This window comes from Colossoma macropomum, unplaced genomic scaffold, assembly GCF_904425465.1.
Source record: "Colossoma macropomum unplaced genomic scaffold, Colossoma_macropomum, whole genome shotgun sequence".
Taxonomy (NCBI): domain Eukaryota; kingdom Metazoa; phylum Chordata; class Actinopteri; order Characiformes; family Serrasalmidae; genus Colossoma; species Colossoma macropomum.
In genome coordinates this window covers 22,944,652-23,175,048 of record NW_023494809.1, presented here as the reverse complement: position 1 = coordinate 23,175,048, position 230,397 = coordinate 22,944,652, and the positions used below count along the sequence as shown (strand labels likewise).

The 230,397-nt window shown below is 39.1% G+C and overlaps 2 protein-coding genes across 5 annotated transcripts; one reads left to right on the top strand and one right to left on the bottom strand.

Annotated features, from left to right (window-relative positions):
* Positions 1-729: 729 nt before the first annotated feature.
* On the bottom strand, positions 730-183,617 carry LOC118799218 (trichohyalin-like). Of its 4 annotated transcripts, none has more exons than XM_036558957.1 (28): positions 183,068-183,617; positions 181,848-181,997; positions 179,100-179,195; positions 171,608-171,681; positions 162,755-162,890; positions 160,846-160,986; positions 160,493-160,567; positions 137,078-137,224; positions 132,893-133,096; positions 100,395-100,544; positions 97,667-97,846; positions 90,265-90,348; positions 88,973-89,140; positions 87,561-87,644; positions 87,023-87,190; positions 84,287-84,508; positions 80,398-80,628; positions 79,545-79,775; positions 78,044-78,166; positions 74,409-74,634; positions 62,887-63,016; positions 56,630-56,762; positions 48,245-48,415; positions 26,920-27,069; positions 21,314-21,423; positions 16,234-16,308; positions 3,817-3,910; positions 730-1,583 (listed from the first exon to the last, which is right to left on the bottom strand). In XM_036558957.1, exons 1-28 carry the CDS (start codon positions 183,221-183,223, stop codon positions 1,509-1,511), a joined length of 3,984 nt encoding a protein of 1,327 aa, XP_036414850.1. In that variant the 5' UTR covers positions 183,224-183,617; the 3' UTR covers positions 730-1,508. The 4 variants fall into 4 exon arrangements, with proteins under 4 accessions (XP_036414850.1, XP_036414851.1, XP_036414852.1 ...); XM_036558958.1 differs by having other exon boundaries at positions 183,179-183,617; XM_036558959.1 differs by lacking the exon at positions 132,893-133,096.
* A 142-nt stretch (positions 183,618-183,759) lies between these two features.
* Positions 183,760-194,490, top strand: pex2 (peroxisomal biogenesis factor 2). The gene is made up of 2 exons (XM_036558763.1): positions 183,760-184,185; positions 191,307-194,490. The coding sequence occupies exons 1-2, from the start codon at positions 184,029-184,031 to the stop codon at positions 192,245-192,247; spliced, it is 1,098 nt and encodes a 365-aa protein (XP_036414656.1). The 5' UTR covers positions 183,760-184,028; the 3' UTR covers positions 192,248-194,490.
* The last annotated feature ends 35,907 nt before the right edge of the window (positions 194,491-230,397 follow it).

The following is a 230,397-nucleotide window of genomic DNA, read 5'->3' as shown; positions in this document are numbered from 1 at the left end:
GATTTCCTTTTCTCAGTAGGGGCTTCTTGACAGCTACATATCCTTTCAGACTCACAGCATTGGGTTGTAATCTCACAGTGGAAGGATGGACAGAAACACCTCTGGATTCTTTCAGATCTGAAGGAAGACTGGAGCTTGATTTTCTTGATTTCCTCTCTCTCAAGATGAAAGATTTAAGTACTGTTTATCTGATGGTGATCGTTCTGGTGGTCGATCAGGTCTTGTACGGTTGTTACGCTGCGTTTACATTGCAGGGAAGCAAAAGGCTTATGTCACCAACTGTTAGCCACTTTGTGGGCGTCCCTAAACATAGGAGCAAGTTTAGGTGTCCAAGCAGAGTTCTAGGCTACCTCTGTAAACTCTAATATTAAAAAAAAAAAAAATTAAGCTAATGTAAAACTCCCATTATCTGTCTTCCACTTGACTGGCTGCTCCCTGATGAAAAAAGAAAAAAAAAAAAAACTTCTCATCTGCATAAAGTTAAGAAAATCTCAACCTTTTATAACTTTTTATTGTTCTCTCCATGCGGCCTCTCAATTTTGCACAGTACTGTACATTCTACAATACTGCAATATAGTTTCCAAACATGACCAGTTATACGATAAAAAACTTGTAGTATACAAGCTGAATATATTTACGTACTCCAACTAGGGCTGCACAATATCGAAAGTATTAGTATTGCGATCATATCGATATGACTGGCATAAAACTGCATTGGTGAATCAATGATGTGATATGGTATCTATCATTTATTCTCCCCTCTATGGCCCATATACAGAAACTACACTGTACAAACAGCCTGATCTGAAGTACTTGTTTTTATGATATCACAAAAAACAACACATATACAATATATTCTCCTATTCAGTCTCCTGCAGTTTAGCCCTGCCCAGTCACACTGCAGCCATAAGGAGTGGAACTGTGACTGATTAAGATGCTGAAAGAGCACAGTAAAAAACAATGTGATTGATCTTAGGGCTCATTTGCAACTCCACATTGATGCCCATGGGATGGGATGTGTAACAAGACATGTGTAATGTGAAGTGTGATGGTCAGGTGTCATGTAGTACATCAGTATGGAATAAGTGATCGCATGTTTATAAAGCATACTTCCAGAATTTCCCCATTTTGGATTTAAAGATGCTGATTGTCTGAAACGAGCATATTAGAAAGGCCAATATCATGATAATGATTAAAAAAGAATATATTGTGATCTACCTCCAACTAAAACATAAGTATTTAAAACAGTTGCATGTAAAATTTAGGCACCCCTGGTCAAATGACATGTTTTGTTGATTTTCTACGTGAAAATAAGTTAATACATCCCTTATAGAGAGCACACTTCTGTACTTTAATTTTAATGCAAAATTACTGCTTAGTTGCTAAATTTAACATATTGGGAAAAACAAAATTATATATCAAGTTGCGACTCTACATGATAAACCAGATGTCATCTGTTTCCATCACCACCTCCACCTTCCCAACACACACATCTTCTTTTGGTATTCTCACTCCTCAACCTCCACATGACCTCGCAGCTGATTAACAAGTGCTTGCTGATTAGCAGAGTGACTGTGGATGGCCTGAGAGACAGTTAGAGAGAGAGAGAGGGAGGGAGAGGGGAGAGAGCGAGAGAGAGAGAGAGTTAAAGTTCATTAACTCTCAGTGCATAAACATTGATGAAGTGCAATGCAAGGCCCATGAATCCTTACAGCCAATCAGTGCAGTAGATGAGCAGTCATGGTGGCTTGAAAGATGGCCTTATAGAGGCGAGGACACGCTCTTTAACATTAACACACATAACAGACCTGTCTGCACCTTACAGCACTGGAGAGCATAACCGCATCTTTCATCTGTAAAAGAAGTAGCGTCTGTAGATTCTGCACTCAAGTTCTGTGCTCACTCTGTGTTAACCTTTTTATTATCACTTGATTTAGAACTCATATGGTTCATACACTGACAGAGCACTATGTGGCAACATTTTACATCAATCATAGAAACCCTAATATTCATTACTTCTTTGAAATAGAAACGTTTGATGTGTAAACACTGTTAAAGTTTCAAAATGTACTGATATGGATATGGAAACAAAGCTGCAAAAACAGCCCATTTTAAACCAATTGTATTTGTGATGTCACAAAAACCTTTATCCTCCCAGCTTGGGGGTGTCATGTGATGGGAAAAACCTAGTGGGTGAACCACAAGTGAATAAGGGAGAAAGCTGGGTAAACATCATGCTGATGTTTGCTGGATTATCTCAAAAACTACACTTATGCCTAATCCTATTTTACCCCTTGCCCCTACCACTGAGCCCTTAGCCCTCCGTTTTGCGCGTTCACGCCTATGGGTAGGATGTCCCGATTTTGTTGAGATAGAGGCGTAGGGGAAGTGTTAGGGCTACATGGCCCTCCAAACGGAGGTTTTTCAGAGGCACACTTCAAATAGTGTTATGGGAAAAAAAAGAAAAAACTGGCAAGATGGCTGCACAAGTGACCAAAGAAACCCACATATGTAAGAATTTTCTGTTAAAAAATTCGATAACCATTGTATTATCTTAGTTTAATGCTGTTTCAATATATTTTGGTCCTTTTCTTCATAAAAAGCATGAAAAAAATCACTATTAGTACGCTGATGTCCTAGTATCTACCGAGCTACATTTCCCACTCCACCTTAAATGGTGCAGCAGTTACGTTCTGGGACCTAAGGCATCAAAACTGCTGCACCATTTAGGTGGAACGTGAAAATTCGAACAAAAAGCTGGTGAATATCTGACTTCAGCTTCATATCACTGAAGAATTAGGGGTGGGTGATAATGAATAATTGCCACATATGATGCCCTAAATGTAACTAAAGCCCAGCAGTGAGGTTGCTGAATTTTACCCTCCTCTGTTATCACTGCAGACTGGCAGGGTTTCCTACAGAGCACCACTAGTAGCCTGTTAATGAAGTAATGTTCTTTTCTTTTATTTGAGGGTCCCAATTCAGCGGGGGAGAGTTCAACCACAAGGTGACGCTTGAAAATAAGGGGTAGGGGTAAAAATAAGAAATGGGATTGGGACTTAATCTGTCCTAATTTATATCAACCTATTCAGCCTACAGCAGTTTAGCCCCACCCATTCACACTGAAGTTATACAGTGTTTCAGCCTGGACTGCTTTTTGAATAAGGCACAATACAGGACAGCCAATCAGGGAAGAGCTCATTTATATACTGTATATAAATCTATATAAAAGTATATAAAGGCACAGTAACAAAAACAGCCTGTTTAATTCTAAGGGATGAAAAGATTCTGCCATGTAGATTAAATAAATGAATGAAGGAATAAATATATATATTAGTGGAAAAACAACTAAACATTTCTTAGGAACATTTACACATAACATTATATTTACAATGGTCTCCGAAATCTGAGACAATCCTGCGCTATATATTGTTTTGTTAAATATCACTGCAATATTGACCTGCAGATTACTGATATCACAGAAAGCTGTGTGCTGTCTGGACCACATCACAGTTTCAGATCAGTGTTTCAGTGGGCGTCTTGAATAATCAACATATTCATGTAATCTAATACATGGAAATTACTTAGGTCAAAATAATGCAGGCTAATCTTTATCCATGTCACGTTATGCTAGGCGTATTGCAATTTAATTGCAATACTAGTATACCGTCTATAACATGCATCCACAGAGGGAACATGTGAACTGACAATTAGACCACATACAAACCAAGCCAAGTTCATTTCCCCTATATGCATCATTAAGCAGAATGAATGCAGTACTAGACGTGATCTCGTTTGACCGATTCATTGCTTTACCTTCAATTGCTGGATCTCTCGCTCTCTCTCCTCCACCTGGACGCTCAACCTCCTTAGCTCCTCCTCTGATGAATCTCTGCACTGCTGCAGATGCCTGTTCCCACACACACACACACACACACCACACACACACACACACACACACACACAGATTGCTTCACTGAATTGCAGAATCCTAACAAAGTCATTTAAAGGGCAAGACACTTTATGACAGCTGACAAGAGGCCATAGAATGACCACTGCTTCTGAAGCCTAGCAAACATCATGTTTTATTGAATGTAATATACAGATTTTCTGTGTAAAACGTGTCATTCTGGTTCAGGACGCCACAGCACTTAACCCAGACAAATCACCAAACATGGTTTAAATGGGTTTAACAACCAAACCGTGAACTGCAGAAGCTGGCCAAGAGCTTTACGTCCTAAACTATTCTCAATTACATTTCGCTGCTGTCATAACAAAACCTTGTATCTCCAAAATGGAGGAGAAGGAAAAGGAGAAGGAAAAAACCTACTTTACTTTTAATGTAAGTCAATGGAACCAGACATTTTTCCAAGTAATTTTGTGCCATTTCTTTTGGTCCATTCATCATGAAATTTACACACAATGTAAAGGTCAACAGGCATTTTCGGATTATGTCAAAAACTGAAAAACGACAAAAATTGAGATATGAGATTTTGTTCTGACAGGAGCAATTTACAGACCTGAATAGCAACAAGTTAAACGACTGAACATTAAGCAGTAAGCATTAAGTAGCGATTAAGCACACTGCAACCTCACACACTCATACAAACTATTTTCAGAAATCTAGCAACAAGATAAAATGTTTTAATGCAGAACAAACTCTGTGTAACTACCTTGGAGCTTACCGTCAAGCATCAATGGTAGATTTGGTAGATAGTAAACGACAGATTTTTTTTTTTTTTTTGGGAAAAGAGTACATTTTGGCCTTCTGGCACGACAGTTAGTTCCTCTTCTTCAAGATTTCTGAAGCAGTGGAAAACAATCTTTCTCTGTCCACACTTGTGCAAGGTGCAGAGAAGTAGGTTCAAACAACTTTGGCAAGAGTAGGAAAGCCCTTGCTGACTGGTGCTCACAATCAGCCAAATTAAAGGAATATCAACCAATCACTGATTATCTATTTAGGCCAAAAATCGATCAACTGATCTTTCCATTCCTGGCCCAAAACAGGAATTAAATGTGCCTAATATTACACCAGTTTGTCATGCATGGTAGACAATATGCACTCTTCCGTAAATCAGTTCAATTGACATATCCAAGCCAAAGCCATACAATGCCAGAAGTCTAAGAAAGCATAACTGGCTTCATTCGCTCTGGGTGGGTAGAACAATCCTCACTCGCCCCCAGCACTCAACACAATGCTAACCAACATGGTTCTCTGTTAGCCGACATAACAGAATTGGCAGTTAGTGTTCTCCTCCAAGCATGATGATACGTCAAAAAGAAGCACCCTCCCAGTTTGGTAGCATTGTGTGATGAGGTAGATCTAGCAAGCAACTAGGAACTGGCCAAGGCTAAATTGCGGAAAAAACTGGGGGGAGAAAACAATAATAATAATAACATAAAATGTTAATAGCTGGGCTATTTTACTGTAGCTAACTAGACGACAACTTAGAATTTACCATCATGCTAATCTTAACCTGATTACAGCTCAAAAAAAAAAAAAACTTAATCTGTCCTAAAAATGTGACTTTTTAAACACACACACACACACACACACACACACACACACACACACACACACACACAATTATCTAAGCCGCTTATCCTTCTGGGTCCTGGGGGTGTGCCGGAGCCTATCCCAGCACTCATTGAGCTGAAGGCAGGAAACACCCTTTACAGGTCACCAGTCCATCAGACAGACATATACAATCACACATACATTTCACACCTAGGGGCAATTTAGCATGTCCAATTGGCCTGACTGCATGTCTTTGGACTGTGGGAGGAAACCCACACAGACACAGGGAGAACATGCAAACTCCACACAGAAAGGACCCCAGTCACCCAGCTGGGGAATTGAACCCAGGCCCTTCCTGCTGTGAGGTGACAGCGCTGTGACTTTTCATACGCATATAAAATGAATATTTGAAATTCTATATGTACATATTGAGCAGTAATTTTGCATTAGTTTGAACGGAATTTTTGCCAAAAGTAAGGATAAGCCAATCAAGTCCTAAATGTTGTTATGGAGAGAATAGCCCTCAATGTTACTTCAACCTATTGTATCAAGACTGCAACCTATATGCACTCTACTTTTGTTATTTACATTACAAACTGATATCTTGACATCTCCATAGGCTGTATCTATGCCTTTTCAGCAAATTAATGACCTTCAGTTGATTTATGACATACAGCCGTCTTTCACACACACTAGCATTCAGTGAGCGTAAGGCTTTGTTCCAGTTGTTTTGGCTGATGATCTGAAGTGACAGCCTCATGTTTGTTGGAGTCGTTAATGGAAGGCGATTCCTCTCCGCAGTCGGCCCGATTCCACCGCCCCCCAATCCCGTCTCCCATCAACAAGTCTGCCTGGAAGCCCCCAACTGCCACACTCAATAAAACATCAATAGCAGGAAGCGTATTGCGTGACAGCCCGGTCGGAGGCTTCAGATGGAGCGTGGTGTGACAGGCTCCGAGGACCCGCGCGTTCATAGCGCTGCAGAGAGCCCGGGACCCCGCAGACTGACACCGGCACTTTGATCATAAGGCGAGATGTGCGGGATGCGGCGCAGCTGTGCAACGAGATGCCACTGCTGTGTGTTTGAGAAGTACAGATACACTAGAAATACTTTTGCTAACTTTGTGCTCTACACAAGAATCAAACATACTCAGTATTGTTCCAGGTTTCAATGGACATCATATTGTCTGTATCTCTGTATTATTATAACTTGATTTTCATAAATCAATATAGTCTTAAAAGCTAATGTGGCTGTCATAGTCCTGAATGAACACTCTTAAAAATAAAAGTGCTGAAAATGTTCTTTGGAGTGATGCCATAGAACAGGGGTCGGCAACACGCGGCTCTTTTACTGTCCTGTTGTGGCTCTGTGGCAAAATTAGACTTTTAGGTAAAAATAAAATAATCCTCCTTTGCAGTAAAATAAAGCTCTGCTGATCGTTCAACACAGTTTTAACAATAAATATTAGTAAATGCTGTAGTTAATGTAGCCTATATCTGCTAATTCACCCTTTAACGCTGAAGTTTGGCACACAAACTGCTGGTCACGACAGCAATGCAGACATTGCCGAGCTAGTAGCTAACAAAAAGTCAAAGAGAAAGATTTAAGATGAACATCAATAATTTAGAGACGAATGGACTTGGATTTACATTTATAAGCAGGTTTCCTGCTATGTTTAATCTGCATCGACAAACTGTCAAACACTGAAGTCAGTTTTTTGTTCAAATTTTCTGGTTCCACCTTAAACGTTGCCTAAGGTGCCAGAATGTAACTGCGGCAACATTTAAACTGAAACGGGAAAATCCAAACAAAAAACTGACTTCATCTTCGCGACTTCCAACAAGAAGCTGGTGAATGAGGAGTGCATTTCAGCTTCTCAAAAAGTTGAACGTTGAGAGATGTTTTACAAGAAACTTTTCTTTTTCCTGCTAGAGATGCGAGAAAAGCGGCTCTAGCTTAATTAAAGATTAAAGCAGAGCAAAGTAAGTCTGCATTTTCGTTTATCTTTACATTTTCATATACTAGTACATTAGCACATACTGAGGCATATTTACAGTTGTTAAAATGGACATAAAACCTTTTTGAAGTTTGATGAACCTCCACATACACGCTTTAAAAACGTGCCACAGGTATAATGCCATAGAAGAACCACTATAAGTTCCCTAAAGAACCTTTCAGTGGATGGTCACCATTCAATGGATGGACTATTTTCTTAATGAAATTTCTAAGTGTGAAGAACCTTTTTATAAAGCCACATAATGGAAAAAAATACAGGATTCTGAGGCAAAGGACCTTAACATTAAGTAAAAGCTCTTTAAAGGTTCTTCACAAATCTGTTTTTCAAACGCTGTTCTTTGAAAGTGGTTCTTCTACGGAATTGCTCAAAGAACCTTTGGTGGCAGCTTTTTTGTTTTAATAGTCTAATGTAATTATTTTTTCTACACTCTTAAAAAAAGGCACCGCAGTGGGTTCTTTGAGTGATAGAGGAACCACTTTTGGTTCCCAAAAAAACACGCTTAAAGAAGAGATATGAAAGTGTGAAGAACCATTTAAAGGTTTAAAAGACCTTCACATAATGCAAAGATTCTATATCACCTTCACATTATGCGGAGGTTCTTAAAAAAACCACAAAAATAGTTCTGCAGAGAACCATCTACTGAAACGTTCTTTCAGGAATCAAAAGAGGTTTTACTATAACAACACACAAAGAACCCTTACTGGCACCTTTATTTTTAAGAGTGTAAAACCATCCATACAAATCAAAAACCAGTAGATCCTACATGATGCTTTGATGCACAAGGCGTGGAAGGGCTGTTGCCAAGAGACGCCACTGCCTTCACATGACGCCACCAGTATCCCACCTCCAATACACATTTACCACAGCGAGGTGGGCTACTAATCTCCATGAGTGGCGAGACTGAGATGAGCGCAGGCATGCTGAGAGAGGAAGGTGACCTAGTTTGTAGGCGGTGGTATTAACGTCGCAGCATTTTAGCAAAGAGCAAGAACAAAGTGGCACTTTTAATAAATAAGTAGGCCACTCAGGGCCGTGTCAGCACTCTGGTGTTTGCATTCGAAGGCTCACATTTGCACCCTGAATCTTTCACTCTACATCAGTGGTCACCGACCCTACTTCTAAATATCTTCTATTCTTGGAAATTAGCTCTGGCCCTTATCCACCACGCCCGATCCAACAAATGACTGTCTTCAGAGGACCTTGAGGAGTTGGATCACGTGTTAAATTTTGTTTAGAGGTGAAACCAGCAGAAAGATACATGTCGAGGAAGAGAGCTGGTGACCACTTCTGTATCTCCTATTAAGGAGTGATGGCTTAGAGGAACCACCATTAGTTTTCTGGAGAACCTTTCAGTAGGTGGCTCTTTGAAAAAATACAGCAGTGTTTTTCATCCTAAACCTTATCCATCACATCTGTAGCATATGGTTGATTATCAGTGCTTTTCCTTGTAATTAGTGAAAGACAAAAACAGAAAAACAGTTATAACAGTAGTTCTTTTCAAAAATTAATTTGAAAAATGCTTTAATAAGACGGGGTGTGTGGAGTCAGTACAGCTTAGAAAATATCATTTCAATGGATTATGGTACAGTTATGTTCCCTGACTAAAGGTACTGATATGTACCCTTGAGGGAACCACCCCAGTGACAAGAGGGGTACTGCCCCAGTGACAGTTTAGTTCCTTTATTTCTGAGAGTGTAGATGCCAACAGTCTCTGAAATCTCTTCAGTGAATTCATCCCTAAAATGCCCTAAAATCCCTCTCAAACTGTATCCAGGATTTCATTCATATTTTGCAGACTTGTCGATGTGGTGTAGAGCACAGTATGGCTTACTGTGAACTACAGAAAGGAAAAACTACCCATGTAGCTGAACACTGACTCATTTTTGAACGCACCATGCAGACTCTATGAGCACTACAGATCACATTCACAATTTCAATTCACAATTTTAGAAATATCAGTTTCATCTTGAATTTTTGAACTGGAGACACATGCTTAAAAATAAAAACAACAGATATCGTTAATATAATCTAGCTTCCATGTGCCAGCGTGACTTGCATACAGGGAGTTGGATTCTGCAGGGGAAGCAGATTTTGACAGTGGAATGTCTAAAACAGCTGCCCGAAGGTGTTCAGCTACATGATGAAGTGTTATTTGTCATTTTTAAAGTTCACAGTTAGTTGTACTAACCTCTAAACCACATCAACAGGCCTGTGTGGCCTTAATCGAGACCTGGCTGTGGGCTGAGAGAAGTTTTGCAGATGTATTTATGGAAAAGATTTGGATGACGATTGACTTTTGATGTTTGTTAGCGATGTTAGTTTTGTAGCTAATCTTAAGAAGCAAAATTTGGACACCATACATGTCTTGGCTGATCGACTATGTGTGGGGTAAGGGGAAATTTATGTACATTTTATTTTTGCCAAAACCATTCAGATAAAGAACCAGTTGTACCAAGGTTCTTAAGGGAACCAATGGTCATTCTTCTAGTTCAGGGGTCAGCAACCCAAATGTTAAGAAGAGTCATTTTGTTCTTTCAACAAAAATCCACCCATCTTGGGAGCCACAACATTGTATTTTTCATTTTACCATCTTGGCTGTAAATATGTCTCAGTATGTGATGTGTACTTGTGTACTTGCATAGGCTAACAGCATATAAACGAAAACGCAGACTTACTTTGCTCTGCTTTAAGCTTTAGCTCAGCTATAGCCACTTTTCTCACATCTCCGGCAGGAAACGTTTCCACAAAAGTGAAATAATTTCTTGTAAATTGTTTCTCCACGTTCAACTTTTTATGAGGCTGAAGTCAGCTTCTCATTCGCCAGATTCTTGTTTGTATTTTCCGGTTCTACCTTAAACGGTACCTGAGGTGTCAGAATGTAACTGCTGCATCATTTAAGATGGGACGGGAAAGTTTGAACAAGAAGCTGGCGAACGAAAAGCTGACCTTAACTTTGGGACTTTTCAGTGTTTGACAGTTTCTCGTTGTAGATTAAACGACCATTAGACCATTTATTGTTAAAACTGTGTTAGAACATTCAGCAGAAAAAGAGCCACGTGTTGCCGAACCCTGTTCTATGGCATCGGTCCAAGGAGCATTTTCGGCACCTTGATTTCTAAAATTGTAGATAATTGTCTTACAGGCCTTTCTTTTATCTTTAACAGGGCAAAAAGACCACTGTCCAGCTTACACAACTGAAACTTCAAGCCACCAGACACACTGACCCCAACCATTTAAAGCAAAACATCGCTGTTACAACTAACCAGATGAACACCAATCTGTGGTAAAGAAAAATGGCCCTACAAAGACACCCACGACAAAAATATTCTCTGACCTTCCAGGATAACTAATAGCTCTTAGACCGAATAGTCTTGGGTAGCTGTTGACTGCGGACATTAGGGGATTCCACCCAGAAACCAGAAACGCCTAAATTACTTTGAGTGCTACATCTGCCTGTACACAGTGTTCGAGACCCATCTGCTAGCAATTAATGGCATTTGATGATGAAGGCAGACAAAAAAAGTGCATCAAACACATCAGAGAGAAGATTGTCATTACTGCAGGCCAGAGTGCGTACTCCCTGAACCCTTTGAACTTCAATACGTACATTGTCTACCATGACAACACACAAACTGCCATTTCTTCCAATGCTCTTAATGGAAAACAAGAGCTATTCATTTCCTTACAAACACATCCATTAGGGATGAGAGGGGTGGTTCGGCAGGCTGTGTGTTGGTGTGGTGCTTTTGAAAGCTGCAGGAAGGAGCGCAGAGCCGCACCGATTGACAGGCCGCGCGCACGCACGCTCTACCTCCTGTCTCTTGGGTATAATTATCTTTTGGTGCTCTGCCAGAGATAGTTCTCCTTGTTGGAGTCGAGGAGAAAAGTGGACAAGTTCTTGTCTCAAATCAGCTCCAGATAAAGTGATTATGTTCTACATTGCGCCGCGTTGGGATTTTTTCATCATGCAAAGTAACAGGGTTGACACTGCGATAGAGAGAGGCGAGGAAGGGCTGATAAAACAACACAGAAGCTGTCTCAGAGAGTTTAACAGTGTGAGAGTGAGAGAGATACACAATACAGGTGACCATTCTACAAGTTTTCAGACATCTTATAATAACTTGACCCCTCTCAGTCACAGTATTGTTAAATATTTTACACATTAGCCACTAGAGCACTAGACAATAGGCCAGTGCAATAGGCTGATGTGATTGGACACAGGTCACTGACAAGTCACTCGATGATGACCCTTCAAAGGTGATAACTGTGTTGAGAAAGTAAAACTGATAGAGAACTAGAGAGGGCTAATTTAATTTTCTAATTAAACATTATATATTTAAAACAGTGGATTATGACAGGCCATTAATGAGCCGTGTCGTCCAAATGAGCCAAACGAAACATGAACATGATGAAATAAACATTAGCTGATCAAGGTCCAGTTAGACCAAATTACTTGCTTAAGACACATTAAAACTATTTTGATTAACTGTTTTATTTTCAGCATACTTTTATAATCTAATGAGCATTTTAAGACTGTATGGTTCATGACTATTGTCTTAAAAAATAAATAAATGAATTAATAAATAAAGAAACTGAAAATCTTTTTCGGAGAAAAAGTCTTCAAACACCTTTAAAATATCATAAAAAATATTTGATGCTTAACATTTCCACTGTTAAACACACATTGGCATTGAACTTGACATGAAAAAACAGCGTTCTCTGTTCATTCATTTCTAAACACTCTTTTCATCAATGTTTCCTTTTTTAAAAAAAAAGCCATGCTGATGCGTAACTACTCAGACCAAACATAACAAATAAAAATGAAAATGTGTGAAAGCGTGAAACATGACAACATGTATTTTCTTTCTGACCTGATATCTATCCTCTGTTCCTTTGGCTAAGTTGTTTACGTAATGGCATTGGACTGGATAAACTAACACAGGACTGCTACAGAAGCCGTGTTGGGTTACGTTCATGCATATTTTACGTTAATCGCTTTGTTGGAGAATTTTTTCATGCACTCGGTTCGGTTTAAATATGTAGAACAATGAACGTGGCTTTGGAACTCACTCAATCCCGCAGCTTTAGGTCTGTGCAGTTTTTCAACAAGGGGGATCTAAGAGCATGCAAGTCATCTTTGTGCGCATCATTTAAAGAGAAGAAACAGTCATGAACCCACACCAGCAGGAGCGGACGAAAGCAAGGGTTATCAGCAACACATTTGAGCTCAATATCATATTACTTCATATGTGGTTTTCATTAAGAATATCCACTAAATCAGTCAATCAGTCAAAGAATACAAGCTAAACATTTCACAGAAAGTTTTCAACAAGAAAATATTGTTTTTTGATGTCTGTTGGTGTCTGAAACTACATGGCTTTAAACAAGAACTCAGCATGGTGACAAACTAAAGACAACAGAACAAAAAGTCCAAAACAGAGCAAAGACAACAGAACAAAAACAAAAAGTGTGAGTTAAATGTCATTGTGTTTCAAAGGAATATCCATTCGCTTTATGATCTCTGTACAAAAACAACCAGCCAGGATCAAGATCAGTTATGGGAACAGTGTAGTTAAACACAGTAATTTCTGTAGAAGAACCAATTCCAAGCCAATCATCCAGAAAATTCAGCTCTACTGCAGGACAGTATTAAGTTAGGTCACAGTGACAAAGTATACGTCAATGCACAAGGACCATCCATTATTTCGAAAACAGCAGAGAGAGCTGGTAGATGTTGCTCTCACATTTTGCATTGCAGATAAGGACAGATCAAAAGCTAATAATGGTTCCATTTCAGGAACCAAACCCCTTCCAGCTGTCTGGGTGTGGGCAGTAAATGCTAACAGATCATGGTGGATTGGCTAACCACGCTTGCTTATGCCAATATGGGTCTGCAAGAATCACTGTCACTCCATTTTGCTTTAGAAGTTCAACAGTGACAATAATGTGCCTCATAAGAAGCAGATGGACGTTGTTAAAAAATAGAGGAAATGCAGAACGCAGTATAAAGAAATCAATACAAACCCTGATAAGCTACCAAACAGACAGGAGCAAACGTGTGTTGCTAGCTACGTGGCAGTTGCAGTGCTAGCACTGCACCAGCACACACTTAATGAATATGCACCAAAATGAGCCACTGTCACTGAATATGGCATTTTGCCGTTACTGGAGGCAGTTCAGAAAGATCTACACTTGCTTTCTTTGAAGTTACGACTCCAAAAGTTCATTGGATGGCTCTTATTTTTGTACCTGCACATAAAGTGCAATCTTTCATAGAACTGTGCATCCAAGCTAATTTAGAAACCTTTATTTGTGGTTCTGGAATTTTAGATTAAAAAAGAATGTAAAATGTTTTTTAGGCTGCTTTCACATTTAGTGTGTTTGCAAAGTTTGGGTTTTTGTGACACTCGTAACATTTCAGTTCATGTATTGACATTTCAATAAGAGTAATCATGGCACCTCACTTCATCTCTACTTCATGATTGATTGGTTTAATTATGCTTCAGTTTGAATTCAGCCAAAGAGGTCGCTGATGTCTGGCTCATCCAATCAAAAGTACAAAAGTCCCTGTGACAAAATCAAATGCTTCACTGGTGCTTGTCTACTGTTATTAGCAGCAGCTGTGCTGCAAGAACAATACAAGTATCTGTCAAGACTTAAATGTTAAGCTGGCTTTGAACAGCGAAAGTTTCATGCAACAAGCTACATGCTATGGGTTGCCTGCAACTTGACAGTTACATGAAGTAATTTAAAAACAAAAAGCTGCATGCAAACTAATTACTCCACTAGTTGGCGAAGTTAGCAGCTCATATTTTTGAGGGACCACATTATTCTCGCCATAAGGCTGTATTTGCAGCATTTCTATCATCTTTGTATATGTTTTAGCTGTCATTGCTGTTTATTTCTTTAGTTATCTAAGATTTTGTAATATATATTTGAGCTTTTTATCTGTTGTGTGTATGTTAAGCCTTTGAAAATTAATACTTAAGTAGCAGTTATAGTTGTATCCTACTTGATGCCTTGCTCATCCTGTCCTAGAAGCACAACAAGGTAATCAAAGAAAGTTTAACTCAGTGTCCCCTCTGTAATAATTCTAATCCTTTGGATTTCAAATGAATTAACTGTCCATCCTGTGCAGTCTAACGCTGTTGCTTCATCTGTCTTGATCGGTTGCCCACGCTCATCAGCCTTCTGGACCAGTCTGACCACTGTGGAACCTCCTGCTGTACAACGCTGTGTAAACCTGGCTCAGCAAACTGACGAAAGCCAGTTGGAGGCCTCCTTTTCATGCACCCAGTAAACTTCCTGTTTGATTTTCTTGTCCATTGATCCAGTGAAATCGATTGTTTGAAAGTATGTCTGTTGACATGATCATGTGATCTGTTAGCGGCATTTTGATCAGTTGTTTTATAAAGCAAAAAAGTGATTCTTACAACTGTTTCACAAAGAGACACTTCCAACTGTTGTGCCTGAGTTTCAAATGAGTTGCAGGGAATATTTATATTTAGGTTTTACGCAAATAAAGTTTCACAGTGCAACGCCACTCTTAAACGGGATGATTATGCAGACAGTAAAGCACTGAGAAAAGCACACTGTGGTGTTGAATTCTCTCGTTTGGTGCGGATCATCATAAAAATGAGCTCCCAACAGCTGTGAACTGAGCCACAGATGTCTGGAAGTGGACCGTGGCCTGTAACTTCTACTGGAAGCTTTGGTGTGAAGCCAAATATGGGAGTGTTCACACCAGTTGAAATGAACAGAACTAAAGAAAAAGTTTGATTAGTTCATACATAGTAGGTGTGAAAGCACCTGTTTACAACAAACTGACAAATTCCTAGCACACTTCTGTAGGGCCTTCAGTTTAGTCTGCGTGAGGGCAGGCAGTTCCATAGTGTTATATATTATGAAACTTGTGGACGACATGATAGGGAAGCCTGTTTTTATTTTCAGCACAAATATGAGACAAATATAGATCTGCACAACACACATCTGATGTGACAAATGCTGTGTCACCGTGGATTCAATGCCAGATCCGGGAATTCCACGGAAAACTAGAGCTTTATTTGCGCTAACTCCACGCTGAACTCCACAGAGAAGGAGCAGCCTCTCTCTCCCTCTCTCTCATTCCCTCGCTCCTCACTCTTATAATGGGCATTCTGCATCTCTCCATTTCCCAGCCAACAGCTCAGATCACAGGAGGGCCTTCCATTCATTTGGAGCCCTGCGAGAAGAGCTGTGAGTGCTGGGAGCCTGACCGCTAAGCGCTAAGTGCTAACACAGGCCCCGCGTAAAGCTTTGTGTCAAATTCCTTGACCAACTAAATGAGGAGCGCAGAACAGCGGTATCGCTCCAAGATACGGCTAACAAACCACTCGCCTTTTCAGAGCTTTTGATTCCTTCTGAAAGCGGGAGACAATCCGGCGCTAAATTGACAAGGGGATGCGGAGACCGGAGAGAGGCGTGTGAACAGCCTGCTGTACACGCCATTAGCCCGCAGAGAGAAAGCCAGTAAGCTGTGCTGAAATCTTTACTCGCGGCTGTGCGGCTTGATTAGCAGGATGCTTTAAACCGAATGAAGGAACACAATGTAGTTGAGCTGCGGTGGAGCTCCAGACAGACGGTGATGAAGCATGGGAGATGAGAAGGGCCAAAGTTGTAAAGAGGATGTAAAAGCAGGAGACAGGTGATTAAACCTACTCTTTCTCTCTGCTGATGGCCGCCAAAAGCCAGTTCTGTTCTTTGATTCGTCTGGCCAGACTTTCACTAGCAGTCCTGAAAAAAAGAAAAGACATGGATGAATTAATCTGAGAGGACAACCATGCAGTCAAACTCTATATAATATGCTTAAAGTACAAGCAACTACTGTGGACTACTGTGATTTAAAGAGGGGAATAAAAGACACACAGATTCTAATAAAAAGAGCAGACATGAACTCTTAGATGTAGCATTTATCACTGGTGCTAACCAAATAATTTCATTGTAATTCTCAGTCATAGTTTACTGAAACAAGCAGAGAAATTCTGCAGAAAGTGAGGATTCAAAACATTCAATCAATATATAGATGAGCAGATGTTTTACTTATTTGAAATTTGAGATGTTGCTTCCATATCCAGTCTCATTTTGTAGAAATAAAAAAAAGATTCTTGTCATGTTTTGTCATTTCTTGACATTGAAACATGGAAAAAAGTCAGAAGTGCAGACTTTAAAATTTCCATACAGAAAACTGAAAACTGAATGTAAATATGAATGTAACTAAGACATTATCTATAAAACTGCATATTTACATTTAAATAGAACAGTAAAACAACAGTAATAGTGGTCACATTTTCATCTTCTTCTAAAGGAAAGAAAGAAAGAAAGGAAAATACCAAAAGAGTGAAAGAAAGAATTAAAGAAAAAAGATGGAGGAAAGAAAGAAAGAAACATAAAAGGAAAATAGCAAAAGAGTGTAAGAAAGAATGGAAGAAAAAAAGTTGGTGGGAAAGAAAGAAAGAAAGAAAGAAAGAAAGAAAGAAAGAAAGAAAGAAAGTAAAATACCGAAAGAGTGAAAGAAAGAAAGAAAAAAAAAGACGGAGGGAAGGAAGAATGAAAGAAAGAAAAAAGAAAGAAAGAAAAAGAAAGAAAAAGGGAAGGGAAGGGAAGGACGGAAGGGTGGAAAGGACAGACAGAAAGAAGGATGGACAGAAGGCTGAAAAAAGAAAGAAAGAAAGAAAGAATGATTAAACAAATGAATAAGAAGGAAAGAAAGGCCATAAAGTGGGAGTGAGGTGACTCAGCTGGACTGCAGGCCGCTGTGCTCTCTGAGGAAACAGTAAAAAGGCTTTTGGAGCTGAACTGACTAAACGTTGGTGCTGCAGGTCGGACTGCTGACGTGTCGGAGTGGCCGCAGTGAGGTGTGGGGAGATCTGAGATCAGAGCAACAGGCGTAAACTCTGACGGTGCTGAAACACGAGCAGAGGGCTCTGTGTTTAAATCAGACACAGGTGGAGAAATACGCTCCCTGTGCGACAGCCTGGCTCCTCCTCGCTGTGGTGTCAGAAAGGGGCTCAGAGGGTCTCCCTGAGAGTCTCACCTTGCTTGTGTTCATTTGATTTCAATCAGAATTCCCTGAAGAGACACAGCTCACGTAAGGACACATATAGCACTTAAGGAGTGGAGTCTGACTGATAGGAAAATGTTGTGACCATTACTGATTTTAAGGAATTAAAACTTCTGATACCTGATAATAATGACTGCTATACTACAGGTGCAAAATTCCTCAACAAACTTTTATAGAAAGTTTGTTCCTCTTTGCTGCTGTAACAGCCTCTACTCTTGTAGGACAGTTTCACACTAGATGTTGGAACATTGCTGTGAGGATCTGATTGCATTCAGTCACAAGAGCATTAGTGAGGTCAGGTACTGATGTTGTATGATTAATTCTGGAACTGACTGCAAAGGTGTTGGATGGAGCTCCATTAATTCCAGAGAACACAGTTCCACTGCTGCACAGCCCAAAGTTGGGGGGCTTTATACCCCTCTAACCAATGCTTGGCACTGGGCATGGGGATCTCACGTCCTCACATTCATTCGTTCTTTTCACAAAGGCTTTTATCTTTATCCTAGAGCCCATGTGTCAAACACAAGGCCACACTATTCGCCCCGCAAAATGATTTTAATTTTCTATTAATATTAGCCCATTTCGCCATGAGCTGCACTACAGTTCCCAGCATGCAGTGCAATGTAATGTGTGCTCCCATCCCCTCCCCAACAATGATCTCTGGGACAGCACCACAAAAAAGGATGCCAGGTGTCTAGATCAAGTGAATGGGCAGTTTTAAAACACCTAGTGTACATCAGGGACATTTAAAGAGGTTTAACAGTGATCTGCGGCTAATGTAGTCAACTGTTTTATATAAAACAATTTGTTTTTATTTAAAGTTATTTTTGAATTGTTCAAGTATTTAACGCCTGTTTTTGGCTGCTGTAGTTTTGCCATATTTTAAATAAACAATGGCCAGTTGGGGTCATGGCAAAATATTAAGTAAAAATAAAATAAAAACACAGCTGGCCAACAGATTTGTTGAGATTTCTGAATATGGCCCTTTACATGCTTGAGTTTGACACCCCTGTTCTAAACATTTTACATATTTTTACATGTTTGTTATGCTTTTGTTACATTGTTTTTACAATTATGTTGTGTTATATTGTTTTTACAGTTATGTTGTTTTATGTTTTACGTTCATCGGTTTAGCCTGAATTGCTATAACAAAAGGGAGCAACTGCAAAAGCATGAAACTATTAAAGGGCCCATATCATTAAAATAATAATTTTCTTAATTTGTGAGATGTATGTACATAAACCCTGTTACAGTCCATATAACTACGCTGCAAAAACAGCCCATTTGCAAATTTGTTATTTTTGTCACAAAAGAACAATTTTTTTCATTTAGATACATCCAACTATTTGCCCCACTGATTCACAAGTTAAAAGGACTGTTTTAACCTGGACCACTTTCTGAATGAGGCACAGTACAGGGCAGACAATCAGAACAGAGAACATCTACATACATCTGTCTTAAAGGCACAGTAACATAAACTGCTTTTTTAATTCTATGATTGTGCAAATGAATTCTAACCATTTTTGATATGTACAACCACTCAAACATCATAAGTGGATGATAAGTGTCCTCGGTGAAAGAAATAAAACACTAGACAAATGTAGGATACTTCCTCACAAAAATACGTGATACCCCTCACTTTAGAGTGGTACGTTGGTTACAGCCTGAGACAAGCCACTCATAAATACCCACGTTCTATTGACGGCATTTTTAACACCACTATTAAGTCCATGTAAAGTGATTTTATGGGCCAGATGACATAAGATGCCTTCTCAGATAATACTCAATGAACATTATGTAGAGCAGAGGAGGTGTTTTTCATTCAAGACTGGGTCTGTATCATTAGACTCTGAACAACTTGGCGCAAATAAGGCCCGATAAGTGCACGTAAATGTTGTTCAGGTCGGACCGGACTCCCAGGGACAATAATCGGAGGCGATAAAGCATTACTAAAGAGCATGTAACAACAGTGATCAGAGACTCAATGGCTTTCATTAGAACTGATTGTGTCATGATTGGGCTTAAATTGCAAATCAAACGCTGCAGCTGTAATCAGGCCGAGAGAGAAACGGAAAGCAAAGCAAATATGCAGCTCTGTGTGAGAGGACGAGAAGACTTTAAGAAGGAAAAGGAGGGGGAAAAAAAAGACAAGCCTCTAAAGATAGCCTGGCCTTTTATGCAGCAGGGCGCAGTGAGAGATTCATGGTGGCTTGGATTTGTTCTTCTGACATTTCTTAATTAACCAATATTAATGTAATCTTTTATTATTCGACCAAACTGGAAGATGTGGGTGGCCTTGATCATTTATGGAGTTGGGTTGCAAATCGTTGGCCAACGTGCCTTCGTTAAGTATTACCTCAGAGCTCACCATAAAAAATGAAGAAAAAAGATCTTTCTGCTTTCGGAAAACAGATGAAATACGGGCTGTATTCATGAAAGCTATTTGCTGTGGGGTCTTGATGATGTGCATGGTGAGCAGAAGTGTTTAATATTGATGGTAATAATAACCAGGAGGAAAAAGAGAGTGAGAGAGAGAGAGAGAGAGAGAGAGAGAGAGAGATGCCTATAGTAGCCTACAAATTCTCCGTGTGTGATGAGAAGTCTGAGGGGAGGACCACAGTTAGTTGGCGCCCCATTAAGTCTGTGCACTTTATTGTCAAACACACTGCGTGTTTGTGTGATGTAAGCTTTGGGGGGTTGTCAGTATCTTCAGCTGAACTTTTCAATGATTTCAACACAATCTTACTACTCCTATTAACAACATTACTATCTGATAATGAAGTCCCACACAGGGACAGGAAGCGAAAGCTTATGCAGATTCTTATGCAGTTTCTACAAGGGAAGCCAAAAGACAGTTTTGTGTCAAGCAGAACAAGAAACCTAGTAATAAATGACTCCCAATCAAAAAGAAAACTCAGTTACAGTTGTTCTTAGTACAGAACAGGGATCTGTGAATTAGTATTTCTAGATATGTTTTTCTACATTTTCAAGACAAAAATGTTCCGACTTTGCAGGAAAACCAGAGAAAAGCACAGGAGTAACCTACAGAACCAACAAAAAGCTCCTGACTTTATGAATTGCCATTTTACAAAAGCTATGTTTAATGTATTTTTTAACTGAAAGGGCAGAACTATCTCTTTTTGGTTACTGAGGTTAAGGTTTGGTTTGGAGTCGAGCTTAGAAAGGTACTATGACATACAGACACTTACATCTGTATGTATATTATACTATATCACTGCTGTCGGAACAAAACCTTGCATCTCCAAAATGATAACTTTACAGGAGAAGCAAAAAACATACTGTACTTTTAATGTAAGTCAATGGAACCTGACTTTCTTGCAAGTCATTTTGGGCAAATGAAATTCTTTGGGCATCATGAAATTCTGTAAATGGCAACTGGTCACTGAAAAAAAATGAAAAACAACAAAAATGCAAGGTTTTGTTCGGACAGCAGCAATATACTATATCATATTATTACACATTATATGTATGTATGTGTGCGTCAGAATTTCATGATGAACAGACCAAAAGATTACATAATATATATAATATATATGTATAATATATATATTATATACATATATATAAAATACACTAATATTATAATAACATTAACAGAACAAGTACAGATGACATACACATACATATATATGTAAAAAAACAGGTGGGTGTACATACTTGTGCTGTTTGATCCAGTGGCTGATGACGGTCACAAGCTGCATTCTCTCCTGCTGGAGGTGTGTCTTATCAGTGAGGGCTTCCTCTAGGGTCACACTCAACTGCTGCAGCTGTGTGTGAAAGCAAGAAATCAAAACCAGACATGAGAACGAACACACACACACACACACACACACACACACACATTCATGTAAAGCTGTAGGGGTTTATCATTGAAAATAAAGTAAATATATATTACATGTATAAAATAACTTTACAGGAGAAGAAAAAAACAAACCGTCTTAACGTTCAATGTAAGAAGTTATTCTGGAGGATTTCTATTGGTTCATTTGTCATGAATTTTTCACACAATGTAAAGGGCAGCTGGTGTTCTTAAATTATGAAAAAAATGAAAAACGACGACAATAAAAAGATATCCTGTGAGCGAGTCTACTGCATGCCCCCAGACACTGCAAGAATTTATCATCAGCAGACCTGATTTAACATGTTGGATAACTACAGATAATATTGAGCTGCCTCAAGCACAGCTTTGGAAATAGTTAAATGAGCACACTGACACTGACTGATTGAAATCACTGCTTATTGTATTAATGATTTTTCTATTTATTATAATGTTCGTGTTTTTTTCTAAGCTGATAAATGCTTACTGACCAGATAAATAAATCTTTAATTAAAAAACTTTCTCATGTACCTACAACTTTTGCACAGTTCAGTATGCAGTCTTGGTTGCACATATGCAGTGTTGACTTTTGGGCACCTGCCAAAAGTCAACATAATGTCAACTTCCTTATTTTCCTGTCATTTGGTACCCACAAAAACAGAAAACCAAAACATGCGAGCATATCTGCACACACACAGACACACACACACACACCCGCCCTCACTCCACCACTAATAACAGCCACCTCAGCCAGGACTGCAGTCTCGTCTTTCTCTCCCCCTGCTCTCCCTCACATAATCAGGCTTTCCTTCTACATGCTATTAATTGATTCAATATGCTGCGAGGAATGCCTGCAGCTTTCCCATGTCTTACATTTAGAAGTTTATTATGCTAACCATATACTCTTGTGGGGGTGTACTTCTAATCAGGTGAATTCAATTAGAGCATTCTTGATCCTTTTTTCCCTTGTTTTTCTGGATCCGAGAACACAACACGTCTCAGGGAGAGCGTACACACTAATGTCAGTCTGAAACTCTCTCTCACTCGCACTCACTCACTCTCTCTCACACCATGAACAAAAACATGTATGTATTTGCGTTTTTGGCCAAAACAGCTCCAAGTTGAGGACTGGATCGAATCAAACGGAGGGAGACCCCACCTAAAACAAAAGCAGACCGGCCAGCCAGGCTAATGTGTAACAAATGCGTGTGTGCTGGCTCCAGCTCCGTGGCTAGTGTTTATTAGCGGCCGAGCAGCCGAAATAAATACAGGCATAAAAGCAACATGAGCGCTGGATTTAGCATGCAGAGCGGGTGACGGATGAATGCAAACACCTCAGCAAGGGGGTAAATGGTTATGGCTCTGAGGGAAAGGGGGACAGAGAGGGAAAGAGAGAGCGAGAGACAGAGAAAAGAGCAAGGGAATAAAAATACACAGACATATTGCCAGTTTATTAGGTACTATCATTGGCCACTCTGTAGGTTTATAATTACTGACTGTCCATCTGTTACTGCGCAGTTCAACTGCATTCCCTCTACCCTGTCCATGAGTAGAAGGTGACCAGGACAGAACTACCACTGACCAGATATTATTCAACTGGTAGACTACTCCCAGCACTGCAATGATACCAACACGGGGCCATCATGTTAGTGTGTGTGACACTGACCTATCAGGTTTTTTAGCACTCCTACCTCGAACATCAGGCATAACAGAGGAAAACCATGACTATCAAAGCTAGGTCTTCAGTTTGGGGCATAAAACTCTGTCAACACATGAGAAAAAAAGTCCACATCTATGATAATGCTAATTCCATAGCATCATCCCTTTATGGGGTTTTACAAGCATGTTATTGCTAAGCTAATGTTGGTCCTTTTCAGAAACCCGGTTAGACTACGGCTTATACTTGCAGTCAGTGACTTGTGTAGGACTTCCAGAAGGCCCAGAGTAATGTGGGTGTGTCCCAACCATTGGATATTAAAAGTTAGTTCCACTGTCATCTGACCTATATATCTACCACAGAAAAAAAAGATCCTGACTATTTTATGTCGAGCATTTCAAATTTTAACCTTTTTTAACCCCCAATGCTTAATAATGAAAATGAATATAACTCCAATACTTGTAGAGTTTAAATACAAGTATGATGACACTATTACAATAAAATGAACTAAAAATTACAGACATGTATTTTTTAGTTCCCAGAAATCATTAGGCCTAGAAGGCCCTGAGGGTTCCCCACTGAGGCCACTGACAGTTCAACACTACAGCTCATCTTCTTCCACGAACATTTTATGTTAATTATCCTCTAGCCCATCTTCAGTGGTCAGTTTCAGCAACAGCACCACTATTAGATGAATATTTTTGGTAGGTGAACTATTTTCACTTCAGCAGTGACACTACATGGCTTCTGTGCCTGATACACTCTTAGTAGCACCACACACAGTACCACGCTGCCATGCCACTGCAATATAGGAGTAATTACTGCGCTGAGAACGGTCCACTACCCAAATAATATAAGGTCAGCAATGGTCCTACGGTGATCTGCTTCTATTGAAGGAGCATGATAAACTGTGCAACAACAGATGAGGTACAGTCAATAATCGTAAACCTACTATACAGCAAAAAAGGGTGTAGGTACAAGGTTGGCATAGCTAAAAAACAGGTAACCCAGTGTAGATTTGTATGTATATACATAGAGAAAGAGAGATAAGTTGTAAGAGAGAGAGAGAGACAGAAAGCATGAGCAGTGATATCAAGATGTGTAAGGCATTAGAGCGCTGGGCAGACTCTGAGGGAGGGAGACCTCTGACATAGAGGGCAGCCAATGTGGCATTCATTAAACAGCCCGGAAAATAGACTGATTAAAATCCAGTGCATGGAGAGGTAGAGGAAAAAGAGTGATGGAAAGAGAGAGGGAGCGAGAGCAAGAGAAAGCGAAAAAGAGCGTCAGCGACAGTCCTCAGTTTGCGAGCTGGCTTCACTGCGGACCATCTGCTCTGCATATTAGCCCTGCTGTGTGCCGAGGTGATTCATTACTCCAATAGGCCATCCTAATATTTCTCCAGCAGCCGCCAGAACAAAGGCCCAGCCCTCTACGGCTTGACTCACAGGCACTGAACACTCTGTCTAGACACCACTTGTCAGAATTACCCTGTTCCAACACTAAGAGAGAGAGAGAGAGAGAGACTTCAGATGATGGCTCAATTCCACTGCCAATTCGTTCCTTTCCCTAGCACTTTTTTTTTTCCTTCTTCTTCCCCGCCGTCATAATGCGGTCGTTCTTGAGCTCCGTGTCCAATGTTTTCACATGATCTTCAGTCTAACGGCCACAGGCTGTCGGAACATTCTGGCCCTTTCACAAATGAAGCTAATGGGGATGGCTCTATGCATGGCTGCACTGGGGGATGGTAGACTATCGCTAGAGCACTTGCAGGAGGGAAAGAGAGAGAAAGAAAGAGAGAGAGAGAGAGATGCAGGCTCTGGCTGATCAAAATGGAGATTGAGTAATTTCAGCTATCAGCGTGTGCATACAGCACACTCAGTTATCTCCTCTCCTGAAGACACATCTGCTCTGTCTCCACAGAAACCAGCTCCTGCTCTGACAGTACACATACTGCACACACATGACAGGCTGATCTACCAGTTGAACCCTCAACGTGCGCCGCAACCTGTTTGTTAACTTTTGTCCATCTTGGTCTGAACACGTTTGAATGAAATAAAAACCATTTGAACCATTCAACTACATTACGCTCATTAAACGACATTATCCTGCTAGAGCCAAAAAAGTTTCTCCCTTGTTTGATCAGCCCTTAGATGTTCAGTCGTTTTATGAAGAGACATGTGACAAGAAATAGGTGTAGGCTTTAATGTTCAGTAATTAATTAAATGCGTGAAACGTTACATTCCCTTTGGTCCATATGTTCTCTGATCTAACCAGGGGGGATAGATATAAGATAATCCACTTGCACAAGGAAGACAATTAAACCAGAAAAAAACAAGAAAAAAAACCCCAGAATTATATATATATATATATATATATATATATATATATATATAAATTAAAAGCTACAGAGAAAATGTGACTCCTAACAACCATGGAAGGCCTGGTAGACCACCAGTACTGTCATCATTAGATAAAGCTGTATTTGTATGTAGATCGAAGCTGTATTTATCTTTGAGATCAAGCTGCTTCAGATCTGAAAAAATCCACAGGTGTTTCTGTCCATCTTCCACTGTGAGAAGACAGCTCAATGCTTTAAAAGGATGTACAGCTGTCTAAAAGCCGTTACTAAGAAAATGAAATACACAAATAAGACAAAGAAGCCGCTGGTGTTCTCAGAACAATGGACTGACCACCCCAGAGCCCAGACCTCAACATCAATGGACGTGTTTGGGACTACTTAAGATTGTGAAAACAGACAATGCAACCAACTTCTACGACTGAACTTCGCAGGTGTAGAAAAACATCTCTGCGTATTTCTTTGAAAAACTGAAAGCAAGTCTCCTCAAAAGAATGGAAGCTATAATAAATGCAGAGTGTGGATAGCATCATTCAAATCTTTTTACTTTTTCTTTTACCTTTTTGTGCCAGTTTAGGTGCTTTGTACAAAACACAAGCCTAAACATGTAGTTCATGGGCCATGTACATGGAATAACGTAATATTAGCTTTTTTCTAGCTTGTATTTGAAGGAGTGTCATGTAAAACGGTGGATGGATGGTGTTATCCCAAGTGTAGCTCATTACATATTCCACTCAATTTACGTTTGGGCAGCTTGAGGTGGTCAGCTTTGCATTGATTTCCTGCCAACTTTTAAAACCAGGCTTAAATTTGCATCAGAGTCTTTAAAGGTATGATGTTGAGAGACTTCCTTTAACAACAGCAGCTGACATGGTGGTTAGACGAAGGCATGAGCCTTAAAGGTGTGCTGAAAAATTTCATCTCTCAAGATCACATGTATGTGAGAAAGTGCAGAACAAAACATGCAGTGACGTAGCAGCACTATGTGTGCAGTCCATGTTATTGTTTCAAATTCTCCAGAGTAGAATCAAACCCATGCACAGGTCATGAGGTCAGGGCAGCTTAAAATTTTAAGACAATGTACTGAACTAATTTTTTGAGTAAACTCACTTTAGGTCACTGGAGTTCACCTCTGAACTCAAAATAAGTTTTTGTGCAGTAAATTGCCTTAAAATTCAGTTGACTTTTCTTTGAACGCATTCTGAAAGAAATTAATTTACATTGCTATCTCTTTGCCGCTGAACTTTCATTTTCTGTGTTGCTTCAAGTTTGTTGCCTTTATTTAAACCATGTGCTTCACAGGTGCATAGTTAGTAGGTGGGGCTATGCACAGTTTGCATGATGTAGTCTGCAGTTTTAGAAAACTGACTGTTAATTTCAGGCACACTTTTACATCTGGACCAGAGTCCGTTGGTTACCTAAGATCATACCTCTCGAACACTGTGCTCATATTTCTCCTGCAGGATGGCATGCTCCCTCTTCAACAGGACATGATGCTCCTCTAGGCTCTCCTGGCACTCTCTCTGGCCTTGCTGGGGCTGTTGGCTCTGCTCCAAAATCCTCTCCTCATAGCTCTTCACCTACAATAGAAGGAGAGGGACACCATGACACTGTTATGCAGCCCTGAAGGCTTGTTAGCACTGTTCGCGTTATGGTATCTTCACTTGTTGGAAGAAACAAGTATAATATAATAGGTATCTCTGAGCAAAGTAGCTAAGCAAAGGCCATGCAAAAAACCTGTTTTGTCACAGCAGAACCCGCTCAGAATTTGACTGTGCCAGGCAGTTTCACTCAGATTAGCAGAGGAAAAGTAAACTAAACTGGAAAAATTAGCATTTTTTACTTTGCCACTCTACTACAAACACTAACAATGGGACCTGCTGTTTGTCTTTACGCAGTGTGTGTGTCTCAGGTGTAACACAACAGCCACGGAACCAGGCCGCCTCTCAGAACTGTTAAGGACCTTCCTTTCTTCTAAGTAAGGCATTAATTCAGCATTAATTATAGAACACGTCAAACTGCATTTCAGTCAGCGCTCCCCTGGACTCTCTGGGGCGTTCTTAATGACAGTAATTACCAGTCATAAAAAGACTCATCTAAAATTAACATTTCTCCTTGGCCTTGATAGGGAAAATGTAAATAGGGGAGAAGTACAGATGTTATGATTAGGCCCAAATTGCACATCATTCCTTTGTTTCCATGTATGTCAGGCAGAACAATGGGAGCTTGACAAAAGCACCGCGGGCCTAATTTCTCCAAGCAGTGGCACACGGGCCTCTTCAGGAGGCGGGAGACTGCTTAACATTTAGATTGTTTCTCTTAATGGGGGGTGGAGTAACTTAGGTGTGTGTGTATGTGTGTGGTTGTGTGTCAGTGTGGGGACTGATATTAAGGTCAACAAAGTGGTTTCAGGCTGGCACCAAGCTGACTGAAGAGTCTAAAAAACAAAACGCAAATAAAAAGCTTAATAATCTGCTCCTGAATAAGAATAGTACCAGGTCACACTCTAAATAATAAGGAACTCTATTGCACTATGTGTACAGCTATTGAGGCTTGCATGCCAAAGCAATTTCTGAGAAGGTCCAATCCATTATTTTAACAGCTCAGTTCCAAAAGATGATAGAGAAAAGTGGTAAATTTGTGTAGTAAAAACAAACCAAATGCAAACATGCTAGTTCAGAGAGGCCACTAAGCAACTGAACTAAAGCTACCTGTGCATTCTGAGACTTGCAACAGTGAGGAACCTGTAGGGACTTCTAGGCCTTTAAAAGGCCTGATGATTTAATACTTTTAGTTCATTTTTATTTAATACAATCATCATGGATATTGTATTTGCAAGCATTGTAGTAATACTCATGATACACTGTTAATTCTAGTTTGGAAGGGTTAAAATCTTGAAATTCACACAGGTAAATTGTCCAAACTTTTTGGATGGTATCTAAGTGGATAGGCCTGGTTAGGCCAATTTGAGCTGGACAGAAGGCCAGAATAGCCACCAACATAATCAGGAACTGACAGTGGAATCCGTTTCACATTGTAACTCAAAAATCACATTTTGAGTTACTGTGTGAAAAAACATAACTCTGGAAGCGTCAAATGTCTGTGAACACTGTTAGAAACACCAAAGCGGAGCTAGCAGAAATTAGCATCATCATAGAACTGGTATTTATTTATGTATTTTAAAATTATTTTTACTGCGATTTCGGCCCAAAATGCTTAGCTCTAGTAGCCACAGTTCGTGAAGTAATGTTACCACAGCATGTCTGTACCGTTTAGGACTGATTTAAATCTGATGAAATCTCTGTATAAAAGTGCAAAAATGAACCATGCCTGTGGGCTATATCTATGCTGCTGTGTACCATATCTAACCTAAAACTGACAGAAGCATTACTCCTCTAACAAGTCCTTTTAAACATCTTCTGTACTTAAATGTTTGTCATATAACTTGGGCCATTGCTTAGTGATTTGGGCCAGATAGAATACAGGTAAGTTCTCTGTTTAGTGCCTCCATACTTAAAAGTACAAAAACTCCTTTTTCATAGTGTATGATGTAACACTTACCAACATTCACAACAATCAGATATAACCTGGGGTTAACGCTACAGTTGATTATCTAGTAGGAAAACATTACCACTCTCAAAGCGGCTGTAAACTCCATTTCGTTAATCTGTTTATGGTTTTAGCTCTAGGCTCCTGCGTGAATGTACTACTGACTGCCCATTAAAGAACAACACTGGTCATTTCAATTGTGAGATTTTTGCTCTTCTAGGTTGGATTTGAGTTGGGTGGGACTATGTTTGAAGATGCTGAAGTCAAGTGACCCCCCCATACAAGTCAGAATTAGGGCAGAATTATCATCAGTGGTTCCTTTCTAAAGCCACACCCACACAAACCAAAGTCTTTAGTAGTACCTGAGCAACTACCAGTGAGTGAGCTAACATTTTAAAAACACCTCTTAACTGTAAAAGGACTGTAACACTTGGGTTTAATAAAAAATGTACGAATTAAGCTCTTTCTACATAATTTTTTGGCTAGTCTATCTGACTGATTCTCAGTTTGCTTGAATGATCTGTCACCTATCGCAGCCATCTAGCCACACTATTATACTTAAGCAAATGCTAATGCTGTTTGGGTGATTTGCAAAATTCCTACCTGCGTTCGTCAAGAACACTTACTACAACTATAACTGCAGTCATCCTGGGTTGATCATAATTTTGTGTCAGTGTGGGGACTGATATTAAGGTCAACAAAGTGGTTTCAGGCTGGCACCAAGCTGAATGAAGAGTCTAAAAAACAAAACACAAATAAAAAGCTTAATAATCTGCTCCTGAATAAGAATAGTACCAGGTCACACTCTAAATAATAAGGAACTCTATTGCACTATGTGTACAGCTATTGAGGCTTGCATGCCAAATCAATTTCTGAGAAGGTCCAATCCATTATTTTAACAGCTCAGTTCCAAAAGATGATAGAGAAAAGTGGTAAATCTGTGTAGTAAAAACAAACCAAATGCAAACATGCTAGTTCAGAGAGGCTGCTAAGCAACTGAACTAAAGCTACCTGTGCATTCTGAGAGTTGTGACAGTGAGGAACCTGCAGGGACTTCTAGGCCTTTAAAAGGCCTGATGATTTGCAAAATTCCTACCTGCATTCGTCAAGAACACTTACTACAACTATAACTGCAGTCATCCTGGGTTGATCATAATTTTATCTTCGTAATTCAACATCTCCAAATTCTGCCAGAAAATAAAAGCTCAGAACACACGAAAAAAAGATTATTTTATTTATGTTGACATGGTTATGCCATTGTCAATCACTGTGCTGTCAAAAAAACCCACACAGCCCTGATCTGGTGCAAAAAAAGTTCTGAAATGCTGTTTAGAAAGTGTTTTTGTTAATATAGTTCAACACAATTGAGCTGACAGTTCCTTTTTCTGTAGAGTTACTCATTCTTCATTTAGATAGCACTTTTCATTGTAGTTACAAATCTCAAAATGCTCTTCACTGGAAGACAAATAAAAAAAACAGACATTACAGTTCATATGAAAAAAAAACTGTGTCAGCATATTTACAGTACAATCACAAATCACAGATTAAAAAGAAAACACGATTCAATAAACCAGGATTATGCCAGCCTGAACAAACGTGAACCTAACATGACTCAGACTGTACTGAAATCACAGAGGTACTCTGGTAATTACCGCACCTGTCCATGTAAAACTAATCCTGAATGAAGAGTACTACAAAGACATAATGACTCAGAGCCTGCTACTCTGGCTGGTATGCATGTCCCTCCCTGTAAAATAATATTTGCCGTTTCGTTAAGTGGGTTTTGTATGGGGGCTGTGTGCGTTATTAATGATGTGCATCCCCTTCTCTCTCTTTCTCTGGTCTTTCCCCCATACAGAGATACTTAATAAAGGAAAGGTTAGTAATCCAGCCTGACTGCTCACGTCCTGCCTGCGTCCCGCATCACACACTCACCGGCTCCACTGCCTGACAGCTTATTCTGCCACCTCAAGCTGCTGCAACAAAATGCCCCCCACCACAGCCCTCCAAATCCATTTCTGGTTAATAAACAAGGCAATAACTGGATTTCTGTGTGCAACACTATAGACAAAGAGAGAGAACCCACCAAAACAGTGAGAGATTAAAGACAGGCAATTATGAGGAAGAGATGTGTCAAGAAACACACACATACACACGGTTTGCTCCGATGTTTCAATTATTAGCACATGCAGAGTGTATTGCGAAGTGCTTTAGGGAAGCCTGTCCTCTGTGTGTCAGAAACACAGGGGGAGGAGGCTGAGCCGTTTTCTTTATACACGCCGTTTATTACAGCTTGGGCGCAATTCATGCGACCCACACACTTTCACTATGTTCCCATGACCCCCTGCTGAGATCTAGAAAATGACACATGCTTCTGTGGTCATATTCTAATGAGATCTCCTCTCATTTTCTTCCACTCACAGTAATCAATCGATCTGTACATCACTGTGTTTCTTCTGTCTGTAGTCACTGTATACAGAGTCTCAAAGACAAAATCAGTGACACGTATCCACATATCGTCGCTGTCGCCTCCATTTTTGTCTTATTTTTAACAGAATTTGAAAGCGCCAGTGGCCCTTCACATTGTGTTAAAATTCCATGATAAATGGGCCAATATAAACGGTCCAAACTTACTTTGAAATATAATTTGTTCCATTAGCTTCCATTCAAAGTTATGAAGGTTTTTTTTTGTCCTTTTCCTGAAAACTTACCATTGTGGACAAGGTTTTGTTCTGACAGTGACGATATGCATCACTGCAGATTACACTTACACACACACACACACAGGTCTCTCTATACTTGTTAGGACTTCCACAGACTTCTATACTGTAGCTGTAGCCAAGTAATACTAAACCTACACCAAAAACTTAATTCTAACTTTAACCTCAGTAACCAAAAGATTTGTGGAGAATCTGTGCAAAATGAAAATAAAAACAGAATGCGAGGATGTCCAAATCACCTCCCAAACTCATTGTGAACACAGTTTTTTTTGACTTAGTGAGTGCAAGTAATTGCTTTTACACAGCTTTCCAAAATTTTGATAAAATTCAACCAGGTTAGGTATGATACATACGATGCTTACTATGTAAAAGACAGATTTCTGTGGCATCAACTGCTGCATGAGACTGCCACATTAATTTCTACCCACCTGCTGGTCTCCACAGGTTTCCCATTGTGTTTTTAATATTCTGCATGGTGTATCAGAATCACAAGACGCTGCAGTATAATGGCAATACTAGCACTGTCTTCATATTGCACAGTCCTGGCACATGAAGACTTGAACTTGCAGAGCTTGGAGAGATGGGCTCAGTAAAGGAAGGTGAGGTGGAGAGATGTCATTCCGTTAGCATGCGTCTTAACGTTAGCGTGGCCTATAAAAAAATCACTCATCGGGAGGTTTATGGCTGCCCCACAAAGCAGACGGCTCTCGAAGACGACACACTCCAACATGGCCTCCGCTAAGAATGGTGGTGGCAGTAGCTCTGAGCTGAGCGCTGCTGAAAGGCTTTGAAAAGTTAAGCACCTCTTTCTCTTTACTCTTAGCCTGCTCACTTTAATACAGACACCATCAGTGCCTATCAGTGACTTTCTCTGTGCTAAAGCTCCTGGTGGGAATCGGGTACACAATGCAGTGCCAGCTGTCTTGTAATCTGGAAACCCCCCACCCCCCAATGCCAACAGGCAACACAAACACACACAGACACATACACACACAATATATCCACCCTTCCCAATGCGATTTGTGTCTATTCCCTCAAATCAGATTACAATAAGGGCTGATGCAAATGGTAGTGGGATATATCGCAGACAACCATGAAAATGCTGAAATAAAGCATGCCTCTTGTACGACGTGTCAAATTTCAGTACCCAGTGATCAAGGATTAGCCAGCAGGGATGGCAGAGTTAGGGGAAAAGAATAGGAGCTACCACAAGTGAGGTGCTGGCTGCTGCAGTTTTATAATCTGAGTACAGCAGACAAGCAGAGACACAAGGGAGACCAGAGACAGAAGATGGGTATGAGGAAGAGCTGGATAATGTACTTTTCAAGAGCCCATATCATGGAAAAACAACTTTAAAAGAACCTGATGTGGTATGTAAACATTCTTAAAATTTCCAAATGTGTCACTAACTCCAGTCCAACACATACGTGGAAAAAGGCTGTTTTGAATTCAGTGCTTTTGTGATGTCGTGAAAAATTAGCCATTTACATATATCCACCTATTCAGCCTTTGCAGTGCAGCTCCTAATAACGTTGAAGTTATAAGGAGTGTAGTCTCAGCCTCAGATGCTCCGCCCACAGATAAACAGAGCATCTGACATCAATTACACATTAAGATGGTCACAATTAGTACAAACTCAGTTCCAAAAAAGTTGGAACAGTAGGTAAAATGAAAATAAAAACAGAAAGAAGTGATTTATAAATCTACTTCTTCCTGTTTTTGAACTAAAACAGTACAAAGACAAAATATTTTTTTTATCAACTTCATTGTTTTTTGCAAATAACTTCTTATTCTGAAATGATGCCTGCAACACATTCCAAAAAAGATGGGACAGAGGAAATTTAAGAGTAGAAACACTCAAGTGTTCATAAAACATCTTAAAAAAGTGATGGAATTATGCTTAAGTTTAAAAGGAGCATCCAAGACCAAGTCTTTTATAAGTAAGGATGGGTCGAGCTCGCCACTTTGCCAAAAATGCATCAGCAAAAATTCAAACAGGTTAAAATTAATGTTCCTCAGCCAGGGATTGAAAGGATTCCAGGTTTTTCACTCTCCACAGGGCATAACAACATCAAATAATTCAAAGACTCAGGAGAAATCTCTGTGTGTTAATGAAAAGGCCAAAAACCACAAGTGAACGCCGATGAACTTCGACTGCATTAAAAACTAGGATGTTTCTGCACATCTGTGAAAGCACCATTAATTGTGAACACATTTTGGAGCAACATCTGCTGCCTTTTAGACGTCATCGTTTTCAGGGACACCTACGCTTATTTTAACATGACAACACCAAGCCGTTATCTATATGTGCTACAACAGCATGGTTGCATAATCAGAGAGTTCTAGCAGTGGGCTGGCCCTCCTGCAGTCCAAACCTGTCTTACACTAAACCTTGTTGCATTATTAAGCTCAAAATATTACAACAAAGGCCCTGTATGGCTGTCCAGCGGAAGACTTGTATAGCAGAAGAAAGGTTCTGCTTTCAGAATTGGTGTCTTCAGTCCCCAAACGAATATTAAGTACTGTTGACAGGAAAGGTGATGTAACAAAGTGGTAAACATGCTACCATCCCAACTTTTTTGGAACTTACAAAAAACAATAAAGTTCATAAGGTAAAACATCAAATATTGTTTGGTGCTTGTTTGTTGTGAATAACATTCTTAATTTAATACAGGCCAAACAGAACTTACTAATCACTACTTTCTGTTTTTATTAGCATTTCACACACTGTCCCAACTTTGGAAAAGGGGTTGTTTTTTGTCAGTTCCATTCTGATTGGCCTTCCGCATGTTCCGTGTTTCCAAACAAACTTTGCAAGTAGCTGCCTTTCGGAGTAAGATATAGTCGCTGGATTGGAAAACGTTTGTGAAGTTCTCTGTACTGCATCTTTAAACTCCAAGATGGCACCGCGGAAGGCGACACTGGTTGGGAGCTACATTAATATGCTTGTCTGATACTGTGCACTGTGAGCTCCTGTAACTAAAATCAAATTCCATGTATGTGTAAGCATAACAATAAAGCTTGATTCTGATTTAACTATTCTTTAAAGCATTTAGCAGCTTTTACGTGAGACATCCTCTCATGTTTGTCAACATTTTGATGTGTTTCCTGCAGGTTTATTTTTCTCGTAGCTCTTCCAACACGTCACACTACAAAAGCAGTCTGTGGTTGGTTATTTTGCATGTCAGTCAAAAGGCCCTTTCCTGTCAAAGTAGGTGGTTCTTGGCCTTGTTAATGATCAAAACACACCAGACTCTCTGATGACAGACAGAAGTCTGGCCTGTGAGACACAGCCTGAAATGATGTACAATATAGAGCCAATCAGAACAGAGCTCATTTACATTTGTTTTAACAGTAACAAAAGCAGCCTGTCTAATTCTAATGGATAAAGAGAGGTTAGAACATGGTCATGTAAAAATGAATTATAACTTTTTTTGTTCATAAACCCACACAAAAGTATCAGTGAAACACAGAGGGAAAAAAAACAAAAACATTTAGGATATGGGTTATTTAACTGTTATTGCAAACACTGATATTGCAAAGCTCTGCAACATACAAATAAGCCCTTTAATAAACCATTATACTATTTGTGCGCTGTGAGTAGCCACGTCAGATGTTCCACAGTGTTTCTGCGTAAGGAATTCAGATGAACCAACAAGTGTAAATAATTTTGGTGAAATTACTATGGACCAATCTTTAATCTAGTTGTTTATTTATATACTGCAAAGCACATCGCAATTGCAATATGCAGCAATATAATCACAAAGCGGTGTTTTGTCCACATTGTGCAGCCCTACAGTTAAACAAGAGTGTGAGTTGAACTGCGGGGGGTCAAAACAAAAGAAAACGACAGAATGGCAATGAATGACAATAAGTCTAAAGACATGTCTAAATGGAAACTATTACTGATCTATTGGTTGGTTTTGAAGAAGCTAACAAAAGTAAATACAAACACTTTTTCTGAGGGTTCACATACAGGGGCATTTTCTAATCACTTAAAACAAGACAATATAAGACCGTCTAGGTCAAATGTAAATGCATACATCATCCGCCAAGCACTTTTAGCTATTGTAATTACAGAAATGCAAACAGATATTGCTGAGTATGGCATTTAATGTTCATATTTTTTGTTAATTAAAATGCCTGGGGGATGATAAATACAAATGCATTTATCTCTGAAAGGCTCTGACAGGTAGAAAGAGATGGAACCATGGCCCATCCCAATGTGTATGTGTATATGTCTCATCATAACAGTGGCATGGTTACATATTAAACTGCTGTCTACCGGTGCACACGTGAATCCTTATTAATAATACTAATGGAATCTTTAATTGCACCGGTAGCAACAACAATTTTCCAAGCAGCCAAAATGAGGCTTCTAATGCCTTAATAACGGCACTCCTCTGATGAAAGATGGCTCGTGTGGAGACAGAGAACGAGGGATGCCTTGGAACCGTGCTGGGGGAAAGTAATTAAGTGGCCCCTACACAAAGTCCAGCTTGCCCTTCATAACAGGCCGCTGCAGAGTGCTCTCCATGGCAGAGGCAATCAGTCCAGCGTGCAGGCCGCCCTACCTCTTTGATATGTGTGGCCTTTTTCAATCAGACGAGATGAGTGTTTTCAATCAGGGGAGCGCGGTAAACAGACTATAGTAAAAGCTGATTTGTGATTGCTGAAGGATGCATAGAGCACATATCATGCTCCATCCTGAGCCCCATCCTGTCTTGCTTACAATAGGGTTGTACAATTGCATGCAGGCGCATATCGCAGAAAGACTTTTTCATAGCAATAGAAAGTTACTATGACCTCGAAATCTGGAGAGAACTTGGCTTGGTGGGTGGGAGCACAGACTTACTGGGGTGGGAACAAACCAATCTAATGCCCCGTGAAGGAAGGGGGGGTTAAAGTAGGGGCTTGTTAGTAATGCCTACCTAATAACAAGCCTGTCGTTAGTGCTATGGATGTAAGCTAGCATGGCTAGAATGTGCCCATATAAGACCCCAAAAAGGCATGTTAATCTCACACAAAAAACAATACACAATAAAAATAAACAAAATAATAAAACAGTACATTTTGCCGTTTGTCACTGAGATTAGTCCACATGTCACATGGCTGCCTGCATCACTGAATTGAATGGGCCTGTAGTGCTGCTGAGTGTCACAAAGATTTAGTTAGGCCAGTGGCAGATGACGTTTAACCAGGTTACCATGGTAACAACACCCCAGTGATGGTATAAACTCTTTTACCGGCAGTTAAAAAATACATTTATTATTGACTTTATTCATGCAAACCATAGCAAGACAGCAGTATTCCCAAACATAAACATAACTAAACTATTAAACACTGTGTGATATCATGTTGATGAGATTGCCCTAGAAATGCAGCTGCGCTAGTTAAACTCACTCAGTGCTGCAGGCTGATAGCATGCCTGTGAAAACTGCCTTTATTAAGTCAGACTAAAAAATTACTTTGGTCTTGGAAAAAAGACGTGTGTAAAAACATGTCTCAGCTCTCGTTTATCAGGCGAAGCAGGTCATTTCCTACAACCTCAGACCAAATGGCTTCAGAGAAAATGGCAAAAGGCTAACGTATGTGGCTACAAACTCTCAGATGGTAAGGTTTGTGTGACATTCACAACTGCATTCTTTCTTACTAGATTAATTACAGTTTTGTGGCCACACTAAAGATGACATTGTCAAAGATGACAATCACTTTTACTGAACTACACTTTATTATATTCTTTTTTTTTAACAATGATTAACACTCAACTCACAAGGCATCACTGTGTTTTTTCCATCAATGCTGGGACGGTGAAGGCTAGCATATGGTTTCTCCAAGTAAAGTCAAGCCAAGCAACACATTTTTTCAATCTGCAGCTAATGCAACATCACTGGACAGCTGAATGTGCTTGTAATGAAACGCTAACTGCCAATTCTGTAACTTTAGCCAACAGACTCTGGAACAGACTCCTATTCTACAGAACATATACGTTAATGAACTGGTCACTGAAGAGCAGATTCAACAAAAACACTGTAAAAGCTCATGTGAATATAAATTCCTCAAACAGGATTTTACTTACAGTACAATATGAATACAAGCATCACTTAAAATCAGGCCTTTTCATTTACTGAGGAATCCTTCTTTTGGGACAGCCCTACTAAAAGCACACCCTGGCACAGATTGAATTGGCATAGACTGATTTCTATATGCAAGTTTAATAGTGGTGCAGGATCCTGAGGCTCAGAATATTAGTGAATAAGCTGAAGAATATTCTATTGAGGACCTGATCCTTAGAGAACCAGGATAGTAAAAGGATGAAAATGCTATGTTCACTTTCTTGAGACATGACCTTCGTGTTCAGACAAAGTGCTGCAGACTTTTAAATGAAGTGAGACTGAATGACAGTGAGTGTGTGGAGGTCAAGGGTGAAGAGGAAGAGGCTGAGGTGGAGAGAAAAAGTGTCCAGTCTTACTGAACCTCCATCATAAGAATGACCAGCTCCCTCAGCTCAGCCTTTTGGCTCCCCTCAACACCCTCATACAAGGCCTGGGCAATGAAACAACATCAATGATCACTGAAATCTAACATTTTTCATTACTGCAACACTGCAGTACTGTTACTCAATCTGGTAACAGCAGTAAAAGCTTGAACTCTGAGCAGTTGCTTCTGCATATCAGTGGGGGTGATATGCACCTTTTACATGCTGGATAAGGGAAAAAAGTTTTGCCATTCACTCATAACAGCATAAACCAGTTAGAAAAGTTAGGCAGATTTCTGTTTTCATTGCTGACATAGAAAATAAAGGCAGTGAGTCTAAGAAAGGTGCCTCAGAAATTTAGAACTGGAGCGGCGAGGCTAACATTGCTAACAAACACTAGAACTCAATAGTCACCCAAATAGTCCATATACATTCTGCAAACAACTTTCATCCTGGTCAAACTGCTTCCAGGTTTTCATTAAGGTCATGCAGACCTGTCAAAGCAGTTTATGAGACAGTGTCACTTCCTGTGAACTCTAAAACTGAACAAAATTGTGGACTGTCAGTTTAAACAACGAGTTCTCTGTATTCACAAACTAAATCAGGTGTAGACAGCTAATCTAGATCAGTGTTTGTGACAATAACCATCATAAATAACAGCTTTGGTGAAGTCTAAACTACATCACCAAGTGTGTGAGACCTTAATGAAAACCTGGATGTGGTTGGAGCAGATTCAGATACGTTTTAGGGACGTATTTTTACAGAAATGATGACTGGGTGACTACTGAGTTCAAGTGTTATTTAGCAATGGTAGCCTTGCAGCTCTAGTTCTAAAATAAAGAAGCAGAACTTACAGCAAAATTGTCTTGGGGTAAGTGGAAAACTGGGCAAGTTTGATTTTTCACCAAACCATTGCTATAAAGTGGAATTTCACAGTTTTTTTTCTGCACAAGGTATTGGGGTGTAAGTGATTCAGATGAGAAACCAATATTGAAACCAGATACCTTTACAGCGATGATAAGAACCAGGGGTCAGGATAAAGCACATTTTATTTGCTTTCCAAAATGACCAGTGAACTTACACATATCCGGACGTCTTCTCTCAAAACTATCACAAAACAATATCTCAGGTATTCACAACCATTTAATTTAATACTGTTTTGTGAGCTTTTAGAGGCATTGAACACTCCAAATGTCTGGTTTCTATCAGCACCATGGTGAACAACTGGGACTCAGTAAGCTTCTCTAGAACACAGCATTTCACACATCAAACCATTCTGAATGACTTTATACACATTTTACTATTGAACTGCTGAAAAATCAGCGGAACTGCCCTTTAAAATTGAACATTAGTATAATCATTATTGATATTGAATCATATGGAAAAATGATCATGATGCATCACACTTTTAAGCAACTTGATCTATAAACTGCTATTATAGCACAAAACTGTCAAAACATTTCACTGACAACAACAATAATACACTTTTGCTAGATTCTGATTCTTATATACACTTATCTGAAAAAATGGACAAGGTAAATGGGGAGAAATGAGGTCATGAGACAATAACGACTTGATATATGAATTTAAGGGTTACCCAAAATTTGTTATATTTCAAGTTTATACTGGAATATAGGATGTCAATGAGGGGAAAGAGAGCATTTAACATATTACATTAAACCCTGGGAAACAACTGCACTGTCTGGCAAGTACTGTGTAACCGCGATAGGAAGAAAAGCACTACACAAGGTAGTAATAAAAGAAATCTCACTGACATCTGAATCCAATCACAGCAGTTACTCATTTCTGTGTTGTCATGTTGAAATACAGTCAAGGGAGCCAGAATGGCTGTAGCAGACACTGTCTGACTTATAAGGCATTTTTGAAGAGGAAGGTCATCCTGCAAGGAGTCTAGTCTAGCCACTGTGAGATGATTGTTCAAACCTGATGATTCAAAATCATCCCAATTAGGCTGATGCCACGAGAGGAAACACGTCTCCACTCGGTGGTCATCAGAAAATGATTAGCAATCATAGCGAACAGGGCAAAACCAGGTTTGTACGGAGTGATTATTGTAGAAGCACAGCTCTCTGTGGGCGCTTGGCTGTGGTGTTAAAGTTACAGTTCGTCACAAAAACCCAATTTGCACAATGTTCCCTTCATCTTAAATGTAGCTGATAAGCCATGATTACCATATTTAGTATTTGCAGCTTTGCTTCTTCAGTTAAGAATAGGAGCTATGAGGCTAACAGCCAACAAGCACAGGAAGATTAGAGCTTACTAATTAGCACTGTGTGACTGCATGCCTACGGCCACGTACATACAGATATTTTTAAAAATGTGTTTTTTTTCTGTGTTTTAAATAAAAACTTTGTCCACACCAACAGCAGTTTCAAAAATCTGTCCATCCACAGGAGAGCGCAAAAAAACAACTTGAAAAAGAACACGAGTATTCCAGCCCAACAGAGAACAAAAGAAGAACATGTGTGCTGAGCGAAATACAGAGCACGAAGCTGAAGCACAGATTCTCTAGTAAGGTGAAGGTGGTGTACAATAAAAGACAGGATGCACTGACATACAGGCCACCGGACCTCCATAATCCAATATCTCAGACAAATTCAAATTCCGATATCTGCCAGAAAATAAAAGTTAAAAAAGTGAAAGAAGCCTACTGCTGTTTACGTTGTCACGGCTTTGCCACTGTCTCTGAAATGTCCACACAGTCCAGATCAGGCAGAGAGGCTTTTCTAGTTTTTTAGGCCATCTGAATTATTTTATCTGACTTTACTTAACAATCATCAGGTCATATATGTTTAGATACAATGAGGTATTTCTAATATGTTAGTATACAGTCTAAAATTCACTTTTCCGTGACCAAAAAACACTGTTGTGTAGATAGGAGGCCTAAAAAGACTGTGAAGGAGCCTAAATCATCAGACATTTGCCTCAAACTGCATCAAGTTGTAATTTCTAATAGACTTGTTTATGTTGTTTCTGACACTGTGATCTACTGTTATCTATAAAAAAGAACTAAGATATGTTATATAGCTAAAAACAGCAGCAGCTATCCTGAAGTCTGAGCTTTGTCTGTACTTTTGTCCTTTTTTTTTAGATAACAGTATGTCATAGGCTGCGTTTTCATGCAAAGATTTTTGCCAAACTGAGTGAATACGTTCCGATTATATATTGACTGAGATGTTTATATGTTCACTCAACTCAACAATCTGATTTCCATTTACATGCACACAAGTAATCAGATCCAAAATTCCGCGCATGCAGAGAGCATCACTTAGTGTAGACGTTACCATGACAACGAGCATCACGTGAGTCCAGTCAGCGTAGAGACGAATTTTCAGCTGGTGTGCTTGTGTTTTTAATTGCCTTAAAATGACGGCAAACTCAGGAAAACGTACTACGCTTCAAGAAGGCTGAGAGGAAGACGTCGTGTTCTGAGACTCTTAAGCTGGACGTCCGTCCCACCGCCGTCTTTTAAAGCTCAAAGCATGAACTTCGTCTCCTCTGCAGACCAGTTTCTGCTCCCGCCATGTTGAACGGTATAAACTTTCCGATTGGGAATGTAATCAGATACAGGCATTTACATGGCTATTATTCTTCTATTTAACAGATTTACAGGATTACCCACCTCGTTCAATCGAATAGAAATTGTATTCTGAATGGCCTCAATCGGACTAGTCTTTTCTGACTGAGGTGTTTACATGGACGTATTCTATTCCAATTGAGCTATTAGTCAGATTATTAGCGGACTATAAAGCTGCGTGTAAACGTGGCTATACAGTTTCAGAAACCACATAGGCAAGTCTATTAGAGATTACTTGATGTGGTTTGGTATAAGTGTGTGATGATTTAGGCAAGCATTTTTACACAGTGCTTACTAGCATTCATAAGCTTCCATCACTTTAGCTTCACAGAAGCAAACTTTGTCCACCAATAGTAGTGACTGACTACAAAAGGGGTAAGAAAAATTGTTACTTTTTTCCTGTCACTTTAAGGTGGGCCACTTTCAGCTGAGACATGAGTCTCCTCCGGCCTCTGCCTTAGACTTCTGTACCTCTCCTGCAGCTCACCCTCAAGTGTGTACAACACGCTCTCCACACATACACAATCTCAGAAGCCTTTTCCCCTCAGCTTCTCCTGTCTGGCCATCTCATTCAGAGCCCTGGAGGGGGGATAATGAGCTCCGTGTGTGCGTGTGTGGGAGTGCATGTGCGTGTGGCGGGACTGCTCAGTGTAGTAAGAACAGCAGGGGGCCACTGTAGGACAAAACAAGGCAAAGATGAGAGAGCTGGGGCCTATTTCATCCTGCTTTAAAGCAGGTACACACAAAGCAATCTCATATGCAACTGCGCCTCTTTTTCGGACGCTATATTCAACAGAGCAAGCCACGAAAGCCAAAGTTCACCTTCTAAACAGGCAACAACGCTACTCTTATCCCAAAAAGGATACTGCTATTGATTTGATGTCTGCAGTAACACTTTGAAATAATTAACTGAATCATGCCGTACCAACTGAATATTAATGTGCACAATAACAAGGACAGCGTGTTTGAGTTTTAACAGTGCATGAAACTTTTACTAAACCTATTATACGAGTGCTATGTGTGCAGCATGAATAAGCAACTAAATATTTCGAAAAAGCACGGCTGCTTGTTTATGAATTTGCATTTGTTCCATAATTTATCAATTTCAAGGCCGCAAAGTTCTTCCTGTCAAAATGAACTCTGCTTTTTGTTATTTGTTTTGGTAAAGATCACTGAGCTCACTCTGCGAAGGAAAATGCATTTATTTCTTTTCAGGCACACCTGCTTTAAAGTGCCCATAAGACAGAAAACTGAATTTTCCTCACACTTTTAAAAGGCACGGAAGTCTGAACAGGCCATGAGCTGTTGCTATAATTTTCTGGATTGTTATCTTGAGATAGATTAATTATCTTGTGATCTCAAGATAACAACCTTTGTTATCTCAAGATAAGTAACTCGTTAATTCAAGATAACAATTTTATTATCTCAAGATAACAAGATAACTAACTTGTTATCTCAAAATAGCATTCCAGAAAATTATAACTACCTCATGGCCTCTCTGGACTTCCATAGAAAGGAGTTTGCTGTAACATGTAAACTTTCAAAACTTACCCGGTTCACATTTTCCTCATATGAAAATTAAGCCTGTTTTGAATTCCCTGTTTTTTTGTGATGTCACAAAAACCAACAGAATCACACACATCTGGCTATTCAGCCTGTGGCAGTTTAGCACCACACATTCAAATTGAAGTGACAGGGAGTGCTTCCACCTGGGCTGTTTTCTGAATGAGACACAATACAGGGCAGCCAATCAGAACAGAGCTCTACACATACTGTTTTGAATGCATAGTAACAAAACAGCCTGTTTATTTCTAAATTATAGAGAGACTGAAAATGGTCTTAAAAATCCATTCTGAATTTTCAGTACATAAACAGGAATGTGGGAAATTTCAGAATTGTAACTACTAAAAACAATAAAAATAAGACAGTAATTTGAACTTTTTAATAATTTGAGTACCCTTCTGTGCTTGTTTTAGAGTGGAGTTATTTTTAATTCATATTTTTTCAAAACTTGCAGCAGTCGTGCACCTTTTAAACTCTGTATTGTCATTACAGTCAGCTGAATCGCTTTCCTCGATAACAACTGGCTGCTTTGAGGGTGTCGTTAATATACATGCAGGTTGAGGTTTAAAGAGGGACACTGTATGCAGAGTTAGAGGCCAATTCTGAACCTTAAAGTAGCCTAATACCTTTTTTAAACCTTAAAAAGAACCATCCAACACAATAATTAATGTTTCAATAACCGTTGTATCTCCCAGTCAGTGCGCCTTCCAGTGTAAAATCTCACCATGACTGTGTGCATGACATCATCCATTACCGTGCCACATATCAACAATCTGACGGGTCGCTGCTCAGCTCATTTGTCTAAAGTTGCATAAAGAATGAGAGAGCAGAGAAGCTCGGTTGATGTGTCAGTTATACGTATATATTGTTGCCTCACCTCATTTTAGCTCAGTATGACACATTCTGTCTGATGTAAACTGTGAAAAAACTTCAAATGGGGAAAAAAGGCAAATCATTTTTCATGACGTCATCATATATGTCACATATCTTCTGCTTAACATTTCAGCACGCTAAACTTAAAACACCTTTCCATGTCCCTGTACATAAGCATCATAAGTGGATCTAGATAGACAAATAGAAAAACATGTCGAAGGATATCAACCTTTCAGACAAAGCAGACAAAGAAACACCGTCTCGAACCACTGCCGATTACTGTACAAGTTAAAGCATCCTAATAATTAAAATATCCCTCCCACAATTACTGAGAAATGGCTTTCATTTTGATTCTGCCACACAAAAGACAGGCTGCCAAATGTCTATCCAGCAGAGGTAATTCTAAAATAATTTAGCCACACTCAAAATCCACTTATAAGATATATCAAGTAATGGCTTTGACCTGAGCAGATGAGGCCATTTCAAAGCCAATTTCCTTTGGATTCATCAAGCTTGACCATTTCTGCAGCCATAATAATCCATCGGCAGGTCAGCACCATCTTCACAGGCTGAAGTAGAGAGAGAAGAGCTAATGTCCCATATAAAAACAGACCGCTAAGAACAAAGAGTGCCGCCATTACTTTAGCAGCCACTCTCTGGGTCCCACACTCACTGTTATTCAAAACAATAAGGCAGTAAGACGTTCATCCATCTACACACCGGGCTGCACAATATATTGTCCGTGTATCAAAAATGCTAAAATTGGCCTGATATTGAATAAAACTGCAATATAAAACTAAACCTCTAACCACCCCCACATTTTATTTATATGCTGTGAGCATACTGACTGTATTAACCTTGTTGTACATGATAGGGCTGCACAATACTGTGGTTATTTCATATACAAATATGACTTAGATAATGTAGATTTGAATATTACAAACTAACAAAGACCTTAAAATGTATTTTAGGATGTTTTATTCAATATTTTGGGATCAACAATAAGTTATTAAATGATAAATCATATACTTTGAATTTTGTCAAATGTTCTGCCTTTCATCACCACCTATGAAAACAAGGCATTTGGATATGAATTTTGAATTATTATTAACCTCATTCTTTATTCAGTCATTTCAGGATCCTCTATCACTTTGTTCATATTTCTGGATGCAGCTAAAACCACAAATAAACTCATTAGCAGTGAAAAAGAAAAAGCCAAATTCAGAAACCAATTACGGAGCCCAATGGTTTCACTCCTAGGAGAAACCAATAACAGTTCCAGATGACTTTCTGTGGGTGTTTTGTTAAATTAAGGCATTTCTGCGATTCAATAAATGCAAATGATGTTGGTCAAAACAGCTACTGTGCTTTTAAGATTGATGTAAATTGATGTAAATAACATCTGTTCTGATTGGCTGCCCCGTAATGTGTCTTGTTCAGAGAGCGGTCCAGGCTCCTTATAGCTTCAGCATGAAAGGGTGGGGCTAAACTGCTGTAGGAGTATGTATGCCAACGCACCGATTTTAATGACAGCACCAAAACAATGAACTTAAAATGGGCTGTTTTTTCCAGCTTGGTGTCCATATATAGACTGTATGAGTGAACAGTGTGTTTTTAACTTTAACAATGTTTACATACCACATTAAGCTCTTTCATCTAAAAAAAAAAAGTGAGGAAGATTCAGTTTTCCATGATATGGGCCCTTTAATTTATGCTACGTCATGCACCTTAGCATTCAGCTGTGGTACTACGGTAGACAGTATTACTCACCTAGGATTTCAGTGAGCTTACTTGCTTCTGTCTGGCCATGCTGAAAAACAGTCTCGTCAATACAACATAAACATGTTCTGTGCCGTCCAGTAACAGGCAAAGTCCATTATTAAAACTGGCACTGGCCACGAATCATGAAACCGTAATGCTGATCGGCAAAAAGCAAACAAACGAGCGCTCATCGCGGGCCGTGTGCCTGCTCTCAGCAGCATGTGTAATCATTCTGTTTCTCATCTGCTGGAGGAGAGCGGCCCGGCCCAGCATTTAGCAGAAGCCTGGAGTTTTGATTTGAGCGGCCCTCATGCAGCGCGCTGGGGGAGTCCGAGGGATCTCCCCACGCTTCTGCTCCAGCACACATAAACAAACAAACCTCAAATCCTCCACAGCCAGGCAAGCACACAGCCATCCTCACACATGCGCTGCAGAGTATGGACTGAATAAGCGATGAAGGCAAGGCCCTTTATTCTTTTTTGATTGGCTTGACCTCTGGTGACCTGAGTGGACCTCTGTGGGGGATTTGAGCTGTGGGACAACTCTAGCAGTGTTTTCTATGAATTTTTTGGATGGATGAAGACAAACAGGCTGTCAAAGTTTGACAGAGGCTTATGTGTCACTTGGCTTGTGTACAATTAACAATTATTTCTGTAATTGATTCATTAATCAACTGTTATACAGGTAAAGAGACACTGGTTTAAAGGAAAACCTTCCAATGATGCATCTTGATGCTGGGTGGAAGTTTTGAAAAATTACAGCTTTGGGGAGGATTTCTGGGGGCAGGCTGATTTAAAAAGGTTTTTATTTACCTCAGCTGGTGAACGCAGACAGTACTGCTAACAGTACTGCCAGGAAGCCAGACATCCTGCAGCTGTGTAACTGCAGTAACTGTCTTCAAATCATCATTACAATGGAGAGAATGGATACCACAAACAGACATGACTTGTCAGATGAAGAGGACAACAAGCTAAAAGCTACAGTTAGCAAGGTTGCCAGGCTATTTGGATACCTTGCCTAGCCAGTTTGGCCCCTTTTCTCTGGCTGAAAGGGTGAAAGACTTGTCTCCGGTGTCCTTTCTGTTCTGAATGATGGTAGAATTGCTAGTTTCTTCACAATTATGTTCAAAGACCGAAGTAAGAGTTACACTAATGCTATTTATTAGCCTACAGATCAGAGGATAGCAGTCAAGATTGCTTGACATCACAGGGATTCCCAATGGATGTGTAATGTATATGAGTAGCGCATGCTCGGTAGTGTAGAGGCGATGATAAATGAAAACATGAAAATGATATAAAATTGTGAATCCTGTCAAACTGAAGAGGCTGAAATTAATGTGCGCTACAACTGCGCAACACTACAGGTAACACAAACTCTAGTTCTAGGCTGGAATGGGCCCCTTTTTATTAACTTACAGAACAGCTGTCTGCTGTTTCCTCTCACTTTGCCCCATGACAGCCCCACTATCATTCAAAGCTCTGTCTGTGCGACAGTTTCTTCTTTAAAGGTGCAGCGAAACAGCCATATCGCCCCCTACACTTCCTGTAGTGCACTGCAATCTCTCAGGAAATGTAAACAAATAAATTACTTCTTACTCTAATTTTTCACAACAAGCCAAGACATGTTTAGTGCCTAAAGTGTGCTTCTAAATTTTGCACTGGAGCTATGAGGCTAATGTACAGTTGTATGCTGTAAGTTTGGGCACCCTTGTCAAGTTACATGTTTTGTTGATTTTCTAAGTAAAACTACGTTAACATATCCTCTACAGAGAACACACGTCTGCACACTTTAATGCACAACTACTGTTTATTTGTAGAACTTAGCCCACTGGAAACAAAAAACTAAATGTTATGCACATTTTATATTTAATGTTTTATTTTTTTCTAATATATTAAACTCAGCAAATAGATACACTAACATTTCCAGAACAATGTCACGCTGAAGTTCTCTGTTTAGTATAAGCTTACTTTCACTTGGAAAATCAACAAAACATGTAATTTGACCAGGGGTGTTAACACTTTTCCATACAACTGTGCCTAACAAGTAATGGTTGCTTGAATACTTTTGGATAAGGGCAAAATTATGTAAACTTTGCACTATTCCAAAAGGATGGATAGCTGAATAAAAAGCTGAGGCTTTAAGGGACTTTTTTTTCCATAATTTACACTGACAGTTACTATCTACTAACCACACTCTAATATCATGGCACTTACCAGTGCATCACTTGCATATTGTGTTGTGATTCTCAGGCTGTCCATCTCCGTACCCATGTCGGCCATGTGGAGCTTCAGTTTGCTTAACCGATGCTGCTGTTCTTCATAGCGGCTGTGTTCCTGCTCCAGCTCCTCTCTCAGCTTACACACCAAGGCCTCCTGCTGCCTCATCTGAAGATACATGGACACACAAACATGAGAGTGAGACCGCAGGAGGTCAGCACAGCAAGAAGCAACAAATAAAGGTCTTTCATATCCACACAGCTCTCTTTAGGGGCATCACAGCTCAACATAAGACCCCCACAAAAAAAAGAGCTGCATGTATGTGATGTATTTTGTGGCATCTAGAAGGATATGATGCTGAAGGGCAACCGACATCACCCTTGAAACAAAGCTGAGCCACAAAGGCCCAACAGATTTCATCAATTGGGTCACATCTGTGCAACGGGAACACTTTAATTTTGTATCTTTTTTCTTCAAATGATGGAAAGTGCACTGTGTACCAAGAGCTAACATTCATAGACATAAAAGCCCACCTCAGAACCGCCACAGGAATAGTGCAAAAACTTTAAAAGTCATGTAGTACTAGTTTCCAAATGTAGAACAAATAAATGCAAAAGTAAGGCTGTTAGGTCATTTTAGCTACTGATTCATCTGAGCAGGAAAAAATGGTTTGCTTTGGATTGTTAGCAAATGAGCTTCTTTTTTTGCTCCTCCTACCCTCTTTCAAGAGAAAGCAGACCTTAACAGGCAGGTGCAAAAAAAGGGACGGATATAAAAGGTTTGTAACTGCTTTTGTAACCTGTAACTCTCTGTGAGAGCTAATAATCTGTTAATCAACATATTCTTTTATTATTTTAAGGTTTGCATGTTATTCAAAGTCAACCTGAAATCAAAATGGCCACGGTCACATTAATCACAATCCCATTGTGTCCGTAATCCTTGATTTCTGCCCGCCTCTAAACACTGTCTGACGTTTGGTTGCGTCACTATGTTCCAGCATCACCCCATCAGCCTGACCAATCATCAGCAAGAACACCCTTCGGTTGCACAAACAGGTATGAGAGCAGACAACCTCACTGACAGCAGACAACCTTATTTCAGTTTGTTTACGCTGAAAATCTGAGTTAATGTTAACAGGAGTGAGGTAGTTCAGATATCTGGCAGGATTTGTGCTGTTTTCTAAAGTTTTCTGTCGCCCTGCGAGGCTCAGATGCTGTGAGGCTGAGAGGCAGGTCAGCTGAGGATGGAGCAACACACACAGACAAACACACAGTCCATCTCTTGGTCAAACGTTAGGTGAATACACTCCTACACTGATTTATTTTGCCTGATTTCTTTTTTCATTGTCTTTTTTTTATTGTGTTCGCTGTGAAATGGTAAGAAAAGTGAGAGCAATGCGAATGCTAAGCAGAACTTCCCTTAAAAAGTCAAAAACAAAACAAAAAACACATTAAAATCAAGCTTTTAATTAATGAATCATCTTCAAAAAACTACAGAACTCGGATAAAAAAACTGTAGTTTAACAAAATCTGTTTTTTTTTCCTTTAACTTTTCTGCAAAACAGACATTCTGCTGACCATCAGTCTGACTCTCCCCTTTTCATGATCCAGTCAAACCCTGAAGAATAAACCCTGATATAACACAGAAGCTGGTGTTTACACTCAGTTTAGTAATGTTAGCTTCTATGGTTAGCTTCTCCTCCCCTCAGGCAGAAGTTCCTGTTACTGTGGCCAAACCAACAGAAAGCCTTAAGAAAGGTTCACTTTAATTAAAGTTCATTTATAGAACTCCAGGGTTAACAGGATCTGTATGGCTTGAATATGATTGTGTTTTAATCATAATAAAATATCTTCTCTTTTACTTACTAATACAAATGTGGTATTAATTTAAAAAAACAGAATCATCACCAGCACAAATTAGAAACAATTGATCAAAAATTTCACCTGGGGTGTGCAGTATGGCAAAAATATCATATTACGATACTTTTTCATGGTAAATACGTATCACAATATTTTGACACAGACACAATGCAAGTCCTGATGTCTTTGTCTCTTGCCATTATAACTCTAACCATAATAATTTTCCATTTGAAATTCCATATACAGTACTGCACTAAACACAATTAAACAGGACTAATAATGCTCTATTTTTAATGAAGTATGCAGCATTTTTTTAAATAATGACGATATCTACAATCTGCTCAGGAAAGCATTTTGTGTCTCATGATTAAAAAAATGTATCACAATAATGATAACATATCATGTTGCCCACCTCTAACTACTTCATATTGCCCACCTCTAGCGACTTCTTAAGGTTTAGCAATGCTTGCAGAATTTGAGGTAATTTGTATCATTTCTAGTGATTACTGCTTTCTTTATTCCAAGCCCAGATCTAAAGCTTGCACTTAAAAAAACAGATTATATTTACAGGTTACATATCATAAATTTCAACAAAGGTGACACTAAACCATGTTAATGGCACACTACAACTGCTAGCCAAGTGGTAAAGACAGTGTAAGAGCGAGCGAGCAAGCGAGCGAGCAGCTAAGTGTCCTCCCCAGCAGCCAGAATAGGGCCTGTGGTGCTAATGAAAGCAATTAGATAAAGCAGTAGTAGGGGGAGAGGTAGTGTAATATTAACACCTAATAAAAGAGTGATATAAAATTTTATTACAGTGAAGTCAAGCTAAATTAAAACATCAGTCCCAAGGGTGAAGGGAGGGGGGGCGGACGACACCTCCCCTCGTTCGGGGAGATTTGTGAAATTAATATAAATGAAGATGGAAAGACACAGAAAGGGAAGGAAAAAAAATGTGTAAAAAGCTAGAACGTGGGAGAACACAATGTAAGCACTGCTCCTCACTGCTCGAGATTACGAACTAACCTCCAAAGCACATTCCACCGCTGCTCATTTTTTAAGTCTTTTTTTGTCTGAAAACTCATTTCCTATGGTGAGAGAAATGCAATCGCTGAGCCAGGCAGACAAGTATTACCTTTAATATAAGTGGCTAATTAAAAGAACTCGGAGAGAAAGGAGAGAAATGTTCCCCATTCACTTTGCTATTTGCTGATTATTAAAGAGCACACATGGTTACAGCACATTAAAAACATGTGGCGACGCGACACCGTGTTGCAGTTAAGCATGCTGTAAAACCACAGGCCTTTTAATGATCTCCTCAACTATAATGCTACCATATGCAAAAATAATGCAAATGAGATGACCTGAGGTAAAAATTCTGTATATTGGATTAAAATGGGTATGCATTGTGATAAAAGAGAAGCTAGGCACCTCACAGGCTTTAATTTATCTATACATCCTTCCCCCACAAACACAATCTTTCGTAACTACTGTTGCGAGCACTGTAGTGGTATGTACATGTAGGTATATGCTGTGTGTCCACCTCTGAGGAAAATTCCAAAAACTTGGGACAATAGGTAAAATGCAAAAAAAAACAAACAAAAAAAAACCAGAAAGCAGTGATTTGTAAACTGGCTTTTACAGATATTCAATTAAAACCAGTACCAAGAAGAGATATTTAATATTTGACCTTATGAACTTTACTGATTTGTGTAAAAAAAAAAAAAAAGCTTTCATATTTGATGCTGGTAATACATTCCAAAAAAAGTTGGGACAGGGGCAATGTAAGGCTAGGAAATTTGAAGAAGGATCATGTGATCAAACGATGGTTTTTCACACAGGGGAACAGGTAACAGGTGATGCTATCATTACAGAAAATAAAAGGAGCATTAACAAAAGGCTCAGTCACCATTTTGTGAAAAACTGTATGAGCGAATATCCCAGCAGTTTAAGATCAACTTTCTCAATGCAAGCTTGCAAGGAATTAAGGGATTTTACCATCTATAGTCTGTAACATTAAAAATAATGTTATAAAATGTTATAAAATAACCACACCCCCTATTTTCAGCTAACTCCATCCCTGGCTCATCTCTGGTTAATGCTCAAAAATGGGTGGGGCTGCTGGGAGGGGCACTGCGGTGCGAGGGAAACCGAGTTTGACTGGGCGGCTGTGCTTTTAGAGCTAACGTTAGCTGCCAGAAGATGTGGAGAGTGACAGAATCGAACAGCACTTTTGCACATGAGAGGTTTTACAAGGTTGACGATTTTTCTCCACTACCATCCCCATCTTCAACGAGGGAAGGTGTTTCTGATAAGGCAGTGTGTCTTGAGCCTTAACAGTATGATCCACTGACTCAAGCTGCTGCAGAGTTAACGTAGTGCCAGAAAATGATTAACAGCGAGCGGCAGAGGGATCAGAATGGTAGAACGTTCCCTAAAACTGCGACAGCTAGCTTCTAAATATCTGTTCAGCAGGTCCATGTTCGATAAAACAAAGAAAAAAGCTCAAGAAAGGCTGTACGGATGACAGTTATTAACAATGGCCATGTAACGTTAACCTTTCCTGAACCTTATCGCTTTCCGTAGGTCCAGTGGTGCTGCAGTTGATTTCTGTTCAGTGAGTGCGGCGCCCGAGAGTTTGATTTGTGAAGGGAAGAATCGGATGCAATACTGGCAGAATCCTCATTTAATTGGTCCTTCAGGTTACATAAACACACACTGAACATTATCAATAAATGTGGCAATCATAACATCTTCATTACAAACCCATCTTAGATTATTTAGCTCAGCGCTAGTGTGGTTATCTCCTTGCTCTGGGCTCCTATGCTTTCATATTTCCGAGTAGGACGTCATCAGGGGGCGGTAACGTTGGTTGACTTATTTGCATACTGTGATGTGTCATAGTATTTTGGTATGAAGACACGCCACCCGTGCCTATAGCAAAGCTGATTCAGATGGACGCTGCAGAGGTGGAACTGACCACGATAAAAATGATATTTTTACAGTTTGGAAAGATGTGTTCACATTTTAAGCAAGGTGGTATATTTTATCACCACAGAGCAGTGCATTTCAGCTGTTGATGAAAAAAAGGTCTTAGGGTGTAGTTACTCTTTAAAAGATTCAGAGATTCCAGAGAAATCTCTCTGTGCGTAAAGGACAAGGCAGAAAACCAATGCATGCCTGTACTTCTGTAATTGAATACAACCACATGGACTCCTGCTTTGTTAGAATGAAAACCTGCACCCAAACTGGCACTTTGTGGATAAGATTGGACACCCCTGATGTAAGACCATAAGTCCAGCTCCCAATGCTCTAACCAACTGTCTAAATACTTATGATATCAGCAACACTGTACCGTACTGCATATTCATGGTTTGTCCTGTGTTTCCTGTGTATATGTGTGTAATGACTTTGAGTGAATGGTTGATAATGGCCTTGTCAGTGGTCACTGAGCTGGATTACAGTGGTTTTATGATGCCCCTGAGCCACTCTGTAACTGTGGACTGAATGACACAGCTCAGTCCAGCAGCATTCCAGCTAGTAACAGGCTAATAATGTATACATTTTGCCCATAGGCCAGTCCTTCTCCCATTCCAGACCGCACGCCCGCAGTGCGTTTCCAAAGGATTTTCCAAACGCTGCCATTCTGGTGAGTGGGACCAATCAGGGTAAATGAAGATCAATAATGAGCCAATGGGCACGGTTTATTTGGCAGATGAGGTGGATCATTAAAAACACAGCATGCTAATTTGACGGCTGATGCTCTGTGTGGAGTAATGATGCTATCACAGAGACAGTGCGAGAGCGAGCGCATGCAAGAGCGAGAAGATGAGTTCACACATTCTGCTCCCACGTTCTTTCATATGGCTGAGAAAGAAGGACAAAGGAAGAAATATCAGTGAATATTCTGCACTAATCACTTAATGTACATCTGATTTAGTCATTGTGTGTAATGAGGCAGTGCTGACGAACAATACAATCAAACATACATCACAGCTAATGTTGATAATTCTATATAAAATTAAACATAATGAGCCACTCTTCACTATCACATAATATGAGATATAGTGTGCTGTGCAAAAGTCAGAGACCACCCTTCATTTATGTAAGTACATGAAGTGATATTTGTAAGGAAGTTAGGTCATTAGAAAGTCAAAGGAAAAGAAGTGAAAAACCAGGAGTCCCAAAACAGGAGTTCAAGTTTAAAGAATTAAAATTTTAAGACATAGAGAAAAAGGGACTAAGAGCTGTGCAAGATCTGGTAGACCACCAAAACTGTCACCAACAGATAAACATTGCTTTAAGGTCTCATTTTTGATGAAAAACAGAAAATCAAGCTCAATTTGCTTCAGATCTGAAAAAATCCACAGGTGTTTCTGTCCATCTTTCCACTGTGAGACAATCCTGGCTGGAAGGATGTGCAGCTGTCAAGAAGTCATTAGTGAGAAAATGATACAAACAAAAAAAAGAAGAAAATTTGCAAATTAAAAAAACTACTGGTGTTCTCAAAAATGGACTGACCACCCCTGAGTCCAGACCTCAGCATCATTGAATGTGTCCTGGATTACATGAAAAGCAAAAAATGCAACCAACTTCTAAGACTGAACTTTGGAAGTGTGGAAAAATACCCTGCAAATTCCTCTGAACACTTGAAGTCTCCTGAAAAGAATGGAAGCTCTAAAAACCGGTGATGAAAGAAGGGTGGACACACTACATACTGAAAAAAGATGATACAGATGTTTAGGCTTCGTTATAATTTTCTGTGAAATATTTTTCTGCTTTTTTCCTGACACTGAAAAATGAATAACTTGGATATAATGACCATTCTGACTGGACATCAAATAAATGAAGGGTGGTCTCTGACTTTTACTTTGACTTTTTAGTACTGTATAAAGGACTAAAGGAATGACCAAAGAGGCTAAACAGAAACACACAGTGATGCTTAGTGCTACACCTGCCAAACGCTCTTTACAGTGTGCTCAAGGTCTTCCTGTGGATGTGTGTGTGTGTGTTTGCCTTCATAGGGCTGTAGAGCAGCAGAGCGAGAGAGAGAGAGAGAGAGAGAAAGCTCCATGGAGTCCAAGCCTGTATTGATCCTGTAGAGGATCAGTATCCTTTCCCCACTGTGGCCACTGAATAGGACGAAAGTTCAATACTAAAAAATCGGCTGCTCATCCAGATCTCACAAAAGCAATTTGTAATATGGATTTATCCTCGCTGCCTACAAAGCCCGTTGCTGTTTTTACTATTTAAAAGCTTTGATCGGCTAGCCGGAGACGCTCCATCTTTTTTAAGGCCTCGATAGAGCGATTCATTTGCAATGTAGGTGGCAATTTTGCCTAAAATAAGCACAGCTATGGATAGTGTTTGGAATAAATGAGGAGCAAATGGATGGAATACGTTTGAATGAGCCATTTACTGTAGTCAAGTCCAGTGCTGCGCTGTGGTGAAATACTGAAGTGGCCCATCCAGCAAAGGTTTGACAATGCTTTTGCTTTTGATTTTGTACGAGTGAACCATGTGAAGTCTGGCTGGATGGAAAGCAGAGTTTCTTTCAGGTAGGCGAAGAAAGGCAATGCAGTAAATATATAACAATGTGCTTTATCCGAACTAGAATAAGCGGCAGTGTGAGGTGAAGGTGTGAGGGAGTTGATTAGCCCGTTCTCTCTCTCGTGCTCTCTTTTCCGAGGTGACGGGGGGTTGAGGTTGATCAGAGCGCTGGGTGGTCGATATGACATCGGCTCGGCCTGCCGTAATTAGCCGGCGTTGGCGAGGTCCATCACAGAGCAAACGGCACATGAAAATGATCCCAATCTCTCCCATCAGTCGCGCTTAAGCTCCCCCCAGCTTTACCTCTCAGAGGCATACGGCATATTTAACCACCTTACAGAGCAAAGAGAGGGAGAGAAAGACAAGTCTGAATTATTCAAGTTCCTAACCCATGGAAAAAAAAGAGAGAGTAGGAGAGAGAGAGAAAAAAGGAGAAGAAGTTGAGAGGAATTTAAATGATTTCAAAGGAACTTGCAGAGACCCGGATTAATTAAGTCTCAAGGCTTTGTGAAGGCCCTACCTGACAACACTTATCCAATCTGATTCCCACATGTAAGACATTATGAAATATTACAAGTTGGAATTAGGACTCCAAAGTACCTTTCCACAGTTAGTCCTCCCATATTAGAACAAGATAATCCCCGCGCTGCCACATGACGTTCTCCGCTAATCAGACGCCTGGAACATTCCAAATCCGCCACTGCGCTTTACTCTGCGTAGATGATGGCTGCCGACAGCAGCTTGAGGTACATGCATAAATAAACAAACACGGCTGTGGTCACGGGCCCACGCTGCGTGTGTGTGTACGCGTGCCTGTTCCGCGAATGTTGGGCCTCGGACACCGCTGACCTTTACAGTTGTGAGTGAAAAGCGTGAGGACGGACCCTCCTGGCCTTTATGGGTGTTCAGAGTGTGACGCGCAGTGTGAGAGGCCAGAGGGCTGTACGAGTGTGAGCGCTTGTGTTGTGTTGGTTACCTGCTCTCTGGCTTCGTCTCTTTCAGCCACGGCCTCACAGCTGCGTCTCTGCTGCTCCGCTGTGTCTTCTAGAGCTTTCTGTAGAGATTTCTGAGAAACGCTGGCCTCCATTTGAAGCTTCTGTAGAAGATCTCTGTAAATACACACAGATTTCAAAGAAAGAGTGACGCGTGTACAGTGGTAACTCCATTCACCCACATTGTAAGTGTATACTCATTCATCATATTCTGTCCTATTTAGGGCTTCAACTAATAATGATTTCTATAATCAGTAAACGTCTAATATCTCTGATACATACTCACCAAGCACTTTATTAAGAACACCTCCTTGTATCTACACTCTGTCCATTTTATCAGCTCCACTTACCATATCGTTTTGTAGTTCTACAATTACAGACTGTGGTCCATCTGTTTCTCTGCATACTTCGTTAGTCCCCTTTTAACCTTCAATGGTCAGGACCCCCACAGGACCACCACAGAGCAGGTGTTATCTGGGTGGTGGGTCATTCTCAGCACTGCAGTGACACTGATGTGGTGGTGGTGGGGTGTTAGTGTGTTGTGCTGGTCTGAGTGGATCAGACACAGCAGTGCTGCTGGAGTTTTCAAACACCTCAGTGTCACTGCTGGACTGAGAACACTAAGAACACACCACCACTACGTCAGTGTCGAATGCAGGGAAATGATCCAAGTAACCCAAGTAACATCTGCTCTGTGGTGGTCCTGACCATTGAAGAACAGGGTGAAAGAGGTCCAACAAAAGATGCAGAGAAACAGATGGACTACAGTCTGTAATTGTAGAACTACAAAGAGCTCCTATATAATGAGTGGAGCTGATAAAATGGGCAGAGTGTTGATACAAGGAGAAGTACTTTATAACGTGCTCTGTGAGTGTATATGGCTGCAATGAGTATTAAATAAATCTAATAATTAGCCATATCCAGCATTTTCTGTCTGAACCTGATTTGCCACAAGTCATCACGCTTTAATTCCGAACTCGACCCAAGTCCAATAAAACTTGACCCAGCCTAAATCATACAACAAAACCCGAATACAACAAAATTCTGTTCAAAACTGACCTGAACCAACCCATCATAACCCAAAGTATCCTGGCAGTTTTATTTGATAGCACTGGTTACCACATAGCGACAATGATAGCTATCATTACATCACATATAAATTAAATAATAAAAATAATGATAAAATAAAACAATTAGCTCTGCTGGTTTGAGCCGACTACAAAAGCAAGGCAGTTGGAACGAAACCTGGGATCTGAATTCACCAAGTCTGCTGAAACCGACGTAGCAGAGTTTAGCGTGGTAGAAAGCAGCTTAAAACCCTTCATCATATAGAACCAAAAAATGGTCACTCCTGACCAAAGAAGTTGTTTTTATTTTTGAAGATGATGATTATCAATACGCTGTTTCCACTGCTCTCCTGCAGATCACTGACACATCTAACAGCATCAGTGACCTCTTCAGGGTTACAAGATTGAGCAGGATGCTACTTGCTATTGAAGTATTAAAGTTTTTCAATGCTCTTTTTTCATTTTTCTAGCTTGTGAGTTTTATTAAATAAATACATCGAAAAAGCTAAATAAACAAATATAATTTATACAACACAAAAAAGCAAATTAATATCAATATAAGGTAAATTAAGCACAACAGTATCTGTAATAATAATAAGTCAGTCATTAAAATGACACCTTGAGCTTTTCTTATTCTTACAGAATATTAATGTCTGCAATAATATTCAATATAATAATTGACCCTATAAAATAATCATCCCTTCTGTTCAGCTGTCTGTGCCACCATCATTGCTCAAGGTTCCAACAAGTGATTTCTTCTTTTGTAGTGCAACGAAAAACACAGAAGCCAAATCGCCTCCTCAATACTTTCTGTAGTGAACTGCAGTCTCTTGAAATGACAGCATGCATCATACAAACATATAGAGCTCTAGATGGTGCCTTTTTAAGTAAACCTTGCCTCAACAACAAAAATCCACGTTAACATAATCCACGGTCGACTTTGTCAACTTCTTATCGCAGCCCTGGTTCTGCTCAAAGGAAAGCAGCCCTACAGCTGGTTTAGTATACACAACAATGAGTGACTCACACTGAAAATGGATCATGGAAGCACTTTTCTCAGAACACTCTTGGCTTTTATGTCAGTCATTGCAGTTCTGATCAATCAAAAATTACATCCAGTGCAGTAGCTGATTGTTAAACCCAATAATTCACATTCATCGTGAAATTCAAGTGAAAAATCCTGCAGCAGGCCCAATCACTGGTATTCACACGGCATTGCTGCACTTGGACTGTAACTCAAGCATACTAAATCAAGCGTAATGACCCTCTATACACCAGCCCGTCAGGAAACGAGCCCTAATCCGAAACCAGAATGAACGAGACTGGTGCGACTTCCTCTCAGGACTGAAGCCCGGCTTCGTTTCCCCTCTTTTTCCAAAAGAGGCTGTTGGTTTAGGGGACGTATTTTTATTATTTTTTTTATATCAGAGGTCATTGAAGTCTCCAGGCGCGGGAGACAATGGGCCCTGCAGCAGCAGGAAGCCCCATTCCCAGGCCTGGAAGTACGGCAGTAAAGAGGCAATCGATGAAGTGTCTATTTCTGCTCCGCCACAATGGGAACCGGCTGCCGTGGCGAAAGGATCAATACGACAAATTATTACAATTTCCACAACCTCCACTGGACATTCCGTGGGGTGCAAACACGCGCGCCTCCGCCTCTCGCTTGCATTAGTGCAGTCAAATGGAGCGAGGGGTGGGGTGGGGGAAGAGGAAAAAAGAGAGTTAAATACACACGTCACAAATGCCTATTCAGACATAATCAGTCAGCTTATATGATGGGGCTCGAAAGGTTGTGGCCATGTGAATGATGGCATATGAATAATTGCAGCCCATGGTGGATGAGGAGCAGAAATGGCTCTAATAGAGGGTTTGGGCGCCAAGGCTGGTCTGCACACGTAAAAGGCATGGAGGGGAGGGTTGATAATGTCAACTCATATGCAGAGACGTTTGCAGCTAGTATCACGATATACAGGGTGATTCAAAAAGATTCATCCGATTCCAAAATGATTTATTTCACTTGTAAATCATTACAGAACAATGCAGTAAACTGTAAATGGTTTAAGTGAGCATAAAGTTTATTATGTAATTTTACAAGTGCTCAGTATGAACCTCCTCCAGCTGTACGGACAACATCAACACCACAGTCAAATTCATCCCATACTCGATTGAGCATGTCGGGTGTCACTGTACTCACAGATCTTTCAATGCGATTTTGGAGATCATCCAATGTTGTGGAACCAATGACGAACGCTCTGAGCTGTTGGAGCTTCACTGCTGACGAAAATCACGTTGCACAGTTATGACTGATTCACTCTTATTGCAGTGGAGAATGCAGAACTCTTTCTGCTCAGGGGTCTCATCTCCTCGCAGACTGAAGGGAGCCATCTTCCACTGACAGTCAGAAACTCTACGACCCCCTCTTTCAATTGGTATGTGATTGGTTCCTAGGCACCTCATGGTTGTAAAAATATGGCGCTTTGAAATCGGATGAATCTTTTTGAATCACCCAGTATTTGAAGACATTTTGATCATGCACAATATGTATCACAACACATTTTTGGAGGTTTGCAAACAAGTTGTAATGAAAAACAAGAAGAAAAATCAAGTGATTTGTAAAAAAAAACTAATAAAATAAAATGACATCCAATCATCTATTTGTTATGTGCAAAAGTCACTGACCATCCTTCATTTATTTACTTTTCTGCCAAAAAGTCAAAACGGCCACTATATACAAGTTAATGTTTCAGCGTCAGGAAAAAAAAAACCTGTCAGAACAAAACCTCTCAGTTTTTAATTTTTGACACAATTTAAACACAGTTGCTCTTTACATTGTGTGTAAATGTTATAATAAGTAGACCAAAATAAATGGTCCAAGATTACTGATTACATTCACTTATAGTATGTTATAGTATAAAGTATGTGTTTTCTTTCTACTGTAAAGTTTTTTGGACATTTAAGTTTTGCTCCAAAAGAAATAAATAACTCAATGGCTGTTTTGACAGAAAATAAAATGAATGAAGGTTGATTTCTGACTTCTGTACCGCACTGTAACTGGTCTACATTTTTTTTGTATGATGCGTGCTGCAGTTCAGTGCTCTAGAAGTACTGGTGATACCCACAAAAGTGCTCTGTGATTTAATTTATGATGATAACGATAATGCATCATCATATTGCCCACCCCTACCGTATGCATAGGCCAGCGAGTCTGGTTTGAATTTAAGTGCAGACTTTTGTTAATGCTAACAGATTGAACTACATAAGACTGCCTTCACAACCTGCACCATGCCAAAAAAGCAGGGCCTTGTAATTGCAGTGTGGGGGAAATGGAAAGGCAGTTTGCATGAGATGACAGAGAAGGAGGGAGAGAAAGAGGGGGGTGCAGGGGGTTCCCAGACACAGCTGAAAGACATTTTGCATCATGCTTAGCCTAATAATCGACATTTGTGCGCTGGGGGAAGAACGTGGGATCCGGGCGAGCCACCTGTGGGTGTGCATGTTAACAACTTCCAAAAAAAGAAAGGAAAAAAAATGCAATGAAATCCCAAATAAGACTGATTAAGTCAGCCGGCAAGCAAAGATCAAACTAAATACTCCAAAGGGCAAAACACTAGTTATATGAGCGCATGCTGGTTTGGAACTGACGCACACTGTACACAGATTACACACAGATGCTGTTTAAACACGCTGCCTCGGCGTACACAAGGCAACCAACGGCGAGGCATGAGCCGCACTTCTCCTGCCAGACTACAGCGAGCGTGATAGGAGCAGACTGAGGGAGAGAGAGCAAAGGGAGCTTACTGTAACTGAGGAGTTGATCCTCTATAGTTAAGCATTGTTGAGACTCTGACAAAGGCTGGTGCATTAAGGGTGTGTGGAGGAGAGAGAGAGTGTGTAAGGGTAATGTGTTAGTACAGTTAGGGTTTAGAACCAGACTCTGTAGAACAAGACATAGCAAGATACAGAAGTATAGTATGTGCTGCACTTCAGTACATCAGGTGAGACACTGTCTCTTACCAGTCAGATGGTAGTATGTTACTGTATCTTACTGTACCTGCATGCGCTGGTGGGGAAGGGTGTTAGTGTGCCTTGTAGTCGCACCACTGACCACCAACTCACCCAGAGTTTGTGGTCAATGGTGTGACTAATGTTCTGTAGCTGTTTGGGTTGGTGGTAAACTGTTACTGTATCTTACTGTAACTGAGTAAGTTGGTGATCAATGGTGTGACTATAACTTTCTGTAGCTGTGTGGGTTTGCGGTAAACTGTGTTACTGTATCTTACTGTAGGTGACTAAGTTGGTGGTCAGTGGTGTGACTAACTCTCTGGAGCTGGGTGAATTAGTGGTAAACTCTGTTACTGTATCTTACTGTAGCTGAGCGAGTTGGTGGTCAATGGTGTGACTGCAACTTTCGGTAGCTGTGTGGGTTGGTGGTAAACTGTTTTTCTGTGTCTAAGTGCGGCTGGGTGAGTAGATGATAAATGATTTTATTGTATGTTTCTGTAGCTGGGTGAGTTGGTGGTCAACGGTGTAACTATCTTATTGTGTTTGGGAGAGTTAGTGGTCAATGGTTTAACTGCATCTTACGGTAGCTTGCTGAGTTGGTGTTCAATGGTGTAACTGTATCTTACTGCAGCGTTCTGAGTTGGTGGTCAATTATGTTAATAAAACTACAAATATGTGCGTCGGGATGCATCAGTCTGAAGGCGGTCATTCAACTGCATATATTTAGAAACATTAGAATCAATTATGACTGCTTAAAATAATATTCAAAAGAATTATCTCCATTCTATGTTATAAAGCATTGTTTGTATACTACCACATAATTTAACAGCCACATCTGTGTATTGAGTGATTTTTTATAAGAATAACTGCATTAAAATATTCTAATTTAATTGAATAATGGCTTATCTTACTGTAGTCACATGGACTGATATAATAAGTCCCTCTCTGTGTACTGGTAGTAAACTGTAACTTATATGTAACAGTGCATTATGCCAGTACATAGCGATACTTTATCTTATGTAGATGGGTTTGTGGTCAGCGGTGTTACTTTATCTTACAGTGGTCCTGTGGACCGTATTTTTCAGTCTCTGTATGTATCAGTAGCAAATGGTGTACTTGTAACATATATGTAATGAAGTAATATGTTGACATATGGTGTTAGCGGATCTTACTGTAGCTGGGTGAGCTGATAACTGCTCTGTTTCTGTCTCTGCTCCAGACTCTCACTCAGCTGCTTTTCTGTGGTCCTCAGACTGGATGATAACAACACTGCCCTCTCCTCCTGTCCTGCTACAGAATCAGCTAGGCGAAAGAGAGAGAAAGAAAGGGAGGTGAAAGAGCAAGGAGGGGGAGAGAGAAAGGGAGGGGGAGATGAGGAATCAGAGAGGGAGGAGAGATAGAAACAGAGCGAGACAGAGAGAGGAAGAGACTTTATTTAAAGCATAATCATTGAAACCTAAAAAAAAAAAAAGAAATATGTAGTTTTCATAGAGATACATATACATAGACTTATTTTGAATATGAACAAATAATATACATATAATTGTTTATATAATTTACTCTTCAACTATATATAAAGAGTTTAGATACAACAAGTTTTGGAAAAAATAACAGCTTACATCTAATGCAAAATCTTTTTTTTTTTCTTTAATAAAGCTGATATTAAGCATAATACAGCATTTATATTATCTGTATGTGTAAAGTCCATTACCAACAAAGCATTTCACAAAAAACGACATTCTTCAAAGTGGCCTATAATGTGTTTTGGAACTAAACCCTTCAAATACATATAATACGTTCATTTTAATCTATAAATAAATAAGCTCCTACACATATCCTAATCAATTATTTGGGTTTTTGGCTTCTGCTTTAAAATCACAACTGTGACAACGGTGACAGATACATAGTTATGCCACATTGAAAATAAGCTATTTTTCTTGCACAACACCGCTGTTTTGCAATGAAAAATACATTTCACCATCATATTTGTCCATGCTAATGCTCATGCTCATGGAGGACAAATCTTTGTGTTTACAGGAAAGTAAGGAATAATTCCAGTCTCCAACAATAGATGGCACTCTTTACTTTGAGCCCAAACACAAACACTGAAGAACACAGCCAGGCTTTTTCTTTCTTTGGTAAATCTAATATGAAAACAACCTTGTTCTGGTCTTACTACAGTTAATGTATTGAGTGTGCATGCAAAATGCCAACTGCTTATAGCCACCATGTTGAGCTGGCACTGCGTCTTTAGTCTAAGGTGAGGAACAACCCGTCAAATAGATGAGAAAGTACCAAACCTCAGAGAGAATACTGCCATTGAATGCACAGATGAGTGTTATTTTAGTGCACTTAGCCCCTTTAGTTTGAGCATTGCCAAAAGTAATGAATATATAGAGCAAGAAAGCTTGCAGGGGTTCAGTTGGCCTGGCCTGTTTAAATGATGTGTGATATGTGTGTGGTGGGAGGGAGGCTCGAAGGGGGGCTAAAAAGCGAATGCTAAAATCCACGGCCAAACATGATTAATTTATGGTGTTGCAGGGCCCAAACTGTTTAAATTGGAGCCGCAGGAAATTGAAGAGCCAACTGAAATCGCTAAATATTTAACAATGTACAAACACAAAGGCCGAATACAGCCCACCTCAGCTAGATTACAGAACCTCAAGGTAAAATATTTTATAAATCTAAATAATCAATAGGGGAAGGTAGTGAGGAAAGTGCTTAGAAATTCAGGTTTGGACAAAAATAAGCAAATAAATAAATATATATGTATGAAAAAAGCCAAAATAAATAAATAAAAATAAAGAGAACTGAGGCACTAATTCAATATTGCCCCGTTAACATTGCCCATCCTAGGAGAGAGTGGTGGAGAGCAATTAATTGTTGATAGGGCCTGTGCTGCTGCTCCACGAACACAGCACACGCAGGTAGAGGTTAGAGTGCTGGAAGTAATAGAATAATGTCTTTTCGCTGCAGTCTGAGCTTGAAATCTAAAAGCCAGGGGCTTCCACAGCGAGGGGAGGGTGGAGGGAGCATGTTTAATTCTGACAGGCTTTAGTGGAGAATAAAGCCAGCGTATGAGTATGTATGCTGCAGTCCATTCCCATGTTTTAATACTCAACATCTGTGGGCTTTTCGGGACGGATGGGTTGTTCTATAGGAAGCGGCGCCTATAGGTGTCATCAGCGGGCCTTCCAAACTGTCCTGGGGGTGGGTGAGGGGGTTTAAAATTCAAGCACGCCATACGTCCGGACCTATGCAAGCAAATGGGGCTTAAAAATTGCATCAAATAAAGTTTACCTTTGCCTTGGGTTCGAGCTTGAGTTGATTCTAAGCCAGAGGCACTCACAGCTGCTGCCTTATTTACAATCCCTTTGGCAGACTTACAACTGCCCCGGGCTATAACACAGTGTACCTAATGTTCAAACTGGCAGGTAATCTTATGTCAAACATACGCCTTTGATATAAAGTGATCAATAGATTCTTGTAAAGAAGTAATTTCTCTGATGTTTCAACCCAAGACTTTCTTTTATTACGATACATATATAATTCATATTTTTTGTTCATCGTAGAGGCTCTTCTCCCAAAAAAAGAGAGAAAAAAGGAAAAAAAAGAGGGCCATTGTAGGATAGAGAGCAATAAAGAGAGCACAGAAATTGTGTGTTTAGATGTTTCCGGAGTACAACAATTTTTCGATCAATACTCCATGTAACACAATTATCTGCAGTAATCTAGTTGTATTGGAAAAGAGTTTGCTCCGGCCCACTCCCCGGGTTTCAGGCCTGAGAAAGCTCACTGATAATTCCATCATCTTTAAAATGTATACCTCTCAGTGAAAGGGATAGAATATCACTACTCATGCACAAACGGTATCATTTGGGAGCAAAAAAAAAAAAAAAGAATGAAAATTTATGGCCTACCGTAATAGTCAGCATCATTATGACGAGAAGCCATTTCTTAATCAGGAAAATGGTACCTATTTTTAAAATTAGACAAAAGGCACAGACCCCCTCCCTCCCACCTCCCTTTTCAACTTTCAGGCTTTGAGGATTCAAGAAAAAAAAAAATCCTGCCTCTCAGTGTCCACAGTGCACGGACTGGGCTCCGAAGCATACCTCACACTCTCTGCTTGCAGCAGTTAGCTTTAGCCTTCATCGCTCACTCGGTGCAAAGCTACAATTTTTCACCTTTTCCCCGTATTAGCAGAATTTGCATTTAAACGTTTTTACTGTAGGAAGGATGCGGCTAAGGATTCTTCAATTAGAAAGAGATGTATCATTTCCAGAAGGCTCTCGCCATGGCAACCCCCGCACCGCTGATGCGCACAACAGCCTCGTAAATCATGTCACTGCCAGCCAATCAGCGGCCGGCTTTTCTGCAGGGATAGGCACGGGCTACTGCATTAAGTTATATTCCAGCACATAATGCATTATTCCTCGTCTTATTCTAGCAGAGAGCTGGGCTTAATGGTACAAAATAAACACCTCCAGGAGCTCCAGCGGAGGCCGCTGAGGCCAAACTACATATGTAGACTATCAATGAGGAGCGAGGGGAAAAAAAGAAAAACGACGGGTCAGAAATACTGTAAATCATATCATTAGAGTTTAATGCAAGAAAAACTAGATGTATTTGCAAAGAAAAACTTCACAAAAAATCACTTAAAAAAACAAGAATAACAAGGTGAGTTCTATTTATAAAACCATCTGCAGAACCTAACAGGAATGTCCTTCAAAGATTAGCTGTAGAACAATAGTGTCGTGGAAGGGGAAGTGTGTAAAGGGGGCAACACAAAGCATGGCGAGGGGCTCCATTCGCTTAAGCACTCCATTCATCCATGCCAAGGGCTCGTGGCATTCTTCTAGAGCGGCTGAAGGGCAAGCCAGTCTCTTAACCCCCCATTGTTGAAGTCTGTGAGGGTTCCTTGACAGTCCGCTCTCGTTTTTTAGTTTGATTCAGTCCGGCTGCCTTCATATGGTTCAATCACCCACTTGAACCCTTATGGTTCCTGGCACATCTTCCCTTTTTCTCCCTCGGATTTTCCCCTCGTTTCAGAGGAGGGGAAAAGGATTTTTCAAATGCAATCCATCACTTATGGCTGGTCAACACCAATTCCAATCAAACCACACCAATATCTTTACATTTTACATTTTAAATGCCCCCGGAAATCAATATGCTGCACGCTGTCGAGCAGCCTTTAAAGTTCCGGGCGGAGGCGAAAAGGAGGGGAGGGGGATCTGTGGGAATCTCATCAACTGAAACTGTTGCCTTGACACCCAGGAATGAAGACGCGGGCGAGCAGATAAAACAGCAGACTGATGTTGGGCACGGGTGAGATGGCGCCGTCCTTAGCAACCTGAGGAGGCCCACACTGACGTGGACCCGGGCAAAAGCTAAAAGACATAAAAATCTATTATGGCTGCAAGGATTAGCAGACACAGTTGACGCTGATTATGGAAAGAAATATTCTGTATTACTTCTAGTGTTCATCTGATGCACGTGGTCATTTCGACAAACTGTGTTACAATACAGCAAGTGTAGGAGACGATATGACTTCTATAGTTTTGCTGCAACATAAACAAAAGAAATCACTTGCACAAATGGAACTTTGATGGCGGCACTATGATGGGGCAAAGCGAGAGGAAACAGCAGACGATGCAATTATGGGATTAGTTGCCGAAACTAATAGAATTATTATAGAAATAATTATTAGTTAACTAGTGATGCATTGATCCAATGTTTTGGAGAAGTACTGGCACCAATACTAACCTTACCAAACTGATCAGATGCTGACTGGACATGACCAATCCACATTCAGAACTGTTTCTTTGTCACAGTCACCCGAGTAGATTACTTTGCCATACATTTTTCTCATTTATTTCTTATATATTTATTTCCTCAGTTCCTTTTCCTTATACATATATATAAAAGAAGCAATGTTAGTTACAGTCTCATGGTACCTTGCACACAGAAGAACAATCCTAAGCAATTCTACAAAGTGAGGTATATAGATATCAAACTGAAGAAACAAAAAGTAGCACTGATATCTGATCAGTATTTGGCATTGGGCAAAATACAGAGAGTTCAGGAATCAGAATCAGTGTCATAACCCTAAGTTATAATGGCCATTTTGAAAAATCACAGCCATGCCAGCTGAAGCAAGCGCCGGACTGTGATAGCAAACAGCAAAAGGCATAATGGTTCGATTAGTAGTTCACAGATTAATCGATTATAGAAATAATACTTACTAACAATAGTTAGTAACTAGCAATTTTGAAAAATTACAGCAATGGTGTGAGCTGAAGCAAGAATTGGGGTGCTTATCAAATGACAGAAAGCATAATAGTTTGATTAGACAGTTAATCTGCTAGTAGCTGATAAATTCATTTTAGAAAAAAACGTTAACCCTAAAACTGAGTGGTAATTTTGATGGTGTGAGCTGAAGGAAGTGTCAAGGCGTTTAGCAAACAGTAGAAGGTATAATGGTTCGATTAGTTGATTACTCAAATAATGGTCAAAAGATGAATCAATTATACAAATAATCTCTAGTTGGACCCCTAAAACCTAACAATTTTTTTTTAAATCTTGTCGATGGTGTGTTTAGCAAACTGAAGAATGCATAATAGTTTGATTATTCTCTATAATAATCTTTAGTTGCAGCCCTAAGACAGAGTAATTTAGAAAAAATCTCACAGATGGTGTGAGCTGGACCTAGCATTACGGTGTTTAGCAAACCATAAAAGACAAAATGGTCTGATGTGCTGATTAACCGGATAACAGATTAATGGATCATTTGAATATCGGTTAGTTGCAGCCCTGAAACATAATGATAATTTTGAAAAATCTTGCCAGTGACATGAGCTGAAGAAAGCATTGGGGGTGTTTAGTAAACTGCTTAAGGCATAACGGTTTGATTAATTGATTAAAAGAATAATAGCTCATCAATTAATCGATTTTAGGAATATTCGCTATCTGCACAACTAAAACTGAGCTTAAATTCTGAAAAATCTTACTGACGGCATGAACTGAAGCAAGCATTATGGTGTTTAGTAAACTGCGTAAGGTATAATGGTTCGATTAGTTGATTAAAAGAATAATAGTTGATTCATCGTTTTAAGAAATAACTGCTGGTTACAGCCTGAAAAACTGAGCTGTAATTTTGAAAAAATCTCAGCAACAGAGTTGATTAATAGCATATAAGTTGATAGACTAACTGATTCTAGAAGTAATCCTTAGTGGCTGCTCTAAAACGTAACAACTGTGAAAATTTTCAGCAACGGTGTGAGCTGAAGCAAGCGTGGAGGTGTTTAGCAGGGCCGGAAGCTGGAGGGTAATGAGGAGGTGAGGGTGCCAGGTGAGGCTGAGAAGCTGCCAGACAGCCGAGCCCCGCATGCTTCAGAATCAGATCATAACCAGCACGCTGCGGACAAAGGGGGGATAGATAACTCCTGATAATTAAAGCGCTCAGGCTGGAGGGCCGTTTGCCGGGGAGGTGGGGAGTGTGTGTGTATGTGTCGGAGGGTGATCTCTCCCTGTCGCCACTAAGGATGCCCACGTTAATTCTTAATGAGACATTCCAGGGTGCGTAACAACACGGCCTGCGCCAAACAACAAAGGCCTCCTAGACTGCAAATGAGGAGTTCTCCACAGACAGCCCAGCCAGCCAGTGCCGCACCGCATCATTACCCCTCACACACACACATACACACACACAGCGCCATCACACAGCCATCATTAAGGTGGGATGCAGTTCCTGTACGTGTGTATTGAACATGTACAGCCAAGTGGGGGCATGTCAGCTTTGGCTAAGCCAGACACACTCAAACAACAGCTCTGATACAGGCCAGAAACACAGCAGCAGGGCAAAGCATGGAGCAGAGGGGGAAAAAAAAAAAGATGCACATCCTAAAACTGACATGTGCTTAAATAACCAGCTCTGTCAGTGCAACCATGTAAAACACAGAAACTTCCTCACCAAAGCCTAAAGCCTACCAATATATGAATTAGGAAGTTCCACTCAGTTCTTTCTACAATGCTCTCTGTCTCCTCAATCATGCAATAGCTGTTGATTATAAAGGATGCATCTGTAGACCTCACAGAGAGCAGTGGCAACAGCATAAGGATGCAGCTGGGTCATTCTCCAGTTGGAGTGGGGATTCAGGTGGATACATCTTTAAAAAATCCATTTCGTTCATCCCAAAACTAAATAATCTTAATATGTCCATTAACATCTCCTGTTATCATATATGCAACAAGGAGAGCTTATTTCCAAACATATGTTACAGTCACTGGTGTTATATGAATGTGGTGTAACACCAGTGACTGTGACTCCAGTGACATTCTGGTTAAAACTGAGGATTTTGTAAATCGGGTACTCATTGGCGTCAGGAGACGCAACTGTGCAACTGTTTAAAATCATTAATAAAAATGATATTTGGCATTATTTTGACATAATTTTAATTACCCAGCCATTAAAGCACATAACAGTGACACACAGAAGTTGTGTGCTGCCTGATAAACAAAATTATCAATAAATTAATGAAATATAGTGAGTGTGACTCGCCTTCTCATGCCTTGAGATGCTTCCTCTCTGATGAGCCTTGATCCAAAGAAGCAGTTTAATAGAGCTGAAAATACTGTGTTAAAATGTGATAAGAGTCCTGATAACACCAGTGACCAAAATCTCTGAGACAAATGAATTTTTTAAATAAAATATATATTTTTAAATGTAGTACAACATTAATGAAATAAAAAGTAAATATGAATCTGTTTTATACAAATTCCTAAATTAAACCTCTTTAAAATATTGTCTTATAATAAAAATGGTTTCGCTAATGTTGAAAATTGGTTTTGTGATGGGCTGTTTTACAGATGCAGAGCGACTATGAAATTTAATCTTAGGTCAACTGTGTAAATGTACATACCGACTTTTGGAGCTGTGCCTTATATTTTAAGCATCTTTTTAAGCCCTGCAATCTTTGTGACATGGTTTCCCCTACAAATGGAAAATGATCCAGCGATGTAGGGTGTTCACCTCTCAGTAAAGCTCAACAGTGTTCTATAGTTCAGGCCTTAAACTGCAATCTTACAAGTTAGAGATGGCACAATATCACTGTTCTTTTGCAGTACTCATACTTAAGTCTTGAGTATCAGCCGATGACTATCTGATATTTTTCAAATTTGAAACAAACTAAGCTATAAAATGAAATATTTTATACAATAACTATATATTTATGTATTATGCTCAGACTGCTCAAAATCTATCACACCCTTACTGTTATAAGCTCATCAATGATGTTATAACATGACTTACATTACTTTGTATTTTGCAGCGCTACAAGCAATTCAACAGTCCTAAAAAAGATGTTTTTTCAAAGGTTCAAATGGTTCTTTATAGAGCACTCAAAGAACCCATGCTTAAAAGGTTCTTTGCATTTTGAAATGGTTCTTTGCACTGACGGAGAATGTATGTGGTTCTACATATCACCGAAAAGGGTTCTTCTATTGTTAAAAACTTAACAATAGCAGAGCCCTTTTTGGTGCTATATAGAACCCTTTTCAAAAACGTTCTATATAGAATCATATACAACACATTCCATCAATCTAAAGAACCATTTCATGAGACAAAAAACCCTTTAAGCATGTAAATGGTTCTTTGAGTGTTCATAATCTATATAGAAGCAATGTTTTTACTAAAGAAGCCTTGAAGAGTGTATGCTATTTCATGCTGGATTCATAACCAAATCAGATCAGATTCACTTGATTTTCTCCTTAGATCCAGCATTTTCTACTGATACTGTACCAGTATCGGATCAGTGCCATCTCTATTACAGATACATCACTCTACAAGGAGGAGTTGTTAAGCAAAGCAGGGCTGGGGCATTAAACCCTCATAGTATGGCATGCTACACAGATAATATCCATAGGATGTACAGCAGGGTCCAAAAGTCTATTATCACATTGAAAATCTAAGACCTTTTCCATGTAAACCTGGAAATAGACAACAAAAAAATTCAGAATTTTGAAAAAACTAAAGAATAAAAGATACCACCTGGAAAATGAAGAAGAAATGTTGTGCTGCTCTATTTCTATTTCCACAGTCAAATTTAAGTAAATTTGTGATATTGGTCATGTTTATACCTTTGTACAAAAACTTCCGATTTTTTTTTAATTGTTTTCTCCCTTCGATTGAAGCTTGAATTCAGACAGCTCTCAAGTGGATTTGATCTACTGATCATAGGCTTTTGCACAAACGTGTGGAGTTCATGCTAGCTCGAGTGCACACTGTCATTAAAGCAGAGTGGAAAACAGTAAGAAATTCTGAAATTCATGTAAATATTTCAAAAATTCCACTTTTCACTCAAATTATTAAGCTGATAATATAATTTGTAATGAAAAAAGAATATGCGATAAGAACAGAATGCAAAATAGCAGTATTTTCATCAGACTTTCTCTTTTGGATTTTACTGTATGTCTTTACATTTAATAAATGATACATGACTGTAGGGGTGGCAAAAATATATCACAATACTTAAAGATATATCCATGATTCAAGATATACATAAAGATACTTAGTTTTTCAGTGATTTGATAAGATTGTACAGACCAAAAAAAAAACACCAGCCCAATTTAAAAAATACTATCAAAAACGATTAATACAATTATTTTTATTCAACATTCCACACACTGTGCTGCACTACCGTCAGTGAGTCAGCTGGTATCTGTGTGTGTGTTTATGTGTTTTGCATGTGGTGAGCTGTGGCCGGCAGCTCTCTTGTGGCTTGACTTCACACCAGGAGGCCGTCGCAGCAGACGCAACCGTGTTACTTTATTAGCAGGCTGCTAATGAGGCATGGCTATCAGCCACATAAAGAGCCTGGGGTAGTGATCACAGAGCCCAGTGTCTTAACGCCAGGATAACTCACTCACTCACACACTCATACACTTACAATCCGGCAGAAACAGGCAGCAAACACAAACGCGCACTCACACACATATACACACACACACACACACACACTCCCTCTCTCTCATAAAACCGCAGGACTAGGCTTTTCAAATGGTAAATATATTCTAGATTTAAAGTAATACTGCAGTGTCTTTCAGCCTAATTTCTATCTGCTGTACCTGTACTATATGATTACCATGAACCAAAACCCTGTACTTGGGAAGAGATCAGGAAATGCATCAAATCAAAAGAAAGTTACAATAGAAGCCAAAGGGAGGAGCAGAAATCCCACTGACTCAAAACATACTTACAGTACAAGTCAATGAGAAGGTGTTTCAGTACATGCCCACTGGCTTCTATTACGTGTATGATACAATTACAGTGTTTTATTATAAGCGTGTTAGTAAAAAAACAGAAAACCTATTGAATCCAGACACGTTTACAACAAAAGCCACTGGGCAGTTGCTGAAGCATATTCCCATTGACTTCTACTGTGAGAATGTTTTGAGGCAATGAGTTCTCTGTTGATTTCTAAAGACAGAGAAATGTGTCAGATTATTATCCATAGCACTCGACCATTTGCTCAAGATTTCTGCAGATACTTCTGAGAAGGTTAGATATAAAAGAATCATCTTACATACAGAAGGGGAAAGTCACAGGACCAAGAGTGAAAACAGACGTTTCCAAAACTGGAGATGATGGATGATTTCCAAGACTGAAGAAACTGATTAACAGATACAGAAAAAAATGGGACTCCTAACAACCGTACAAGATCTGGTAGACCACCAAACCTGTCACTGTCAGATGAACAGTGCTTTCATCTTTGAAAAAGAAGAGGAAATAAAGCTCCACTCTTGCTTCAGATCTTAAAAAAACACAGGCATTTCTGTCCATTTTTTACTGTGAGAAGATGAGTCTGAAAGGATGTGTAGCTGCTACTGAGAAAAGGAAACAGACAAAGGAGCTTGTTCTCAGAACAATGGACTGACCACAGAGCCCAGACCTCACTGAATGACTGAACTTTGAAAGTATGGAAAAATATCATCAGAATTCCTTGAGAAACTGAAAGCAGGTCTCCCAAAAAAGAACAGCAGATGTAAAAACTGAAGGGTGGACACACTAAATTTGGACATATCTGATATTACATTTGGTTGATGAGGTTTCTGTGTACTTTTCTGTTAAATATATGTTTCCTGCCTTTTTTCTGACACTGAAAAATGAATAACAAAACTGTCTGTTTTGGCTGAAAGTTGAACAAATAAAAGGAAGGTCTCTAATGTTGTGTATATTGATAGAGTGCAGCTACACATGCATTGCATTAAACAAGGGAACATGCATAACAATGGACGTATCAAAGTATTACACACTTTTTATAATTGTGCTGAGTGGGAGAATGGAGGTCTAGTCAACTAAATTAGCAAATTTTGCTACATAAGCACAAATATGTAACAGACCCAACCGTCTTCAACACAACAGCTTCTGTGGAGAGCTGTGAGTGCAAAGCATTATAAACATTTTTTGTGTGGCGCTTCTAATGTCAGTCCTCCTACTGTAGAGCTAATGGGTACATATCATCCCCAGTCCTACACAAACACATGTAAAAGCTCTATTTAAGGTCCTGATGAGCATTTAGAGGATAGAAACTATCCAGAAACCATCATGGAATGAACATCTGGAATACAGCCATCTGCTTGACATTGCCTTTCAAAATAGGCCACTGATGAGCACTGAAACAGTGGGCAATCTCACCTGTATCTGGATAGAGTGCAAAAAGCTGCTGAAGCTGTTGGTCCAGTAGTCTGAGCTGGTTTCTCACGGCCTGGTTTTCCTCCTCACTTTGCTTCTTCTCTTCCAGCATCTTCTGCACCTCCTCACGGACCTCCTGCACCTCTTCACTTCTGCTGTGGAGAGTCAGCAGCGTGTGCTGCAACTCGGCCTTCACTTGTACCACCTCCTCCTCTCTCTGCTGCAGGGCCTGCAGTGCAAAGGGACAGGAGTAGAATGACCATCCTGAAATGATCTTCATGCAGATTTAGGCCTACAGTCTTAAAAAAGATTATTCTTCAAGGGTTCTTTAGTAAAAATTGGTCTTGTATAGAACCATGAACACTCAAAGAACCTTTGCATGATTAAAAGGTTCTTTGCATGATTAAAGCGTTCTTCAGATTGATGGAAAATGTGCATAAATGTGCTGTTGATGGTTCTATATAGCATCCAAAAGGGTTCTTCTATTGTTACAAGCTTGACACTGTAACAAAAGACGAATCCTTTTGGGTACTACATAGAACCATTTTCAAAAAGGTTCTATACAGAACCATCTACAGCACATTCTCCATCAGGTTGAAGAACCCTTTTATGATGCAAAAAGCCCTTTAATCATGTAAGTGAGGATGGTAAAGAAGTAAAAAAAAATGATGTGCAAGTATAAATATAATATACATAAATTTACAAAGAAAATGCAAATGTTGGTTGTATGTACAGTGAGAGCAGCATACTGTAAAATGGTAAGTACTGTCTGTGCAAATATCAATAGTGCAATCACATGTAATTACAAAGACCATCCTTCATTAATTCAGTCAAAACAGCAGTCAAGTGTAAGGTTATTTTTCTGTAGCTATGCCTGAAGAGATTGCATATAAGATAATCCAACTGCGTAAGATTGGGAAGCTGAAGTTTAAAAATGTGCGGAAAATTAAGTAACAAAAATTATTAAAAGATAAAGTGAAGATGACTGAATAACTGAAAGTGTTGAGGATTACTTGAATCATGAGCAGAAAATGTAACCAACTTCTAAGACTGAACTCTGAAGCTGTAGAAAAACATTCCTGCAGATTTCTTCAAAAAGTCTCCTTAGAACAGAAGCTGTAATAAAGGTAAAGAATGGACACACTAAACACTGAAAAATTTGATGAGTTTTTCTGTGTAAATTTCTGTTAAATATGTTTTCTGTTATTTTGCTAAAGCTGAAAAATGAATAACTTGTACTTAATAGCCATTTTATACTGGAAGTTCAATCAGTGAAGGGTGGTCTCTGACTTTTCCACAGCACTTAGTAGTTAGATTCGGAATGAATTCCGTTCCATATTAAAGGTTAGGAGTCTGCATTTCTGACCTTTTTTCATTTGTTTTGTTGTCAAATGTAAAGAAACCTGCATACAACAATAACCTTAAAATGCAATTATATAAGTAAATAAGTTTGTAGTTGTGCAATTAATTACGCTCACATTCAGTTTACAAAAAATGACAAAAACAAGACTGAACACACAACAATAACTTCAGTGAACTCGTCATAATTAAACTTTTCTTCTTCTACTTACAAACACAAATGTGATATTTATTGAGTGACAAAGTTTAGAACATACACGTTGACATAATTTCTCATTGAATTTTGCTTCTAGTTAATTCAACAATATGTAAAAAAGAGCTGCTTTGACGTTTTTGAGGTTATAGGGAACCTAGCGTGGTTGAGTGCACTTGTATTCTGCGATTTTGGTAGCTAGAAGCTCAGTCTTTATAACTTTGTCCTTCATGCTGCAGTGAGTGGTTATAGTGTTTACAACTAGTGCCATGCAGTGAGAACCATAAGTGCTGCTACAGTGTTTGGAAATGGCATACTAAATAGGCCCTACAGTCTGTGCCCACCACTATCAATCTGGAATTTGCATTTGTGTCCATTATTATTTAATTACCCTAATTACACTCATGTATGTAACCATCCGGCCCGTTACAGAACGTGTCTATGCGTAAACCTGAACGCACTTAGCATGTATTATGCATGTTAATTTAAGCGTCTTAATGCGGCCCCATTATTCAAAACGCTGAGCGCGTGCCAACGGCCACTGATGCGACCTGACAACAAAAAACATGCCACTGGGGGCATGTTCTCATGCTGGAACACATGTCTGGCGCTCGTGGCTAGGCTGCGGTGAATGAGAGGCTATTATTTCATGTCAGGTGCCCATGAATGGCTGGCGCTCTCACTTGGCACGGCTCCACATCTCCATTCTGTGTCAGTCTGCCAATCATCTGCTTCACTCATTTGAATATTTAGTGTCCTTTCATGCTTTAATTGGAGTCAATTGCATTGACTTGGCACGTTTTTTTTTTGCTGGAAATTAATCCCGGCCCTAATTTGTTTCTGTCAGGAAATCAAAGCCTGAGTGAATAATGGCAAATGTTATCATGGATCCTGCCGTCTTCAAATGTTCTGTCGATATATTTAACTAAAGCCTTTAATTATTTGTGCAGTGCTGTAGGTGAACATAAGTAAGGAAAGAACCATGGATTTAAATAGTGGTCATAAGTGCTAGCTAACAGTGCTAACATAATCTAAACACTTGAGTGGAGAGCTCTTTGAGTGTTTAATATGAAGTGTGATCAGGGATGGAGCAATACAGGGTGAGGAATTAAGGCGAGGTATCGAAATTAAATACTTTTTATGGTATTAGCCGAATTACTTCAATACTACTGAGCAGATGTGTGCCAGTGTTCAGTAATTCAGTGTTCTGCGATATTAAATATGCGCTGTAAAGTTATCATGAACCCTTTACAATATCATCACTGAAAGTTAGTTAAAAATTTGTAGTTTCACCAGAGGTAAAGCTGACACACAGAGTAAAGCTGCTTTGTGACAACGGCTGTGGTAAAAAGTGCTACACAAATGAAATGTGATTTGACTTGACTATGAGAACCTGTGGGTCAATAGGTATGCTTGTTCCAAAATCCTGACTGGTGACTGGCTGTCTAAACTGCATTCTGCATGCATGTTAGTGATACCAGCACTAAATGATTAGTCTGTAATCAGCTTTGTCCAGTAAATATTCACCTTCTGCAAATCACAATCATTTCTGCTTTAAGCCACACCCACTTTTGTGCTTCTAAAAGAAAATATTCAAAAAAGTATCACACTAAATACTCCATTACCCGTTCCAGGTGCCAGTGCTGGAAAACTGAAAACTCTATTTGGTTGTTCGTTGTTCTACACATGTACTTTTGATTCTTTACATGAAATATCAAATATTAATGTTAAATAATGACAAGCTAACAAATGCATTTTTTTTATTTTCCTGATTAATTGATTAATCAAAATCATAAATAATAATGGGCTGATTCATCAAGAAAGGAAATAATTTGTTGCAGTCCTATTTCTTTTACACAAGGTTGCGCAGTTCCAACATGTCAGCATTGTCTACTGACAGCACACTAAAGATATCCCCTTAAAATACTTGAATATTTGGTCACATGATTTAAAAACAGCTAGCAGCCATTCTGCATTGTTTTATTTCTTTACTCAAGAAGTACAAGATTTACAAGGTCATCTGCTACTGAGGAATGCAGCGAAAGGCAAAAGACCAAAAGCTAAAGGCAAAAGGCCAAAGAAGTACCTTCTGGCAGAGATCGAGCTGCTTCTGTAGGGCTTCATATGCCTCATTGGAACAACTGTGGTCACCCTGGTAAGATGTGAAGTCCGTCTGCAGCTGGAGACATTTCCCCTCATAACCACATATCTGTAACAGTAATACATGATGAAAATATTTATACATACATATATATATATATATATAAATGTTAAAATGATAAAAAATACATATATCTGTTAATATGTTGAAAGTGGACCACTGTATACAGTTAATGATTGACTTCACAAGCACAAACTCTGGGTAACACTTTATTTGAAGGCAATATAGGAATTTTATAACGCATGCATAAGCGTTGAATAAAACATTAATAAAGCAATGCTTCAATATTTTTAAATAGCTTATGCCAGTATTTGCCAGATGTCTTTAGATTTATGGTTTTATAAAATTAATGACTGTGTTGATATGAGGGGCTTAAACTAAAAGGATGGACATTTATTCTTTTTATGACATTGTTATAAAGCGTCATTCACAAGTAATGGAACTTGTGAAGTTCCGAAAGTAGAAGTACCCTTGGTAAAAAAACAGTACTTAAAAAAATATTTCTACTTGAGCACAAAATTATAAAATGGCTTGTTTCTAATGTACTTAATTATCAAAAGTAAAAGTACTTTGAGTTACTACAGACATTATTATACTACATATATTGTTAAGTTATTTTGATATGCAAGTTCTGTTAAGGAAACCTGTACAAACAACATCTAGCTGTAAAAGTATAAATTAGCAAACTCTGCAAGTGAAACAAAGATGAAAACAGGCCCTACAGTGCAAAGGCAAAGAAAAGCAGGCACAAATCTGTGGGCTGAGACTCACTCAGGCTTTGAGTCACTGAGATACTTATCCCTCAACAGCAGCGAGAGAATCAAACTCATTACAGAATGTAATAAAGAATAAAATACTGTCATTCTTCAAATCGGTAACTCTTTTATAACACACAAATAAAATTTTATTTGATTAAAATTACATTCCGCCGGTCTGACCTTGTAGGCAGCAGTTAAGTTCATACAAATTAAATTTCTCTGTAATAAAAAATGATTAATTTGTTGCCAGACATGGTAAATATCTTCAAAAAGATGCAAAACAAAAGTGACACTGGTGGTGCTTCATTTATTTCTTTTTTTTCTCCTTTTTTTTGAACCTCTGCCTTGTGCAGAATTACACTGGCTAACTGATATTAATGAATCTTGATACAGACACAAAATTGCATAGCCATCATATGGTGTGAGTAATGCTTGAGGATATTTTCGGGTATGTCCTGAATAGCCTAGGCTGAAGATTTGAAATATTGACAGGAATACCAAATTAATCAAAAAAAGACATTTATGAAAAATTCCTCACTGTTTAAAATCTGTCCCAAAAGGACAGCAAGAAAAGCAGAGCAGTGATCAGGGCAATAACTGAGGACTTGTATTACACAGTGAAAGGCACTGAGCTCAAGGGAATACTTTCAGGTGTTGGAAAAACTGGCCTGCTTTTGCTGACTGTCCACTTCCACTCTTAATCTCTGCATCTCCTCTTCGCACCAGAGGCTTCTCTCTTCTCGAGTCCTCAGGCTGTCCAGGGCGGCCTGAAGCTCCTCCATTAGCTGCTCCACTGCCTCTTCCCAGTGCTCCATTTGGCTGGCTTTCTTCTTGTAGCGACACTCCAGACTGGACATTTCATTTCTCAAACTGCTAACCTCTGCTTGGGCCTCCTCAGCCTGAGTCATGGACGCAAGAACATACTATTGTTGGAACAATAAGAACCTTATAAGACAATAAGAACCTTATAGAAGCAGGAAAGACAAACTTGAATATATGCTAATTCTTCCCAAATTTCTATATAATTCAATCGTTGAGATGTAGACAAAGTCACTCAAAGTGTTTTGAAGTAGGGGTCTGTCCACAACGCAAATATAGCCATTTCATTTACTATTAAAAACCACTAGTGAAGCTACACATGAATTTATATGTCATGCTGTTGATAAAATAGTGGTACATCAGAAAAAATACAATTTTGGGTACTAGTTTGCCTTACAACACCCTGCATGTACCATTCTGCCATTAATGGATTTTCAAAAAAATCATTTTAGGTCAAAAGCTTTTCTCAAAACTACTGAAAAAAAAATGTCTCAGACATCAGGCAACATATTTAAAACCATTTCAAGTAGATGTTTCTGTGAGATTGTTTTTAGAATGGAGCATTTTAGATTAAACCACTCTGAATGTCTTTGTTTACATCTTAATTTAATCAAGCAGAAATATGTAGCATCGAGAATGGTGATAATATAGTACATGAACACCAATCCACAATAAATCTATTACCGATATAAAAACACCTACCTGCTTCTTAGAAAGCTGTGCATCTTCCTCCATTCTCTGGCTCTGGGCCTGCAGCTGCTGAACTTTCTCCATGGCTGCCATGTATTTCTGTTTGAAGATGTCGGCTGTGGACTGGTGGCTCTGGGCAGACGTCCTGCTCTCTCTCAGCTCTTCCTGAACCTCCTCCAGCTGCTGCTTCACGAGGCTCATCTGACCATCATGCTCCTTCAACAGTTCCTCATATTCTGTTATCTAAACAAACCAGTACGCATAAAAATGGTCCAAAATGACTTAGAATGAAATTCTGCTGCAAAATTATGAACAATTTTCCTTAACTTTACCATAGAAAGGCCAAAATTATTATTTTTAAGTGTTTTGGGAATAGAAGAAGTCATTTCTGAACCATGTATCTTAAGGTTTTGTCATTGCTTTGCAAATACAAGGCATTCTGGATAGTAATGTTATGTGGTAATTCTTGATGTTGTAAAGTAAGGAAGCCCAGTTTGGACATTTCTTGCTCTCGCTTTCAATTCAGTTCAATGTGTGCTTTTTGGCTGATCATCTACATCAGTGGTCAACAACCCTGGTCTTGGAGGTCTACCTTCCTGCAGAGTGTGGATCCAACTAGTCTGAAAAATCTGCTTCGGCTAAATGACCGGCTGGATCAGATGCATTAGTGTTAGCTAAGGGAGCCAGAACGTTAGATGCAAGTCAGTGCTAAACTCTAAAGGAAAGTAAACGTCTAAGTGGATGGTTGGCTGCCTCTCACCTACAGCGTAATTTATGTTTTATGATTTAAATTTCTTTCTTTTCTACAGCTTTCTACAAATTACTTCAAACTGTGGAGTGGTAGAGCACTAACATCACACTATATAATCATTTTGTATATGTATCTGCAACAAAATTGGTTTATATTTAAAGGGGTATTTTGGCCTAAAACAAGGGCTGAATATGATATTTATCATGTTATAGTGACAAGCAATCCTGGCTTCTAGCCTAGTTACCGATCTTCAGGCTAACAAATACATCCAAGGCAGCATTAGCATAACTCTTACCTCAGTTGACGATCAAGACAGTAAACAGTGATTATAGCTTTAACACAAAATGAATGCCAGAGACAAGTCTTCACCCTTTCAGCCAGAGAAAAAGAGCCAAACTAATGGAAAGTATCTAGTTGTCAGGTAGCTACCCTGCCAACTTTAGCCTTTAGCTTGTTGTCTTCCTCCTCTGTCATTTGTGTCATTTGAGTAATCCATTCTCTCCACTGCAATGATGATTTGAAGACTGCAGTTATATCACTGCAATAAGCAACAATAAAAAAAGCAGCCCGACCCCAAACATTCACCCAAAAGGAGCTGTAGTTTTTCAAAAATATGATCAGAAGGGGGTTTACTAGTCTTTCTCACTCAAAAGACTACTGCACTACTGCGGCAGGAGGACAGTAGACATGTTTACAACAGATGTAGCAATGGTTAAATTCTTCATTTTGGCTGGAGTGCCCCTTTAATGAAAACATTCGTTCCAAATTTTCGAGCTGTGAGAGTTTTTGACATGTACCATGTCGAGTTCCTCGTCTGAAATTAATGTCAAAAAGCCAGAGTACACAAATGAACGCAATTAAAGCATATTTGAGTCAAACACAATCATCGTGATCAAACATTCAACAATCTTATTTTGCTTCTAATTTCATTTCGACAATTTTACATTCCAGCCAGCTTCAGTGAAAGCCCTGTTTTCATGACCTCACGAGCTGATGCCATTATAGCATTATCAGTGAAATGTTTTCATGGCTTTAAAGAGGTTTTTTTCTTTCCTTCCCTTTGATAAATGACTTAGAAAGTGTGTAATGACTTTGATATGCTCCTCTTGTGACTGTAATAAAGAACCTGTGATTAAAATGGCATTTTCCATTGGCTTATTAACAAGAGGGCCAACTGGCTGACCTTGGGGCTGCTATGTCAAATTTGCTGGCCTTTTTTATCTTTGTGCTGTTTGTGCCCATCACATGGTGCTGCTTTGCGCGGCATAATGAGGGTTTCTCTGCATGCCAACGTCCCACCCTGAGCAGCAGTGATCTGCAGACAGGAAGAGCTGCCATCTCTGAAAACAAATTAAGCATTTCTCCTTCGCCAGCATCATCTATTAAAGCCAAAGAGTTTCCCCAAACTGCCCTAAATACAGCTTCAAGGTTGTGTCCTGAACAAACAGCAGCACCCTTGTTCCCAAAACAAAGTAGGTTAAAAGCGTCCAGCTGCATGCAGCCTGTGCAAAACTATTAAGCATGAAGTTAAAGCCAACCTGAAAAGTGTCAGAAAGTCGCCCAGCAGTCCAAACACCTGCACAATGCCAACAGCTGAGCAGTGAGAGGAAATACATTATTTTAACAAAGCTCAACAAACTGATTTCTAAATGAACTCTTACTTACTTGTTCATTATTTAAGGGGAATTCCACAGATTTTTCAAAATTCTTGCATAATTCCCTTGATGCAAAGTCATTCAGAGTGGCTTTACATAAAGTGGCTAATTGCAGAGAAAGTTACAGACTCAGATTTCCTTACAGTGGTGGTGATAGGAACCAGGGGTCACCATGTCTACAACACAAATATAGTCATTTTATTTACTATCTGAAACCACCAGTGAAAGTACATGTGCCTTCTGAGCTTAATATGTTGATAACAATGATAAAATTGGGGAAAATCTTAAAACTAGGTTTTCTTTGGGGACTATTTTGTCTCACAACACCCTGCACGAATAAATTAAAATAGATGGATTAACTACACGTTTTAGTATATAATACCGCAGAATTTTTTTAAAAACTGGAGGAGTTTCCCTTTAACACTTAGAAAAAGTTTGTTGCTGCCATATACTATTCATAAGCAATTATATAATTACATATGTAATTAGGTAACACTTTATCAGAAAGCTACCAACAGAAGGACTTACACATGCATAAGCACTGAATAATGTTTTAAAGCAACATTTAAGTATTTATGAACAGCTTAAGTAAATTGAACATAAATACAGTTAATTACATAAATAACTATCTGAACGCTGTCTACATAGGGACTACATGAGACACACATAAGCGCTGAATAACATCGTCGCTGTCGCTGTCCAAAGAAAAAACAAGCCTCAATTTTTTCTAATTTTTACTTTTCTACATCATTTAAACATGGCAGCTGTTCTTTACACTGTGTGAAAATTTCATGATGAATGGACCAAACTAAAGGCTCCAGAACTGCTCCAAAGTAAAATCTCTCTACACTAACTTACCTTGAAAGTAATAAAAGTTTTACCCTCTCCTAAACAGCTACTATTTTGAAGATACTTGTTTTTCTTTGGACAGCGATGATATTTAAACACAATACTTAATAAAAACGTAATTAATGGTAAGGGTAGAATTAAGACTTAGTTAATTTATTTTTCATTTATCAGTTCTTCAAACTGGCTAGTTTGAGGGGATCAAAATCTTTCAATGAACTAATGATGACATGTAGTTCTTAACTAGGCCTCTGTCTAAGTTGCATCACCTGGGAATGATGCTTCATAACATAGAACAAACCCGTCACTTTAGTTTAAGGCACCTTATGTCATTTTCTTCTTAAAAATCATATCATGAGAATACTGACATAAGCTATGCATAAATAGTCAGGTATGCTGATGCATATGTAATGAAGTGCCTATGTATGTCACTTTCAAGTACTTGTGCAATTAATTACATTTACAGTCAAAATTAGATCCAATTAAAATCAAAACTTTCTCCATCTGTTTCAATGAGCTACAAGTGAGAATGATCTATTATTAAATGACACCATTCTGTTGTTATTGCTGTTGATAACTGAGGTTTCTAAGGTTATCAGTGTTGCAACATATTCATGTTGAATGTTTATGGTAAATCAAAGGAGCATACCTTCTCTTGGCTTAGCTGCAGTGCATGCCGGGACTGGTCGAGGTTGTCTCTGAGCTCGAGAAGAATGAGGCTGTGCTGAGCGCTCTGCTCCTGGACCTGCTGGAGCTGCTTCTGAAGCAGCAGGTTCCTGTGGCTCCAGCGTTCTGTATCAGCAGCATGACCCTGCCGAGAAGTGGTCAGTTCTCCCTCTGTCCGCTCCCTCCGCTCAGTCTGATGCTTCAGCTAGAAGATGGAAATGAAGCTTATTATGGATCTGGTGCTACTTTTCGGGTAGTTAGACATTACAATGTAGATACACTGTAACAGATCAGTGTCTGGTGGACTTTGTAGTGAGGATTTGGGAAATATTAGAAAGAGCTTAGGTTTGTGTATGTATGGATAAATGCATATTCAGCTAGACACACTACACTTCAAAAGCTCGGAATCACTGTTTTCAACAATATACAGTACAATACTGGGGCAGATAAATGTATAAAGTGTATGTAACATCATGTTAGTACTGTGCAACTTCACCGTTTCAAATCATTAACCCCTTAACTTATCCCGACCCATCACGGTTCCAGCACGTCTATAACAGCTCAAAAGCCAACGTGAATTGGAAATCATAAAGCATTTTCCTTTCAGAGTCTAGACCAGTGCCAGCACAACATACGCCAGAAATCACTGGGCTTCATTCACCAATATCTAGTTATAGATACTTAACCAATAAGTTTTTTTCTTAAATGTGTTCTTGAGAAAGTTCCTCAGAAAAAGTCAACGTCAGATTTATGATGTGTTCTTACCACAGAATTGTTCTCAACTTCGTGCTCTTGAGTGTGTGCAGATTCTGTTTTTCACTAAGAACAAATCCCAAATAAGAAAACACTGGTGAACGCCAGAATCTTTATGAAAACCACGTAATTGGGTTTTAAGAAGAAATTTCTCTTTAAGAACGACTGGTGAACGAGGCCCTTTCTTTTAAAGCAGATTCACACACTCTCACCAACATTCAGTATCGACAGAAGATTAAGAGAAAAGATGAATTTTGAATTTAAAGAGCTGTAATTGATTCTAAAATGGCAAAGAAATGTATATAATACTGAGAATGAAGTTTAAGTAGAATTGATATCCAGAGTAACTTGCATTTCAAAAAGGCTGATCAAATCTTTATCAGACTTTGTTTTGAAAATACCACATGCAGTATTTTTTTAATATCTATGCAATAAAGGTATACATGTTTATAACATGTAAGTCAAGGTGCATCTACAAAATAAGGTATTGTACAGGTACCTCCTTCATTCATCAAGGTTCAAATAAATGTACCATCAATGGTCCAACAATGGTCCAATTATGTACCTTAAATCATTTTTCCCAGGTGAAAGGTATGTATTTGTACATTTTCATCAGCTAACGTTTTGAAACAGAACAATGAAATAAAATGTCTGGAGACAAGACGGGGTGTGTGGAGTCAATACAACTTAGTACAGAACTGTAATGGATTATGGTACAATTATGTTCCCTAACTAAAGGTACTGAAGACTTACCCTCGAGGGTACCAGTTACAGGAGGACCGCCCCAGTGATAGTACAGTACCTTTTTTCTGAGAGTGTATGTTCTGCTTTAAATACTGCAGTTAATCCACTGTCTTTCATAAAACCCAGTTAAACTAGTCAAAAACAGATGCAGACAAACTAATCCATGAGGTGGAGAAAAATGAGCTGAATCACCCTTCCTCAATTTTTGGAGGACACTGCGGGCCTGCTGGAAGTTTCAGTTACTGTCATGTTTTTAACTGGCTGTGAGCTTCTGATACTGCTTTTAAATGTGTTACGCTCATGTGAAATATAGAGTTATTTCCCTCAAGCTGATATATTTAAAGTTTATGATTTGTAGTCCATGTTTTGTCTTGATGAGCAAACTGGATTTTCCAGTGTAGACATCCTGACGTGTCTGAGCTCTGATTTTGAAATCTTTATATGCAGCAGCATTCAACTTCCTTGCTACACTGCAAAAAACTGTATCTTGTCAAGTGAAATTATCTTAATTCTAGTTGAAATATCTAAAATGTATTATTTTGAGATTCTTGTGCACTAGAATTTTTTTCCCTGTTTTAAGTAATTTTATTAAGTTAAATAATCTCACTGTACTGGCAGATAATTTTGCTTATAACAGGTAAAAATAAGGAAATAAGCTAAATAATCTTAAAATAAATAACAATCTCAACAGGAGAAACATTGGATTTATCGACTAGATTTAGATTTAGAGAAGATAATTTTACTTGAAAAGACACTAATTTTTGCAGTGTAATCAGTTTTTGTGACATAATTACCTCAAAAAAATTGTCTAAATTGTCTAAAAAACAACGAAGCTGCAGTAAAGTTTGTGGTATAATCACAATAGTAAACTTGAGGTTGTGCTATACCATCAGATACTGACACTGATGCGCTGATCTACGATGATACTTATGACCACAGCACACCAGCGTCATTATCTTGCGTCTTATTGTGTAATTTATTATTTGAATCATTTAACAACACTGAAAACAGGTGATTCCAAAGTTTTGAAGAGTAATGTAAATCACAAACTCACAAAATGCTTGATAACTATTTGATGAGGAAAAAAAGCACAAAACTAAACTACAGTGCTTCAGTCTGCCAGGGCTGGAGTTGAACACCTCTGGGCTGGTCTATAGTTGAGGTGCAGTTGACTTTAGATAACGTGTCTGGTGTGTGTGTTTGTCAGACAGGTGCTGTCAACCTGTTGCTGGGTGAGCTGCAGTTGACTCTGTAGCTGCTGCCTGTCCCGCTCTTTCAGGTCCAGTTGGGCGTCTCCTTGGCGACACGTCTCGCTCAGCTCCTGTAACTGCTCCTGCTGCCTCCTTACCCTCTCATTAAGCCTGCTGACCTCAGCCTCCTGCAGCACCAGCTACACACGCACACAGTGCCGCAATACACCAAAGTTCAACATCATCTGTATTCATAGCCTGGCTAAATATTGAAAATTATTCTGCTGCTTCCAAACACACACTCATGCATTTTTCATGAGTCGGTAAACAGATGGGTGGCAATGGCTGCAGGAGGGTCAGGGAGGACACCTACCTCCTTCTCTAAACACCCCCTTAGACCCACTCAGCACCTCATATGAACACCTAAAAGCAGTCCTAACAGTCTAGATGTACACACTCACCTACACACTGAACAGCAACACAGTCTGAAAAATTCTGCAACTCCACTTTTGGTCACGCTACACCTACTCATATATTAGCCTAATTAAGCATCGTTCTCTCTCCTCTCACCTCCTTCTGTGCTCCCTGAAGCTTCTCCTCAGAGACTCTGAGCTCCGTTTTCAGCTGGAGAATCACCTGATCCTGGCCAGCCACCTGGATATCACCAAAAGCTAATATCAAAACATCACATCCACATCCTACACTGCAGTAGTTTTTAAACTGAAGGTGTGAAAAGGGCTCTTTTTTGGTCCTTTACATTTGATGGCTTAAAATTTTTGCATAATTCAATTGTTCAGATATAAAGTCATTCAGAGTGGTTTGATATGAAACATAAGCATTTTAGAGAAAATGGTGATAGGAACCAGGGGTCATGATGTCTACAATACAAATATAGCCATTTTATTTATTATACAGTAGTGAATCTACATGCTCTTCTGAGTTTATATATATATTTCGTTGATCATGGTAAAGTAGCAGTAAACCTGAAAAATTATTTTTTTGTGGTACTAATTTTTCCTTATGCCCTGTATGTAGCTCCCCACCATGAATAGTTTTTAAAAATCCATTTTAGGCCAAACTTTCAAAACTCTCATAATACACTTCAGACTCTCATCATTTACAATAAAGTGTTTTACATCAAACTACTCTGAATGGCTTTAAAGAACCAATTTGTCCACAAAAGTCCACTTTTTTTTTTTGAAAAACTATTATTTTCAGTAAAACAACTAATTTCTGGACAGCTAAAATAAAAATGACCTTGCTTTATCCCTTTGGTCGTTTAGTGCTTTGACATTTTTATTTTGGCTGTCCAGAAATGAGTTTTACTGAATATAAAATATTTTTTCAAAATGAAAAATAAAGACTTCTTTGAAATAAATGACATAGTAGTCCATATTAATATCAATAAAACATGTATACTTTGATTTAAGCATTCATTAACATGTTATAAAGTGTTTATGTAAGATGTTATGAATGTGTTATGTAGACACTCAAAAAATCTTTCTAAAGCTTAAAGAACATCCGCATGATGTATTTATTTGGTTCTATACAAATTAAAGGAAGTTTGCTAGAACCATCCAGGAATCTGTATAGGATCTTAACATTATCACATCTCAATTACAAAAATGAAACAGTCCATTGAAAGGTTCTGTAGCAGAATCAAAAGTGCTTCTTCTATAGCACCATTCCAAGGAACCCTTCTGGCACCTTTGTTTTTAAGAGTAAAAGGCAGCAAATAATATTATCACGTGCTAATTTTTGCTGTGTATACCAGTTATCCATCATTACATCATATATTATGACACCTGTGCCAACTGACAATTATAGGTAACATGACATTATATTGCTGGGCATAATCTGTCATATCAACTCATGACTGCATACGACATCTGCCATGCCATGTTTATGGCATAGTTATGTCACTGTTATGTAGCTGGGTTAAAGTAAAGCGCTACTCAATACTTCAGCAAATGAGAGTGCACCTCTTGTTGGTTGGTTCTGTGTTTTTCAGTGATTACAGCGAGCTCCAGCTCCACTTTCCTCTTCTCACTGCTCTGCCTGTGGAGCTCCTGAGAGTGCTCCTTCAACTGGACTACCAGCTCTGCATTCTCCTCCTGCAGCTTCTCCAGCTCCTTCTGCTTCTGGAGACACTACACACACCCACACACACTTTAGAACTCATGGCTGATTATACACTACTGTTCAAAGGTTTAGAGACACTTGCCAAATTTTTGTCATTTAATTCCATCATAACCGATACATTATTCTAAACTAGACACCAAAAGATGTTTTATTCAATGTTTCAAGCTTTGTGGAAACAACAAGAAGTTATATAAGAACACATATTTTACAGAAAATTACTCAGAAGCCTCAACAACTAAATATATTTTTTTCAGTGTGTTCACATTTTGCATTTATTACAGCTTCCATTCTTTTCAGGAGTCTTGCTTTTAGTTTTTTTTAAAGAAATCTGCAAGGATGTTTTTCCACACCTCCAAAGTTCAGTCTTAGAAGCTGGTTGCATTTCCTGCTTCTCATGATCCAAGTAATCCAAAGTAATACATTCAATGATGCTGTCTGGACTCTGGGTTGGTCAGGCCATTGTTCAGTTCTGTTTCCTTTTCCTTCCTATTTCCTTTTTTTATACAGCTTTTTGACAACTACACATCCTTTCAGACTCATAGCGTTGAGTTGTCTTCTCACAGTTAATCTGATGAGGACAGTTTTGGTGGTCTACCAAGTCTTGCATGGTTGTTAGGAGTCCCTTTTTCTCCATAGCTTCTGATTATTTTCTGAAGCTCCTGTTTGTTTCACTTATTTGCCTTTAACTTTTCCCTTCCTTTGACAACTGAATTATCTTATATTCAATATCAAGAGAAATATCTCCTGAAAAACTAGTAACTTGTACTTTTAGACAGTTTTGACTGAGAATTAAATAAATGAGGGGTGAACTTTTGCACCGTATCTGCAACAAACTGATTTCATACTACTGAAAACAGTGATTCCAAACTTTTGACATGCAGTGTAAAGAAACAGCAGTGCAATGAGCTGAGGATGACCACAACATGTTTTAAGAGAGTGGGAGATCATGACAAATGTCCATGCAGATAATACCCTGCCTAATAAATGCCATCAATAAAAGAAAAAGAACAAGCTGACTAGCTCATGTTTCTAGCACATCGCTGTCTTTAAGAGAGAGAGCTCAGGGTAATATTTTAGACAGATTTTATTCAGGCATGTATGAATGCACAGACAACATCACTGCAGCACTTGCCTCTTCTTTACAGTCAGCGAGCTGTTTTTTGGCCTCCTGTAATTGCTTCTGGGCCACAGACAGCTTGTTTTCTCTCTTGTGTATCTGTAAACAACAAAAACCCAAGGACAAGAGCCACGTTTATTATTTCATGGAACCAGTCAATCCATACAACATAACATTCTTTAAAATGAATATTACTTTTGAAATTTCTGCTTCTTGTATAATTCCCGTTTTTACAAATTATACAATTCATGATAATTTAATGAGCACAATAAATGCAATTATAGCCGCGCCGGCTGGTGTCCTTGAGAGGCAACAGTGCGGCGTAGGAGGCTGCCTAGGTTATGTATTGTTACTGAAGGGATCTGCTATTGTTTGAGTTTCTCGCTCGCAGCCGCATACCATAATCAGCCTCTTTATATGCTGGGAGTTCATCTCTTCTCTCGGTAACATCTTCAATCTCAGGCTTTGCCAAATCGAGTCGGTTTCTTTAAATGAGATATTAGTTTCAAGCGGCACGCGGAGGGAATGAAGCGTTTCCGTGGATTTCGCCCCGGTTTCCGACCATGACAGCTAAAAATCGTCTAAACACAGAAAAATGTGTCCCCTCCCGTTCGCCATATAGGGCGTCTTATGGAAAGTGAAAGGTCATTTGTAACTGTCCGCAGGATTGATGGAGTTAAGATAGCTCTTTGCCCTTCACCCTGCACTCATGAAGAACAGTCTCAAATGACGGAGCATGGGGCAACTTCACGCTGGACCATTCCTCTCCCCCCCCACCCTGTGCCTGAAAGGAGGGGGTGGCCGGTTGGCCAGCCCAGGGGCCACACGAAAGCACATCCAGATTTAATTACCTCGCTTTCTCCTTCATTAAAGGCTAACCTGTCATCCAATAGCCCACCGTGCGCCGAGCGTCTGCAGTTTGCACTGATTCCTGCGTTGCGGCCACCCATTCAAAGCTATATTCGGAGAACGATTGCTTTTGTGGCCAATGCAAACACGGTCAGGATCAATCGGAACCGGGCTTAAATGTTTTTGTATTGGCCATCTGTCTGGAGCTGATGCCTTCAACGCTGAACCTAAGCAGCAGAGGCATGCGCTTCTGCAGGCAAGGGCAAATGCTACCATTCGGAGTGGATTAGCCATTGCGCATTATATATACGCTAGACCTCATTTCTTAGCCCCAAAGAGTCGGAATCCGCTTAAAATGGCAGGCAAGAATCTTTAAGTAGCCCTACATGACTTATAAATAAATAAATGTCTCCGTTTAATCAGAAATAACTTTAAGGTAACCTAAAAAAACTAGCATTCCAGAGGGCAATGTGTGCGTGTGTGGGCCGACGCTGTGTGTGGCGAATGGCGCATGTCCGTGAATCCAGCATGAGTCTTAAAAAAAGAGTGGGGGGGAAGGAAAACAACAGTTAAAATATTTCAGAGTGCATCAAAAAAGGCTCTTGAGAGAAGTGTATCATATCAGTAGTGCATAATTCCATTGTGTTTGTACATTTCGTGCATGCATAATATATTACGTTCCACACCTTCCTGAGTGTATTTAACAGGTTCATTGTAGCATAATCTCGCAAACCTGACATCTGATGCGCGCCACTGCACTGAGATTGACGTTAACCGTGTCTGAAAACAGGAGGGTTTTAAATAAATAAATAAATGAATGGACCAAAAAAAAAAAGAGCGAGGTGTGAGCGCGTGTGAACTGAAAGAGGGCCGGTGTAGCCTCCTCATGAAACATTAAAAGGAAAGCAGCTTTTATTACTCATTAGATATGCGAGCGTGGCGGCAGAGGAGCTACGCCGTTTGTGTTAGGCTGTTATTATACACCTCATTTCCATTGTACCTTTGTGATCACTCGCGCTCAAATTAAATGTCAACCCAGAGGAGATCATTTAGAAGCGGAGACAAATAACACCAGTTCCATGATCTGCTCGTTTCAGAGAGGGGGGAACTGAGGAGTGGCAGGAGTTCTTCATTAACCCTTTAAAAGCGGCTACTTCTGCCTGTTACTCAACTCTTCTATTTTAAAGGGCCCATTTCATGGAAAAGCAAATTTCCTTCATTGCTTTGCAGAGGTAGTACGTAAAAAAGCACTGTTCAGGTTTTAGAGCATACCATTCATTACGAAGTCCATACAGCCCAAATATGAAAAGTGTGCAGGAAAAACAGCTAGAAAAACACAAAAACCAACTCAATCACATATATCCATCTATTCAGTCTACAGCAGTTTAGCCCCGCCCATTCATATGGAAGTCATAAGGAGTGTTTCAGCTCTGAGTACTTTTGAAATACAGGGCAGCCAACCAGATTATTTTATATCAGTCTTAAAGGAACAGTAACAAAAACAGCCTGTTTAATTCTAAGGGATGAAAAGAGGTTGGAAATGGTCAAAAAATGAAAAATCTAAAACAAAATTATGAGCATTTTTAATATATAAAAGCACGTAAATGTTATAAGTGGACCTGAAGGAATAAAAATACAAGAAAAATTGGGCCTTTAAAGTCAACATGTATCAGATATGCATTTTCCTTCTGTACTGTGACAAATGCTGTATCAGCGAGTGTCTCTAAACTAGCTGAGCCTTTCCTCTTGATGTTAGGTGGTCGTTTTGGGATAGGAAGGTGACAGTGATAGTATTTGTTCATATTAGTTTTCCCCACCTGCTGATGTGTAGTGGCGTACTCAAAAATCAGAAGGTGTGAATAGCATCTTTAATTTGTGTACATGCACATTCAGAAACTATTACAGTCAATCCTACAATAAAGGCATCAAGAAATCTATTTTATTAAAGCAATAAGCCACTGCAGGCTGGTGTTCCAGTGAGTTTACCTTGGTTAAGAGCTGTTGTTAACTGGGATGTGAAAAAGAGTAAAATCACTGTAACGCACAGCCTCGAGCAGCTTAATGCTTTTACAAAAGGCAACAAAATATATGAAATACACTTTTCATGACACACAATATGCATAATGACAATTAAAAAGTTGGAACAGAGAAAAGAAACAGTAGTGCTTAATGTCAATTAAAAAATAGTAGTGGCAATAAAAACTGTGAATGCAATGATTTAGTTCAACATTTCACACCCTACACTAAATCCAGTTAAACAGAACTAACCAAAAACAGAGAGTTGTTCCACACAGAACACAGAGTTCTTTACTTACTGATAATATCCATGATATGCTCAGAAAAGCTTACTGTAACATAATTTATCACAGTAACAATGAATATTGTCATATTGTTCACTCCTACACTCTTAAAAAGATGGTTCTTCAAGGGTTCTTTTGTAAAGACAATGGTTTTATATAGAACCATGAGCACTCAAAGAAACACTTCCATGCCTAAATGGTTTTTTGCATAGTGAAATGGTTTTTCAGGTTGATGGAGAATATGTTGTACATGGTTTTATATAAAAACCTTCTTGAAAATGGTTCTATACAGCACCAAAAAGAGTTCTGCTACTGTTATTATGTCAATCTTGGAGCAACAGAAGACCCCTTTTTTGTGCTATATAGAACCATACACATTCTCCATCAATCTGATGAGACATTTCACTATGCACAGAAGCCATGAAGCATGCATGGCTTGAGTGTTCCTGGTTCTATACAGAACCACTGTCCTTACTAAAGAACACTTGAAGAACCATCCTTCTTTAAGCGCATAGTATAAAGTGCTTTTTGACAGCTCTGAATGTGAACAGATTTTAGAACCAGAACCAGGGGTGGGTGATATGATAATATTTTATCATCATCATAAATTACATCACAGTACACTTTTCTGAGTACATCATGGATATTAGCAGTATTTAAAGAACGCTGAACAACTGCATGCTTCATTACAAAGAGAACATAGTGAGTGTTTTAACTGGATTTAGTGCAGAATTTGTGAAATGTTGAGTGAAAATTATTGTATGGATTTCTTTGTGTTTTTTTTGTGGCACTGCTGGTGCATTCTGTCTATTCCACCTTATTAAACCTCAGAAAAAGGAAATATTAAGGTAAGTATCATGAAATATTGTACTATTTAATAAGTAGTGATCCATTTTACTATGCTTAATGCGGCCCAACTAATCTAGAGTCAGATCTTACCAAGTTAAAGTGAATAAGGACAAAGTCTCTGAATGCATCACTAACGGGACGCGAGGTAACACAGGGTTAAAGTAGGAGGAAACTAAGAATCACGTTATGCGGCGCTGGTCAGGCTGCTGTTGTGCGGTCCGACTGACGCTGCAAAGCATTCACCCCTGATATAAAGGTCAATGATATCTGGAATTGCATTACTGTGCTTTAGTGCAGATGCATTAGGAGTATAATAGAAGTAATGCGAAATAGGTCTATAAACTGCACTCTTCATAAGTTGCGCGCCTGCCATTTTCTTCTCTGACAGACTCCAGACTTTGTTGATTATTTACCTAAGGAATAAGGAATGAACGTCACATAAGGAATGAATGTCAAGAGCAGCATAGACACATCTCAACCACCCACCAACTGGGTCCATCACTCCTAACTTTTAGACAGGAACTCATGGGGTAAAAAAAAAAAGAGAGAAAAAGAATGAAAAAAGCAAAAGAGTCACATTACGGACAGAAAGCCACTCAAATCAAGGAGGAGGTATTTTTAAATCAATCACTTGCGTATCCGTCTCCCCTCCCCTCTCCTCCGTGTGTTCCCCCACTTCAAATGCTGACAGAGAGAGAATCCCAACTGACGTGCAGTCGCTCCATAAAGAGAACAGAGAGAAAAAGAAGGGGAATAAGTGTGATATGAAACCAACCAACAAACAAATCGAGCGACTGTCAAACACATTGAATATTTATGGCTAGAAAAAAAGTGCTCTTTTATCAAGACCTCATGGTGAGATATCAGGTGCGGCGACATTTAGACTGCGGAGGATCTTCACTGAGGGAGAGGCTAAAATGGATCTGTCGAGAAGTGCAAAGTCATTCTGCAAAGTCATTCTGCAAAAACACCCTCTACGCCCCATCGCTGAGTTACTCTGGCCAGTGGGGGCTTCTGGGTAGTGCAAAAAACTGAATCTATCATGGCTCCTGCTGAGGACAGTGTTGAGAGGTTTTGACAAAATCATATCACATCACAATATTTTCCAAACACATCACAGTTACAGATCATATTTCAGTTAGCTTTAAAGTGGGAATCAACCCATTTTTCAAAATTAATGCAGCATTAAATAATTAACAAAGTCATTCAGGCGGGTTCGATGTGAAATGCTTTGTTCTACAGAAACAGAGTTTAAACTGTTCAAAGCGGTTGTGATAGGAACCAGATGTCTGAGGAGTGTAATACCTCTAAAGGCACAGACTCATAGACAGTTATCATATCAAATGGTTATGAATATGCTGTCTGATTCCTGAGACATTGTTTTATGATCATTTTGAAATAAAGTTTCAAAACATTTTTAAAACATGGTGGAGAGGTAGATGCAGTTACAACTATTTTACCATCATCAACAATCAGACATGCAGTCTTATGCAAAAAACTTTAACATTCCCACTCAAATTACATTTTGTTGAATTTCTTTGTGTTACCTTCTGATGACCCTTCCATGTAGATGATGTTTGTCCAACAACACTGCACAGTGGACCAGTGCATTACTATTTCCGTGTCAGCCAAACCTTCCGGTCATTGGCAGTGATGTAGGGGTTTTGCTTTGCATGCCTGGTCGTCTAAGAGCACTACATTCAGAGATTTTTCTTGGCATTCCAGATCTTGTACTGACTGCAACAGTTCTCTTTTTCCTAATGACATTTCAGATAGTGAAACAAACTATCTATCGAGTACAAACACGAAGTGTTTAGATCTTTTATAAACTTGCTTTGTAAGAGACAATTATCATAAGTTTCAGATTCTTAGTCAGTCGCTTAAAATAGTCGATAGCTGTTGAGTTTAAGCACAACACCCTAAGAGGTTTGAAGGATCACATAAATTACTATGCTCTGAATCTGTCTACACATGACTTGTACTAAGGCCCAATGAGTCAAATAAAGTCTGAGAGCCTTACAAAAAAATTAGTGGATCAACTTTGTATGTACTTGAAATTAAGTGATTCCAAACTTTTTAACTGTAGTGCATCAAAATCATTAATTGTAAAAACCGTTATTGCTGTATGACACCGATATCAGAGTATGCGACATATAAACCCAGCACAAGCTAAGACTTTCTTTTAGCACTGATTTCAGAAGAACAAATTACTTTTATTTCTTTTTCCTCTCCTCTAATAGACGTAGGGTCATAAAAACAAAACACCAGCTTTAGACCAAAATGCCCTTCTTATTAATGCAGTATTCAATTAAACAAGTTTAATGCAGCAATATTCGATCAAACTAGTTACAGTGCAAAAAAGCAACAACATGTTATACTAAATTCTTGCATGGACAGGTTAATCCTTTCACCTTAAAAAAAAACCTTCTTTTTGTCTGGAAATGAAAACTGGAGCTTTGGTCCAGCGCTGCTGAAGCAATAAATATCTGAGCGCTTGCTAAACACCAGAGAAGGGGGGAGTTATTTCAAAGCAAAGTGTTAAAGCTATTTGTTCAGCTGCACTAACGCAGGGACTTCTCTGGAACAAAAGCTATTATTGTTCATGCACCCCCCCCTCGAATACTTTTCTTTTTTCCCCCCTTAACAGGAAATGGACAGTGGCAAAGTTACAGTAGTTCAACATATGAGATCAGAGAGAAGGTTTTTGCTGCAAAGCAGAAGCAGATGTGGAGCAGTAACAGGACCCTGTACAAAAATTAATGGCTGTGTTGTTTGCTTGGCAGATTTGAAGATAAGCGTTAGGGGGATTAATTGAGAGAGTACTTATGCTCGGTTTATACACGTTTATACATTGAATATAGGTTGTTTTGTAAGGGTTAAGGGGCTAAAGAGATGGTTATTTGCATGGCGGCAGAATTAAGTGCGTATCGGCAAACGTCTGCGAGAAAATTAGGTTAACCCATCTTAAGCTTCACACTTGGAAGTGCACCCCCCCATCTGAAATTCATTTCAAGTAAAAATAAGAGGACAGCTTTGCTCTGCAGAGAAAACACTTAAAATACCTTCTCCTTTGCCAGTTTGGGTTTGACAGAGCCGCGGCTGTTTTCTTTCTACACAGAGTTAGTCCTCTGTGATTACGAACCTATACTGTAACGCTCTCGTCTCAGGGAATGCCAACACAAATACGTGCTGTCTCTGAATGGTGATATTTAGATAAGACACTGTGAAATTAGTGTAATAGACTCCACATTCCTCTAAACAACACGTCCTGGGAATTCGCCATCACAGGGGAGGAGAAAAGTTCAGAAACGCGCACGCACTTTTCTTTTTCCTTCCCTCGCAAAAAAAAAAATAATAATAAAGGCGGAAAAGAAAAGAGGGAGGCAGGAACAAAAAAAAAGGCACTCTGCTCCCTTTACCTTATTGCCAGCTGCTCTCCTGGTGTCTTTAAGAGTTGCGCTTGCCCTACTTAAAGCCTCCTGCTGCTTGAGAATTTGATCTCGCAGCTGTTGAGATTGTTCCGTCTTTTCCTGTAATTTGGACTTGAGCAGGCCGACTTCTAAACCCAGGCTATTAACTTTCTCCTTGCTGGTCTGCAACTGAGAAAGAGGAGAAGAACATGAAGAAGTAGTGATGAAGAGAAGCTAAACGCCCTTTAAATCAACATGACAATCCTTTTAAGTTACCTGAAACATTCACACTTTGTTTTAAGAATAAAAAGAACCCTGGGTTTAAGAGTTGCTAATAAAAGAGGGGATAAAAGAACTATTAGAGTCAGTCTTCTATAACAGACACATGGTGCTAGGCAAAAGTCAGAGACCACCCTTTATTTATTCAGCTTCTCATCAAAACAGACATACTGTAAGTACATTTCATTTGTTCATGTTATGTTTGAGAAGATTAGACGTAAGATAATCCACCTGTAAGTAAAAAAAGCAATAAAACATGAACAGTTCAAAAAATATGTATTAAAAGAAGATAGAGAGAAAACGAGACTCCTAATAACTGTGCAAAACCTGATAGACCACCACAACTATACAGTACTTAAAGCTTTCATCTTTGAGAGATCAGGCTTTGGAATCCAGCTTTGCTAATCAAATAAAGTAGCTGCTGGCGGTCTCAGAACAATGGATTGACAACCCCCAACATCACTGAATGTGTTTGGGATTCTCGGACTGTAAGAAGCAGAAAATATAACCAACTTCTAGGACTGAACTTTGGACGTGTGCAAAAATATCCCTGCAGATTTCTTTAAAAAAAACTGAAAGTAAGTCTCTGAAGACTCTGGTAACCTAAAGCTGTGTTTTCTTTCTAATTACATTAATCTTGTTCTTGCAGGCAAACAGTAAACATGTACTACGTATACTCTTCAAATAATGTTCCAGTGACCAATAAATGACCGATATATTTCACTAATCTTCTCTGCTCTCAAAGTAAACTGGGCGCTCCTAATCTTGGGTAATGTTTCCGTAAGCATTCCCCTGACCAACCACAGGGCTCATGTCTCTTGCCCCGCCCACACATCAGTTTCAGAGTTAGAGAAACTTTGTTAGCTAAAGCTAACCCAGCATAAGCTAGCAAGTTAGACCACTGTAGCTGTCTGTCGCCTGTTCATTCGTTTGTCCACGTACGACCACGGTTTGTTTGTCTGTTCTTTCATTTCATTCACACACTGCTTCGTCTGTCCATTTGTTTGTTCATCTGTCCATCTGTCTGCATGTCTCATCTGTTCCTTTGCACACTGCTTCAACGGTCCATTTGTTCATTCGTCCATCCATCTGCACATCTGTTTGTCAGTGACTTTTTCCTCCAGTTACCGTCACATAAAAGCTGGACAATGATTTCATGTATGAGTGGCAGAGTGGGCTAGGAGTGTTGGACAGAGAGCTATCAATCAAGCTGCTCATAGGCCACACCTACACTGTTTTCAGAGAGGTCTGATCAGCGGTTTCTAACCTGTGGTTTATCATATTTGTATCTTATATTTATCTATTATTCAAGCTGCATGTTTTATGTAACACTCACGTTTAGTATCATATAAACATTTTTAATATTTTACTCCCAGTGGAAGCTGTAATAAAGGCAAAGCATGGACACATTGAAAAAGTGGATGTCATATTTAGTTGTTGAGGCTTCTGTGGAATTTTCTGTTGAACATGTTTTCTGCTACTGTGAAATAAATAATTTGTACTTAATGGCAGTTTTGACTGGAAATTAAGTAAATGAATGGTGGTCTCTGACTTTTGCACAATAGTGTGGACATACACAAAAGTCTCTATGCAGATTTCTCTCCAGCCCTGCATGCAAAATCCTCCACTCTGCCAGAAAAACGGCCTTGAATACATAGATTTCTGCTCGAGCAGCATCTCTGTATCAATAAACAGCATGTCCGCAGAGCCTGTGTAAATAAAGATGCACCTGTACGGCATGTGGTTTTACATGAGGACCGTGCTGCGAGAATAACAGAATTCAATACGAGGGGACAATACCGCAGTAACACGCGTATCGATCTATTCACAGTTCATTGCGGATTACTCAGTGCTGTTCCGCTATTCATCTATTCCAACAGATATCAATTATTAAAACACAATACTATTCAAACCTGATCTACTGATCGTGGTTGCTTTTCAATCTTGCATTAGCGAGGCAATTAAAGCAAAGAGCTGACCGCAATCTTAGGGCATTCTGAGGGGAAAAAAAGCCTATTCAGAATGTACCAAGGCACTAAGAAACAGAGCTTTAAAGGTTATCCTATGATACACAATCAGCAGCAGTTAGAATCAAGTGACTTTGTTTTGTCAAGGACAAAGTGTTTGGCCACTCTAAATGAGCGAGCCCTCATCATCATCCCAGAGAAAAAAAAAAGTGCTTAAAGGAAGAACCCAAACCCAATTATATTCATCATTAGTATGCTTCCTTAATGTTCTCATTTATTATTCAATGGGAGCCATAAAAAGTTAAATTCACTATTTCACATCTTGCTGCTAAATGATATTCAAATGAAGCAAAAGTCCTTCATTTGCTCTGCACAAAGCCAATCCTCGGCGGATCTGAGCGTGGCCGCACTCCATTATTGAATATCGGCCGCGATAAACAGGAAGATTAAAACGAGCGGTATTCCCAGGTCCGCTATGGGGGGTTCTGTACCTGGTTTTGGAGGCTCTGAAGGGTGTGGCCGTGCTCTTTAACCGGCTGCTGCTCTTTCCCAGCCAGGGTCCTCCTCACGCAATTCTGAGTGGCCTGTAGAGAGGTTGTGTCCAGCTGCAACTGCCGCATCCTCTCCTCTCGCTCCCGCAGCTGGACACACAGCACAGCAATCAGGGTTAACAAGGGGAGGAAACAGGGGATGGACGACATACAGTTGTATGCAAAAGTTTGAGCAATCCAAAAAATGAAATATGCCATTTTTCTGCAAACCTCTGTGCACAAGTTCTATTTATTTGCTGAGTTTAACATTGAAACACCAAAACATGTACCATTACTTTTGAACAGGCCACATTTTATGCTTTATTTTTTCCCAATGTGTTAAGTTCAGTAAATAAACAGCATTTGTGTATTAAAAAGTGCAGAAGTGTGTTCTCTGTAGAGGACAGGTTGATTCAATTTTCCTTAGAACACCAACAAAACAATCGTATGATATCATTTAATCTTCTTGGATGAAAAACACTTCCAGGGGAAAATTCAGGGGATAAAGTTGTGTAATTTAGATTTTCAGTGAACTGTTCCTTTAAGGAAGAGACTTTGTCTAAGATTTTGTCTTTTTGTTAGAAAACTGCAAAAATTCCAACAGAGCACAACTGGACTTGTTTAACTGTATATAACTGTATATAATCCTGTACTGTACTGTATGTAAAATATTTGTTCATTGATAAAATAAGACACTTACACAGCTTTTACTAAAATGATCTAATTAAACTATTGTTGCATTGCGTCTGTTTCAAATGATCAAATATCAGAGGAATGAAATATCATGGTATATTGTGTATTGTGAAAATGTATAAAGGCTATACTGTATTGTGTTTAATTTTAAAGGCTAAATAGTAAGTATTTCTCTTTTTGCTATTCAACATTTAACCATATTCATCATCATCACTGTTTACAGATATTTATGTAGTGCCTTTCCCAGGCCTAACGTTGCTTCACGAGAAATAATCATTGATTTTTACATTACAGTTTCTTTAACTAACATCACTCTGCATTAGCCAACATTAACAAGCCATAAACTTGAGTATTAATAAACCACATACAATGTTAAGTGTTAAGAACTGGGATGCTAATTAGGGGTTTTGGATTAAGGTTAAGCAGTAACACTTTCTTTTACAGCCCCCTAAGTTCTAGGTATTAACCAAGTGTGGGGTACACACTCAAAAGTACTAGGTAGTTATTTTGAGTAACACATTTCAAGACAGTCTAACTATATTAGACAAAACGGCCAACAGGTTCTAGATATTAACTTTGGACGTGTGTGATACAGTCTTGAAAGTAAAATGTAACCAGAGAGTCTAGAAAAATTACAGTGGAATGTGTAACACATTGTAAATATTAAGCAGATAAAGGATAGTAAACTATGTCATGAATAAATTATTATTTGTAATATTAAAAAGGTGGTAAACCTACATTTCACTGTACTGTCATGTTTAACCCTGAGAACCCGAAGTCCGCAATTTGCAACCGTTTGCAAAACGGTAGGTAACTTCTAGCCTTCATAACTTCAGAATGGTTTAAGCTACAGACATGATACACATATCAGACCATTCAGCAGACCCGGCCCAAACTAGCTAGCACAACTAGCTAGTCATTGAGCATGAGCGAGTAATTCAGCTTGGAAAATCACCCCAAATCCTGATGTTATTGCTCTGTTTTTTGGCCCTTATATTCCAACAAAGGGCTAAAACAGTGACATGATTCACACATCAGATCACTCATCAGCACATCCTGCCATCACTAGCCAGAGTGAAGTTAGCACAAACACTTTAATATATAAGAAACTCACATAGTACTTTACATAGTGAAAGCGACTTTGAATCTGGGCCGTAAAAGAAAGGAATGACTATCACTATGGTTTTACTGGGTCCTTACCACATACTTAGATTTTCACAATTTACTTTCCTGCCTAAACACCTGTCATTACAGTGAAATTTGCGTATGCTGGTAGTTACCACCTCATTAGCGTGGCAGGTGTAGGATTCTGGAAAAATTAAGCAGAATCTAACAGGCATTTAGCTCCAAGTTAAAGATAAGGTGAGCATCTACAAAGACCCTACAGTGGATCATTAAAATAAGTGTTATCTTTATGCTTCGATTAATCAGGAAAAGAAAAGGTGTGGCCAATTATTACAATTATTACTCCTTCTACACAATGTCCTTTCAAACATAAAACACCTAGCCCACCTTCTAAATCATACCTTAGGATGCCTCCTACACTGCCCTCAAAAACACTATTTCACTCAGTTTGAATGATGCAGAAACAACAAAGGAGCCACGCATGAACAAATCTCGAACAAACAGGGCAGTCCGAGTACTATTATGGAGGCAGTTTGATTGTACAAGAACTTTGCACTGCTGCACTGTTAGAAATAAAGATTCTGTTCAGGTACATTTTTTTGTTCATCAAAGTACAAACAATGTAAATGTGCCCTCAAAGGTACAACAGTGGCTTTAAGATCCAACTGTACACCTTAAATAATTTTTCCAGGTGAAAAGTACAGATTTGTATCTTTTCATAACCCAATGTTTTAAAACTGAACAATCAAATAAAAAGCCTGGAGACGAGATGGGGTGTGTGGAGTCAGTACAACTTAGAAAATATAATTTTAAAGGATTATGGTTCAGTTATGTTCCCTGACTAAAGGTACTGAGATGTACCCTTGAGGGAACCACCCCAGTGACAAGAGGGGCACTGCCCCAGTGACAGTTTAGCACCTTGATTTCTGAGAATGTATTCGTGTGACCTCTCCTCTAATGATTAAGTAGAGATAAATTAGTGTGGTCAGTAACATCAAACCTGATATTACTGAACATACTGAAGCAGCCTGGTCATCAGCCACGTCAGACAGGAAGGGCCATAAAACAAGTTTATCACTTCACAACAGCAATAACCATACACATGATGTCAGCGTTTTCAAAAACATCCACCTGAAAACACAGAAAACTGTTTTTAAAATCTCCATGCTGGAGCGAGTTTTCCAAAGCTCAGTTTCCAGTGATCTAAAATATCACTCATGCGGGCGGGAGGCCAAAAACGCAGAGAATAAAAGTACACATTCAAAAAATATCACTAGTTCCCATTTTCATATCTGAGCAGTGGACGAGTAGGTCTGTGTGCATTAGCACACTAGCAACAGTTTAGCCATGCAGTAGAGCTGGGCAATATGCCAGTGCCGTTATCGTGATAGATTACATCACAAAGCGCTTTTCTGAGCATATTGTGGATATTGTCTGTACTTACACTTTCCAACTGCCCTTTCACTGCCCATGATAGTGTACAATGTTAGATAAGGGAACCAATGCAAAGCACTACCCAACAAACGTACATAGATATCACGAAAAAAAAACCTGAACAAGTAGGGATGCATCAAAAATTCAGCCGCCAAAAAGGGAAAAATGGCTGAAAATTTTGAATGGAAAAAAAGCAAGTAAGAAGTGTCAAATCTGAGGGTTTACTAATAATTTTATGTCAATGAAAATGGGAACTAGTGATATATAAAATATTAATAAGTATATAATAAATAAGTCTAGTCAAATTATAAAACCAATAAAAGCACAAGGCAGCTCTCCAACATGATTAAACGCTAGCTGGTGAGAGCAAAAAAAAGATCTTCCGCAGAGATCTAAACAGCAGAAGTGTTAAAAAGCCATCCAGTGTTAATTCCTGTTAATGTTCCTTAGAATCAAATAAGATAACTACGACATGAACCTAACAAAAACAGCCCATCTGCATTTTCACAAGAAAATCAGTTATCACTCACAACTTCACGTAAAGAAGAAACAGTCAAACTTTCTGAGGTGCAAAGTCTGAGTGAGATTAAGAAAAGCTACCGTCAGTTTATAAGACACATCAGGAAGCAGAGCTGCTCTGTATGGGGAGAGCTTGTTGACAAATAGCACGCTAGTAAATTCCACATCACTGTCAGGTCTGCAGCCCTCGCCGAAGAAACGTGAAGAAACAGCAGAACCTCTTTCAAAAGCTAGCAGGTAAACTGGGAATTCTTGAGGGGGGGATGAGCAGAGTGAAGAGTTTATGGAGGGGAAAAAAATTCAGCTTTCAAACACCCCCCTAACTCCAAAAGCTGCTTCTTCTGATAGCTAAAGCACCAAAACATTTCTGACAACAATGGCTGATTTTGAACACCTGGCTCTTTTAAGTTGCGGAGCGCGGGCTGGCGCTGACTTAAGAGTCTGCTCCAATGACAACTGCATCTGTACCGAAGGAGAGATTAAAGTGTTCCAGCACATTCTGTCCATTAAAGCAATACTTATGGGAATGTGTTTAAAAAAAAAAAAGAAAAAGAAAAAGTCTATTACTAAAACATGGTGCAGGATTTGTCTTTGCAACACAAGCCGGCTTTAAAACGTGCACTGTCAGACGGAATGCAGCCATCATTCAGTCAAGACCAAGAGAGAGGGCAAAATGTCTGCTGTTTCATCAAAACCAAGAGGAGCAATTGGACGTGATGGCCATCAAAGACGAGTGGGCCCACCAAACACCCTTTAGTGAGAGAAGGGGGGGTTAAAAATCAAACGGAATACACACTAACCAGTACAGGATGTCCTCTGCTCAAACACACTGAGCGTTTGGACAAATCTCAGATTTCATCATAAAGAGAACAATAAGCTTGTGTTGCGAGCTGTGACTTATTGCGGCAGACAGTTTTAAAGTAAGCACTCTCGCCCAAGAGAGAGAGAGCGACTGTGGTGGAGAGAGCAGGGCCTGAACGGTTCGAGCCCCAAGAGGACACCCACCCAGCAGACAGAGCGGTGACGCAGCGGCTACACAGAAAGTGTGAGTGAGCCAGATACTTTAATGTCTCTGAACACACACACACACACACACACACACGCACACACACACACGCACAATAGTTCTAGTCAGAGCAGATGGCAGAGGCTATGAAGGTTCACTGCAACTTCAGGAATAGAGGAGAGAGGGAGAGATAAAGAGAGAGAGAGAGAGAGAGAGAGAAAGAGAGAGAGGTGCAGACAGAGATGGATGAGAGAAAGAGGAAGAGAAAGAAACAGAACAGATAGAAAAATACAGAAAGAGAAAAAAGATACGGAGAGAGGAATAAAAAGAGTAAAGGGGAGAAAAAAGAGAGAGAGAGAGAGAGAGAGAGAGAGAGGGAGGAGAGGGGGAGCATGAAGGAGAAACAATGACAGAGGACGTGAAAGAGACAAACAAAAAAAGAGAGATGGGGTAAAGTGATAGACCAAAAAAGAGACAGAGAGAAAGGGAGTAAGAGAGAATGAAATACAGAAAGACAGGGAGAGGGAGAGGGAGAGAGAGAGAGAGAGAGAGAGAGAGAGAGAGAGAGAAAGACAGAGAGAGAGAGAGAGAGAGAGAGAGAGAGAGAGAGAGAGAGAGAGAGAGAGAGAGAAAGAGAGAGAGAGAGAGAGCAGGCAGAAAACAAGGGAGAGCAAGAGGGAGAGAAATAGACAGAAGAGAAAAGAAAGAAATCAGAAAACGAAAAGGGAAAATAGACAGAGAGAGAGGGAGCAACAGAGAGCGAAAGACAAAAAAAACAGACAGAGAAAGAGAGAGGGTGAAAGAGAAACAGATGAGGAGAGGGAGAGGGCGAGAGAGAAAGAAAGGGGGACAGAGGACGAAAGAGAGAAAGACAGAGAGAAAAAAGAGGCAAAGAACGAGAGCAGGAGAAAGTAAAAGAGAGAAGAGAGAAGAGTAAAAAGACAGAGAGAAGAAGGAAAAGACGAAAGAGACAGAAAGTGGGTGAAAGAGACAGAGAGTGAGAGAATGAGAAGAGAGAGATTGAAAGCATGATAGAGAAAGAGAGAAGAGAGTGAGAGTTAGAGAGAAAAACACCAACACTGCAATACAGAACTAAACTGGCCAGTGCACTACAAAAGCAGAGACACTGCCTTTACACTCAGACATTTCACACACACACACACACACACACACACACACACACACACACACTGAACTCCTGAACTCTCTGGTTCACCCTGTCCGCCCCATCATCTGTCTGCCTCTGATTCTGCCTCCTAATTTAATACGAGCCAATTAGAGCTGCTCTAAGAGCTTCAAACAGTCTTTCCTCTGCTCTCCACTCCAAACCTCAGACTGTGTTTCACATCCAGGCCTTAAAAACACACACATACAGCCTGTTTCAGCAGCGCCAGCATTAGCTCCTGAACACCACACTCCTCTGCCAGAGGAGCCCTCTCCAGCTCCTTTAGCACCTCCAGCAGTCCAGTACAATTCAGTGAGGCTCATTTTCATAACTTAACAAGTAGTCTAAATGTCTGCAGCGCGTAACCATTTTAAAGTGGAACAGAAAAAGTTGTTACATCTGCAGTGCCTGTGTTTCAACTGAGATTAAAGGGGAATTCCTCTAGGATTTCAAACTTTCTGCCTGAACCAACTCAAAAGATTTCTTTACAGTAGTGGTGATGGAAATAAATACAGCCATTTTATTTACTATGCAAAACACCAAGACAACAGGTGCACAGATAGTTAAATACAGAACATGTGCATGAACTGTAACTGTAGGTCAGAAGGCAGAGGAAGAATTTAAAGTGCAAACTATAGTTAAGCAATAAATATGTAATCTTTGAGCAATTTACAGCCCAGTTGTTTATAGAGTGTATTTAATTTGTAGTATACACTATGCTGAGGTAAGGTGATACAATGTCACCCTAGGCCTACAATCAATTAGAAGAATATGGCTAAACATGATATTTGTCCAGTGTGCCTTATCCTGAGGTCAGGTATCAGAATTGGTATTAGCAGAGAAAAAGATAGATCAGTGCATCCCTATTACATACACTATATGGCCAAAAGTAGGCCTCCTAATTACTGACTTCAGGTGTTTTACCCTCACTCATTGCTAACAGGTGTATACAATCAAGCAAATAGCCACGTAACCTCCATAGAATGGGTTGCACTGGTGAGCTTGGTGACTTTAAAAGTGGCCCTCTCATTGGATGCCGCCTTTGCTAGTCAGTTCATGAAATTTCTGCCCTGCTAGATCTGCCATGGTCAACTGCAAGTGCTATCGTTGTAAAAAAGAAGTGTCTATGAGCAACAACATCTCAGCTACGAAGCAGCAGACCACACAAACTGTCAGAGCCGGGCCACCAAGTGCCGAGCTGCATAAAAATCAGCTGTTGCATCACTCACTAAAGAGTTCCAAACTGCCTCTGGAAGCAACATCAGCACAAGAATTGTGCATCACGAGCTTCATGAAATGGGTTACCATGACCGAGCAGCTGCACACAAGCCTAAGATCACCATACACAATGCCAGGCATTGGCTGGAGAGGTGTAAAGCCCAGCACCACTGGACTCTGCATCAGTGGAAACGTGTTCTCTGGAATGAAGAATGTGGAGTGTGGCAGATTCTCTCCACAGACACACTTTAAAATCTTGAGGAAAGCCTTTCCAGAAGAGAGGAGGCTGATACAGTCACAAAGCCGGGCCAACTCCATATTAACGCCCATGACTTTGGAATAAGATGTCCAACCAGCTCATATAGCTGTGATGGTCAGGTGTTCATATAGTGTATCTAAATAAATGTGATAACAACCTTGAGAAATCATGTTACTAACAGAGTAGACTAAAAAGCAGAAACAGACAATTTTGCCTTGCCATAAAAGGGGCAAACGACTGAAACAGGGCAAAAAAACATGTTTGGAACATCCCTACTGAAAATACAACACGAACAGAAAGCATCACTCAGAATACAGTTTTTTTCTCCATAAGTAAGCTATATAAATTCCGAAAGCTCTCAAAAACTGTGAGCGCTCTCAGCTGAAACTCTTTGTACCGCAAGAAATGTGTAATTTCACACCTTTAAAAATCTGTTACATCATTAGGAAGGAAGTGATAATACCATTCAGGATCCCACTTCTATTTGAGGCACAACTGCTGGGGCTCTAATCTTAAAAGCGATAAATCAGATGAGGGAAAACTCCACGTTATAATTTGTTGAGGTCTCAATCGACCCTGCTGAAAAGAAAGACCTCAAAATAGAATATCAAGATTGCTACGTTTGAAACGGGGACTTAATCCCAAATATTATATTAGGTGGCTTCGGCTGGAGAAAGAATCTACGAAGGACATAATAGACTAATTATTTTGCCAATCAAAGTCTCCCTGGGGGTTTTTGCCTGGGCTGTGTGCCCCACTTGGTCCTGGATTGAGTCCCCTGCCTGGGAAAGAGAGGAAAAGAGAGCAAGAGAGGAGGACAGCGAGGGAGCTAGATGCATAAATCCACAACCGAGCAAAGCTCTCGCTTCATTCAAGTCTTCAATGCCAGGGAATTGGACAATGTGCAGGTAAGACCAGCCTTTAAAGTGGCCGGCGGAAGCCAGAGACGTCTGCATGTAATAAATTAAACAGATTTATCAAGGACATTCCTATAAGTACGAGGTAGTTTAAAGTGAGGAGAATTAGGGGGGCGATTTTGAATTCCAATAAAAGAGAGATTAAAGAGAGGGAAAAAACTTAGAAGGGACTTCCGAATAACCTTTAGAGAACATCCAGACCAGTGGCTTTTCATCCAAAGTTCAAAGACGCATTATTGCCACTTAGAATCGTTCACCTAGTCAAGTACATACACACATGGAGGATGCAATCTCTAAAGGGAAAGGCAGTTCAGTTTTGATAAAGATGGTCACTAATAACATGTCCAGCCTGAGGCCAGACAGTGCTTCAGCCTTCAAAATAATTAAGCCATTTAAACGTTTTCCATTCTCCTACTTCACGCGGTCACTGTGCTGGATATAAGACAGCAGTGCAGCAATAATGGCCGGTACAAAGTGTAAAAATAACGCAGCTGACCAGAGGATATCGTCAAGGACAAAACTTTCATTTCACATTTGCACTCAGAGGTAGTGCTGGGCAATATTAGCTTACGCAAGTGTATCGATACTGATGTTACACAACAATACTGAATTCATATTTAGCAATTTTGATAAATAACAAGCATTAAATATCCATAATAACATTCTATTCTATGAAATCACAGTGTACCGATTACCCAGCACGTTGGTTTTTGTTTTTTAAATTCTACTTTGTACGCTTCACAATTAGCAGTGTAACAACACACATTTTCACACACATGATTGTCACTATTTTATGTGTTAACAGGGATACACAGTGTCATTGATTTGAAGCACTGTTGTTCTAAAACATCCAAAACTATTTTACTGCTGATGTCACCCCCTTGTGGAGAACGTTCGGCCTGCTAAACGTGAGTGAGTTTGTAACAGATCAGTCCTATGAGGTGCTTCACATCTAAAAATGTCTTAATTTCTACAAAACTCTAATTATACACTACACCTGAGGTCCTCTAACACACTTTCATTTAATATCTGTTCTGAGATTTTGCAGCCACCTGATAGGTGTGACATTAGGTGGCCAGTCACATGAACAAAATTCAGGACAGGTGTGATCTAGGGCCTGGCCGTAACAGGAAATGAGACTGGGTTCTCTCTTCAGACCTGCTGCTACCTGCTCCCCACACCAAACACTGAACACTATTCACAGTAAATCAGCTTAGGTTTATTTATATTTTCTAAAAAATCTCAGTGTAAAAAATCTCAAGATAGTAACTGCTTTCAGGAAATGTAGCTTTGAAGATGGACAAATCAGAAGTTTTTAACAAAGCTTCCAATGGAAACTGGATTCAAGGTGTGAATGTGAAGACCTCTGTACTACACAAATAAGGCGCAGAAAAATCCAAATTTCAGTTTGAAACAAAAGATTGCAAAGTAGCACGTCCCTGTGCAAAATTGGGATTGTGATAAAACAGTGTGACTGAGTCATCAACAACAAAATGGCATGTTTTTCATGTGTTTTTCAAACAACAGGAGACCCTCAGAAGAAACCGAGTAGTAGCATATCGTAACACAGTTTTGTTCTGTACTTTGCTTTTCCTTTTCCATACTTTATTTTACTGTTTTGAAAACATTACAGCCTTTTTTTAACAGCTCAGTAGTTTAAAATGCACTGTAAGTTTTCTTTTCTGCACATCTTGTTTTGTATTTGGGCCATTTTTCAGCACTATGTATACTTGAAGAAGAATTCCACTGATTTTCCAAAATTTCTAAATTAGTCACTGAGATGTAAACAAAGTCCTTCAGAGTGGTTTGATGTAAAATGCCGCATTCTAGAGAAACGTATTGACTTGAATTTATTAAAACTGATGGTGATAAGCAGTCGCAATGTCTAGAGCGCAAGGTCTCTAGGCTTTTCATTTACTATCCAACATGAATCCACATGTGTCATCTGAGTTTTTATATGTAATGTTAATGATGGTAAAATAAATAAATAAATAAAAGTTTTCTTTGGGGAACATTTTGCCTAACACACCTGCATGTACTTTTCCGCTATAGATGAATTTTAAAACTTACATTTTAGGCCAACATCTTGTCTCAAAACACAGCGCATAATTCACAATGCATCAGGCAGCATTTCATATAACTTCCTATGAGGAAGACGTTTTAGAAGCTTTATACTCTTTATACTCTGGTTCCCATCAACATCACTGTGAACAATTGTGACTTGGTAAGACTTCCTAGAGCACTGTATTTTACAAACAACCCTGAATGAATTGTTTACATGTTACCCATTTAATTATGCAAAAAGTTCAGAAAATCAGTGGCATTCCCCCTGAAGTTTCCTCTGGTGTGAGCTGAAGAACGGACAACAGAACAGTCAATTCAAAATGAGACATTCTTTTAGCATCGAACACCTGTACGAAGAGACATATGGGTAATTACAAACTTTAATGCAAACTTAAATATCACTTGATACCTTGACATATTTAGAAATCACTGTGATGTTTATCCATATCACCCAGCACTACTTGGAGAGTAGACCATGCTGGCTGCGAGTCCAGCGGCCGCTGACAAAGACAGAGCCTCCGCGGGAGGATTTTTCTAGAAAGTTTCATTGTAGTGAGTGGAGTGTATTTATTACATGTTTGTGTCAAGGATGAGTAATCAGTCTCCCACTGATACGCCGTTCCAGGCGGCCGATGTGTACGTTGAGAGTGCGTGATTTGTCATGCTTTCTAAAGTGAACTCCGCCGCTGCGCTATGATTTATTGTGAGTGATGGAGAGAGAGGCAGATATGAGGGAGAAGAAAACAGCGATGGAAATTGCTCCATTGAAAACCTGCATCTGGCTTTTTTGTGCCTGTATACGTGTTGTTGTGTGTTCTCGGATGGAGGAAGAGGCCCGTTGTGGCTCGGATCCGACGCATTCCACGTCTGTGTCGTCAATAGACAGGACTCAATCCCCCGGCCAAAGCAACGATCACACTGAGTTTGATGATCCATTAGCTTCCCGTGTGGATGAGGATAAAAGGGGGATTATTTAGGCCATGGCGAGCCTATAAATGACAAACTTAATGCTTTTTCCCGGAAGCCACAGCCAATGGCGTTAGGATGGGAGGGAAAAAGCTTTTTAGCTTTCAGCAGCACAAACGCAAGGTATCACTTGAATATATAACACAATCTGAGCTGACACTGGAACCGCAGCCTTGCGTATTAGGCCCTATTTCTAGGTTTCCTGAACCAGGCCTAGCCCGGACATACACAAGCTCAATCAATTTCTATCTGATTGCTGCTCTCACCGCAACACGGTCCCCCCTTTTCCCCCCACTCTGTTTTTAGCAGCGGTGCACAATACAAGGCTTGTGAAAGTACAGTTAGCCAAATGTCCCCAGGACAATAATACATACAGCTCAATACCGCATGCTAATAACCTAAATGAGCATGTTGCTGTGTATTCTCCGCTGAGCCACAATGAAAAATTGTCCTTAAGCTAAAGAACAATGCAAACACATTAAGCATGTTTAGGCATGCTGAGGTTCTGCTTATGGCAGCCATGAATAAAGGAATATGCCTTTAAAGTGACATGTTTACTTGAACAGCTACATTATGGGTAACAATGTCTGCATACAAGTAAACTATCAAAACGAAGAAGCCCAGATTGGTCAAACATCAAATTTACACAACTGTCCTCTTATCTCAAATGTTTGGAACAGCCAAGACATGTTTGCTATTTGTCTCTTTAATTTTGCAATAGACCTACAAAGCAAATGTAGCTCAGAAGTAATCAAGCATTATGCAAACTGAATTCCTAAATCATCACACACCTGGCTCCAACTGGGCACTAAATTTGAGGCAACTGTGTGATAATTCAGGAATGAAGCTTGAACAATGCTAACTTGTTTCCATTGCTTCCATTACCAAAACTGCCATTAAAAACAAGTTATTCATTTCTCAATAGATATTTCTGAGGAGATTAGACATGACTTAATCCACTTGCATTAGGACAGGGAAACTCAAAGGAAAATAAGTGGGGAAGCAGTTTCCAAAACTCAAGTATAAATTATTACAGTATAAAATATCATTACAAGACAGAGAAAATGGGACTCCTAACATCCACCTGATGGACCACCAAAACTGTCCCCATCAGATAAACAATGCTTAAAGCTTTTCATCTTTGACAGAGAGGAGAAAATCATAATTTATATATATATATATATATATATATATATATATATATATATATATATATATATAGTTGCTGTCCCATTATTTGATAAAGAGACCAATAAAAATGCACCAAAATTGCTTAGAAGAAAATCTATTTCCATTGACTTGCATTAAAAGTAAAGAACGTTGGTAACACTTTACTGTAGGGTGCTGTTCATAAGGCCACGACACCTACATAAGCTTTTCATGACAGCTGACATAATCCTATATAAATGTTTATAAATGTTTATTCCAACAAGCGTCATTCGCTATAAAGGTTACATTTGCCAATTTTGACCTAAGTTAGCTAAAGTAGCCTTTATGACAGATGAGGCCTACTAGAATATGCATTTATAAACACTTATGTAGGGTTATGTCAGTTGTCATGAAAAGCTTACGTAGGTGTCATATAGCCTTATGAACAGCACCCTACAGTAAAGTGTAAAGAATGTTTTTGCCCTCTCCTGTAAAGTTACTATTTTGGAGATACATGATTTTCTGTGAACAGCAATGATATATACATGGATATTTTATTGATATGCTGTCTAGTTCTTGAGGATTCTGTGTAATTTTCTGTTCAATATTTGTTTTCTGCTCTTCTTCCTGATGCTGAAAAGTGAGCAACTTGCACTAAATGGCTGCTTAGTACAAAAAAAATAAATAAATAAAAAAATGAAAGGGTGGTCTCTTACTTTTGCACAGTACTCTACATTAGCCTTGTAGCGCCAGTGCAAAGTTAAAGAAGTTTTGAAGACCAAATGTGGCTGCCTGATGATCAGCTATGTTTGGGGTAAGAAATTCAGGAAATTGCATTCTCGGCTGAATCATCACTTTAAATATAAAGAGACAATTAAAAACCAAAACCGCACATCACATTTTTTCCTGCGTTTTATTGGTAAAAGGACAACGGAAATTAACAATGCAATGGAACTAGAGAAAAGATGATGATTTGGTGATAGGCTTGGCGGAGTCACAGTTTTCCAAAAAATCCTCCTACCTTCAAAATACATCATCAGAAGAGAGTTTTCTGCTCTTCCAAACAGAAAACGTCACTCTAGAGACAACAGTGGCACCACTGTAAGAGGCAAGTAGGCATATTTACAACAGACTGTTGTAAGTGATGGTTACATCTTTCATTCTGGTCAGAATGTCCCTTTAAGACACACACACAGTCTGACTCTTGCGCAACACAGTACTGTATTGTGAGGGCTACACAGACTTGGACACGTCCACTGGCACAGCCTGTACTGCAATGAAGACGTGCACAAATAAAGAGCTCTTTATGTCAGACGAAGAAATTCCTAAGAAACAGGATAACGCATTCTCACACAGACAGACATGTACATAAACACACACACACACACACACACACACACTTGGTGATCCAGCAGCAGCAGGTGACATTCTCAACAGGTACCGGAGTGCAAACACGACCATATGGCTCCTCCATGTCGCTCATTACCCGAGCATGACTGGGAGGAATTATCACCAGCCTGAGACTTCATCAAACACGCTAAACTGGTGCCAAAAGCCTGACATCAGATAATGAAGACACAGCTAAAATGGGATGCCGCCACAGACAATTAATAAAGTAATTAGGCTAATGACTTCTTTACTCAAGTCCTTTTTCTTTTGGCTGCAGATATGAATTAATTAACGCGGGTAATTAAATTATGCAGGTTGTAATTCCCAGCTGCTCCGGTGCTCTTCCCGCCCCCTCCCTGCTCGGGGCTAATCAGTGCGACTGGCAGGTGGGGGGGGGAGCTCTGAAGCTTTCTTCACTGCAACTCTGGCAAGCTACCAAAAAAAAAAAAACACACTGATATACAGCAGGGGTGTACATCTCCAACTTTTTTGTAATGATTTGATTAAATTACAATTCATTAAGAAATTATTTATTGAAATAAAACTTATTATTACTTAAATTATTTATAAGAATAGTTAAAAATACACTGCATACACAAAATGTGGCTGAAGGAACTCCCTACACAACAGTAGAACGTGCATACTAATACCTAGAATTACTGATTACAAATGATGATGATTTGAAAATCAATTTAGTTAAATCCCCATCTTTGGTACATTTTTTGGGATGGATTTAGCCAGGATTTGGAATCAGACAATATTTGGAACTAACATGCAAACGGCCACCAGCCCATTAATTTTTTATTTTGCTCCAATTTATTGATTTTTTTTTACCATGTACAAAATACATCTCAAGTAAGAAAACTAAATAGCTAACAAGCTAACTTCTTATTTAATTTCCATTTTATGAATCAAACAGAAATATGGACATTTTAATACTGTACGTGCACATCCAAGCATGTGTTGGGCCTTTCTACCAACCTATGTGTTCCATATCAGTGTGCAATGTACAGGCAATATGCATTCTGGTCAATTTTGATATTCAAGTACCAATAAGAGTTAACGAAAGAACATTAGGTTCTACTCACTGCAGGAAAGAAAGAAAAAAAAGACTGAAATCAATGCAGGGCTGTACGACTTATTTTTTAGGTGACTGCACTGATGTTAGGAGGATAAAAAATCAGTAGCAGAGAAAATTAGCAGCAATCAGAGAAATACACAAACATTTTATTACAAAAAAATAGTCAAGACAAACTAGTAGGCTTCTGTGTGGGTAAGAGTGGCTGCCTCTTCAGATGAGCTAGTGAGCTAACACTGTAGCTAACCTGTACCACACTGGAAGCAGATAAGGACTCATCGTCATCTACAGGAAGTCTTTTTTTCTTGGAAGATGTGCTAACAAGTTAGGTTGTAAGAGAAGTATCTTTTCATTGTTACTGGACTTGGCTAACATTAGCTAAAATACTTAGCGTAGTTGGTGAAAAAGTCAAGCCAGAGTCGGCCACATCTCTTGCATTCTCAGTCGCATCTTTAAAAGTGCGTCCTTCGCAACGCACTTATGTAACGAAACATAACAACTGCCCAAACAGTTATTGCAACGTTATTGACTTTGTCGAAGAAAATGTTAATAAAAATCTGCCAAATAAAGTGTCCATCAGCTAATTTGGCTGTAAAAAAAATTGTAACTGGAATCAGCCATTAAAATTCATTCTACCCAACATGCACAGTGTGTGTGTTCTCTTTGGAGAAAGAAATCCTGCAAAGCTTACAGACAGTCAGTCTCTCAGATGAAGACTGGATGCACTTCAGTGGGCTTGGAGTTCCACCTGCACTTAAGCAAATACAGCTGATTGAGCAGATTAAATATATCCTAAAGCCCAGTCATATTGCTGAGTGCTGCACACATGCACACACAGTATCAGTCAGCCCGTTATCATGGACTAACTCCACTCTCATCCCGGGCCTGTAATAAGTAAGCCTGACACTGGCATGAATCATTATGTAGAACAAGAGGCAGTGATCAAAGGCCCTGCTTCTGGGAGGAGATGCATTTGCTCTCTCTTAGACAAAGCGAAGGACGGCTCTTCCTTCGTCTGTCCGCCACACGCCGCTACTTTAAAGCGGCCCAGCTTTCCTTCCACCGTTTTCATCTTCCGCTGCTTCTCCTGCACTCGGTCTGCTCTCCTCACTGTGGCAGTACTCAGCTCTTTCCTGCAGCTGCAGACTTAATGGCAGCGCCTGAGAGGCGATCTGAATATAACACAGTTGTGCTCAGACACCTACATGCAGCATTTCAGCTGAAACACACACGACTCATACTGAGCTTGCATACCTGGGTACACATTTCCAAGAGTGTGTACTGTTTTATGTGAACTATATGATACATATTCATACTTATACATTAAGTTGATATTTAATATCAGTATGGGAAAGGAAAAAGTGTTACTGTGTAATCTCTACTCGTTACATTAACATGTACGGTACTGTAAAACATTCAGGAGACTTGCTTTCAGTTTTTCAAAGAAATCTGCAGGGATATTTTTCCCCACCTCCAAAGTTCAGTCTTAGAAGTTGGTTGCATTTTCTGCTTCTCACAATCCAAGTAATCCCAAACACATTCAATGATGTTGAGGTCTGGACTCTGGGGTGGTCAGTCCATTGTTCTGAGAACAGCAGCAGCTTATTTGCTTGATTTGCAGTTTTTTTGTTTTTTTTTTGTCTGTTGCCTCGTTTTACTCAGTATCAGTTTCTCATTATTTAATTTCTAGTCAAAACAGCTATTAAGTACAATTTATTAAGATATCCATGTTTTCCATGAAGTGATTAGACATAAGATAAGATAATCCACTTAGATAAACAGATAAAAGAGAATGTCAAAGGAAAATAAGTGAAATAAACAACAGTTTCCAAAACTGGACTTAATAACAGTTAAAAAAATATATATTAAAATATATACAGAAAATGGGAACTATGCAAGCGCTGGTAGACCACCAAAACTGTCACCATCAGATAAACAGCGCTTAAAGTTTTCATTTTTGAGAGAGAGAGAAAATCAAGCTGCTTCAGACCTGAAAAAAAAAAAACCTACAGGAGTTTTCCCATCCTTCCACTGTAAGAAGACAATTTAGCGCTATGAGTCTGAAAGGATGTGTAGCTGTTAAGAAGCTGTTACTGAGCAAAGGCAATAGTTAAAAAGAAAGAAAGAAAAATAACTTGCAAATCAAACAAATAAGCTGCTGTTGTTCTCAGAACAATTGACTGACCAGCCCAGAGTCCAGACTTCAACATCACTGAATGTGTTTGGGATTACTTGGATTGTGAGAAGCAGAAAGCAGAGCTTTGGAAGTGTGGAAAAATATCTGTCCCTGCAGATTTCTCTACAAAACTTAAAGCAAGTGTCCTGAAAGGAACAGAAGCTGAATATTAAATACTGAAAACAATTATATCAGATTCAGTTGTTGAGGCATCTGTATAACTTTCTGTAAAATATTTGTTTCCTGAAAAATAAATAATGGTTGTTTTGACTGAAAAATAAATGAAGGGTGGTCTCTGACTTTTGCAAAGTATTGTTTTACATTAACATGTATAAATGATCATTTTGGAAATATGAGGGTTTCTTACATTAGCAGTGCAGGACAATACAGTTCATGATCAATATGCAATATATAATTTCTGTCATTATGCCAAATATACCAATTATATATTATATAATTCTATATTATATATTATATATATTATCACTTGTAACTTAAAGTTATCATTTCTGATTCTCAATATTCTCTTGAAATCAACAATATACTGTACCTGAAATCCTATATAAATGCTTTACACATGTATGTTGATCTTAAGTAATACAACGCAAACACTTTCTGCAACTGGAGAGAAAAGGGTGGGGAGAAAAAGAAAAGGAAAATAAGACCTCCTGAAGCTTTTGGAGCAGAAAAAAAGCAAAGGTGGGAAGGCCTGGGAGCACATTAGACATGCGCGGTGTCGTGATCTGAACGACATCTGCTATTTATTTATCCAGGAAGGGCAGAGTCAGTATCATATACAATGTTCCCAGACACATGAATGGTGATGCATGAAATTTAGGGGCCGAGGATTCTCCAGATTCTCCTTCCTGCTGGTTCCCCTTGAGAGCGAAGCCACATCTGGACTTCAGCAGCCTCACTGAGCGGCAGCTTCCAAGATTCGAACATATAGAAAGCAGAGCCGACTGTTACCTGGCTGTTAAAGTGATAGCCTGGCGAAAAATCAAATTTACAGTTTTCCCCCTTTTACCCTGAATGCAGTCGATCAGTCAAGACATATTTGGTGTCTGAAGTTTGCTTCTTTAGTTTTGCACTGGAATTAAGAAGCTAATGTAGCTAAAAATTAATGGACGCTTATAGTCAACAACCGCCATTGTGCAAACTGCATGGCTAAATCATCATAGACCTTAAACATCTGCCTGGTTTCTGACACTGTGTGACATACCGTTATCTATACAATGGACAACAGTACAACAACATAGCGGAAAACAGTAACAGTAGCCACTTTAAAGATGGAATTTGACCATTTGTCCATTTTTAAAATACCCCAACCATTTTTTTGCACAGAGGTGCACAAAGGGTAACAGAGCAGTCCAGGTCAAAAACGAAACATTAAACGAGCGCAGAATGCATTGAGAGAGTGATCAGCTCCGTCTTGAGGAGAATTTAAAGTGACAGTGGTGTTATAGCTAAGGCAGAGTTTCAGGCACTGGCTAAGGGTAAAGGAGAGGAGAACCGGACACAAAAGCACTTTCAAGGCGCCCCCTCCCTCTCAGCCCTGTCCCAGCATGCACTGCGGGCTCGGCGGGGGTCTGAGTGGGGGGAACGGTTGGGCCAAATTTGGTGAAAATGAGAGAGATGAATGGAGCGGGGTGGAGGGGGATGAGGAGGGGGGCAGTCTCTTGGCAGTGATGCAGATAGTAAATCAAGGCTAAAAAGAACCTGTATTTTTCATCAGTTTACCAGATGGAGACTGGCCTCATCTTTCATCTGATCGCACGAGAAGAGGAGCGTTGAGGGAGTCTGTTTTTTTAAAGCCATCAAACCGTTAAATCTGTTGAGGGAGCTAGAAAGCTTCAACATGTATGTATATGTTTGTCACTTAGAAGGTCATCAACAATGTCCACCTGTATAATACAGTTAATAATCAACATACTATGTATGTTGATTATTAACTGTATCCTATAATATGTAAGAATTTATATCCAACAATGTAAAGTATATATTATATCTATTCTACAATGCAGCACTTACATATCAACATGTATATTACTGTGCAAAAGTCAGAGACCATCCTTTGTTTATTTAACTTCAGTAAAGCAGCAAACGTATAACAGAAAATTACACAGACGCCACAACAACTAAACATAACATCAAATTTATCAGTATTTACTGTGTCCATCTTTTGCCGTTATTATAGCTTCCATTCTTTCCACATCTCTTTCATTTTTCCACACCTTCAAAGTTCAGTCTTAAAAATTGGTTGCATTTTCTGTTTCTCACAATCCAAGTAATTCCAAACACACTCAATGATGTTAAGGTCTGGACAGGTCTGGAGTGGTCAGTCCATTGTTCTGAGAACACCAGAAGCTTTATTGTTTGATTTGTAATTTTTCTTTTTTGTATGTTTTTGTATGTGGTCTACTAGATCTTACACAGTTGTCATGCGTCCCATATTCTCTATATCATTTATTGAGAACATGAACTCTAGTTTTGATCATTTTCCTTTTCTTTTCTTATACAAGTAGATTATATTATATCTAACATATATCTTTTAGGCTTTTATGTTCATCACTTCACAGGCTGACCAAGCAGGCTAATCAAAAAAGCCTTCTTATTTATTACTGACAAAAACTCCACATTTGAATCACCCTTTGAAAAATGGCAGCTGTGCTTTACATTGCCTGAGCATTTGATGATGAATGGAACAAACTGCCCAATCTTAGTTTTACAAACCTACATTAACGTTCAGGTCGTCATGGAATTTTCCTTCTGCTGCAAAGATTTGGAAATACAAGCTTTTCTTTCAACAGCATTATAGCATATAATTAACATGCAATCATGTCTGTACTTCAAATATGACAAGCGCAGGTAATTAAATTGGTCTTTTTTTTCCCCCCAAAGTTGTTCGTAGTATAAACCTTCGGTGACACTTTATTTTGAGTGGTCCTTTTTAAAGGAAACCCTTAATGGACTCTCAGTAACATGTCAAAAACATATGAGGGTTAGGATTAGATTTTGGGTTGACCTTATGGTTTGGGTTAGGATTAGGGCCAGGGTTAGGGTTGGGTTGAGGTTAAGCTTAAGTTTAGGATTAGGGCCAGCGTTAGGGTTAGGTTTTGGGTAAGGTTATATCAACAGTACATCTCCAATATATTTACTTTAGTGTATTCAGATGCTTCACTGCTGATACCTCACTGATATGTTGTTGATGTGTTACTGATAATCTGTTAAGAGTTTATTAATCATCTACAGAGGACCACTCCAAATAAAGTGCTACCAAACTTTCATATGTCCATGGCAACCCAGCCCTCTTTGTAGCAGTTTTATGAATTTGATCAATATGCCAAGTGTACTACTTTTGGAAAAGTAGTTTAGATACCAGCGGCTACATTTAATGTTTACGAACGATTTATGGATATGTTTTAACAATTTATAATGATCATCTACAGGCAAAAAAACAAATCCTACACAACGCTTCTTTAATGTCTTACAGATGAGTAAGAAACAAGGAACGGCATCCCTCACAAACAGGCGAGTTAAATAAATATGGAACAGTTCAAGCCAAAAAGATTTCAGATGAATCCCTGACACAATGCATGTAATATTAATGCTGTTTTTTTTCTCCTCCCCCCTACACTCCCAGCACTCCCCCCACAAGCCACACTCCCTTTCCTTCCCTTCCCTCTCTCTCTCTCTCTCTCACCTAAAATGTTGTTAATCAAGGTTCCGTTTCAAATGACAAAATGTGCGGAGTGGGGGGAGTAAGTTGCTGTGATATGGTAATTCGCTGTAGATATATCATTTTCAGAATAAAACGCTGAAGCCTATGATTAACTGGGGGCTCGCCGTAGATGGCACGCTGATTAATTTTACCCTCTTCAGCCAATGCCAAGGTGTTCACTCTTCCCACCCGTTTTTTTTAGCCAAGAGTGAAAATTAAATCAGTTCCTCTTTTTAATTTCTGAATAACCTTGCGCCATTTTTTCCCCTCCCTTGTCACGTCACGCTCCAGAGGAGGCAAACGGAGCTCTTAAGCTTCAATAGATTCCTGAGAGTTTCTACAACACTCTGAAAGCGTCGAAACTGAAAAAAATACATCTTTGTAGCCTGTGGTGGTTTGTAAACTCGTTTTCTTTTTGAGACGATTCAGATGGTAAACTGTGAGCTCGGAGCTCATTCAAAAGAGCGGAGGGAAGAATCGCTCTATTGTTTAAACATTTCTCAACGTTTGCCTTTTCCGCCTGTTTATTCCTGAGCCATGCAATCTTGACAGACACATAATCCTCCTAAACAAAGAATCAAAGGGAGTTTTCCAGTGTCTGCAACCCGCGCATTGTAATGATCAACAGCGAGGTAATTGGACGCTTTCGATTTGATATCTCCCATATCTCCCAGGTATACCTTTGTCAATAAACCTGCCAGTTACACCACAGCCGTGCTGAAACAAATCAAACAGACTGCCAACATTAAACAGCGCTGCTCGACTTTGCTCCAAACGCTGCATTTGTTTGCTGCCCTATCAACGGCACTGCATTATTTCACTGGGTATAAATGCATGTAGGCAGAACTGTTATAGTGCTACAGCTACTCCATCATGTCTGAGAGACAGAGAGAGAGTGAGAGTTAGAGAAGGAGAGAGAGAGAGAGACATAAAGAGAGAAGTCGAGATGAATAATCTAAACATAATATATAACACCAAATAACCGTGTAAATAACTTATACTCTATTGTTCTGAATCAATGTCTATTGTGATTACGTTGGCAATAATGTAACTTATAACATTCACACCAGTAAAGCTTAACTCAACTGAGAAAGAGAGATGAGAGAGAGAGAGAGAGACAGCAGTAGATAGAAAAAAAGAGAGAAAGACAGAGTTGATAATAAATAACTAAAATCAAAATCAAAATCAAAATAATAATCTAAAATAAAATCTTAATGAATAATATTAAATACGCTTGTGAATAATTCTATTGTTCTGCACGAGAGAAAATGAGAGAGAGACTTGGATTAAAAAAGGCAGAAGGAGAAGGAGGGAAAGAAATTTTACATAACATTTTATTGTTGTTTCTCCATTTCTATGGCTTCTTTGATGTATTGATGTTTATCGGCAATGATGTTACATCTAACATTCACGGCAATAAAACACTACTGAGGTTAACAGAGAGAGAGAGAGGGAGAGGAGGAGAGAGAGAGAGAGAGAGAGAGAGAGAGAGAGAGAGAGAGAGAGAGAGAGAGAGAGAGAGAGAGATGGTACGATACTGCTTTTTCTTCTTTTCTGATACCAATATCGGTATTAAGTCCTTAAGTATTGACCGATACTGATCTAACAGATTTTGTTTAAAGGGCCTATAACATGTAAAACTTCATTTTTCTCCCCTTTAAAAAACAGTTTTTGTTTAAAGCTTTAAATCATACAATTCACTAATCAAGCCGCACAGTGCGTATAAGGAAACAAACAGCCTGTTTTGAACTTTTTTATGATGTCATGGAAACCAACACATTTACAAATATCCACCATTTCAAGTTCAAGTTTCTTTCTAAGGGGTGTTTCAGCCTGCTTTTTAAATGAGGCTCAGTACAAGACAGCCCATCAGAACAGAGCTCATTTACATGTATATATGGAAATGTGTACAACTGTACATATCATAGCTTTTATTTCATAACTTATATTACTGTATCAAAACTGTATATTGGAATGGTGCAACACTGGTGTATACTAATGTGTATATTGTGTAATGTGTATATAGACAGAGAAGTTTTTCAGTTTTTGACATAGTTTGAAAATGCCTTTTGTCCTTTATATTGTGTGTAAATTTCATGATGAATGGACCAAAAGAAACAGCCCAACTTTACTTGGAAAAAAGTGTAGTTCCACTGACTTACGTTATGTGTGTGTGTATATATATATATATATATATATATATATATATATATATATATATATATATATATATACACATACACACATACATACATTATGCAGTTAAAATTTTTTAAAATGAGCTATTTTTAATTAAGCACTTTAAATCAGTATGTTAAAGCAGGCCATTAAGCTCAAACTACTCACTCCAGTACCCCACAGGATAAGCTACACAGCTAACATCACATCACACACTGTGAGTGAGCGCGGTTTCAGGACAGATTTGTTACAGGATTCAATCAAATTCACTCTTTTTTTCTGTCCTATATTCAAAGCATTTTCTGCTGGTGTCAGCAATGATACCTGGTATCAGATCAGAGCCATAGCAATCTAATAATAATCAGCAATATTAAATAATCTTGTAAGTAACTTATTAATAACTTTGGCAATAATGTCACTTAACATCCACACTGCTAAACTGAAATGAATGAAAGAGTGAGAGAAAGAAAAGAAGAGAAAATACCCTGGACTCGTCCACACTTCACTCTCACTCATTCTACATATTCAGAAGACACAAAAAAATGGTCTCAGAGTAAACAGCCCCCCAGCCCCCCACCCCCGTCATTCTGATTTCTGATTTATCTCCTACGCCTGACAAAGAATTGTGTTCCCTGGTGACATTGCATATAACCCTTACGTGCACTCTAATCAGCAAACGCGCAACCACGGCTTGCCAAAATTGGATTTTTGAGCGCTGCTCACATTTAGAAAAATAACAGCAATAATAAGGAATGTGAAATAATAAGGAAAACACAATAAGCAAAACGTAGATCATTAAGGTGGCATTTGTTTGCATGCGGGGAATAATCAACATCTGAGCTTAATGACATTAGGGAGACATGAAAATCACAGAATGATCAAATTAGCGGCTGTGGTTAATGAAAAACGGGCAGGGGACTACAAGCCCCTCCACTGCCTGGTGAGCTCTAGGGTCCCACACACATGCACACACATACCCCCCCCCACAACCACCAGCACACCAAACAGCAAGTCAAGAGGACAATAAGGGTGTGCAAATTACACATCCTCATGCAAAAACCTTGATCGCCCTTATTGATGGACAATGCCGTAAAGCCCCTCGTCCTGTTTATAGACGTTTAATTGAAGACAGCATAAAACGATAAACTAAGAAACATGCATGGTTGACTCCGCCGATTCAGGCCATAAATCATACTGATGTTCAGACAAGTCGGCCAGACACAAATTCTGATGATAGATGACCCATTTAACTTTGATTTTTGAAAGCAATGAGCTCGCCGGCAATACCTCACGCTGACTAATACCGCGGACGGTCGCGCAAGAAAAGCAGTGAGAAATCCTTTTCTCCTCGCTGCTGAACGCTTAAAATAATCTCGCAAATGACCATTATTAAAAGCGGGCTGGGGAGATGGAGGGGAGAGCGGATTTGCATTAGCAGCTCTGTAATGTGTGCATGATTTGTGATGTACAGCAGTCATCAACAAACTAATTCATCAGCCCCCTGTACGTCTAATGATACACACACACTACACGCACCACTATAAATATTAGCCTAGGAAGACAGACAGGGCGAGAGAGAGATAAATCAGAGCAGAGAGAGAGAGACAAGCAAATGAAAAACTGTGCTGATCTCGGGGCTTTCTGAAACTGGGACCTGACTAATGCTGAAACAATTATTAGACACTTTTGCAATCTTTTCAAATTGACCTAGACTGAGTTAATGACATACCCTGAAGAGGGCAGCAGTTTACTTTATAGTGTTGTACCTCTGTGAACAGACAGCGAAAGAAAAAGGACGATTATGGCTGAGGGCATTTTCTTAAAATTAAGTATTCACATACAACACATTGCGGCTTTCGAAAGAAAATTTCGTAACTGCAAAATGGTAACTTCACAGGAGAAGGAAAAACATTCTTGCAATGGAAGGTAATAGAAGCCATTGTGGACCACTTCTATTAGTCTGTTCATCATGAAATTTTAACACGATGCAAAGTGTAACTGGACTCGGAAACTGGATACAGAAACTATGTAAAACTGACAAGTGGAGATACAAGGTTTTTTGCCTAACAGTGACGATATACAAATCTAACTTAGTTTTACACAAAATCACAAGGTTATCTTCAGCCAGCGGAAAAGAAAACATGCTGCTGTGGAATTTGAAGCAGCAGAACGTTCTGACAAACCAAACTACTTCCTAAGGACACACACTTCGCACTGTGAGTGGTCTGTCAGAATGAGCTAACGTTACTCTTACAAGCATCAGTAAAGCTCATCATGACACATGATGTTAGCCAGTGCAATATTCTCAGCCAGATCAGTTTCTGTTCATTGGAAGTATTTAGCAGCTACTTCAACAAACTACTGAACATTTGGCCGCTTGTCCTGTCACAGCGTTACATACATCAGCAAGCTAACTATGTATGACTAATAAACATAGTTTTCACATTTAAAAATGGTATCAGCTCATCCTGGAAACTCGTTCACACAGAGCTCATCCAGTGAAGTAGCATGTTAAAATGTTGGAGCCCGAAGAGCTACTACATCAATCTATATCATTTATTTTTAGTTATTGCTTATTACTTATTGAAGCTCAAAATTATACACAGGCCAAACTTTTTTCCCATGTTAGTAATTTAGCTCTTGGTGAGGACTACCTCAGTTTGTCAGAACATTAGCAAACATGTTACAGCTCTTCACATTTACAGGCCATAATAAAGCTGATTAATCTATTATTAGTCACTGAATTCACAAGAATAATCAAATATCAAAATATTTGTTATTTTGCAGCCCTAGACTTCCCCTGATATGTCAGCTGGCTGACATCAAGAGCCCGTAGTATTACTGATATCAGCGAACATGCCAACAGAGCACTAAAATTTAGCAGCTTTTCTTGCAACAGGACATTGAAAGCTCATTTCTTTTATCACAATACAGGCTAAAGTGGATGTACTCTGAATGTAAAACTATTATGGTCATAAAAATACATAAAATGCATCAAGATTCAGCCTTTAGCATGGAGATAACATAACACAAAAAACTTTGAGCAAAATAAGAAAAACAGGAGCTAATTAACAAACTGCTGAAAATTGAGGAAGCTCCGCCCTCATGCTACAATACTTATGTTACTTAAGCCTGTTTTTTGAGCAGGCAATCTGTTTATTTGCATTTCTGTGTTTTGGAAATTTGACAAACTCAATTTAGAATTGTTCAAAAATTCTCAATTTTCCACTTACCACAGATGTAGTCACTCAGCTAAGACGTTTGGTGTCCAAATTTTTCATGGTTAGTTTTATGCTACAGCTACGATGTTTACTTTGCTAACAAACACTAGATGTCAACAGTCACTCAAATTATTTCTGTAAATTCTCTCAGCTCACTCGCACACATCCAGGTCTTCATTCAGGTCAACTTATATGCATCTCATCAAACCCACGAAGACTTGTTGATGTGGACTATTTCATTTTTGACCAAACGAAATAATACTGCCCGATATTACTGGTTTATCAGCATTTTTAGCTCCTTAAAATCATCATCAATATCAGGTCCTACACTAAAAACACAGTGAACAACTTAAAAACTTGAGTGGACATTCTTAGGACTAACGAGAAAGCCTCAAGAAGAGCTTTTTTTGCAATTAGAGATATTAGAGGGTCCTAGTTAGCCTGAAAGTCATTACTTTTTCATGTCTCCTTTTCTGTCCTTTAAATGAGCAAGTGCCCTGTGTTCATTGGAGGTGGTGAATTATTCATTCTGGACATGCAAAAGCAGTTAGGGGGAAAACAGAGGAAACTGACAGTGTGCCAGTGTGCATGCGGGGAAAACTCCAGCTGGTGGCTCTCTTCGCCTGTCTGTGCAGCCGTGTGTGTATGTGTGTGTGGTGACTGGGGGATTCACAGCTTAAGCATTCTAATGCAAGGCCAGAGGAAAGAGAGAGAGGGAGAGAGAGAGAGAGGTTGCACTCCCCAGGGGACCTGTTTAGCCACACGGTAATGCCAGACTTTCAGTCTTGTTAGTAAGCAGTCTGTCTGGATATGAGGAGAGGTGGTGGGGTGACACACTGGACGTTAAATTGGATTCATTAGCAAAGGCCACCATTTGCTGGAGGATGAAGAGACCCTATACCCCACCATCGACACCTCCACCTCTCTCTAACACCTCCGTTTTCCTTTTCTTCCATCGTATTTGCGCTTGCAAATCCATTCATTTGAGTTGAACACACACAAGCTAATTCGGCTCTTGTTGACCGGTGATCAAGGAACTGTAGCTCTGCTTAAGGGTCAGCCATGCGCCCGGCGTTTAACGGTCTCCCACCTTTCCTGCTCTCCTTGTCGAGAGACCTAGCCAAAGAGCGTCTTAGAGGAGGATGGGGGGGTGGAGAAAGAGAGGAATAAAAGAGAAAGAAAGAGAAACACTGGCCTCAGACTTTTCCTCGTTCTAGCAGATGGGCATCGATGAGGAGAGAGAGAGAGAGAGGGACAGAGAGAGAGAGAGAGAGAGAGGAACAGAGAGAGAGAGAGAGAGAGAGAGAGAGAGAGAGAGAGAGAGAGAGAGAGAGAGATATGCTTGCTCTCCTGGTCAAGAGACCTAGGAAAAGCGAGTGTTAGAGGAGGATGGACAACAAAAAGAGAGACAAATATGAAAAGGAGGAGAGAAAAGAGTGAGAGAGCGGGAGAAGAAAGAGAAGTATAAAAGAGAAGAAAGGAAAGAGAGAAATAAAAAGAAAAAAGAAATAGTGAAACCAAATCCAGTATTTCTGTAGTGTACTGTTAATATTCAGAAGACATGCAAACAGTCAAAAAGCATTTCAGATTTAGACTTTAGAACTGCAGGTTGTCTGTTTGGAGGCTATTAATGTGCAATTCAATGAAGTATCACACTCTAATGTCATTGCCATCTAGTGCAAAACAGTTTAAGATCACATTAACCTACAAAAATCCCAGCACATGACAGGAGGGGTGTAAAAATGCATCAGAGGGTGACGTTTCAACTGCATTGGTTTTGCAATGCTTGAATCGATTATCAATTACAATAAGTTTAGTACAGTATCTACTCTATTTTTCTGAGGCTATTTTAGCATAAAAAGAAGGTTTTTATGTATACACATACATATACAGCCAAAACTAGCTATTACTAGTTATTACTAATAATTGGTGTCTACAGAGAATGTATGAAGTGTTTTTTTTGTTTTTTTTGTAGATAAATTGACAGTTGTTCAACTTCAAAATCACGAAGCATTGCACAGGCTAAAGTAGTGCTTTGAGTTGCTCCATAGGTGACAATGAAAAGAAGTGTGTTTAAGAGAGTCTGAAAAAGCATCATCCTAACACCTCTAAGGCATTTTCTATTGGGCAGTGGTTTACAGGGAAAAAAGGTGGGTAAAGCATAAGCTTCAATGGACTACCAATCACATAACTGCAGTGCGATGGACGGCTACATACATAAACCAATATCTCTTCATCCCATTACTTAATGTTAGCTACACTGCAGGTTGGTACTGAATATGCTACTTCTGTAAAACAAAAGGCTGAAATGTTTAAAAGATAATAAATCATCATGTCTTTTTGTAAAAGTTCTACTATGAAATAGCCACAGATGGACACCAAAAATTGCTTTTTTGCTTTACCATTGGTGGTGGTGGTGGTGGTAGGGAGGAGAGGTCATCTGTCTGAGTAAATGTATTCATAAGTACTTCTAATGTACTTAAAGATATGTAAACCGCATTTATGTGTATTTACCCTCTGCTACACTCCTGGGTACAATGAATAATACGAACCCAGAACTAGTACGCAGGGATCTCTGGAGGGTGTGTGGTCGTCATGATTTCTCACACAATGCTAGTGTTAACAGAAAAGACAAACAACTGCTGCAACATTGGAGGAGATTCAAGCTGTCTTCAATTTCGCTCAGTATTTTGTTTTATGTGTAGAGTCATAAGCAGTGATTACAGGTAGCTATAGTGGTTTTTTGTGGAAATGGTGGTTGTTTGACCAATAAACAGTCTGCAGTATTTTTGGCTCCACTCATATGTCACAGTTCAGTATGAGAGGTAACCAAACTCAGCAGGGTACAGTTTACTTAGCAATGGTAATGAAGTCAAAAGGCATTACTCAATTTTTTTTTAATTTCTTTTTGATTGATTGATTAAAATAAAAATTGCTGGTCAGAACCAAAATTCAAGATACACCTGGCTGAAAAACCACAACCAAAAATCCAAAAGATTTTATTTTTTTTTAATTTGATGGTGTTTTATGCTTATATGGCAATAAAGAAAATATCCTTTTATTACTGATAAAATATAAAAAAATACAAACAGAAATACATAAAATATGATTAGTTTACTCAGTATGTGCCTCTACGACAGAGAACGGCTTGTCATTTGAGGCAATGAATTCCACTAATTTATTTGTACTTTGCACTTTGGATCTGTTTGTGATTTTTTGTCATTTCAAAAAACCCTGGCTATACATGGCATTAGCATGTTAGCAGGGACTTTCTGCTTCCGATGTTTAGCTGTATTCTGCGCACTGAGCAGAGTTTCTTGTTTTCAAGTGGTGTCAAACCTGTAGTAAAGTTCTTGAGTATCGTACTTCCTCTTCATACACTACATTAGCAGAAATTATAAATAGCTTGTCTAATGTCCCTCATAGAAACTGTGAAATAGCTAACTGCAGTTGTCTTTCCTCCCTAACTGTTGATCTGCTGCCCAAACTGTTTGAACACACCTGCACTGACCAGCGCACGAGAGCGAAGTAAACAAAGTGTTTCAAATTAGTGTTCTTCATTTTCATTACCATTCAAATAATTTGGTGTCAGATTTTGACTGTCTATTTAATCTTTTTATTGTTTTTGGCCAAAACCGTAAGTGCCATTTTTGACCATTTTCAGCTGAAATGTTTCAGTAACCAAAATTTTAGTGCATCCACAATTTTTATTTGTTGGCTAATATCATGCTGAGTGATGTAGGAAAAGAGACAGCACAGCGAACTACGCTCTTTTGGACTCCTGGTTATGGATGGCTGTGGCATCACCAGGGATTAAACTCTGATCTCCCAACAATAAGGTAATCTTAAACAGTTGCGCCACTCAGAAATGACAAAATGTGCGATCACAGATTTGTAACAATATCGTGCTGTAACACACTGCCCAGAGTAAAAACGCCTACAGTGTCCAGATTGAGGAAGATTGTGAGAGAGGAGGAGACAGCAGTGTGGGGAGGAGCTGAAACTCCCTCCAGAGTGATTTAAGTCTGCAGAGCCACGCTCCATACCTGCCTTGGCTCAGCCTGCTGCTGCTGCCCCGGCTCGCGCTCGGCTCCAGCCAGCCGGAAGGAAGGAAAGAGCAGTGATATTTGGATGGATGAGTCCAGCGGCAGGAAGAGAAAAGCACCAAACAGCGAGCTAAAGCGTTCCCCTGTCTTCACATGCTTGATTTCCCCCCTTAATTAGAGTCATTCATCAGCGTGTGTGAGAGATGAGGCGGCGCGCCGGCCTCTGCCACACCACACCTTGCCACCTGTCAAAATTACAGCTTTCAGTTCATGCGCCATCCCTCAAATAGTTATTTTTTACAAGCCTGGCTGAGTCTCACAATTCACTATTTACTATGGTCCTGCCCCTGCTGCCATGCAACCACCAGACAGGCACACATACAAACACATGGAGGCTGACACGCACACACGCACACTAAAGCTGGGGGCAGTCGTAATGTCAGTGTCAGACAGTGCTAATGGTCATTAAGCCGCAGATCAATTCCAATTAAAGGCCATTAGCAGTGTTATTATAGAGATGATCATTGTTTTCATAATTCAGCCAAACAACCCGCTGCTTGTCCTTGGCCTCGGTGAAGGAAAAAGAGAGCAAAGCTTTAAAGCTTTACACACTGACATGAAATACATTTACTGGAACTGAGTGAGCTGACTTGTGTATCCAGCATAGATTCTAAGACCAGATAACGTCTTAACGATGTGTGACCCTTAGGTCCTCCATGGTGTTTATGCCTTCTATAGCACTTCTTACATTCTGTTCAGTTGTTTCTCACCCATCACTCAATGAAGCAGAGAAATACTGTCCAAAGTACTGACTCTAACTTTAAACCCAACACCACATTTGCATTTCTAAGTACTTCATTATGAGCTGAATGTAATGAAAAGTTATTGTTGTTCATACAGTTGTGTTTTATGCAAAAAAATCTTTAATTTTTGCAATTATCTTCTCTGACATAGAAATAAACAGAAAAATGGCAAATTCATCATGTAACCAACAACATGATTAAGTATAAATAACAACAGCAGCTGCATAATCACCCCAAAACAAAAGTATAAACAAATATCAGAACAACATCAACAGGACTGAGAAGGAGAATGACAAGAAAATATGTTTTAAAGGAGAACTATGTTTTTTCTTCTGAAAAATGTCTACATCATGAAAATGTAAACAAAGTCATTCAACAAGGCTTAATGTGACAGTAGAGAAACTTAACGACTCAAATTTATAACTGTGAACCTACTGTAAGACAATGAGTGAGTTTACAGGCACTTAATTAACCAATAACTGCAGAAAATCTGATTTTGTCAGTAATCTGATCAACGCATTTACATGCTCTTGAGTAATCAGACAACGGGGAAAACTCCGGGTTTACGTGAGTCAGGCAGTAATCGGATTTCTGCTTTGCAAACAGCCAATAAACCCACACATCTTTACCTGAAAATATAAACATACATCATCTAGAAGATGAAGAATATTAAACTCCTTCATTTCGGCAAGTATGTATTTGGTTTAGCATTGCTCCAAAAGTGTTTTGGTGCATCTCGTGACAACACGACTTGCTTATTTCCGGTACTGCGGTCTGTTTTCGCACATGCACAGACTCAGAAATCCAAAAGAAATCAGAGTAAGAGTTTACATACAGTGAGAAATCTGATTACTGAGCTAAAATCCAGCTCTCATTATCGGATTTCTAGATCTAAGAAATCAGAGTATGCTGTTTAATGACCATTTGAATAATCAGATAACTGCAGAAATCTGATTATGATCGAATTACTGAGTGCATGTAAACGTACTCAAGGTCTGAGCACCAGGCAGTGTATTCCTACCCATTTCTTGTAATAACTTCTTGTGATGTAGCTTTTAAAAGCATTAAACACTTCTGGTTCCTATCACCATCAACAATTCGGACTCTGTACATTTTCTCTACAATGGCGCATTTCACATTAAACCACTCTGAACGACTTACATCTTAGCCATTTAATTACACAGTAAATTTGAAAAATTGATGGAATTCCTTTTTAAGGTTTGTGCATGCACTACGCAACCTGTGCCATCGTCAAAAGCTCAAACTGGGACAACGCTGTGCGGCAAAACAGTTTTCCTTCATAAGCACGTCTTGAATTAAGTGTGGCCTTACCTCGGGGCTGGCTGCTTTGGCCTTTTCTTCTCTTCTTTTCACCTGCTCGCGTTTCAAGCAGAGCTGTTTGTGGCTCTGAAGGAGGCGCTCTTGCTGGTGGCTGAAATTCCATTGAAGGCCCTCAGAAGGATCCTGCAGAACGGCCCGGTCCGCTTCACAAGGCCCGCTATTGTCCGGCCCGCAAAGCTTCTGTTCGCGGGGGTCCTTCACAGAAAGAGGAAGTAGGACTGAGTTAACCTTTCAGTCCCTCTATCTAGCCAAAAGCATTGTCTCATCCTTCCACTGCCTGGGCTGGTATTTAACCTACGGAGCAGCACCTCAATGCCTACAGGTTTCAAAAGAGAGGTGACCGTGGGCAAAAACGAGACAGCTTTGCCTTACAATGCTTCAGCGTGTCGCTTTAGGCTGGGGCTTTATGGCATTTTGGTGGTGTGACAGGGCATTCATGTTTAGGCCAATCCAATATACTTCAGAAATGAGCTTATTTATCGAAATAAACAGACTGCTCGCTCAGAAACGGGTCACTTCTGTGTAAGAAGAAAGATCACAAGTAATCTACGATTAGCTAATCTAGGTCACACCTCCAAGGCTCTCTCAGTGTCCACTATCTGATTAACTAGCTTTTGATCTTTTTCAAACTGTCCGGTGCCACGAGAAAGCGACAGTTGCCTTCAATAAGCATTTCTAACATGCCTAAGGTAAGTTATACACTTCAGCGAGTATTCTTGGAATTCAGCTAGCTTCCCTGGCATTGCGTCGAAGAATTTCACCAGCCGGTTTGTGCGTTCAGCACCGGACTCCACTTTAAAAAGCTTCTGTTGAGTAAGAATAATGACGTCTGTGTCAGCCGAGCGCAGCCGGCCATCTTAAGTGCGAGTCACCACCTTATTGATCACGACGGCCAACTCTTTCTCACTCTCAACTTCATCATAGCACCTCACATATTACTCAGCTCCTTATCTTCCACCTTGGACACGCACACTGTAGCCAGAGAGCAAATCCAGCAGTTAATGTACACAATAGACTGTTGGGGGGGAGAGCTCAGTATCAGTCATAATTATAGGTGGATATTAATAACACTGCAAATATTAATCTTAGAAGTAAACATTAAGCGGCTTAAAAGAAAATTGCGAATAAATCAGATTATCCTATAGGAAAATCCCTGCGAAGGATCCGAGATGTAATAAGTAACGCAGCCATCTTTTTTCATATAGTGCTGCCATAGGTAGAAAGTACCAGGCAATTCATAAAGCCGCACCGGCACATACATATTTCACCTTCAATTTTATTTTTTCATAACTCTCCCAGCCACAAAGGAGATTCAATTAGGTTTTCTGATTGGGGCGCTGGCATTCTGTCGGGTCATTCAAAGGTTAAAGAATTCAGTGCTACAAACACGATTATGCTACTGTAGCATTTGATCAGACCCTCTGTTTATCATGCAAGCCTGACCCCCATGTTGAGGTCTCAAAATAATGCCACTCGGAGAGATTCCCCGCAGGTAATTGCCAGGGCATTTTTACATCCTCGATTGCATGGCTACCACCATTTCGCATTTAAACACTCTCAGAAGAAGCGGAATGCAGGAGCGCGGCGGGAGCAACATTACCGCTACTCAATGATGCCGAAAGCCGAGTGCACATTAAATCATTTTTATATAGTGAAGGAACAAGCAACATAATGTCATTTCCTTCCCCTCTTTCTACTATGCTCCCTGAAAGAGTGAGTGAGTGAGAGAGAGAGAGAAATAGAGAGGCAGAGAGAAAAATGAAGATAGAAATAATCAGATACTTAATTTAATATGTCTGAGTTCAGGGTCCATCTGCTCCCACTCCTTATACAAGTGACTTCATACATTATGCTGTAAAGTCAAGTATTCCTGAGCTTGGGTAACCACTGGACATGCACATAACATAAAAACATGATGGGAAGCAGGTCAACTTCTACACTGCCGTACAGCATCACTAGACTTTACATTCTGCAGAATACACACAACAGACTACACTGTTTTAACATTACAGTTTTTTTATGTTTCCTTCCTTAAAAATAGCTTGAATAGAAGTTTATATAAAAGTTTATATATCTGCCTGGTTTAAAATAAGTTGAAATTTAGAGAGGGAAGTTTTGTAAACTTTGTTATTAAGCAGATTACAAGTCCATATAACATCAGTTTTGGAAAACTGGAAAAAATAGTAACTTTAAAGGAGAAGGAAAAAACCTACTTTATTTTTAATGTAAGTCAACAGAACCAGACTTTTTTCCAAGTAATTTTGGGCCATTTCTTTTGGTCCATTCATCATGAAATTTACACACAGTGTAAAGAGCAACAGGCATTTTCAAATCATGCCAAAAACCGAAAAACGACAAAACTGGAGATACAAGGTTTTGTTTTGACAGCAGCGATATACCATGTCAACAAACGTGCAAAAACAAAAGTGCGCTGTAGCTGGGCTTCTGCCTGCACTACGACAAACTAGGAAAATGCATTAATGGCTTAAAAAATGATGCAGTAAATTTATGTATGTCAATGTTTCCACCTTTGAACAAATCTATGTGATAGTCTGCTTTGACTATTTGACTACTCAAATTTCTAACTTAACTCACAAGATATGAACTACTTACCTGAAAAAAATCCTGTTACCTTTCATTGTATGTGTTGGGTTTTTTGGTTTTTATTTGTTTGTTGTGTTTATTCTAATGAGACAGAGTTTTATTGGAAAAAACACACTCACTGCTGAAATAAATAGTTTTAAACAATGTGCTTAGGTGCCTAAAAACACAGCTGTGTGAAAAGGTTTGAGCTCCCTGGTATGCTTTGCTGATTTTTTAAAAATGAAAATAAGTGCATAGATTTCACAGAGAACTCTTCAGCAGACACCTTAATGCACAATTACTGTTTATTTGCTGAATTTAACATTTTAGAAAAATACAGAAGTTGTTGTACATTTTATATTTTATTTTTTTCCAATATGTTACACTCAGCAAATTGAGCACTAAAAGTGCAGTAATATTTGCTGAAAACGGCATGTTTAAATGTGTTCTCTGTAGAAGACTGTTATTTTCTTAAAACATATAATTTAATGCATAATCAAGGGTGTTGAAATTTTTTAAAATAACTACACAGACACCCACACGCACACGCACACGCACACACATACACACACACACACATATACACGTACATGCTCTGGCAGATGGCCAGGATTGCAGGATTGCAGGATTGGTAGGCAGATTGACAGGAGAGAGGATCTAAGCTGTCTTCTCCATCCAGAGTGAGCAGCAGGGCTATCTTGGATTCCTGGCCACAGATGACTGTGGCATCATCCGGATGTGACTTTGGGTCCTGATGAGAAGACTCTCTTAGCTGGTTGCACCACTCGGGAGCCTTTTTTGTTAGTCTTTCCTATTTTTCTATTTCTATTTTTCCTTTTTTGCTATGCTAATGTACCTCCATAAGCAATCCAGCTACCTGTCTCCTTCTCTGTCTAATCACTGCTGGTCCCAAATGCTAGTCTGTGCTGTGTATGTCACATACACCCACACACAGAGCGACACACACTAGCATTCCAACAACAGGGGACAGGTGAGCGTGTGAATAATGCATGAAGAGTTTTATATTGGGAGTGACGCTTGTCAATCACGTCTGCCTAAATCAAGACAGCACAGATCATTTCCATTTCAACTATCGGATATTCAGTTTGGAGGCACAGCTCCGGTACTCGTTCAACCACCGCATCTCGCAATCGGACAGGAGGGATATCCCTAGCCGTGCTTTAATTAACGCCGGGAAAGTCTTGGACTCGTCCGCACCCTGATAATTCAAAGCGGTGCATTCAATATCTCTATTTACATGCCAGGATCTGAGCTGAGCAAACAAGCTCATTTAAAAGTTCATATGCTAATGTATGACATTTAAAGCAAACTTTACACGAGAAAAGGACATACAACAAAAGGCTTTGATTCTTTTTCTGCTTTGTGAACTTGTCGAGCTTCCATATTCATGACCTTAAAACTGTGGCACCTTTGCGAAAGGCTTCTCGATATACACTTTCCTTTTTTTTTTCCATCTTTTTTCCCCCTTCTGCCTAAAACGATTTGACCAAAATCCATACAAACAAAAAGATGTTTATGTATGGAGTCTGGTGTGCAGGTGTGTGTGGGTGTATGTGTAGGTGTGTTGATTACCTGGCTCGTGGAGTGCGTGCTGGAGTTCCTGGCCTTGCCCTGATGAAGCTGTGGATGTTCTACCCGAGAGGTCAGTTTGGACACCTCCAGCTCGTTCTGTCTCTGAGAGTTCAGGACTCTACCCACAATCCCCTCATGCTTCTGCAACTGCGCACACACACACACACCACACACAATGTTAAATATGCTACCATTCAAAAGTTCAGAATCACTTGCCGTATTAATAACTTTTGTTATTTTACACATAGCACTGTGCAAAAGTCAAAGACCACCCTTTATTTATATATTTTCAGTCAAAATGGCCATTAAGTTCAGGTTATTCCCTTTTTTCAATGATACAGGTTGTTGGGACTTTACACATCTAAAAAATGTTAATGTTGTATTATGATTAATATCTACTCCCCGACTAAACATTACAGAGAAACAAAAACACTGGGCCTTGCTCACCAATGATTCTAACACAGTTTTCACGAAGATTCTGACATTCACCAGTGTTTTCTTGTTTGGGATTTGTTCTTAGGTAAGAACAGAATCTACACAAACTCAAGAGTAAAAAGGTGAGAACAATTCTGCGGTTTAAGAACACGTCATGAACCTGACGTATACCTTTTCTTGGGACCTTCCTCAAGAACACATTTAAGAAAAAACTTAGGAAGATATTGGAGAATGAGGCCCAATGTCTTTTAAATGTTACAATAAAAAGAATTCTGCTTAATATGATCAGGGCTACAAGTTACAAGGTAATGACAAAGTACCAACAGAAAGACAAGGTTAAAAAAAAAGTGTGATTTTGATTTTGCCTTCACTTTAAATGATAAATAAAAACTGTAATGATCTGACCATGCTGCCTGAGATTCGATCACACTTGTGGATATTAATTTAATCAAAACTGCAGTCCCAACGTTACAGTCTAATCACACATTTTAGAATCATTTGTGACTTTTGCTTCTAGACACATCGAAATATTTTTGATTTGAACAGCTTTCTCCTCATTACTTGAAAACTGTGAAGTTGCACATATATATATATGCATATAATGTAATGTAATTTTATATTAATTCTAAACACACTTTAACAGCAGAATATCTCTGTGAAGACCTGCATGTAAACAGTAGCTCACAAATCCTAAAACTACTGTCACAACTTACCCCTAACTGAGATTGACCATAACCTAATCGTAAACCTAGCCACCCTCAATACCACCTCATTAATTTCTTCCACTTAATATACACAGCCATTCAAAAGTTTGGAATCCATTGTTATATTAAAAATGTGTGATATTTTCTATACAGCAACAACTTGAAATGTAGATTTAAATCTTATAAACAAGACACCAAAAGGTATTATAAGTTTTATTCAATATTTCAGATTTAAAGTTATTATATACTGTAAATCATAAGTAATTATCCATTTACAATATTTCTTGTCAACTCCATGCTCAGTGCTATACAGTTTTCCCAGTCATTTTAGAATCATCTCCAGCTCTGTTCGCCAAGTCTACAACTTCCTATTAATTATTTTAATAACAAATCTGTTTGATCTGAGACGTAACTTCTTGCCATCATAGATGCTGTTCCATTGGCTAAAATGGCCGTGTTGTTAAAGATGTAAAAGTGTAAAATTTTAAAAACTCTCTCTTTTTTCAAAGCAATACCCGGCTGGTTTATGGTACAGAAGCATGCTTGTTAATTGTAAATACAATGTATTTACAATGTGTGTTTCTATAATTCTGGCCATAAATCCTTAAGACTTCCTGGCCTGGTGGCCTGAGTGGCCAGTGCAAATTTTAATATCAGTCCACCCCTGGCTCCAGAGCATGGGTGTCCAGTCTTATCTTCAAAGGGCTGTTGTGGCTGCAGCACACCTGATTCCACTTGTTTAATCAGTTGGTCTCAATCTACAAACAACTGACGATGTGAGCTCCTGCTGTTTTGGAATGGAAACATGCAGCAACGCTGACCCTTTGCAGATAAGATCGGACACCGCTGCTCCAGAGAGTCAGTGTTTTGGCACTTCACTTCCAGGTTGGGGTCATCAGCAAATAAAGCCCTCCTATAAAAACATGTACATGTCATTGCGTTACACTAAGCTGTATCAGTTGTGTCTGTTTTCATACTTTAGTGAGAAAGTTGCTGTTTTCCTGACGGAGGGTCTGGAACCGCTCCTGCTGTGTCTTCGACTTATCTTTGCTCTTCTGAAGCTGCGAGGTTCGACACAAAAGATAACCACCAATTGGACCTCACTTAAGCAACCTTGATGATCGATTGGCCAAGCAGTGGACGAACAGGAGGCCCTATCTGCAGCGTGGTGTTCAAACTGCTCATTCATTAAAAGATGCTCTTCCTTATTGATTTTGGCTTAAGTAATGAGAAAGCTTATCCAAAAATCTTTAGCATTTGGGCTCAAGTTAAGGAAATCAATGCCACCGTTTCCCATTCGAACAGCATATGCGAATTTTATGTACAAAAGACAAGATGAATCCAGAATCTGATAAATCAATAGGCTTTGTCAATACAATATAAAAGTGGCAAATGACATTTTTAGCCAATTAAAGTCAGCTGTAAACAGCTGAAGGCCAATAAGTTCAACATGTCTATAATCAGTGGTGTACAACTCATTTAAGATGAACCTGCCGCCATGACTCGACTCTAACCAGCTGGAGGAGTCCATTATCTAGAGAAAATATTTTCACTGCCAGACAGAAAACAGATTCACCAATTTAGCCTCTATGCTATTGTAAAGCCATTGTTTAGTGCAGTGGTGTCAACCAGCTTTCATAACATTTTCGTAAGTATAATCCAAACTAAAACAACGTGTTGGACGATTTTCACTTCTGGAGCCTTTCATTCGAGTCAAAACTTTTTAAAACAAGTCAGATGTTGAAGGTGAACTTGGACACAGAGCTTCATTCTATTCATTCCAGCATTAGTGTTAAAGAGAGCATGGTTAAAGCAGGGAGGTCAAGAGGAATAAGGAAGACTCGCACGACCTCGGCAAGAAGAGCTGAGAATTAAACTCCAGTCACCTTTTCAGAATGTTTCTTCTTCAGAGAGCTCTCCTAAAGTTCACTCAGTGAACCTGAGCTAATCTCTAGTGCTGAGTAATGGAGAGTCCTAAGCAGCAAAAGTCAGCAGACTGCACTAATACTCTCAGAACTCAAAGTCAAAAATATCAAATCTTTTGCAAGGATAATACTGCTAGTGTTTTTTCAGTAACACATGAACAATGAACTGTGTCAGCATCTGCTGTAAACAATCGAAACTGCTGTATTTGTTAAATTAACAATTAAGCACACGTTTTCAAAATAGCCCTTCTCACAAACTGCCTGGAATTCATGAATATTGCAGGAAGAAAAAACTTTTTGTACATCTACATCTGTATAAAAACCTAGTAAAAGCAAGTTTGAGATGAAAGTAAGCAGTAAAAGAAAAGAAGGAAAATGCAGAGTGAGTGAGCGAGAAAGGGAGAGAGAGAGAGAGAGAGAGAGAGAGAGAGAGAGAGAAACAAATAGCAAGCAAGGACAACTTTACCAAACTCTGTCCTTAAGAAGTTACAATCACATGCAGAAGCAAACACCTCAGTTCAAATGACGTTTTGTTGTTTTTTTTTTAAGTGAAAATAAGTTTATCGTCTACAGGGAACCAACTTTAATATTGCATTTTCTGCTAAGTTTAGTGGAAAAAATGAAGAAAATATAAAATGTGCTGTAACATGTGCACAGGCCACATTATAGTTTTTTCCTCAATGTGTTAAATTCAACAAATAAACAGTAATTGTGCATTAAAATGTGCAGAAGTGTTGGTCTGTTGAGTATGGTTTAACTTAGTTTCACTTATAATCTGATTTATATATACATGAGTACTGTGCAAAAGGCACCAAAGCAAACAGATATCTGGGCAGTGTTTTGCCAGAAAAACTCTACAATATATAACACAATATAAACATAAATACAATAAAAGGTAATAATTTCTAATTTTGAAAAAGTAGCTGATTTCCTGTGAGGTAGTTTGAAGAACTGCTTCTAGATTTCACTTCATCACCCCCAGTGAGCACATGGATTTATTAAATCCCATCAGCTGCACATTTGATTTAACTGAATGAAGATTAGCCAAACCGGGTATTGGACAACTATAGATAACTCTGGGCTGCCACGAGGAGAGGTTTGGAAATGGTCAAGCAAATAAACTGACAATCATACAATGACTACTCATTGTATTCAGATTTTTTGTATTTAATTTTACTTTTTGTTGGTCATATAAACACTCATTGCCTTATAAAGTGTCTATTTTTCTCCAAAATGTCTAAAGCTTTTTTTTTAAACTCTACATACTTACATACTTACACGTTTTACATATGCTGCTCTGACTACATTACAATACTACCTACATTTGCATTCTCTCCACCCACTCTGTATATATGTATATTATATTTATATTTGCAACATCCATATTTTTACCACTCTACCGTCTTTATTTGTACATAGTGTAACTGTCAGTTGTCAGTTACTTTCTTGCACTTCATATGTAAATAACACTGTTTTTGCACTTCTGATTAGATGCTAACTGCATTTCACTGGCTCTGCACCTGTACTCTGCACAATGACAAAGTTGAATCTAATCTAATCCATTGTAATTATTAACATTAACTCTATAACTACCATCACACCTACTGAATATGTTCATTTACACACAGTTACTGCACTTCAGCATCACTGAACTCTGTACGGTGATGTCAATAAAGCTGTACTGATTTACACTCTGAAAGTGTGAGAGATACAGAAGAGAAAGAGAAAGAGAGAGAGAGAAAATCCATATATCTGATCCATACAGTGGCTGGAGTCAGGGACAAACCTGCACTCTTCTAACTGTATTCTTCAAAATCTTGAGATGTTTTACTGTATTTGTTGGCTTGTATTTATTCTAGTGATGCATAGTGTTCAATAGTTTTAATCAATGTTGTTGCCTGATCTTTTGCACAGTATTGTTTAGGTCCTAAATGTTTGTTCTTATTTCAGTGATGCTTTGTCAGTACTGTATCTACATATGGTCATTCTAATAAAGCTAAAAGAGACATATGTGTATTTACATGTGCGCAGGAGAGAGAGAGAGAGAGAGAGAGAGAGGACAGCATTGTGGCTGGAAGTGGGCAGAAATGACATGGTTCTAGATGCTGAGGCTGCCTGCTGGGGATTCCTCCTGCAGTGGCACCGTGGCAAAGGTGAGCTACTACACTCAGTTGCAGACAACATTTCCCAGGGGTCATTTCCCTGCTCATTAATATTCATTTCAACCTGATTTCCAGTACATCCGCGACACGCTGAGTCTTTGATGTGCCATATCATGTGCCTTAACGCCACATTCTCTGCGCACGCGTATGCAAAAGAGCCGCTCTCACACATCTTCAAAAGCGATGCACGAGCTACAGATTCTTACAAGAGCCCTGTTTGTCTGAGCTCATCTTCACTGCACGCCCCAGACCGCCACACCGGTCCAATTTACAGGCGCAGTTTAATCACACGTAAGAAATAACCGGCTCCTCTGTTGGCCAACCATGACATTTCAATTGTGCAGCCAATAAAAGTATTACATGAAGAGAGCTGGGGATGATGTACTAGCTGGAAAAACCTGGAGATCCAGGTTACCATGGTGAGCTACCTTTTCAATGCATACAAGGTCAAGAGTAAGTGACCTGGTGATGAAGAAAGGTCTTTTCACATAATAATATGGACTCCAGCACCGGGATGTGTTGTGTTTTTTTTTACTGCAAAGCTGAGAGAAGTGTATTCGCTTACATTTTACACATTCCCTTTTCATACAGTGTTACCTTGTGCATGTGTGTGAGAGTTTTACACACTCGATCCTGGTCAAAAAGCAGTGAAGTGATGTGCACTTCTGGCTTTGTAATATACTTTATTAAAAAGGTATCATTTTAAAATAATTAGAAAAATTGTTAATATCAATTGTGCATCAGATATCTGACTTTTAATTAAGGTTTTTTTCCCCCCTCAAGAGTGTATTTCATTTTCAAGACAAAAAATCTTCTATGACTCGGAGATTTGGAGGTACTTATAAAACACCGTGGATGAAGCTGCAGTAACACATGCAACCTGTCACGTGTAAGCAAGTGAATGTTATGACAGCAGGTTTAAAAAAATGTATGTGCAGAATATAGTTTATGAAAGTATTCAACAGACTGGGCTGTTTCCGCTCGCTAACTATGGTACATATGACAAAGTGAGAGGAAATGAACTGGAAATGGTAAAGCTGAACAAAACCATGTAAACTACCCTCTCTCTCTCTCTCACACACACACACACATTTACACTTGTTTTATACAATGTCAGGACACAGGATCATACTTAGGTCTTATATGCATTATATATCATTGTCGGAAGAAAACCTCATATCTTCAAAATGATAAAATGATAGCAGGACTGACTTTGTTAATTAATTTGTAATCAAAATTAATGTGATATTTTTTCCAAGACATTTTGGAGCATTTCTGTTGGTTTGTTCATGATGAACACAAAGCAAAAGGTAATTAGAGGTTTGAAAAGAAGAAAACAAGTATTTTACACACACACACACACACACACATACATATATATATATATATATATATATATATATATATATATATATATAAATATACATATTAAATAATAATATGTCCAATGTGTGCTATATATACAGTACTGTGCAAAGGTCATAGACTACCGTTTCCAGTCAAAACAGCCATTCAGTACAAGTTATTCATTTGCCATCTTCAGAAAAAAAGTAAAACACATATATATATAACAGAAAATCACACAGTAGGCTCAAGGAAGTATTGAGTGTGTCCACACTGCTTTTATTACAGCTTTCATTCTTTTCAGAAGACTCACTTTCAGTTTTTTTTAAAGAAATCTGCAGGGATGTTCTTCCACACCTCCACAAGTCTTAGAAGTTGGTTGCATTTTCTGTTTTCACAGTCAAAGTAAGCCCAAACACATCCAGTGATGTTGAAGTCTGGACTGTGTGGTTCCATTTCATTCATTTTCCTGTTGCTTTTCCCTTCTTTATGCAAGTGGATTATTTAATATCTAATCTCCTCATAAATATCTCTGAAAAATGAATAACTTGTACTTGTTTTGACTGGAAATTACTCAATCCTCTGTATAAGTGCCTATTATGTTATCCAAGGTATATGTATTATTGCACAGTTTTAGTCCCACAAAAAATATACCAACTACACTGCTAGAAATAAAGGTTCTGTGCAGGTACCTTTTTTGTTCATCAAGGTACAAATAATGTAAATGTTCCCTCAAAAGGTACAACAGTGATTTTAAGGTCCAAATATATACCTTAAATAATTTTTTCCAGGTGAAAAGTACATATTTGTACCTTGTCACAACCTAACATTTTAAAACAGAACAATAAAATAAAAAGCCTGGAGACGAGACGGGGTGTGTGGAGTCAGCACAACTTAGTAAATATAATTTCAGTGGATTATGGTTCAATTATGTTCCATGACTAAAGGTACTGAGATATACCATTGAGGGTACCACCCCAGTGACAGGAGGGGTACTACCCCTGTGACAGTTTAGTACCTTTATTTCTGAGAGTGTACCAACTGAAAAGGTTCAAAAACAAACATGCAACTCATGCATACAAGCACACCATACCTCCTCTTTGCATTCAAAATGAGGATCTTACCTGCACCTGTAGAATCCAAACAAAGTCTTAAGAAGTCATGGTTAATTATGAGCCCAAATTGGCATTAATGATTGATTCCACATGGTCAAAAGGTCCTCTCTCAGCTGACAGATATATCAGCCACACCCCAGACACAAGGAGTCAAGCGATGATCAGTAATGATTGGAGCAGCAAGGCCAAAGCACTTAATGTGCTGACAAACACACTGCAGCTTCTTAAAATGCATTCAAGCTCATCTCCAAAACCAGGCTGGAATCGCTACAACATCTTGTTCTCATACAACATCTGATAATATTTTAAAATGGTATGGGGTGTTTCTTTGGATTTTGCATACAAAGTAGAATTTAAGTGCACATCTAAATCATGTCTGTTAATAAGCTCTTACAGTAGACATTTCCAGCTTAAATGAAAGATATAATTATATATAAGACATACAAAAATATAATTACATGTGATAAGTACCTATAAAGCTGAAGGCTGGGGATTTTGATGGTGTAACAAAAAGCATGGCAACAACTCATAAGCTTTTCATTTAAACCTGCACATAGTTTAAAAGTAATATTTGTATTCAAGAAAGCCGTGACTGACCTTCAAGCCACTGATATCACTATCTAAATCAAAAGAAATGCATGAAACTGAGGACATCTCTCGAATATGCGTCTCTTTTCAAAAGAAGCTATATATATAGTTAATACTAATACAAATTACTTGCTTTAATTAAATGTCTGACTGTACAGTTATTGTTCAGATTTGTACTTTGGTGCTGGATGGATACATACACATTCATCAAAAACAGGATAGTTTCACGTTCATTTTTCACTAGTTTGTAATTCCACTTAAATAAAATCATGCAGATCCAAAGTTATGAAAAAAGAAAACCATTAATTTCCAACAATAAACAGATAAAAACTGTAAGAAATTCTGATTTTTAACAATAAAAAATTGGCTTCAGATAAATGTATAAAAGAAATTCTGTAGGCTAGTATTATACAATTGCAACTTTTAATTATTTAGTATAAGCTAGGAAGCTTAAAAATCAAGAGTAAAGTTGTAATTAAAATCCATTTTGATGGTGATCAAATCTTGAGGTAGCAAACTTTACTGTAAATAGCAAAACAATACTGTAAATAGACAATTACAAATTTTGTTTATTTTTTCCAACATGTTAAATCCAGCAAATAAAAAGTAACTGTGCAATAAAGTGTGTTTTCTGTAGAAGATTTACACTTTGACCAGAGGTGCTCAAACTTTCGCACAGCCATATTTTAGGATGCCTGTATAAAAACAGACATGCAAAACAGCTATAATGCTACTTATTGCTCCTTTACAGTCAAAGCCACATACACTGAACAAAGTAAGTTAGCTGAAAGACATTAGCAGCACTTGAACAGTAAATCATTTGGACTAATGCAAGTCCTGCAAATGCTATTTCATCTTTTACCTCCATATGACAATGTTTAAAAGTTAATCTGTTTTTCTCCCGTTTTTAGCTGGACACCCCCATTTGCAATTCTGATGGGATGGATTCTAATTAGAGGTCGCATCATTTTACACAATCAGACAAGGGCACAGGACTGGTGAATCAGCAAATCGGATGAATTATCGTTTCATGCCGATGTGGTCCCATTAAGCCATGTTGGTGTGCTTTTTAGAGTCTGATGCGAGGACCAGCAGCTCAATTCAAAGCACATGCTCCCATTAGCCAGGGTAATGGACACTTCTTATGCAAAGTGGCCAGGAGTGAAGACGGTGCCGCAGAAATAGGATTAAATATTGCTTCCTCCTCAAGATTTGACTGAGAAGGCACAGCAGGACAAGTGGCACTGCTCTCCCTCTCTCCCTCTCACAGAGAACAACCAGTGTTTGAAAGCAGTCACTTAATCATATTGTGTTTTAAAGCTGCCCTGGAAGCATGCTTACCTCAACTAATACTGCCTAATGACTTTCAGCTAACTTTGGTTTTGACTACGTGGCATTTTTACTGTCCTGAATTCTGAAAAATGAGTATTAAAATGCCAGAAAGTTGGTGAACGCAGATTTTGAAAAGCAAGCTTATTTTATAGGTCACAATCGCACAGAAATTTTATTTTACTCTTTCACGTAATGATATTGATGTAGTACGCTATTATTATGAAGTGTATGCAGTATTAATAATCTACCCTCCTCAAAATAAAGATGTTAAAAGGGTTCTTTGGAGCAATACATAAGAAACACTTCTGGTTCCTTAAAGAATCTTTCAGTGGATGGTTCTTCAAAAAGATGTTTGTGAATGAGATTTTGTTTGTGAATGAGACATGGGCTTTTCACATTTTTATTTTTTTTTATTAATTTTTAATGGCTTTCTAATGTGTTAAATTCAGCCAATAAACAGTAATTGCATGTTAAAATGATCCTCTACACATCCTCTATAAGGAATGCACTACTGCATGCTTTGATAAACACTTAGTAACGTAAAGCATGGCCAAAAATGTATATTACAATATAATTAAGATTTCTCAAGGTTTCAGTATTTATTGTGGTATAGTGCACTTACGAGAATTTTGATTACATAAAACCATTTTGGATGCTTGCATAAACTTATGTTTGTAGACTGACAATGCTATATTACTTTGGGATGTCCCTTCACCTTAAATAAAACCATATTTAATAAATGAAGTACATTTTTACTGGGTGAAATAGCAAAAACAAATATGCAATAACAATGCACAGACAGATGTCAATAATGCTTTCTTATTCTAACCAGGTAAAGAGGAGTGCACGTAAATAGACAGCATCAATTGTCTCATATGTGCATCTCACACTCAAGCTTTAACCTACATATATTTGGTAAATATTAAAAGTCTTTCACTGTATTGGTATTAAATGAGAAGCTGCAGAGCTTCTCAGCTTGTAGTGAACTGAGGCCACTGCATCTGCGAAAGTAGGTGGCCAAGTGAGGGCTGTCCTAGATGGTGTGCACAGAAAGCCAGCCAGACTCCATGCTAGGCTAATGGCTAACCCAAGAGACCACCTTCTCCTTCCACGCTCTTCTCCCCCTTTAACTCAGTGCATTCTGATGTCTACTCCTTCAACAACAAACTGGAGTAACGTACCTCAGACTGCAACTCTTCAGGGGAGGTGATCTGTGTTAATTTGTGGCATACCAGTAAAATGCCACCGACAAAACTGATATCTAACGAAGAATTTCAAAGCGTACACAAGATGAACCAGTATATCACCCTCTACTATGCACAATTACTGTTTATTTGTTGAATGTAACACATTGGAGAAAAGCTTTGAGAAAACTTTTGTTTATCAAGTTAAATGCTAGCCAGTCACCAGCAACAAGCAGGCGCATGCTCTGAACACTGTGACAGCAATGAACCTTTCAGAGCAAAATATAAGCATCGCTTGACTGAAAAATGTCTGAATTTCACAGCATTTTCAAAAGTTATTCTAGAGTTTCGTTTAAAGAAGTTAGTAGCATGTAAACAAGACACTCTCACACTTGCCAATCAATGGGTATACAACTTTGTTTCACATGGATCTGTTTCTGTAGCTTCATTTTAGCAAACCCTCCTTTACATAGCACAATACTAAGAGCATGTGGTTGGTCAGTTTACAAAGCGGGTGGTTCTTGGCCGCCACGAGTGACTAAATTCTAGTGATAACCAGAAGCCATGGGAGATTATATTTAGCTTTGTTTTACTCATCTTGGCCAGTGGGATTGGTTTGATTTGAGTTGATCGCAATTTTGCAAGCTGACAGCAATTATTTTCACAGTCATCTCAACAAACAGAATGTGTTTTTTATCGATGAGGTTGAGGCACAGGTATGCAAATATAGGAAAGAAAAAAATGCACCTATTGAGATATGTTATGGGTCTTTCATGTAAAAAAAATCTAAGTAATCTGTTGAGCTTGAGCTGTGTGTCATAAACTGGGGGCTATCAAGTATTGACAGCTAGGTAGTGAGACAGCAATTCAGCCAATGTGGCCACTTTATGCTTATACTTAGGTGCATACAATAGAAAAAAAAGACAATTCAAATGTTAATCGCAATCATTTATAGGGCAATTACACCAATGAGCCAAAACATTATGACCACCTGCCCAATATGCTGTTGGTCCTCCATGTGCCACCAAAACAGCTCATCTCAGCCAAAGAATGAACTCTACCAGACTTCCGAAGGTGCCCTGTGGTATCTGGGATCAAGATGAAAGCAAAAGATTCTTAAAGTCCTGTAAGTTGCAAGGTGGGGTCATCATGGACTGGACTTGTTGTTCCAGCACATCCCACAGATGTTTGACTAAATAGAGATCTGTGGAATTTGGAGGCCCGGCCAACACCTTGAACTCTGCCACATTCTAGAACAATGAGTGCAGCGTGGCAGGGCGCATTATCCTGCTGAAAGAGGTCACTGCCATCAAGGAATATTATTGCCATAAAGGGGTGTACCACAACAATGGTCCACAACAACGGTTAGGTAGGTGGCAGGTGTCAAATTGACGTCTAAATGATTCCCTGGACCAAGAACATCACCCACAATGCCACAGTCCCTCCACCAGCTTGTCTTCTTCCCAAAGTGAATCCTGGTGCCATTGCTTCCCCAGGTAAATAGCACAAATCTACCCAGCCATCCACGTGGGGACTCATCGGACTAGATGACCTTCTTCCAATGCTCTGAGGTCCAGTTCTGACACTTGCGTGCCCACTGTACGCCCTTTTCACAATGGACAGGCATGGGGATTCTGACCAGTCTGCAGCTATGCAGCCCCAAATGCAGTAGGCTGCGATGTGTTGTGACACTTTCCTCCCACTATCATTTTTGTGAGTTGTGCCACAGTAGCCTTTCTGTCAGTTCTGACCAGACAGGACAGCCTTCATTGCCATCATGCATCAATGAGCCTTGGGCGCCCAGCACCCTGTCGCCGGTTCATAGTCTGCCCCTCCTCAGACCACTGTCTGTGGCTACTCACCACTGCTGACTGGGAGCAGTCTACAAGACTTGCCTTTTCAGAGATGCTCCAACCCAGTCCTCTGGACATAACAATCTGGCCCTTGGCAAAGTCACTTAAGTCTTCACGCCTGTCCATTTCTCCTGCATCCAACACATCGACTATGAAAACCAACCATTCGCTAACACTAAACAGATCCCAGACCTTGACATGCATCATTTTTATGAGATAACCAAAATTATTCACTTCACTGTGAGTGGTCATAATGTTTTGGCTCACCGGTGTCATCGCCAGCTAAAATGTTATGATCGTGACAGGCCTGCTGTTGACCTGGATATATTAGTGGACTAGTCTATGCAACCCCTACCTACACAAATCACGATTCCATTACCAATCATTCTGTTCCTGTACTCACACCACAAAACCACTATCTACAGTGTGTCAAAAGGATATTTACTGTATGCTAAAGGTCACAGCAATTCTGAATGCAAACCGGTGCGGCCAATTAAAACCCAAAACGGTTACTTAAAAGCCGCAGAGTGAGAAAGCACCGTAGAGCAGCAGCAGCAAACAGTACGTGTTTATCTCTTTGACCTTCAGTGGCGTCGGGATCGAAGCTCTGAGCCCAGTGCAGAATGAGTTACTGTAAAACATAAATCTGAGGCGAGGTTCTCCTCAAAGCCAAACTCACTTTAAGCAAATGCCTGTGGTTCTGACACCGCACTTCATGTGTCATAGCCACGGCATATGGAAACCGAGATGAGTCAGCCACATCGGAGAGTGCTCGTCCATCCTATCCTAACACGGGACGGGTTTTTTCTGTCTCTCGGAGCAACAAAGGCAACTTGTCTGGCCCCTCCATTCATAATAAATGTCAAATGCTGCGGTTAAGTTCAAAAAGGCTCCACATTCTGCTTGTAGAGCGTTTCACCACCGCTCAGCTATGAACACTGTCTCTTTCACATGCTGAGGCAGAAGAACGATCACTCTGCAAAACTGCAGGAAACAGATTGCACAATAAGGGCCCATTTGCCCCGAATGTTTAAATAAACGCAGAACACTTCAGTCATATTAAATAACTTCATCTTTACACCAGACGGTTCCTACTTACCCTACACACTCCTCAGAAGAACTGGGCACCAGATTTATAAAGAAAAACCAAACTCTACACTAAAGAAATTTTTATTGGAAAGTCCTCACTGACCTTCATTTAGTCCAAGTTTATGTTTTTAGGTTTAACCCTTAAAAGTCAGTGATAAAGTAAAAAAATGTTAGTATTTCATTATTTCTTAATCACAGTTCTTTTGAAACAAGCAAAGGAATTCTTCAGATGAGCAGATTCTAAACTTCCAAGGGGAATTCCACAGATTCGGAACAATGTTCCACATAATTAAACTGTTGAGATGTAAACAAAGTCATTCAGAGAAATCTGTTGTGAAATGGTGCATTGTAGAGAAACTCTGGATGTTCTTTACAGTGCTAGTGATAGGCACCAGGGGTCTCGTTGTCTACAACACCAATACAGGCAGTTCACTCATTATCCTGAATGACCAGTAGACCTACATGTGTCTGAGTCTTCATATGTAATGTTAATAATGGTCAAATAGTGGCTTTGGGTACTAGTTTGCCTTAGAACACTCTTCATGTACCTCCCTACCAAGAATGAATTCAAAAGTAAGTTCAAAACCTCAAAACTCAATTGGAAAACAATGTCTCAGGCATGAAAAGGAGACATTAAGCTCTTCAGGCGTCTGGTTTCTGTCAAAACCACCACGAACAATTCTGACTCCACAATAGTGCATTTCATCTCAAACCACTCTGAAGTACTTTGTTAACATCTTAACCACGTAATTATGCAAAAATTTTGTAAAATGAGAGGACTTTTCATTTAAATTGATCTTATTTGTTGTGAGTACAGAGGAGATATTTTATTATGACTTGAACTTAAGAAGTTATTGCTGTCTTGTTTCATGGAAAGAAAAACAGTTTCCTTCCTTTCTACACACAGAATCCTTTAAACTTTTGCCACGTTTTGACATTGAATGCAAACAAGTCAGAAGAGCAGAATTAAGCCCGTCAATACAGATGGAAAATATGAAAATAATTCATTGTGCAGGTCAAAACGTAATTAAATTGTACATTTGTAATTACATAATCATAATGGAGTAGTATAGCTAGTGGAAGACATGGAAAATGAGGACTGCAAAGTCTGTCGCCATTGCGAACAGCAGCTGGCGCACCGGCTTCCGAATGTCACGGTGACATTCTGCCGCTCCTTAATGAGATAAATATATTACTGAAATCTTTGCCACAGAGGTTTGCCCCTATAGAGAGACACAATGCTTGTTCAACCCCGTCTGTGCTTGATGAGAATTAAGGCCTCTATTTAGATGCAAATACAAATTAGCTCTCCCTGTTGCGCGCATTAGAGCTCTTAGCAAACACAAGAGAGGCTCTTCTTGTGGCTCTTAAGAGGGCATCTGCATCCCTCTCTCAGCATCCTGGCAGGAGAGAGCGAGAGGAGAGGAGCGCTGTGCGCAGCAGAGCAAAGCAGAGTGGAGTGTGCAGGGTGGCACTGCCAGCTGAGGTTGGCATTGTGACAGAAATTGTGGGTAAAGCCCTCTGAGCGGCAGGAAGATTATCACAATATGCCACATTAAGGAGTAATTAGAAGCCAAGTGGTACCTCACTGCTGCGTCCCCGAGAGAAGGAGAGAAAGCACACGCGCGGGTTTGTTTTCATACAATATGAGGACCTTGGGTCACATACGCACCTACATATATTATACATACTGTTTTGTTGGAAGAAAACCTTGTATATCCAAACTGATAACTTTACAGGAGAAGGAAAAAAACTACTTTACTTTTAATGTAAGTCAATGGAACCAGACTTTTTCCAAGTCATTTTATGTCATTTCTTCTAGTCCATTCATCATGATATACATACAATGTAAAGGAGGAGAGGTAATTTCAAATTATGTCAAAAACTGAAAAACGACAAAATGGAGATTTTTTTTCCCCAACAACAGCGATATGTGAGTATTTACATGTAATAATTCTATGCTCCATTATACATATATCTACTGTCACTGTTGGGACAAAACATCAATTTTTTTGATGTTTCATTTCATTTTTCATTTTTTGATATAATTTGAAATCACCAGCTACTGTATATATTGTTTCAAATTTTCAAGATGAATGGACCAAAGGAAATGGTCCAAAATTACTTTTAGTAAATCTTTTCTATGTTAACTTCCAAAGTTGAGAACATTTCCTCTTTTCCTATGAAGATACCTTTTGGAGAGACAAGGTTTTGGTCCAACAGCAAGATACATATAACTGGAGATAAAAAAATTATTAAAAGAAAGAGAAAATGGGAACAAGCATGTAAGATCTGGTAGACCACCAAAACTGTCGCCATCAGATAAACAGCACTTAAATCCACAGGTGTTTCTGTCCATCCTTCCACTGTTCAAAGGCTCAATGCTAGTCTGAAAGGATGTGTAGCTGTCAAGAAGCCCTTACCGGAAAAAGGAAATAGACAAAAAAGAACAGCAATTTGCAAATGAAACAAAGAAACTGCTGGTGTTCTCAACGACCCAAAGTCTGAAGTCCAGACATCAACACGATTAAATGTGTTTAGTATTACTTGGATCGTGAGAAGCCGAAAATACAATCAAACTCTTAAGACTGCACTTTGGAGGTGTGGAAAACTATCCATACAGATTTCTTCAAAAAACGGAAAGCAAGTCTCCTGAAAAGAATGGAAGCTGAAGTGAAGATAAAGGGTGCATAAACTAAATCCTAAAAAAAATTAATTATATATTAGCTGTTGAGGCTTCTGTGCAATGTTCTCTGTTGTTCTTCAGTAATAAAAAAGAAATGGTTTTGCTGTTTCAATTAAACTAAATAAATAAATGTAGCTTTTGTCAAAAGCCCCTAATAAAATCAGGACCATTTTGTCTGTAATTTAGCTCTGATCAGGGACATTTTTTGCCCTAAAAACCACAAAAACAAACACACACATATACGCACACACCCACAAAGCAAACCAGGTGCTTGGATAATTCGATGGGCGTACAGATAATGCCCTGATAAGAAATACATGAAAATCTAGGCTGGCTGATAATATCTAGTTCTTGCATCTGTATCTGCATTGATATTCAAGTATAACGTGGATGTTCACACTTCATTAATAGGCCCTCAAACCGCTGATACAATAGAGAGTCATTTAAATGCAGAAATAAAAGCAGAGACAGACGTGTGACATCTTGTTGGCAAATCTCCAACGAGCGTAGACAGCGCCAGCTCCTTTGATCCAGACACTTGTAGGCCCGGCTCAAATATGAACATATTCGAGAGTCCCTGACGCACTGCCGAGGTTAATGATATTATTGCAGTTATTTGCATATTTAATTACGTTCCTTGTTAAGGATAAGTGCTGTTTATTCAATTTGCTCCATTTTGTAGCTGGCACGTGCTCAATAAGGCTCAATGAGCCAGACTGGCAGTGAGTGGGGGGGAAATTAACACGCATTCATCAATTCCATAAAACAGATGCTAACAATCAGGTGCTTTCTCTCAACAAGATCTCTTCAATCTTTCATTATCATTATTCCATTTTAGCATAATTATCCCCACGCCAGCAACTGCCTGTTCAGGTCTTACTTTGCTGGGCCGTTGGAGTGGATACGTTTAATGTATCAACAGCAATGGCGACTGCGATCCTCATAACACACAGCCTCGTTCGCTAAAATTAAGCATTTTCTCATTAGCCGAAGGCTATTGGACTTATAAATTATTCATCCCTCTTCACAAAGGAACATTAATCAATTATGAAGATATAAAGAAATTAAACATGGGGGACAAGACAAGGCATTCATATTAATATGCAGACAGATCGCGCTTCTACCGCTTTCGAATCAATACTTTTGTGATTAATTTGAACAATTCGGCCAAGCTGTACAGGCATAATCAGACATGATCTCAGCTCGGGATTCAGACAAAGACCGCCGCAGCAGGCTGCACAGTTTGTTTGTTTTGGCTCTGCTTAATTTTTCATAGCCTGCATACAATAAGTGGGGAAATATCACCTTCTTCATATGAGAAACGCACTCAGAGTGAAAGCAGGGCCATCATAAAATGCAGAAGTACCACCAGGGACTGTTGCCGAGCAAGGCATGCAATTGGTTTGAACCCTGTGGCGCTCAAATTTGTTTTTAATGCATTTTTAAAGTTTTATTGGCATTCAAGGACACATGGGGAATAAAACTCATCCATTCAAAGTGTTGACCCTATTAGTATTAACAGATGAGGCAAATCTGGTGCACCATTCAGTTAAGAGTCAGGGCTCAATCTCTCGCAAAATAACGCAGGGCTGAAGTCCGGGATGAAATGCTACGTCTGACACAGTAACATTTCTAAAATATCATGCTATACAGTGACTTAAGGACAGCAGTAAGAAAAAAATGTGGATTTAGGTTGTGGGACACAACAGGTTGGGTGTTAGTTATAAACAGACCTTGCTACAAGCTGAGTACTGAAAGAACAGGCAACATTCAAAGCTGAACTAACCTTAGTTTTCATTTAGAATCAATATACACATTCATATCAGTGTACAAAGATCTACATCTATAGGCAGGGCTTTGAATAAACGGGTGAGCTCAAATTTATAGCTAGATTTTCACAATAAATCCTCAAAAATCAGATTATATATTCAGTGTCATGTTCTCTGCTGTCTTTCCTGATGCTGAAAAATGAATAACCTGTATGTAATGACTGCTTTGATTGGTAATTAAATGAATGAAGAGTTTTCTCTGACTTTTGCACAGTACTGTACCTACAGTCAGCAGGTCTAAGGTATATGTAACAGTATTTCCTTTATGTATTATTTATTCATATCGCTGCTGTCGGAAGAAAACCAGTTTTTGACCGGTAATTTGAAAATACCTGCTCCCCTTTATATTGTATGTAAATTTCATGATGAATGGACTAAAAGAAATGGCCCAAAATGACTTGGTTAAAAGTCTGGCTCCATTGACTTGCATTAAAAGTAAAGCAGGTTTTTTCCTTCTCCTGTAAAGTTACCATTTTGGAGATATGAGGTTTTGTTCCGACAACAGCGATATATTAAACAAAGTACCTAAAAGTACCTACATGCAATTTAACCCTAAACCTAACCCCAACATTAACCTCAGTAATAAAAAATGGTTTTACTCTTTCATTTAAACTAAATAAATAAATGCAGCTTTTGTCAAAAACCTCCAAAATAATCAGGACCATTCTGTCCATCTGGACATTGTTCAATGCAAGGCTTTGCATATAGGGGTGTTATATGCATAGCTTTGAATAAAAGGGGTGAACTCAAATTTATAGCTTCCAAACAAAAACATCATCTCAATATACTCAAAAAATATTATTATTGTAATAATTATCAACATAATTTCAAATGTTACTATGCCTTTTATTAGATAAATCAATAGATGACAAGTTACATATTTCATTGAGCTTATAAGAATTATTAAAGTTGCTTGAGGTTATGTTTAACTCCTTCAATAGTGGGAGGATCCGGGTTTAATTTGTCTCAGGGTCAAGGCTATTTGTGGTTCTTTATTTTTGGACTTATCACTAGGGCTGGTACCACTTATCATTTTATTAGCGATAATGGCCATGAACTCAACAGGGAGAATTTATTGTTTGTTTTTCCTTCCCATATGCATGAGAACTTCACTCCGTGATCTGAAACTACAGCCCTGTTTTGCTAGCCGCCTGCAAACGGTACACAGGGAAAATGGCAAGCAGCATTTTTCTTTTGTTCTGAATCATGGTTTTCAGTTTTCTTATATTTTCACACCAAGTCTACATATATATATATATATATATATATATATATATATATATATATATAAAAATAAAAAGACACACACACTCTCATCAAGACCCATGTGAAGTTTGTCAGCATTCCTACTGTCCATGTTACAGTCTAATAGGAGAGAAAGAGAGAAAGATTCTGTCATCTTTCCCTCCTAATGAGAACGTGGTCAACTGCCTTCTCAAGCACTTCTGATCCCGTTGGCAAATGACATAACTGCTATTCGAATACGAAGCTCAGCAGTTACGCTCACCTCTGCACTATTCAACGGTGTACTTTACAGAAGCGCCTAATGTGCCTTACCGTAAGGACTTAATATGAGGAAAAAATGAGGTTGAGGCAAAATTCAGTGAATGAGGAGACTGGATGTCTAATGTCTTCATTTCTATGTTCATTCTCCTCCAATCAACCCATTTTGTAAAGGGAAATTACTACACAGTTACTAAAGAAGACAGTCTGCATACAATGAATCTACTCGACTAAATGACACTGTTGCAATGTGACAGTGACATTAAGGCACTGATGTATTAAACTACTGTAACAGATTCTTGACTCTACTCTCTATTAAACACAACCAAAATGAAGATTCAGGGACTGCCAGTGATGAAAAAAGCAACATTTTGGTAGCCATGGACTCCGAAGATATCACTGATATACAATAACTTTCACAGTAAGTTGCATAAAAATGCTAATCTGGGGGATCCTTCCCAATCTGGCAACACTGGCAGCCAGTGCTCTCTCAATGTGACAGTTATAAGCAGTGCATAGGAGCAGAGGAAACAGTGTCTTCCTAACCATCATCTTGAAAAAAATTAAAAGTTCTTTGGTAACCTCTGGTCAGAGAATGGGGAGTGACCAAGGTTTATAAGGCATATCCACCTAGGCTTTAACGTGCAATCTGTGTGATAGAATAAGTTTTCCTACTGCTCCGGTCAGCTGGCTAGCACGCACGCTCTCATTTACTTTCAAAAATAACACAGCAGCTGTAGCCAGTAAGCAGCCTGTCCAGGTCGTCCACCCTCACACACACACATATACAAACACATACACACAGACACACACAGACACACACACACTAACAGCAGGCCATGTAGAAGGAGAACAGAGTGAAGGGACACAGCACCTCCACACTTTTATTCCCCACAGGTTCACCCCAACACCACATATGTAATACAAATGTGTGGGGGGTGAACAGTGAGAAGGCACTGAAAATGAGTTACTTTATATGTTCTTCACAGAAAATGAGAAAAGGCCAAGGAATCTGAGGTTGAAATAATAATAATTCACATCATTTTTTCTTTTGGTATACATTGAAAATGGGTCCCACAGACCCCAACACCACACAAGGGTTAAATCACAGAGCTGGCAAATGCACAATACTAGTGACCAAACAAAAAAAACAAAAGTTGGTTTCCCCACAAAAGTGCATGGTTTCACACAAGTGATGAAGTGCTGGTTATTCTAATTTGTTTGTTTACCATTTTTAATATTTTAACCAAGTTTATTGAATATCACATATTTCATCGCTGTTGGAACAAAACCTTGAATCTTCAAATAAGAAACTTTACAGGAGAACAATTAAGCATTCTTAACTTTCAGGGTAAGTTAATGTAAGTGATTTTGTAGCACCTCTATTGCTCTGTTCATCATGAAATTTGAACACAGTGTAAATAGCAGCTGACATTTACAAATTACGTAAAAAAAAAAAATTAAACGACACAAATGGAGCAACAAAAATAGTTGCGGCCCTAGCAAAGTGAATGTAAATATCAGTTCTGTGCAACTGTGTCATTGATCATGTAATGTGTAATTACATTTAAATAGCTCAGTAAAGTGACTCTAGACTCCTAACAGTTCAACAAGAAACCAGAGAAAAAAAAAAAACTAAACAGAAAAACCCTAAATAGAACATGATGAAGCATCAGACCTAATGAGCACCTCTATCTGTTGGGTCCATGTGCGTCCACTAAGTGCATAATACCTAATGCCAGAAGTGGTCCTACGGATGAGGTCAGAGGAAGTTGCATAAAGGATGCAGTTCTATTATACACCTCCATTATTCCATTTCTTCTGCCATCATTATCGTCCAGAGGCAACATTAAAATGTTTATCTGTTGGCCTTTGAAAATACAGAGATAAATCCAGCCTCAATTAAGGACTATGCGTCAGAGGTAGAGCACTGAAATAGAATTAGAGCGAGAGGAGGCTCCTTAATATCCCGTTGATGCTCTGCAGGTGATGCTTGTATCATAAACCTGATCTCCCTGCTTAGGCTGCCTACTGCTGAGCTGCATCTGTAAAAGCTACTTAGAACACGGCTTCACACTGGACTGACAATAACACCGCCTTGACGGCCCCATTAATGTCTCATCATACTGTTTTAATGAACGTAACACCATCTCAGCGCCTGGTGTCGTGTCCATGGATAAAGGATATGTTGCCTACGTAAAAGATGTATAGTGTACGACCATCAGAAAAGGGTTATTCTCCACTTAAGCGGCAACTCAGTGACCCTACAGTGAATTTATCACATACTCTGAGTGCATCTGTGAACAGCCATTTCTACTTTTAGTCACATAGCGTAGAATGAGTGAAACAAGAGTGATACACTGAATTTATTTACATCACTTGTAGATTAAAGGGTCCATATCCTATATTTTCCTGACATATTTCATTTTACTGATGTCCACTTTTAACTTTGGTGTGGGTTTATGCATTAAAAAAGTCATTAATCATTTTCACATGACCATCTAACCTCTCTTTATCTCTTAGAATTAAACAGGATGTTTTCACAACTGTGCCTATAAGACTGATATATGTAAATTACCTCTGTTCTAACTGGCTGCCATGTATCGGGCCTCAGTCTAAAAGCAGTCCAGGCCAAGACACTCCTTGTAACTTCAGTGTTAATTGTTCATCTGGGCGTTTTACGGTTTAATTTTCATATATGAACTATAAGGACTGGGGAGTGAAAGGTATGTTTTGAACAATATCGACATATTACATCAACTCTTATTTTAAAAAAAGGAGAGAAAAACAACTGAATGTATTTCATTTCCAGTCAAAAAGGCCATTAAGTAAATTTTTTAGCCTCAGAAGCAGAACACATATTTAAAAAATCAAAACAAAACACAGAAGCCTTAACAAATAAATACTAGGTTTTTCAGTATTTAGTGTGTCCTTCATTACAGCTTCTATCCTTTTCAGGAGCCTGTCAGTTTTTTTAAAGAAATCTGCAGGGATATTTTTCCACATCTCCAAAGTTCAGTCCTAGAAGTCAGTTGCATTTTCTGCATCTCACAATCCAAGTAATCCCAAACACAGTGATGTTGAGGTCTGGACCCTGGAGTAGTCAGTCCATTGTTCTGAAAACACCAGCAGTTTCTTTGTTTAATTTGCAAATGTTCTTTTTTTCTCAGTAAGGGCTTCTTCACAGCTACACATCCTTTCAGACCCATAGCGCTGAGTTGTCTTCTCACAGTGGAAGGATGGACAGAAACACCTGTGGATGTTTTCTGATCTGAAGCAAGAGCGGAGCTTGATTTTCTCCAATCTCTTCAGAGAAAAGCCTTAAGTATAGTGACAGGTTTGGCAGTTTTCCAGGTCTTGCACAGTTGTTAGGAATCAGAATTTCAAAACTCCTAATTTTTTCACTTATTTTCCTTTCCTCTTTCTTATGCAAGTGGAATATCTTACATCTAATCTCCTCAGAAATCTCTCCTGAAAAATGAATGGTTTGTATATAATGGCCATTTTGACTAGAAATCAAATAAATGAAGGGTGGTCTCAGACTTTTGCACTGTACTGTATTATATCAGCACAAGTAGATTCAATGCACTGATTTTTTCATTGTTCATTGGGTGTAATACTGTGCTACATAAAAGAGCAGAGAACATGATGTCTGCTCTTACTCACCTGCTCGCTGGGTTTGTGTGCTCGCTCCTCTTTTGGGTTTCCAACCTCAGCTGGCACCTCCACAACCCTCCTGCCCTGTTACAACACACATCCACACAGACAAATTAAACAGAAATATTCTCATCAGTCATGTAGGCGACATCGATCAGCACGTCTGTGTGCTCAGGGCAGGGTGAGATCATAATGTCTGGCCATTTGTCTGATTACAACAGCTCTTTAAAAGAGGTGGACGGACCATGTGAATGTGTGGTGAAATTAGAGCTGACTGATAATGATGGAAAGCTGGCAGATTCTGAGCCGCTGCTCCTGAGGAACTAACATATCGATATGGAAAACCTTCGTTCAGCGCTCACCTCTCCATCAGAGGCTACTGCTTCCTGGTGCGCTACCCAAAGCACAGAGCGTGGTTTGCCGATGACATCTCCGCTGGTGATCTGAGCCGTCTCCAGCTCTGGCTTCCGCAGCAGCAGCATGGCTTCCTTCTTCTCCAACAACTGCGAGAAAACACAGCACAGCGCATTTGAGCTACGAGCAATTGCACAAACTGACAATGTGTTTTTCTGTCAGTTTTCAGAGTGGGGAAAAAAAAATCTATACTACCTTATTTTCTAGAGGCATGAACTGGTAGAAGGTTTTAAACTAAACTTTTGGATACTAAAAGTTTTTATTTTGTTGCATCATGGTTTTCAAGAGAAGTAAACTGGAAGAAAAACTGAAAGAAAAAGATTATTGTCATTTAAACTAAACCAGCTCACAAGCAGTGATTTGCAAATCCAATTTGACCTGTATTTAAACAAAAACAATACAAATACAAGATATGTAATGTCTCATCTTGTCAACTTCACTGTTTTTTGCTAGTCTACGGCCATTCTGAAATTGATGCCTGATACGCATTCCAAAAAAGTTGGGACAGAGCAATTTGACACTAGGAACATTGTGAAATGATCAAACATATTTGAAACAGCTGATGCAAGTAAATCAGATGTTTGGGTATAAAAGAAGTAAGGCAAAGGCCCATAAGCAAGGATGGGTCAGGACATGCCACCATGCCAAAAACTGTATCACTGTATAATTCAACTGTTTTAAGAACAACATTCTTCAATAAGAGATTATGGCGATTTAACATATTTCACCCTCTACAGTGCAAAAGGGAACCCAGACAATTCCTAAATTTGATGCCAGCGTAACGGGCAAGGGACCTTTGATCCCTCAGACGGCACTGCATTAAAAAACACATGGGTTCAGGAACACTTTGACAAATCCTTTTGAATAATCATTATTTAACACTGCATCCACAAATGCAAGTTAAGACTGTACTATCCACAGTGGAAGTCATATGTCAACAACATCCAGAAACGCTGCCAACGTCTCTGGGCTCAAGCTCATCCGAAACAGACTCATGAATGGTGGAACGTGTACTGGGGTCTGACCAGTCAATCTTTCAGATAATGGACATTGCATTCTCTGGGCCAAAAAGAAAAGGATAGATTTTTACCAACATAAAGTTCAAAAAGGTCTGTCGATGGGGGGTGTATGACATGGCTATCTTTTACATCCGTGAAGAAAACTCCCTTTTCAGATGTCTTCAGTCCCCAAACAATTATTGAGTGTTGTTAAAGGGTAAACATAGGCATCACACTTGGAACTTGTATATTTACAAAAATAAATAAATAAATCAATAAAGTTCATAAGGTAAAACATCAAATATTAATTTTTGTGTTTTCAATGTTACACAGATCACAGAGAATTGACTAAAATTTTTTTTTAGCATTTCACATACTGTCCCAATTTTTTTAGAAGCTGAGATTCGTAACATAATAGCACAATAATTGACACTGATTTTCCATAGTGATATGTTAAGAATATCATGCTGGAAAACACCGTTTACACAAGCTTTTACCGTAACCATCAATTTGTAAATGTGCAAGCCACAGACAATAAAACAGCAGTGGGTTTTAATTTGGTGACACTTCATAAGGAGGTGTTGGAAGCAGTAAAAAAAAAAAAGAAAAGAAAGAAAAGAAAAAAAAAACAAAAAACACTTCAGCTCAAATACCATTTTAAACCTTCAGGGCACACAATGTTTGCAATTCGTCACATGCAGGGAGCATTGTTTAATACACAACACATGCAAAGCTTAGGGCACACGCAGCAAGCAATATCGTGTCTACTGCACCTAAAACCCTGCTTCCATTTAATCGAGAGGGGGAAAAAAAAGAGGAGAGGGGGGTTTAAAAAAACGGTAGTCTGGAGATGCTGTACCTCATTCTTCTTCTGGGCACTGTGGAACAAAAGCGTCTTAATTTCCTCTTGCAGACTTTGAATAATCCCGTTCTTGGCCTTCAGCTGATTCCGCAGATCCTCCACCTGAGCCTTCATAAGGTCCCCTGGCTTCTGCCTGCAAGGGGGAGGCCACGGAGAATATTAAGCACAACCTGCAGCCCCTGCGGATTTCAAACGCACGTTAAGGCAAAAACACAGCACCCAGATTCCAAAACCAAACATGTACAAAACAGATATGCACTTGAACATAGATAGATCAAAACTCAAACTCAAAAAAACAAGCCTGAAATGAATATTAAGTGGGACTAAATCAAACACAAAAAAGGAATATTATATTATATATATATATATATATATATATATATATATATATATACATACCTCTGAGAAGCTGCGGATAATTTGTCTGAGACCCCTTGTAAGAAACCATTAGCTGTCCTTGTGCGAGGCTTGGCGAAATTGCTCCAGACACTATTCTATTCCTAATGGCACCTCCGTGGCTTTATTGAAGCTTCAGGAGTGATGGGCCTCTAATGAGAAAGTCTTAATGAACCTCCCTATCTGCATTGTATACTTTGTATAGTTTCTTTCTTTCTTTTTCTTTTCTCCCCAGAACCCCCCCAGTGAGTGCCACAATTACTATGCAGCAAGTGGAGCATTCTTTACTAGGCTAATTCTGTGTGGCCTCTGTGTCTCCAAGCTGCATCATTATTGTCACTCTGTCACTCTCCGGGGAAGACACTGTTCAGCCACACACCTGGAGCAGCTCTGACAGGTTCTACACAAACATATGGTGCATAGATAAATAAGGACATATGGCAGCTGATGCACCGGTATGATAAAGTGCACTCGCTCAAAGGCGAGCCCGGGTACATTTACATCTATATTTAATAGAGGTGTAAATCTGTGACCTTGCAAGGATTCATTTGATTACAGTTCTTTAAGAAACGATTCGGTGCATCACGACATCTCAAATTTCACCCTGATTCAATTTGATTTTAATATAACTAGTAAATATTTCTGTACTGAATATACAAATATGACTGAAAGAATATAATAGAATAGAATAAACACAAAAACAAATGCTTCTTTTTCATTTTTGTCATATAAAAACCTTGTAAATACTCTCTTTTGTTGTTATTTGTTATTGTTTTGTTATTTTACACAGTTTGAAAAGGCCCTCTGCCCATCACATTGTGTGAATATTTCATAAAAATGGTCTAAAATTAATAATAATAATTAATAATGGAAAAAAGCACTTCATAGAAAAATAACATTACTGTACAGTACAATTGGAATCACTGTTCAGAGGTTTGGAATCAATATAATGAATAATAGAAAACCAGTTTGGTTGCAGAGATATATATATATATATATATATATATATATATACACACACACACACACACACACACATATAAAATTATTTCAACATGCTAGTTCTGTACAACTTCAAAGCTGTCAAATAATTTGTAGTACATGAGATGAAGTAAATAAATAAAAGTGAATGAATAAATAGGTATAAATGTAGAAATTAAAACATGTTAGATCCAGAATGATGAGCAGAGAAGTATTCTAAAATGATCGAGAAAGCTGTACAACATTGACAATCTTAATAAAAATAAAATAAGTATCCAGGATTCTTCATATTTCAAAAGTAAAGATCTCATCTCAAGGCAGATAACTTGACAAAGACAGTTACAGTATATTATCATTTAATAAGTTCTATTTCTCAGAACTCTTGAAATATTGAATAGAACATCTAAAATTATCTTTTGGTGAATAGATTGCAATATTTTATCGACACTGTGTAAGTTATTAAAGCATATAAAGTAACAAAAGCATATAGAGCTGGCCAAAATGGCAAAATGTAATATAACAATACTTCAAAAAGTTTTTGTGATACATAACAAGTCACAATATTTATTGTTTCTGCCATGCTGTAAGTTGAAAGAGACAAAGCAGAGATTTAAAATTTACTATCAAAACCTCTGAATTCAATTATTTGCTTTTAGCATTTCACATTTGCATATTAAAATTAAGTTTCCAAAGATTTTTTTCACTTCTGTTATAAAGAGAAACTATTTCGGCCCAACAACTTTATTTTTGGCAAAAAAAAGTACATACATTGAATATTATAAATCACAATTGATTATGAGTTTCCAAAATCAATGTAACTGATGCATCAATGCATTTATACAGACATAGTATTTAAACAGGCCAAAATATAAGCAGGGGTGCTGACTGTATTTCATGTGTGCGTGTGGCGTGTGTCCTCTAGTGTGGAGCATGTGGTCAGAAACAATAAAACAGGACAGATTCTCTCACCCACACAGAAAACACGTACAGTGCTCGGCGCTCATCAGCAGTGATAAGCAGGCGAGTGGCGGGAGCTAGAGCTGAGTTTTTGGCAGGTTTTGGACAGGAGATCCAGAGGGGTAGGCCAACGGGAGCAGGGCCTTGAAGTGACAGAGTGTTAGTTGAAGGGTGAGGAAGCCCTGAACTCCTCTCACACACACACACACACACACACACAGTGCACCCAGGCTCGGCTCCCCCAGCCACTCCGGCACAGCACCGCAAAACACTAAACTTCTCTGACAGTGCAGGCAGGCATTGGCGGCTTCCTGACGAGCGCTGCTGAGCTGCTAGCGACAGCTGTCAAGCGCCATGCTATCAACCACTCCGCAAACTGATATCCCAGCCACAACCCATAAATACTGCCTGCTTAATGTTCAGCTGCAAAAAAAAATAAATTAAATAAAAAAAAAACTAATCTACCATCCCTTATATTTAGATATGCAAATGTTAGCTTTATAGAAAACGCCAGCACGCGTGTGAACACCTCTTTTTCCCCAGCTGTCGTCCTGAGCCATCTGAAGTGAAAAGAGATAAACTGACGTGTGAGGGAGGCAGAGAGATCAGATACGAAACACTGGGGGATGCGGAAACGACGCCCCGAACATCATGAAGCAAAAAAGCGAGAGAGGGAGAGAGAAAGTGAGAGAAAGAGTGAAAGAACACCTGAGGATTCACAAAAGTACAAGACTCGCTCAAAGCGCACAAGTTAAACAAAGCACGGACAGGGAGAGAAACCTATTCAAAGTCTGCAAATTTTCCACCCTGCTTTATGAAAAAGTTTGCAGCGCAGAAATTACACACATTACCAAAACACTTTACTGGCAGATCTTTTCCCGCGCCAGTTCTTTCGGCCAATTTCGACAAAAGCGCCGATTTGTTTAATTTAGGAGCAATTATATGATATATTTGAGTACTTTGGCACCCATTCCCAAATATCCATCATGTGACATGTGCGGGGGGTATCTTCTGAAGTTGAGGAGCTGGAATTGAAAGCACAGTGAATAGAAAAGAGGTCTCTGAATGGTAACTAACTGCAGTCAATTTGAGCCCCATTTCCTCTCTGGGACAAAAGGAGCCTGCTCCACTAGCGGATTGTTCCGAGTTCTCCCATGCTGGGTAAAAGGCTCCTGTCTCTTTACTCTGGGGCCTGGATCCTTCTCAGCGCACGGCCCTGACAGCCAGTCAATGCGATGCAGGGGCCAAGGGAGGCGTGCAAATTGACTCCCACACCCAGAGGGCATCCATTTAGCCCATCAGTACAGTGCATGCGTGTGCGCGCGTACAATACACCACACAGCCTCAACATGTCAGCACATCGGCGGTCACGCCGCCTCTGATGCCAACATGATATGCAATTAATCATTCATCATGACATGCATATGCTTACATCTATCACAACTCGCACACGCGGGCCAAAAAGATTATACAATAGCTCACAGCGGTTTTGGACGGCTATTTTCCGAGACGACTGCGAGCCTGTAACAGCTCAGATCATCTTCTGATATCTCAGCCATCAAACCTTAGATTTGCCATTATTTGCTTTCATTTTTCCAGCATTCTTCTTATTTTTTTTAAACAAGTGTGTCGTAATTCCTGTGTCCAATTTTCACGTTAAAGTTTAATATGTTGTTGAAACACAATTTCACAACATTTCGGTTCCAACGTGCTGTGCTATAAAGTGGAGTTAAAAAAAAATGGCTTGCATAGACTAAGATAAAATTAGACCACTTAATAAATTACATTATGTCAGGCTGACAGATGATACAACCTGTTATATTTAGCAACTAAGTGTCTTAATGATCATTCGGCGCCTGGTGTCGGAGACATGGCGAGAAAGCGGTGGTGTGCTTTGTTGGCTATAAAAACGGCTTCTCAATTTTTCATACTGTCATTCTGCTCTATTAGCAAAGCCTAACACAATTAGTTATGAATATGCAGTAATAACATGCAAATTGTTCCCTCCCAATTGCCCCTAGGCAGTGGTCTTTGCCTCTCCAAACCCAATTCTTTCTACATCATTACAGCAGCTTGGCATAATTCATCAGTGAGGGGTGGGTTGGAAAACACCTCAGCCTTATTGCTGGCTAACCAATCGGCAACTGTTAACCGTCATGTGATGGCGGTGGCAGGCGGCATTAACCGCGCCGTCCCGGCACCTTGCCACTCTGCCACTTGTGTGCGTTCTCTCCTGGGTAATGTTAGACACTACATTTGAGCCTGCCAGAACAATTAACCCTTCTGTTAATTAGAAGGAAATGTCAGGCGCACAGATGGTACAAGCTGGCACCCAGCCATCCCGCCAACTGCTGCTGAATGAGGCTTCCCCGCTGCTGACAGCTGCTCTGCCGCGGCCCAAACCAGCAGATGTCAAAACTTTCCAGCTGGGGAGGACTTGAGAGGCAGAGCAGGGGGGTTACGGGGGTGCTGGCTGGGGAGGAGGTGCTCACTGTTCACTCACTACATCAGCAGCAGCATTTCCTTGCAATAGGATCTGTTGCTTTTGATCAAAACATAAGGACAGCTCGGCCTGGCATGCAATGAAAACGACCCTAGAGACACCCGGGGCAAGAAAACATAAACCAGATGTGACCGCATGGGCACTTTTAAACAAACACAAACTCGTTACTGCAATGGATTCATCTTTCAAAGAAAAAAAAAAAAGATGAAAATGATTTTAGAAGTACTGTACTGCACAAAAGCCCATCCTTCATTTGTTTCATTTCCAGTCAAAGCAGCCATTAAGCACAATTTATTCATTTTTCAGCATCAGGGAAAAAGCAGAAAACATTCAGTATTGCGCCAAAATTTTAGGCATCTGAGAAAATCTGTTTAAAAAGCTATTTATCTGGGCAGTAAGCATTTATTTGCTCAAAAAGCACTAGGATTAGAATATTTATAAATAACATTAACACAGGAAGTAGTGATGTTGATGTGTTTTCCTGACCTCTCCACAAAGAAACCCAGTAATAACTGTAGCTATCATCCAATACCTAGTTTGGCCTAGCATTACTTCACTATGTTAAATAAGGTGTGCTTGTGGTGGATTTGAACAAATCAATGCAATGTCTACGGGCGTCCAAGAGAAATCTGGAACCAAACTTTGTTCTTCAAACAAGCCTAAAATATCACTTAAAAATGGCTTCTTTTGACTGTATTTATTTATTTACTTGCATTTATTCTAATGGCATATCGTGTTTTTAAGGCAAAAACACACTGACTGCCAAAATAAACAGTTTTATTTAATTTGCTAAGGTACCCAAGACTTTTGCACAGCACTATATACTTAACAGAAACCTCAACATCTAAATAATAACAGTTATTTTAGTACTTACTGTGTCCACCCTCTGCCTTTCTTACATGTTCCACTCTTTTCAAAAGACCTGGTTTCATTTTTTCAAATAAATTTGCAGGGATGTTTTTCTATACATCTGAAGTTCAGTCTTAGAAGTTGGTTGCATTTTCTACTCCTCAGAAACCAAGTAACCCAAACACATTTAATAATGTTGAGGTCTGGACTCTGGGGCGGTCAGTCCATTGTTCTGAAAACACCAGCCGTTTCTTGTTTAATCTGCAAATGTTCTTTTATTCTCAGTAAGGGCTTCTTGAAGCTGGTGGCATTTTTTGTTTCACAAGATCCAAGTAATCCCAGTCCAGTGTTCTGAGAACAGCAGCAGCTTCTATTTGATTTGCAATGTTTCTTGTTTTTTGTCCGTCTCCTTTTGTTTTTTAGTAAGGGCTTCTTAACAGCTACACATCCTTTCAGACGCATGGTGTTAAGTTGTCTTCTCACAGTGGTAGGATGGACAGAAACACTTGTGGATTTTTTCAGATCTGAAGAACGAGTACAGCTAGATTTGATTCAGTGCTGTTTATCTGAAGGTGACAGTTTTGGTGGTTTATCAGGTCCTGCATTGTTGTTGGGAGTCCTATTTTCTCTGTTTCTGTTGACTTACTCCTTCCTTATGCAACGGGTTTATATTATATTTATCTTCTTAGAAAAATCTCATGCAAAATAAACAACTTTTACTTACTAAATGGCTGTTTTGACTGGAAATTTTTATAAATGAAGTGTGGTCTCTGACCTTTGCATGGTATTGCAGTGTAGAACATATTATTGTTGTCGGGAAAAAAAAAAAGCTGTATCTCCAAAATGCAAAATGTTAACTTTACAGGAGAAGGAATAAACCTACTTTACTTTTAATGTAAGACAATGAAACTTGAAATTTACACACAATGTAACAGGTAACAGGCTTTTTTAAATTATGTCAAAAACTGAAAAATGTAAAAGGTTACACAAGGTTTTCTTCCAACAACAGCGATATGTGACTTATGACATTATGTTAATGTGTACAGTAATCGATTGAGACATCAAACAATACTGTTTTGTATCTAGTGATACTACAGTGGTACATTTGTGGTACCGCTCTAGTTTGATTTATGTGACTAATGAGTGAAAAACAACTGTTGTGCAACTCGCTCCACAGATCTGCAATGCAAATACAGGACGGCTGGCGAGGACGTGCCAGAGGAGAGATGATTGGTGGAAGTGCTAGCGACAGTGGGCTGGAGCGCTTCTGTCTGCACTTTGGCCACAGTGTAGTATATTGATCTGTTTGCTTCTCTAATAACAGACGACCAGAACCTGGAAAAGTCAATAGAAAAGTTGCGTCCGCCCACAAAGCAGAGCCTCTTGAAAGTGAAATTTCTCACTTTCACAAGCAATAATGCACTAACTTCTCGCACATAAAAGACAGATTTATTTCTATCATTCCAACTCAGGCTGCATCTCCATCAGTCCGGCTTGAGCTGTGTCTCTGCACTGGGAATTAATTTATAGGAATAATCTTGCAAGATTATTACAGTGAAAGGTCAAATAATGACATACAGAGAAGTTCTTCCTTGTAAAGTCAGTGTAATTCTACAGCTCCAAGATTAAAAAAAAACAGTACTAGTTTACATAACGGCATAAGCTCAGCTGGAGATTATGAAAAGTGTAAAAACGGCGAGAAGTCATCGGAGAGTAAAATAACGGAACTTGACATCAATAAATCACCGCTCCTTATTTTGACTTATTCCAGCTTGCGTAAATATATAAATAAATGTGCAGATAAACAAAGCAAATAGAAAAAAAATGAGAAAACAGATGAAGGAGTGAAATTCCATCACCTACCACGGTGATACTACCCCTGAGGATCATTTCAATCTGTTCCTTTTAATGTTGACGCTGGTGGCAGGATGCTGCCTACATTTCATATTTACATGATTTGATGCCAGTGTTATTATTATTATTTTTATTTATTTATTTCTTTTTTTTAAAAAAGTGCTGTATCTGTTCCCGGAGCCGGCTGTGAGAGTATAACCACAGGACACACAGGCTCGGCAGCGTGGCGCTCGCTCTGGCACAGCCACCCCCCCTGGCACAACACCTTCCTCTTTGAACGCGCTCGCTTCCCCAGGAGCTTGCCTGTCCCTCGGGTGAACTGGGAGACATTTTATCCTCGCGCTTAAGCGCCGCTATTGCTCCTGGAGAAGCCGCTTGGCTTGTGAGGGAAAAAAGTTCTGAAAAGTTTCCCTAAAAATGCTAATGAGAACTAAAGGTGAAATGTTACACAAGGAGAACTTCAAATGAAGTACAAATGAGAACAGGGGGAAATTTAACTTTCTCCAGGTGGGTGAGGGGAAGGCGATGTGCAGTAAGAAGCTGAAATAGAGGGAAAAATGGCTGAGCAAATAAAGATGATTATGCTGCAATAATATTCCTCTTTTTAACATATGCAGCGTGTAAACTGATCAACACACGATCAAGTAGGGTTCTACTGTGCACCAAAAGAAGGTTCTATGCAATAGCAAAATCATTTTGTTGCCACACAGAACCACTTTTAAAAAGATATTTAAAGAGGTTCTAAGATTTGTAACAATAGTGGACCTCCTTTTTGGTTCCAACAATTCGTAAAAGGTTCTATAGCAATATTCTATAACATGTAACAACAGCAGAACCCATTTCGGTGACATATACAAGTATTAACAATTAAAAGTGTTCTACATAGTACCAAAAGAAGGTTCTTCTCATATGCATCCTATAACAACAGCAAACTCTTTTTTAGTGCTAGATAGAGTAATATTATTAAGATTCTCTAAAGAAGTTGCACATTATGAATATTGTACACAATAATAATAATAATAATAATAATATGTAATACAGGATGTAATAAATGGCAATCATAATCTTGTGAAGGCAACTGTAGTATAATTAGAATGACAAACATAAAAAGCACCATTTTCTGAACCACAAAGAACTGTTTGAGCACAAAAATGGTTCTTTGAACCATCTTTGTCATGGTTCTTTATAACATTACCTTTACTAAAGAACACTTGAAGAACCCCTTTTTAAAGAGTTGACCCTAAACTATAAAACAGTCAAAGTGAACTAACTAAGCTGATATCTTAGTAAGGAAACAGGACTATACTTACGGTGACTGAGCCCTGCAAGCTGAGCGGTCAGTGGTCCTCTCCAATGGCACTGTCTGTAAGGTAACCCCCGTGACCTAGTACAACCACCACAGACAAGCAGACAAAAGCTTTATTGTTCATTTAAAATAACACGTTCCTATCAAAATGCCAATGGGCGACTATGATCAGCAGACTTAAATTACTCTTCCTGAGCAAACGCACAGCAGACAAATAAAAACACTCACAGGATTAATAAGAGATGATTTCATGAAATATAATTAGGATAATTACATTTGCTTTTGCATCATTTTCATCTCTGGGATTTAATCAAAACTTTGACGCAACCCCTGACATGCTCCACAGTGATGAATGGTGCCTTTTGAGGCAGCCGCCCGAACTCATCTCTCTTTATCTAAATCTGGAGTGTGCCACAGCCTTTGATTTGTGGTTTACCCGAAGTTCACTTTCTGATTTGGAATGTACCCCTAGTTTGAGGTCCTCTTCAAAAGGTTGGGAGAAAAAAGTGCAAACAACACCGTATTGTGATATTTTGTGTTTAAAATGTTATTTAATTAATATTTTACCAAATTTACAAGAATACCAAAAGACATTGCTTTTATAGTCCATAAGATGGTGCTTTTCCTTCTGGTAAGTCTTCTGGTAGTGGTGTCACTGTTAGGAATGGTTGGACTGCATAGTGGATAACAACCCAGTGGTATCTCAATAATATTGTTTTGTAGGAGCTTTTGTAATTCTTCCATTCATTATATTGTTTCCCCTTTGCTGCAGAAACAGCCTCTACTGTCCCGAGAATGCCTTCCACTAATGTTGGAACATTGCTGTAAGGGTTTGATTGCATTCAGTTACAAAAGCATTAGTGAGGTCAGGTATTGACGTTGGATGATTAGTTCTGGATCACAAACACCACTCCAACTCATCCCAAAGGGGACGGTGCTCCACAACTTCAAAGAACACAGTTCCACCGCTCCACAGCCCAATACTGGGGGGGCTTTAAACACCTCTAGTAGACCTTCGACACTTGTCATGGTGACTAGGTCAGACATGATCTAGTAATGAGAAAGCCTTGGGACAACCATTGTTCCAAGAAATTCTGGGCTTAATGTAGGTGGAAACTTAATTATTAACTTATTAACGTAGAAACAAACTGAGTGTGAAATTTCTGAAACCAATCCAGTACCTTGAGAATGCAAAGCTCAAAGTTTGGGGCAATGATTGCTCACCAACATTCCCCAATGGACAACAAACCTGTAGTAGTAGTGATTTTATGTTAATGTTTTTTTGTTAATTTCCCAACTTATCATCAAAGAAATTATCAGCAAATATCTGGATTGGCTACTCAGTGCTTCGCTATGTTAAATCAAGTGTGCTGGTGATGGAATCGAATGAATCCATGCGATGGCTGGGGGCTTCGAGGAGACATCTGGAATGAAATTTTGTTTTTCAAACTAGTTCACAACTACTTTTTTAAAAACAAACTCATTACTTTTTACTGTATTTACATTTATTTGCATTTATTCTAATGTCATATGGTGTTTCAACAAGCACAAACTTATTCCCTAGATGAATGGTTTTAAATAGTGTGCTTAAGACTTTCACACAATACTGTACACATTAAAACAGGAGGATAAAACTATAAATACAGTTTATATTCTATTAATCTAAAATATGTTTAGAGGTTTTGTAGAAATAATACAGTCACTGACCAAACACTCAAAGGTTTGAAAGATAGGAAAGCAAAGACAGACTTCATAGAAATAAATTCACTGTATAAAACATACCCCCAGCTAACATGGTCAGCCCATGCTACATCTAATTAGTCTTCCCTTGCCTTGCCTGGTGTTGTCTTTGGAGAGTTGGGGATTTGAGGCTGGACGTGCTGGTGAAATATGGGGAAAGCGTGTGTTGGAGTGAAATATGGGGCTGTGAGCGCGGACTGAAATATGGGCACGTGTGTGTGTGTGTGTGTGTGTGTGTGTGTATGTGTGTGTTTGGAGGGGTGCGGCGACAGAGGTCACTCTGGGGGAAAAAGGAAATCAATGTGGATGTTAATTACTCACAGGTCAAGTCCCTGTGCCGTCAGGTCTATTTTTTTCTCCTGACCTGTTTCAGCAGTGCTTGACTGGCCTCTCCTCCCTGCTCTGGTTCTAGAAGACCCGGCCAAAACTAGCTTTTAATAGCTGCCAGATCCGTAAACTACCTCAGCCATCACATGCATTAGGCAGCAAATATGGACATGGACTCGGGGCACAATTGGAAGGGAATAGGAACCAGGATGCATCCATTAAAGCCCATGTAATATTTTATGCATGATCCAGAGATAAGGGGTCTCTTTGCTATTATTTTGCTCTAGCGCTCGACTGCTTTTTAGGTCAACAAACACAAGTCAGTGGAGACGGAAAAATACTGATGGATGCCTACCCCCCGTTAACAACTCTGAAGGAAAAACACTATTCAAGCAATCATGTGCTGAAACCTCTCCAAGCCCCCTTTTCATATGTATTTCACATTTCATAAACAGAATGGAGAAAGATAAAAGTGAACACTTATCACAATTTCACACAAGCGGATCAATAGAAAACAGGCCAGGGCTGCTGCAGGTACAGCTCGGTGTACGTGCGTTCATGTTTCGACGACTGCGTGCGTGTAAGAGAGGGAGAGAGAGAGAGGCTAATTAAGCAGAGCGGCTAAGCTGCAGGAAAAGCTTGCTCACTGAAGGTGCACAATTGATATTAGTGTTGAGAGTAGTGAGCTGAGGTAGCCGGAGCAGCATGCACTGAGGGGAATTAAACTGCGAGAGAGAAACAATAAAAGCAGGCTGGGGGCCAGAGCCGTGAAACACTTGCTTAAAAGACTAAACGGAAGGGTGATCAGCAGGTTCGTGAGCCGCCCATTATGTGCTCCGATTGAAACAGAAAATCTAGCCGGCCACCGTGGAGAGACAATAACCGAAATTAAATTCCATACAACCTCTGTTTTCGAACCTGCGGAGAAACTGCAGAATGTGCTTCAAAACAAGCATTTGTTCTTTAATATTCTTTCTGAATTACACATAACAGCATAATTTCATTAAAAACATGCTTTTCAAAGGTCATTATTTAGCAGTATTTGACTTTAATCTACTGTTAATATTTCCAAAGTAACTAAAGTAGGACTGTATCAAAAACAGGCAAGCAAAGGGCAGCTGAAGGCTTCCCATTCTCAAAATAGAAAAGACACAATACATTTTGTTTTTGCAATTTTGCAGATAAAAAATATACTTTTGAACCCAATTGTTGTAGCATAGAAGCAAATGCATTCTACTAGCACACATTATGTGAATATTTAAACCTTCTATTTAGTGAATTAGACTGCCGATCCACTGTTGACGCGGTTGTTCAACTGTGCATACACAGCTTGTATAATCTTTTTAGAAAGACATTGCCAATAGAATATGGGACACTCTGAAGCAGCAGCACATGAGCCTAAGGTCCCCATACCCAATGCCAAGCAAGAGCTAGAGGGGTAAAAAGCACACCAGCATTGGGCTGTGAAGCAGTGGAACTATGTTCTCTGTAGTTATGAGCTCCACGCAATGCCTTTAGGATGAGTTAAAGTGGTGTTTGAGATATAGAACTAGGGCTGAACGATTTGGGGAAATTTTTTTGATTGATATTGTAACTGTGATTATTCTGGCCTGTCATTTTGGCCATGAAGTCCAGACTATCCACCTTTTCTGCATTGAGGCTTGAACATGGGAGTCCGACTACCAGTTAGTTGTGGATGCGTTGTCACGTACACCGCACGTGTTTGGTTGTTTCTAATTGAGCTTGGTTCACAAGCTCTGTGTTATTATGTTAAATTCTCCCACTTCAAACATAAGACTGATAAGACTGTTGCTGATAATACACCTGACCTCAGAAGAATGTTCCAAGATCTAGTGTAAATCTTTCCCAGAAAAGTAGAGGCTGTAACTGCAGCAAAGGGGGCCCGAATTCTTAATTAATACCCTTTATTTCAGAAGAAATTTTGGATGAGCAGGTGTGAACAACCTCGTGCACATGCAGGATCGGTTTCCCAGACACGGATTCACCTTATTCTTAGACTAAACTTCAGTGTCAGCATAGAATCACCGTTGTAAATTCTTTTTACTGTAGCCTTAAGTTTAATCTAGATTTGGAAAAATGACCCATAGTGCATATTTAACCAATACCCTACATGTAGTTTTTAACGCTAGAGGGACATTCCTTCAAATACACTCTAACTGATTCTTATATGCAGCACGACTGGCTCTTTAAAGATTTGGCATCAATGCACAAAACTTCAAAACGTGACTTTTACATAGGCTTATGCATAACATTTTTATCAGTATAACATTTCTTACGGAAAATAAACACTATAGCCTATGTTGTATACAATTTAGGATGACCATACGTCCTCTTTTTTGGGACCTAAAAAAACGCATCTAGCCGGGGTTTCTAAATTGTCTAAAATGTCTGGGATTTGGCTCTGCTTTCATATTGACATTTGCTTTCAACAGACTGCCCCGTGCTGTCCTCGTGCTCCTTGTGACTTTTACTGAAAACCAAAATAAGGTCACCTTAATACAATTTGACAAAGGAAATTGACAAAGGATTAATTACGAATCGTAAATACACGAATAGTGTATTTTTTTGTGTAAACCTATTAGACGGTGAAACCAAGACGTAGGCCTATAGGTGTAACAAGTGCACCACATGTAGGCTGCTTACAATGGTACATTCAAATGTCCTATTTGTGAAGATGGACAAATATGGGGGAAGAAATTTAACTGAACTGAATCATGAGGTGCCTACTGAGATTTAAAAACCAAGAAAAAAAGAAAGCTGCTCCTTTATTGTCTACAGAGTGATTAAAGACACTGCAGATGCAATTTCATAAGCACATGCTCCTGTTACCTTTAAGGGCATGACAAAGCCCCATGACTATAAGACCCCATACAAAAATGTGCATGGCTTTAACAATTCAGATAAATCTGAAAATGGGGAAAATTAATAATGTGAATAAAAAACATTAGCTGATTAAGAAACGTGTAGGAAATGGAGGTCCTAATTTACTAGCAGGTCTGAGTGTCCAGAGTAAGGTCCCATTTGTGATCCGTCAATGCAGCTCTCAGCCTTTATGAAAAGCCGTGCAATTTATGGTAATGAGCTTTTTGAAGGTTATGACCACAGTAAACTAATTTGTTAGAGGAATGGCAAAAGCTGGCACAAACAGTACTCAATCATTAAAGCCAGCGGAGAAAAAAAAATACTATTAAAGTAATGGTCAACTGCCCTACGGAGAGGAAAACCCAACACAGCCAAGTAAGGTTGTACTGATATATAACGGGGCAAAACATGGATGTCGCATCACACAAATTACTTTTCAGGACCATTTCGAACATTAATATGGCTGAAATAGGGGAGAAATATAACGAGGAGCGGGAAAAGGCATCAGCGTTCAGGCCAGCAGCAGCCAACAGAAAAATACGTCAGCCCGTCTGTCTGGAAATGGCCCATCAAGGCTGACTGACACCTTAGATTAATGCAAAAACTGAGCTCAGAGGGTAGCATTCGAATCATTTTTAACTCTGCTCCAATGTTTCTTAAATTATGAATAATTTTTCATAATGATGTGCATTCTTTTTGAGAACTGAGGTGATCATAATCACAAAGGGAAGTACAAAAGAGGTACTGTTCTAAAAATGGTAGCAAGTATAATGAAAAGCCCATGACAATCAAAGAGAAAAATATCTTACGAAAGAGCAATTATTCATCTCTTTATCTGAGTTGGTCTAAACATGTTGTTTGTGACCTTATTTCGGTCGAGTCTTTAATAATCCGAAACATGCTTTTTCCAATAACATCAAAAGAGCTTTGTAATTTGCTGTTATTTAAAGCACCTGAAAATGTAGGCAGCGGAGTGCCAAATGGGTTTCCAGCGCAGCTAATCTCCAGCTATTTCTTTACATAGATTCTTAAGGAGCAAAAGGCCCTACTGCTGCAAGTGTGCATTCAGAGATACTGTACAACATCCTCCGCTATTCGGACCTGATATATTAACTGGGGTTTACAAGGGCATTCAACTACATATGTAAGTTTGCCCTTATTGCTGACCTTACAATGCACTTAGTATCTTGCACTTGAATAATGCTGTCTTAGCTCCTACGAGCAATTTATTCCAACTAACGACCGTCAAGCGGCCATAAATCAGCATTAGGTTCCTTTACCACTGAGCTGGTGATTCCGGCTAAGCACAGATAGAGACGGCGGAGCTGATGCCTAACCTTGTATTGGCACCTCTATTGATTTTAATTAGTCTAATTAGTTCATTATTTCCAAAATCAAACCCAGCATTAATTACAGCAGGGCCTTCCTCTAGTGACATAGGATTACAGAGTTAATATGGTAATGAAGCTGATCAATTATCACTCAAAGGGAAGTCATTAACAACAGTACTAGCGTAGCGTCCGGCGATGACCCTGTACGACCCCTCTCACGATGCCAGTCATCAGTCCTGTCAGTCATTAGAGCCTGCTGGTAGTTTATTATACCAGAGCTGCTTGAGCAACTCCGTTTAGAGCATGCGCCAGGCCGAATTTCTTTGGTCTACTGCAGTTCTACTGTGTTTACCGTCAAGCTCGGCAGATTAGTGAAAAGAATTCTGCCTTTTTTAAGCTGCTAACAGCGCAGTGGCAGCATGTGGGGCTCTGTCGGGGCACAGGCTCAGACACTCATTACAAGCGATGCCACCCCACAGAGTCCTGACAGTGTTCTGGCAGCAATGCAACCTGAGGGTTCTCCTGGCTGACGTGGAGGCAGCGTGGCACTGGGCACGGGGCCTGCCCAACACAGAGGCACAGCCAAGAAATAATACAGAACACCTCACGCTGCACGGCTGCTTATCAGGATAGCTCAGAGCCTGGAGTAATCACTTGTTCTGCAGCATGAGAGAGCTTATGCTAACATGCTAACACATTCCATCTATGTCCAACGTTGATTGCGGGGAGGAGGAGCGCTATAGAGATCAAAGGAACAAGCACTGATTGGAAAGAGGTTCTGGAGGTGTTCAGCGGTGGGGTTCACTAAGGAGTTTTTTTTTGGGGGGGAGGGGGTCTCGTCAGCTGGGACTGGAGGGCCCCTCGGAAGCAGGGAGGTCAAGTGGAGCCCACTGAGTCGCATCAGTGTGGCAAGGCTGGAAATGAGCCCCACACCGACTCACTGGATCAAAGCCTAGCACGGCTGATCCCTCATGCCCAAAGGCCACCAGTCAAGGTGAACCTGGAATTAAAAATCCTGAGCTCAAGGGCGGAAAATGAGTTTTGAAAAATGAATGAGGGGCTGTCCCATGACTTTGGAGAAGGGGGGATGTGTGTGTTCATGTATGTGTGTGTGTGTGTGTGTGTGTGTGTGTGTGAGGAGGGGTTAGTGAAAGATTGAGAGTGTGTGTGAGAGAGAGAGAGAGAGAGAGGGAAAAACATAAACATATGGATCACCTGTGCAAGAGTGAAAGTGTCAGCCTTCAGCGCTCGGAGCTCAGCTCTCAGATGCCTGTTGTCCTCCTCAAGGCACCTCCTCTCATGGTCCAAATCCTGAAATGAAATAAATAAACAAATAAATAAATCGCACTGCAACACTTCATCCCTTCCTCACCACTGTAAATCCAATCTGGGCAACCAGGTAGGTCAGCCTGAGCTTTTGATGCTGGTGTCCACCAATTCCAGGTTAGAACCAGGAGCACTCTGCAGCCACAAGCCAATCTCTATAGCTGTTGTGGATGATTACATAGAAACTGATGTCTAACTTTACATGCAATTTCAAGTTTCATCTGATTAAAAGCTGAATCTAAACTCAATCACTTGCTTTTTAAATTACTACCACTTTGAATAAGTACCTTTTAAGTGTAAAAACGATTGCAATAACTGCTATATTACTGAAAAGCCCACTTCTTTAAAACAATTATAACCTCAGAAAATGGATTAATAAATCTGAGATGTACTGCAGCCATTCAATCAGTGCATTTTGCTCCTCATATTACTGAGTCTGATGCATTCTTTACATTTTGAGAGGCATATAAGTGGCATTTAATGCTCTAAATCTATTCAATTTCCCATTACATACATTACAACAATGGTTAATGCAGTCATGGGACAACAGCATAATATGCTTTTGGGACAACAGAGAAGCGGTCCTTACTCCAATCTAATTCAACTGATTATGGAGACCATAGAAGAATATGAACAGAGATCACAGTGAATGCGCTAATGCTGGGTGATCTGGGTAATGCACTTCTTTGCAAACAAAATAACACAATGCTCTTCTTCTCTTAAAAAAGTCTGCAGATATCACCACTGCCCTTAATATTACAGCAATTGTTAGTACATGCAAAGCAATGCACAGAATCCGATACTTTTGACTTACATGCAGTAAAACTGCCAAGTGCAAATCCACCCCTGTCCGAATGGAAAGTGACTTTGAACTAGGTTAAGTACAACAGCATCAATAACCACATATAGATGAATAATTTATGAAATACGTTAATAAATTATTAAAATATCTATCAGCAAAGTACATGCTAAAAAGCACATATAGTATGTGTCACGAAAGAAGGAAAAGTGCCAAGAATTTTATAGAACATGTTGCCTAATACATTCTCAACTATTAGACAATTTAAAATAGATTGATTTGATCTGGTTGGAGGCTCTAGGCAAATATCCTACATGCGAAATATGCTATGACAGACATTTTGTCTGTTTCAGGTAAGACTGAAGGTCCCCATTATTTCACTTAACAGCATGCTTTCATATTTAAGCACTGGCGGGAAAGGAGAGCAGAGCATTTTGGGGTTAAGTGCTTTGCTCAAACACACAACAGAGTGCTGAGAGGCCAGGGACCCAAACCACATGGGATCAAACCCTCGGTCTTCCAGCTGATGGCCAGCAGCACTAACAGTTGAGCCACCTACGATGAAAGGCTGGATGATGTATTGAATACATTGTTGTACGCAAAAGTTTGAGCACGCCGGTCAAATTACATGTCTTTGTTGTGTTTTTTATTTTTTTCTACGTGGAAATAAGTTAACACTCCCTCTACAGAGAACACACTTCTGCGTATTTTATTCACTTACAATTACTGTTTATTAACTGAATTTAACATATTTGGGGGAAATAAAATCAAAATGTGGCCTGTGCAAAGGTTATGGCACATTTTGAATTAAGTTTTATTTTTTCCAATATGGTCAACTGAGCAAATAATTAGAAACTGTGCACTAAAATTTTCAGAAAAATTCTATATTTAAGTGTGTTCCCTGTAGAGGATGCGTTTTCACTTAGAAAACCAACAAAGTATTCAGGAAAAGGCAAAAGCCCCTAATAAGCCCCGGCACATGAAAATCTGCTGTTTTATTGTAAAATATTTTGAAAAGTACTAAGAAAAATACTGGGAATCATATCCAACACATACACATTATATATATACACATTATATATATATATATATATATATATATATATATATATATATACACACACACACACACACACACACACGTATATTCATGTGAATGTGGACAGTCTTCTTTTTTTGTTGGTGGAAAAAACACTCAAACTCTTACAGATAAAATGCATACATATCAAGACATAATTTTGCATCAAAAGGCTGAAAAATTTTGATTTTTTTAAAAAACATATCACCCAGCACGACTTAACAGGAAAATTCCTCAATCTTATCCTTTCATTATATTCTGTCATAGTAAGTTTCTGTATTACATACAATTAAAGCATTTAGTTCCTACACACTTGAAGAGGTGAAAAGATTAGAGGTAGAAGATTGAAGATAATTAAATTATTCAGAGCTAACCCACCAAACACAGGTTTTTAAATCATCAGCCATCTAACCTAAACAGAAAAAGGTCATGGAAGAAAGCACATATTGAGCTATAAACACAATGCGCACTAGTCTTGTGTAGAAACTGCTAAACACCTTTAGTAATCAGTTAGTGAAAGCCTTTAATATGCGATGGGCATTTTACTTGATGAAGTGTAACCAGAAGGTCGTTCACATAAGTTCCTTTATTTTACACACTGCCTCTGCTATGAATGGGCCAGTCACTTAACTCTGGGAATGTAATCTTTAGAGCTCTGCAATGCATTGCCTTCCACTCTTGGACCTTATGCGCGTCACAGATGCGTAAAGCTTCATACAAAACCAGTGCTATAACAACATGTAATACACAAATTCCTCACATCAATGGTTTTATCCGCAGCCTGTAATTTCACTTCCAAGCCGGCGACCTTCTCACTTGCTTCTTTCTCAAGGTCCTCCACTGTCTGGACTAAGACTTGATTCTGGTCACTCAGGTCATTCACATACGAGTGCAGGATACGAACCTTCATCTACAAAAAGAGAAAGTGATGTTCACTTGCTTCAGATCTAGTAGTTCGCTAGAGGTGTACAAAATAAAGGAAACACCACATTAGATACTCAGAATCATTGGCCATTTTATCAGAAACACTGGCTGCAGCCCATCTGTTGCTGTTGTCAGCTCATCTTTACCTCATCCATCAATGCAAAAGGACGACCACAGGTCCACCACTGACTATATATCATTTGGGTGGTGGACCACTCACAGCGCAAACACTGAACCTTGTAGGTGTGCAGATAAAGACTACAGCTCATCTTTTTCCTGTACAGTTTTACCAATCATCCTCCAGCCCTTCACCAGTGCTCAGTTTCTGACCACAGACCACTGCTGGCTGGATGGTTCATCAAGTAAAACGACACTGAGGTGTTTAAAAAGCCTAAGAAGACCACTGTACAACACCCACTACTATGCCAATACCACACTGCTGTCACTACTGTGCAGAGAATGGTCCACCACTCAAATAATATCTAATCAGCAATGGTCATATGGTGGTCTCCGTCCAGACAAATTCTGCAGCAACAGATGCGCTACAATCTGTATCTGTAAATCTACAGTTTACCTATAGTGCATCTATATGGTAGGTGAATCTGATATTACGGCCAATCAGTGTTTTATGTGCTGTTTCCATTATTTTTTACACTACCTGTATATACATACACATATTACAGCATTATATAAACAATATATAAAACTTTGCAGAAGTCAGAGACCACCCTTCATTTGTCTAATTTCTAGTCAAAACAGCCACTAAGCAAGAGTCGACACTTTGGTCACATCACTGCTTCATTTCAAATCCATTATGGTGGTTTACAGACGCAAAGTTACAAAAACTGTCACTGACCAAAAAGTTCATCATCGAGGTTGGTTCATTCTTGTTAGGCTGAATGAATATTTGTAAGAAGGCTGTGCGCCACAATTTACAAAAGCAGAACCTTTTTAAAGAGGGAACTGAAAAAGCAATGGAGGTCACTTTATACATCCTATAACATCAGAGAATGAGAGAATGAATGGTCTGATTCTGATTCGTAACGGTCACCTTACCCGCAGACTCTCCTCTCGTGAGCCACATTTGATTTCACACTCGAGACGCTTCAGCTTCTCCTCGTAGAGACTTTTGAATTCGTTCAGCAAATGTTTTACTGATTTACTTACAGGAGCAGTGAGGCTGTTTTTCAGGTCGAGGTTATAGGTGTCCATTGTGAGTTTTGAGAGACTGTTTCAGTCGTACAACTCTATAAGAACTCTGTGAAAATATTTTCCAGTTTACTAAAACCTAAACCTGACATCATTATTTACTGGACATTAAAGACATGATACTTTCGAGGCGAACTATAAGCTGAAAGTAACGCTAACCTAACTAACCTAGGTTAACTAGGGTACCTAACAACGTAGTGTTTGGTAGCTAACTTAACTGATGTTTCAGGCTTCTGAATGAAGCTCGCTTTGCTTAAACCTTTACCTGGCTAAAAGCGAAATGAAACTTAACAGAAAAAATATATTCGCTTAAAAGTCAGCCCTTATAACCAGACTTGAGTGAAAGTTTGTTTGTATTTGTCGTGTTGCTGTTCACGTTGGTCGTTGTGTTCGTTGGGCTTGTAAACGGCTTCTCCCGCTGCGCTGTGGAGTGCTTGCTGGCCGTTAAAGCCCGCCTCCGCTGTACGGTGATTGGCCGGTGCTGCAGTCCATCAAAAATCCCCGCTGCGGATTGGATGGCATGCGCTCGAGGGGTTGAGTTGAGCTTTTGTAAACAGCAGAACGCGTCAGTTGAGACTTAAGTTTATTTCACAAAACGGTAGTTAAGCAGATAACTTAAGCCATAAATGAACACTTTTTAGGACAAGAGATGAAGTAAGGAACATTCGTACTGTACAACTTTTCCTTTTGGTTTTATTTTCGCAGCTTTACTCAGACAATACATATATGCGAATGGCCCGTTTCGTGTTTGCCTCGCTGAATCAGATGGTTACCTTTGCGGAACGCGATTGGATGAACGTCATCGATCATGAGGACCGGCAGCACTTCTCGATTGGTGCGCTTGCTGAAAGGCGTGGCTTCGATGCTCACACATTGGTGCGTTTGCTGGAAGGCGTGGTTTGTGGCCGTGCAACCCGGAAAAAGAAGGGCAGTGCATGCTGCAGTGTGCCGCAGTCTTAAAATGGGTAAATATGATTCCATTATTTGATGTCGTTAAACAGCAATAACGCAAATGTCAGATATCAGATCTTTCGAAAGTCATACATTATCGCGTTTGGCTATGCAGGACAAGAGTCGTGTCTTGTCTGTCACGCGAGAGTTCTGATGTTGTTACGTGGTTAAGGAAATAACGTGCGCTTCAAATTCTAATCGCTTTCGCGGAGATCAGACTCATGATTGGTGTCCCAGTCAGAGCTGGTATAAATGAAGAAGGTCGTTATTAGACGGTTATGACGTTACAGATTTCCAGACCATAATAGCATTTGTAGCTATTGTTTAAGTAGTGCCTTAAAGGGGAGCACCACCATTTTTCAAAATTTCTGAATGACTCGGTCCTTGAGATGTAAACAGAGTCATTCAGAGTGTTTTGATGTGAAGTGGTTCAATGCAGAGAAACTTAATGAATCAAATTTCTTTATAGTGGTGATGTCTGCCATACAAATATATCCAAAACAACCAGTGAACCTGTGAGTTAAGGTTAATGATGGTAGTAAAATTAAAAAAAAACAAAAAAAAAAAACAACTTTTCTTTGGGGACTATTTTGTCGTACAACGCCCTGTGTGTATCCCTCCACCATGAATTGATCAGAATACATTATAAGCCAACACTTTACCACAAAGCTATCTTAAAATAAAGTGTCAGACGTCAAGCCGCATATATCAAACCGCTTCATATAATAACTTTCTGTGAGGGCGCTTTTACAGGTATTAAACTCTTTATACGTCTGGTTCCTATTACCGTCACTGTGAACAATTCTGCTGTGTAGGTTTCTCTAGAACAGAACATTTCACTCTAAACCTCTCAGAATGACCTGGTTTACATCTCAGCCATTCATTATGTAGAATTTTTTAAATATCGGTGGAGTTTCCCTCTTTCACCCAGTTTAAAAATCTGTAGTCTGGTTGATTGAATTGATTTTCTGCTCTTGGAGCCTGTTCTCTATCTTTCTTTACCCCCCCTTTTCATCCTACCAGCAACTTGTTTCAGCCATGCTTAATCCTCTCTCTGATTATCACTTAATGCTCCTGCTCCATTATAAAATTGGGGGGAGATTTGTCCAATGTATGGACTTTTAGAATGAAAGAAGCAGGACTGTTATTGGGTGAAATTAGAATAGCTGAACGCTTTGGGCTTGATTGAGCTCTAAGTGGTGCGTAAGTGGGCCACAGCACACTCAAAATAATGAGAGGATTTAGAAGAATATGTGAAGTCAGAGTGGAGTATGATCTCTTTCTGGGTCAGAAGGTTCTGTGTAGGTTTCTCTTGGAAAGCAGAGCAGCTACAGATCAACTAAGGGCTGTGCGATATTGATAAAATTCATTATTATGATGTTTTACAAATGTATCAGATGATATTTAAATTACTAAAATTGATTTTAAACTGGTCTTTCAAACGGCAGTTAACCGTGAGTTTGGATAGCTTGAGTAAAATGCAAAAAATGGAGGCAAAAAGCTAAAAATAAACTGCTTGGCAACTTAGTGGGCATTATATCATAGATATCATGGATATAATGCTTATTATTTGGGCTGCACCATTATGGGAATTGTAGGAAGATGCCTATATCCAATATTTTTCATGCAAATATGCAATATGTAAGCATTTATATATTTATATATATATATATTTTTTTTTATTAAGTATATTTTACTATATTTTATTTTAAATATATTTTATTTTTATATGGTTGCAAATGCAGTAAAATTAATAAAATACAGACATTTTAGCACAGTAACCCATCACCCAAATAAATCTATTATCAAATATTGTTTTGATACATGTCAAATCTAAACATCTGTCAAATGCCAACAGTGCAGATTATTTTTTGTTGTATTAAAGCAATTATCTGCGACACCACATCATTATTAATCAAATATATTGCTAAAAATATAAATCACATGTAAATGCATTCAGGTATGATCTTAAAAGTAAAGATATCAGAAAGGGTTCTTTGTGTGATGCCATAGGAGAAAAACCTTTCACTGGATAGTTCTTTAGAGAACCGTGTTTGTAATCAAGATGTTTGAAGAACTTCACTTTAATATAAAGGTTCTAAGAAGAACTTGAGGTGAAAATCCACGATCTTACAAAATATCTCTGTAATTAAGTCGTTGAGATGCAAACAGTCATTCAGTGTTTTGATTTGAGATTTACTGTAAGAGAAACTTAACCAACTCTGATTTCTTTACAGTGGTGGTGACAGAAACCAGGGGTCGCCATGACTACGACACAAATATATCCAAAACAATGCATCTTCTGAGTTAATGTTCATAATGGTAAAATAGTGGTAAATAGTGGGGATTATTTTGCCTTACAACACCCTGCATTTACCTCTACACCATAAATTTAAACATGCATTTTAGACCTAAACTATCATAATGTATCAGGCAGCATATTTATAACCTTGATGTGTAATAGCTTTCTATAAGGGAGGTTTTTAAAGGCATGAAACTCTTCAGATGTCTGGTTCCTATCACCACCACTGTAAAGAAATCTGACTCGTTAAGTTTCTCTAAAACAGAGCATTTCACATCAAACCAGTCTGAGTGCATTTCCTTAACATCTTAACCATTAAATCTTAAAAATCTAATACATTTAGGAACCTTTACATTATGTGAAGGTTCTCAAAACCTTTTAAAAAGTTCTTCATACTCACACACATCTATTAGTGGTTCCTCTAGGGCTTATTTTTAAGAGTAAACATTTCCAGTGGTTCAGGAAGTAAGCTCTTGTAGCCCTTTTGCTGTAAATGTCTCAGCCCATGTTGCTCTCTGCATTCAAAAGAGAACTTATTTTTCTTACATTATGTGATTCAGATAAGCCATCGTAAGTAGTGAATTAGACTCAGTCAACCTTATAAAACTCAGATTCACATCCAGAGCAAGCACACTTTACACCATAAAACGCCGCCTCACAGTTTTCTCATTTATTAACTGTTCTTTCCAGTCATTCTTGCTGCCTCAGCCTTTAAATGTTTCATGAGTTTTTAAGTTGTTTTCCTGCGAACTTCTGTACTTATTACTTATACAGGCTTTGCATCTTCCACCTTTATACTCACGAAATCAATTAATTCTTTTAAATAATTTATGCTCTGCGCAAACTAGATTAAGCAAAGCCCATATCTTTGTGTCAGACTTACTCTAAAAGCTGTTTCTCCGACGTTAACTTTGCTCGAGCTCTGGCTCTTACAATTCTTTAGTGATTAGGGAAATAGGGCCGCCTTGATAAAGCATTAAGCTAAAGTGCGACAGCCTCGGCTCGGACCCCCCGATACATTTGCAGACATTCATATTTTATGATACGGTCTTATCACAATTAGTATGGTCGCATGGTGAGTAATTTTAGCAGCCCTTTAATCCCATTTTAGGATGACATCACCTCAAAAGTTTCAAATGGACCTCATCAGTTAATTATGATATTGATATTTTAATGAGGAAGTTAATGTTTAACACAGAAAAAAAGAGGGCTTTTTAATCATGAAGCTGCACTAAGAGGTATTAAATAAGCTTGATTCCAATATGGACATCATTGCCACATGAATAGAAATGTGTTACATTAATATAGTTATTGGCAAAAGTAAGTAAACCAAAAGACAAACTGTTGATAAAGTGTGTTAATGTATCTTATTCATGTGAAAATGACGTGACCCTCTTGGTGGCTGTAATATAGAACCATTTTGAAGCATGTAAGCAACTCACAGTGAAGGATAGCCAGGTGAAAGTTCAGCCTCTGCATGGTGGAGTTAGTTTTAACAGTGTTACAACTGAGCGTTCCAGTGAATACAGTGAGAAAGTGACAAAGTTCATATCCCTCCCATATAAAATCATACCAGTTCATTTAGTTGAGGTTTTTTATGCACACATTCATCAAAAACATACCACAGATGTCAGATTTTGGGTTTACTTTTTCGTAAAAATAACATCTCACACAGTCTCTTTTTACAAATCATTTCTTTTGATCCATATATTTTTTTTAAATATATTTAGGTTGGAAAGCTTGTCTGGTTCAGACAACATTGAATTATAGAATTAACTGTGTTTGCATTGATTTAGTGACTGTCAAAACTAGACCCTCAGTTTGTTACAAATAACCCCACCTAAAAATGATCAATTATAAATCCAAATATCTAGAACAAAAATAGCAAAGAACACAATGTATGGTTGTGCCTTCATCTCCCCTACACATGTAGTAGTAGTAGTAGTAGTAATAATAATAATAATAATAACAATAGTAACAACAACAACAACAACAACTTTATGTTGCACCATTCATGCATAAGAATGTAACTCAAAGCTCTTTACAATATCTTTAAATAAAACAGTAGAACAAAATTGTGTGTGTGTATATATATATATATATACACATACACATATATACATACAGTCATATGCAAAAGTTTAAACACTGCTGGTCAAATGACTTTTCAAGTGAAAATAAGTAAGTATCCTCCACAGAGAACACACTTAAATATGGCTTTTTACTGCAAATTTTAGTGCACAATTTCTATTTATTTACTGTGTTTAACATATTGAAAAGAAAAAAAACTAAATATATGTGCCTTAACTTTTGCACAGGCCACATTTTATTACTTTCTTTTGTTATGTTTTAATGCACGGTATTTGTGTGTTCTCTGTGGAGGAGGTGTTAACTTATTTTCACTTAGAACGTCATTTGACCAGGAGTGGACCCTTTTGCATAGAACAATATTTCAGAAACAGTATACAATTAAACATTTTTTTAAATAGAAGAACAAAAGTGGGATGCGGTTTAAAATAAAAAAAATGGTGAATTAAGAATGTTACTTTTTTCACTGCAAAACCCTAAACAGAGAAATAAACTAGCATCGCAGATTCAAATTCTTTTACTGATTGGCAGCACTTCCTCAACTTGAAACGCAAAGTGACACGCAGCCGCTCATATTTCATGTCACGCCATGCAAATTCCAGTAATATCACTCACACTGACAACATGCGCTTTAGTTGTGTGAAAGTATTTGAATACATTTTCTTCTCGACCTGAGAAAAAGGCAAATGCGTGCTGTCGCAAGCAGCCAGCTGGAGTAGACGGCTTTTCAGATAACCAGGCTACGTTCTCAGCTAAGGTTCTCTCACCTACCCCGGAGGTGCAAAGGCCGGCGGTGCGGTTAAAGCCAAGGTCGAGGAAACATAGGCTCCCTAAACTCCACAGATTCCAAACAGTCCTCTAGCTGCAGGAATTCTGCCGTCGCATTGTGGTGCCGAGGCCCAAGGTCACACTGTTACCCGCCTTATCAGTTTCAGAATTGCAGGCCTTAGCCTGCAGTCGGCTGCCTGGGGAGGAGATGCTTTATGGGCTGTGCTGGTGTCAGTCATTTGTCATTTAATACCAGTTGTCAGGGCCTTGACTCGGCTAGTATAACCTAATATATGTGTTCCTCGTACGTTTTGTTGCCGGGAGATGGGCTCCATTTGTTCAAAATTCAGCATTTTTGTAGGCAATTTATTTGTCATGGCGGAGTTGATTCTGCATCATAAATGCTAAAGCGTCTGTACTCCATTCAAATATACAATAAATATGGCGCATGAAAAATAGCTTATAAACAGCCTTACAATTTATCTGTCAGAAAAATGCAGCTTTGCAAATGTCTAAAAATAAGGCTGATTGTGGTTTTGGGGAATTATTTTCAACTAGCTTATATCCTCTCCGTTTGTATTTAAGCTGTCAGGCAGTGCTTCATGAAGGCCATTTTTCTTTTTCTTTTTTTTTTTTCTCCTGTGTTGATCCATGAGAGCACAGCAGAGTCAAAGTCTAATGGTCAATGATTGTGTATGAATCACGGCTCTGTATGTAGGGCAGGTCCGCTGATTACAATAGAGGTAAACACATCCATCGATTACAAATTTTGACGATTACATAAGAACACATGGATTTTCAGCTCTCCGGTTAAAGCCCTGTAAATTCACGTGCTTAATTTTTATAGGCAGCAGACATTGACAAAAGTGTCTAGTTGTTATATATTTGGCAACTACTTTGAGTCTGAGGGAACATGTCAATAGTAATCCTGGTATTGATAGCAGGCCTGTAGGAGATGTTACTTGCCCCAGCTAACATCTATGTGATCCTCTAAATCATAATTACATTAATATTGACAGGCCCTTGACAATAGTCACATTACTATTGATAGGTTGCTGTCAATAATATGTTCTCAAATATAACATATTCATTCATAACTTGTAAACTGCTCGATAAAAGCCTTTGAAAAGAATATGGAGACGGCGGATCCCCAGAGTACGCTGCTGCTACAGTTTACCTTGTGCGGCTGAGCGGCGCTGTACCACCGAGAAGCTCCTGAAAAGAACAGTAAACCAGCACATGTATAAAACATACCAGCTGCTTATGCCGTACATTAGGGTTTGAGTGTCGGCTGCTTTAGGAAAATCTAAGCCACTGCAGTGCTTAAGCTTGGACTCTTGGCACGACTGTTCACCTATTCACCTGCCTTATTGATATGCTGTCCTTTTTTATTATTTTTTTACCTTTTCACTTTCATACTCTCCTTCATCTCCTCTGCCTGGCCGTCATGAATACATCGCAGACGCATGAATGTATTTGCACCAAATGAACTTGAGTGATTCAAGTTTCACCCCCCCCCAAGATTTCAAGGCGTTTCCAAGATTTTTCATAAGCCAGTTTATTTCTGAGATTGCCCAAATCCTGTCCACCTGCACACAAAAGGGCTAAGAGGTGGCCACCGCTGGCGCTGGCCCTCATTTTTTAACCATTGCATTTAAAGAGATAAACCCGGGCCGATACAAACGCATTCCGTGAAAAATTACCAAACGTAACAGTTCTTAGATCCCATATAAAAAGCCGTCAAAGTAAAGTAGTTCCACATGGCGGATGTTTACCGCCTCGCCAAGCCTGTGCTGTCGGGATAATCTCCTGTGATGTGATTTGTCCTCAGCCTGAATCTCCAGAGGGGACAGTATAAGACCTCCTGTGCCTGTGCCCTGTGCAGCTAAAAGGGAATTTAGGATGGGTTTTACATGTGAAAAGTGATTTCGAGTGAAATGCAAAAACGCATAACCGTTTGCCTTCTTCTGATTATAGCTGGAGCTGGAGGTGACAAGCCCCTCGCCGAGGCCGGCCCGAGCCCTTTATCTCGCGTGCTGAGAATCAGTCAGCTGGACGCTTTTGAACTGGATGGCGCCCTGGAACATCTCATTTGGTCACAGTTCTCCCGGTGTTTCCAGCATTTTAAGCCGGGCCTCTTGACCCCCGCGGAGCCGGAGCTCAAAGCCCTCCTCCAGCTCCTCCTGTGGAGGTTCACGGTCTACTCCAACAGCGCCACCGTGGGACAGGCTCTGCTAAACATCCGCTACCGGAACGCGCTGATCCCTGGCCAGAGGTACAGGCCCATGAGCCGGCAGCAGAAGCTGTGGTTTGCCTTGCTGACGGTGGGCGGGAAGTGGCTGAGGGAGCGCTCCCACAGCCTGTTACTCCTGGGCCGGCCTGCGGACACCGGCGTCCGAAAAGCTCGTGGGACTTTGGCCTTGATTGGCGGCCTGGCCAAAGCGGCCAGCTTGTTCAATTTCTTGCTGTTCCTCCAGAGCGGCACCTTCCCTGCCCTGACGGAGAGGCTGCTGGGGGTGCAGCCTGTCTTCAGCCGACCCCAGGGACCCAGGGACATCAACTTCCAGTATATGAACCGTGAGCTGCTTTGGCACGGCTTTGCAGAGTTCCTCATCTTCTTGCTGCCACTGGTCAACACGTGGAAGCTGAAGGCTAACGTTTCTGCACTCTTCTCCCTGTCGGATAAGACAAAAGGTGGCACGGCCGCAGAAACGTCCAGCCAAATGGAGTGTGCCGTTTGCGGAGAATGGCCCACCATGCCCCATTCCATCGGCTGCAGCCACGTCTTCTGCTACTACTGCGTCAAAAGCCACACCATGGCCGACATCTTCTTCACATGTCCCAAATGCAGCGCAGAACTGGTGACCGTACAGCCAGTCAAACTCCAGATAGAACTGACTGAAATGCATCCGAGCTGACTTCCATAACATGCTCATGCTACAAACAGAAGTGATTGATTTGGCTTTTTTGGAGCCTGTCAGCAGTACAAATGCGAATTTCTGTTTGAACACTGGGGTTTATCACAGAGATTGGCTGATGAAAGAATGTGGCTCGTGCCTTTGCTGAAATGAGAGTATTTGTTGCCATGAAATATGCAAGATTTTGTACAAAGACCGACTAGAGACAAACTTAATGATGTTTAAATCTAAATCAACATTATTCGTGTCGCTAATTAATTCCTCCTCATGAAACTTTGATGGAGAGCAGGGTATCAGATGTTCACTGTTCTGCATTCTTGGATAGAGCGCAGTGCAATGAATAAACATCAAAACAACCCACTGCTCAAACTGCCTGCACGTTCCAATTCCCCCCATCCCTTATGAAGTGCAAAATTTGCACAAGATCAAGGAGAGGCCATGATAGCAATGGTGGGGCGGTGGAGGCGAGTGAGTGGGTGCAGATTGACAGACATCCTATCCTAATCTCCTTGGCCCTTCTTAAGACGGCAGTAAACTGTAACAAACCCTAGTAGGACCGTGCAAGTTTTAGGCATATTATGCGCTAATCCTAATAATAACCGCAAAGATGGTTATTTATTCTGGCGTTAACCTTCTCCAATGAGCCATGCCTCAGGCAAAATGCACCCAAGTGGGCTCAGGCCTACTGGAAAGTCCCACCTTTTTTTGATCGCATGGCCTTAATTGCTGATTGTGGAGGCAATCAATCACGACTCCAGGCTGTGATGGGCCCCTTGGTTTGCTTGGGTGTTTTTCTGCATCTTTGTAATCGCTTTGCTGAAGTTTTTTCGACAAAGAGAATGTGCAGCTGGGAATATGCAGGCCTGAGCTGTCCTCATATGGCTTTAGCTCATGTTTATCAATGGCCAAATAGGGCTGTGATTTCTGACTAATTTTGATATTTGCAAAAATGATAATTTATCAAAATGCACAGAAATGGTAAACTGGTGCAAAAACAAAATTTAGCAATTCATGGAGGTGTGCATTTAAAAACATGCCTTATTATTCAGAAGTGGACAACAGAAATATTGTGATTGAGTAACAGAGGCTGCCCTTTCAGAAGAGCTAATAAGCTAATGCGGCCGCAGTGGACAATAATGTCTCGTCATCTCTTACACAGTTTCTCCTCCGCAGTGGATGATGTGCCATGTTAGTATCGAGGTAGCACTGAAAACAAAAATCTTGTTTTTGTTTGTTTGAAGGTACCAAACCAAACTAACTTTTCCTTGCCTTTTACAATGAGAGTTTCATGTAGTATGTAAATTTTGTCAAAGTATGTAAATATTGTCAAATGCACCCTTCACTCCTCAGTCCATACAGTCCTTTTATGGAAACTAAGCTGCAAAAACAGTCCATTTGTGATTGTTTGTGATGTTATGAAAAGCGGCATATTTACATAGCCACCTATTCAGTTTACAACAGTTAAGCAGCGTCCTTTTGCACTGAAGTTATACGAAGTGTTTCAGCCCAGACTGCTTTTAAACAAGGCACAATGCAAGGCACTCAATCAGAACAGAGACTATTTACATATGAGTCTTAAAGGCACAATAACAAAAGCAGTGTTTAATTCTGTAAAGCAATAAAGAAATGCTGGAAACAGTCATGAAAAAATTATTTATGGCTTTTTCATGTAACCACACAAATGTTATAAGTACACCTCGGGTGAAAAAATAAAAATGTTGGAAATGGGCCCTTTAAATGTTTTTGGTTCTAGCTAATGTCAGCTGGAGTAGTTAGCCTTGTTACATCTGCACAATTTCTACCATTTGAAACATGTCCTTAACAATGGTCATGGTTACGTTTTGTTGTAGCAAAATGTAAGATACCCAGTTTTATACATGAGCAAAATTGTTGTACTTTACAGCTTAATCAAACCTTAACAGCAGTTCACTGGATTGTTGGCTTGTCTATTTTCTGCTTTATTTTCTGTGATATAACAATGAATACCCGAATAGAGTAGCACCTGAAATGGTTAACAGAATTAACACCCCTAGGCAGAATATTCTAGTACACCTAGCAATGTAGTCACACTGTAGGGCCCCTAGCAATATAATCAGACTGTATGACACCAGCAAAATAATTACAGTGTAGGACAACTAGCTATAGTCATAATGTAGGATATCTAGCAGTGTAGTCACAGTGTAGGACACCTAGGAATATAGTCACACTGTAGGACACCTAGCAATATAGTCACAGAATAGGACACCTAGCAATATAGTCACAGTATAGGACACCTAGTTAACTGGTCACACTGCAGGACAACTAGCAATAAAGTCATAGTGTAGGATACCTTGCAATGTAGTCACACAGTAGGACACCTACCAAAATGGTCACACTGTAGGACACCTAGCAATATAGTCACAGGGCAGGGTACTGAGCAATACAGTTAGAGTAGGACACCTAACAATGTAGTCACGTTGTTGAACATCTAGCAGTATCTGCAGGATGCATAGGATACCTAGCAATATAGTCACAGTGTAGGATATCGCACAATAAAGACAAAATGTAGGATACCTAGTGATGTTGTCACACTGTAGGACACCTAGCAATCAAGTCATAGTGTAGGATACTTAGCAATATAGTCACAGTGTAGGACACCTAGCAATATAGTCACAATGCAGAACGTCTCGCAATAAAGACAAACTGTAGGAGACCTAGCGATGTAGTCACACTGTAGGACACCTGGCAATAAAGTCAAAGTGTAGGATACCTAGCAATAAAGTCACACAACAGGACACCTAGTTAACTGGTCACACTGTAGGACAAGTAGCAATAAAGTCATAGTGTAGGATACCTTGCAATGTAGTCACACAGTAGGACACCTACCGAAATGGTCACACTGTAGGACTCCTGGCAATATAGTCACAGTGTAGGGTACTGAGCAATACAGTTAGAGTAGAAGACTCAGCAGTATAGTCACACTGCAGGACACATGGCAATATAGTCACAGTGTAGACTACTGTATATGTGCTCTGGAAATAGCAAGCTCTGATGGCTCAATATGATCATTCAGCTTTAGAATTAAGACATGCAGTACTCTGAGAATATATTCCGATAATATTTACATATGCAGCATGTACCATACGCTTTTTGCTTTTTCTCCAATATCTGTTCTTATAGGAGGTTTATCATAGTAATGAACATTGCCTTTAGGATGCTCTTTTAATGCATACAAAGATTAGGCTGTAATGCACTTGATGCCACACACATTACGTTAATGTGCATTTATGTAGCCGCAACGTGAACGGATTACTGTAATTCAGCGCTCATAAGATGAATCGCAAATATCTTTGACATTTCATTTTCTTTTGGTGCAGGATGTACACAAGCAGGTTAACTTTCATTTTCTCTTATATAGTTATATAATGCCTGATTACACAATGCTAGATCTTTTAAGTTAGGTAAGTGAGTGAGTGTGGTGTGTGTGGTTTGTGTGTGTGTGGTGTGTGGGCTGATGAGAATACTGCAGATGACTGTAGAAACAGTGAGCTAAGAATGAGGCCTTTTTATGCTACCACTAGTAAGTTCATCATGCTGTACTTTATCTCATTTTGATCCGCTATGCTCTGCCTCCCCTTCTGCCTCTAAAATTTGTAAACTCTGACACCATTTACTGTGTAAATTGCCTCCATGCTTGTACATGCAGGCGCAGGGAGAATGGTATTAAAGCATACATTCTCTTGACAAGATTTCCACTTTGATGAACAATTCTGCTCATTACAACCTACATGCCTGATCCTTTGATGTCGGGCATTGATTTTTCTTATTAATGAGGCTAAAAGTAAGGCGCTCTATTTTAGTCCCCGTAATGCTGCCACTTAGCTTTTGTAGCCATTCATGCTTTAATTGAATTGTGTCTTTTAGCGAACTTGAAAAGGACTCGTTCTGAACATCTCTGAAACTTGAAGGTCTTGCTTATTTCTGCAGTTCTTCTCAAGTGCATCAACACAAACCCGGTATTTTCTATGTTACACAAAGCACTGCCTTTTTAAAACCATATGCATACAGAATAGCAAAAAATACACAAAAGAAAGCAGCAAACAGTAAAGTACAGAGTTAAACTCTCGCTGTAAATCTGCATTTTTGCCATATAGTAGACAAAAAGGCTTCGGAGTTTCTTTTTCCAAGAAAGAAGTTTAGAATCTTTGAAGGCTGTGCACGATTTCTTATTGTCCATTTAAAGGGGAATGGAATTCCACCCAGTCTTCTGCATCTTAAATCATTAAGATGGTAATAAAGTCATTCAGATTGGTTTGATTTGAAATGCCGAGTAGAAACTTACCAAGTTAGATTTGTTCAAAGTTCTGATGATGGGAACCTGACGTCTAAAGCCTTTAAACCCTCTAAAACGGTGAGACACTGAGGGCCGGAGTCCAGCAGGTCTGAGTGTTTTCCTTGCTTTGACACTCCAACCAAACCTGGCAATTAACTCCGAGTGTGTTTGAGCAGGAAGATCACCAAACTGTGCAGGGATCCAGCCCTCTAGGACCAGAATTCTCCTCCCCTGCGCTAAAACCTAGCGTACCTTACAGAACGTTATTAAGGGAAATGGTTCTGAACACATGGCCTGTGTTTTATGACTGTTTTAAGATAGGATTTTGGCCTAAATCTGAGTTTCTCTGCAGTGCACAGTTTCGCTTTAAATCACTTTCTTTACACCTCGATGACTAAACTGTAATGAAATTTTGAGATGCATTTTTATCCGTTGGTCTTTTTTTTAAAACTCTCTTTAATTGCTAAATAATAATTGTTACTTATTTGCTCTGCTTTAAGCTTTAGCTCAGCTATAACTGCTTTTCTCACATCTCCGGCAGGAAACTCTTCCAAAAGTAGGTTTCTCATAAAACATCTCTCAATGTTCCATTATTTACAAGGCTGAAATCAGTTTTTCATTCACCAGCTTCTTGTTTGTATTTTCCCCATTCCACCTTAAATGGTGCCTGAGGCACCAGAATGTAACTGCTGCACCATTTAAGGTGGAACGGGGAAATTCAAACAAGAATCTGACTTCAGCTTCACGACTTTTTAGTATTTGATGTTACTTGTTGCAGATTAAACGCATCAGGAAATCAGCTGAGTGCTTATAAATGCAAAGAAGTCCATTCGTCTCCAACTTATTGATATTCGTCTTAAGTACTTCTCTGTGCCTTTTGTTAGCTACTAGCTTGGCGAGTTTCTTGTCTGCATTGCTATGGCGACCGGCAGTCTGCACGCCAACCTTCAGGGTTAAAGGGTGAATTAGCAGTTTTAGGCTACATTAACTCCAGCGTTTAAGACTGTTTATTGTTAAAGCTGTGTTAAAATGTTCTGCATTATTTTACTGCAAAGGAGGATTCTTTTAGTTTTGCCTAAAAGATCTAATTCTAGAGCAGTAAAAGAGCCACACATGTTGCCGACCCCTGGCCTAGTATGTGCTGTAATGGACTTAAAGTGGCAATATCATTGAAAGCTGAAGTTTTCTCCCTTTTTTTCAAGTAATAGTCTGCAGTTATGTAAACATTTTCAAAACATACCATTCACTGTCCTGTACATATATGAAAAAACCTGCAAAAACAGCCTATTTTGAGTTCACTGTTTTTGTGATGGCACAAAAACCAACACGTACACCTGCCTATTGAGCCTACAGCAGTGTAGCCATGCTCATTCATGGATATAAAGGGTTATAAGGAGTGTTTCTACCTGGTTTTTTTTTGTGAGGCACCATACATGGCAGCCAATCAGAACAGAGATCATTTACATATGTAGATAGGCACAGTACGTACACACAGTAACATACAGCCTGTTTAATTCTAAGTAATAAAAAACAAAGGGTAGCAAAGGTCATTACTGGTTTTGGTTTTTTAAACAAAGTTGTGTTTCGGGGGAAAAAAATAAAATACAAGAAATATGTAGAATATTTGACACATTTTGCAAAAACATTAAAATACACAGCACCAATGCTTTAACAGAGACATAGTGAGCTTGCAAAAGTGAGCTACCCTTCAAAAGTAATGAAAGACACTCAAATGCTAATTTGGAGATTAATACATTAGCACACCTATATATAGATCTAATATATTAATATATCATAGATCAAAAGAAGAAAGGGGCTGTGACCCAGTAAGGAAAGTTATAGAAGACACTAATAAAATAGCATCAACTGTCTTCGCGTTCTCTACATCAGTAGCACTGGTGTTTAATTTAATGCCCCATCAGGGAAAGTGAAAAGCAAAATCTACTCTTTTAACTCAGCTTTGTCTTAAAAAGATATATTTAGCACATAACTTAATACACATTGAGTGCAAGTGTATGTCAACCACTGATAAACATTTACATTACACGCCCTGGGCAGATCTGTTTTTGCAGCATGCACTTAAAACAACTATGCTTTTTGTCTGAAGTTGGAGGTAAGCTGTGGTTGACCTTTGGCCTGATTCTCAAGAATAAGTCTCTCATTAAAGGTGCAGTGCATTTTCTTCAAATCCAGCTAGTCAAGTATAAAAAGGATGATATGAAGTATTTTGCATTATATTTTGTTCCCAATAATGTCTTTCTACCCTCTTCCACCATCCTGTGAGGCGACTGTTGTTAGAGTTGTTTAAACATTTTGTATATGGGTCATTCTCCATTTGGAGTGGGAATTCAGGTGGATACATTTAGAAAAAAATCTATTTCTTTCATCCAAAAACTAAATAATCAATATGTTAACTGACATCTCCTGTTATCCTGTATGCAAACAGGAGAGCTTAATTCCAAACATATTTTACAGTCACTGGTGTTGTATGAACATGGTGTAACATCAGTGACTGTGACTCCAGTCACCAGACATTCTGGTTAAACTTGAATTTGTAAATTGGCTGACTCATTGGCATCAGGTGACCTTGTACAACTGTTTAAAATCAGTAATAAAATTTATTTATGGCATTATTTTTGAAAAAAAATATTAATTATCCAGCCATTAAAGCTCATAACACCAGTGACACACAGAAGTTGTGCGCTGCCTGATAAACAAAATAATTAATAAATTAATGAAATATAGTGAGCGAGTGTGACTCAGAAGCAGATTAATAGAGCTGAAAATACTGTGTTCAAAATGTAATATGAGTCCTGATAACACCAGTGACCTGTTATCTCTGTGACAAATGAATTTTTAAAAATAAAATACGTATTTTTTAAAATGTAGTACAACATTAATGAAATAATAAGTAAATATGAATCTGTTCTATACAAATTCCTAAGTTAAACCTCTTAAAAATATTGTTTTATATTAAAAATGGTTTCTCCAATGTTGAAAATTAGTTTTGTGATGAGCTGTTTCACAGATGCAGAGCGACTATGAAGCAGGATAAAAAAAGAAAAATCTGTGAAATCATAAGGGAAAAATATTATTTAGTCTCAGGTCAACTGTGTAAATGTACGTACTGACTTTTGGAGCTGTGCCTCATATTTTAAGCTTCTTTTTAAGCCCTGCAACCTTTGTGACATGGTTTCCCTCCAAATGGAGAATGACCCATATGTGCTAATTTAGAGACACAAATAACTGAGAAACAAATTTTTCTCTCTTTTAATATTACTATATAAACATTGTTAAAGATTCAAACCATACTGGTCCCTGACCAAATCCACATATGGAAATCTGTTATGAATTCATTGTTTTTGTGACATCGGATAAAACAGCTCATTTATATATATCCACCTATTCAGCATACAGAAGTTTAGCTCCGCCCATTCATGGACATAAGGATCTATAAGCAGTGTTTCAGCCTGGACTGCTTTTTGAAAGAGAGCAGAGCTCATCTGCATATGTATATATATATGTGTGTGTATATATATATATATATATATATATATATAGGTGCAGTAGCTCTCAGGCATACAATGATAAATGAATGACTGTTTTTGATAAATAGACCCACACAAAGTTCATTCTTGGACCTCGGGGTGAAAATTAAAATACAAAATGAGTTTGAACCCCACTAACTTTAAGTACAGTGTTCTGTGTCCACTGTCAAACTCTAGTTCAGGGGTAACCCAAATGTTAAGAAGAGCCATTTTGTCATTTCAATGAAAATCAAACCACCTTGGGAGCCACAACATTTAATGTCTGTTTTACCATCTTCACTGTAAACATGTCTCAGTATGTACTAATGTACTAGCATAGGCTAAAGAATAAAATATAAACGAAAACGCAGACTTACTTACTTTAGCTCAGTTGTAGTCGCTATTCTGGCATATCCAGCAGAAAACTTTTCCTCAGAAGTAGAATAATTTCTTGTAAAATGTCTCTCTACATTCAACTTTTTACGAGTCTGAAGTCGCTTCTCATTCACCAGCTTCTTGTTTGAATTTTTTCCGTTCCACATTAAATGGTGCCAGAATGTAACTGGTGCACCATTTAAGGTGGAACGGGACAATTCAAACGAGAATCTGACTTCAGCTTTGCAACTTTTTTTTAGTGTTTGACAGTTTCTCGTTGCAGATTAAACGTATCAGGAAACCAGCTGGAGTGATTATAAACGCAAATAAGTCCATTCATGTCCAAATGATCGATGTTCGTCTTAAATCTCTCTCTTTGCTGTTTTCATTAGCTACTAGCTAGGCGAGATGTCTGCGTTGCTATGGTGACAAGCAGTGTGCGTGCCCGCCTTCAGGGTTAAAGGGTGAATTAGCAGTTCTACATTAACTCCAGTGTTTAAGATGATTTATTGTTAAAACTGTGTTGAACGATCAGCAGAGCTTTATTTTACTGTAAAGGAGGATTATTTTATTTTTACCTGAAGATCTAATTCTGCTGTGGAACTGCAACAGGGCAGTAAAAGAGCCTCATGTTGCCGACCTCTGGCCTAGTTAGCTAGATGATCACTGTAGAAGTTGCTGAGACTCTTTGCCAGATGACTGTATGTGAGCTAATTTAAAAACACAAATGAATCATCTGCTCTAAAATGTCGAAGAAAATCTTTTCTCTGTGACTTTCAGCCAGCCTTGGGCTAAAAAGCAAGTTCATAGCTAAATAGCAAATTTTCCACAACCCCTGGACGGTCTTGTCAACAGTGGCCAATTATCTCTGTTTCTTCACTGTTTGAAGGGCATTTGTGATCTGAGCAGGCCGTGTGGTCAATCAGTGAGGTGAAAATGTCCAGTTTCTCCACACTGGCTGTTCCTTCCACTCATGTTTTATACTACACTTCTTCAAGTCTGTTTTTCATATCCATATAATGTTACAGCACAGCAACATGCCTTTAACCCCATGAGGACCATCACTGTACCACCTACATTTACATACCGTCTGTTTATTTTTGTTAATTTATGCACTGAATATATAGACTTTCTCTTAACACAAGTTGCACATTTGCAGAATGAAAGGAAACAATACTAGAAATAAGTGTAAGAGGAGGATTTTTCATCGCACTGATGCAACACTTTAGAGGGTAAAAAATGCTTCTGCTTTAGATTCTAATTTAACACAAAATAAAATGTTTAATTACAAATTATATTACCAGTATAAGAATTTGTTTGTCCCATTCGCTTTAATGACAGTGTGCACTCGAGCCACTCGAGCTCCACAAGTTTGTGCAAAAGCCTCTGGATCAGGAGATCAAATCCAGGAGTCTGAACACGCATTTCAGCCAAAAAATTATGGCACTTTTGTATAAAAGGCTTAAGGCCATTCTTAGTGTCACGCATTTGCTTGATCTAGAAATAGTGCAGAATCATGAATATTTCTTCTTGATTTTACTTAATAGAAATAATAATAGTAATACATGATATCATACCATATCATACCAACGTGCACCACAATTTCATTCTCATACATGTTGTAGATTACTGTTTGCACTACCACACACACATATATATTGCTTGCCCCTACAGAATCTGTATGCTGCTTGTATATTGTGTATTGTCTGTAAATAATATGTGCCTTGAGCCTTATTCACCAATATCTTCCTAATATTTGAAGATACTGGTGAATGTGTTCTTGAGAAAGGTCCTAGGAAAAAGTCTACGTCAGATTCATGACGTGTTCTTAAAGAGCAGAACTGTTCGCACCTTTGTGCTCTTGACTGTGTGTAGGTTCTGCACCAAAGACAACATGGGTGAGTGTCAGAACCTTCGTGAAAACTGCGCAAGTGGGTTTTAAGAGACATTTCTTCTTCAGAACGGTTGGGGAATGAAGCCCATTGTCTGTACTGTATTGTACATCGACTGTTGTCTGTAAATTATTTGCACATTTGTTTGTATATTGCATTTAATACTAGAGCGCACCACAGCTGGAACCAAATTCCTTGTGTGTGTCAACATACTTAGCCAATAAATCTGACTCTGATTCTGATACTTGTACTTCAAGAACCTAAAGATGCTTACAGTTACATTTAAAATTACATTTAAAACTGAAAATTAGATTTGCAGTGTGGTGTCAGAAAAAAAGATATCATGCAAGTACATTTTTCGTTTATCAAGGAACAAACAATACAAATTTATCCTCAAAGATATAATGGTTTTAACCCCGTAAAATCCCAGGCTTGTTACATACTAAAGCTTATTATTCGGTAACTACAGGGACTTCAGTGCAGACTCGTTCAGCTGTTCTAGGTTATAGATGTGTGTAGTAAAACTTTGGTCCAGCAGGTGGGCCCTGGCCATTTAAAGGGTTAAGGTCCAACTGTGTATCTTCCTAGGAGAAAGGTACATATTTGTACGTTTTCATAATATGTTTCAAAACAAAACAATAAAATAAAAATGTGTAGATAAGACAGTGTCTATGGAGTCAGTACATCTTAACAAATACCATTTCAATGAAATATGGTACAATTATGTTTCTTAACTAAAGGCAAACCTTTAGTTCACCACCCCAGTGACAGTTTAGTTTTTTCTGAGAGTACAGAGATGTTTTTTTTTATTGCTGTGGATTTACTCTGACAATAATGAGTAAAAATAGGATTGAATATAAACATCATACAGGCACACTTTATTTAAATGACTACATGGGTCGTCTAAATGTCAGGTTTTTGGCGTCGTGTTGACGCAGATAGAGCTGGTCTGGTACGGGCGTTATCTGCTGGGTTCTGGGCTGCGCTGGCCACTGTGAGCGATAGCCCCACACGCTTCTGCTGAAACTACAAAGACGGGCTGCATGCCTGGGAGGAGCAGGCAACACCTGCATGAACACAGGCTCCCGCAGCCATTGGCTGAGCCGCAGCGAGAGTGGCTTAGAGCGCGGGAGAAACGAGGAGCAGGAATTATGGGGGATTAGGGGCCAGTCTGCGCTGTAATGAGCCCGAGGTGAGGCGGGTTCCAGCCAGGGCCCAGGCAGCCCTCTCATTGATGTCTAATACACACAAAATTGCAAATAATCTGCAGACATCCTTCCAGATGTCCCCTTGAATTTCCTGCGGCTTAAGACGACTCGGAGCACTTTGAAAGTTTTGATAACTTTGGCAAATTTGATTGAAACCGTGCGCGTGGAAGAATGCGGCGTGTACGGCTCTAAAGATGTTTAACTCGGGCTCTAGTGTCCTGCCATCTCGGAGGAGCTTTACAGGCACTCAAAAGTTACCTAAAGTTCAGCTGAACAGCAGTTTAAAGAAGTAGTAAGCTGCCTTTGAATTTGAATTTAACTGAACACAAAATAAGAAGTAAGATTTTTCTGCTAACTTACTGTTCACTAGACATGTTCACTAAACTCAGGGTTTTTGAGAGCTTTCAAGATTATTTTCAATATAATTTAATGGGTAGGATGTAAAGAGAAGTCATTTAGAGTGGTTTGATTAGAAAATCTGCATTCTCGAGAAACTGGGGTCAGAATTGTTCACAGTGGAGGTGATAGGAACCAGACGTCTGAAGAGTTTAATGCTTGTAAAAGCTACCTCACAGAATTGGCTTGCAAGAAATGGTCATGAATACACTGCCTGATGCCTGAGACATTGTTTTATGATAGCTGTGAGGTTTTGGGTTTTGGCCTAAAATGTATTTTTCAACCACTTAAAATCCCAGGCTTGCTACATAGTAAGGCTTATTATTCAGTAACTACAGGGACTTGCTGACTAGCTGAGCTATTCTTAGGTTATAGAAGTGTGTAATAAAACTTCGGGCCTGCCGGTGGCCTTAGACATTTAAGGGTTTATCCATTTAGCTGAGTGAGGTACATGCAGGCCATTATGAGGCAAAATTGCACCCAAAGAATTTTTTTTTCATTTATATGGATTATGGTACAATTTTGTTCACTGATTGCTTTGGATAGTATATAAAATAGTTTCTTTGCAGCCCTGGTTCCTATCACCACCACTGTAAAGAGATATGAGTCGGTAAGTTTCTCTACAATGAGCCACTTCACATCAAACCAACCTGAAATATATTTAGTTATATTTTGTCTTCTCAATTGAACTATGCCAACATTTTGGAAAAAATGGAAGTCTTCTTTAAAACAACATTTTGCACTGTATCAGTATATCATTGCTATTGTAACACTTTGTATCTATGAAATTGTCATTTTTCAGGGGAAGAAAAAATGTGCTTAACTTTAATGTAACTAGATAAGTAATTTTGGGTCACTTTTATTGGTCCACTCATCATGAAATGTTTAAACAATGTAAAGACCAGTCGGCAGTTTAAAGATATAAAGAAATAAAAACAGGAAAAAGGTTTTGATTTGACAACAACAATAGTTATAAAATAAAAGACATTGACTGTCTGCAGCCGCATTGTAAAATCAAAAACTTAATAGCCAGACAATGCAATTAGATTTCTTTTCATATGCAGGCCTACCACTGCAATCCAGGATGTTTGTGTATGTGCGAGTTCTGCTGTTTATTGTCTTCTGTGTCTTTGTAAATTATATCAAGGAAGATTAATGATTGATTGTGGTGAAAAATTCATGAATGGTGCAACGCATGCATACACCGAGCAGCAAATCAGCAGAGACAATAGCAGGAGATGATATTACGGCCCTGGCAGGATGCCGGCTCAGTGCGAGCTGGTAAAGCCTAACATACAGTTCACCTGAAACATAATGACAACATACCGCTGGATGTTTTAGCACCGAATCTTTCGGCTCGCAGAGGGGAAAAAAAAAAAATCATTTTCCTGTTACCATGGCAACCATACTGCAAAAGGTGCCCGTTTGTGAACTCCTGCTGGAAATCAGTGAACCAGACGTGTCTGCAAAGATTAACCCGAGCAGCCGAATTTGTTCTGTTTGCAAATTCCACAGCAACCCACCCCCCCCCAACCCAACGTACCCCCAAAACATGGACGTCCTGCTCGCTTTGAGGAGAAGGGAAATTGAATTTCATACACTTCGTCCTCTACATTCTGGAGAGGATATGATTTTTCTTACCGCAAAGAAAGAAGGAACGGACCAGCACCCTTGTGCTCATCTGCTGCTTCATACATCATGTGTTTCATCATCATTTACTGTTGACTGAACTCAGCAAGAACCCAGCAGCATGAAAGCAAAGCAGACATTCCTGAAATGCTGCCCTCATGCACTAAAACTGTGTTCCAGAAACAGAGTAAAGCATGTAGGATCTGACTATAGGAAATAAGGCACATTCTCATTTGCAGTAGTGTTGAGGATAGTTTTGCTGGGGTAAGATGGGGTAAGCACACCTTTCCATGCCTCTCCTGCCTGAGGTCTGCATTATGGGAGCGCATTATGAACACGCAGACATGAAAGTCAAATCTAAGAATCTTTTAATCTTCCAAGCAGAGACTTGTCCTTTAGCGAGTGGTGACATTGCACTTGTGTGAGGACTGCCTGCCCTTGATATTCTCTGGCTGATTGCTTTACATGCACCACAGCTGCGCCTCTGCACTGAGTTCAGGCTCGTCCCACACCACTAACCTACTGCTCCTATAGTCATCTATCTATCTATCTATCTATCCACACACACACACACACACACATATATTTAATATTAAGTTTCCTAATAATAAATTACACATCCTCTGCACATTTTAATGCACAGTTACTGTTTGCTGAATTTAACGTATTGGGGTGCAAAAATGAAACATAAAATGTGGCCTGTGCAAAAGTTATGGCACATTTTATATTCTATGTGCAGGTTTTTCCTTATCTTAGAAAATCTTAGACAATCAATCAAACATATCATCTGACCGGGGGTGTTTAAATGTTTTCATACATCAGCTGGGATTTTTTTCATTTGAACCTGGAAAACAAACAATATTTGAATATTTACACCAACAGTTCAGTAAAATGAAGAAATATTCAAGACTCTGCACTATTACTAGGTCACTATTCCAAAAGAAAACTTGAAAACTTGTGACACTGACGATGCACAAACAATTTTTTGTTTTCAGTCGTGTTCCTTTCATTCAAGCTTGTGCTCAAACGACTCTCAAGTGGATTTGATCTACTCATCAGAGGCTTCTGCACAAACTTGTGGCATCCATTCCAGCTGGAGTGCACACTGTCATTAAAGCAAACAGGGGAAACAGTAAATGTTGAAATTCATGATAAAATTTCAAATATTCTACTTTTCACAGAAATTATTATGCCGATATGTTAAATTACAAAATAATGCAAAATATATGTATTTTTTTTTCTAGTGGGCTAAGACTTCTGTACCATATGTACATATGGTGTGTATGTATATATGTCATTCTACAGAAATGTCCATTTTTGTGTCCCTAGCATTTACAGATATATTACACTTGGAAAACTTGTTAGAGTTACAATTTATTTATATTTTAAAATAAATTTAAAGTTGTTTTAACAATTACACCTTCTTGAGCCTCAATTCAGCAATATTGGTTTTTAAATCAATTCTCTAGAATTCCAAGCACCGCAGAATACATGACTATGAAATATATGAGTTAAATGACAAAGAAAACAAATGCCAAATAAATATTATAAAATATATAATGAAAGTTGTGGTCCCCAGGAGTGATGTCACTGGTGTTACTGTGCAACAAAAAATCTCTTATTTTGAAATAAAAATCACACTGATGACATCACTTGACTTCCTTTTACCTATTTTCTGAAGATCTATGAAGAAAAGCACATGGTGAGTCCACTGTGTCTTTTCAGTTATCAGAGATTTTCTCATTTAGCTCATGATTTCATATGAAGCTTTTTCACTGGTGTGACCGACTTTATTCTTAGGTAACTGTGAAAAAATTAAATAAAATGGATTAAATGACATATTTTAGTGGATATTCTATGATTGACATGTAGTTTGATGCTCTGTAGCAGCCATTTTGTAAAATGCATTATTCATGAAAAATGTCACTGGTGTTACCTACCTTAGGTGGAACACCAATGACTCTTATGGATAGATAAAAAAAGTGGACGTTTCTGTTGAATGTGTGTAAAATGTGTGAATGCATATACATATATATATATGTGTGTGTGTGTGTGTGTATGTATGCATGCACACACATTTGCTGATTTCATAATAAATAATTAAAATATTTTGTAATATTTGAATTATTTTTATATTTAAGTGTAACATATTGGAAAAAAAACAAGATTTTAAAAATAAAAATATAAAATTACAAAAGAAAAATGGTTTAAAATGTGCATAAGTGTGTTCTCTGCAGAGGATGTGTTTCTTTTTTTACATTTAGAAAATCAACAAAATGTGTCATTTGACCAAAGGTGGCCAAACTTTTGCACACAACTATATATAAAATTTACTGATATAAATATATAATACACAGTATAGTAGACAAATACAATACCAATATACTACACTAATGACGGTAAAACAACACAAGTGTGTCTAGGATTTCTAAACATACCGTACCTGTAATTTCATCATGTAATACTGAGTGTAAAGCAGAATGTATGCATTTATTACATCTGACTGCACTAGACATCACAGAAACAGAAGAGACTTATTTGCATGTGCTTTATTTAAAACACTTTCACTCACAGATATGTGCTGTATATCTGTACATATAATACACTTCCTAAGACACAAGGTATGCATAACAAAGACATCTGATAAGAGTGCTGCATAGCTTTTTAATTATTAACTGACAACCTCGGCAGTGTATGTTTCTCACAGAGGTTTGTGCTGCATCCCTGCATGTATTTATGTATTTATCTATTGAGAAGCACACTGCATGACCCGGAGCTTTAAGCGGAGCGGCTTGGGGGCTGGTATTCCCCCGGGGGCTCTCATCTTTTACTGTGCCGTGACAGAAAATGGAGGTTGCGAGCGCAGAGTGCTGCATTAAAAACCCTTTACCCATCAGTGATTTATAGTCGCTCGCCCAGCCAAGCCTACCCCACCATAGCATCTTTCCTGCGAGGAGCCATTTGTGAAGTTCAGCTCCGCAGGGCCGGGTGCTTCATCAAAAAGGCCCGACTTTGCCGTAAGATGGCCGCACATCTGGTAATTTTGCATTTTAATGGTTATTTTCGCCCATTCAGATGTAATGCGGCGCCGGCCGAGTGCTGCGCCTCTCTCCACCAAGCAAAGAGGCTTGAAGAAGACGGAGTGCCACAATTACGGGATTTCCTCTCGCTGGCACCTGCTAGTCCCACCAATGAATATTTGAATATGACAGTGGCCTGAGCCGGATAGGAGGACGCACACAGTCGTCATTATGCGCCCGCGTCTGGGGGTGTCTTAGAGGTAGAATAGTCTCCAGAGAAGGCCCAGCCTTTTGTCCTTGAGACGGGCCGAGCCTTAATAGCAATATTCATTCATTCATCCGGCAGAATTAATCTGCTCTCGCCCTGCTCACGTTGCTGCATGAATGGTAATCGGACCTTTAAAGGCTGTCCAGCAATGCGGGCCTTCTTCTCGAGTCATTTGTAAGAGGAGAAAAATCAGTCATATTTTATGAAAGTACTTTTGCTATTCATGAAACACTGTATTTAAATTGACAAGGTAACCTTCAGAACGGCGTGGAGAATGTTTCTGGCTGTGTTGAAGATCCGAGGCACATTGTCTCACATTCTCACTCAATACCTTCAGCTCGGCCATGCTTGGTGAGTACAGCAGTTGCAGGAACGCTGGGGATGGTTTAGGAAAAGCATCGACAAACAATCATCCGCAGGGCTTGCGCTGTTTTCCAACCCGCTGTCTCACAGTATCAGCATCAGAAATGGTGGAACCAACCCTGCAGGAGCACTGAGAGCAATGACAAAGTGTCAATATTCGCCGCGGGAATGGGGTCTATAGCGCGCGGCCACAGCCAAGCTCAGGTTTCCACCCGCTCTAACAGCAGCAACACTAACTAAAGACCAGTTAGATTCACAATCCTCGCCCTGGAGAACCCCTGTCCAGCCAATTTTAGACTGGTCACACCCCTATAGATGATCTATAGATACTTAAATTATTAAGAAACCTCAGCAACATTATGGTTAGGGAAGGTTTAGGAGTGGGAGCAGGTTTTGTGTTGACGTTAAGGTTAGATTTAGGGTTTGATTCAATAGAATCTCACACTAAACCTAAACTTTAATTGCACACTCTTAAAAAAAGATGGTTCTTCAAAGGTTCTTTAATAAAGACAGTGGTTCTATATGGCACCATGGACACTCAAAGAACCTTTAGCATAGTTAAATGTTTCTTTGCATGGTGAAACCAGTAATCAGATTGATAGAGTTTGTGGTTCTATATAGCACCAAAAAGGTTTCTTCAGTTGTTACAAGCTTGACATAAAAACACTTTGTTGCAATACAGAACCATTTTCAAAAACATTCTATATAGAACCTTATACAACACATTCTGCATCAATATGAAGAACGCTTTCACTGTGCAAAGAACAATTCAAGCATGCAAATGGTTCTTTGAGTGTTCATGGTTCTATAGAGAACCATTGTCTTTACTAAAGAAGCCTGGAAGAACCATTTTTAAAGAGTGCATTCGGTTGATATTTAGTTGAATGTTAGTTAAAGACAGACTGAGCATCTACAGTGGACCATTAAAACAGTGTTACCTTTAGATTTTAGTGTTTTCCTGCTGTACCACGCCCTCTTCAAGCAAGGAAGGTCTCACTAATTACTAACTGGCAGTGTATTTCACAAAGCAGGATGTCTCAAGTTAATCAGATGCAGTCTTAAAAATAAAGGTTCCACTGGGTCTTGGCTTAGACATACAGCACCAATGTAAACCCTTCATTTATTTAATTTTTCAAAACAGCCATTGGGGAGAAGTTATTCCTTTTTCAGCATCACACACAAGACTTAAGAACTAAATAGGACAATTTTGTTCAGTATTTAGTGCGTCCACTTCTTTATTACAGCTTCCATTCTTTTCAGGAGACTTGCCTTCAGTTTCTCGGAGAAATCTGCTGGAATATTTTTCCTCACCCGCAAAGTTCAGTCTTAGAAGTTGGTTGCATTTACTATCTACATAATTCCAAACACTTTCTATGATGTTGAGGTCTGGACTCTGGGGGCCAGTCCATAGTTTTTTTTTTCCCATTCCCATAGTCCATTTTTGCCCATTTCCTTTTCTCAGCAAGGGCTTCTTGACAGCTCCTTTCAGACCCATAGTGTTGAGTTGTCTTCTCACCGTGGAAGGATGGACAGAAACACCTTTCAATCTTCGTGTCTTCCACATTACATCTTTATGTAGTGTATTATTTTATGTATAATCTCCTCAAGTAAAATACTGGGTTTCACCAACATCTTCCTACGTTTGTTCTTAAATGTGTTCTTGAGGAAGGTCCTAAGAAAAAGTCTACATCAGATTAATGACATGTTCTTAAACTGCAGAACTGTTCTCACCTTTGTGCTCTTGAGTGGGTGCAGATTCTGTTCTTACTTGAGAACAAATCCCAAATAAGGAAACACTGGTGAATGTCAGATTCTTCGTGTAAACCGCGTAAGTGGGTTTTAAGAAGAAATTTTCTCTTAAGAATGGTTGGTAAATGAAGCCAACTCTTCTGAAAAATGAACTTGTTTTTAATGGCTGTTTGAACTGAAGTAATTGACAAGTGGTCTCTGTGTTTTACGCAGTACTGTATATTTCTAGGACTAACCTTCAGTTAATATAGAACCTTTGCATCATGTTGAAGTTTAACTTCTACACAAAGCAAGTTAAAGTTTAAACATTGTACTCACAAACCTCATTTACAAAAATAATCTTTTGAAAAACCATCCATTGAAAGGTTCTTAAGGAAAGCAATGAAATTTTTCAAGCAACTCTTTTTGGCACCTTTATTTTGTAAAATGTTTAACAGTGTACTTTAAGCCAAAAGTCATGCTTGTGTCATAGGAGAGAGGATGGATGAACCTCACTGAGCTTTAGTTATCCAGCATGGTGAGACATCCTGCTTTGGAAAACCTCCCATAGGTTTGTTTTGGGGTAAACACCACAATATGCAATGCCTGGGTTCTCCAAGACCAAGACTGAGAATAACATACTCTACACCACATCACACTCAAACATGGAGAGCGACTGGGGAAAAACAATGGAATAATTCTTCATCAGGTGTTCGGCCAGCGTTGAGCTTCCTTTTCCGAGTAGCGCAGGTTGTAAATTTGTCAGAATGGTGCGGAGAGAGGTCATGTGGAAAGCCACCGCTTTCTCCAAGAGATTCGGAGCAGCTGGCCAACCCTTGGCCGTCGATGCGTGAGGTTATGGCCAAGCGAGTGAGGGGCTGCATATGCCCATAAATGTCATCTGCAGCTGTCTTGGGGTTTAGTCTTAAAAATGCACAATGTGTTTTGGGCAGCCTCTGCAATCCGATCATAAGAGGCCTGATCGAATCAGAGGCTTCCATGGCAGAGTCCCAGCATTCATATACTAAACATGGAAGGGTCTTCTATCTGCACTGAAACTTGTAATGGTGTGCAATATGGCAAAAATATGACTTCACAGAACTTTAAGGCATTTTTACAGTATGTTATGCATCATAATGTTATTTTTTTTATAAGTTTACAAAAAATGGGAAGATGTAAATTAGTAGCATGATTGTATTTACAATAATCTATTTAAGAAGAAAGAGATCAAACAAAATTGAAACAATAAATAAAATAAGATGTCATTATGGGCTGACGTCCAATTAGCTACATGCTACGTCAGGTCTTTGCTCGTTTTATGATGTATGGAACTGTTAGTGCTCAAGAAGTACTGATGATATCTAAAATATACTTATGTATCATGTATTGTGATGTAAATGGTCATGATATCAACATATCATATTGCCCATTGCTACCAAGATGTGTGGTTTAATTTCATGTCACTTGAAATAGACTGTTGGACAGGTCCCTGAGACAAAGGCAGCGTCCTATTGTCCCTTGTACTCTCCTGTTGTCCACTCCTTTGACCATCTGCATTAACAGTGTTTGGTTGTATAGAGATGCCACCATCTGGGGCAAATAATTCACAGCTCAGGATGCTGAATTGTAGATTACATCTCAAGCAGCTTGAAGTGTATCTTCCTATAAATAGCTCATAAAAATGCATCGTAAAAGGCTTGAACAAGCCTCCCTCGTCTCCGTCAGGGGACCGAGAGCGAACCATCCGTTTCCCACACAAAGCCAGTTCTGCTTCCCACATTCAGAGTTTCCAGTTTCTGAGCTCAATGCCTGATACTGAACATCAGTCCACTCTTAAAGATGAAGCCCAGAAAGGGTTACTTGGAGCAAAACCATGGAGCAGCGTTTCTCAGGCCCTCAGATGGTCCACATTTTTGCTCCAACCTATCTCAACACATAAGGAAAAAGGTGGACTGTCTGGGGGGCCCTGAGGACCAGGCTGCAAAACACTGCCATAGAGAACCACTCTTGGATCTCTAAAGAACCATTCCATTGATGGCTCCTTAAAGAACTAAAGAACCTCCACATAATGTAAAGGTGGAATACCAATCACAGATTTATTATTCTACACTTTTAAAAAAGAAGGTTCATCAGGGGGTCTTTAGTAAATACAATGGTTCTTTACAGAACCATGAACACTCAAAACGCTTACAGCATTCTTTGCATGGTGAAAATGTTCTTCAGATTGAGGGAGGATGTATTATAGATAGTTCTATAGCACCAAAAATGGTTCTTCTGTTGTTACAAGCTTGACATCGTGACAATATAAGAGAGCTATTTTTGGTGCTATATAGAACCCTTTTTAAAAAGGTTATATATAGAACCATATACAACACATTCTGCATCAATCTGAAGGACCATGATTTCACCATGCAAAAAACCCTTTAAGCATGTAAATGGTTCTTTGAGTGTTCATGGTTCTATAGAGAACCACAGTATTTACTAAATACTAAATCATCTTTAAAAAGAAAAAAAAAGGTAGTCTAGGGAACAAACAGTGACTCTGAAAAAAGGTTCTTTGAGCGATCCACATTGGCTCCCCAACAATGTTTGAAAAACAGATAGATGAGTGTGAAGAACATTTTAAATGTTTAAAGAACCTTCATTCTAAAGGTTCTATACTAATTCAAATGTTCTGCCCAGAACCTTTTCATTATATAGAGGTTCTTTAAAGTGCAAATCTCATTAACATTTATCTCTAAAGAACCATCCATTGAAAGCTTTTTTAGTGGTTCTTTTATGGTCACTGCAAAGAACCCTTTTTAAAGCACCCCTTAGGAACCTTTTTCTTTAAAAGTGAGCACAGATGTAGTAGAGAACACAGTTACTAACAGAGGCTTCTTTGCGTCCAGGAGCAGACATTCTTTTGGCCAGTTCTTTATTTATAGGGCCACAAATCATATTCATCCATGATGTCAGAATGACAATGACAAAATTGTAGTTTGCACTTAGGCCAGTTTCATTTTGTAGAGAAGCTTTCTTTTCGTCCACCATTGAGCACCAAACTGCAGCATTGTGCAAGAACAAAGCCTCCTCTCGCAGCACAGTTTAATGGAGTTATCCCAAAGAAATGACAGCATGATTACACCGTCCTTATGCGCAACATGTGATTAAATAAACAATACATGGCATTTGTCTGCGAGGTAAGACGTTCGGTTCTTACTTAGTCCCAAGCATGTGTGGATATGGGTGGCGCTGAGGTCCACAAAGTATGCGCATACAAAAGCGAGCTAAAAAGAATGAAGAGATGCGGAGTGGACTTATGAGCAGTTTGAGGTTGTTATAGCGATTATTTGAATGCGCTGCCTTGTTGTCAGCATGATTGGGCTTTGTTCGTAGTGCTGTTGTTAGTAGTAATGCTGACTTTCCATATGGAGGTCACGAGCTTCACACATTGCAAGACTCATAATGAAGGAATAGGGTGAACTGCAGCAACAATCTATACAATTAAAGCATGAGACTGTTCAATATGCATACAGCTACTGTCTAAATTCACGAGGCTCCGCAAATCCAGGAATAAAGTTTTGCCAGCTTTAGTACCTTAAAATACAGGCTTATTTTTCAGGTTTTGAAATTCAGACTTATTATTCAGTAACTAATAAGAATTTGGTAACTATTATGTAATTAATATGTAAGTTATGTAGTTAAGAGGATGAGGAATTGACCAAAATAATGACTGACACCCTTTTCAGACAATCACAATCATCTCTAAACATACCTTCCTTCGTCAAGTGAAGGAAAACTAACAGTACTCCAACAAACCCGCAGTGAGAATGGAAATTTTAAAGCTAAGAAATGGTTGAAAGATGTTACTGAGGAACATATAATGCTTGATACTGTTAATTTGGAGGGTTTAATTCATTTTCTGAAGCTGAAGTTTTGTATTAAACTCTGGAAGACCAAATTCGTAGCTTAATGGCAAAAGCATTAACGGACATTAACAGATGATGGCTCTAAGGTCAGCTAAACTTTATCTGGGTTACTGTATTTGCCATCATTTGAGTATGATGTAAAACAATAAATGACATTACAGAAAAATGTTATGATCAGTTAGCTAACTAGCTTTTCATCCCTCAGTTAGTGGTAAATCAGTCTGGTTGAACAGGACTGTACAGCGCTCACATTAGTGATTGAAGTATTGTGTGTGAAGATAAACACTGCTGCGCTTGTACATATGCCATTCTTTGTATTGTTTCACTAAAGGTTGCTAAAATAACCCATGTGAAAGAAGGCGAGTCCTCCTATTACTCCAGTGTTATCTTTAGCATTAGCTCATCTGAAGGAGCAGTTTCCATCACTAAGACCTCCTCCTTATTAGAAATGAAAACCTGCTGCTTTCAACATGGAGACTAAATGTTTTCTCTCCTTTGACTAATGTAAACATGGCTTCCGAAATTTGTGTTCGCTTCGAATTCGCTTACAATCCTATTTTATTAGTTATCAAGCATGTATGTCGGCACTGAACATCTTGCAATTATTCAAAGGAAATGTTTTTAATGTCCTTTTCTTTGTGCTTCTTGATTTTCCTTTGTGCTGCTGAGCTTTGCAATTTTATTTATGCATCTGTAAATAGCGCATGGCAATACTTTTGCTCCTGTTTTGTGCTCATTTTGCTCTTTACTGTACTTTGTGCTGCTGTAATAGAAGACTTTCTATCTATATGTCTGTCTATCTGTTAGTTAAGTGTTATGGATGCTACCAGGAAGCCTGAGCTGAAAGTTGAGGTAGAAACAATAACTAATGGAGGTGGGACTTTCCCAGAATTTTATAAACAGTCAACTGACCTATCCAAGCTCCACCCACAAATAACTGTTGCTAGGGTCATGCAAATGTGTGGGCCCTCCTGGCCACATTACATTTTGTTAAGTAACAAATTACAAGTTAGGGCACATTTAATACACTATTTTATTTTTCTGATACGTTCAATTCAGTAAATTATAGATTGTGCACTAAAATATGCAAACTGCAATATTGATGTTTGAATATATTAAACTTTTCCATATGATTGTAGTTCACACATTCCACCTAATGAAAAATTGATACTTTTTTTGCCAAAAATACCTACATTATGGATATTGGACTTCTTTCATGCCCGTTTAAGAGGTGGCACTGATCCAATACCAGGTATCAGTATCGGCTGATATCAGCAGGAAATACTGTATCGTATATCGGAGGGGAAAAATGCATGTGTTCTAAACCTGTGCCTAAGCATAAACTCATCAAGGTTTAGAGGTTTGACTAAAAATGGACATCTATGTCTCATTATGTCAGAACTGAGGGGAACTCATGTTTGACCGTTCTTCTATGCCTTATACCCAAAACCCCACCTAAACCCTTTATTGGTATTCATTAAAAAGGGCACTCCAAAGATGGCTAAATGACCCTGCTCACTTGTTGTATTGCTGGAACATCGAAAGCCTCATCAGCGTGCGATAGCCACAGACGCCGTTCTCACATCTCAGAGAGGCTCTCTGAATGGTAAACAGGTTAGTGTGGGGAAATGGCAGTAATCAAAGTCCCATGTTTGGAAATCAGAAGGCCCTTTGTGTGCAGCGCAGACGTATGCAATGCGCCGGGCCGCCATTTCCATGCCGCTCCGCTCCCTGTAAATATTCAGGATGGAATCAGAAAAAGCCTCGGCTCCTTCAGATAAGCCCAGGCCCGGCCCCGCTTTTGTTCCTCCAGCAGACAATGCAGCCCAGGTTGTTCTACACCTTTCCAATGAATAAATGAATAACTTTTCCCCGTCACGAGGCGAGCTACATGCAGAGGGGCTCTGATATTTATTTCAAATGCTGAATATGCATAAACTTCAGATGGTTTACAGTGTTCGGGGATGGTGAGCTTTTACACTGTCTTCTCAAAAATGCAATAAAAATTATAAACACAGCCATGAATGGACTCATAAAAGTTGATTAATTCCCATATTCACTGATACGGATAAAGAATGCTTAAGACTCCAGCGCATGTAAACCCACCATACACGGCTATAAAAGAAGAAAAGTAATGAAGGAAGAAGCAAAGAACTAGAAGATAAGCCAGCATAGTTAGGCCCCCAACCACCCCCCACCCCACACACACACACACACACACGTTTGTTTTTATAGCTTGTCAGGACATAGGATCATGTATGTGTCTAATGTATAGCTCATATGTAAATACCTAGACATTTTCATCATTAGAAAACGTGTCTCTGAAATGGTAACTTTACAGAAGAAAAAAATTTAAACATGCTGATACAACAAAATTTTATAGTAGACTTTCTGTTGGTCAGTAATCATGAAATGGTTCTACAATGTATAAGGAACCTGAAATTACAAGGAGTTACAAGGTTTTCTATACATATTGATATATAAATATATATGTATATAATAATAATCTTACTTACATATATTAATGTACTACCATGTGTGTGTGTGTGTGTGTATACATATACACACACACACACACACACACACACACATGTACACAAACACGGTAGTACATTAATATATGTAAGCAAAATTATGTATGTAAGTAAAACAATGTAATAGTATTATATCCTATATGTATTATATGTATAAGTACTTTTATTTAATAATAATAATAATAATAATAATAATAATAATAATAATAATATCTACACTCTGGAAAAAAGATTCTTCTTTAATAAAGGGAATGGTTCTATTTAGAACCATGAGTTCTACATGGAATCCTTTCATGCTGAAATGATTCTTTGCATGGTGCAATTGTTCTTCAGAATGATGGAAAATGTGTTGTATATGGTTCTATTTAGCACAAAAAAGCCTAACATCATAACAGAAGAACCTTTTGGGTGCTATACAGAACTGTTTTCAAAAAGGTTCTGTATAGAACCATCTACAACATTCTCCATCAATCTGAAGAACAATATCACCATGCAAAGAACCATTTAAGCATGAAATGGTTCTATACAAAACTCATGGTTGTAAATAGAACCATTCCCTTTATTAAAGAACCCTTGAAGAACCATCTTTTTTAAGAGTGTATATGTATTAAATATGTGTAATAGTAATATGTATCATTAAATGCATCATCCAGGTTAGGTTTAAGATTTTCAAGAGTTAGATTCTTTTAATTACATTTTAGATTCAATTTTAATTGGTCCATTCATCATGAAATGTTTACAAATAAAAAATGACAGAACAAAATACCTATTTTTGTTCATGACAGCCATTTTGTGTAAAAATAATATCTTCCACACATACCATGTATTTAAGTACCCATAGATAATGAGAATTTTCTAAGCCTAACCCTTAATTCTAATCTTAACCTCAGGAACCAAAACGGTTTTGCTCTCAGTTTCATGCTGAAGGGACAGTAAGGTAGGACCAGAATTCCTATGCACCTCTGGCTCATTCACTCCTCACGCGCTCTGTTTCCCAAACGGTCAAGCTCTTGTAAAAATTCAGGCCTTTGCTGGAACGCTCTCGCAATGTAAAGCAGCATTATAAAAACTGACATGTTTACTGCTGTTGCCATGGCATTGTTTGCCAGAGTAAGAAACAATTAAACATAAATACTGCATTGTCGAGAGGCCAGGCCGAACGCGGGGAAGTCCCTGTGGTGCATGCATTCAGAGTAAATAAAATGCAAGATTTAAGACTTGGCTTAACTTGACTCTTGTAAAGAATCGACGAAGGAAAGCAAATGCAGAACACTGGTGTCAAAGAGACTCCTGGATGGTGTTAAGAGTCAAGTGCACAGCACACATGCATTCATTATGTGAAGGCCCACATACACAGAATCAGCAATGTTCACTCAGAAATTCACAGCACAATGTCAGGTTTCTCAAAGTAAGTTATTATTTGGAATTGACCTGCCCATGCTCCGCCCATCAAGGTGTTCCGTCTTTATGATAAGGTTCTTTCGCGAGGTTAACAGAACTCTGTGTGTGTCAAAATGAATAAATGTTTAAACAGGACAGCCATGGTGTTTGTTAAGGATTGTTACATTTTGTTGAGCTGAGCTGGAATTTTTCACTGTAGCAAATCAACAGAATAGAATGTGCAACCATGCTTATGTTAGCTCAGTTAAACTACACACGACATTGTCCTAACTGACCTTTCACAGGCATACAAAAATATATACGTATACAAATGTACATGTATATAACTTCACTCTTAAAAAAGATGATTCAAGGGTTTTTAGTGAAGAAAATGGTTCTATATAGAACCATGAACACAAAGTGTTCCCTTTGTATGATTAAAAGGTTCTTTGCATGGTGAAATGTTTCTTCAGATTGATGGAGAATGTGCTGTAGATGGTTCTATATAAAACTTTTGAAAATGGTTCTATATAGCACTCAAAAGGGCTCTCCTATTGTGATGATGTCAAGCTTGTAACATTAGAAGAACCAGAATAGCACCAGTTGCTAAGTAATGACTTGCAGCTAACCATTAATAGTTTCTACTTTAACACATACAAAAAACAAAAATTCATATCACTTACATAAGATGATATTTGACCTGCAGCCCATTTGGTCATATTCTGTAGAAGAGTGTGAGAGCAGGACTACATCAAATTCCAAACCTGTCGTGGCTCCAGACGCATTTTTCAGTTGCTGTGATGGGAGAACAACTAACCACCCTGGAATTAGCCAGAAAAATAGCATACAATTCAGCAAACTAGATGGGCTGTGAAAAGCTTTACAGACTGACTGCCACGAAAACATTTCCCAGGTTAATCTGGAAAATGTTTAAAAAGCTGAGCTGAACCTGATATTATGACAGTTTTATTGATCTGTAATGCAAAATACTACTACCACCATTTTTTGTATTTGAGGCTTCTCTGCTTTACTTGTTTCTTTGTTTTATAGAACTTACAAGCAATAAAAGAGCATGTTATCATGAATAGCATCTCGGCTGTGCTAGTCTATGGTACCCACCTTCAGCTCTTTGCCTGCAACCAAATCAGTGTTAGGACCCCACGTTTTGTCCAGGGTGCTGTGGGATCATAATGTGGCATTAAACACTGAACTGGTGATGATGGATTAAAAGCTTGAGGAACAAACAAATAGAGCTTGTAAAGCTATTTTATTTAAATAAAACCACAATAAATGCTGTGCTTTGATACCTATTACCAAACTGGAAACTCAAACTGTGGACAGCACCAAACAAAAGAATAAAACCAAGCCACACTTGCCTGCTTTGAAACAAAATGTACATATCTAACCTACAAAAGGAAACAAAAACTACTCTACACTTCCCTGGCCAGTATTCAAAAGTACATGTGGCGGAGCCTGCCCTCAGACCTAGGGAACTAGACCACGTGTCAAGCTCCGGTCCTTTCGGGCCAAAACACTGCAGACTTCAGCAAGCTGCCTCATTAAACACACCTGATTCAGCTCATGAGCTAAATAGCAAGGCCTTCATGAACTGAATTCAGAGCTGTAAATAAGGGTAAACGCTAATCTCCACAGTACCTTGACCCAGAGGGTCCCCAGTCTGACATGCCTGAACTAGACAGAGTAGACTTCTACATGGTAAGAATGTACTGATGTGCTCCTTCCCAAACTCTTGTAAAACAAAAGTTAAAAGTGTGCAAGTAAAATACCAAAACCAAAGTACTTCCCCAGCACAAGAGACAAACTCCTGTAAACCAAGTTAAAAGAAGTGCTGGTAAAATACCTCAGACAAAAGCTCACTCCCAACACAAGAGACTAAAACCACAAACTAAAGCACAGCACACATGTAATCAGTCCTCTCTCTCCTCAGCCATCTTGAAGGCTTCCTTTTAAGACTTAGGCTCCTCCTCAAACACACCAGCCATGCCTCTGATTGGCCAGAGGTCCTCCTCACATGACTGAGGCCAAAACAGGTACACCTGTAAAGGGAGAGACCAGGGAGGTATTCCACAAGGCAGGATTTCTCAGTTTAGCTAGACAACTTAAGCACAAAGTCAGGCTTGTCCAATAGGAAAAGAGCTGAGGGACATTCCCATTAGACATTCCTTATCTTTGGGCTTAAGTTATCTGGCTAACTGAGAATTCCTGCTTTGTGGAATGCCCTCCAGGAGAAACACACAAAAAACCCAAAATACATGCTTATATGTAACACACAGCCATGATATTCTACACCATAACACACAACCTTGAGTTTTCTATTGTATGATTTGGGCACTCTTACATACAGAGACCTCTCTGGTGGAAATGTGTAACTGCAAGGAATGTGAGGAGGAACGGTCATGTTTCGGACCCCTTCCCTGAAAGAGTATTCAAAGAGAACTCAGTCAGAACTTGGTGAAGGACGTGTCTTCTGAGGATGGGAGTGAATGATCTATTATTGTCATCATATCCTCATAAGTATGATGTTGATTTTGCATTTGAGACCTAAACTTCAAGCCAGATCTTTGATCTTTGCGCTTGAGTTATCTCTGACTTATGACTAGGCCTTATCATATAATCACCTAATCTCAGTTATTTGGGATGGTTGCGATTATTTGAGCTGCAGTCATTTTACAATTTATATTTTAGATTTTAGAAATATTTTAGAGTTGTTAAGCTGCAACAAACACAGTCTTACATATTCCTTTATAGAATCTGACCAAAATACCGACACAGAAATGCATTTTCTGTGTTTGTATGTGTTAAAGTAGAAACTAGAAAGGGTTAGTTGTGAGTTGTTACTTAGCAACTGGTGCTAAACAGAATAATACAGTTATGATGAAAAAACATGCTGTTATCACAAATAACAGTGAAGTGAGTGTGACGGGTTGAGGCTAATTAATGTAAATCAAAAAAAGCAGTAAATGCATTTATTAAGACTCGTCATGGGACTCATGAAAACAAAAAGGTCCAACTACTAACTTGGTGTTTTAACATGTTTAGAGGGCAGCAAAAGTAACGTTTGATTAATTGTTAGCTATTTAGCTCATTTTAATGTTTTTAGCATACATGCTAGCAGAAAAATGTTTTTTTTGCTGAGATATTTTACTCTCAAGAAAAAATATAAGCTTTGCTTGACTACACATGACTGTGTAACCGAGTCTTTAGTGTGAGTGTGAGTGTGTGTGCCCAACAGTGTAGTGTACCAATTTGATGGTACTACAAGTGTTAGCAACACAATAAACATAGCTAGGAAACTAGCTGGGTAATGAGCCAATTTGGCCACTTTTGGCTTGTACTTCATTAGATGTATATAATAAACAAGAAACAACAATTAAATCATTAATCATTAATTTCATTTATATAAAAAAATGTATAATCATTAATTTCATTTCTACGACAATTAATCATAAGACAAAATTCCATGATTGTGAGAGTCCTGCATACGTGGTCTAAAAAAACTCTTTTAAATGATGATTTCAGGCTTTACAGGGCGACTCGCAGCAGCACACGCTCACCATGTTTTAGTGTGTTTTTTTCTGTCTTTCAAATTTAACAAAACAAATCTTACATAGTGCAGCTTCAATTCTAACACATTCCATTTAGGGATTAAAACCTGGGTGTGATCTTAGACTCTGAGCTCTGTTTTATCCTGCATGTAAAAGTGAAGTCATTAAAATAGCTTTTTATCATTTGAGAAATGTTGCTGAAGTTCGGCCTTTTCGATCTCAGAGCAACACAGAGAAACCTATTCATGCATTTGATACACACAGATTTGATCACTATAATGATCTTCTTACTGGACTTCCTAAGAAAACAATACATCCTTTACAACTCATACAAAATGCATCAGCATCCAAACAAAAACAAAACACTCCTGTTTTGAAAGAACTGCCATGGCTGCTGTTTCTTCTAGGATGGATTTTAAAATTCTGCTCCTAGTTTTTAAGGCACTAAATGACCTTAAAGCACTGCTTACATTACAGAGTGTTAGATCTGCAGATAGTGGCCTTCTGCAAACACCTTCTGTAAAATACAGAAAACCTGGAGAGACTCATTCAGTTATTCTGCTTCTAAACTGTGGAACTGAATTCCATTTTATCAGACAATCAAGCTGAGTGCAAGAATTTGATACAATCTGATACAACATTCAAGGCTTCTTTGCTTTACTTTTTTCTTTATTTTGCAGAACTTTTGAATCAAAGCAATAAAAACACTCAAGGTCATATGTTGTCGCAAATAACGCCATGGCTGCAGCAATCTGTGGTGCCCACCTTCAGCTCATACCTGCGACCAAATCACAGCCATGATATTAATCGCGATAACACACAACCTTGAGTTCTCTATTGTAAGATTTGGGGATTTGGGGACCTCTCTGGTGGAAATGTGTAATTGCATTGAATGTTTTTGTAACATTGGTTATGTTTCAGATCCTCTTCCCTGAGCACTTCAAAGAGAACCTAGTCAAAACTTGGTGAAGGACATCTCTTCCAAGAATGTGAGTGAATTATCTACTACTGTCATTTGAAATAATAATAGTAGGTAAAACACACACATTTTCTAAGCCGCTTATCCTCCTGGGTCGTGAAGGGTTCTGGAGTCTATCCAGAAGGTAGGAAACACTCTGGACAGGTCGACAGTCCATCACAGGGCAGTAGGAGATAGTAGATTTGAAAATGTACTTCATTAGCATTTCATTAAAATTCTGTCTTTTGGTATTTATCATTTTAATCTGATCAGCGTTATTGTCTTACATGTTTTTAAATTAACACTCATCATTTCTTCTATTACGGTTAAGCTTTATCACCTGTCAGGAAAGCAGTTCCAGTATGAAATGTGCTCTATAAACAGATATTATTATTATTGATATTATTATTATTATTATTATTATTATTATTATTATATGCATTTTTTTTGGCAAAAAAACCTCCAATCAAATCTATTTTCCGAAAACATCATTCACTCCTCTGCCGTGCTTTTCAGATTCATTCCTGTCTCTCTTACCAGTGTCACAAGGACAGGCTCAGCCTTTTAAGCAACATTCTCAATAAAGTTCCGCCTCACTCATCTGCTGTGGAAAAATGGAGGCTCATTGGAGCATCTCACATGTGCGTCTCCGTCCGCCGAATGAATCCAATTCAAACGTGTCTCAGATGGATCCTGTGACAAAACCAGCTGCTATTTCAGTCTGCAAAAAAAAGAATGTGCCCCCCACAACCTCTGTGTTCAGTCATCATTAAGAAACACACACAGCCCACATGCGCACAACCACACAGCCGTTCTTAGAGCACTGCATCAGAAATTACTCTTAAGCCACTGCAAGGATTGTTGCTGGTGCATATAAAAAAAACCCTCATGTGTTCAGGGAAAACCAGCCACTCCTAGACATGCAGTGAATTTTCTGAATAAATACAGGATCTCTGTTAGAAACAGCACCAATCTGATACTCAGTATCAGTATAATATACAGTGTTAGACTCACATCAGCAGAGCACTGGAATTGATCCTATTCTGTAACAAATCTAGCCTGAAATATTACACAAATGTTTGTAGCCCAACATAAAGTGTAGCCAAGTAGGTCATGCAGTAACAACAGTGGTCACATGTAGCTTAAAGTTGATGTGAAATGGAATCTACATACTTCATATTCTACACCATGACACAGTCAGAGACCTTCATTTATTTCATTTTTTTCAGTCAAAATGGCCATTAATTACAACAACCGTGCAAGAGCTGATAGACCACCCAAACTGCCCCTTCATAAACATTAAGCTTTCATCTTCGAGAGAGAGGAGAAAATCAAGCTGCTTCAGATCTGAAAACATCCACAGGAGTTTCTGTCCATCCTTTCACTGTGAGAAGACAACTCAGCTCTATGGGTCTGAAAGGATGTGTAACTGCCAAGAAGGCCTTACTAACAAAGAGAACAAGACCAAAACTGGACATTGGAGTAAGCTTTGATGGGCAGACAAATCTAAATTAGTTATTAGGATTATTTGTGATTTGTGAATGTGAGAAGCAGAACATTCAACCAAGTTCTAAGACTGAACTTTAAAGGTATGGAAAACATCCCTGCAGTGTGTAAAACTGAAAGTAAGTCTCCTGAAAAGAGTGGAAGCTATAATGAAAGTAAAGGGTGGACACACCAAATACTGAACAGTTTAATATTATGTTTAATTGCTGAGGTTTCTGTGTAATTTTCTGTTAAATGTTTTCTTGTATCTTCCCTGAATCTGAAAAATTAACAGCTTGTACATAACGGACACTCATTGGAAGGCCATTCACTGAAAATGAATAAATGAAGGTAAAGGGTGGTCTCTGACTTTTGCACAGTACTGCATTTCTGAGTAAAACACTGTACCTTGGGTGGGGGTGGGAGGGGTGGTCTCTGAGTTAGCTGAGCACTTTCTCTTGATGATAGATGAGGGTGCTGAGAGTGGGAGGTGAAACATGACATTATTGGTTAATATTACTTTTCCCACCTGTTTGATGGCATAATCAAAAATTTGAAAATGATTATAGATGGACAAAATTTATTACACTTTGATGAAAGATTATGGCAAAACATGAATTTGGTCTTTTGAATGTTACAATAATCTGTGCTTAACACTCTTTTTACAGAAAAAAAACTCCACAAAAACAAAAGAGAGCACCGATATTCAAGGTTTTAGTTGCAGGAAGAAAATGTGGCACTGTGCCATCTCTGATCTTCATACACAGCACACATATATGAAAACATATACCTATAAAAACACTCTGTAATGTAAAATCTGCAAAACAAAGCAGTGCCTTACAGGCGCAGCGGAGAGTGCAGGTGCAGAACACTCGGCTGTGCATCTTTAATGCATGGCCTCGGCTAAAACGCATTAAACATCAGCGCTGGATTGTCTGTATGGAGGATGGAAATAAGATGTTTCTGTGTGAGCGATGGCATCATAGAACCGGTTCTATCTGTCTTAAGCAATAGTATCTTCCAACCTTCATCCTGAACCATCTGGGATGTGTGGTTTTCTGAACATATTGGAAAACATAACAGAACAATCTGACTGGGAAGTCCCAGCGGAGGAGAAACAGCATCCGTTTTTTTCCCCCTCTGCATTTGTTTCGGTGGTGTAGCACTGTGGCTTATTTTGATTTTCCCCCAGCTTTCATTCCTCAGATACTTGTGTTTGTTGACTATGTAGCCTACAGTGGATATTGGCAATATTATGAGTGTGTCTTGCTCACACAATGCAATAATTCCTCAGATATCAGGTGCATGTATACATATATATGTGTGTGTGTGTGTGTGTGTGTGTGTGAGTGTGTGTGTGAGTGTGTGTGTGTGAGTGTGTGTGTGTGTGTGTGTGAGTGTGTGTGAGTGTGTGTGTGTGAGTGTGTGTGTGTGCATATTTTTTTTCTCTCAGTCCTTCTTCTTTACCCTTTCATAGTCTCAGCTGTTCGCCATGTGACGCTTCCATTGTGAAGCGATTTAATGAGATTTTCCACAATTAGTATTGTATCATTAAAAAAGCCCACGCTGATATGATTTGATGGTCTTAGATTAAGACCACTGCGCAAAGGTCAGAGACCACCTTTTTAACCTTTGTATTGCATTGTATTTCATTTATTTATAGATATATTTATGGGTATATTTATTTTATTATATTTATATAATCCTAACAACCAAGCAAGACTTGACAGACACACCAAAACTGTCCCCTTCAGAATAACTGAGAAGACAATTCAGTGCTATGGGTCTGAAAGGATGTGTCACTGTCAAGAAGCTCTTACTTGGAAAAGGAAATAGACGAGAAAGAACATTTGCAAAACAAAGAAGCTGCTGCTGTTCTCAGAACAATGGACTGACCACCGCAGAGTCCAGACCTCAGTGTTATTGAATGGATCACTTGGAATCTGAGATGCAGAAAATGCAAACTGAAAGTGAGTCTATTGAAAAGAATAGAAGCTGTAATAAAGATAAAGAGTGACACACTAAATGCTGAAAAATCTGATATAATAAATATTATATTTAGTTGTTGAGGCTTCTGTGTAATTTTCTGTTAAATATATGTTTTTGTTTTTTCATCCAGGCACTAATAAATGAATACCTTGTGCTTAATGACCTGTGGTCTATTTTGCACAGTGCTGTAGATGGATATTTCAAACAATATGTTAACTTATTACTAATCATACACATAGCAATGCACTTACTAATGACTTATTAAAGAGTAATAATTACTCTAACTAATTACCAGATATTCCTATTGGTGCATATTCAGCTTCACATACTCCTCCACTAAACCACATCCACAATCATCCTATAAATCCTATAAATAAAGCCATTTCTAAACAGACACGGTCATAAATAAAGAGTAGTTATTTGTGCTCAGGTGCATTCTGGTAAATGAAGCACAGGTGTTTGGAACAGAGCGAGTTTATGAATCAAACACTAGAATCCAAAATAGCTCGTATGATTGGTGGTGAGACTGGAGCAAATACAACGTGGTTTGGAAAAGAGGGAACAGATTAAAATGAGGTCGGTGCATTTCTGCAAAACAGGTCTTCAATCGCAGCTTCTCAGATGATACGAACACTTTTTGAAGACAAAGCAAAGGTGAAGCTGCACGTCGTTTTTCAAGGCTTGAGCTTTGGAAGGACGTTTGTTGGCATCAGTGAGTTGGTGATGTCATATACAGTCGTATGCAAAAGTTTGGGCGCCCCGGACAAAAGACGTGCTGATTTTGTGAATTTTAGTGAAAATAAGTGAACACACTTCACATTTTAATGCACAACAATTACTATTGGCTGAATTTAACGTACTTGGAAAACGTGGAAAAAAATGGGGCCTGTGCAAAAGTTATGGGACACTTTATTTATTTATATTTTATGGTTTATTTATTTCTAATATGTTAAACTCATCAAATAAATAGAAATGGTGCACAAAAAGTTGCAGAAAAAATTCATGTTTAAATTTGTTCCCTATACATGACGCTGACCCTAATCCTAACCCTAATCCCAAACCTAATCCTAACCCTCAAATGTTTTTGTTTCATCTAAAAAGGACCACTCACAATAAAGCATCACCACAAAACATGTAATTTGACCAGGAGTGTTCAAACATTTGCATTCCACTGTATGTAGAGGACATCAAGACTGACCATCACTGATAACAGCTCATTCTTATTTGAATACAAGTTATTCTGCACAGTTTGCATAATTGAATTTGTCAATATTAATATATAGCACATGCTTTAAACACATTTCTGTTCATCCACTTCTCACTTTCTGAAATTAGTTTTAGAAAATGACCACAATTGCTGCGCATGCACTTTTCCTGAATGACAACGTGTGGCATTGTTTTACTGCTGGTGGTTTGGAGAGTCACGCTAGGGCGGCCTTAGAGAAGAAATCTGCTTTTACATAGCCTGCAGCTAATGGATTTTCTCTGGATAATACAATGTTTGGGACAGTGAATTAGGGATTAGGCAGGAATGATACATTCCCACGTGCAGAATTTAATTAGAGCGGGATCTGTTTAAATGAAAGGCCTGAGTTCAGGGAGCTAAATGCAAGAATTAGTATTCCACACATGGGATTTCAATGGCAAGAGGAAAAAAAAAGCCAATGCAATCACTTTTCATTTAGTTTACCACCCCTGACCTAACAAACGGTGACAGAAAATATCAGCAATATGTCAATAGACATTAACATACATGACACACAGGCCAGGCCTTGCATCACTTCTGTTGACTGTATAAGCACTATCATTAGACTATGATGAGCATTCGATATACACAAGCTAATTATCTGTTTCTCTGTGGGAACATGTGGGGGGAATGCCATATTGATTGCTTCTTTCGAAGAAAAAAACAATGCACAAGGCCCTATTTCTCTTTGGGACACTGTATTGTGATGTCACTACGCAAGACAACAAACAGAAAGTGCCAAAATGTGTCTTAATATATTAGCCCTGCTTATCAACAGCCCAACTACATCACAGGAGCACATTCAAATGAAAAGAAACAGCTCCCAGCCTGATTTCACTGCAATACCTTCCATCCAGTGTAAAACTTCAGAATGATCTGCCAGCATCTGCAGCTCACACTGGACTATCTGTTTAGAGTGCCGTTTACAAGTACAGGTGTCCAAACATCCCTCGCTGGTCAGACAAACAGAGCCCGTGGCTGCAGAACCCTCTTCGGTGCTACTCGGGGGATTAACTTCAGATGCCTTTTCTCACTCTGAGGCCAAACAATAGAACAATCAGCCAAGACACACTGCACAGGATACATGCCGAGCTACTGGGATGGGACGCTGGGTCTAAAATGTCAGCAAACAACCACGGAAAGACAGAAAGGGAGTTTTCACAGCGTCAGGAGGAGACCGGACTGAAAGGCCTTTTGCTATTGTTCTCACAAAGGTCAAAGCCCATCCAGTCACAGAATATGGGAGACTCTCGCACTGAACAGGGGAAATGTATACTTTAGGGAAGAATAACAGGAACAACAACTTGCTCGGGCCTGAATTCAGAAAACGAGCCATGTGGGAAAACAGTGTCGGGCGATAAAACCTTTTCTCAAACATCACTAATTTTGCCGTGATCTAAATATAACATTGTTAATGAAAGTTTGCTTAATTAACAAAGCTAAATATCATTTTTCAAACATTGCTAATGTTGCCATGATCTAAACATAAACAAGTTTAAATGACTGATGATGAAATAGCTTACTTGTTATAAACAATAATAAAAATACTGTACTGCAATATTGCAGATAAATCTGGCAAATTAGGGCATTTCTTTGAATAATCCATTATATATGTATTATCTCTGGCAGGGGAGGAGCTCAGAGAAATACCTGCACAAAGGCACTTGAGATTAGTTGACACTTTGAGAGATAATCCACAGCATCTGGATAAAGCCAGATTACAACTAAATAACATGTCAAAAACAGGATATGATGTGAAATTAAAAGTGTTCCCTGCACAGATTAAACGGCGTGACCTCCATCTCTTAATGTGTAGTGAACTCCACTGAGTACAAGAGAAGGGAAAAAACTTCATTACACCGTCTCCCTTCAGGAATTTCATTTGGGTACAGGGCACTTGGGGTAGGCAATATGGCAAAAATAATCACAAAATACTCACTTAAAAAAAAACAAAACTTTTTTAAAATGATAATATGCTTTATGATATTTTTTGATTAGTTGAAACAAAAAAAAAGAAAAAGAAACCAGAAATGCCCAATTTAAAAACTATCGAAATATATGAATACAGTTATTTTTAATATTTCACAAGCTGCACTCTACTTAATTCCAATTAAACAGGACTAATTACAGTCATACACAAAAGTTAACATACCCCTGGTCAAATGATACGTTTTGTTGATTTTCTACAAATTAAATTTGCCATTTCTCTGCAAATTTTAGTGCATTTTCTAAAAAGTGACACAAAAGGCCACAAAGTATGTTTTATTTTTTCCAATATGTTCAATTCAGCAAAGACACAGTAACTGCATTAAAAATAGCATTCTCTGTAGAGAGATGTGTATTTACTGTCACATACTTTCAAA

Excerpts from the sequence above, each read along its gene's own strand:
- pex2 (XM_036558763.1), top strand. The coding sequence starts at position 184,029 with ATGAGGACCGGCAGCACTTCTCGATTGGTGCGCTTGCTGAAAGGCGTG. Across the intron at positions 184,186-191,306 it reads GTGCCGCAGTCTTAAAATGG|CTGGAGCTGGAGGTGACAAG; the intron begins GTAAATATGATT and ends TTCTGATTATAG.
- LOC118799218 (XM_036558957.1), bottom strand. The coding sequence starts at position 183,223 with ATGGACACCTATAACCTCGACCTGAAAAACAGCCTCACTGCTCCTGTA. Across the intron at positions 27,070-48,244 it reads AATATGCAAGTGATGCACTG|GTGAAGAGCTATGAGGAGAG; the intron begins GTAAGTGCCATG and ends CTTCTATTGTAG. Across the intron at positions 21,424-26,919 it reads ATGAGCACAGTGTTCGAGAG|CTGCAGCAGTTGAGTGTGAC; the intron begins GTATGATCTTAG and ends TTTCACACACAG.